Consider the following 288,358-nt stretch of genomic DNA (forward strand, 5'->3'; position numbering starts at 1 on the left):
AAGGTGTATGTGGGCTTTTTAGAACACAACAGCCATGTCAAACTTGGCCTGTCTAGACCTGGTTTTGTACAAAAGAGAAATAAACTTCTAGCTTTTTTTATTTTTTATTTTTTTAAATTACTTACAGCCAAACGTGATCCTCAACAATCCTTAAATGTGATCCTCAATAATAAGTTTCTGTGGCCAACTTTATAATATCTCTAATAGGAATAAAATAAGGGATGATAACTAGGTTTAATAGTTACGGTTTTTGCACTGTGTCAGATGTTGTTACAATTTGAGCTACATTTTCTCATTTACTTCTTTCAAAAACCTTTAGAGATATTATCATCTTTAATTTTACAGATGAGAAAACTGAAATGCAGACAGTTTTTTTTTTTTTTAATTGCCAAAGATCACACCCATAGAAAATGGTAAAGCTGGTATTGGATCCCTTATCAGTCTGACTCCAAAGTTCGTGCACTACTGTGACAAGACAGTTGGATGGCACTACATTTTTCATGCATCCAGTGAACATGATTCTATAGTTTCCTCTAGAGTCCTATAACCCTGCTCAAACCTTTATAAACAGTTCCTTCACTTTCTTCAATTCACAGTTAAGAGTCTGCCATATTTTTTCCTGACCGATACATCAGCTCTTTTAGGTGGCTTTCGTTAGCTTTTGCTTTCTCCAGAAACTAGCATGAGAATTATTTCTGTAATGTCTTTTGCTAATCATAAAGAATGTTTATGCGTTCTTTTTCTTAAATCACTTAGTTTACCCAACCCAGTGTTGCTTCTCTATATAAGGCAAGAAGTGAGAAAAATTGATTAAGGGTATCTCTATAGGTTCTTAGGATAAAGCCCTTTGATTAGGAGGTCTGCCATCAAAGGCAGTGTTCCGCTTGATCTTAAAGACAAATATAATGTTTTTCCTCCCATCAAACTTCAGTGTTCCACTTGGTCTTAAAGACAAATATAATGTTTTTCCTCCCATTAAACTTCTAACCAGGTATTACTAACTAAGTATGATTAGAAATGTATGAACAAATTTCTCTTTGAAATAGCCAGGGAATTGAGAGGTAGACATAGTAATTTTGTCTGTCCTTCAACCCTTCCTTTGGGAAGCCACCACCTTCTGACAAAATTGAATGCAGAAAGAAAAAGGGCCCAAGCTGTGGGAAGAGTCAGACATAAGTGAATAACAAATTAATAGAGCTTTTCAAGGAAGTGCCATTCTAAAAAATTGCATTTGGTGAGACCATAATGCAGAGAAACCAACTCTGGGTGAACAACAGTGGAAAAGGACAATAGATTTCCCTGTGGTTTAACAGTAATTCATGTCCTGTTCTTCTGCTTGGCAAAGACCACAAGGTATAACATATATTCCCCAAAAAATTATTAAGAAAGAGAATGAGGAAAAGACAGGGCAACAATGAGGAAAAGACAGGGCAACAGTATCCATAGTAAATGAAGGAAGGAGTTAAGACTTAGCCAGAGATTGCAACTCAGTAGAGCAGAAGAGTAACTGAGACCAGAATAAAGAAACATGAGGTATCTCCAGTAATCAGTAGAAGAGATGCCAGAAATACAGCTGATCTGAAAAGTTAAAAAAAGAAATAAAATAAAGAATTAATTACAGCCTTGATCTTGACCACTCACATCCAATTAGATTCATCTTATAGTATGCCTAATCTTTGGTAATATAACTCACACATGTTTATTTGCACCTGCTCTACAAAACTATAGATTTAGCTTTCCTTTTTTGTTGTTTTTGCTTTTTGTTTTTTTGTTTTAGATATTTATTAGGCTAGACTTATGCATGAATAGTATATGATGGAATATATATCAGTGAATACAAATATTGGTTGATCATTTTAGGTTTATAATTTTTTAATGTTAAAATGCTACATGGAAAATAGGCAATATCAATGGTAGAACAAAATGAGTTAGAATACAGGGTTAGCATTTTGATGATACCAACTTTCAGCTGAACAAAAATAATCTATTTACATTTTTACATTTACATCAAATGTAAAAACTCCAGAAGTGAATATTCACTCCAGAGGTGAATATTCTTTCAAAAATTTGAAAATATATTGAATCTATTGAACTGGACCTCCAAGGGGAGGCCTAGCATACAAATTTGAAGTTATCAGAATTTGGGTATTATTTGTAGCCATGGGAATAAATTGAGATACTTTTTGGAGAGTATTTTTTTAAAAAGGAAAATAGTGTGTAATAGAAAGAAAGAAAGAGAAAGGAAAGAAAGAAAAAGAAAGAAAGAAAGAGAAAGAAAGAAAAAGAAAGAAAGAAAGGAAAGGAAAAAGGAAGACTTATGAGGTGTTAGGCCTGTGAGCCCAAGCTTGCACGTATTCATCCAGATGGCCTGAAGCAAGTGAAGAATCACAAAAGAAGTGAAAATGGCAGATTCGGCCGGGTGTGGTGGCTCACACCTGTAATCCCAGCGCTTTGGGAGGCCGAGGCGGGTGGATCATGTAAGGTTGGGAGTTTCAGACCAGCCTGACCAGCATGGTGAAACCCTGTCTCTACTAAAAATACAAAAATTAGCTGGGCGTGGTGGCGCATGCCTGTAATCCCAACTACTCGGGAGGCTGAGGCAGGAGAATCACTGGAACCCAGGAGGCGGAGGTTGCAGTGAGCCCAGATCGTGCCATTGCATTCCAGCCTGGGCAACAAGAGCGAAACTCCATCTCAAAAAAAAAAAAAAAAAGAAAGAAAATGGCAGATTCCTGCCTTAACTGATGACATTACCTTCTGAAATTCCTTCTCCTGGCTCATCCTGGCTCAAAAGCTCACCCACTGAGCACCTTGTGACGCCCACCCCTGCCATCCAGAGAAAACCCCCTTTGACTATAATTTTCTGCTACCTACCCAAATCCTATAAAACGGCCCCACCCCTATTTCCCTTCACTGACTCTCTTTTCGGATTCAGCCCGCCTGCACCTAGGTGATTAAAAAGCTTTATGGCTCACACAAAGCCTGTTTGGTGGTCTCTTCAAATGGACGTGCGTGAAATTTGGTGCTATGACTCGGATCAGGGGACCTCCCTTGGGAGATCAATCCCCTGTCCTCCTGCTCTTTGCTCTGTGAGAAAGATCCACCTATGACCTCTGGTCCTCAGACCAACCAGCCCAAGGAACATCTCACCAATTTTAAATCAGGTAAGCGGCCACTCTTTACTCTCTTCTCCAACCTCTCTCACTATCCCTCAACCTCTTTCTCCTTTCTATCTTGGCACCATCCTTCAATCTGTCCCTTCTCTTAATTTCAGTTCCTTTCCTTTTCTGGCAGAGACAGAGAAGACACGTTTTATCTGTCAACCCAAAACTCCGGTGCCGGTCACAGACTCGGGAAGACAGTCTTCCCTTGGTGTTGAATCACTGTGGGGACGCCTGCTTGATTATTCACCCACGTTTCAGAGGTGTCTGATCACCATGAGGGTGCCCACCATGATCCTTCGCCCTTAGTGGCAAGCACCACTTTTTGGGGGGCAAGCACCCCCCACCCCTTCTCTCCGTGCCTCTACCCTCTCTTTTCTCTCCAATTTCCTGGGGGGCAAGCACCCCCCACCCCTTCTCCACTTTCCTGGGGGGCAAGCACTCCCCACCCCTTCTCTTTGTGTCTTTACCCTCTCTTTTCTCTGGACTTGCCTCCTTCACTATAGGCAAACTTCCACCCTCCATTCCTCCTTCTTCTCCCTTAGCCTGTGTTCTCAAGAACTTAAAACCTCTTCAACTCACACCTGACCTAAAACCTAAACACCTTATTTTCTTCTGCAATGCCACTTAACCCCAATACAAACTTGACAATGGTTCCAAATAGCCAGAAAACAGTACTTTTGATTTTTCCATCCTACAAGATCTAGATAATTCTTGTCTTAAAATGGGCAAATGGTCTGAGATGCCTGATGTCCAGGCATTCTTTTACACATCAGTCCCTCCCTAGTCTCTGTTCCCAATGCAACTCATCCCAAATCTTCCTTCTTTCCCTCCCACCTGTCCCCTCAGTCCCAACCCCAAGTGTTGCTGAGTCTTTTCAATCTTCCTTTTTTATGGACCCATCTGACCTCTCCCCTCCTCCCCAGGCTGCTCCTTGCTGGGCTGAGCCAGGTCCCAATTCTTCCTCAGCCTCCACTTTCCCACCCTATAATCCTTTTTTCACTTCCCTTCCTCACACCCAGTCCGGCTTACAGTTTCATTCCGCGACTAGCCCTCGCCCACCTGCCCAACGATTTCTTCTTAAAGAGGTGGCTGGAGCTAAAGGCATAGTCAAGGTTAATGCTCTCCCAAATCAGTTAGCGTTTAGGCTCTTTTTCATCAAATATGAAAAACGCAGCCCAGTTCATGGCCCGTTTGGCAGCAACCCTGAGATGCTTTACAGCCCTAGACCCAGAAGGCTATCTTATCCTCAATATGCATTTTATCACCCAGTCAGCTCCTGACATAAAAAAAAAAAAAGTTCCAAAAATTAGATTCCGGCCCTCAAATGCCACAACAGGACTTAATTAACCTAGCCTTCAAGGTGTACAATAATATAGTAGAAACAGCCAAGTAGCAATGTATTTCTGAGTTGCAATTCCTTATGTCCACTGTGAGAGAAACCCCAGCCACATCTCCAGCACACAAGAACTTCAAAATGCCTAACTCGCAGAAGTCAAGCATTCCTACAGGACCTTCTCCATCAGGATCTTGCTTCAAGTGCCAGAAATCTGGCCACTGGGCCAAGGAATGCCCACAGCCTGGGATTCCTCCTAAGCCTCGTCCCATCTGTGCAGGACTCCACTGGAAACTGGACTGTTCAGCTCACCCGGCAGCCACTCCCAGAGCCCCTGGAACTCTGGCCCAAGGCTCTCTGAGTGACTCCTTCCCAGATCTTCTCAGCTTAGCGTCTGAAGACTGATGCTGCCCAATTGCCTTAGAAGCTTCCTGGACCATCATAGACACTTTGGGTAACTCTTACAGTGGAGGTTAAGTCCGTCCCCTTCTTAATCAATACAGAGGCTAGCCACTCCACATTACCTTCTTTTCAAGGGCCTGTTTCCCTTGCCTCCATAACTGTTGTGGGTATTGATGGCCAGGATTCTAAACCTTTTAAAACTCCCCAACTCTGGTGCCAACTTGGACAATATTCTTTTATGCACTCCTTTTTAGTTATCCCCACCTGCCTAGTTCCCTTATTAGGCTGAGACATTTTAACTAAATTATCTGCTTCCCTGACTATTCCTAGGCTACAGCCACATCTCATTGCCACCCTTTTCCCCAGTTCAAAGCATCCTTCACATCCTCCCCTTGCATCTCCCTACCTTAATCCACAAGTATAGGACACCTCTACTCCCTCCTTGGTGACCGATCATGCACCCCTTACCATCCCATTAAAACCTAATCAACCTTACCCCAACTCAATGCCAATATTCCATTCCACAGCATGCTTTAAAAGGATTAAAAGCCCGTTATCACTCGCCTGTTACAGCATGGTCTTTTAAAGCCTATAAACTCTCCTTACAATTCCCCCATTTTACCTGTCCAAAAATCGGACAAGTCTTACAGGTTAGTTCAGGATCTGCACCTTATCAACCAAATTGTTTTGCCTATCCACCCCGTGGTGCCAAACCCATATACTCTCCTATCCTTAATACCTCCCTCCACAACCCATTATTCTATTCTGGATCTCAAACATGCTTTCTTTACTATTCCTTTGCACCGTTCATCCCAGCCTCTCTTCGCTTTCACTTGGACTGACCCTGACACCCATCAGGCTCAGCAAATTACCTGGGCTGTACTGCCACAAGGCTTCACAGACAGCCCCCATTACATCAGTCAAGCCCAAATTTCTTCCTCATCTTTTACCTATCTCAACATAATTCTTCATGAAAATACACATGCTCTCCTTACTGATCGTGTCTGGCTAGTCTCCCAAACCCCAACTCCTTCTACAAAGCAACAACTCCTTTCCTTCCTAGGCATGGTTAGATACTCCGCCTTTGGATACCTAGTTTTACCACCCTGACTAAATCATTATGTAAACTCACAAAAGCAAACCTAGCTGACCCCATAGATCCTAAATTCTTTTGCCACTCCTCTTTCCATTCCTTAAAAACAGCCCTAGAAGCTGCTCCCACACTAGCTTTCCCTATCTCCTCCCAACCCTTTTTCATCACACACAGCCAAAGTGCAGGGCCGTGTGGTCAGAATTCTTACACAAGAGCTGGGACTGCGTGCTGTAGCCTTTTTATCCTAGCCCTCGTGTCTGCGTGCAGTGGCTGCTGCTGCCTTAATACTTTTAGAGGCCCTCAAAATCACAAACTATATCCAACTCGCTCTCTACAGTTTTCATAACTTCCAAAATCATTTTCTTCCTCACACCTGACGCATATACTTTCTGCCTCCCTCCACTACCTCTCAGCAAGTCAAACTCATTGCCTTAACTCGAGCTCTCACTCTTGCAAAAGGACTACGTGTCAATATTTATACTGACTCTAAATATGCTTTCTATATCCTGCACCACCATGCCATTATATGGGCAAAAAGGGGTTTCCTCTCTACACAAGGGTCCTCCATCATTAATTCCTCTTTAATAAAAACTCTCATCAAGGCTGCTTTACTTCCAAAGGAAGCTGGAGTCATTCACTGCAAGGGCCATCAAAAGGCATCAGGTCCCATTGCTCTGGGCAACGCTTATGCTGATAAGGTAGGTAAAGAAGCAACTAGCATTCCAACTTCTGTCCCTCATGGCCAGTTTTTCTTCTTCTTATAGGTCACTCCCACCTACTCCCCCACTGAAACTTCCACCTATCAATCTCTTCCCACACAAGGCAAATAGTTCTTGGACCAAGGAAAATATCTCCTTCCAGCCTCACAGGCCCATTATATTCTGTCATCATATCATAACCTCTTCCATGCAAGTTACAGGCCACTAGCCCATCTCTTAGAACCTCTCATGTCCTTTCCATCATGGAAATCTGTCCTCAAGGAAATCACTTCTGAGTGTTCCATCTGTTATTCTACTACCCCTCAGGGATTGTCAGGCCTCCTCCCATTCCTACACATCAAGCTTGGGGATTTGCCCCTGCCCAGGACTAGCAAATTGACTTTACTCACATGCCCCGAATCAGGACACTAAAATACCTCTTGGTCTGGGTAGCCACTTTCACTGGATGGGAGAGGCCTTTCCCACAGTGTCTGAGAAGGCCACTGTGATCATTTCTTCCCTTCTGTCAGACATAATTCCTCAGTTTGGCCTTCCAACCTCTATGCAGTCCAATAACAGACTGGCCTTTACTAGTCAAATCACCCAAGCAGTTTATAAGGCTCTTGGTATTCAGTGGAACCTTCATACCCCTTACCATCCTCAATCTTCAGGAAAGGTAAAACGGACTAATGGTCTTTTCCCAAAAACTCACCAACCAAGCAAGTAATTTCGCTGAACCCCCTTAGGCACTCTCTAATTGGATGTCCTGGGTCCTCCCAATTCTTAGTCCTTTAATACCTATTTTTCTCCTTCTTTTATTTAAATCTTGTATCTTCTGTTTAGTTTCTCAATTCATGCAAAACTGTGTCCAGGCCATCACCAATCATTCTATACGACAAATGTTTCTTCTAACAACCCCACAATATCACCCTTTACCACAATATCTTCCTTCAGCTTAATCTCTCCCACTCTAGGTTCCCACACCACCCCTAATCCTGCTCAAAGCAGCCCTGAGAAACATTGCCCATTATCTCTCCATACCACCTCCAAAAATTTTCACCGCCCCAACATTTCAACACTATTTTGTTTTATTTTTCTTATTAATATAAGAAGACAGGAATGTCAGGCCTCTGAGCCCAAGCCTGCACATATTCATCCAGATGGCCTGAAGCAAGTGAAGAATCACAAAAGAAGTGAAAATGGCTGGTTCCTGCCTTAACGGATGACATTACCTTGTGAAATTCCTTCTCCTGGCTCATCCTGGCTCAAAAGCTCCCCCACTGAGCACCTTGTGACACCCACCCCTGCCAGCCAGAGAACAACCCCCTTTGACTGTAGTTTTCCACTACCTACCCAAATCCTATAAAACAGCTCCACCCCATCTCCTTTCACTGACTCTTTTTTCGGACTCAGCTTGCCTGCACCCAGGTGATTAAAATGCTTTATTGCTCACACAAAGCCTGTTTGGTGATCTCTTCACACGGACATGTGTGAAAGGAGGTAGAAGCAAATCATAAGTAAATGGCATCTTGGGAGCCAGGGGAAGAAAGTATTTCAAGACGATGTGGTCAACCGAGTTGACTACTGCTGAGAAATGGAATAAGAAGTAAACTAAACAGAAAAGTACTCATTGAATTTGGCAACCTGTAAGTTTTTGGTACTTTGAGAAGAATAGTTTCAGCAGAATGGAAGAGATTAATTAAGTATAGAATGGGAGAAAGGGGTGTGAAAATAACATATGTAGATAAGCCTTTTGAGACTTTTGATTGTGAAGGGAACAAGAGATGGGCAGTAACTAGAGGGTTAAGGGAAGGTTTTTGTTTATTTTCAATGAAAGTTGCCAGATTATCCAGTAGAGAGGGAGAGGTTTATGTTTCAATAGAGAAAGAAGGAATAAGCAAAGGAGCCGAGGCCCTGATAGAACAAGAGAGATGGATGGGAAGCAGATGATATATGTCCAGACTGATTTTTGATTGGTTTCGGGGGGAAGTGCAGGGAGGAGACAAGATATGATATTAGCTAACATCTATTCATCACTTTCAATGTGTCATGTCCTGTCCAAGTGTCTTAACATGTATTAATATGTTTCATCTTCATAACAAACTCTTAAAGTAGTGCTGAGACCAGCTCGGTCGGGGAGACTCTAACCCAGTGACGCTAGAGGAATTAAAGACACACAGAAATATAGAGGTGTGGAGTGGGAAATCAGGGGACTCACAGCCTTCAGAGCTGAGAGCCTTGAACAGATATTTACCCACATATTTATTGACAGGAAGTCAGTGATAAGCATTGCTTTTATAGATTATAGATTAACTAAAAGTATTCCTTATGGGAAACAAAGGGATGGGTCAAAATAAAAGGATGAGTTTGGCTAGTTATCTGCAGCAGGAGCATGTCCTGAAGGCACAGATCATTCATGCTATTGTTTGTGCTTTAAGAACGCCTTTAAGCAGTTTTCCACCCTGGGTGGGCCAGTGTTCCTTGCCCTCATTCTTGTAAACCCACAACCTTCCAGCGTGGGCATCATGGCCACCTTGAAAATGTCACAGTGCTGCAGAGATTTTGTTTATGGCCAGTTTTGGGGCCAGTTTATGGCCAGATTTTGGGGGGCCTGTTCCCAACATGTCCTCCTTCTTTGATTTGCAAAGCGATAAAAGCAAAAGCAGCTTTGTCACAGTTAACTACTTCTTGCGGGAATCAGGATCTGCATCTGCAGGCTATACAAAGACAAATAACACAGATTAAAAGCACAATCATTGAAATCACAGAGCTTCTAAGAGTTTTTATCCATTTTAATGGGTTACTAGCTTCTAATCTGTCTGCAGCTCCTTCAAGCACTCCAGTTCCTGGCATTAAGGTCAGGTGTGCCTGGGATGCTTTAAATATTTGTTCTTTTAATTTTGCAATATCCAAAGACAAGTTTGTAGAGTGTCCTTCTAGATGCTTTTTTATTCTTTCCCAAATTTTGATCCTATTAAGAGCTATTAATAGTTTCCACAAATCCTTATGTGTAGCTCCTATAATGGGCCATATCATTTGAGGTTAAGGTACCACTATACCGCCATGATTCCAGATATAGGAACTCTTGTGTACTTCTTATCATTTCTGCCATCTGACCATTTTGTTCAGACCAGCTGAACATAGTGTGACCGTGGCACACAGACTGAGAGGTGCGATTCAAGCTAAACATCCCCTTAGGGGACCAATCAATAGTGATTCCATAGGAATCATTGTGCAGCACCTCTGCCTGTTCTGCAATGCAGTCTTCCTAAACAAGTACATTCATTTTTTCTGACTGGGTCCAATCCTGTTTACAAATAGGTTTTTGAGGAAGGTATCCCTCAATTATAGGAGCAGATTTATTATGGTAAATACTGAGACCAGAAAGCATGTGTAACTGTGTCATAGAGTGATTACATCCAGGCATTATTGCCAGCCAAGATTGATAAATATGCCCAATAAGTATAATTTTTCTCTGTGTCAGCCCTTGTTGAAGGAAAAAACACAGCAATGGTGATCACCGCTATCATAGCTACCATTAAATTACTCATTGTGACTGGTTGTCCTGCTTTCCTCAGGTTTTCTTCTGCCATCTGTGACAGTTTCTTGATCTGTCCCCAGGTGGGTGGCTGTGTTCAACGGGTGTTGCTCATAACAGTTGGGGTCCTCCTTAGTGTCAGCCTTTACATGGCTGCAACCGGGGGGTCCTCGGATTTCTCCCGGAATCTCTCCCTCGGATAATTGCTCTGGAATTAGAACTGGTGCTCCCCATTCTTGTAATAAATCTCTCCCCAATAAATTTATAGGTACAGAAGTTATAATTGGTTGAATAGTCCCAGGTCATCCATCAGGTCCTTCACCTTGCAAAATATAACTACTTTGATATACTTCAGGGGCTTTACCAACTCCAACTATGTTAAATTGAGCAGGTTGAATGGGCCACGCGGATGACCAGTGCTGTAGAGAAATGACTGAAATGTCCGCTCCTGTATCTACCAAAACTTTAAATTTCTTTCCCTGAATAGTTATTTCACAGGTAGGATGTTCATCAGTAATTTGATTTACCCAATAAGCTGCTTTGCCTTGTTTATTTGTGCTTCCAAATCCTCCTGTTAGTTTAGTTTCACTTTTCCCCATTTCCACATATGGCACAATCAGGAACTGTGCTATACGCTCTCCTGGCTCTGCTTTCCAGGGAACAGAAGTAGATATAACAATTTGAATATCCCCATTGTAATCTGAATCATTGACTCCTGTTTGTATTTGTACCCCTTTTAAATTTAAACTAGACATTCCTAGAAGTAATCCTATCATCCCTGCTGGCAAGGGTCCACAGACTCCTGTTGGGACCTTTTGTGGGGGTTCCCCAGGCAGAAGGCTCACAGGTTTTGTGCAGCATAAATCTACTGTGGCACTACTGGCTGTGGCGGGGGACAGACATTGTACAGGGGTGAGGGAATGGCCTGAGCCGGAAATGCCCCAGTTTGGAATGGGGCCTGGGACGGGCCCCTCATGGCATTTCCCGAATTTAAAAGGAAAAGGCTCAAATGTAGCTATAATATTCCCCTGTTGATCTGGGGGGTGTATTCTAACAGGGAACTGCCAAGCCTCTATATCACCCTCTCTTCTAGCTTGCTGGATTCCTGCCTGAATAGAACTGAGAGCGGTCGCTGGAGGAGCTGCTCAGTCATTGGGACAACTACTTTTCACCCAGTGTCCTCTGGAAAAGAAACATCTGGAGGGTCAGGCCACTCTTTTTCTTCAAAATAAGGATGGAGTGCAGAAGGGTAAGGATGGACCTCTCCCTCCTTTGCCGCTTTAGCTTTAGCTGGCAAAGAAACCTGCTCTGTAACCTCTTCTCTTACTTCATTATACTCCCCTTCCTCCTCATCATCAGTGTGAAAAGGTTCCAAGGTGGAATGAACCAGAGTCCACCCTTGTCCCATTGTTACCTTGATGCTTCCGAGCTCCCCTTCTTACTGACCATGGGGACTGCTTTAAGAGTACTCGGGTGTCCTCCAGCTTAGTTCCACATTCTCCAACTGTTGCTCCGGTGATCCTTCGACCTGGATTCGAGCCCCCACGTATGGGCACTGCTTGCTGAGACCAGCTTGGTCAGGAAGACACTAACCCAGTGGTGCTAGAGGAATTAAAGACACATGCACAGAAATATAGAGGTGTGGAGTGGGAAATCAGGGATCTCACAGCTTTCAGAGCTGAGAGCTTCGAACAGAGATTTACCCATGTATTTATTGACAGCAAGTCAGTGATAAGCATTGTTTTTATAGATTATAGATTAACTAAAAGTATTCCTTACAGGAAACAAAGGGATGGGTCAAAATAAAAGGATGGGTTTAGCTAGTTCTCTGCAGCAGGAGAATGTCCTTAAGGCATAGATTGCTCATGCTATTGTTTGTGGTTTAAGAATGCCTTTAAACGGTTTTCCACCCTGGGTACACCAGGTGTTTCTTGCCCTCATTCCGGTAAACCCACAACCTTCCAGCGTGGGCGTCATGGCCATCATGAATATGTCACAGTGCTGAAAAGATTTTGTTTATGGCCAGTTTTGGGGCCAGTTTATGGCCAGATTTTGGGGGGCCTGTTCCCAACAAAGTAGGTACCCATAATCATTCCTATTAAACAGATGAGTGTCTAAGGTCACAGCTGGTAAGGGGAAGAGCTCCACTGGAGTGCACTGATGTAGGTCAGTAGAATTGGTTTTGAGAAAATGAGAATTTCCCATTTTCTCATATCTTCTATTTCTCCAATGAAATAGAAATATTTCATAATCCTAAGAGGGAGGTCATACATCAGAAAATGTTAAATATTCATTTGTGCTTGGTGTCATGCACTTAAATGGTTAGCAGTAAAAAAGCCTAGAGTCTGGGGTCAGATTAACAGAGTTGAAAACCTGGCTTTGCTACTTACAGTAGTGTGACCTTGGACATATGAATAAAGCTCTCTAATCCTCAGATTTTCACCATAAATGGGGATAATTGTACCTACCTCACTAGATTGTCATGAGGAATATATGAGATAATTTTTAGCATTGTCTCATATGTGGTTGTACTAGCTATAAATGTTGCCTTTTATTACTACTCTTAAAGTTATTGTTATTATTATTATCACTCCACTCTGTCCAGTTTTGTGATTTTCTATGTTAGTACATGGCTTCAGGCCCAGAGAAGATAGAGGGTTATGGATTTTTCTTTTTTTAGATGAGTGTAATGGAGGGAGAGAGTGGCAAAGAAATGAGAGTAGTGACTAGAGAATAATGGTCTACTTTAAATAGCCAACACATTGTGTTTTAGCATTCAACCAAAAGAGAATTAAAAATCTACCTAATTGTATTAAATTACTGCGCTTGACAAACTCCTATTTCAAAGTAATAACTTCCAAAAATGACGTTTTCACTATTTCACGTTAAGTACACACTATAATCGTTATACTTCTAAGCTTTGATTATGTGCAAATGTTAAGGACATTTTTTTCCTTATTATAAAAATATATACTATGTTAAAGTATTATAAACTCATTATAAGATTATTTTCCCCAGTAAGACATTGCTGAAATCTAAATGTTTACAATAAGTCAGTTGTTCACTGATGTTTAAATTCAACTTTGTAGTCCCACTTAAATTAAAATCCAGGCCAAGTGCAGTGGCTCACACCTGCAATCCCAACTCTTTGTGAGGCAAAGGCAGAAGGATCACATGAGGCCAGGCGTTCGAGACCAGCTTGGGCAACATAACAAGATCCCCTCTCTACAAAAGAATAATAATAATAATTTTAAAAATTAAAATTCTGGCCAGGTACAGTGGCTCACACCTGTAATGCCAGCACTTTGGGAGGTCGAGTTGGGCAGATTGCCTGAGCTCAGGAGTTTGAGACCATCCTGGGCAACATGGTGAAAGATTGTCTCTATTAAAAATACAAAAGAAAAAATTAGCTGGGCATGGTGGCACGTGCCCATGGTCCCAGCTACCTGGGAGGCTGAGGTGGGAGAATAGCTTCAGCCTGGGAGGTAGAGACTGCAGTGAACTGAGATCGCACCACTGCACTTCACCCTAGGTGACAAAGTGAGATCCTGTCTCAAAAAAAAAAAAAAAAAGCCAGTGTTACTTAAGTACAGTCATACAAACTAAGCTGCTACTATAAAATCATGTTTTTCTTTAAAACTATGAACATACACTGCCCCACCTGGATTGTTTGCACATTAAAGTTTTACCATTTCATAGATTATTTTTAATTGCTTCAACTCATTACTCTTTGCACAAACTTTTAGAATCAGAATTTGTTCACATTTCCTACAACTACTTTTTACATTTCTTATATTCCCAATGGTCTTCATTTGTGCTATATTTGAAATGAAAGGATGAACAATTTACTTTTAGTTTGTGAAGAGAGGAAACCCACATTTCCTAATTAGTGTCCAATTTATTTATATAGTTGATTCTACATGTAAAATATTAGGAACACATTAAAGCAAACTTTAGCATTACATATGTATGTATACTTTCTTATGTCACATTTTAATTATAGAATTGTTTTACTTGAGCAGAAAACATTTGTAAGTTGATTTAAATAAAAATATGTTATCTAATATATTAGCCAAAAGTGCTAGTAGTTCTGTTACATAATACATTGGCTAAAAATGCACCTGCTACTACATTACAGACTATGGGACTTCCAAACATCAGAAGAGAACTTTGGATGTGCAATTCTGGAAATAACAGAATTAGCTTAGAGCACCCTCCTGTTTTAAAAGACAGTGAAAGACTTAAAGCCTGTGAATTGAATCAGAATAAAGGAATGAAGTGAGCCACTCATCTTTATTCATTTTCCCCATGGAGTCAAAGAAGAAATAAAAACAAAGCTGAAATTATTTTTTCTTTATGCTGGTGTTGGCCAAATTAATTTTTGGTTACAAGGTTTCTAATTAGCTTTTTTTTTTTTTTTTTTTTTGACAGAGTCTTGCTCTGTCACCAAGCTGGAGGGCAGTGGCGCGATCTCAGCTCACTGCAATCTCCATCTCCCGGGTTCAAACAATTCCCCTGCCTCAGCCTCCCGAGTAGCTGGGACTATAGGCGTGTGCCACCACTCGCAGCTAATTTTTTGTATTTTTAGTAGAGACAGGGTTTCACCATGTTGGCCAGGATGGTCTCGAGATCTCTTGACCTCGTGATCCACCTGCCTCGGCCTCCCAAAGTGTTGGGATTACAGGCGTGAGCCACTGCACCTGGCCTCTAATTAGCTTTGAGTAATGGATCCCCCTGCTGAAGCTGGTCATCCTATCCATAAAATATATACAAATATTATAGTACAATTTTAAATAGTTTATGGTTTCGTTAAGACCATATAAAGCTCCAGAGACCCTAGATTTGAAACCACTATGCATTGTAATGAGTCTATCAAAAATGGCATAACAGGAGCGATTGTATACCCTGGTAATCATGTGCTAAGCATCCGGGTTTAACCTGGCATAAGTGTTAAAAAGAAAACTTTCTATGCCGGGGGCGGTGGCTCATGCCTGTAATGCCAGCACTTTGGGAGGCTGAGGCGGGTGGATCACCCGAGGTCAGGAGTTTGAGACCAGCCTGGCCAACATGGTAAAACCATGTCTCTGCTAAAAATACAAAAATTAGCTGGGCATGGTAGCGGGCACCAGTAATCCAGCTACTCAGGAGGCTGAGACATGAGGATTGCTTGAACCTGGGAGGTGGAGGTTGCAGGGAGCAGAGATCACGCCACTGCACTCCACCCAGGGAGACAGAGTGAGACTCCGTCTCAAAACAAACAAACAAAAAAACCTAAAGCTTTTTAGAATGTCATCTGGATCTGTAAAAGAGCCTCTTTCTAATGAGTTCAATGCATTACCCTATGGCAATCTTTCCATGACAGTAATAGGGTAGCCTCTGTTATCAACATTTTATCAGGACTAAATATTCCACTGTAGATCATTTACTCAAGTTCTCTCTTTATCTGCCTCCCTCTGGCTGCCAAGACCTTTGGCACCTCCAACAGAAGGTGGGAAGGAGAACTGAAAACATGAGACTCAAATTGTTTTGTTTTGCTTTCATTTGAACACCTTAACTAAACAGTTTTGTATAAAAGAAGAAATGGAAACTGCTGATTACCAAAAAGTCTTTTAATGGTCTGCAAGTTATCATTTGTCTACATATCCCTTTTTCTTATTGTTATAAGTAACAAAGGGTTGGATGTTTCCTTAATGAAATGTACAGTGTTTTAAAGAAATCCTGTGGCTTCTGCACATTACATAAGCCATAGTTAGTCTGCCTCAGAATGATTGCAGAAATATTGTAAATTTAGTCTCAGAAACTGGCTGCTAATGTAGGCCCAGCCAGCTTTTCAGCTTTCAAGACTGCTCTGTGTAAAATAGCACATTTGGAAATCTGTTGCTGCTACACCCTATTCATACCATACCCTGTTCCTAAGAAGTAAAACTTAACATGAAGAAGAAGCATAAGATATGTGAAAGGGTCACAAAAATGGAAGAAGCAACAGGTTCTAAAAATATTTGGTATTGGTTCAGCGTTCAAATACCTAGACATTAATGTCTTTGAGTGTTGACAATATTCTCTCGTTGGCAAAATACCTCTTCTCTTGATTTCAGTGCTAGCTGGCAAACTCCCATTCCACGGATGTACAACTGGCATCTGTTTCATACTGCTTTTGTTTTTGTGAGAAAAAAGTTAATATAAGGTAAATATCACCACCACCACCACCACCATCATTATTTAATGTTAAATATCAGTTTGACACAAAGCAATGGACTTGACTACAATTATCAGAGTTAGTTAAACTGCCTCAGATTTTTTGTGGAATGAGGTCATGTGAAAATATAATCAAACACTGTACTAGAAATAAGGAATTTTTTTCCTTCTCTTCATGGGAGACAGATTAGCTTAATTCATGTGAAATTGTTTCTTTTTCTCTTATGTCCTTTTCATTTCAAGAGGTATTCCTACCTTTAGTGGGAAGGGTTTTTTTTTTTTAAATTTTGTTTTGTTTTGTTTTGTTTTGAGAAGGAGGCTGCCTCTGTCTCCCAGGCTGGAGTGCAGTGGCACGATCTGTGCTCACTGCAACCTCCACCTCCTGGTTTCGAACAATTCTCCTGCTGCAGCTTCCCAAGTAGCTGGGACTACAGGCACCTGCACCACCCTGCCTGGCTAATTTTTGTATTTTTAGTAGGGGCCAGTTTGAGATGGCCAGGCTGGTCTCAAACTCCTGACCTCAGGCGATCTGCCCGCCTCGGCCTCCCAAAGTGCTGAGATTGCAGGCATGAGCCATTGCATCTGGGCTTTTAAAACACGTTTTATGTGAAATCTCGTCTCTACTAAAAATACAAAAAATTAGCCGGGCGTGGTGGCAGGCGCCTGTAGTCCCAGCTACTCGGGAGGCTGAGGCAGGAGAATGGCGTGAACCCGGGAGGCAGAACTTGCGGTCAAAAACACAAACAAACAGAAAAAACCTTTTTATTACAGAGAATTTCAAACATGAAAAGAGTAAATAGAGGAGTATATTAACTTCCCATGTAATGATCACCCAGCTTTGACACTTAATGACATTTTTCCAAACCTGAATGTAAAGATTTTGTCCATAATCTAAACCAGAACTCTTATTTATGCTAAAATAATACATTAGAATAAAAAATAATATAATAGAAACTCTTTTTGTTTTCTTTTTTTTTTTTTTTTGAGACAGAATCTCACTCTGTCCCCCAAATTGGAGTGCAGTGTTGTGATCTCAGCTCACTGCAACCTCCACTTGCCAGGTTCAAGAGATGCTGGTGCCTCAGCTTCCAGAGTAGCTGGGACTACAAACGCACAGCACCACTCCCAGCACAATTTTTTTTTTTGTTTTTTGATACGAAGTCTTGCTCTGTCGCCCTGGTTGGAGTGCAGTGGCTAGAGTGCAGTGGTGAGATCTCGGCTCACTGCAACCTCCACCACCCGGGTTAAAGCGATTCCCCTGCCTCAGCCTCCTGAGCAGCTGGGATTACAGGTGCACGCCACCATGCCCAGCTAATTTTTGAATTTTTAGTAAAGATGTGGTTTCACCATGTTGGTCAGGCTGGTCTCGAAATCCTGACCTTGTGATCTGCCTGCCTCGGTCTCCCAAAGTGCTGAGATTACAGGCGTGAGCCACCACGCCCGGCCAATTTTTTTTTTTTTTTTAAAGACAGGGCCTTGCTATGTTGCCCAGTCTGGAATACACCGGCTATTCACAGGCTCACTGTAGCCTTGAATTCCTAGCCAGAAGCAGTCCTCCCTCCTCAGTCTCCCAAATAGTTGGGACTACAGGTGTTGAAAGCTAGACATTTTCACATTTCTTAATGGTAATTTTTATCAACATTTTAAAAAGAAGAGATGGTAAGAACAAATATCAAAGTGACACTCTTGGCAATAGCCAAACCAAGGGGTAAAACATATCTATCAAACTGAACTTAAGCTAACAGCATGTGATATCATAATTATATGAGTAGTGCTTCCTAAATCCTGGTTTCTTCGAGAAGTAAGAATGTACCCAGTGCTTTCATTTTGCTGAGTCACCATGTGGAAAGAGAGAAAAATCAACCACTTACTGAATGAATCACTTTGTTTTTCTTCTAAGTAAATTGCTCTTCTTTAAGAACTGGCAGGCATGAAGCTACCAGGACTTGTGCTACCTGTCTTGTCAACAGTAATACTCACCCAGGGATTACAGAAATGCTTTTAATAATAACATAGATCAGACACAATCTAAATTCTCATAGAAGGAAAGAGTTACAGGAGTTATATAGTAAACCTACACCAAGAAATTTCGAAGGAATTATATGCCAATGAAAGAAAATGTAGGTAGGCAGGTCTTAGTAATGTATATCTGCCTCTTTAAAGTGTTCTAGGGTCATAACCAAAAAGATTATGTAATTCAGACAAATGGGCCTTCTGAGAGGTATATCCGTTCTTGGTCTGACAAGGGATCAGGACAAGACAGGCATAGTGATCTCAAGTCCCGCTTGGCCTGTGAACAATGACTGATTGGGTTGGACATTTGAGGTACAAAATCCAGACTAATTTATGGGAACCAAAATGAAGTTGCACTTGAGCTGTTTTACATCTTCTGTGGCACTTTGATGGAAACCATGCACTGAAGAGCCCATTGCCTAAACCATCCCATTCATAGGCATTCTATGGTGCTGCTCTACTGTTTTAAAGTCCCCAACATTCTTTGCTTTAGCCAAAAAATGTAGTGGCACTGACTGCAGAGGGTGGCTTTTTAAATATACTTACGTCCAAAAGGTAGATGCAAATGCTCCAGACCCCCCTTTCCCTTTGTTAGCACGGATTAGGTCAGTAGGCAGCCTTGTATTGAGGAGGAAGGTGTAAGAGGAGTTAGTCTGTTTGGGGGTGGGTCTGGTGGGGTCTGGGGTTGGGAAAAGAATAACAGCGATAGTCTTGGTCTGGCCAGAATGTGCTGTAAGAAGTTCCCTATGCCCTGATAAGAGAAGGAGGAAGTTCTCTGTAAGGTCCTCTGAGCTGGTCGCACCATGGTCGAGCCATCGTGACATTCCCCCGCCCTCGTGATAATGTACTTTGTGATATTCCCCAACCTTGTGAATGTACTTTGTAACATTCCTCCCCACGCTTGTGACAATACACACTCCCCGCCCTTGAGAATGTACTTTGTAACATCCATCCCCTGCCCGCAAATAATTGCTCCTGACTCCACCGCCTATCCCAAACCTATAAGAACCAATGATAATCCCACCACCCTTCGCTGATTCCTTTCTCAAACTCAGCCCACTTACACCCAAGTGAATAAACAGCCTTGTTGCTCACACTAAGCCTGCTCAGGTGGTCTCTTATACGGACAGGCATAACATTCTCCTTCCCTGAAGAGAGCAGAAGGAGAGAACTTATCAGCATTCAGGAATGCTGTGAGAGAAGATGTGGCACTCCAAAGGCAGGAAACCATTTCAAAGAAATGTGCTCAGAGTTGGGCGGTCAATAAAGATTGCTTTCAAAGGAAAAAGATGGTGTCACAATTCTGCCAAAGCCTGCTCTAAAAAAAGGTTTACCCTTATAAAAATAAAGGGGCTGGGCGTGGTGGCTCACGCCTGTAATCCCAGTGCTTTGGGAGGCTGAGGTGGGCAGATTATGAGGTCAGGAGATCAAGACCATCCTGGCCAACATGGTGAAACCCTGTCTTTACTAATAATACAACACATTAGCCGGGTGTGGTGGTGCACACCTGTAGTCCCAGCTACTCAGGAGGCTGAGGCAGGGGAATCACTTGAACCTGGGAGGCAGAGATTGCAGTGAGCTGAGATAGCGCCACTGCACTCCAGCCTGGAGACAGAGCAAGACTCCGTCTCAAAATAATTAATAATAATAATAATAATAATAATAAAATAAAAAAAATTTTAAAAAGGGCCTATCTTCTCCCTATCCCTCTAAATCTTGGAACATAGATAATTTAATGGCACTGGGAGTTGCAGTGTTAGGGGGAGTGGTAGAGCTACCAAACCCAAGTAGTCAGCTTTCCATTTCCCAGGAGCTGAAGAGGGCTGGGTAGAATCAGCTCTGCTTTTTACCATTCTCTTCATTGACATCTATTCTGCCCCTGTTCATTTGAGGTTCACAAAGGCTTTCCTGCTTTCTTAGAGGAGTCTGACATCAAAACCCCAGCAGAGCCAATGTGGAGGGGTATGTGAAGGATGAGCATCTTTAAAATTACAGAAAGGGGTTTCCCCCATTGTGAGACCACTTTTCAATCTATTCTCACTGGGAAAATTAAGATATTCTAAACTTTAAGAAAATGCTGTCAACTTTAATAGGAAAAAAAGACTAAATTATTTGGAATTTACGGGAATGCAATCCAGTCGTGATGGTAAATAGTTTTATTTGTTTTTTTTGTTTGTTTGTTTTTTTTTTTTTTGAGATGAAGTCCCACTCTTTTCACCCGGGCTGGAGTGCAATGGAGCGATCTCAGTTCACTGCCACGTCCGCCTCCGGGGTTCAAGCGATTCTCCTGCCTCAGCCTCCTGAGTAGCTAGGATTACAGGCATGTGCCACCACACCCAACTAATTCTGTATTTTTAGTAGAGACGGGGGATTTTCACCATGTTGGCCAGGCTGGTCTCGAACTCCTGGCCTCAGTCGATCCACCGACCTCGGCCTCCCAAAGTGCTGGGATTACAGGCGTGAGCCACCATGCCCGGCCCGGTAAATAGTTTTAAAAGTCTCTTTTGTTTAACCTAACAAGGGGCAAAGATTGCCTAACTTAAGTTTCAGTTGTTTTTATTTCCCCTGCTTCCCTTCTCATAATGGTTTGAGTGGAGAAATCATAAAATCATAAGTTTAGACCTAAAAAAGTCCTTGGAGATAATTTCTTCCCCTTCATTTTACAGATAAGAAATCTCAGGCCTGACAAGGTGGCTCACACCTATAATCTCAATGCTTTGGGAGGCCAAGATAAAAGGATCATAAGCCCAGGAGTTGGAGACCAGACTGGGCAACATAGTAAGACCCCCATCTCTAAAAATTAAAAAAAAAAAAGAAATTTGCCAGGCACAGTCGTGTGCACCTATAGTCCCAGTTATTTAGGAGGCTGAGGCAGGAGAATCCCTTGAGCCTGGGAATTCAAGGTTGCTATGAGCTATGATCTTGCCACTGCACTCCAGCCTGGGTGACAGTGAGACCCTGTCTCACAAAAAAAGAAAAAAAAGAAAAGAAATCTCAGAACAGATAAATAGCTAAATGTAGGAAGTCAAAAAGTTGCAGGAGAGACATTAAGTATAGATAATTCATAAAATAAAAATCAGATCCACGAAATCCTGAGTTTGTTGTAGAGAATGTCATTACACTTAACAATATTTTCTCTGCAGATCTGGATATGTGTTTGTTGTCTCTATTTTTGTTGGTTAAAGAATGGATCAAGGTTTTACAAAATTGTTTTTTGCTGCCACAGTGGAAATCTACAAAAATGGGTAATAGGCTATTTTGGGACCATTGTTCAGAAGTGCATTTATCTTAGAAATGGTTACCATGGAGATGAGCACACGTTGTGTGACTCTACAGCTTGCAAGTTAGAGTCATCCATGCTAAGACATAAATAGCTATATTATTACACACAGATGCACAAGAGCTCGTGCACACATGCACAATAAAGTTATGTTGTTCCTCTTTTTGTAAAATAATAATAAAATTCCATGTAGTGCTGACATTTGGTGGTGGAAGGGCCTGCACATCTTAGACATTTTAAAATGTAATATTGTATGATGATATAAAAACCACTTTTTAAAAACACCATAAAGTAGTCTGAATCAAGTTTAAAGAGTAACAACATACTTAACAAGTAAAATAAATGAGAGCATGTTTCTTAGACATCACTGCTTCTTAAAGTAGAAATGCAAAAATCAAAAAGTAAAAAACAAACTCAGAAAATATTACAAAAAGTTCTTGAGTTATTTTTCCCAAAGCACTCAATATTGGGCATAGGTATTTACCTAGTTTCTCTCTCCCTCTCCGGCTAGTTAGGTACTTTCTCTTTTTTTCTTTCTTTCTTTCTTTCTCTTTCTTCTTTCCTTCCTTCCTTCCTTCCTTCCCTTCCCCTTCCTTCCCTCCTTCCTTCCTTCCTTCTTTCTTTTGTTTCCCTTTTTTTTTTTTTTTTTTTTGAGGCAGAGTCTCACTCTGTCTCCCAGGCTGGAGTGCAGTGGCGCGATCTTGGCTCACTGCAACCTCCCCGCTTCCTGGGTTCAAATGATTCTCCTGCCTCAGCCTCCCAAGTAGCTGGGACTACAGGTGCTCCCCACCATGCCCCGCTAATTTTTTGTATTTTTACGGGGTTTCACCCTGTTAGCCAGGATGGTCTCGATCACCTGACCTCATGATCCATCCGCCTCGGCCTCCCAAAGTGCTGGGATTACAGGCGTGAACCACTGCGCCTGGCCTTGTTTCCTTTTTCCACTTGGACTTTTCTTTTTCTTCAGGAATTTTTTACCCTCTGTGTCCCCAGGCAGCTGCATCACCCTAGAGAGGTCAAAATGGTCACAGCACCATGGAATGCTCACTGGCAGACCGAAAAAGCACCCGCTGGATGCTGAGGGAGTCTGCAAAGAAAATAAAGGTTTTAACATGCATGAATTCCCAAGAGACTAGCTGCTTTCAGTGATCACTTGCGGAGATCACAAAGGCATATATTCTGATAAAGTTAATTTGCTTTAATATTTTTACCTTTTTCTTTACATTTTATAATGGATGTTTTCAAAATTTCAAACAAAAAATGAAAGGATAGTAAAATTAAGCCCTCTCCCAGGTATCCGTCACCCAGCTTCAATACTTATCAACATATGGCTTATTCTGTTTGGTTTACAACCCTCCTTCCCCCATCGTTTTAAATCAAATGCAAAACATCATAATAACAATTCTTTTGAATAATTGAACTAGTCAATAAGAAACCTTTTTTCCTCCACAATTTGGAGTTTTTTTCTATTTTCCTTGGAAACTTCAAAGGCTTCATTGTGTATAGGGTGCAACGCAGGGTACTGAATTCAGTAGTGTAAATAATAGTAACTATAATAATAATAATGCTTTCTCCATCATGCAAGTGATTAAATACACCAATGATTTAGCCACATTTAGCTTTGAAGCTACATGCCATCATTCATCTATTTCTTTTCTTGTGTGAAAAGAAATCTTTTCTCATGCACCAGAGTTAATTTTTTCAAGACTAATTACTGCATATGTATTTAAACACATCTTTAAAGTAAGCCATGTACTTTGACTTGTTTTATAGAATCACAAGAAATATACATAAAATAAACAAAATACATGTTTTCTGCTTTTTTAAGACAGTGATTTTAACACATCTGATTAGTAAACAAACACCCTATAATAGCTAAAGAGTACACAAAAAGTACAACTATAAAAAAACTAATCATCTTTCACAATCTTTTCATTAAAAATAGCCATGTACGGGCTGAGTGTGGTGGCTCACACCTGTAATCCCAGAGCTCTGGGAGGCCGAGGTGGGCGGATCACTTGAGGCTGGGAATTCGAGACCATAATGGCCAACATGATGAAACCCTGCCCTGTCTCTACTAAAAATACAAAAATTAGCCCGGGGTGGTGTCACGCGCCTGTAATCCCAGCTACTCAGGAGCTCAGGAGACTGAGACGGGAGAATCGCTTGAACTCGGGAGGCGGAGGTTGCAGTGAGCAGAGATGCACAACTGCACTCCAGCCTGGGTGACAGAGTGAGACTCTGCCTCAAAAAAAAAAAAAGTCACATATGATTTCTCAGTATTTGCTGCCATTTTCAAACTTAGGCATCATGTAGTTTTAGAGATAAAATCAACAAAATACAAAACCTAGGTCAGCAAAAAAGCTGATTATATAAACTTGATTTGCTTTCATTTTAGTACTCTTATCACACTGCCTTCTAGAATTTCAGTACTGAATAACTTGTGAAGTTTTTCCCCCAAATTTGTCCATCTAATATGGCTTATTCTCAAATGAAATATTATTTGTCAATGTATTAATAATTAGATCCAAGCCTTTAAAGATACATATAAAGTTTTAAAATCTTAATCTTTTAAATCTGTCTCAGGAAGTAAAAGATTTTTAATGTAGAATGAGAGACCCCTCAGAAATCAGAAAAAACATCTTTTCACTCTACATAGCCTCATCCAGGTTAATTAATATGTCTTTAAATAACCATTGTTTGAAAAGAGTTAGCGTTTCACCTTTATGTATAGCTCTAGTGCTTCTAGCATTTAACTGTTCATCGTTATAAAATATCTACATAAATAGCTCCAGGAAAATATACAGGTTTTTAGGAATATTTCCAAGATAAAAGTTACAGGGGACTCCTGACTCAATTGAAAAAGAAAGGATTCAAGATTAAAAAAGAGACATGTCATATTGTATTGGACCAGTTGATTATTCTAAAGAATACTGACACTACAATAAATTTTGAGGGAAAGTGCTATAGCTTTCTAATTCATCAATTAAAAATCTAGAAATAGGGATGCTTTCCTTAGTTGATGTATAATCCAAACATCTTCTCAGCTTGTTGGATACTATTCTGTTGTTGTCTCTACCAGTACATAAGACAATGCATTCAATAACTTCATTACCCACCATATCCTTTTAGTTGACATAAAAGTACTTCTTTTAAACTTCAAGACATGTTCCCTATTATTTTTAATATCCTAGGATTTTATTAACTTCGTTCACATTATCCATATTATTCCTGATTCTTTAAAATAATTTGATCATATTTCGTCCCAGCTTTTCATTATTTTAAATTAAAAAGTCATATATGTTTTATATAAATAAGTATTATTAAAAATAGCATTTTAAAGAAGGAGGTTAGATTCCTAGAAGAAGGTAGGGAGGTCAACATTATCTGAAAATGACACTCTGGAAGTGAATTTTCTGTCATGGACAGTCTAGCACTTTCCAGACACAACCTCCAGCTGCCTCTAGTTATACGCCATCGTACCTTTTCAAGCTCTTTAATTTGGCAGCTCTTCTACCACCCTATTGAAGCTGTTCTATGAAAAATCATCAGCTGATCTCATTGTATCATGTCAATTTAACTTGTCTTCATTCTCTGTATTCTGACTTCTCTGTAACTTTCTACAACATGGAATAACTTTTCTTTTTCTTTTTTTTGAAATTCTATTTACCTTTGAATACATGGTCCAGGCTTTCACTGGTTTCTATAACTTCTCTTTATCTGTTTTTTTTTTTCATGTTTCATTTGTTTTCAAGACTCCAAATTTTGTTCCCTAAACCATCGTCCTTTCCTGGGCTTTCTGTAAACTGGCTCCTTTGAGAAGTTCATATCTTCTCATTCAACCATCACCTTTATGTGAATGACCTCAACTCAACTCAGATATCCTGGCTTTATCACTCACTCATTCATCCATCCATGAAATATTTATTGAAGGCTTACAATGTGGCAAGCACTAAATAGATAAGTTGGGCTCCTCAGCACCCTAGAGAAACACAGCTCATAGTCCTTATAACACTAGTGTCCAAATTTCCCTAGCTAGAAATTGTCAAGTCATTTTTGATAAGCCTTTTTCTTTAATCCCCAAATAAATTTTTTAAAATAAGTTCTCATTTATTTAATTAAAGATTGGCTTTTGTTTGGGCCTGGTGACTCAGGCCTGTAATCCCAGCATTTTGGGAGGCTGAGGCAGGAGGATCACTTGAGGCTAGGAGTTAGAGACTAGCAAGGGGAAACACTGTAAGATCTTGTCTTTACAAAAAATTTTTAAAATTGTATTTTTTTTTGTTTGTTTTTTGAGACGGAGTCTTGCTCGGTCGCCCAGGCTGGAGTGCAGGGGCACAATCTCGGCTCACTGCAAGCTCTGCCTCCTGGGTTCACGCTATTCTCCTGCCTCAGCCTCCCAGGTAGCTGGGACTAAAGGCACGCACCACCATGCCTGGCTAATTTTTTGGATTTTTAGTAGAGACAGGGTTTCACCATTTTAGCCAGGATGGTCTTGATCTCCTGACCTCGTGATCCACCCGCCTCGGCCTCCCAAAGTGCTGGGATTACAGGCATGAGCCACTGCGCCCGGCCAAAAACTGTATTTTTTAAAAGTACTTTATAGGTCATCATTCTTATGGGCTTCAACATGATTCAAGTTGTCAAATCCCTTGTACCTGCATTACTGTCTTAGTTTCCTGATTGGTCCTCTGACTTATTTTCTTCAGCTTGTATAATATTTTTTATCATGTTATTCTTAATGTTTATAAAACACTATAAGCCCAAAAATCTCCATCTGGTTTTTGAAGCTTACATAATCTAGATCTACCATGCTGTGTAAATTTTATTTCCAACATGCACCCTTCTTAAAGCTCAGATGTTTCCCCACAAGTATGTGTTATTTTTAACTTCTATACTTTGCTAATATCTGTGACTTTTTTTTTTCTGGGTTGATTTTTTTCCTCTTCCAAATGGAATTGTAAACACTTGAATGTCAGAATCTATTTTTAATTGTTGAATTGTATCAATTCTAAAATGCACATTTCTTACATTATTAACTTCCTGAAAATGAGGGTGTATCTTTTAATCAATAATGTCTTAAACATTTTAATACAGTTCAATTGGTAATGTTTATTTATTTATTTTTTTCGTGGTACATAAAATAGTAGTGTCTCATAATCAATGGCATTTTAAATTCAATGAAATGCCTTTTTTTTTTGCACCTTGATAGTCTTTGATGGAGTATTTAGCTCATTGTAGATGCTCCAGAAATGTTTGTTGGTTGATTCTATGGTTTTAAAGCATAAGTGGCTGCAATGAAGATAACTTGCATGTCTAGCATATACCTAATTTGAAAATTCAATTTTAACATGATTTGTTTTTTGAAGTGAAGTAGAAAAATAATTAGATAAATATTGATGGCAGCAATGGCCCATCTGGAGCAGCAGCTGTAAAGATGCTGGCTGCAGGAGGGATAGGGGGTGGTGGCCGGGGTTGTGTGTTCTGCGGGGCAGCATGAGCCAGGAACAGGTGTGAGCCCTGCCCTCTACTAAGTTGGCAAGGCAGGAGCACCGCACTCCCAGGCACAGCTGCAGCTGCTCAGCTGTGGCTCTGAACCCAGAAAGGGTTCTTACAATCTCAGAAGTGCCTGCTGTCTGGCCTCCTACTGTCTGGCCTCTGTCTGCTCCTGGTGCCCACTCTAGTGCAAGCCTGGGTGCTGTCACAACCCAGCCAGGTGTGCACATGCTCAGGCCAGTGCTGACATGCCAGCCCCCTGCCACCTTAGCCCTCTTGGGACTTTGGGCACTGACAATCATGGGTAGGAGGTCGGGGGTGCTGAGGGAAGCTTGGCGTGGGCCTGCAGGCACCACTGGGCACTAACAGCCTGGGCACTGTGGATAGCATGTTGATGGCGGAAGGCAGACAGGTTCCTGGGTGGAAAGGGGCAGGTCCCTGGTGAAGCTCCACCATCAAGCCAGGGGCCCCTTGAAGCATGAGGGCTGGACTGTCAGTTCCAGGTAGAGTCTGCAGCCTGGAGTGAGAACTTATGGTGCATTTTCTGGTCCCACCCATGGCTGCCCAAGGACCAATCAGCATGCACTTCCTCCCTTCTGAAGCTCATAAAAACCCCAGGACTCAGCCAGACTCTCAGAGACAGGATGACCTGTCTGCGAATAGGAGCTACCCACTCTGGGTCTCATCTCTGCTAAGGGCTGCAGATTTGATGGGACAACCTGCCTGCAGAAAGGAGTTACTCACTTCAGGTCTCCTGAGAGCTTAATGTTGCTCAATAAAGCACCTCTTTGCCTTGCTCACCCTTCAATTGTCCATGTACCTCATTCTTCCTGGACACAGGACAAGAACTCAGGACCCACCAAATGGTGGGACTGAAAGAGCTATAACACAAACAGGGCTGAAACACTATGTGCCCCCACCACTGCCTGCTTGCCAAGTTGTGGGTGACAAGAAGGGGAGAAGATTTGCCGCCCTTTGGGGTGTTCAGACCTAGGGTCTCCCCAAGCCAGGGCTGTGACACCCTCTTTGGGGCTCTGTAATTTATGGCATCTTCAAGCTTCTGGGCACCACCGTATTCCCCTCATCCTCAGGTGCCCACAGTGGAAACCACTTGTGATGCATCTGATCCAGCCACAGGCTTGCATGAAGCCAGAGTCTGTGCTGGCATCTGGAGCTGACTACCCCACTGCAGCAGCTGATGTGCCTGGCTGTGCACAGTGGCCTGACCCCCTACTTGCTCACTGACGCACCCCTCACTGCTCTGTGCCTGGCTCCAGTCTCTTCCGAGGCATGGGATCCAGTCTGGTAGCACGAGCTGAGCACAGCCTGCCAGGTCAAGTGGGCAGAATGAGTCCAGCAGGCCAGAGAAAATCTTGGGCAAAGGCATCACCGACCACAGAGGTTTACAGCTGGAAGAGCGACACTCTAAGGATCCTGTGACAGTATGTGGAGACTACTTTTTAAAAATACCATGTATCACAATGAATAGAAGTATAAATTTCTGGATTTAGAAATTCTAAATTTCTGGATTTAAAAATTTAGAATTCTATTTATTGTGATATATGGAATTTTAAAAAAGTAGAAATAGAGTGCATCCCATGCTCTATTTCACTGAGCTTGAAAATATCTCACTTGTTTTGGGAAATTTGAGATTCTTAAATATTAGCACAGACATGCAAGGAATTGATATTTGAAAGGAAATGCAGAGAGTTTGTATATCTCGACTGGGCGCGGTAGCTCATGCCTGTAATCCCAGCACTTTGGGAGGCGGAGGCAGGTGGATCACAAGGTAAGGAGTTCAAGACCAGCCTGGTCAGCGTGGTGAAACCCTGTCCCTACTAAAAATCCAAAAAATTAGCCAGGCATGGTGGTGTGTGCCTGTAGTCCCAGCTACTCAGGAGACTGAGGCAGGAGAATCGCTTGAACCCAGGAGGCAGAGGCTGCAGTGAGCCGAGATCACACCACTGCATTCCAGCCTAAGCAACACAATGAGACTCAGTCTCAAAAAAAAAAAAAAAAAAGAAAGTTTCTATATCTCTGTTTGTATGACTATATACATATATATGTATTTGGCAGAGCTAGCTGAGGTTTTATTTTGGAAAAAAATAAAAGCAATTTGAATTGTTCTGTAGCTGGAGGCATGGATGGGCAAGGGGGCTCCCCAGGTAGTAAACTCCCCTGCAGATGGGCTGAGGGCTAGGGCTGAGGCTCAGGTGGGTCTCCCGTTCTCTGTGCTACTCTGCACAGCCGCCTCCCTCACGGGCTCTGGTGCAGCCACAGGAGGGGCAGGCTGGGAGGGGCTACTGTGGCTGTTCACTTCAGAGAACTCTGATACAAGCGTCCCATCACGGGTCTCAATCTTTTTCACAACCACGGCCCTGGTGTAGCTGGTGCAGCTGAAGGAACTGGAGCCCGCGCCAGAGCCAAAGCTGGAGCCCAGTCCACAGCTGAGGCCGGGGCTTGTGAGGCCCCCATAGACCGAGCTCAGACCACCTGCATAGCTGCTGGTGGTCTTTGTATGGATACTCATGCTCTGCATCCCAGACTCCAGCCAGCTCTCCTCGCCCTCCAGCAGCTGCCTGTAGGTGGCGATCAGGATGTCCAGGGCCAGCTTGTCGTTCATCAGCTCCTGGTACTAATGCAGCTGCCGCACCATGTCCTCCTTGGCTTGCTGCAGGGCGGCCTCCAGCTCAGACAGCTTGGCGTTGGCATCCTTAACGGCCAACTCCCCGCGCTGCTCCGCATCTGCGATGGCGGCCTCCAGGGAAGCCCTCTGGCCTTTGAGACCCTCAATCTCTGCCTGGAGCCAGCTGATGTTCGGTTCATCGCGGAGATCTCAGTCTTTGTATGCTGCAGGTCATCCCCGTGCTTCCCAGCCAGCGTCTGCAGCTACTCATACTTGATCTGATACATGCTCTCGGCCTCAACCTGGCTGCGGTTGGTGATCTCGTGCTGCGCTTGACCTCATTGATGATGCTGTCCATGTCCAGGGAGTGGCTGTTGTCCATGGGCAGCACCACAGACGTGTCTGAGATCTGGGACTGCAGCTCCAGGATATCCTCTTCATACAGCTGCCTGAGGACGTTGATTTCGTCAGTCAGCCCTTCCAGGCGAGACTCCAGCTCTACCTTGTTTACGTAAGCTTCATCCACATCCTTCTTGATGAGGACAAATTCATTCTCCATCTCTGTACGCTTATTGATCTCATCCTCATACTTGTTCTTGAAGTCCTCCACCAGCCCCTGCATGTTGCCAAGCTCCACCTCCAGCTTCAGCTTTTCCTGGCCCAGAGTCTCCAGCTGCTGCCTAAGGTTGTTGATGTAGCTCTGGAATATGTTGTCCATGTTGCTCCGAGCCGTCTTCTGCTGCTGCAGGAGGCTCCACTTGGTCTCCAGCATCTTGTTCTGCTGCTCCAGGAACTGTACCTTGTATATGAAGGAGGGAAACTTGTTGTTGAGGGTCTTGATCTGCTCCTTCTTCTGAGTGTGCACTGCCTGGATGTGTGGGTCCACCTCCAGGTTAAGGGGGCTCAGCAGGCTCTGGTTGACAGTGACAGTGGTGATGCCTCCCATGCCACTGGCCCCACCGTAGCCTCCTCCCAGGCCACCCCGGAAGCTGCTGCTGCCCACTCGGGAGAAGCTCGAGGAGCTGATGCAGGCACCAGGCCCACTTGTGTAGAAATGGCTGCTGAAGGCCCGGGGGCCAGAAGTGGACACCTGTAGGACTTCTGGGTCGTCCTGATGGACATGGTGGAGGCAGGAGTGGAGGCAGGCAGGTTGAACCAGGTGGAGTTTCCAGAAGGAGTGGAGAAGCTGCTTCTTGGTCGACTTCTTATATTATCAATATAATATAAATAACTAAGGCCAGACTTGGTGGCTCACGCCTGTAATCCCAGCACTTTGGGAGGCTGAGGCAGGTGGATCACCTGAGGCCAAGAGTTGGAGACCAGCCTGACCAACATGGTGAAACCCCATCTCTACTAAAAATACAAAAAAATAGCCAGGCATGGTGGCGGGCACCTGTAATACCAGCTACCTGGGAGGCTGAGGTGGGAGAATCGCTTGAACCTGGGAGGTTGAGGTTGCAGTGAGCCAAGATTGCGCCACTACATTCCAGCCAGGGCGACAGAGCAAGACTCCATCTCAAATATATATATATATATATTTATATTTATATTTATACAAAACCACACATATATAACCAAAAAATGTTATGTAATCAAAATACTCCAGTAACAAATTTATAAATAAGGAATTGTGTTCATGAAGAAAATTTACATTCAAACTTGTTTTAATTGAAATTTTTAAAAAGTCTTCTAAAGGATCACACAGGAAGCAGTTGCCATAATCATGAAAGGAATTTCACGGGTTGTTCTGTTTTGTTTTGAGACAAGGTCTCTCTCTTTGTCACCCAGGCTGTAGAACAGTGGTGCGATTTTGGCTCACTGCAGCCTTGACTTCCTGGGCTCCAGCAATCCTCCTACCATAGCCCCCTAAATAGCTAGTATTACAGGTGCGTGCCACCATGCCCAAATACTTCTTTTGTATTTTTTTGTGGAGACTGGGTTTCACCATGTTGCCCAGGCTGGTCTCCAACTCCTGAGCTCAAGTGATCTGCCCACCTCGGCCTCCCAAAGTGCTGGGATTACAGGTGTGAGCCACTGTGCTTGGCTGAATTTTGTTTTTCTCTATATTCATTTCAGGCTGTGTCTGCATGTTCTTAGTGAAGTGCAGAATTGAGATTATTAACTCAGGCTAGAAATTGTAATGCAAAGAAGAGGATTTTTGATTATTTAATGAATGATTTTTACCCATATAAGTCACATCTTAATTAATGAGGATTACATATTCCCATGGCAGATTTTATTATGTAACATGTCAGAGCATGTAATGTAGTGGGATAAAAGTGGATCTTAGAATTCAACAGACCAGTGGCTGGGCACGGTGTCTCACGCCTGTAATCCCAGCACTTTGGGAGGCCAAGGCGGGCGAATCACCTGAGGTCGGGAGTTCGAGACCAGCCTGGCCAACATGGAGAAACCCCATCTCTACTAAAAAAAAAAAAAAAAAAAAAAAAAAAAAAATTAGCCAGGCATGGTGTCGCTTGCCTGTAATTCCACCTACTCAGGAAGCTGAGGCAGGAGAATAGCTTGAAGTCAGGAGGTGGAAGTTGCAGTGAGCTGAGATCAAGCCACTGCACTACAGCCTGGGCGACAGAGCAAGACTCAGTCTCAAAAAAATATTAAAAAATTAAAGAATTCAACAGACCTGAGACTAAATACAAAAGATCCACTGCTTACTACTTCATTTCGATTTAGCCACTTTATCTAAAAGTGAGATTTTTATGAGGATTAGAGGTAATGCTCAGAAAATTCCTAGCATAGCACTTCACATAGACACTCTAAATCTGTTAGGAGAGAAGAATTATATGGAGAACACAGGAACATATTCTAGGGTGTATTCACTTCACACTTTTCCCTTTTCCTCAGATCCAAGTCCCCAAGCCCTTCTAAGGATGTGCCCTTTCTTGCAGGACAATCTCTTACCATTCATGTCTCAGCCTGGGAAATGCCTTCCCCAGGGGTGGAATGCTGTCTTCTCCCTCTGGCCTGGGTCTAATAACATTTTGCCTCTTATTTCTCTCCTGCCAGCACTCTAAGCTAGCTTTGTGTAAAGGATTTTTGCCCTTAAGGGACTTTTTGGAAAGCCGTACATTGTAGTGGAACAAGCATTGTATATTGAGTCAAGGGACCTGGGATTACAAGGGATATGAACTTGGGCAAATCAGTTTACTTTTCTGCACCTTGGTTCTTCTGCAAAATGTTGATATGAGTTGGATAGCATCTAGGTGTCAGGATATTAGCAATCAATGTTACTGCAGACATTAATATTCTAGTATTACCAGCAGGGACTGCAGCTATCAATGTATAACCAACAACTCTACCCATCCTCTACAGAATGATGTAGTGTAAAGAATATGGGCTCATGAGTAAGATAGAACTGTGTTCAACCTTGTCACTCAGATCTGTTACCTAACAGATCTGGACTGTGTGACCAAAGGCTATGTCCTTAGGTTCCAAGTTAAATGTCCTTCTTTATAAAAAGAGAATGGATGCCTATTTTATTAGGTTATCATGTGGATTGAATCAGATACTGTTTGTATATTCCTGGGGCATGGATCTGTTCTTGTTGAAGGAGTCTTTAAATCCATTATAGTGCACAGTCTTTATCTTACTCAACACTATCAACAGCATATGACACAGCTGATCACATTGTGTACTTTAATACATTTTCTTTACTTGTACTCTCAGAACTCTCTCTCTCATTCATTTTCGTTCAACTCCCTGACCTCTCCTTCTTAGTCACTTTGGTATACATGGGGCTTCTCTATCAACCCTCACTACCAGGCCACCTCATTCAGCTCCATGGCTTTATATAGGATCTTTAAGCTGATTACTCCAGAAGTTGCTTTTCCAGCAGATACCTCTCTTATGAAGTCCAGATTCATATGTATAGCTGCCCACTTGATATCTCCATTTGGCTGACTAATTGGCATCTCCATTTGGCTGACTAATAGGAGTATTAAACTTAACAAGTCACAAACTTCTTCTCATATTCACATCACCTGTTTCTTGGTAACTGGCAAATCTATTCTTCAGTTGCTTAGGCTAAGAACTTTGGAATTATCTGAATCACCCCACATCAATCTACTAACAGATTCTCTTGGCATGATTCTCATGTATCCCTAGAATCTAACTACTTTTTACCTTCCCTCTGCTGCCGTTCTAGCACAAGCAACTGTCATCTTCCATCTGGACCTCTGTAGTAGTCTCCTAACAACAAGCAGGAAAGGGAGCTTCCATCCTGCTCCCTTTCCTTGTAGCAGCCAGGAAGACCCTTCTATGGCATAAGCAATGTCATGTCACTTGTCATAGATTAAGTTTCCTGGAAGCTGACTGAGGTGGAGTTTAGCATGCAAGACTTTTCGAAGAGTGCCCTTGGGATCAACACTTGTGGAAGGGAAGAAGAAAGCAGAATTGGGCAGATAGAGAAGTCAAGTGGTTATACAGATCCAATGACAGGCTTAGCCAACCACATGTTAGCTTTTTAGAGCTAGAATGGTTCCTCAGAGTTGTTTCAAATTGGGCTAACATACAGATCTTTATGCTCCCTCATCAATCAGCCATGGATGTGGTCTATTCCATAAGGGACACAACCTCGGCAAAGCAGCCCTCTGCAGCTGCAGCAGTCCCTGAAGGGATTGTTACCAGTCAGCCAATAGTACACCCGGTAGTGGAGACAATAGGTATTCATTGAAGAAGGATCTGGGTAGCACAACACAGGATCCATCATATGACTCCTTTCCCTAGTTCTCTCCTGTGGCTTCCTATCACTCAGAATACAAGCCAAAGTTATTATCATTTCTCTCTGTCCACGTCTCCTCCAACTCTTTCCCCTAATTCACTCCCTTAAAGCCAAGTTAGCTACCCAGGTGTTTCTTGAACCTCTCCATCTCCTACTAGTGCACTCCTGTTTCAGCACTTGGCATAGACACTCCAAATCTGTCAGAAGATTTAGACACTTGGCTATTAAGCTATTCCCCCATATATCTACAGGGCTGGCTTCTGCACTTTATTCAAGTCTCTGTTCAATTTTCACTGTATCAGAAGTGCTTTCTCTTACCACCCTAAAACAAATAACACGCTGCCCTCTCACTCTGTTCCCTTATTTTGCTTGATTTTTCTTTTTTTAGCATTTTAATTATGACCAAACATGGTTATATGTATATTTGTTTCTTGCTCCCTCCACTTGGATATAAGATCCATGAAAGAAGGGACTTTGTTTTTATTCACTGCTGTATTTCCAATGACTATAACAGTGCCAGGCACATAGCTGATGCTCAGTAAATATTCGTTAACTGTAATTATTTTGGAAGCAGGGCCGTATTCTACAGTAAATAAAAGATAAGGCACTGGACTGAAACAAACATAGGTTTTATCTGTGATTCTAAACTTATGAGCTGTGAAATGTAGATTATGTGATATGCTTTCTCTGTACCTGAATTTTTCCCAGTTGTAAAATGAAGATGATTATAATAGTATGTACATAATAGGCTAGGGGTGAGGTCAAATATGATAATGTGTGTAAAGCATTGTTAAGCAGCTAAGGGATAATACTAAGAATCTAAAATTGTTTATAAGTGCAGTGCCTAGCATGCAGTAAATGCTTAATAGTACTTATTTTTTTGATCATTATTATGATAAATATATGGATTGATTTATGGTTAGAGTTGTTTTTTGATGAGCCTGTGATTGTTGTTTAAATGATGCAAATAATTTCTTCAGTTTTTCATTTTAGGACATCCTGTAGATAGCCTGAGCTTATATATATATATTTTTCTCTCCCTTTCTTTTTCTTTTCTTTTCTTTTTTTTTTTTTTGAGACAAGGTCTTACTCTGTTGCCCAGGCTGGAGTACAGTGGCATGATCATGGCTCACTGCAGCCTCAACCTCCTTAGCTCAGGTGATCCTCCCACCTCAGCCTCCCAGGTAGCTGGGACTACAGGCACGTGCCACCAAACCTGGCTAATTTTTTGTATTTTTTAGTGGAGTTGGGGTTTCATCATGTTGCCCAGGCTGGTCTCGAACTCCTGGGCTCAAGCAATCCACCCATTTTGGCCTCCCAAAGTGCTGGAATTACAGGCATGCGCCACTGTACTGGGCCTATTCCCTTTTCAAGAGGGAGAAGTTTGGTTTATATCTCAGTTTGCTCAGGCTGCTCTAACAAAATGCCATAAACTTCGTTGCTTAAACAACCGAAATATATTTTCTTACAGTTCTGGAGGCTGACAAGTCCAAGATCAAGGTGCTGGCCTATTCAGTTCCTGCTGAAAGCTCTCTTCCTGGCTTGCAGACAGCCAGCTTCTCCTTATGTCCTCATACTGTCTTTCCTTGGTCCATATAGGGGAGCAGGCAGATTTCTTTCAGTTCTCCTGAAGCCACTAAACCCATCATGAGGACCCTACCCTAGGGTCTTAGTCTAATCCTAAATTACATCCCAAAAGTCCCATTTAAATACCATCACCTTGAGGTTTAAAGCTTTAACATATGCATTTTGAAGGGACAGAAATATGCATTTTGAAGGGACAGTCAATCCATAACAGTTGAATGTTTTTATGTCAGAAAGTTTCAACAACAACACAAATTTTAATATGTGGTATTGGAAGAAAAGTTTTCATAAGTGCAACTTCTTCATTTTATATATGTGTTTATACATTGTGTTGAAATTCATTTAAAATTACATTTACTTTAATAGGGGTTTGAAAAATTTCTCTTTAAAGGAATCTCGTGATTTCTTTTGCAAAACTTTTTTTTGGTAATCAGAATCATCGTTCTATAATTTATTTATCTGTTTTACAAATTTGGATGCTTACACAATTGATTTTCTTAATTCTTCGTATGGATGGACTTGCTGCAATTCTTATTTAGGATGTATATTTACTGTATGAAATGAAAATGTAGGCTGAAAGTCAGAAAATAAATAAATTTTAAGCTCTTGTCAATCTACATATATGAGCATAAATTTTAAAAAATATATCTTTTTTCCCAGTTTATTTAAATTGTTGCCTCACAAATATGCACAACAACTTTATCTAGTAAACGTTCCTCTTGCATTAACAGCAAAAGCAGAAGGTGTGAAGGATACAGGAAGCGAGAAATAACTTTTAACGTCTGCTGTAGCCCTCCTGGACTAGCCTAAAAGCAGACAGGCAGGAAAGGCTTTGGGACATAGGGTGATTTGCAAGGTGACTCCGCCGGTCTCTTTCAAGCGGGAGCGATACACAGGTCAGCCCGGATCGTCTATGGTCACTGCCGTGACACTAACAGAATATATCAGAAAATCACTGCCTTTAAAGAACCAGGACATATCATTCCTCTCTCCAACGAAGTCTTATATTTTACCATTCTGCGTGTATTAGAAAGCTAAATTTAAACAGCAACAATAAGAAATCTTCCCCAGTGGATCCCTTGAGCCTTTCGGGAAAATGCAGGTTTCTGGCTGACAGGAAGGAGAAACAGCATCCAATCGGCACTTGTGTCTCAATGACCAATCATATTTCGCCTTACATTGCATCGCTGGGATAAACGGAGCTGGACGACTCAGTCTCTTGGTCTGTGGCTGCTGCGGTTACCTGGATGGGCGAGCACCTCTGAGGCTGTCTTTGTTACCTGGGCAATAAGGGACTAGCAGTTCAGCCGTTTTCTATGCCTGCTGGATTTGTTTGTATTTGTTCCCAGCCACTGCTCATGTAATGTACTCCCTTAACCAGGAAATTAAAGCATTCTCCCGGAATAATCTCAGGAAGCAATGCACCAGGGTGACAACGCTAACTGGAAAGAAAATTATAGAAACGTGGAAAGATGCCAGAATTCATGTTGTGGAAGAAGTAGAGCCGAGCAGTGGGGGTGGTTGTGGTTATGTGCAGGACCTTAGCTCGGACCTGCAAGTTGGCGTTATTAAGCCATGGTTGCTCCTAGGTGAGTATATCGACTTGCCACTAGATCATTGAGTCCTTTTAGCCAGATTACGTTCTCATTTTCCCCCTTTATGCGTAATAGTCTGTATTATCAGCTATCCTGCCGAAAAGCTGAACTGTTTCCTTTTTTGGATATGGAACTTCCATTAGCCAGCTAGAGCCGTTTCTGCCTCACAGTGTACCCATAAGAAGCATAGATGCTATTCTAGTAGCACTTGGCACTGCATATCTGAATTTTAGAAAAGCTTTCTTCCCGTTTCTCTAACTTCTCTGGAGAATAACACATTGATGTTGTGTTTTCTTGGCTTATAAAAAATACAGCTTAAAAAAAAAGGAATGAAAAAAGAATGTTTGTATCAGGCAGAACTACAAGTGACAATGGTTAAAGTTATAGAAAAGTTAATACTCGAAATAGTCCTGTGCTTGCTGGCCTGCGCAGCTCTTACAGACCGTGCGGAATACATGCCTCCTGTGGCCACGTCTGTTCATGGTGTCTGTTTTTGGAGTGTTTAAGAGAAGGAGATCTTAAGATCTTATGATTTATTTCGTATTATGGAAATACTGAGCCCCTATACAAGCATAGTTCACAAATAGCAAATGAAGCAAGGTTATAAAAGTGCAAACTTGTTAATTTGGCAAGAATATGGTATGGTGTTCTTAAAAAAATAGTCAAGAATGTTTGCAAGTACGTCTGAATTATTTCTATTTATGAATAGAGAAATTAAGACTTGGAAAGACTAAATGACTTGTCACTATGCAGCTAAGGCCTTCTTGAATAGAGAGAAGACTGAGAAATAGCCCAGGTGCTGTTCACCTAGTGTCTTACTCCTTTGAGGAATCCTGTGAAGTAGGGATTATCAGCTTTGTTTTACAAATAGAAACCAGGATTTAAAATTGGTGAAGTAATTTACACAAGGTAACACACCTGGTAAATAACAGACGTATGCATCAAGCCCAAGTCTGATGGACTCCTGCTGTCCATTGTTATACTAGGCTGCCTCACATAGACCAAGTTTTCAATCCTGCTCCGCCTCTAATTTACTAGATTAGCTGGTGCAAGCCATTTATCCTTTCTGGTCCTCCAAAAAGCCATTTGTAAAGATGAAGTAACAGTATCTGCTTATGTCATAGGATCCTCCTGAGGTTGTTGTAAAAGGTTTTTGATGCAAATCAATTGCAGTATACATATAAGTTATTAAATATTATATGAATTGTTACATAGGCTGTCTTTAAATTCACCAAATAAATGTCTCTAACTAGTTTCTACAGCCCCGTGAAAAACTGTACCATATTCTTGTCACATTTACAGTGAAAAAGTGAGTTATTTAGGTAATCTGAAAAGTTCACCTAGGCCTTGCTCACCATATCTAGGAAAGAAAATATGTCCCGGCACATTTTTCAGTTATTTTGGCTTCCACTGTAGTAATCATGGCTTGGAATAATTATGGTAGAATTTTCATATATCATTCACCAATTTAGGGTCTTCATGAACTTTGCTTATTACTATTATTTGTGGACTTACCCAAAGTGAACTGATCAAGGTAGTGTTCTGAGATTGGGGTTGGAAACCTCCCCAGGATAGTGGGAGAGTCCTGGGAGGAACTTCTGAAGCTAGCCCTAATAAGGTCTTCTCTCTGGAATGGGATACTTTCATCAGGAGCAACCTCCTCCCTTCTGAAAGCTCACCTTTTTCTGCCTAATTACAAGTGCCTCATTCCTAAAGGACCCATGGGTGGTTCCACCTGCAGTTCTTCTACATGAATGTTGAAAGAGTTGTTTCTGACCAGACTTAGTTTATGTCTGGGAGACTGGGGTTGTTTGCAGGTTGGTTCTAAGAGCTTCTTTCACCTCCTCAAAGCGACACAGCTTCCTCCCAGCATCGCATGCCAAACAACTTTTGGTTTTGGTGATGAATAAAGAAAATGAAGAGTTGTAAAAATGTAATCTTTTTTAGTTCGTAAACTCTAAAAAGTGACTGCATTTAAAAAATATTACATAGGCCCTCGAACCATTTAAAAATGGAGAAAAGATTTTAGACAGCATTTTTGTCCTAGGCTTTGAACACTATATATAGACAGATAATTATTTATTATTTATTTATTTATTTTGAGATAGGGTCTCAAAATAAATCCAGGGTGGAGTGCAGTGGCACGATCTTGGCTCACTGCAACCTCTGCCTTCCAGGCTCCAGCGATCGTCCCACCTCAGCCTCTGAATAGCTGGGAATACAGGTGCACACCACCATGCCTGGCTAATTTTTTGTACTTTTTGTAGAGATGCGGTTTTACCATGTTGCCCAAGCTGGTCTTGAACTCCTGGGCTTGAGCAGTCTGCCTGCCTTGGCCTCCCAAATTTCTGGGATTACAGGCATGAGCCACCACGCCTGACTAAACCACCAAATTTCAATTATTTGAACCTATTTTTTCCTCTGGAGTTGGTTAGGGCTTTCTACATTAGAAAACAGAATTTTAAAAAAATTATGAAGTATTTCAAATTTATAGAAAATTACAGAAACTAATAGACAATTATGTATATACCATTCAGCTTTAACAAATGTTAATATTTTGATAGGCTAACTTTTAAGTATAATAAAGCTGAATGTGAGCTCAGTAACGAACCTGTAAGCTTGGTATTATCAAGAGGATATTGGCCAAACAGCATACTTGCTGGCCTTTCAGCCACCTAAAATCACATAATAAAAGTTGGCTGAATTCCCAGATGGGTAACTTAAAAAAAAAAAAAGTTTATGAAATAGAACCTAATTCAGGAAAGTAAAATACTTGAACTCTTTAAACTGTGAAACTCACTTTATTTTGACTAGTTATTCTCCATATGAACTTGCTTATTAACTAGAGCCAGTTTCCAAGTGTGGGAGATCTGGGAAGCCGGCTGTGACAGAAAGAGATTGTAGAAGGGCACAGCCCTAGTGATACATGGAGTGTGGGTGGGATCCTGCAGACCAACAGCATTTGCTCTAAGCTACTGGGTGTTCCCAAACCAGCTGGCACAAAGTCATCTTGTGGGTGTGTGGTTTTTGTAATATCCTTTTTTAAGTTACAAAATAAAGAGATGTTTATTGTAAAAAGTCAGAATGAGCATAAAGAAGAAAAAAAAATCACCTGCAACCCCATTATTAACATTTTGTTCTATGTATACCTCCTTTCCATTTTTTAAGCATATACATATTTTTTGTTGTTATAAAAATGGATGATGGTATTTTGTAACCTGCTTTTATCACCAGATACATTGAGAACATTTTTCTTTTCTTTTTTTTTTTTTTTTGAGACGGAGTCTCACTCTGTCACCTAGGCTGGAGTGCAGTGGCACGATCTTGGCTCACTGCAACCTCTGCCTCCCAGGTTCAAGCAAGTGTCGTGCCTCAGCCTCCTGAGTAGCTGGGATTACAGGCATGCACCACCATGCCCAGCTAATTTTTGTATTTTTAGTAGAGATGGGGTTGTGCCATGTTGGCCAGGCTGGTCTCAAACTCCTGACCTCAAGTGATCCACCCACCTCAGCCTCCCAAAGTGCTGGGATTACAGACAGGAGCCACCACTCCTGGCCAAGAACATGTTTCCATGCTATACATATTTTACCACATTTCTTCTTTCTCTCTCTCTTTCTCTCTCTCTCCCTCTCTTTCCCTTCCCGTTCGTTCCTTCCTTCCTTCCTTCCTTCCTTCCTTCCTTCCTTCCTTCCTCCCTCCCTCCCTCTCTCTTCTCTTGTCTTGTCTTGTCTTGTCTTTTCTTTTCTTATCTTTTCTTTTCTTTTGTTTTCTTTCTTCTGGCTGTGTCACCGAGGCTGGAGTGCAGTGGCATAACCATAGCTTACTGTAACCCCGAATTCCTAGGTTCAAGGGATCCTCCTGCCTTAGCCTTCTGAATACCTGGGAATACAAGCATGCACTACCATGTCTGGCTAATTAAAAAAATTTTTTTTCTATAGACAGGGTCTCACAATGTTGTTCAGGCTTACATTTCTTATTTCTAATGGTGGTAATGGCTGTATGTATTTCACTACACAATTATACCATTTTTTATTTAATGCAACAGCTATTATTGAGCTTTTAGTGTTCTTTTGTTTTTGTTTTGTTTATATTACAAACAATACTATGGTGAACATCCTTACAGCTAATCTTTGCAACATCTATAACTTTTAGGACAAATTTTTAGAAGTAGGATTTCAGAGTCCAGGAGTTTATGTAGGATGACTGTTATCAAATTGCCCTTCAGGAAGTTGGACTAAGGTCCTTCCAAGTTGTTGGTCTTTTTTTTTTAATAACAGAATTGCTGTAGAAATTTATATAAAAGTTCAAGATGATTATATTTGTGTTCAAGGTGGTGTCATTTATTTCTTCTAGGGTCACAAGATGCTGCTCATGATTTGGATACACTGAAAAAGAATAAGGTAAAAAAATGCTTTAAGTCTGGCACCATATACATAGAATATTTTAATTGTTTTATTTAGGAAAAACTGTATTGGTCCATCTTTGGTATATTATGGAGTTTATTTGGTAACATTTTGGCTATCATTTCAATAGAGTTGAAAAATAATTGGCACATAATTCAAATATGTGGATCTGTAATCTGTCTTTCCAGTTTTACATTCTTCTTGATCTCCTTCATGTACCCTCATGAACCTGACCTTGGAGGTATGTCTTTCTTGCCTGTGTTTATGTAGTTCCTCTGTGTGGGATAGACTTTCCCTCATCTCTGCTTGTCCAAGACCTGTCCATACCTTAAGTCCCAACTCACATACCACGTCTTCTGTAATGCCATTTCCAGCCACTCTACTCTATACAACTGATGTGATTTATTACATATTTACTCAAAAGAATTTTTAGCCCTCTACCATTTTTTTGAGTACTGTTTCAGGTCATGGAATTGCTGTAGTTGAAGGAGTGCAAGAGATTCTTGTTCACTTGAAGCGTATGACCTAAGGGGCAGAGACAGAGAAGAGAGACAAGCAGCTACCGAACAGCGTTTGTGTGCTTTGATGGGGAAGTGCAGGGTGCTATAGAAGTGCATAGGAGATGATGCTCTTAACCCATGTTTGGTTTGGTTTGTTTTTGGGGGGATAAGTGAGTCAGGGGAGACTTCCTGGAGGAAGTGATATTGAAGTATTTCTCTGAAGAGGCTAGGAAAGGAGTAGACAGCCTGTAATCCCAAGGCTTTGGGAGGCCAAGGCAGGAGGATTGGTTGACCCCAGGAGTTCAAGGTTACAGTGTGCTATGATTTTGCTACTGTACTCCAGACTGGGCGACAAAGCAAGACTCTATCTCAAAAAAAAAAAAGAAAGTAAAGTGTTCATACAGAATAAATGATATGTGTGAAGGCCCAGAAGCAAGAGAAAGGTGGATGCTTTCAGGGACAGAAAAGTTCAGTGACCCCGGAATAGAGAGTGTGAGAAAGAAGGGCACCAAGAGACAAGGCCAGAGAGAGAGGTAAGCATGAGCCAGATCACAAAAGGCCATGTAAGCCAAAGTTAGTTGTGTGGACTTGATCCAAAAGACTATGGAAAGCCACTGAGAAGTTACCCAGAGATGTAACAAGGTCAAATTTGCAGTTCAGGAAGATTTCTCATTAGAAGCAGTGTGGAAAATTGATTGGAGGGTTGCTCAAGTTAGAGATGGAGAAACTGGTTATAAAGCTATTGCAGTAATCTAAGGAAAAGATGATAATGGCTGAGATTAAGATTTAGTGGAGATAGAATTAGATAGATGTGAGGGGTTTTTTAGAGGGTAGAATTCTTAAAATTTGATTACTTATGAGGCAGGATAGGGAGTGGGGCTAAGGGAGAAGGAGGAGTCAAGGCTGATGTCTAGCTTTCTTTGGTAACTAAGTAAAGTTATCGTTCCATGAGATTGAAAGCAACGTAGAAGGAACAGGCTTTGAAGGAGAAACAGTGTGCTCAGTTTTGAACATGTTAGATTTTGGGTGATGTGGATCATCTAGGTGGGTGGATATGTAGGGTCTGAAGTTCAGAATAGAGGTGAATATATAGATTTAGGAATCTTCAGCTTTTAAGTAGTTACTGAAACCATTAGAATAGATGAAGCTGCCTGGGGAAAAGTGTAAAGTAAGAGAGAAGAGGGCCTATGACAGAATCTTATCACAGAACTGATAAATTGAGGAATATCACCCTATATGGAATGATCAAACAAAGAAGAGTCCGCAGTGGGAAAGGAGGATCTAAAAGAGGCCAAAAGAAGGTAAAACCAAAAGATGGTGTCATGGAAGCTAAAGAGAATAGTGTTTTAAGGAGGAGAGAGTCAGCAATGTCAGATGCTGTAAAAGTTTAAGTACGATTAGGACTCAATTATGTCCATGGGACTTGGTGACAGAGAGGTTGTTAGTGCGTTTGGTGGAAACAGTTTCATTTGAATTGGAGGCCAAAGCCATATTGCAAAAGATTGAGAAGTGAGGAAGTGATGGCAAAGGGAAAAAAAAAAAGAGAGAGAGGAGCCATAGGTGAGGAGGGGGAGGGGAGAGCTTTGAGCATGTTTTAAGGCTGATGGTAGAAGAAGGAATTGAAGATACAGAAAAGCAAGAATTATGACTATAGGGAGATGCCAAGAAAGTAGGAAGCACTGTGACTCCAAGCACAGGTTCTGGAATGAGCCTTATCGAAGATGCACGAGCACATCCTTCATTGTAATCAGAAGGCAGAGGGGAAGTACAGATGTGGACAAGGTTGTTAGGTTTTGTTTTTTGTTTTTTGTTTTTTTTTTTGAGGCAGAGTCTCGCTCATTTGCTCAGGCTGGAGTGCAGTGGCATGATCGTGGCTCACTGCAACCTTTACCTCCTGGGTTCAAGTGATTCTCAGCCTTTGGATTATCTTAATAGACTGTCTGCCTGGCTTTCTTCCACATGGTTGGTGGACTCTAGGAAAAGGGGCTCAAATACATAGATGCAAGAGGAGGAGGTTGCTCAAGTGTACCATCTGAAAGAAAATATTTTACAACCACACCTCCCCTTACTTTTCAGCCAGATTGGTTCATCAGAATCTCTGGGTGTGAGACCCTGTGTTATTGATAGTTTTTAAGAGTTCATCAGGTGACTCTAATGTGCAGTCATCCTGGAGAACCATTTTATAAAGTAAAGAATATGAAGGAAAATAGGGAAATAATTCTTGAAAGGGAAGTTGTATACCACTGATACACTTCTCCTATTTAAGTTTTTATATGGATATTCACAGATTAATTCAACAAAGATTTTAAGCATTTTCTGCTAAACTCACTGCTCATTCGCTTATAACACTAAGTTAAACATGGTCCCTACCCTCATGGAGTTTCTAGTGCAGCGAAAGAGAAAAACAATCTCTAAATGGCATGAGCTATAATAGGGCAAGTCCAGGGCTATGAGAATATATAGGCCAGGTGTGGTGGCTTATACCTGTAATGCCAGCACTGTGGGAGGTGGAAGTGGGAGCATCACTTGAGGCCAGGAGTTCGAGACCAGCCTGGGCAAAAAAAGTGAGACCCGCCCCCCCTTCTCTGAAAAAAAAAAAAAAAATTAGCTGGGTGTGGTGGTACATGCCTGTAGTCCCAGCTACTTGGGAGGCTGAGGCAGGAGGATCACCTGAACCTAGGAGTTCAAGATTGCAGTGGCCTATGATTGCATCATTGCACTCCAGCCTGGGTGACAGAAAGAGACCCTGTCTCTGCATGATGATAATAATAAGTTAAAAGAGAGAGAGAGAGAGAAAACATATAGTAGAAGGAGCACTTCTGGTGTGGGATTGAAGCAGTATTATCATTCAAGTGAGTCGCATTTAAATTTTTTACCTTTCTTGTTATAGATATCAACACCCCAGTCTCTTTTTAGGTAACCTAATTCATGGGATTTAAAACAATCATCTTTTTTCTTTCTCTTTAAGGTGACTCATATTCTTAATGTTGCATATGGAGTTGAAAATGCTTTCCTCAGTGACTTTACATATAAGAGCATTTCTATATTGGATCTGCCTGAAACCAACATCCTGTCTTATTTTCCAGAATGTTTTGAATTTATTGAAGAAGCAAAAAGAAAAGTGAGTTTTGTTTTGATCCATAGTTCTGCAGAAGCAGAAATTTGAAAGTGTGGCTCCATTACCCAATCTTTATTATTTTTATAATGAATCTCTAAAAAACCATTATGAAATTTCCCTTCTAACAATATTTCATTATTTCCTACAATTATTTGGTTAATTGCTCTTTTTTCAATGAGATGTTTAGTTTCAACATTAATTCAGACTATAAAACAGAGACTGCTCTAGACTTGTTAGTGTATTTATGATGATTAATATGCATTTGATTTTAATGAATGAGATAGTTATTGTGAAACTATGCATTTTTAGCAGTAAAATTTTAAGGCACTCTAAGGACTAAATGTGTATTGCTTTACTTAGATTGTATGAAAGTGCTGATCAGAAACTGTCTGTTGGTTTTCTGAAGTTAGAAGACCAATAGCCAATGTCATATAGTACTTCAATCTTGTTATTGAAGTCAACATTCTGACAGGCAAAGTTTCTAGGTTGGCTGTTATCAATAATTATTCCTTGAAATGTCATCATTTTTAGTCAGCAAATAATTCTTACGGACTTTATGTAAGATACGTAGTTGGGAAAGTAGAAGCATTTACAGAGAGAAATAACTCTTCTGGAACACCTAACAATGACAGGATTACAATCAGGTTTAATTGAACTCTGGCCTACCTTCTCTCCCTTTATCTTTTCTCCTTCCCATTTTCTCTTCCTCTCTCCCTTCTTTCCTTTCATTTAGTAATATTTATTGAATGCCTTAGGTGCCCAGCACTGTTCTACATGCCTTCCTACTAGACTACCCAGAAAATATAAAACTATTCAATTCTACTGTTCATCAACTTTACTTAATAGCAGATACAGTCATGCACTGCATAATGATGTTTGGACTGCATATATGATGGTGGTTCCATAAGATTATAATAATGTATTTTTACCATACCTTTTCTATGTTTATGTATGTTTAGATACACAAATACATACCATTGTGTTACTGTTGCCTACAAGTCAGTACAGTAACATCTGAACAGGTTTGTAGTCTTGGAGCAATAGGCCATACCATTCTAGGTTTGTGTGAGTGCACTCTGTGATGTTTACACCACGAAGAAACTGCCTAACAACACATTTCTCAGAATGCATCACCATTGTTAAATGATGCACGACTGTATTTGGATGGAAGCAAAGGAAGAGGTTTTTTTTTTGTTTTTTGTTTTTTGTGTTTTTTTTTTTTTTTTTTTTTTTTGAGATGCAGTCTCACTCTGTCGCCAGGCTGGAGTGCAGTAGTGTGATCTCGGTGCACTGTAACCTCCGGCTCACTGCAACCTCTGCCTGTCGGGTTCAAGTGATTCTCCTGCCTCAGCCTCCCAGGTAGCTGGGACTATAGGAGCACACTGCCACACCCGGGTAATTTTTTGTATTTTAGTAGAGACAGGATTTCACCGTGTTGCCCAGGCTGGTCTTGAACTCCTGAGCTCAGGCAGACCACCTGCCTCAGCCTCCCAAAGTGCTAGGATTACAGGCATGAGCCACTGCACCTGGCCAAGGGAGAGGTTTTCTAATTCAAAGCCTAATATTGGCCATTCTGTTTTCTTGTTAAAAAATTTACAGGCTCTGGATTGTAACATTCCAGTGTGTGAGTTAATAGTTTTAAAAATAAAAAGGATGTTTCTGTATTGGCTCCTTCTCTAAGGAGATGTAGAATATGCCAGAGATGGCAAAGTATAGATATCATCCATATTCATATTAACATTAGAAGAGATGTAAATGTTGCAAGTAAAAATTAGAGAGGTTAATCATATCTAGAAAGAAAAGCAAGAGATTGAATATTCTAATAAGCTTGGAATTTTAAATAAATTTAAAAAATAAAGTTTGCCTTAATTTGGGCCAGTAAATTAGAGTGGATTTTAGCTTGGCTTTCCTAAAAATAAAGCCTGAGATGAGGATTTAGAGCTGATGCTTAATTTGAGAGGTACAATCTCTAGGCAGTGAGAGTGGCAAGAAAGGAAAGTGATTCAAGGTGGGACGAGAAGCAATACAAAGTGATGCCTTTACCCTGCTGGGCTCATTTCACAGTGAGCTGACTGTTGGCTATTCAGCAGGTACAGCTACTCTACCACCCAAAATACCTCTGGACAGGCAGTACAAAGAAACTGCACCTCAACCCAGCCTGGAAGGGAGGATTTATCTGCCTGGCTTCCTGTCAGCTCCTGTTTCCCATTGGTCAAAGTTTGCCAGTGGGGATATAACCAACCCCACAATTCTAGGTTATAACATTCCACTCCTTCAGCAGCCACCTCGAAGCCAAATCTAACACCCGGTAATACAACTTTTCAACCAAGTTGAGAATTAGAAAATCCAGAACTCAGAGTACGCCTGTCTATACTGTGGACACCATGGAAGAAGAGCTCCTTCTTTGACAGGCAAAAGTGAAAGCAGGGGAGAGCAGTCAGCCATGGAGGTGGTAGCCGAGGTGGAGCATGCTGAGAGGGTCTGTGAGATGGCGGCACCACAGGAATCTGAGGAGCTGCAGAAAATGTTTCTGATAAGATGAATTAGATTTCAGAAATATGTTCTACCCTCTCAAGCCTTGTGTTTTATACTGGGATCCTAACCTCAGCCAATATTTCCCTGCCCTGAAAACTCAGTGCCGTGACACAATCTCAGCTCACTGCAGCTCCACCTCCTGGGCTCAAGTGATTCTCCTGCTTCAGCCTCCCTAGTAGCTGGGATTACAGGTGCGCACCACCATGCCTGGCTAATTTTTGTATTTTTAATAGAGACGGGGTTTTGCCATGTTGGCCAGGATGGTCTCAAATGCCTGACGTCAAGTGATCCACCTGCCTCAGCCTCCCAAAGTGCTGGGATTATAGGCATGAGCCACCATGCCTGGAAGGCTAATATATATTTAGTTTTAGCAATAAAAATTCTTGAATTTTTTTCATTTTTTTAAGAAAAGATCTCTTCATGCCTTTGTCTATTTTATATTCAAGTATTGTTAAATCTAATTACTCAGTGAATTACATGTTTCAAAACTACCTTTCTAGGCTATAGTTTGTTGTTTTCATCTTTTTACATACCGTTGCCAAATGGAATGGATTCCATTTCCTAAGTCTTTACTCATTTCCCTCTGTACTTGCAAAACTCTATTTGGCTTCTCTGTCCTTCCTTTATGCCTAAAGGGTCAGAAATACACCTGAGAAGAACAGTAATGGTAACTTCTATAGCCCAAAGAGTCCTTTTAGGAACTACATTGATTTGTCCCCTCTTTTTATGTACAAAAGGTACAAAGTATAACAATGTGTATTTGATATTTCATGTTCATTGTGTATAAGATGTGATTTTAAAAACATGACGTAAGTAGTCCATGTTCTTTGTAGAAAAAATGGAAAATGCAGATGAAAATTAAGATACTTCCACACTTAGATATAAGCATTGTTAGCATTTTGATATATTTTTCTAGACCTATATATGTATTTTTATAAAAATAGTATCATACAGTTTATATTCTTTTATAGCCTGCCTTTTTTTGGGGGGGGGGCAACTTCATGACTTTATTTGTGGTACCTGTGCTTTATCTTGAAAATACCTTCTCCCCCTGTCCCAGACAGCGGGCTGGGAGGGGGCAGCAAAAAATAGAAGACGTCCCTCCCTATTGCACATGGACCCTATGTACAGGCCCACCTGGCTGAGGCCAGCAGGCCTCTTGGCACATTCTTGGATCCCTGCTCAGGAGGGGAGGGCTGACGGGGTGCTATCACATGTGAGATCGGGAACTCTGGGCGGCCACTTTGGTCCTGGGTACTGATATTTGCACTTCTTGGTCCTCAGTTCCTTCCTGGTCCTGTCTCTGGCCCTAGTCCCCTCTGTATAGCCTGCTTTTTATACTTGATGATTCAAATCATTTAAAATTTTTGCATAGTATTCTGGTAGTTGGTGATTCTATAATTTATCTTATTTCCTGCTATGAGACATGTAAGCTGTTTGTAGTTTTTTGTTCAATAGAAGTAAAAGTTCATTAGAGAGACATTATGGGTCTAAATAAGTACCTAAATTCACGAAGTTTTTAGATGCTTCTGTTACAAGTAGAGGGTCATGACTGCAAGTTGTCCAGGTTCTTGGCATTTTGAACAAATAATTGGACAAAACGCCCATCAAAGCAAAGAAAGAATGAAGCAACAAAAGAGCAAAAGCAGGGATTTATTGAAAGTGAAAGCACACTCCACAGTGTCGGAGCAGGTCCAAGCAGCGGCCCAAGGGACAGGATACAGAATCTTCTTGGGTCCAAATACCCACTAGAAGTTTCCCAATGGCCACTTCATGCTCACCTTATGTAAATGAAGTGGTATCCTGCAGTCAGTCTGATTGGTTGGAGAAAGCAGCCAACCAGAGGCTGAAGTGAAGTTACAAAGGTCATGCTCCTGTGCAAACATCTGATTGGTTGCAAAAAGCAACCAGTGAGAGGCTAGGGTGAAGTTACAAAGTTATACTTCTATGCAAACGAAGACTTGGCCTGCAATTAGTCTGACTGGTTGTGGACAGCAAATTTCCCATCTGCATGCAGAAAAGGTGAGGGGTTTGCAAAGGCAGTAGCCCCCGGTGCTTTTGTTACTTAGGTGTGGAAAGTTAGGGTTTTCCTTTGAATTTAGTTCTGGGAAATCGGAGTAAAACAGCCTTAGGTTCCCTGCCACCAGACCCTATTCTCTTGCTTTACTTCTTCCATTTTGTTTCAAAGCAGTCTACCCATCACTTTTTTGTATTTGTCATATTTACATTCCCCTCTACTACTGTGGATAGTCGTGAGTGGACTGTTCTGACCTGTGCTCCTCAAAGTGTTGTCCAGTTTGCTACCAGACCTCTGCAGGATAAGAAGGTTGTGCCTGAATATAAACCAAGACATTGCTTAGTTCTTTGAGAGATTTTGGCTACTCCCCCACCCCACCCAAACGCTGAACTAAGGAGTATATTTTTAGTGACAATTGATTTTCATTCCACTGCAAAATTCTTATTTCCTCATAGGTGGCTGTCAAGCACTTGCAGACTATCACATTATACCCAAGGTTTTTTTAAGTTCTGGGGCACATGTACAGGATGTGCAGGTTTGTTACATTGGTAAACGTGTACCATGGGGATTTGCTGCACTTATCAACCCATGACCTAGGTATTAAGCCCAGCATGCATTAGTTATTTTTCCTGATGCTCTCCCTCCTCCTACCCCGCCTAACCCCGACAGGCCCCCAGTTTGTGTTGTTCTGCTCCATGTGTCTATGTGTTCATGTTGTTCAGCTTCCACCTATAAGTGAGACATGCAGTGTTTGGTTTTCTGTTCCTGCGTCAGTTTGCTAAGGATAATGGCTTCCAGCTCCATCTGTGTCCCTGCAAAGGACATGATCTCATTCTTTTTATGGCTGCATAGTATTCCATGGGGTATATGTACCACATTTTCATTATACAGACTATCATTGATTGGCATTTGAGTTGATTCCATGTCTTTGCTATTATGAATAGTGCTTCTGCCCAAGTTTTTTTTTTTTTTTTTTTTTTTTTGAGACAGAATCTTACTCTGTCAACCAGGCTGGAGTGCAGTGGCATGATCTCAGCTCACTGCAACTTCCGCCTCCTGAGTTCAAGTGATTCTCCTGCCTCAGCCTCCTAAGTAGCTGGGATTACAGGTGCCCAGCACCACGCCCAGCTAATTTTTGTATTTTTAGTAGAGATGGGGTTTCACCATGTTGGCCAGGCTGGTCTCAGACTCCTGATCTTGTGATCCACCCGCCTCAGCCTCCCAAAGTGCTGGGATTACAGGTGTGAGCCACTGTGCCTGGCCATGCGGAAGTTTTAATGGAAGTTAAATATAAGGAAAAACACCTGGGCCTGGCTCAGTTACTGTTAACAAATATTAATTACTTATTCTGAGAAGATGTGAGGGATACACATTGCTGCCCTCAAGGAGCTTGCAATCTAGTTGAAAACTATAATAGCACAAGAACAAAGACAACTCTATGAAATGGAAATAACATAGCATAATTACTATCTGCCTATAGGTTACTACTTGCCCATAGCAAAATGGTGATTTTGAACTTTTGAAAGAACACTTTCCTTTCAGAAATGCAGAACAAATGTATTCACTTAGCAAAAAGTTATGGAATAACTACTATATGCCAAGAATTGCACTAAATACTAGGCATACAAAGATGGCTAAGACATTCCTCATACCCTCATTTCACTTGGAAAGAGGCAGTCTTAGAACAGAAGTCAGAATTAGCTATACCAAGAAGAGCAAAGGTCTTCTAGGCATAGGACAACAGCAAGTGCAAAGGAAAAAAAAAGTGGTGTATAAATTGTTTGTTACTATTTTGAGCTCTGGAAAAGGGATATAAAGCCAATAATTTCTCTGGAAATACTTTCAAGGACAATATGATACCTAAGGAATAATCAAAAGGTAGAAAGTAGGTAAATTGAAAAGCTGTAGAAAAACAGCTATTATATAAAGTAGAAAGAAGAAAATAATATCATTTTAAAACATTAGCTAAAATTGGATGCACAATGTGTAAGACTGAAAATAAAGCTAGTTTCATGTTCAAAAGCCTATGTATGCATCATAAAGTAAAGCCGACTAGTATATAAGCAGGAAATATTAAAAGTGACATTGAAGGGTATCTCTTGCTTATTAAGCTTATGATTGCAAGTTTCTTTGGAGTATCTAATTAATTTGTTTTATGCTAAATGAAGTTCATTAATAATTTTCATCAGTTACTTTAATATAATTTTTAAACATCTGAAGTTTTGTAAAAATGGGCTATTGCTACAAAATGAGAAAAGTTCCCAAGGTGTATAGTGAATATTTGTGTTTTGCTTTTCTTATATAGAAACTGTTGAAGTTTGAAAATGAGTCATAAATATCTATAGAAAACAGTAATATCCCATAGTAATGTAAGATGTGAAAAAAGAAAACAATTGATATTGTCCTTTTTTATATGAGGATTTTCAAAATGTTAACTAATTTTGTTATTAATCATTTGGCTTTCTTGAAAAGAGATGCACTTGCAAATTTATTACAGCAGATCAAGGAAAGGAGTTTTGCAACAGATGTATGAATCGGAAAACTGCCTTGCAGAAGTAAAATAATCCAATGAGTCATAACAATAGTATTGTTAATATGTGCTTTGGGTAGAGGGTTTTCAGTAGTATATTTTTTCCCTCCTGCTCTCGTCTTTTTTTGTGTTGTACCAAATAAAGAATCAAGAAATGAAGTAACTAAAATGTCTAATTCTGGAGGGTGTGCTCACAGTTCACCACATTTCACTTAGATCATTAACTTTTTAAAAGCTTCAGATAGGCCAAGCTGTATCAATGCTGTCCCATCAGATCTATCACATTCATTATTAATACAATATTGCCTCCATCAGCATTGGTCTTGCACTGTGTCTCTTTTCACTTGGAAAGTATCATTTGCAAGTTACCTGAAATGTTTTTCATTTATTGACCTCATGCTGGTATGTGATTACCTTTTCCACTTCACATTGTTATGAGCTATTTGTGTCACATTTTACTACCTCATAAGTTTAAATATTTTTAAGTAACTTTCTGCCAGAATAAAATATGTGCAAGGGTAGAAAATTTTTTCCTTGCTGATTATTTAAACAGATTTGCAAGCCATTGACACTAGCTTATTTATGAGAACACTAAGTATACTCTGGAGTATTTCTGGCTTTCTGTTTAGCTTATAGTTATGATTTTATTTTATGTTTCCACATATATTTCCTGTGGTTTTTTTCTTATTTATATACACTTATCTACTAAGTTGTTAGGTTTTATGTGTACTTTACTGATACATTTGGCTACAAAGTTGTTAGGTTTTCATGTGTACTTTACTGATACATTTGACTACTAAGTTATTAGGTTTTTATGTGTACTTTACTGATACATTTGGCTACTAAGTTGTTAGATTTTAATGTGTTCTTTACTGGATTACTTTAGTTTAATGAAAGATACTGTTCCAGAATTCCAAACATCATTAAAGCATTTCAATCATGGGTTAGTAGGTAAGGGAGGTACAGGTTGATTGATTGATTGAGTTTCCATTTGTTGCTGGTAATGAATTTTATTTCAATAATCAAATAAATTGAATCAAATAAATCGATAAAACTGAATATTTACTTTATACTTTCAAGTAGTATAAGAATGTGCAATTGATATAATAACCTTTCTCAAATGAATAATGAAGATTTTTGTTTGATTTTTTTTTTTGTAGGATGGAGTGGTTCTTGTTCATTGTAATGCAGGCGTTTCCAGGGCTGCTGCAATTGTAATAGGTTTCCTGATGAATTCTGAACAAACCTCATTTACCAGTGCTTTTTCGTTGGTGAAAAATGCAAGACCTTCCATATGTCCAAATTCTGGCTTCATGGAGCAGCTTCGTACATATCAAGAGGGCAAAGAAAGCAATAAGTGTGACAGAATACAGGAGAACAGTTCATGAGTTGCATTGTAGCGGACAATGGACAACTGTAGTTTCTGAATTGACTTCTATAGCCATCTTTTCCCTTTTTTGGAGAGTAGACTAGCAAAACTCCCTTTTTTCTCTTGCCTTTTTTATGCATAAATGGAGGTCAATTTGATTGTCCTGACCTACTGTATAAGTAAATTTCAAATGTCATTACTTTCTCTTTGTTATTATAATGTGTGATTAAATGCTTTTTTAAATTGCTAAGGGAAAATAACAAAGTGTTAGTAATCATTGCTTTCTGTAGAAGAAAAAGGTTTAAATTTAAAATGTGTATTTAGAGCATGGAGAGAATCATTTAATGAAGCCTATTTTTCTGTTCCAGCAACTGTTTTTATGAAAGAAAAACTTGAAATGCTACTTAACTTACTATTTCAAAGGGAAGTATATTTCTTTTTAAAGAATCTTTTTAAGATTAAAAATGAATACCTTAAATCTCCCAAAAGAGATAACCAGTATCTGAAGGTTTATACAATATTTACACAGTGGCTACAATATTCACAAAATTCTTATGTTCTCTTATGAAAAATATACACTTTTCATTTTGTCTTCTTCTTCTTTTTTTTTTTTTTAGATGGAGTTTGGCTCTTGTCACCCAGGCTGGAGTGCAATGGCGCAATCTCAGCTCACGGCAACCTCTGCCTCCCGGGTTCAAGCGATTCTCCTGCCCCAGCCTCCCAAATAGCTGGGATTATAGGTGCCTGCCACCATGCCCAGCTAATTTTTGTGTTTTTAGTAGAGATGGAGTTTCACCACATAGGCCAGGCGGTCTCGAACTCCTGACCTCAGATGATCCACCCACCTTGGCCTCCCTAAATACTGGGATTACAGGCGTGAGCCACTGCATCCGACCTCATTTTGTTTTTTTCAATTCTGTTATCGGCATTTCTTTCTTTTTTTTTTTTTAATGTATAAGTGTTCTGTCATACGTTATTGTGAGCTTTGGTTCTTTGAACAGGTGATCTATTCTCTTACATTTTGTGCTTTTTATCTTGGGTGCCTAGCATTCTGTTTTTTTGATCCTATGTTATAATTTTTTGAGAAAATGTTTGATACTGCAAGATCATTGTTTAGTGGTCTGTTTTCTACTTCAGTATTCTACCAGAGAACATATTTTTTAGGGGAGAAGGGTTATGGTTTTGTAAAAAACTTTAAATATACTTTTAGGAGACCCACAATCATTTACAGTTTTATCTTTGGCCTTTGAATAGGTTCTTTTTTCTTTAATGTCTCCGTATTTGCAGAACTGAGCTCTGTACATTATAAATTTGCTTAAAGATTTTGATTTTTTCTTCAGAATATGGTATACTTAAAATTAATTAATTAAGACAGTTTCTTTTTTCTTTTCTTTTTTTTTTTTTTCGAGACAGGGTCTTGCTCTGTCACCTAGGCTAGAGTGGAGTGGCATGAACACAACGCACTGCAGCCTCTACCTCCTGGGCTCAAGCAGTCCTCCCACCTCAGTCTCCTGAGTAGCTGAGACTACAGCTGTGCACCACCACATCTGGCTAATTTTATTTTTATTTTTGTAGAGACAGGAGTCTTGCCATGTTGCCCAGGCTGATCTCAAACTCCTAGGCTTAAGTGATCCTCCCGCCTTAGCCTCCCAAGTGCTAGGATTACAGGCATCAGCCACCACGCCTGGCCTGATAGTTTCCACATAGTTTTTCATGACTTAGAAGATATCATTGCCATGTAGGTTTTATTTTTAAAAGTCTTGAGCTCTTCTTAAATATACATTATAGAGAGCAAGCATAGATGGAAAGTGCATATTGAACACATCTGTGCATTTGAGAAGGCAGGCTTTCATATGCTGCCATGAGCAAAAAGTAGAAGTGATAAATGCAAGTTATGTTTTGAGATTGCTTACACCGTGACAAGATGCCATCACTTGTGATGTTATGAACTGTTATAAACTCTTTGCTTCTGCTAAGAAGCAGTCTAAATATAATCAACGTACAGTGAGCTCTTTGAAGCCAACCAAGGCAGGCAGAACCCTCTTAAATATGAGACTGATGTATAGGTTCTCTCTATGGTCAGTATCACTGGATAAGCCTTCTCCTTTCATAAGAAAGGATGTATTTAAATACATTTTATTTTGCTAAATCCTGTTTAGTTTTCAGCCATTAAATGTCACATGAAGCCTTGATAGAATTTGTTCATAATGGATCATGTATTATTATTATTTTTGAGATGGAGTTTTGCTCTTAATGATATTATTATTATTTGAGACAGAGTTTTGCTGTTATTGCCCAGGCTGGAGTGCAGTGGCGTGATCTTGGCTCACTGCAACCTCTGCCTCCCAGCTTCAAGCGATTCTCCTGTATCAGCCTCCCAAGTAGCTGGGATTATAGGCATGTGCCACCATGCCCAGCAAATTTTGTATTTTTTTTTGGTAGAGACAGGGTTCAACCATGTTGGTCAGGCTGGTCTCGAACTCCTGACCGCAAGTGATCCACACGCCTTGGTCTCCCAAAGTGCTGGGATTACGGTGTTAGCCACTACACCTGGCCTGGATTGTGTATTATTTATGTCTGTAGTTTATATGCTTAGTTGTTGCCTATAGTGATCTGGGTAAGATTCAAACATTTATCTTTTGTATCTTCTACAGAAGTGCTTTGAGCATCAAATTTGTTTTAACGTTAAATTGTAGTTTGCTGTATTAAAATAGATCAATGAATATAATTCAGTCTTTTAGGGGCACCAAGTAAAGCATAAGGTCATATATACTATACAATATGTTTATTGCACTTCCCATGGGGATAAATCACTCTGTCATTCCTAGTTATTTTAAAAAAAGAACTTTATGATTACAGTCCTCTTTCTCACATACTGCAAACTTAAAAGATACATACACCAAATATAGGTCTGTTTTAAAGGAGAGGAAAAATAGTTCAAGGAGTTTTTGCCTCTTTGTTTTTAAATAGATTATTCTGCCATTTTTTAAAGGAAAGGGAAAATGAAAACAGCATGTCTTTTTAAACATTGAAAAGAAATATGGAGGCTTTAAACCGCAAACTGAAAAAGCTGAGTAGAACAAAGGCAGTGGAGCATACAATACAATTCTATTTATTTGAGGTTAATTGAAGTTAATAATTTTTAAATTTTTTTCTAATTTTATGCTTTAAAATAGGTTTCTGATTCCATAAAATTTGAATAGAAAACTCAAGAAGTATGTAGATTTTTGAAAAACCCAAACAATATTCTTCTTAGATTTTTGGAGGCAAAATTTAGACCAGTATACTAATTCAAAGACAAATATTTCAGAGGAAGTGGAGTATAGTATTTAACATTTTGTTTGCAATTTTACTTTTTCTTCCCTTCTTCCCTATTGAACCTTGATTAAAATGTATGAATACAATACTTGGATTTTTTTTTTCAGCTTAGACTCTGATAATTTCAGTGGTAGTGGGGAAACCTGAATTTGTCAGCATGATTATTTGTAACTCAGATTGTTCAAATGTATATAGAAGGTCCCCTTCAAGTGTTGTTTCTCCAAGTAGTCATAAATGTAGCAAGTATAAATCAGAATATCATCTTATAATCTTACAGAGTTAACCTAATGAGTCAATACCTTTATAAGCAAAACCATGATAAATTTAAAAACAACAGAAATGTGGCATGATTACTTATTTATTTGTTCCAGGTGACTCTAAATAGTTGATTTTTCTGCCTGAAGGATCCTGAACATATTTAGTTACCCTGTAGTTATTTAGGAATTTAAACCAGAAGACTTTGAAGTTGTATATTCTTGCAATACATAAAATGACATTATAATCAACAAACTTATGGTTTGTTTCAATTGATGCACACAAAAAATAACTTATAGTTAGACTTTTCTATTTCAAGTAAAGCTTTGAGTTACTTATTTTTATACATATTCATCATGTACCCTTTATTGTTTCTAGGTGTTGATATACTTTAATAAAAATGATATGTTTAATATTTCCCCATTAATATATTTCTTTGAAGCTATTTGTTTTAAAAGATGTAACACTTATTTGCTGTCAAATTCTGAATTAAAAAATCTGTTGGTGGCCAGGCGCAGTGGCTCATGCCTGTAATCCCAACATTTTGGGAGGCCAAGGAGATGGATCACTTGAGGCCAGGAGTTCAAGACCAGCCTGGCCAACATGGCAAAACCCCATCACTAAAAATACAAAAATTACCCAGGCATGGTGGTGGGTGCCTGTAATCCCAGCTTCTTAGGAGGCTGAGGTAGGAGAATTGCTTGACCCTGGGAGGTGGAGGTGGCAGTGAGCCGAGATAGCACCACTGCACTTCTAGTTGACAGAGTGAGACTCTGACTCAAAAAAAAAAAAAAAAAAAAAATGTTGGGAAGACACACAATTTTATATTTTAAAATGTAAGTTAGTTTAGATCTATGAAGATTTGTTGTTCCCGTCTCTTCAAGAAATGAAAAGCTGGCTGGGTGCAGTGGCCTGTAATCTCAGCATTTTGGGAGGCCGAGGCAAGAGGATCACGAGGTCAGGACTTCAAGAGCAGCCTGGCCAATACGGTGAAACCCTGTCTCTACTAAAAATACAAAAAAAATTAGCCGGGCGTGGTGGCACACGCCTGTAGTCCCAGCTGCTTGGGAGGCTGAGGCAGGAGAATCGCTTGAACCTGGGAGGTGGAGGTTGCAGTGAACTGAGATTGCACCACTGCACTCCAGCCTGGGTGACAGAGCGAGACTCTGTCTCAAAACACAAAAGAGAAAAGCTAAAGTAAGAGCATATAATTGGCATCACTGTGGACAGATTGTCAATGAAAATTCAATAGAATACCTTATTTAAGGTAAGAGAAGATGCTGAGTTACTGTCAGATTAAATTACCCTACATTCTAACTATGACTGCATTGAGATTATTTGTACATAGTGTGGCAGCCACCTCCCACGCTCATGCAAACAGGCTGTTATATCTTTGTAATAGTTATTTAAAAATGTACAATAAATTATTGTTGACTGTAGTCACCCTGTTGTGCTATCAAATACTAGATCTTATTCTATCTAGCTATATTTTAATACCCATTAGCCATCGCACTTCTTCCCCTCATGCCCCCACTATTCTTTCCAGCTTCTGGTAACCATCATTCTACTGTCTATCTCCATGTGTTGAACTGTTTTAATTTTTGGCTCCCACAAAGGAGTGAGAACATTTGAAGTTTGTCTATCTGTGCCAGTCTTATTTGACTTAACATAATGTCTTCCAGTTCTATCCATGTTTTTCCAAAGGACGGGATCTTATTCTTTTTTATGGTTGAATAGTACTCCATTATATATATGTACTACATGTTATTTATCCATTCATCTGTTGATGGACACTTAGGTTGCTTCTAAATCTTGGCTATTGTGAATAGTGCCGCAATAAACATGGGAGTGCAGATATCTCTTTGATATATGAATTTCCTTTCTTTTGGGTATTTATCAATGTTCATCAGGGATGTAGGCCAATAGTTTTCTTTTTTAATGTGTCCTTTTGATTATTATTATACTTTTAGTTCTGGGATACATGTGCAGAACTTGGGAGTTTGTTACATAGGTACACATGTGCCATGGTGGTTTGCTGCACCCTTCAACCTGTCATCTAGGTTTTAAGCCCCGCATGCGTTAGGTATTTCTCCTAATGCTATCCCTCCCCTTACCCCCCACCCCTCGACAGGCCCCAGTGTGTGGTAATCCCCTCCCTGTGTCCATGTGTTCACCTCCTACTTATGAGTGAGAACATTTGGTGTTTGGTTTTCTGTTTCTGTGTTAGTTTGCTGAGAATGATGGTTTCTAGCTTCATCCATGTCCCTGCAAAGGACATGAACTCATTCTTTTTTATGGCTGCTAGTATTCCATGGTATATATATGCCACATTTTCTTTATCCAGTCTATCATTGATGGGCATTTGGGTTGGTTCCAAGTCTGCTATTGTAAATAGTGCTGCAATAAACATACATGTGTATGTGTCTTTATAGTAGAATGATTTATAATCCTTTGGGTATATACCCAGTAATGTGACTGCTGGGTCAAATGGTATTTCTGGTTCTAGATCCTTGAGGAATCGCCCCACTGTCTTCCACAATGGTGGAACTAATTTATACTCCCACCAACAGTGTAAATGTGTTCCTATTTCTCCACATCCTCTGCAGCATCTGTTGTTTCCTGACTTTTTAATGATCGCCATTCTAACTGGTGTGAGATGGTATCTCATCGTGGTTTTGATTTGCATTTCTCTAAAGACCAGTGATGACAAGCTTTTTTTTCATATGTTTCTTGGCCGCATAAATGTCTTCTTTTGAGAGGTGTCTGTTCATATCCCTTCACCCACTTTTTGATGAGGGTTTTTTTGTTTTGTATATTTGTTTAAGTTCCTTGTAGATTCTGGTTATTAGGCCTTTGTCAGATGGCTAGATTGCAAAAATTTTCTCCCATTCTGTAGGTTGCCCATTCACTCTCATGGTAGTTTCTTTTGCTGTGCAGAAGCTCTTTAGTTTAATTAGATCCCATTTGTCAATTTTGGCTTTTGTTGCAATTGCTTTTGGTGTTTAGTAATGAAGTCTTTGCCCATGCTTATGTCCTGAATGGTATTGCCTAGGTTTTCTTCTAGGGGTTTTATGGTTTTAGGTCTTACACTTAAGTCTTTAATCCATTTTGAGTTAATTTTTGTATAAGGTGTAAGGAAGTGATCCAGTTTCAGTTTTCTGCATATGGCTAGCTAGTTTTCCCAGCACCATTTATTAAATAGGGAATCCTTTCCCCGTTGCTTGTTTTTGTCAGCTTTGTCGAAGATCAGATGGTTGTAGATGTGTGGCATTATTTCTGAGGCCTCTGTTCTGTTCCATTGGTCTATATATCTGTTTTGGTACCAGGACCATGCTGTTTTGGTTACTGTAGCCTTGTAGTATAGTTTGAAGTCAGGTAGCATGATGCCTCCAGCTTTGTTCTTTTTGCTTAGGATTATCTTGGCTATATGGGCTTTTTTTGGTTCCATATGAAATTTAAAGTAGTTTTTTTCTAATTCTGTGAAGAAAGTCAATGGTAGTTTGTTGGGAATAGCATTGAATCTATAAATTACTTTGGGCAGTATGGCCATTTTCACGATATTGATTCTTCTTATCCATGAGCATGGAATGTTTTTCCATTTGTTTGTGTCCTCTCTTATTTCCTTGAGCAGTGGTTTGTAGTTCTCCTTGAAGAAGTCCTTCACATCCCTTGTAAGTTGTATTCCTAGGTATTTCCATTTTATTTTATTTTATTTTATTTTATTTTATTTTATTTTATTTGTTTGTCTTTTATTGGAGTATAGGAATGCTTGTGATTTTTGCACATTGATTTTGTATCCTGAGACTTTACTGAAGTTGCTTATCAGCTTAAGGAGATTTTGGGCTGAGATGTTGGGGTTTTCTAACTATACACTCATGTCATCTTCAAACAGAGACAATTTGGCTACCTCTCTTCCTATTTGAATACGCTTCATTTCTTTCTCTTGCCTGATTGCCCTGGCCATAACTTCCAATACTATGTTGAATAGGAGTGGTGAGAATGCATCCTTGTCTTGTGCCAGTTTTCAAAGGGAATGCTTCCAGCTTTTTTCTAATGTGTCTTTGTGTGATTTTGGTATCAGGGTAATACTAACCTCATAGAATACATTTGGAAATCTTGCTTCCTCCTCTATTTTTCAAAATAGTTTGAGTGGGATTGATTTTAGTCCTTTTTTAAATGTTTCATAAAATTCAGGAGTAAAGCCACCAGGTCCTGGACTTTTCTTTGCTGGTAGACTTCTTATTATGGCTTTGATCTCATTCCTTGTTATTGGTCTATTCAGGTTTTGGATTTTTTTATGGTTCATTCGAAGTAGGTTGTATGTTTCTAGGAATTTTTTCATTTTTTCTAGGTTTTGCAATTATTGGCATACAGTTGCTTATAGTAGTCTCTAATGATCCTTTGAATATCCGGGGTATCACTTGTAATGTCTCCTCCATCTGTGATTTTGTTTATTTAGTCTCTCTGTTATTCTAGACACACTCTGGGTCAGAAGGGAACTCTGACTCAGAGTGTTAGTCTGACTAAAAGTTTGTCAATTTTGTTTATCTTTTCAAAGAACAACTTTTTATTTTATTGATCTTTTGTATTTGTTCCATTTCAATTTCATTTATTTCTGCTCGAATATTTACTATTTATTTTTTTCTACTAATTTTGTGTTTGGTTTGCTCTTGCTTTTCTAGTTGTTACAGATGCATGGTTAGGTATTTTATTTGAAGTTTTTCTACTTTTTTGTTGTAGGTGCTTATTGCTATAAACTTTCCTCTTAGTACTGCTTTCACTGTATCCCATAGGTTTTGGTAAGTTGTGTTTCCATTTTCTTTTATTTCCAGAAATTTTTAAATTATCTTCTTAATTTCTTCATTGGCCCACTGGTTATTCAGGAGCATATTATTTAACTTCCAGGTGTTTGTGTAGTTTCCAAAGTTCCTCTTGCCATTGACTTCCAGTTTTATACCATTCCTGGTCAGAAAAATACTTGATATGATTTCAATGCTTTTTTGAATTTTTTAAGACTTGTTTTGTGGCCTAACATATGGTCTGTCCTTGAGAATGACCCATGTACTGAGGACAAGAATGTGATTCTGCAACTGTTGGCTAAAATGTCCTGTATATACCTATTAGGTCCGTTTGGTCTACAGTGCAGATTAAATCCAATGTTTCTTTGTTGATTTTCTGTCTGGATTATCTGTCCAAAGCTGAAAGTGAGTGTTCAAGTCTCCAGCTATTATTGTATTGGGATGTATCTCCCTCTTATCTCCAGCTATTATTGTATTGGGATGTATATCCCTCTTTAGCTCTAATAATAATTGTTTCATGTATCTGGGTGCTCCAGTGTTGGGTACATATACACTTATGATTGTAATATCCTCTTGTTGAATTGACTCCTTTATCATTATATGGTAACTTTGTCTCTTTTTATATATTTTGTCTTGGAATCTATTTTGTTGGATATAAATATAGCCACTACTCATGCTCTTTTTTGGTTTTGATTTGCATGGAATATCTTTCCATTCCTTTACTTTCAGTCTATGAGAGTCTTTATAGGTGGAGGGTGTTTCTACTGTGGCTGAGCTGGCAGCCAAACCATGGGACACAGTTCTTCTGTATTAGTCTGTTTTCACATTGCCATAAAGAACTGCCCAAGACTGGGTAATATTTAAAGCAAAGAAGTTTAATTGACTCACAGTTCTGCATGCGAGGCCTCAGGAAACTTAAAACCATGGCGGAAAACACCTCTTCACATGGTGGTAGGAGAGAAATGAATGAATACCAAGCGAAGCGGAAGCCCCTTATAAAACCTTCGGATCTCATGAGAACTCACTCACTATTATGAGAACAGTATGGGGGAAAACCGCCCCTGTGATTCAATTACCTCCCACTGGGTCCCTCATGCGACACATGGGGATTATGGGATTACAATTCAAGATGAGATTTGGTTGGGTACACAAAGTCAAACCATATAATCACCTTCCTACTATTACCTCTCCTTTGCTCATGCAGAAGTAGTCGCTCCTCATGACCACCACTGCTCCAGGCCCACAGTGAGTACTGCCTGGCTACTACCAGGCAGTTCACTCAAAGCCCAGGGGCTCTTCAGTCAGCTTGTGGTGAATGCTGCCAGGCCTGACTCTCTCCCTTTAGGGCAGTGGGCTCTCCTGTTGCCCAGGGTGGGCCCAGAAATGCTATCCAGGAGCCAAGGCCTGGCATCAGGAAGCTTAGGAGTTCACTTTGTGCTCTACCCAACTGTGGCCATGCTGGTACCCAAGCTGCAAGACACAGTCCCCTTTATGCTTTCCTCTTCTTTCCTTAAGCAGAAGGAGTCTCTCTCCATGGCCACCACAGCTGGGAATGTGCTGTGTCATTCCTGAAGCCAGCATGGCCCTGGGTTTCCACCCAAGTCCCATGGTGATTACTGCCTTGGTACCACTGATGTTTATTCAAGGCCCAAGGGCTTGTTAGTCAGCAGGTGATAAATCCTTTCACGACTGGGTTCTTCCTTTCAAGGAAGTTGGTTTCCTTCTGACCCAGAGTGTGTCTGGAAATGTCTAGGAGCTAGGTCCTGAAATGGGAGCATCAGGACTCTGCTTGGTGCCCTATTCTACTGTGGCTGAGCTGGCATCTAAGTTGCAAGACAATGTCCTGTTTACTCTCCCCTTTCCTCTCCTCAAGTAGAAGGAAGGAATCTCTTGAAGCTATGAGCTGCACTGCTTAGGGTTAAAGGATAGGTGGTGCAAGTATTCTCTTGGCAGCCCCAGCTGGTGTCTCACTATGTAGCACCACCCTAATTCTACTGGTTCCGAGCCCAGCCCAGCACCAGGACTTGCCCTGGAATCATAGTCCTTATGCCCTAGATGGTCTTCCAAGTTTATTTAGGACCCCATAGCACTTTAGCCCATGGTGGTGGGGCTAGCTGAAACTCAGGTTCTGACCAGTGGGTTGGACACTTCCCATCTGGCTAACCAGCCCTAGCCAGATGGGAAGTGTCTCTTGGTGGGCACTAACTGAATCCTGCCCTATGTTGCTTTCTGCTGTAACAGAGCAGCACTGAGTTCCAACGCAAAGTTCCACAGTCATTGTGCTCTCTCTTCCCCAAGCACACACATTCTCTCTTGAGGTGACACGGCCACTGCCAAGGGATGGGGGAGAAGTGGCATCAGCAATTCAAGATCGTCTTTCCTACCCTTTCCAGTGCCTCTTTCCCTGATATGATGTTAAAACTAGGTACTTTGATAGCACACCTGACTTGTTTTTTATAAAGTGTTTTCTTGTGTAGATAGTTGTTCAATTTGGTGTTTCTGTAGTGGGGATGATTGCTAGAGAGTTCTATTTCACCATCTTCCTATAGCAATTAATACTGTAGAAATATTTATTGAGAATCTATCAATACAAATGGTGTTTAATGTAAGAATACTGCATACAAATCTGATTTTGTTGATGCTTGTTATCTATACAGTGATAAATCCTTCAAAGTTAAAAGTAAGAACGCCAATAATGCAACTTGCCTTCACTCTTTCCACTTGAGTATCATTCTACTTGAATATCATTCTAGTAGGATAGGAGGTCTGTTTAATTGCTTGCATTCTCTAAAGTCTCATTCTCCTCTTTCCACAATTCAGTTCTTCTATCAAATGTGTGAATTTACTTAATAAGAGTTGTCCCTTGAACAAGGTGGGTGTTGGAGGAGCCAACCCTTCCTTCCACAGTAGGAAATCCATGTATAACTTTTTTCTTCCAGGGCATGGGGTCTTGCTATGTTGCTCAGGCTAGACTCAAACTCCAGAGCTCAAGCAATCCTCCTGTCTCAGCCTTACAAGAATCTGGGACTATAGGTATATACCACCAGGCACATACAAAAATAACACATATATTGTGTATGTTATATGTATTCCATATTCTTACAATAAAGTAAGATAGAGAAAAAATGTTATTAAGAAAATCATAGGTTGGGCATGGTGGCCCATGCTTGTAATCCTAGCAGTTTGGGAGCCTGAGGTGGGCAGATCACTTGAGCTCAGGAGTTTGAGACCAGCCTGGGCAAAATGGTGAAGCCTCATATCTACTAAAAATACAAAAAATTAGCCAGGCATGGTGGCAAATGCCTGTGGTCCCAGATACTTGGGAGGATAAGGTAGGAGGATCACTACAGCCCAGGAAGCTGAGGGTACAGTGAGCTATGATCATGCCACTGCACTCCAACCTGGGTGACAGGGTGAGACCCTGCCTCAAAACAAACAAAAACCCAAAAACAAAACAAAAATGATGAAGAAAATCATAAGGAAGAGAAAATATACTTACTATTAATTAAGTGGAAGTGGATCATATAAAGGTCTTCTTTATCATCTTTGTGGAGAGTAGGCTGAGGGGAAGGAGGGAGCAGAGGAGCTGACTTGCTGCCTCAGGGTGGCAGAAGTGGAAGAAAATCTGCATGTAAGTGGACCCACACAGTTTAATCCCATGTTGTTCAAGGGTCAACTGTAGTTGTAATTATTGCTAATGCAGTTTTATGACTGTAAGGAGTAAATCAAAACAGTTAATGTCTCACCACAAGAGATTTGTTTATATACAGCTTTTATAAAAAGAAATGGAATATTTTCTGAAATAAGAGTCTAAGCTCCAAAGTCAGATTGTCAATTTAAATTTTGACTTCACTGCTTACTTGGGCAAATTAACTTTTTAAGATATTTCAGGCCGGGTGTGGTGGCTCATGCCTGTAATCCCAGCACTTTGGGAGGCCGAGGCGGGTGGATCATGAGGTCAGGAGATCAAGACCATCCTGGCTAACATGGTGACACCCCGTCTCTACTAAAAATACAAAAATTTAGCCGGGCGAGGTGGCAGGCGCCTGTAGTCCCAGCTACTCGGGAGGCTGAGGCGAGAGAATGGCGTGAACCCAGGAGGCGGAGCTTGCAGTGAGCCGAGATCGAGCCACTGCACTCCAGCCTGGGCGACAGAGCGAGACTCCATCTCAAAAAAAAAAAAAAAAAAAAAGATATTTCGTAGAGTACTTTTAAAGATTAAATGAGATAATGTGGCTTAATAGTAGGCACTCAGTTTTTTTAAAAGTTGAAGTAGATTTCTATATCATGGGTAGCTCAGGAATGATGTTTTCTCACAACATAAACCATATTCTTATAATAACAAAGACTCTCTTTCAATAAGTAATAATATATACTACAATTCTCATTAATTATAGAAAAATGAAGATTCATAAAAGCTTTCCTTAAAAAAAAGTAAATTACCTTTTCAGTAGAGTTAAGAAAACGGGAAATCACTGGTATTCAATTCTGTGGTCTTTTCTCTTTCAGCAAATAAGAAGAGCTATACCTTGTCCGCCACCGCAAGCTGAAGTATGTGGCTCTTTGATACTGCAGACTCTTTTTTTTTTTTTCTTTTTTTTTTGAGATGGAGTTTCACTCTTTTTGCCCAGGCTGGAGTGCAATGACACGATCTCAGCTCACTGCAACCTCTGCTTCTCAGGTTCAGGTAACTCTCCTGTCTTAGGCTCCTGAGTAGCTGGGATTACAGGAGCCTGCCACCACACCCAGCTAACTTTTTGTATTTTTAGTAGAGATGGGGTTTCACCATGTTGGCCAGGCTGGTCTTGAACTCCTGACATCAGGTGATCCACCCTCCTCGGCCTCCCAAAGTGCTGGGATTACGGGCGTGAGCCCTGCGCCTGGCCCTGTCTGTATAAAACAATTTGAATGACAGTGGATTTCTTATCAGAAGACATGGAGGCCAAAGGGAAGTGGCATCATATTTTTCAAATGTTTATCCTACAACCAGCAAAAGTAGTCTTTAGGAATTAAGGGGAAATCGATCAAGACATTCTTGCTTTTTGTTTTTGTTTTTGTTTTTGTTTTTTCTTCTAGATAGGATGTCTGTTGCCCAGGCTGGAGTGCAGTGGCATGATCTCAGTTCACTGCAACCTCTGCCTCCCAGGTTCAAGCAATCCTCCTGCCTCAGCCTCCAAGTATCTGGGACAACAGGTATGTGCCACCATATCCAGCTAATTTTTTGTATTTTGTTGTTGTTGTTGAGACAGGGTTTCACCATGTTACCCAGTCCGGTCTCCAACTCCTGGACTCAAGTGATCAGCCTGCCTCAGCATCCCAAAGTGGTGGGATTATAGTTGTGAGCTATTGTGCCTGTCCTCAAGACATTATTATATGAAGGAAAATGAAGAAAAGCTGTGGCCGGCAGACCTATTCTAAAATAATAGCTTAAAAGAAGTTCTCTAAACAGAGACAAAATGATATAGGAAAAAATTCTTGGAACAAGAAATAACTTTGCAAACAAAATATGACTGAATAGAATAAGCTTTCCATGTCACCTTGAGTTACTACATTAAGTTTGAGGGTTTAAACCATAATGGTAACAGTCTGATGTGTTTTTAACTGTATGTAGAGGAAATATCTAAAACAATTATATTGCAAATGGGGAAGGATAAAGGGGCATAAAAGTTTCCATATTTTATTTGAAATAGTTAAAATAACAGTAGTAGAGTGTGATCAGTTATGTATATATAGTGTAGTACCTAGTGCAACACCAAATCTACTCAATCCCTTCCAGAAAACAGAAGAGGAGGAAACGATTTCCATTTCGTTTTATGAAGTTAGTATTAGCCTGATACCCAAAACAGGCAAAGAAAGAATACAGCCAAGATCACTCTTGAATACAGATACAAAAGTCCTTAACAAAATATTAGAAAAAAGAGTTTAGCTCTTCCTTCCTGTAGGAGACAGCTTTTTAAAAAACTCAGCTATTTATAAAAAGAATGACATAGCATGACCAAGTGGATTATGTCAGAGATGCAAGGTTGTCTCAACTATTGAAAATAAATCAGTATAATTAACCATATTAACAGGGAAAAGAAGAAAAATCACATAATCATGTAAATTAATACCGAAAAAAACATTTGACAAGCTTCAACACCAATTCATCACTCTCAGAAAAATAAGAATAGAGAGGAAACTTTCTCAACTTGATAAAAAGCATTTACAAAAAACCTCTATAGCTGCAGACGGTGGCTCACGCCTGTAATCCCAGCACTTTGGGAGGCAGAGACAGGTGGATCACCTGAGGTCAGGAGTTCGAAACCAGCCTGGCCAATATGATGAAACCCTGTCTCTACGAAAAATACAAAAATTAGCCAGGCATGGTGGCATGCACATGTAGTCCCAGCTACTTGGGAGGCTGAGGCAGGAGAATCTCTTGAACCCAGAAGTTGGAGGTTGCAGGGAGCCAAGATCCTACCACTGCACTCCAACCTGGGTAACAGAGCAAGACTCCATCTCAAAAAATAAAAATAGCCAGGCACGGTGGCTCACGCCTGTAATACCAGCACTTTGGGAGGCCAAGGCGGGCGGATCACGAGGTCAGGAGTTTGAGACCAGCCTGGGCAACATGGTGAAACCCCGTCTCTACTGAAAATACAAAAAATTAGCCAGGTGTGGTGGCAGGCACCTGTAATCCCAGCTACTCGGGAGGCTAAGGCATGAGAATTGCTTGAATCCGGGAAATGGAGGTTGCAGTGAGCTGAGACTGTGCCACTGCACTCCAGCCTGGGCAACAGAGTGAGACTCCATCTCAAAAATAAAATAAAATAAAAAACAAAATAAAATAAACCTTATAGATAATATTATATTTAATGGTGAAAGACTAAATGCTTTTCTCCTAAGATCAGGAACAAAGCAAGGATGTGTGTTCTCACTGCTCTTCTTCAACATATTGCTGCAACTCCTAGCCAGTGTAATAAATCAAAACAAGGAAATAAAAGGCAACAGATCAGATAGAAAGAAATAAAAGAGTTCCTTTTGCAGACTGCATAGTTGTTTACATAAAAAATTCCAAAGAATTTACAAAAAAACTGAATGCAATTGTACTTCCACATGCTAGCAGCAAACACAATCACTAAGATTAAAAATACAATATGATTTACACTCACTCAAAAAAACAAAAGTGAAGAAGCCGAGCGCGTTGGCTCAGGCCTGCAATCTCAGCACTTTGGAAGGCCAAGGCAGGCAGATTACCTGAGGTCAGGGGTTCGAGACTAGCCTGGACAACATGGTGAAACCCCATGTCTACTAAAAATATAAAAATTAGCTGGGAATGGTGGTGGGCACCTATAATCCCGGCTACTCTGGTGGCTGAGGCAGGAGAATCGCTTGAACCCGGGAAGCAGAGGTTGCAGTGAGCCAAGATTGTGCCATTGTACTCTAGCCAGAGTGAGACTCCATCTCAAAAAAAATTTTAAAAAAAAAGTGAAGAAATATTTAGGTGTAAATTTAATATAACATGTACAGAACTTATATGCCAAAAGCTATAGAATGCTAATGAAGAAATAAAAAGAGATCTAAATAAATGTAGAAAATTGTTAATGTATTGAAAAATTAAGTGTAGTAAAGGTATCAATTTACCCCAAATTGATACACAGCTTTAATCAAATTCGTATGAAAACCTCAGCAAGACTTTTTACAGATACAGACAAGATTATTCTAAAATGTATACGGAAAGGCAAGAAACAAAAATAGCTACAACAATTTTGAAAAAGAAGAATAAAGTAATCTGGTTTCAAGACTGGTTATATAGCTACAGTAGACAGGACTGTGTAGTATTGGCAGAGAGATAGACACTTAAATCAATGGAACAGAACAAAAAAATCCAGAAGTAGACCCATATAAATATGCTCAAGTGATCTTTGACAAAGGTGCAAAAGCAATTCAATGAAGGAAAGGTAGCCTTTTAAACAAATGATGCTGGAACAATTGGACATCTGTATTTCCATAGGCAAAAAAAAAAAAAAGAAATTGTATGTAATCCCATACCTTCAACAAAAATTAACCAAAAATGGAGTATAGACTTAAAAGGAAAACTAAAACACTTTTAGGAGAAAATCAAAGAAAATTGGCCAGGTGCGGTGGCTCATGCCTGTAATCCCAGCACTTTGGGAGGCCAAGGAGATCAATCACAAGGTCAGGAGATGGAGACCATCCTGGCTAACACAGTGAAACCCTGTCTCTACTAAAAAAAATACAAAACAATTAGCTGGCGTGGTGGCAGGTGCCTGTAGTCCCAGCTACTCGGGAGGCTGAGACAGGAGAATGGTGTGAACCCGGGAGATGGAGGTTGCAGTGAGCCAAGATTGCACCACTGTACTCCAGCCTGGGCAACAGGGTGAGACTCCATCTCAAAAAAAAAAAAAAAAGAAAAGAAGGAAAATCACTGGGTTCCAGGGCTAGTCAAAATGTCCTTAGACTTGACACCAAACTTGTGACCCACAAAAGCAAAAATTTATAAATTGGAAATTTATAAATTGGACCTCATCAAAATTAAAAACTTTGCTATTTGAAAGACCTTGTTAAGAAGATGAAAAATAGAAGAACGTATTTGCAAACCATGTATTTGACAAAAGATTAGCATCTAGAATATATTCTCAAAATTGAATTCTCAAAATTCAACAGTCAGAAAAAAAACCAACCCAATTAGGAAATGGACAAAATGTATGAAGAGACACTTTACTGAAGAGGATATACAGATGACAAATAAGCACATAATAAAATGTTCGACATCATAGCTACTGGGGAAGTGCAAGTTAAAACCACAATGAGATATCACTACATACCCACCAGAATGGCTAAAAGATAATGACACACCAAATGTTGGCAAGGATATAGAGAAATGGAATCACTTATATGTTATTGGTGGAAGTGTAAAACGGTACGGCTACTCTGGAAAAGATTTTGGCAGTTTTTAAAAAAGCTAAATACACAACTACTGTGTGACCCAGCAACTATACCCCTGGGCATCTTGCCCAGATAAATGATTATATATATTAATACAAAAACGTGTACATGAATGTTTATAGACAGTTTATTTGTAATAGGCAGAACTGGAAACAACCCAGATGTTCTTCAATGGGTGAATGGCTGTCTAAAGTGTGATGCATCCATGCCATGGAATACCATTCAGTAATAAAGAGGAACAAACTAATGATGTGTGTGCGTCAAGCCGAATGAATCTACAAAGAATTATGCTGAGTAAAAAAGTCAATCCCCAAAATGTTACATACTGTATGATTCCACTACTATAACATTCTTGACATGACAAAATTATAGAAATAGAGAACAGAATAGTGATTGTCAGGAATTAAGGAAGTGGTGGCAGGAGAGGGAAGTTGGTGGGGTTATAAAAGGGCAACATGGTAATAATAATGTCCTTTAACTTGATGTATCACTGTTCAATATTCTGGTTATGACATTGTACTTTAGTTTTGCAAGATGTAACCATTGGGAGAAACTGGGTAAAGGGCACATGAGATTTCTCTGCATTGTTTTTTTACAACTGCTGGTGAATCTATAAATATCTCAAAAATTTTTAAAGTTTTTAAAAGGCTTAATGAAAAAAACACAAGTCCTTTACTTCATGGAGCTTATAATCTAGTTGGGAGGGAAGATATGGATTATTTTTTAAAGTACAGAAGTATATAACTCAAACAGTAACCTCATCTAGTTATGAGGGAAGGCTTTCCTGACTTTTGAGTGACATTTACCATCAGTTAGAAAAGATAAGTAGGCGTTGACTAAGTGAGGGAGAGTGGGTTGTTGCAGGTCTTCCAGAACTGAGGGAGGAGAATAGGTAAAGACCCAGGGTTGGGAAGGAGCATGACACATTGGAGTGATGGAAAGAGGGCTGAATGGCTGGAGCAGTGAACCAGAAGTGATAAGGTGGTGTCAGATGAGGCTGGACTGTTAGGCTACATCAAGCAGGGGCTTGTAGGAAGCTCTAGGATTTTGGCCTTTTAAACAGTGAAAGAAACTGAAAAGTTTTGAGATAGGATCTCGCTCTGTCACCCAGGCTGGAGTGCAGTGGCATGATCAGGGCTCACTGCAGCCTCAACTTCCCGGGCTCAAGCAATCCTCCTGTCTTAGCTACCCAAGCAGGTGGGACTACCTGTAGCAATCCCACTTCAGCCTCCCAAACTGTTAGGATTACAGGTGTGACTCATTGCACCCAGCAAAATGGAAAAGTTTTAAGCAGGAGAGAAACTTGTGCAGAATATTACTTTAAAAAGATCAGTCTGACTGCACTGTGGAGAGTGGATTAGGGAGGGAAAGCAAGATCATTAAGGAAGCTAGGTCCAGGTCTCAGGTGATGAAACTGAGATTTTGCTGAAGCAGTAAAAATTGAAAAAAAAAATGGATGCATTTAAATGGTATTTAGGAGGTAGAATTCACGGGACTTGGCATTGAATTTGTGTTGGAAAGAGAGGTTTTCAACACCATCCATGGTTTCATGCTTTAATAACTAGATGGCTGGTGGTACCATTCCCTGAGATAAATATTCAAGTTTTATACAAAAGACCATGAGTTTGGCTTTTTAAATTTGATTTTGAAGTACCTTTGAGATATCCAAGTCAAATAGATATGTCAAATAGGTAATTGGGTACATAAATTTGTACCACACAGAATGATCTGGGCTGGCGATATGAATTGAGAGTCATTGTAGGCAATGTGCATGGATGATAACATATGAGGAAAGAGTGTAGGGCAAGGCCAGATCATAAGATAAAGCCTTGGGGGACAATTTTATTATTATTATTACTACTATTTTTATAGAGACAGGGTCTTGCTATGTTGCCCAGGCTGGTCTTGAACTCCTGGGCTCAAGCGATCTTCCTGCCTCAGCCTCCCAAAATGTTAGAATTATAGGTGTGAGTCACTGGCACCTGGCTATGGGAACAATTTTTAGTGGCTAGGTAGAGGAGGATGAGTCAAGAAAAGACATGGTCATATGGTGAGAGAGGCAGGAGGGAACTCAAGAGAGTATATTGCCAGAGAAACTGAAGGCTACAAAGAGAGTGTTCAAGAACTCACACTGAGAAGTTACAAAATGTTAGAACCTAAAATGTATTGGATTTAGCCTCATGGTGGTTGTATTAGTCTGTTCTTGCATTGCTATAAACAAATACCCAAGACTGGGTAATTTATAAGAAAAGAGGTTTAATTAGCTCATAGTTCTGCAGGCTGTATAGAAAGTATAGTGGTATTTGCTTCTGGGAAGGCCCCAGGAAGCTTTTTACTCATGGTGGAGGGGAGAACAGGAGCAGGTGCTTCACATGGTGAAAGCGGGAACAAGAGAGTGAGGTGGGACATGCTACACACTTTTAAACAACCATATCTCATGAGAACTCACTATCTCAAAGACAGTACCAGGAGGGATGGTGCTAAACCATTCATGAGAAATCCACCCCCATGATCCAATCACCTCCCACCAGACCCCACCTCCAACACTGTGGATTATATTTCAATATAAGATTTGGGTGGGGACACAGATCCAAAACATATCAGAGGTCTTTGGTGACTTTGGAAAGACTTGTTTGGCAGATTAATGGGGGAAGAAGCCAAATTAGTTTATCAAAGGCTACATCATATGCTGAATGACAGATAAGACCATTAGGCTAAAATTCAATTGTTGAATATATTATATATAATATACATCTATCGCTGGGTAAATAAGTCAATGTATTACATGAGGTAGGTAAAATTATTCACACTATTCAGATTTTTAAAATGGAGTCTTAGAGATGTTAATGTCACATGTCTATTAAGTATTTAAAGTCAAGATTTGCACCTGTAGTCAACAACATGCTGATTCTCTAAACAAAGGCATTATCAAGCAAGGAAAGATTCATGTTTTCCTTTTTCCATTTTTTGTTTTTTGAAGAGACAGGGCCTCATTCTATCACCCAGATTGGAGTGCAGTAGTGTGATCATAGCTCACTGCAGCCTCAAACTTCCTGGGCTCAAGTTATCCTCCTACCTTAGCCTCCCAAGTAGCTGGGACTACGTGCGTGCATCACTATGCCTGGCAAAATTTTTTATTTTTATTTCTTGGGTCCCCAGAAGTTGCCCAGGCTGGTCTCAAACTCCTGGCCTCAAGTGATCCTCTTGCCTCACCCTTCTGAGTGGCTAGGATTACAGGCTGAGGCCACCATGCCCAGCGTTTTTCATTGATTTTTTTTTCTCTCATTTTTCACATAAGCTGAGACAGAATGTATGACTTTTGAACACTCTAGAATTTAGGCTTATTGATTTTTTTTAAAAAAAGAATTTAGGGAAAATAACAAACATACACAAAATTATAGACAATAGCATTGAGTTCTAGCACTCTGAAAAAAGAAAAAGAAAAACAAAGAATAGCATAATTTATTACCATCAACATTTATTGACTCATGGCTTTTCTGGTTTAATGTATACCCCTAGACATCATCCCTCCTCTCTTTCTGCCCTCCCTACCCTAGCAAATTATTTCAAGGCAAATCCTTGATATAGCTCTTCCTAAAATCCATAGCATTTTTTATTCAAAGTTGTCAATTTTGCCTGCTATAAACTTCCTCTTTTAAACATCTGATCAAACTACCTGATAGTTCAAATAGAAGAGCAGGAAATAAAATTACACCTGAAAGTTATGTAAGTTTTAAAGTTAGTTTTTTCACTTCCTGCAGGTGAAAGGAATCATTTAATTGATTTAACGACAACAGGTGAATGAAGTAAACTGATGTTTCTTTTGAAGTTTAGCTACTTCCTTTCTGCCAGTTGTTTACTATAGTAAAATGATCAGAAAAACTTCATGCATTTTCACATGTAATATTTTATTTTTAAATGTATAAAGACATGGCTTTGGTCATGATTGTTTATAGAGGTCAGATAATGCAAATAACAAGAGCAAATTTGTATTTTTTTTTTTTTTTTGAGACAGAGTTTCACTCCTGTTGCCCAGGCTGGAGTGCAATTGCATGATCTTGACTCACTGCAACCTCCACCTGCTGGGTTCAAGCGATTCTCTTGCCTCAGCCTCCCGAGTAGCTGGCATTACAGGTGCCTGCCACCACACCCAGCTAATTTTTGTACTTTTTTAGTAGAGACGGGGTTTCAACATGTTGGCCAGGCTGGTCTCGAACTCCTGACCTCCGGTGATCCACCCGCTTCGGCCTCCCAAATTTCTGGGATTACAGGCATGAGCCGCTGTGCCCGGCCAAATTTGTATTTTTTTAAAGATGATGTCTGATTTTTTTAAAGACGAGGTCTCACTGTGTGGCCCAGGCTGATGTCAAACTCCTGAGCTCAAGCAATCCTCCTGCTTCAGCCTCCCAAAGTGCTGGGATCACAGGCATGAGTCACCATGCCCAGCCAGATCTCTACATTGTAAACATCACAAAGGGTCTTTGGAGATCACTTGTCCTTGGTATCCAGGAAGTCATGGTTCCTCTGTGTGCTTTATGTGACATCATTAAGTGAAGGGTAGCCCATGCTACACCAGGTGCTGAAGGCTGAGACGGTGAGAGCATGAGTGATAAGATGCTCTCTCCCCTTGCTCTCTTTCTGAAGATGACAAACTCCATCTTTTTTCTAAAGTCTTACTAAAGGTGGAAATCTTTTTTCTTCACTTCAATTTTAAAAAATTATTTGTTTTTGTTTTATAGAATAGACTGAGAGTGGGCTTTTAAGAGTAACAAGTTGATTTTGTATTTATATACAAACACTGCATATTGTTAGACACTTATAAATAGGTTGATGAATATTCAGTATATATGATAGATATACAAGCAGTTTGGTGTGGATATATTAAACTTATTGAAAAATTTTTAAAATGTGAGATTTTACATATTTCTGACTTTTTCAAAATTTGAGTTTAGAAGAAAGTTGAAATATAGCTCAGAGCTAATTTTCAGGTTGAGCTCTCTGTAGCCCTAGGTACTCCAAACCAAGTGTTTCAAGAGTCACCTGGAGTTGCGATAGTTGGCAGTTTGGGGGGCAAGAACCCTTGTACTCTTTCTGTTCCTCCCCTCCCAACTGGGCAGTTGTATTTATTAAGCATCTGCACCATCCTTTGTTGAAGAAAGGGCTCCCCACCTAAGTTTGATAATCAATGGTCTACAAAAATAGCACTTTGATGAAATCTGATGTCCTGGGAGGAAGGAATTCAGAACAGAAATAGGAAACAGGTTCCATTTGACAGTTTATTTAGTGCGTTCAGAATAGAAGGTAGAGAAAAAAGTATTGTAATCAAGATAATATTCATCTACAGAGGAATATAGTGAACATGCAGTATTTCTAAAATTGCAGTTTAACAAGAAATAAAAAAAGTACAAATGTCTCTCATTCAAGATAATCCACATTTTGAAGATCTCATTTTACACAAAAAAGGGTAATTAGAACTATAAACAGGTCTTCATTTTATAATAAGCACTTAATATAATTAATGTGCAGTTATGATTTTTAAAATTGGCAAACATGCAAAATTGCATTAAATAAGTTATGTCAGATAATTATCCTTTGTTTAATGTTTATTTACAGCTTGTAATTAATGTTTAATCATTTTGTTGTCAGTGGTGGGAATCCAAGTTACACAGCACCAAAATATGTTGTCAGCGGCAAATCCATACGGGTCTGCAACAACAATTCTTGTGTCCTCAGGAGAGAATCTGACTAAGGGGCATAAGGCAGAAGAGACCAAGACAAGTTTTAGAGCAGGAGTGAAGGTTTGTTGAAAAACTTTAGAGGAGGAATGAAAAGAAAGTAAAGTACACTTGGAAGAGGGCCAAGCGGGCATCTTGGAGAACAAGTGCCCCATTTGACCTTGGACGTAGGGTTTTACATGTTGGCATACTTCTGGCATCTTGCATCCCTTTTCCCTTGATTCCTCCCTTGGAGTGGGAGGCCTGTTAGCACTTTGGAGGTAAGCATGCGCAATGTGTTTACTGGAGTTGTACGCATGCTCACTAGAAGTGGTCTTCCCTTACCAGCTGAATGTCCTTAGGAGGTCAGATACCAGTTAAACTCCTCCATTTTGCCTCTTAATATGCATGCTTGAGCCCACTTTCCCAACTCCTTGGATCTTATCGGGAAGCTGCCGATCACCAGTTGTAGGTGTTTCTATCTACTGGGAAACTGCCTTTTCCTGGCACTGGCTGCAACCAATTATTTTAGAGAGACGGTTTAACAACCGCCTGACATTCCTGGTTGGGGTAGGGGGCACCTTCTCTTGCTCTGTTTATGCCTGAATAGCTACCTACTGTAACCATTTATTTTTCAACATACATTTAATTGAAAAATAATGGAAATACAAAATAGGAAAAGTTATGGTCCCTGGCCTCCAGAAAATCCATCTAGTGGGGCTGAAAAGAAAACTTACAAAACAAGTATCTTACAGCAAAGTGAGGTGAAGAGATAAGACGAATCAGAGTTGGCATGGCTGGGGCAGGTTTACATGACAGAGGCTTGAGCTGGCTACTTGAAAGAAACACAAGACTTTGCAAATTGGGGTGGAAAGCTAAGGGATGCTAGGCAGAGGGTTGATATGAGCAAGAAATACAATGTGAAGAGCTGTTCACAAGAGAATGAGGGTTTTCAACAGGGAATAATGAGAGAATTGATTGGAGCAAAAGGTTAGGATGAGGAGGTGAAGGAAATTTTTCTTTTTGGAGGGGGGTGGGCAGGGAACAGGGTCCAGCTCTGTGGCCTAGGCTGGAGTTCAGTAACAGGATCATGGCTCACTGCAGCATGGAACTCCTGGGCTCAAGTGATCCTCCTGCCTCAGCCTCCTGAGTAGCTGGGACTAAAAGGTACATGCCACCCCACCCTGGGATTTTATTTTTGAAGCCAAGGATCTCAGTTACCCCAGGGTGAAAGTAGGGTAACAATGTGTATTGCCTTTAGGGGTTCCTATGGAAGTCTCTTAAAGAGATGCTTCTACCCTCCCACCATGAGAGATTCTGATTTTTTCCTTCTTTGCTGTCCAGGTGACAATGTATATAGTATAATGAAGGATGTTACTAAATGACATGTGCTGCACACCTGAGTCTTGTGGAGGCTGAAGAAAAGGAGGCTTCTGTAGAAAATAGGAACTCAGTGAGTGTTTTCAGACAGCTGGGTAATGTGTATGAAGAAGAAAGCTTTGGGCCAGGCGCGGTGGCTCATGCCTGTAATCCCAACACTTTGGGAGGCCAAATCTGACAGATCACTTGAGGTCAGGAGTTCGAGACCAGCCTGGCCAACATGGCAAAACCCTGTCTCTACTAAAAATACAAAAAGTAGCCGGGTGTGGCGGTGTGCACCTGTAATCCCAGCTACTCGGGAGCCTGAGGCAGGAGAATTTCTTGAACACGGGAGGCAGATGTTGCAGTAACCTGAGATCGCTCCACTGTACTCCAGCCTGGATGACAGAGTGAGACTCCGTCTCAAAAAAAAAAAAAAAGAAATTTTGGCTACTGGTGTGTTAGGCTTGGTGGGAGAAACTGAAGGCAGGGAGATGTAAGGAGTTGACTGCAATTGTATAAGAATTGAAGAGGCAGAAAGAATATCTGAATGTTTGATGGTAGAGAAGGTGAATGTCAGAAAAAACAAAGCGGAGCAGACACTGTACTAAGAATAACCATTTTTCAAAGTAGGTATTGTTTCTATTTTACAAACAATAAAATCTAGAAATCAAATACAAATCCAAGTTATATAGGTTTTAGTGAGAGAGTTGGGCTCTGAATTGAGGTTCGTCTGACTCTAAATTCTGCTAACACACTATGAATTCAATTTTGAGTTTCTAAGAGATGGAAAGAAAAAGACAAAAGATGAGCTTGCTTTTGAGGTTTGATGTACGGGTAGGTTGTCCAGCAAGCATCTGGAAAAGTGGCATTTGGCTTTAGAGATGTTGGGTATAGATTATTAAAAATTATTTGCACAGGGTGACAATGATAAGGATTCCAAGGGAGACCACTAAGAGTTGAAAAAGAAAGGAGAGAGCAAAGGCTTGAACAGCAATAATATTCCCAGGTTAGAAAAAAAATGGGATCAATTATTGAAAAACCAGAAAAGGAGTAGGAAGTTATGAGAAATAGGAAGTGTAGCATCACCAAAAATAAAGAAAACACTTGTACTGAGGAAAAGATTGTCAAAGCTGTTGGATACTGCAGATGTCAAGGAGGCAGGTCTAATTTGGCAATTAGAAAAAAAAATAGTTGGGGTCAGTAGTTTTATTTCGGAAGAGCATTACACAGGAGCCAATCTGTAATTAATTAAAAATAAAAATAGTAAAGATAGGGAAACAGATAATTTACTAAAATCTATAGACACTTCTTTTGAGATTGTGAAAAAATGAAATGAGAGAGAAATTAGCACATGGTAGGTAGGTGGAGGAGCAAGGCCTAGGGAGGGTTTCAATTCTGGGCTTCTTTATAGCTTGGTAAGGAAAGAGCCTGTTGAAAGGGTAAAAGATTGAAATGCAGGTAAAGAAAAGAAAAGAAATGTCTTAATGGAAAAAAGTTTTTAATTTAAAAAGTAAAGAAAATAGGGCTGGGCGCGGTGGCTCACGCCTGTAATCCCAGCTCTTTGGGAGGCTGAGGCAGGTGGATCATGAGGTCAGGAGATCGAGACCATCCTGGCCAACATGGTAAAACCCTGTCTCTACTAAAATTCAAAAAAAAAAATTAGTTGGGTGTGGTGGCATGCGCCTGTACTCCCAGCTACTCGGGAGACTGAGGCAGGGGAATCAGTGGAGGTTGCAGTGGAGTGCCAGAGCTGAGATCGTGTCACTGCACTCCAGCCTGGTGACAGAGCGAGACTACATCTCAAAGTAAATAAATAAATAAATAAAAAATAAATAAAATAGCAATAACACCTGTCATCAACCACAAAATTGTATAAAATAAGTTAAAGGCCATTCTTCTTCTTCTTCTTCTTCTTATTATTATTATACTTTAAGTTCTAGGGTACATGTGCACAACGTGCAGGTTTGTTACATATGTATACATGTGTAAAGGCCATTCTTAAATCCTCCAATTTACAAACACTTTTCTACTTTACTGTTAATAGTTTGGTGCAAATCTTTTTCTTTTTCTTTTCTTTTTTTTTTTGGAGACAGAGTCTCGCTCTGTCGCCAGGCTGGAGTGCAGTGGCATGGTCTTGGCTCACTGCAACCTCCGCCTCCTGGGTTCAAGCAATTCTTCTGCCTCGGCCTCCCAAGTAGCTGGGATTACAGGCACGTGCCACCATGCCCGGATAATTTTTGTATTTTTTAGTAGACATGGGGTTTCACCATGTTGGCCAGGCTGGTCTGGAACTCCTGACCTCGTGATCCGCCCGCCTTGGCCTCCCAAAGTGCTGGGATTACAGGCATGAGCCACCGCACCCGGCTGGTGCAAATCTTTTTCAACATCTTCCTTTATTTAAAGAAGTATCACTCTTTTCTCTATCTTTCTCTGCATTTGTTCCTAAATAAACCCGTTATTAAATAAAAATGGTGCCGTATATGCATGCATGTTTTCAAATTACTTTTTTTCATTATATCTATCACAGAGGTCTTTCTAGGTTAATATTTACACTCATATCAAATCCATCTAATTCATTTTAGTTGTTGTATAGTGTTCTTTTGTTTGGCTAGATCATAATTTGTACAGAAATTTCTTTTTTATTTTGTAGAGAAGTGGGGTCTCACTATCTCAAACTCCTGGATTCAAGTGATCAACCCCTCAGCCTCCCAAGGTGCTGGGATTGCAGGTGTGAGCCACCACATCTAGCCTCAATGTGTGTAGAAATTTATACATTGATATACCTTTCTTGGTAGCTTAATTCTAAAAAGTGGATTGCTCTGTGTTGTGGGCTGACTACTCCCCAAAGATATCCATACACTAAGCTTTAGAATCTGTGAATGTTACCTTATATGGCAAAAGGTATTTTGAAGATGTGATTATTAACTTAATCACCTCTACTGAATATTGAAATAGTAAGATTATCCTGGATTACCTGGGTGGGTCCTAAATGTCATCACAAGGCTATGTGATGGCAGAAGCTGAACAAAGCAGTGTCAGACAGACCAAAGATGCTACATCGTTGGCTTTGAAAAAGCAGGAAGGTGGCACAAGCTAAGAAATATAAGTGGCTTCTAGAAGCTTGAAAAAGCAAGGTAATAGATTCTCCCCTGGAGCCTCCAGAAGAAAATAGTCCTTCTGGTACCTTGATTTTAGCCCTACAATACTCATTTTGGATTTTTGGCCTCCAGAACTGTAAGAGATACATTTGTGCTGGTTTAGTTAACCGAGCTTGTGGTACTCCAATGTGACTTTATCTGAACTTGATTACATCTGCAAAGACCCGATTTCCAAATAAGGTCATATTCATAAGTATGAGGGTTAGGACTTGAACATAAATTTTTGAGGGACACAATTCAATTCACACACCCATTTTCAAAAAGTCAATTCGATCTGTGAGTGGTTTTAAAATTTGATTTCTGTGAACCTACCATTTAATTCTGGAATTGTTACTGCCTCATTCCAAAGACTAAATTCTTCCTCCATTTGAGATTTTAGGAAGTCCTAGAAGAAATAGCTGAGCATGGGTGGATATTTTGGAAATAATCCTCATGGTATGGAGCAGAGAACGTCCCCAGTTATACATATGTAGCACATTATTTTATAAAGTTAGTATTTGAGCAAAACTAAACAATATATTTTTACACACACATATGCATAATATGTGTATGTGATTTACGTATGACTATGCCCTAAAGAAAAGCAGCAAAGTGAGGGGAGGTGGACGGCAGGGATGGCACATGCAGAAGCACGCAAGATTCCGCGGTGTGGAGGGTTCGTGGGTGCGTATAATTATCTTCCATTATTTACATGTGTACTTTATGCGTTCGTTAGCTATATTTTTGTATGTTTTAATATGCAACAAAACAGCGTATGAGTTATGCTTTAATGTAAAATTGTCTACATAACACAAAATTTAAAAGAAATGGCATACGGATAGTAGAAAACATGCTTTGAGGAAAAAGCGTCATGTACTAAGTCCAGAAATCGACATTGCAAAGAGGCACCACCTGTTTTCATCAAGCTGACTTTTCCAGGTGTTACTCAGAAAAGCTGACCGATGATAGAGCACTGGGTCAACTCACGCTAATTATGAAACCGTGAGTAAAATAATCTGTGCTTCTATGTAACTTAAGTACCCACAAATCAGGAAGCATTCCCGGATGAAAAGCATTCACAGAACCATACGCTGGTTCGCCACCTTCCCAGTGGAAAAACCCTTTTCTCGGAAATTCTCAGCGCAAAGACTTTGCCCTATTCCAAAATGGCTCCGGCGCCTACAACTTAAGCATAGCGCAGGTCCGGAAGTTACGCAACCCCCACAAGGTAGCACGCCGTTTCCCGTGGGGAGCGTTTCCGCCATTTTTGAAAATTAATTGGGAAGGTACTGGTTTTACGTGTAGTTGCCGACGCAATGGCAGCCTTTGCAGTGGAACCTCAGGGGCCCGCGTTAGGTGAGTGAAATATTGCTTTTCCTTGCTGGCACTGCCATCCATGCTCTGGGCCTGGAGGCGGGCAAGACTGAAAGGCAGTCGTCAGGCTCTCGTCTGCTGGTTTCAGTCGCGGAGAGGGAATCCTTGGGTGCCCCCAAGTTCACAGTCGGTCCCCTACTCGACGCGTCGCCTCCATACTGCTACAAAGGTGGCGCCGGGAAGCTGAGGGCCCTGGGAGGGTGAAGAAAAGGCCGTCTGGCGGTGACTGAGCTGTGTTTGTGCCCCCACACGCCAGCCACGTTAGACTGGCCCATACCTTAACCTCCTTCTGATACCCGAGACGCGATGCTGGTTGCTGGATTCCCCGGTCCCCAGAAGCATCCCTGGGAGGAACTGACCGCGGTACACGTGGGTGGGCGGTGCCCTGAAGTGTGTGGGTGCAGTCCACTGCTTCTTGATCACCTGTGCTTCCAGTTCCTGTTTTGACTCCTCTCTCCCGGGCTTTGCCAAAGGAATCTTGTTATTAATGGAAGCTTGAATCGTGCAACATTTAATCAACCGTGTGGTTGGTAATCATTGAGATATTGACCTTAACAGCAAGCTAGGAGTTCGCACGATATTTCCCGCCTTTATTTGGGGAAAGTGACTCTTAAGTATTGTAGGAGGTATTTTTCTCTAGTAAGTCACGATCAGAATTTTTTTAAAGATTCATTCCCATTATTCATTGCGGAGCCTCGTTGAAATATGTCGTCTTTGAAAAAAATCTACCACTTTAACAGCACGCGGATTTCTTTTTTTCCTGCTGAGTTTTGCGACTTGTGAGACTCGTCGAAAATTTTAGAACGGAAAATAAACCGTCTTACTGTCATAGAGACTTAGCTGAAAAGTTAGGTTATAACTTTCTGAGCTTGGAAAAGAGAGCAAATGTAATATATATGGTGTAGAAAGAGTCTTTAGATTTGAAGGGTATGTAATGCTTGCCATGTTTGGTGTAAAATAAGTTCTTTTTGAGAATAGAGTAACTTGAACTGCTTTAGTCTGTCATAAAAAAACTAAATGCATAATGTCAATAATGCAGATACTCTGCATTAAAATTTATATATAGATGTCGTCTTGGTATTTATTTTTAATGTATTTTAGAGATCAAAAACTCTTCATTTCCAGTTCCAAATTTTTCTATTCAACAAAAACATTTTGGAGTGCATATTTATTGGGGTTACAAATGTGAGTAAACCAATCCCTGTATATTGCCTTGCCAGAAATCTGACATTAGCCAGTATTAATGTTCAAGTCCACATTTTGCAGATATTCCAGGTGCCCACTGGTGTAGTAAAACTAAGGGTTGACTTCAACAAACTGCTAGCTGAGTACGTATCTTTTAGGAGCACAGAATATGAAATGGAATTGAGGACATGCAGCATCTTTTCCTTAAGTTTGCTTTAAGTGAAATTTAGCCTGAGGGGTGGTTAGTGACAGTCCTCATTAAGAGCCCATTGTGCCCTCCTTCCTGTCTGGTGCTTTCTTTTTTTCTTTTCCTTCCTTCCTCTCTCCCTCCCTCCCTTCCTCTTTTTTGACACAGCCGTGTCACCTGGGCTGGAGTGCAGTCGTGCAATCTCAGCTCACTGCAACCTCCGCCTCCGGGCTCAAGCAATCCTCCCACCTCAGCCTCCCAGGGGCTGGGACCACAGTGTGCCGCCACGCCCAGCTACTTATTGTATTTTTGGTAGAGACAAGGTTTCGCCATTTTGTCCAGACTGGTCTCGAACTGAGCTCGAGCGATCCACCCGCCTCGGCCTCCCAAAATCCTGGGATTAGAGGCTTGAGCCTTCTACTGTGTCTGTATGTATCCAGATACATCAGAACTTTTCTTAAGCCAATTCTTACTTTATTTTGCTATAATTTTTTTTTCTTTTAGGGAGGGGGAGTGAATGTAGTGAATGTTACCAAAAACTTTGCGTTTAGTATGGTATTCTGAATATCTGTTAAGAATATGCTTTTGTTTAGACTTTTGGTTTGATTTTAGTGGATCTTCTTACGAAATATTTCTATAGTGCCATGTAACATAGTAACTACACTTTATAAAATAATTACAATGTAATTAGAGTTTTCACACCTTGTTTTAGCATTTGCTTTATCCATTTATTGAATTTGTTTTTTTTTTTTTGGTCTTTTATCCACTTGTATTGTTAATATCTAGGCCTAATATAATGGGAAATAAGAGGAAGACTAAATAGTTGGCAGCTTTCGGATATTAAGAAACAGATTGTTAAGGCCATCTAGAAGTTAAGTAATAGTTAATAAAAAAACCATACAAATAACATAGCAAACATTTGACCCTTCTGAGTGCAATGAGTCACACTCAGGCTTGTCACCTAGTTGAAAATTATTTTCATAAGCAGAGATTGCAAATTCTACATTTATACTTTACTCAGTTTTTGCTATTATAAAATATTTGTAGAAAATAATAATTCGTATTTGTTGAGCACCTAACTGTGTATCAGGTACCAGGTCAAGCTATACTTGCTATAATTCTAACAAAAGCTCTGTTAGTGGATGCTAGCTATGCTTATTCCCTTTTGCTGAGAGAACTTGAACCCACATCTTTGACTCCATAGCCCATTGTTTTCCTTATTCTGCTATTTTGCTCTGAAATTAGAATTATATAGCTCACTCATCTTCATAAGGGAAATAATATCTACTCTATAGATTGTGAGGATTTATTTTGTATCAATTGTGAGTTTTCAGTTCTCCAAGTTGGCTTTATATTGGGGGATATTTAATGATGATTCTTTAATTTTTTTTTTTTAAATAAAAAAGATGAGATCTCAGTGTGTTGCCCAGGCTGGTCTTGAACTCCTGAGCTCAAGTGATCCTCCTGCCTTGGCCTCCCAAAGTGCTAGGATTGCAGGCGTGAGTCACCATGCCCAGCTGTGATTATTCTTGACTTAAACTAATGATTAAGAAAAAAGATACAAAAATAAGTTTTCAACTCTTTTCAACATGTTTCTGAGTTAGGGTGCTAGTTATCACTGTTATTTTGTAAGTGCTCTAATATATGCATGGTTACGGTTTTATCACAATAATGATGAACTTTTTATGGGGAAGAAAAAGAAACAATTTAGCAAGCTAAACCCATTGTGTTTGATATGCTAAGCTTTGTATGTATAAGTAGTGCAGCCTGTCCTTGTTTTCGGTTGTTACATAGTCCAAACTGATTCGGAAATGGAAAGAAGTTATTAGTGTGATTTTTAAACCCCTGAAATAATGTAAACAAAAATAGCTGTCACAGATTAATATTGTGCTGCCAGGTGTAGTGGCTTCACACCTTTAATCTCAGCACTTTGGGAGGCCAAGGCTGGTGGATCACCTGAGCTCAGGAGCTCCAGAGCAGCCTGGGCAGCATGGTGAAACCCCATTTCTACAAAAAAATACAAAAATTAGCTGGGCGTGGTGGTGCAGGCCTGTAGACTTAGCTACTGAGAGGCTGAGGAGGGAGGATCGCTTGAGCCTAGGAGGTGAAGGTTGCAGTGAGCTGAGATTGCGCCACTGCACTCCAGCGTGGTAACAGAGTGAGACTCGGACTCAGAAAAAAAAAAAAAAGTGAATACAAGATAACTTTACATTTTTCTAGAAATGTTTTTTTGTTGGCTTTTAAAATAATAAATTCAACTATGGTTCTATTATATCTAAAAGTTTTGATTAAATTTGCAAAATTATGTTAGATTCTTGCATGTTTTTGTCATCAACATGTAACAGAAACTGTAACAGAAAAGTCCTTAATTTATTTTTTGATTCATGTAGGATCTGAACCAATGATGCTGGGTTCACCCACATCTCCAAAGCCAGGAGTTAATGCCCAGTTCTTACCTGGATTTTTAATGGGGGATTTGCCAGCTCCGGTGACTCCACAACCTCGATCAATTAGTGGCCCTTCAGTAGGAGTAATGGAAATGAGATCACCTTTACTTGCAGGTAGGTGAATTGCTTAAAATAATTTTATAGACATGCTGGATACAGGGATGTCCAATTTTTTGGCTTCCCTGAACCACATTGGAAGAAGAATTGACTTGGGCCACACATGAAATACAGTAACTCTAATAATAGCTGATGAGCTTAAAAAAAAATGCAAAAAAATCTTAAAATGTTTTAAGAAAGTTTACCAATTTGTGTTGGGCCACATTCAAAGCCATCCTGGGCTTCATGCGGTGTTCAAGCCATGGGTGGGACAAGCTTGTGCTAGAATTTTAAAAAGTGTAGTGGTGCAGCATTCACCCTCATCAATACATTCATTAATTAAAAAAAATTAAGCAGTGTGTCTATTATAAAGCAAAGCTTTTAAGGCTCTTGGAATAGAGGTGTAAGAAGTATAAGCTATAATTTCTAGAGCCACTAAAATGTATTCTATGTTTTTTTCATTCTAAGATGCCTTTGAATTGGCTTTTAAGTACCACTAAGAAAGATAACCCTAAATATGACACAATGCTAAGATGCCATTTTTTGTAAAATTTCTGTTTTGGAGATGTCAGAGTGTGGTGGGGGAAGAGTGCCTCATAGAGTTGATGAAATACCATCATTTAGCTTCAACTGAATTCATTTAAAGTAATTCATCTTAAGACACAAGAATAGGAAATAATCGGTCAAAAGAAGTGTAACTTGAAGATGTAGATACGAATTCTGCCTTTAGTCTTAGTGAATTGAGATTCTCACATATAGCGTGTTTAAGGAAACTTGGGGGGAGGTTTTATACACAGAATTTGTGATTGTCAGGGCAAAGTATTGTAAATGCAGCCTGTATTTATTACAGAACTCCTTTAGCAAAGAAATATTTTAAAAAATGACTTCGAAGTTTTAACTGAGTAGTGAGAATTAGATACAGAAGTGTTGAATTCTAATTGTGAGCTAATATCCTTTAGTAGTAGTTCAGGTGAAAACTCTTTTTACCTTAATTGCCCTTTAAAGTATTTTTGCTTTAAAATGGTTTATTATTTAGGATTTATCAGGGAGAATTATAGATTATATTTGAAGTAATTCATTTAACATTAAACATTAAATTTCAAATGTGTTATTTTATTATGGTAGCCAATGTATATTGATTGCTTATGAGCCTGGCAGTATGCTAATCATTATTTTGTCAATCTTAAAGGGTAGGTAATAGTATCCCCATCTTTAAAAAGAGAAAACTGAGGCTAAATGCAATAACTAATTTGCTGAAGCTCACTTGCTAGTAAGTGAGAGAGCACTATAAACCTCAGGTTAGTCTTATTCCATAGACTGTGCCCTAAATAGCTTAAGCTGTACAGTCCAGGCTCAGACATTAGTCTTACCAATGGCCTGGGCTGCATCACTATTTGACATTGCATGTTCTCTGATCGATAAAGACATCTTTATGTCACAGAACTTGGTCCTTTTACTACATCTTTATTATGTACTTAAATATATTTCTACTGTGAGAAACATGAATGGGATCTACTTAATCTAGATAGTCAAACTCTACATAGGGAATTGTATTTATTCAGGAATCTACAGACTGGAGCTGTTTAGTACCTACTTTCAAGTGAGAAATGGGATCAAGTTTTGTATTTAAATGTTAAGCGTTTTGTAGAGTGAGCAAAAGTTACATGTGTTTTCTGAAAACTAAGATTTTCATTAACTACTTACTCTGAATCCTTTTATTCAGAGTGCAGTCTGTGGATCAGCAGCATTGGCATCACCTAGGAGCTTATTAGAACTGTATAATCTCAGGCTTCACCCTACATCTTCTGAATCAGAGTCTGAATTTTAACAAGGTCCCCAGGTGACTGTTCAGCATATTAAAGTTTGAAAAGAACTAGCAGACAAGATTTTAAGTCAGTATTTCAAAAATATAAATTTAAAAAATCTTACCAAAAAGAAGAATCCCTTTTTTTTTTTTTTTTTTGTACACTGTAGGTGGGTCACCACCACAACCAGTTGTACCAGCTCATAAAGATAAAAGTGGCGCTCCACCAGTTAGAAGTATATATGATGACATTTCTAGCCCAGGACTTGGATCAACACCTTTAACTTCAAGAAGACAGGTAATATAAATACCCTTTTGATCCCCAATGAACAACATCATAAAGTTTTATGTGGCTGTTCAGTGAGAGTCAATACTTTGAAATGTTTCCCTGAAGTCTATTTTAATGTAACTATGTTGCACAGAATAAACATTAAACACATCATAGAATCTACTTAAATTGTGTTGATGATGAACTGTACTTAACAGTGTAGAACTCTAGATTTTCTCTCATAGGTAATTCTCAGGTGTTTATAGGTATGCCTTATCCACCTGCCCATACCTCCAACCTACTTAATATACATGTAGAATGTGACTATGGTTTAAATCATTCTGATTGTTTAAGAAGTTTAATATTTAACATTTAAAAATTATGTGAAAGAACAAATGAAAATTTAGAGTTTCATCTAGATCTAGGGCACTCGTCAGCTGAGAAGTAGTATGGACTTGTCTTTATTTTCTTCTTTTTTTAGGGTCCCCAACAGGGTCCTGCTCAGTTGCCCAGGCTAGAGTGCAGCGGCACAGTCATAACTCTGCAGCCTTGAACTCCTGGGTTCAACCAATCCTCCTGCCTCAACTGTCCTATTGGGATATAGGCACGTGCTGCTATGCCTGGCTAATTGTATTTTTTTTTGTAGAGATGAGGTCTTGCCGGATTCAGGTGATCCTTGCACCTTGACCTTTCAAAGCGCTAGATTATAAATGTGAGCCACTGTGCCTGGCCGGCTTTTCTTTTAAGTAGAAAATTTAGTAGCTTCATAGACACAAGTGTTGTTTCCTATTATTATTGTGCTTAGTAGGACATATAAACAAAGTTTATCACTTAAGTTGATAAGTTCTTTATATAAAGATATGTCTGCTGTTTGCTTTAGATATATGTTTTATGCCTTTCCCTAAATTGTATTTAGTGAAGTTGAGAGTTCAAGAATATTAGAAAGCATTTTTCAGTGGATTTGTGCTATTTATAGGCTTGATATATCTGGCATACTAGGCTTACTTGTCAAGTAAAGCAAAATTCATTCACTGTGGTAAACAGATTACTGTTTCTTCCCAACACTTCTAGACCTGCCTTCCTGTCCAACAGGAGCCACTAGCTAAGTGTGGCTATTGATACTAAAGATATAGCTAGTCTTTATTGAGATACACTTTAAGTATAAAATACACACCAGAGTTTGAAGACTTAGAAAGAATGTAAGGTATCTTATTTTTTTATGTTGATTACATATTGAAATGATGTTTTGGATGTGTTTGGCTAAATATTACTAAATTTCACCTGTTTGTACTTTTAAAATGTGCCTACTAGAAATGGTAAAATTACACGTATGGCATTTGTTGTTCCTAATGGATAGATATCCTGGTCTGGGATGTTTTCTAAAGGTTGATAAGTAAAGCTTATGATTAGTTTGGTATGAAGGCTGGGCGTGTTGGTGCATGCCTGTAATCCCAGCACTTTGGGAGGCCAAGGTGGGCGGATTGCTTGATTTTTATGTATTTTTATTTATTATTATTATTTTTTGAGACAGGGTCTTGCTCTATCACCCAGACTAGAGTGCAGTGAAATGCTCATGCCCCACTGTAGCCTCGACATCCTGGGCTCAAGTGATCCTCCTACCTCTTCTCCCTAGTAGCAGGGACTACAGATGTGGACCACCATGCCTGGCTAACTTTTGTATTTTTTGTAGAGATGGGATTTGTCCTGTTGCCCAGGGTGGTCTTGAACTCCTGAGCTCAAGTAATCCACCTTCCTTGGCCTTCAAAAGTGCTGGGATTACAGGTGTGAGCCACTGTGCTGGGCTTTGGGCAGATTGCTTGAACCCATGAGTTTGAGATCAGCTTGGGCTACATGGCGAAACTCTGTCTCTACTGAAAATACAAAAAAAAAAAAAACTTGGCTAGATGTGGTGGTGTGTACCTATAGTCCCAGGTACTCAGAAGGCTGAGGTGGGACGATTGCTTGAGCCTGGGAAGCTCAGGCTACAGTGGGCTGTGATCGTGTTACTGCACTCAGCCTGGGTGACAGGGTGAGACCCTGTCTCAAAAATAAAATAATAAAAATTAAAAAATTAAAAAATTGTTTGTTGCAAGAACCACTGGCTTCTAAATTTGTGCAAGGTTTTATTACTTCTCTGATGATACAGACAAAGGCTTACAGATATTGCTGTATTCAAAATGTTTGAAAGACTCGTGGGTCATAATTTATAGAGAATGTTTTTGATTTGAAAGTTGGTAAGAATATTATTGCTAGATTAGAGCCCAAATTAGTTATGCCCCCTGGAATTTGCTCAATTTGCTTTCTAATCATGAAAGAATTGGCATTAATAATTGAGGAATAAATTTTATATCTCTCCCAACATTCTCTCAGCATTTAGTTCTGGTTGCTAAATGAAGCTATTTGAGATTTCCTTAGTTTAATTAGAATCTGTTTTAAAAAATCTTTATTGAGTTCTAGAGAGATTCTGTTCTCATTTATTGATTGGATATTGTCTTTGTTTTAGAAGGATTTTAAACTATTTTAATCCTTAATTTTCTTATATTTAAAGGAACTAAAGTGGATAATTTACCAGTTTTGGAACTTTCTACTGGTAGTGGTAGGGATATGCTGTCTTTTATTGTTTAGACTGATTTGAATCTATAGTGTTTCATGGTTTCTAAGTTTCTGTTGAAAATCAAATTTTGTCACCCTTCTGTTTTTCTGTATGAACCTGGTCATTTTAAAAATTACCATTATCTCTGTTATTTCAAATATTGTACATTAGAAACTAAAAACAAATAGTTAACATGTCACCTTTTACAGAAGATAGTCTTTTTTTTTTTGTAACATAATGTGACTTTTCTTATTTTAAACAAATACTAAGGGATCTAGTAAATTTTAGGTTAATACTGTTTAACTTATGGGGAAAAAAGAGTGCCTTTGTACTTTGAGCTAATTAGAGGCATCTCTAGCACATGATAAAAATTCAATTATCCATTGAATGAAGCCTTTTAACACTTACTGTATTTATGTTTTGCATTTTTACCATAACACTTTCTTCTTTTTTTGTGTAGCCAAACATTTCAGTAATGCAGAGCCCTCTTGTTGGAGTTACATCTACTCCTGGAACAGGTAAGTGATTCTTTCTTTCTTTTTTTTTTTTTTAAAAGACAGGGTCTGGCTCTGCTACCCACGCTGGATCCGTGTGATCACGGAGTAAACAACTCTGACACCAAATACTTCTCTATTCTTCGAATGAATTTAATATAAAATGTTTGTTGGTAACTGCCAAAATTTTTTATTTTATATTTCAAACTTGGAGATTTTCCGAAATCTATAACTTCTTTCAGGAAGGAAATACTTTGTATATTGATTATTTTCTGAATCAAATCACCCTAAAGGTATGATGGGGTGAATCTTCAGAATGTCTTTTTAAGAAATTGTATACTTAATAGATGTTTGAAGTGTCTCCTTAGTTATTAAAACTTGTCAATAAAAAAGCCATTGGAATTGGGATGAAAAGGAATAGTTAAGACACTGAATAATAAAGGTGTTTTGAGAGATGTTAATGCATAGTTATAAATCTAAATGCCGTTGAATAGAAGCAACCACTGATTATATACCTAGTTTTTCTTTAAGATTAATGGCTTTTTAATAATCATCATTATGCTTAGCACAGTTCTTCATATGTAGTCATATGTGTATAATCCCATCAAATGTTTATTCAGCAAATATTTGAGCACCTAACTATGTACTCTGGGAAATAGTAAACAAAATAGATATTCCCTGCCTTTATGGAACTTACATTTATTTGCAGAATTTACATTTATAAACAAAACAAGTAAATTATAACATTTGTTAGAAGGTATTGCATTTTGTGGAGGAAAAAATTAAGCAGCAAAGAGGGGAAGGGGGTAGAGACTTAGAGTTTTAAATAGAGTAATGTATTAGTTTTCTGTTGCTGCCATAACAAACTACCACAAACATAAAAGTGGCTTAAACAATACACATTCATTATCTTTCATTTCTGGAGGTCGGAAGTTTGAAATGGGTCTTGGTGGGCTAAAATCTAGACATTGGTAGGGCTGTGTTCATTTATGGAGGTTCTAGACAAAAATCTATTTTTCTTTTTTTTTTTGAGATGGATGGAGTCTTGGTCTGTCGCCCAGGTTAGAGTGCAGTGGCACCATCTCGGCTCACTGCAACCTCCACCTCCTGGGTTCAAGTGATTCTCCTGCCTCAGCCTCCTGGGTAGCTGGGATTACAGGTGCTGGCGACTGCGCCTGGCTAATTTTTTTTTTGTTTTGTATTTTTGGTAGAGATAGGGTGTCACCATCTTGGCCAGGCTGGTCTCGAACTCCTGACCTTGTGATCTACCCACCTTGGCCTCCCAGAGTGCTGGGATTAAAGGCTTGAGCCACCGCACCCGGCCGGCAATAATCTATTTTCTTGCCTTTTCCATTTCTAGAGGCTATTTAACGTTTCTTGGCTTGTGGTTCCCTTCCTCCATCTTCACAGTCAGCAACTTTGTAACTCTTTGACCATTCTTCTGTAGTCATATCTCCCTCTCTCTTTTAAAGACCCTTGTGAATACATTGGGCCCTTCTAGATAATCTAGGATAATCTTTGTATTTTAAGGTCAGTTGATTAGCAGCGTTAATTCTACCTGCAACCTTAATTCCCTTTGCCATTTAATGTAACATTCACAGGTTCCAGGGATTAGGTCATGGACATCATTTGGGGACCTACCCAGCTTATTCCACCTACCACTGATAGTTAGGGGGCAAGTAAACTTTACTCAAAAGTCTGTAAGTTAGGGAGGTAGGGAATAGTATTCTAGACGGAGGGAACAGTGTGTCTGGGATGTTCAAGGAAGAATAAGGGGACGGTGACTGAAATGGAGTAAGTGAGGGGGAGAATAGTAGAAAATGAGGTCAGAGAGGAGAGGTAATGGGGGCAGATGTATTACATGGCCCTGTAGGTTATTGTCACAATTGGTCTTTACCCAGAAAAGGTGGAAGACAATAAGGATGAGACTGTTGCTGGGTTCAACTAGTTTGGGAGTAAAAATTAGGTTAGAAGCAAGGAGACAAGTTAGGAGGCTACTTGTAGCAATCTAGGTGAGAGATGATAGTGATAGAAAAAGAAGGCAGGCAAGAAGGGAAATAATACAATAACAGGGAAAGATGGAACATAAGAAACAATAGCAAGACAGTAGATTTTAAACTAAGCAAACCAGGCATGTGCCTATAGTTCCAGCTACTGGGAAGGCTGAGGCAGGAGGATTGCTTGAGCCCAGGAATTCGAGGTTGCAGTGAGCTGATTTTGTCACTGCACTCCAGCTTGGGTGACAGAACAAGACCCTATCTCAAAAAAAAAAAGTAAATAAAAATTAAAAAAAAAAAGCAAAAAAAACTAACCAAATTAACAATTATGTAAAATGTATTAAACACTCTGGTTAAGGCAGGTATTGTCAGAATGGATAACAAAAGGAACACCCAATACAAATTGGATCCTTTGAATCCTCCGAGTCTGAATGTCTTGAGGCAGTCTGTGAGCACTCATTGGCTGTGTCTTTAAAGTCTACATTTCTAGTAAAATGTTCTTCAAGGAAACTTAGTCATTTTCTATCACGATGCTCAGAATTCTTCCAGCCTCTACCCACTGCCTGATTTCTAAAGCCATTTCCACATTTTTACTTGGGTGTTAACAGCAGCACCTGACTTGTTCCAAAATCTGTACTAGTTTTCTGTAGTTGCCATAACAAATTACGACAAACTTAGTGGTTTAAAACAATACACGTATTATCTTCTGGTTTCTAGAGGTCAGATATCTGGGCTGTTGGTTAGAGCTCAGATGTCAACAGGGCTGTGTTTCTGTCTGGAGGCCTTGGGTATGAATCTGCTTCCAAGCTCCTTCAAGTTGTTGGCAGAATTTAGTTCTGTGTGGTTATAGGAATGAATGAGGTCCCTCTCCTTGCTGGCTGTTACCTTAAGATGTTAACTTCTAGAGGCTGCCCTCACTCCTTGGCTCATGGCTCTCCATCTTCCATCTTCAGATATAGCAATGGCAGATCAAGTCCTTTGTTATGCTTCATATATCTCTAACTTTACTTTTCTGCCTTCTGCTGGTGATTAGAGCTCATTCGATTTTATCAGGCCCATGAGGATAATCTGAGATAGTTCCTTATTCTAAAGTCAGCTAAGTAGTAACCCTAAGTTCATCTGCAAAGTTCCTTCATGGCAGTACCTGGATTGGTTGATTGGATTACCAATCAGTCAAACCAGGGGACAGAAATCTTGGAGGCCTCTTTAGGCTGGGCGCAGTGGCTCATGCCAGTAATCCCAGCACTTTAGGAGGCTGAGGAGTGCAGCTCACTTGAGGCCAGGAGTTTGAGACCAGGCTGGCCAACATGGGGAAACCCTGTCTCTAGTAAAAATATAAAAATTAGCCAGGCATGGTGGTGCACGCTTGTAATCCCAGCTACTTGGGAGGCTGAGGTGGGAGGATCACTTGAACCTGGGAGGCAGAGGTTGGAGTGAGCTGAGATCGAGCCACTGCACTCCAGCCTGGGTGACAGAGCGAGACTTTGTCTCCAAAAAAAAAGAAATCTTGGAGGCCTTTTTAGAAGTCTGTCTACTGTGTATGTCATGATCAAACATCTAGAATGTCACCCTAGTCTTTTCAGCCATGTAACTGAGGTTGAATGTCTAGGAAAATTAGTTCTGAACTGATCAAACTGTAACAAATAGGTGGATGATGATGCTTTGTTACACACAGAAATAGTGATTATTCAGTTATTTGAGTCATGCCAGGTGCCACTGGCTCATGCCTATAATCCCGAGGCAGGTGGATCACTTGAGTCCAGGAGTTTTGAGACCAGCCTGGGCAACATAGTGAGATGCCTGTCTCTACAAAAAAAATTTTAAAAATTAGCCTGGCGTGGTGGCACACACCTGTAGTCCCAGCCACCTCGGATGCTGGGGTTAGGAGGATCCCTTGAGCCTGGGAAGTCAAGGCTGTAGTGAACAGTGATCACACCACTGCATTCCAACCTGGGTAACAGAGTGAGACCTCGTTTCAAAGAAATAATTGAGTCAGTAAGTGATCCCAGGGACATTGAAAATCCAAAAACAGGGCTGAGTGTGGCATGGTGGCACATGCCTGTAATTCCAGTGCTATGGGAGGTCAAGGTGGGAAGACCGCTTGAGCCGGGGAGTTTAAGGCTGTAGGCAGCTATGATTGCACCACTGCACGCGAGCCTGGGTGACAGCGAGACCGCAAAGAAAAAAAAAAAGGCAAAAACACATAATGTTAAGTAATGTTTTACATTTTAGCGGCTCTCTTAGTTGACTGAAAAGCATACATTTTAATTTTCCTACCGTTGTCAAGTAGAAAAGTGCATGATTAATGTTAATAAATATCTTTTTGTTAACTTATTTTTTTCTAATATAGTAACTTCTGTGAGGTTTTGTAATTGTAGAAACTATATATGAAAATACAAGAGCTGTGATAGGAAAAATAGCTATCATGAATTGGCCACTGGGAGCCACTGCTGCTTCTACTTTGAGTTTAAGGAATTTACACATAGAAAGTCTTAATGGGGTATAAGTGACAAAGAATATTTTTGAAAAGATGACAAGGTGTGGAGACCTATCATGCATGGCCAATGATAGGCAAGAAATAGAAAAAGAGAATTGACAGGAAAATTGAGGGGAAAACCTAGATTTTTCATTTAGAGCTATATATATATATATATATATTTTTTTTTTAAGTGAAGTTTTTTTGGATGATTAGTAAATCTTAGCTTTCTGAGATTGGCAACTTTTATAAAGAGATGTCATGGGATATAATGGCATGACTGCCACTTTATGCTTAGGTTGTTTTTTGCATCCAATAAAGAGGTTGGTGGGTTTATTTTTTAAACATTCTGTAACTGATGTTAAGATCTTTTTTAGAATATTATTTCTGGTGCAGGAAAACATTGGTCATAAGTCAAAATAGGAAATCTGGATTAAAGAATATAAGAAACTCTTAGTCATGGTATATTACTGCCCCTGGTAAAGAACACTGAATGTGTTTTTTCTACTTTCCCCATCCTCATCCCTCAATATTTTTTTCTGCTGCAATTTAAGTTTTCTTCTGCTTTTCTTCTTCCTTTATATTTTTTATTACTTTTTTTCTTGAGAAGTTCTTTCACTTATATATTAGCTCTCTTCCAAAATGGTAGGTCACTTGTTAATTAACTAGAATCATTATTTGTGTTAGCGTATTGTTAACAGGTTAAGCGTGATATTAAGTGATAGTAGCACTTTATGGCTGCTTTTGTTGATGCAAGGACCTCAGAGTTTTGATAGTGTTCCTGGAAGTGGGGGCCAAAAGGGACTCTTCTTTTTCTGGTTTGGGTTAGGTACTCCTTACATGTGTTCCTTTTAAAGCTCTCTCTGCTTGGCTCTCATCTGTCTTTATTACTTGATTATGAACTCCTTCAAGACAGAGATTTTTCCTGTGTCTTCAGTGTTTACCCATCTCAGAGCTGGGTACAAAGGACCTAACATTAATCCTGTGCTTTTCCACTTGACAACAATAAGAAAATTAAAATGTATGCTTTTCAGTAGACTAAGAGAGCCACTAAAATGTAAAACTTTACTTAACATTATGGTTTGCATTTCTTTCTTTTTTATTTTTTTTGAGAAAAGATCTCGCTGTCACCCAGGCTGGAGTGCAGTGGTGCAGTCATAGCTCCCTGCAGCCTTAAACTCCCAGGCTCAAGCAGTCCTCCCACCTCGACCTCCCATAGCGCTGGAATTATAGGCATGTGCCACCATGCCATACCCAGTCCTTTGTAAATGTTTGTTGACTGAATATATTGATGGATATAAGCTGTAGAGAGTTGAATGGTGGCCTCCATACAATATGTCCACATCCTAATCACTGGAACCTGTGACTGTTAACTTACATATGATTGAGTTAAGGATTTTCAGAGGGGAGACTCTGAAGGAGAGTTTAAAGAGTTAAGGAGGGAAGGGGACAGAATCCTGGATTGCCTGGATGGCGCCTGAATCCAGTCACAAGGGTCCTTGTAGGTGAGAGGCAGAAAGAAATTTGAAACTGAAGAGGAAGAGAAACATATAGAGGAGAGAGAAGGTGATGTTCAGAAGGGGGCAGAGATTAGAGTGTTGTTTCCAAAGCATGCCATAAGTCACCAAAAGGTGGAGGAGGCAAGCGGCAAGCAGTGGATCCTTCCTTAGAGTCTGCAGCAGGCATGCCACCTTGCCAACAACATAATTTTGGACTTCGGGCCTCCAGAATCTGTGAGAGAATAAATTTCTGTTTTAAGCCATCCAGTTTGTGGTGATTTGTTACAGCAGCCACAGGTAACTAATATATGTAAATATTGTTTTGAGACAATGACATTCCAACACCAGTATCCACTACCAAATAAGAGGATTGGTGTATTTGCATCCAACTTGGCAAGGCATGATTTTTCTTTAATAATACTGAATAAAAACTATCCTTATTCTAGACTATGTAGCTTCTTATTGCTGCTGAACCATATTATCACAAATTAATATCTTAAAAAAACACAAATTTATTGTGTTACAGTTATGGAGGTCAGAAGTCTGAAGTAGGCCTCAGTGGACTAAAATCAAGATGTTAGCAGGACTGCATTCCTTTCTGGAGGCCCTAGAGGAGAATTTTTTTTTTTCTTTTCTAAGTTGTAGAGGCTGTCCACATTCTTTGATTTATGTCCCCCTACCATCTTCAGAACCACCAGTGTCCAGTGAGTGTTTCTACATTATTATTTTCCTTTCCTCTTCCCCTTTTAAGGACCTTATTGGTTATATTGGGCCTATTTGGATAATCTAGGATAATCTTATTTTTAATTAGTCACCAAAATTTTATTTACTCTCATGTCAGATTAACTATGCTACCATTGAGTGGTCTCTAGTTATGGTGGTGGCAATGTTTATGTTTTAGTCAAAATAATAAATTCAGATGGTTTTAGAAAATTAAATAGAACTTACTGTAATCCCAGCAATTTGGGAGGCCAAGGCACCCGGTAGATCACCTGAGGTCAGGAGTTCCAGATCATCCTGGCCAACATGGTGAAACCCCATCTCTACAAAAACTACAAGAAATTAGCCAAGCATGGTGGTGGACACCTGTAATCCCAGCTACTCAGGAGGCTGAGGCAGGAGAATCACTTGAACTGGGGAGGTGGAAGTGGCAGTGAGCCGAGATCGCACCACTGCACTCCAGCCTGGGCAACGAGAGCAAAACTCCATTCAAAAAAAAAAAAAAAAAGGAAAATTATGAACTAGCCAGTCCAGATCTTAGAGCTATTCTTTTTGGAATTTACTGTGTCCAAATTAGATGCTATATTAGTTTACTCTTGCCATTGTAACAAATTACCACAAATGTATTGGCTTAAAACACTTTACATTTATTCTCATTTATCCCAAAGTCAGTTTCACTGGGCAAAAGTCAAGGAGTTGATAGGATTACCTCTGGAGATTCTATGGACAATCAGCTTCCTTGTTTTTTTTTTTTTTTTCCTCAGCATCTAGCTGGATTCTCCTTTATGCCTTTTTCCTCCATCTTCAAAGCATATCATTCCATTCCCTGCTTCCATAATCACATAGCCTTCCCTGAAGTAAAATCTCCTACTTCCCTCTTGTAAGGATACTTGTGGTTACATATAGGGCCCACCTGGATAATCTCCCCATCTGAGGATCTGTAATCACATCTGCAAGATCCCTTTTGCCACATAGATAGCATTTGCAGATTTCAGGGATTAGAATGTTGTTATCTTGGAGGGCTGTCATTTAGCCAGCCACGTCATCATATTGCTAATTCTTAATTTTCAGTTTTTAATTTTGCTATATTTCTCTTAAAGTAATTGAAGATATTATATTTTCCCCTCATATTATCTGAATATAGTTACATCTAACTTTATTCCTTTGTCAGTGTTTGTACTGTGACTATGTAAATACTGCTCAGTGCTGAACCAATTAAATGATTATTCTTTCTGTAAAACTCTTGATTCTCCAATAGTTAATAATTATTTTTTTTTCTATTAGTCTAGTTTTCTATGTGCCATTTGTTCCCTTTATTTTAAGCAAACATTCTGCTGCTATGGTACATACCTATTTTAGTACACTCACTTTTCAAGCACATTTTTCTTTGTTTTAAATTGAGAATTTCTCTCTCTTAGCCTCTGTCTTGATTTCTTGTTTTGGCATGGTGTATGACAATCATCCTAGGACTTGCATGTTTGTAGTGTTGAGTTCTTTTTCCTAGAAAGCATGCCTCCCTCTTTATGTCCTGATTTTGGTGAAGAACATATTTAAGTAGCTTTCTAAAAAAGCTTGCTTAGGAAGTAAAAATTTAAAACCTCATGTCAGAAATGCTTTTTTTAGTCTTCACACTTGATTGATAGTGTAGGTGGTTAGGTTGGAATTTTGGAGGCATCATTCCATTGTCTTCTGCCTTCCAGTGTTCTGTGGAAGCCATTTGTGGTGATGATTCCTGAGTATTTTTACGTGACCTGTTTTCCAGAATTTATGATATCTCTATGGTTGGTATTGTCAATTTTGCAAATGTGACTTGGTGTGGAACTTTTTCATTTGTTTTGCTGGGGAATTGATGGATCCTTTGCATCAAGATGCTTATATTCTTCAGTTCTGGGAAACTTCCCTGTATTATTTGTTTGATAATTGCTTTCTCTCTGCTTTCTCTGTTCCGTTTTTTTGAATTGCTTGTTTGTGTGTTGCATTACTGCAGAGATTTCTAATTATTTTTTCCCTTTTATGTTATCATTTATATCTGTATGCTACTTTCTGAGAGATTTTCTCAAATTTTGTGTGTTTTCTTTTTTTTTTTGGTGGGGGGTGGTGGGCGCTTTTGTTTTTATTTTGAGATGGAGTTTTGCTTTGTTGCCCAGGCTGGAGTGTAGTGGCGCAATCTTGGCTCACTGCAACCTGCCTCCCCAGGTTCAAGTGATTCTTCTGCCTCAGCCTCCCAAGTAGCTGGGATACAGATGTGCACCACATGCTGGGCTAATTTTTTGTATTTTTAGTAGAGACAGCGTTTCACCATGTTGGCCAGGCTGGTCTCGAACTCCTGACCTCAAGTGATCCACCTGCATCAGCCTCCCAAAGTGCTGGGACTACAGGTGTGAGCCACCGTGCCCCACCATCTCAGTTTTTTATTTTCTCTGTCATTTTAATTCCAGGAACCTTTTTGTTGTTGTCCTTTGAATGTACTTAGAAATATAGCATTCTCTTCTCTCAGCTGGGCGCGGTGGCTCACGCTTGTAATCCCAGGACTTTGGGAGGCCGAGGCGGGTGGATCACGAGATCAGGAGATCGAGACGGTCCTAGCTAACAAGGTGAAACACCGTCTCTACTAAAAATACAAAAAATTAGCTGGGCGTGGTTGCAGGCGCCTGTAGTCCCAGCTACTTGGGAGGCTGAGGCAGGAGAATGGCCTGAACCCGGGAGGCGGAGCTTGCAGTGAGCTGAGATCGAGCCACTGCCCTCCAGCCTGGGTGACAGAGCGAGACTCCATCTCAAAAAAAAAAAAAAGAAAAGAAATATAGCATTCTGTTCTTTCATAGGTAAAATGTCCTAGCAGTGAGGTTAATAGCAGTCTTTTTTATTCTTGCTCGTATTGTCTCGTCTCTTCTAGTTCTTGGTATTTTTTTTTCCACCCCTCTGTCATTGCTGGTGAGCAAATATTTATCAAATGAGGCACTAAAAGCTATTTGGAATAAGTGTGTGCATAGGGTTCGATATTGGCAGCAGGGTAGAATTGATGGAGAGGAGCTGTTTTATATCTTACTGGGCTTCACTTTTAAGTGTTCCCAAAGAAGAATCTTTTAATACTCAGCCTTATGCCTAAGCTGGTGTTCTGAATATGGGCAGGGGCAAATCTCCTTTTCAGTGTGCAGATTTTCACTTAATCTGCTTACAGTTGTCTTCTGCTGTCAGACTCATTGAGTTTTGAGCTGTTTAGGTTCCTTTTCTCCAGAGACAAAATCTTTGGTCTTTTGAGGGTGGATTGGGAAAGTGACAGTTATCTGGCTGCTTGGGATAAGGAGAGGCCTGGTCTCTAAGCCCTTATTATATACTTTACACTAGTTTTCCTTAAGTTCAGTCAGGAGTTTTTCACAGTATCATTGGTCCCCAAAACCTGACACTTTTTTAGAGTGTCTGTCAGTAGGGGTTTGCAAGGGATTAAAAGTGAATACAGGATTCAGTTCACCATGCTTGATTGGACATTGTACCATTCAATATGCTTTTTCGGTATAATGTGTGTGCCATACTGCAAAGTCTGATTAGTCCTTATAAGATTATCCTTACTTCAGATACTAGCTGTTAAGTTTGGGATGATCACTTTAGACCAGCTGTCTATAAATTAAGAGGTTCCCAAGGCTGCTTGTAATGTTTGGTAGTTTACTAGAAAGACTCACAACCTCGCTGAAAGTGCTGTGCTCATGGTTACAGTTTTATTACAGCAAAAAGAAACAAATTAGAGCCAGCCAAAGGAAGACACATAGGGTGACGTTGGAAAGGGTTCCAAATGTGAAGCTTCCTTTCCATTGTCTTCAGGGAGATGTGTTATCCTCCCAGTGTCAATGTATGGCAATATACATGGAGTACTACCAACTAGGGAAGCTCACTGGAGCATCTATGTCCACAGTTTTTATTGGAGTTTCATTACATAGGCATGATTGAATTACCAATCAGGTGGTTGAGTTCAGTCTCCAGTCTTCCTCCTCTTGTTGAGCAGAGACCAAATCCCTTATTACATATTGTGCTACTTTGTTTCATGATAAGAAGTTAACACTGCCAGGAACCTCTTTTTTCCAAGTTTCATTTGGCTCATATCTATTTAAAATTTACTAGTCTTTTAATCTCTTTTGTTTTCATTTAGGTTAGTGGTCTATTTTGAAATAATTGAATCTTTCTTTAATTGAAGACATTTTCATAAAGGGTAATAAGGTCTTTTGCCCTCTGCTTTAATCCAGTCTTAGGAAGAATGTTTGAATAGTGATTTACTCAGGGAGACACATTGCAGTCCAATTTGATGTGGTTTGATAGGCACACTTTATTTTCATCTTACAAAGCATGGCATGTGGGCACCAGAAGTCTGATTGAAAGGAAGTAAAATCAGTGGAGCAATTAAACATTAACTAGGTGGGGGGCAATTATGCTAAAGTTATGTAAATAGTTTTAGATTATGTATAAGTAATTATATTTTTCAGAGTAGTTGACAGGGCAAAAATTAGATTGCTTATTCGTTTGAGACTTATTTTTGATTTGTTTTATTTTTAAAGGTTGTAATGGTTGTCACAATTCGAACCTTCATTTAATTTCTTGCTTGAAGGTTATTACATGATGTAGCATAACTAAATTTTATCTTCTTAATGGTAATACTTGTAGACCGTAGAAAATTTGGATTGGCTTCAGATTAAATGCCTTTTACTGTCTTCAGTTTGTTAATGGAATGTCTTTGTAGTAACTAAAATTAGTTAAGAGTATCTTTTGTATAAATATATGCTTCCACTTACTAAAGCAATAGTTGGTAACTTAGTTGATAAGTAGATTCTTAAAAATATAACAGCACTTGTCAAAGTGGGATGTTTCATTTTAAATCAGACTTATTTTAGAAATGTATTGAACAGGTTGACTATCCCTTAGCAGAACTGCTTAGCCAGAAGAGTTTCAGATTTTGGAATATTTGCATTATACTTATCAGTTGAGCATTGAAAATCTGAAATTTCCTTTGAGTGTTATGCTGGTGCTCCAAAAGTTACACGTTTTGGAACATTTTGGATTTTGTATTTACAGATTTGGGATACTCAGCCTATACGTATTAAATGCTTCTGTGGTGATGAGGGAAGTAAATTGTTAAATGTATTATAGGATGATGTACTTTAGTATTCCTCCATATGTACCCCATATATTTGTACAAATAAAAAGCTATCCAGTATAGTTGAAGATTACCTGAAAGAGAATTTTAAAAAGTTTAATAAATATTACTTAGTTATTACATCTATAATGAACCTTAACACAAGACTTAGGTGTTACTCCAACAATAAAATGGGACAATAGACAAGAACTTTAAAAAGTTAACTGTTGTTAGTAATACATAACTTCAATTACAGCACAAATATTAATTTATAAAGTCAAGTCTAACAGACTTCTAGGAATGATGTCCACATCTTGCCTCCAAATGATATCAAAACAAAACTACAGCCTGGACAGGATCAAAAGAGTTATCAAGTAAAAACTACAATGCAATAATATCATTCTAACTGAAGAGAAAAAATATAATCACTTAAGAATTTCAAAAATCTGCTGTGCATGGTAGCTCATGCTTGTAATTGCAGCACTTTGGGAGGCCAAGGCAGGCGGATCACCTGAGGTCAGGAGTTCGAGACCAGCCTGGCCAACCTGGTGAAACCTCGTCTCTATTAAAAATACAAAAATTAACTGGGTGTGGTGGCACACACCTGTAATCCCAACTACTCCAGAAGCTGAGACAGGAGAAACGCTTGAACCCAGGAGGCGGAGGTTGCAGTGGGCTGAGATCGCGCCACTGCACTCCAGCCTGGGCAATAGAGTGAGACTCTGTCTCAAAAAAAAAAGTATTTCAAAAATCTTACTTCTTTAGGGTTGCTAAACAATTTGAGTTCCTAGACTCCTTTGAATTCAAATTTAGAAACTAGAACTAATCTAATTTAACCTATCAATGTACACTTTCCTTTAGGAAAAATATTTTTCAGATCACCTCACATCTATTAAGCTTATTGAAGAATATATTTTATCCAGAACACTATTCTAGACCTTACTAGACAACAAGATGTTCAAATAGTAGTGCTATTTTGAGTTCTACAAATCTCCAAACCGCTTTCTGTTGAGGCTGAACTAATTTACACTCCCACCAACAGCATATAAGGGTTCCCTCTGCAGCCTCATCAACATTCTTACATTCTTATTTTTTGACCTTTTTTTTTTTAAGTTGGAGTCTCACTGTCACCCAGGCTGGAGTGAAGTGGCACGATGTTGGCTCACTGCAACCTCTACTCCCCGGATTTGAGCAATTCTCTTGTCTCAGCTTCCTGAGTAGCTGGGACTACAGGCACCCGCCACCATGCCCGGCTAGTTTTTGTATTTTTAGTAGAGATGGGGTTTCGCCATGTTGTCCAGGCTTGTCTCGAACTCGTGACCTCAGGTGATCCAAACGCCTTGGCCTCCCAAAGTGCTAGGATTTCAGATGTGAGCCACTGCGCTTGGCCTATTTTTTGACTTTTTAATAGTAGCCATTTTGATTGGTGTGAGATGGTATCACATTGTGGTTTTGAATTGCAGTCTCTCTGATGATTAGTGACATTGAACATTTTTTCATGTTTGTCGGTCACCTGCATGTCTTCTTTTGAGAAGTGCCTGTTCATGTCCTTTGCCCACTTTTTAATGTTTTTTTTTCTTGTTAATTTAAGTTCCTTACAGATGCCTTTGTTGGATGCATACTTTGCACATGTTTTCTCCTATTCTGTAGGTTGTTGATTTATTCTTTTGATAGTTTCTTTTGTGTGCAGGAAGTCATTAGTTTAATTAGGTCCAACTTGTCAATCTTTGTTTTTGTTGTATTTGCTTTTGCGATATGAGTCGTAAAGTCTTTGCCTAGGCCAATGTCCAGAAGAGGTTTTTCAAGGTTTTCTTTTAGAATTTTTGTAGTTTGAGGTCTTACATTTAAGTCTTCAATTCATCTTGAGTTAATTTTTTTATATGGTGAGAGGCAGGCTGCATATGGTTAGCTAGTTTTCCTTGCACCATCTATTGAATAAGGCATCCTTTATCCATTTTTTATTTTTGCCAACTTTGTCGAAGATCCATTGTTTGTAGGTGTGTGACTTTGTTTCTGGGTTCTCCATTCTGTTTCATTGGTCTGTGTACCTATTTTTGTACCAGTACCATACTGTTTTGGTTACTGTAGTCCCATAGTTTGAAGTCAGGTAATATGATGCTGCTGGCTTTGTTCTTTTTGCTTAGGATTGCTTTGGCTATTTGGGCTCTTCTTGCTTCCCTGTGAATTTTAGAATAGTTTTTTTATAATTCTGTGAAAAATGATGTTGGTTATTTGATAGGAATTGTGTTGAATTCCTTTGGGCAATATGGTCATTTTAATGATGCTGATTCTTCTAATCTATGAGCGTGGAATGTTTTTCCATTCGTGTCATCTGTGATTTCTTTCATCAGTGCTTTGTAGTTCTCCTTGTAGAGATTTTTCACCTCCTGGGTTAGATGTATTCCTAGGTATTTTAATTTTTTTTTTTGATATGTGGCTATTGTAAATGGGATTACATTTTTGATTTGGTTCTCAGCTTGAATGTTATTGGTGTATAGAAATGCTACTGATTTTTGTGAGTACTTTTTTAAGCACTCGCTTATGAGTGAGCATATGTGATGTTTGTCTTTCTGTGCCTGGGTTGTTTCACTGAAGATACTGACTTCCAGTTCCATCCATGTTGCTGCAAAATTGATTCCTTTCCTTTTAATGGCTGAATAATATTCCGTTGTATATATACACCACATTTTCTTTATTCATTCACCCATTGTTGAACCCTTAGTTGATTCCATATCTTTGCTATTGTGAATAGTGCTGTGATAAACTTATGAGTCCAGCTATCTTTTTGTTATATTATTTCTTTTCCTTTGGTTAGATACCCAGTAAGAGAAATTGTTGGATTGAATGGTAGTTCTATTTTTAGTTCTTTGAGAAATCTCCATACGGCTTTCTATAGAGGTTGTACTAATTTACATTCTCACCAACAGTGTATGAGTTCTCTTTTCTCTGCATCCTCGCCAGCATCTGTTTGTTTTTTTGTTTAACAATAGCCATTCTGACTAGGGTAAGGTGATGATGTAGTTTTGAATTGCATTTCTCTGATGATTAGTGATGTTGAGCATTTTTTCATATACCTCTTAGCCATTTGTATGTCTTTTGAAAAATGTCTATTCATGTTCTTTGCCCACTTCTTTAACAGGTTATTTTTATTAAATATATCTATAGATATATTTTGAGATGGAGTCTTAAACTCTGTCATTTAGGTTGGAGTGCAGTGGCATGATCTTGACTCACTGTAACCTCCACCTCCCAGGCTCAAGTGGTCCTTCCATCTCAGCCTCTCAAATAGCTGGGACCACAGGCACACACCACTACGCCCAGCTAATTTTTTGTATTTTTAGTAGAGATAGGGTTTTGCCATGTTGCCCAGGCTGGTCTTGAACTCCTAACTTGGCCTCCCAAAGCGCTGGGATTACAGTCATGAGCCACAGTGCAAAGCCAAGCTTTTTATCACAGTAGCTTTTCCCCCCACCTTCTATAGATAATCTTTTTTGTTTCTTAAGAACATACTTGGAGAAATCCATGTGACTATAAACACTTTGGAATGAGTTAGAATGGTTTTCAACTCATTTGGGAATTAAGGATAAATGGCAAGTCAGGAGATACATACAATAGTTAGAATATGTTAAGTAGCCTGTAGAAAATCAATAAAAATGGAGCGTGACTCATGCGCATTGACCTGTAGAACAGTGGTTCTCAAACGTCTTAGTTTTGTAGTTTTTACCTTGTTTATACTCTTAAAAATTAAAGAGCTTTTGTTTATATAGATTATAGCTATCAATATTTACTGCATTCAAAATTAAGACAAAATTTAAAATTTAAGTATTAACTCATTTAAAAATAAAGCTATTTCATATAAACATAATCTTTTTTGAAGTGAACAGTAACTATTTTCTAAAGAAAAAAAGATTTGCAGGAAGAGTGACATTGTTTTTGTTTTAAAAATCTTTTTAGTGTCTGGCTTAATAAAATACCTGTGAATTCTCATGAATCTGCTTCTCTGTTCAACCTGAGTCTGTTGAATCACATGAAGTTGCCTCTGGAAAACTCCATTGTACACTAATAAGAGACTGAGAAAAAGGCAAATGAAACTTCATGTTTTTGTGAAAATAATTTTGAGTTGGCTGATCTCATGAGAGAGTCCTGGGGGAGCCAAGAATCTCCAGACCACACTTGTTGTACCGCCACAGGAAATAAACATGTTAACTAGATTACTGCCTCAGAGCTCATGCTTTGGATTCCGATTGCCTGGATTGGAATTCCAACTAACCTTCTGGATGTTATTTAATATTATCCTGTTTCCTAATTTGTTAAATGGACTAATTGGACCTTTTGTAGGATTGTTAAAATTAAATAAAATTACACTCGTAAAGTATAATAATCACTTAATAAAATGCTACCTTTTTTTTTTTTTATTTTTTTGAGACAGAGTCTCTCTGTCACCCAGGCTGTAATGCAGTGGTGCTATCTCAGCTCACTGCAACCTCCGCCTCCCGGGTTCAAAAGATTCTCCTGCCTCAGCCTTGAGAGGAGCTGGGATTACAGGCATGCACCACCACACCTGGCTAATTTTTGTGTTTTTAGTAGAGATGGGGTTTCACCATGTTGGCCAAGCCGGTCACAAACTCCTGACGTCATGATCCGCTCGCCTTGGCCTCCCAAAGTGTTGGGATGACAGGCGTGAGCCACTGGCCTGGCCCTTAAAATGCTACCTTTTACTATCAAAGTTTTAGTCCTGTTATGTCACGCTTGCTCAGATTTTTCTGTTGGTTTTCTACCTCGCTCAGAGCTTTAGCTTTTACAGTGGCTTTATAAGGTTTTTCTTCATGATCCGGCATATTGCTGCCTCTCTCCTCTCATCTCCTTGTTCTCATCTCACATCCCCCTCACTGTGCAAACAGTGGCCTTCTTGCGTTCATCTAAGACCAGTCATGTCTTTCCTCATGGCCTTTGTTTTATTATTTTCTCCACAAAATGTTCACTTCTTCAAATATTGTTTTGCTTCCCTTGTCCTTCAGGTTTTTGCTTTAACGCACCTCAGTGGAATCCTTTTTCATTTAACCCACCCACACAAATTGGCCCTGTCTCCCTTCTCTGCTTTATTTTTTTTTCTCTGTAGGATTTTTAGTTTTGTAGCACATTAAGTATTTACTTATTTGTCTCTCTTTCTCTAGAATGTAGGCTCCAATAGGGATGGATTTTTTATTTGTCTAATGTGTTTACTGCTATACCTTCAATACCTAGGTTGATGCTTGGTGCATATTTAAGTGCTGAAAAAATATGTTTTGAATGAGTAAATCATTATTGCTACTGTGAAGATGAAAGGGAAATAGTCTTTGCTTCTCACAAATGTATAGCCTTAATTGGACATTGCTTCTGAGATAAAATGAACTTTATAAAGTGTTTAGCATGGCATGTTGGACACACAGTAGTACTCAATTGATGGCTGTTACTGAAGAATAAGAAATAAAAGGATAAGACATTTTAGAAAGAAATGACCTGAATAAAAGAAAATTGCATTCACATTTTAAGGGGTAGGGTAGATATTGTATATTTTATATGGCATTCGGATTTTGTTCTGTGGGTAATACATTTTTACATGTTCTTAAGGCAGAGGTGCTGTGATGAAAGTGGTAGGTTTGGAAGATGAAACCAACAGAAGTCTTTGAGGTTGCCTGGGATATCCTTCTGGTGTCAGCTTAACCAGACATGCTTAATAAAACATTTAGATAATTTATCATACATAATAAAACATTTGCAGAATTATAAACTATGCCCAATTATTACTTCCTCTAATTGTATGGTAGCATGAAATTGCTATTTGACCACAGTTGTATGTTTTGAACTGTTTATGTAATTGCCAACTTTATTAGACTTTATCATTTAAAACTAAGATTTTTGATTTAGAATCAATCGAGGTGTTTACACTGGCAACTAACTTGCTAAATATACTAATATAGGGCAAAGTATGTTTAGTCCAGCAAGTATCGGTCAGCCACGAAAGACGACATTATCTCCTGCCCAGTTGGATCCTTTTTATACTCAAGGAGATTCTTTGACTTCAGAAGATCACCTCGATGACTCTTGGGTGACTGTATTTGGGTAAGGTTTGCAGATCATTTGCCTTTTAAAAACCCCACCCTAACATTTTATAATGAATATAATCAAACATACAGTAAAATGGAAAGAAGTGCATAGCAAACACCCATATTACTACCACCTAGGTTCTATCGTTAACAGTTTGCTACATTTGCTTTGTCATTTATCCATCTATCAATTCATTCTTTTTGTTGGTACATTTCATAATAAGTTGTAGACATCAATACATATTACCCTGACACTTGAGCATGCATGTCATTAACTAGAGTTTGATATTTGTTTGTAGTTTTTTAAATAATTTGTCTGTTTATTTCTTCCCAAATTATTTTCTCTCAAGCATATTTGCTAGATGGAACACAGTTGTCCCTTTAGACTTAGGGAACTCCTTCCCCTTTTTCTAGTGACTGGTTCTCTGCATCTAGTGGAATTCACCAGTTTTGAATTAACAGAATGAACATTTAAAAACACACACACACACACACACACAATGTCACAGGGTTGATTCTAGTCCACAAAATATTGAATATTAATAGAAACAGAGTATGACAGTCCTTGTTACATTTTTGAATAGATTTTTAGGTCCAAAAAAACTTTAAAATGCCTTTTTAAAAAAAAATTTTTTTTATTTCCATAGGTTTTTGGGGAACAGGTGGTATTTGGTTACATGAGTAAGTTCTTTACATGATTCGTGAGACTTTGGGGCACCCATCTCCTGAGCAGTATACACTGAACCCAATTTGTAGTCTTTATCTGTCACCCCTTTCCCACCCTTTCCCCCGAGTCCCCAAAGTCCATTGCATCATTCTTATGCTTTTGCATCATCATAGCTTAGCTCCCACTTATGAGTGAGAACATACGACGTTTGGTTTTCCATTCCTAAGTTACTTCACTTAGAATAAATGAGTTACTTTACTTAGAATAATTTGCAGTCCCATTCAGGTTGCTGCAAATGCCATTAATTAATTCCTTTTTACTGCTGAGTATTCCATTTTGTATGTATATATATCTATCACAGTAAAACTCCTTAGAGATCATATTGTATAATGTTTTATTTTACAGGTGAGGAAACTGAGGTGTAGGCAGATTAAGTGATTTATTCAGCAGTTCACATCTAGTTATTATTAGCAAAACTTGGGTCTTTTGATATTCAAGCTGATATTTACACTCTACGAAAATATAAAGTTTGTTTCTGAAAGTATGATTTGCCATACTGTATTAGTCTGTATTCGTGCTGATAAAGACATATCCGAAACTGGAAAGAAAAAGAGGTTTAATTGGACTTAGGGTTCCATGGCTGGACAGGCCTCAGAATCATGGTGGAAGGTGAAAGACACTTCTTACATGACGGTGTCAAGAGAAAATTAGGAAGAAGCAAAAGCGGAAACCCCTGATAAACCCATCAGATCTCGTGAGACTTATTCATTATAATGAGAATAGCACAGGAAAGACTGGCCCCCATGAATCAATTACCTCTCCCTGGGTTCCTCCCACAACACATGGGAATTCCGGGAGATATAATTTGAGTTGAGATGTGGGTGGAGACACAGCCAAACCATTTCATTTCGTCCTTGGCCCCTCTAAATCTCATGTCCTCACATTTCAAAACCAATCATGGTTTCCCAACACACCCCTGAAAGTCTTATTTCAGCATTAACCCAAAAGTCCACAGTCCCAAGTCTCATCTGAGTTAAGGCAAGTCCCTTCCACCTATGAGCCTGTAAAATCAAAAGCAAGATAGTTATTTCCTGGATACAGTGGGGTTATAGGAATTGGGTAAATACAGCCATTCCAAATGGGAGAAATTGGCCAAAACAGAGGGGTTATAGGCCCCATGCAAGTTCAAAATCCAGAGGGGCAGTCAAATTTTAAAGCTCCAAAATGATCTCCTTTGACTTCCTCGTCTCACATCCAGGTCACGGTGATGCAAGAGGTGGGTTCCCATGGTCTTGGGCAGCTCCGCCCCTGTGGCTTTGCAGGGTACAGCCTCCCTCCTGGCTGTTTTCCCGTGCTGGCATTGAGTGTGTGGGTTTTCCAGGCACAGAGTGCAAGCTGTCAGTGGATCTATCATTCTGGGGACTGGAGGATGGTGGCCCTCTTCTCACAGCCCCACTAGGCAGTGCCCCAGTAGGGACCCTGTGTGGGAGCTTTGACCCCACAGTTCCCTTCTGCACTGCCCTAGCAGAGGTTCTCCATGAGGGCCCCACCCCTGCAGCACAATTTTGCCTAGGCATCCAGGTATTTCCATACATCTTCTGAAATCTAGGTGAAGGTTCCCAAACCTCAATTCTTGACTTCTGTGCACCCACAGGCTCAATACCATGTGGAAGCTGCCAAGGCTTGGGGCTTCCACTCTCTGAAGCCACAGCCCAGGCTCTACAGTGTCCCCTTTCAGCCACGGCTGGAGGGGCTGGGACACAGGGCACCAAGTCCCTAGGCTGCACACAGCATGGGGACCCTGGGCCTGGACCACAAAACCGCTTTTTCCTCCTGGGCCTCCAGGCCTGTGATGGGATTGGCTGTCTTGAAGGGCTCTGACATGCCCTAGAGACATTTTCCCCATGCTGTTGGGCATTAACATTAGGCTCCTTTCTAGCTATGCAAATTTCTGCAGCTAGCTTGAATTTCTCCTCAGAAAATGAGTTTTCCTTTTCTACTGCGTTGTCAGGCTGCAAATTTTCTGAACTTTTATGCTGTGTTTCCCCTTTAAAATGGAAGGCTTTTAATAGCACTCAAGTCACCTTTTGAATGCTTTGCTGCTTAGAAATTTCTTCCACCAGATACCTTAAATCATCTCTTTCAAGGTCAAAGTTCCACAAATCTCTAGGGTGGGGCAAAATGCCACCAGTCTCTTTGCTAAAACATAACAAGAGTCACCTTTGCTCCAGTCGCCAACAAGTTCCTCATCTCCATCTGAGACCACCTCAGCTTGGAACTTATTGTTCATATCACTATCAGCATTTTTGTCAAAGCCATTCAACAAGTCTCTGGGAGGTTCCAAACTTCCCACATTTTCTTGTGAGCTTTCCAAACTGTTCCAACCTCTGCCTATTACCCAGTTCCAATGTCACTTCCACATTTTTGGGTATCTTTTCAGCAATGCCCCACTCTACTGATACCAATTACTGTATTAGTCCATTTTCATGCTGCTGATAAAGACATACCTGAGACAGGGAAGAAAAAAAGGTTTAATTGGACTTACAGTTCCACATGGCTGGGGAGGCCTCAGAATCATGGCGGGAGGCAAAAGGTACTTACATAGTGACATCAAGAGAAAATGAGGAAGCAAAAGCGGAAGCCCCTGATAAACCCGTCAGATCTTGTGAGACTTACTATCATGAGAATAGCATAGGAAAGACCAGCCACCATGATTCAATTACCTCTCTCAGGTCCCTCTCACAACACATGGGAATTCTGGGAGATACAATTCAAGTTGAGATTTGGTTGGAGACACAGCCGAACTGTATCACATGCTGATACTGGAATGTATTTATTATATATTTTTTGGGTTTAAAAAACATAAAAATAACACGAGCTCCTTGAAGGAAGAAAGGTGCGTAGTAAATGTTTAGTGGATTTTATGTATTGAATTTATTTAAAATTAAAAATTCAAAAGGTATGTAAGAATGTACAATGAAGTTTTCCCTTTTGCTTTTGTCCCAAGCTAGTTTTCCTCCTCTTTAAGGCAGTGATTGCCATCTGTTTTTTGTGTATGTTTCCAGAGAGATTTTATGTGTTATTGATTTCTATTTGGGTAAAAAGCGGGTCATTGCATTCCGTTGTTCTCTAGAAAGTCCATACTCAGTCCTATATCCATAGCAATTGGGCTGGTGTGTTTTTTTTCTTCTTCTTCTTTTACATTTACATTTTTATAGTCTCTCATAAAATGGCTTTTTTTTTTTTTTTTGAGACAATCTCTCTGTTATCTAGGCTGGAGTGCAGTGGCATGATCATAGCTCACTGCAGCCTCCAATTCCTGGCCTCAAACAATCCTTCTACCTCAGCCTCATGAGTAGTTGGGATAACAGGCATGAGCCAGCTTGGCTGCATGTTTTTGAAAATAGGTACCCTCTCTTAAATCTGTTTTTCAGGCTCAGTAGTAGTGGTTTAACTTTTAAGATTTCCAGTAATTAGACAAATTACTTGAAGCACTCCTAGTATTTTTTCGTATTCAGACATTAACTCTCCCAGCTGTTTATTTTTTTTACTTTCGTGTTTTAATAACCCTCTCTGACTTTAATTTCAAGAACTGAAGCATTCTCCTTTAAGGGATAAAGTATTTTATTTTGATCATTTATGGGGAAGTACCTCTAAAGGATGCATTATATATGTTCTTTCTTTGGTAGTTTAACTTTTTCCTACTGACTTAGGGTTATGAAATATTCATTGTTTTGGGTGATTCTGCTATAGAGTACTAGAATGTAAGTTTCTACTCAAAGTGGTCCAAGAGTTTTAGAATTATGTTTTATTTCTTAAGTACTTCCCTCACTTGCAGCCATTCTTTCTTCTTTTCATTTTTGTTTTATCTCTGCCCTGTAGGCACCCAACCTATTTGTTGTTTTTCTTTGTGGTTAGAAATTTCATGTCCAGATTTTATACAAATGAATTTTCAGTTCTGATTGCAGTGAATATTTTACTCATATAGATTTTATTTAATTAATTAATTTATTTTGAGATGAGGTCTTACTCTGTCACCCAGCTGGAGTGCAGTGGCACGATCTCGGCGCATTGCAACCTTTCCTTCCCAGGTTCAAGCGATACTTCTGCCTCAGCCGCCTGAGTAGCTGGGACTACAGGCGCCCGCCACCATGCCCAGCTGATTTTTTGTATTTTTAGTAGAGGCGGGGTTTCACCAGGTTGGCCAGGCTGGTCTCGAACTCCTGACCTCAAGTGATCCACCCACCTCAGCCTCCCAAAGTGCTGGTTGGTATTACAGGTGTGAGCCATTGTGCCCAGCCTCACATAGATTTTTAATGTGTTTGGTTTCTGATTTATTTTTGAGACTCGAATTTTTTTTTTCTTTAGGGTTCTAATTCAGTCTTCAGATAACTGAAGTTAGATAGCCATTTCTATGCTATTGGTAGTGGTTATTGTTTTCAAATTGAAAACAGCTTTATTGTTAAGACTATAAAAGAATAATATGTCATTGTAAAATATCCAAACCATACAGAACTTTATAAAGAAGAAAGTAAAAATTACTTAGAATTTTCTCATGCAGAGATATGGCTAATCAAATTTTGGTAACTGTCCTTTTAAGTGATTCTATACCATAAATATTGATGCTGAATTTTCTCTTTGTTATGAAACTAAATTTCAGAATTTTTAAGTGATGCTCAATGTATAATGATTCGTTTATAATTTAAAATTCTTTATCTTTTCATAACCATAGTATGCCTAAATATATTACATATTAACGTACACATATTGAAATAAATTATATATAGAACTGCAACTTTATAGTTTTTTTTCTAAGACCTGGATAATGGCAATGAGAGTAGCATTTTTAGAGATTTCAGAGGTAGAATCTGAGGATGGAGAAGAATGGCAGGATAAGACTAACTTTAAGGTATTTGCTTTTGAGTGACTAGTCACTGACAGAATTAGCCCATATCGGGGAAAACAGGATGATCAGCACTCTCCTGTTAACGTTCTAGACAGTTGGGGGCCATTTATCTTGAAACATTATCTTGTAGTAATTTGCATTCACATTGATAGTAGAAGCTGACTGTTTTCTTTGGACAACTCTTTTTTTCAGGTTTCCTCAAGCATCTGCTTCCTACATATTACTACAATTTGCACAGTATGGGAATATCTTAAAACATGTGGTAAGGCTTAATTTTTTTCAGTTCAGAGTTTTGACTAAAGAGGGATAAGTTGTGAATTGAGAGAAACTGCTTCTGAATTTTGTGGGTTTTTTTTAAACTTAAATTTTTTTTTAAGTTTTGATATAATACATCCTTTGAAGTCTGGAAGGCTGGAAGTTGCATAGTTTTTGACAAAAAGAGATATAGTGAGAAGATATGGAGAAGTGAGAGTTTGAAAATCCACCTCCTCTCACCTCCTTTCTTAAATAGTTTACAGTCTTAAAAAAGATAGATTATACCAAGTATTATATTACTGTTTTCCAATTTGAGCTGCTTTTATTGGGGATAAAAGAAGTAGGAGGCAGTTCCTGAGCTTTTAGAGTTTTTAGAGCTTTATAGCTCTAAAATTTAAAAAATTATCTTACCTTGTGCTACAAGTTATAAGTAACAAATCCTTTTTTGTTGCTAGAGATTGACTTAACTCCTATACAAAATCAAATTGAGTAGTTTTAAATAACTTTATGGCAAGTGTTGCTTTGATCTCTTTACAATAAACATTATATTTTGAGAAGTATCTTACTTTCAGAGAATATGTACATGTTGATTGTAGAGAATTGAGAGATTGTTGAAGCTGTTCTAAATACGATTTTTGTTGAACTTTACAGCTTTTTACAAGGCATCAAATACGGAATGGAAGTAAATTTATCTTAACATGTTCCTATTTTCTAGTAGAATTCATTAGATGTAGATTTTATATATTTTCTATTTTAAGAGACAGTTTTATTCTTTGCAGATGTCTAATACAGGAAATTGGATGCATATTCGTTATCAATCTAAACTGCAGGCTCGGAAGGCCTTAAGCAAAGATGGGAGGATTTTTGGAGAATCCATCATGATTGGTGTAAAACCATGTATTGACAAAGTAAGTTATTGGTGATGTAAGCAAAGTAGCTTAATCTATTTGAAGAGCACAAGACCAAGGATTGAAATTGGTGGTTGTGTCACTTGGTTTCACTGTGTCTGTTTTTCTTAGTTTGTAAAATGTGATGATGTTTATAGTACTCTTTGTGGTAAGCCGAAGGTATTTAATCATAGAGTTTAGAATTTAGAGGTAATCTGTCCTCACCTCTTCATTTTTCAGATAAAGAAACTGAGAGGGCTTAAGTAACTTGTCCAGAGTTGTTAAAGGTGAGGCCTAGATTTTAGGTCTCTTGACTACTAATCCATTCTCTTTCTTGTGCAAAGCGATACCAGATTCTTTAAAGTACTTAAATGGAATGGTACTATTTCAGAATGAATTAGTTCATATTAATGTTAACTGATAGTTAACTTTTAAATGTCAAAGGTTTTCGTTTCAAAATATTTCTGTTTAAAACTATTTTAAAATTATTCTATATATACTCATTAAATAGTACAGAGTACAATTTAAACTGTTCTTTGTGGCTTGTTAAATCATTGTGAACATTCTTTAAGTATATGTGAACTTGTACTACATTCCAGGCATTGTGCTTGGTGCTAGTATACACACATTAATGAACAAAGCAAGATGTGGTTCCTATTCTTAAAATCTGTTATATCAGTGTAGTTATATAGTTATAATACTGTGCTGTAACAAATGTTTGCAGAGGCCAGAAGAATATTTGGGGTAACTAAGTGCTAAATAGCATTGGAGTTTGATTCTTTCCAATCCAGGTTTCCCTAAGAATTTTTTTGTCCTTGCTGATTTTTCATAGTGTTTTAGGAAATTCTTATTTTTGTGGACTATAGTTGTATTGAGATTGTTTGAGGTCACTGAAGTGAGATTTCTGGCTGAGCATTCAATCTCAAATGCTACCTAAGAAGCAAATATTTTCTCAAGCCTGAAATTATTTGCAAGTTTAATTAGAGCAAATAAAGTATTTCATCTTTGTCTTTTAATTAAATTTTCTAAGTAGGATGTAATACTGGATGATATGTATTATGTTTATAAACAAAGGAGTTATTTCTTTGTTTCTCCAGAGTGTTATGGAAAGCAGTGACAGATGTGCTTTATCATCTCCATCTTTAGCCTTTACACCACCAATCAAAACTCTAGGTACACCAACACAACCTGGAAGTACTCCTAGGATTTCTACCATGAGACCTCTTGCTACAGCATACAAAGCCTCTACTAGTGATTATCAGGTATTTTAAGGATTGGATAAAAAAAGATGTACTTTAATGGCTGAGTGCATAGCATGCTTAACTTTTTCATTGTATTGATTTGTATGCCATTAAATGTTTCCTGAGGAGGCTATTACCTTGATGAAACCTTTACGCTTAAAAGTTTTCTGCTTTAAAGTTAACATCTTGGCCAATTGGAAAGTTATCATGAATTAAAAAAAAATTTATTTGCCATTCCTTTAAATTTTTTGAGAGTTGTTTTAGCTTTTTCTAAGTTATATTTGCATACATATGAAATGTATCCTGTGTGCATCTTTGACATGAGGGCGCATTAAAACTCTATTAAATTGATGACTAAATTGATGGTATCCAAAGTGCAGAACCTTAGGTTGGAGTAGCTTTGGTTATTTAAATGAAGACATTGACCAACCTCCAGACAGAAAAAAATTTCTCACTTCAAAAAAGCTTAAAGAAGTTAATTATGTTCTTTGAAGAATGGTAGAAGTATTATGACCTCATTTGGTATATTATTGTCTCCTACTGACTAGCCAAGTGTTCGAACTTAACCAGCTGCAGAAACAGGTCCTGAAACACACAGTACATGAAACACTTGTGCTTTAGTAGGGCAGATAGTGGTAGTTCAGTTTTTTGACTTCCTCTGAAATTTGGAGATTATTCTAGAACTGTTTTTTTCTTTAGGTTCTATTACTGTTATTTTAAATTTCCCATTCTGTGCAGCTTTTGTTATTCAATTTTTCTTTCTTTTGTTTTGAGACAGAATGTCTCTCTGTTACCTAGGCTGGAGTACAGTGGCGCTATCCCAGCTCACTGCAACCTCTGCCTCCTGGGTTCAGGTGATTCTCCTGCCTCAGCCTCCTGAGTAGATTATAGGCACATGCCACCACGCCCAGCTAATTTTTTGTATTTTTAGTAGAGATGGGGCCATGTTGGCCAGGGTGGTATCAAACTTTTGACCTCAAGTAATCTGCCCACCTTGGCCTCCCAAAGTGCTGGGATTACAGACCTGAGCCACTGCGCCCAGCTATTCAATTTTCTAATTTAAGAAACAGATGTTATTTGCTTTGCCAAAGGAATAAAATTTTGGCATTCTTAAAAGCATAAGGATATTCTAAGTCCATATTTTAATTTTAAAAATATACAGTTCAGGCCAGGCGCAGGGGCTCATGCCTGTAATCCCAGCACTTTGGCAGGCCGAGGCGGGCGGATCACAAGGTCAGGAGATCGAGACCATCCTGGCTAACACGGTGAAACCCCGTCTCTACTAAAAATACAAAAATATACAATTTAGTGCTATAAATGCATTTTGGTGTTTCTCTTTTAAATGAGCAATTCTAGAATTGACTGTGACACTGAAGTAACAATAACCTAACCGTTTTTTTTGTGTTTTTTAATAGGTTATTTCTGACAGACAAACGCCAAAAAAAGATGAAAGTCTTGTATCCAAAGCAATGGAGTACATGTTTGGCTGGTAGTAGAACACCAAGAAGGAGGTTGCTACACTAAAACAGAGTTAGCAGAGTGCTGCTGGTTCCTTCGGTTAGTTATATAACTGTTCCTGCAGTATTGGATAGCTATCTCATACTTCTTTTAGAAAGAAGCCTTTTTCATTAAGCATACAGCCTATTTGTAGCTCGCACTTTAAAAGATGCTTGAGATACATTTTAAAGAAAACTAAAAATCCCTGTAAATAGGATTTTGTGCTTTCTGTAACAGTGCATGCTTCAGCACAGAAAACTCAGCATTGATTATTGTAAATTAAATAACTGAAATTGTGGTGAGACGTCATAGTCTTCATGAGAACGTGGGGGTGAATTTCATGAAGGGGAACTATAGTTATTTCTACCGACACAAATATTATAATTAGCAATTTGAATTATGGTCTTTTAATTTAGATAGTATTTAATATTTTAATTATCCTTGTTTGTATATGTCCTGTCACAGAGTGTCCTCTTGGTGTATTCTAAAACGAGCATTCTTTTAAAAAACCTAAAGTTTCTTGATAATAAACATTGTCAATGATATGTGTATTAGTCTGTTTGCATTGCTATAAAGGAGTACCTGAGGCTGGATAATTTATTAAAAATAAGAGGTTTATTTGGCTCAGGGTTTAATTGGCTTGTAGCTGTACAAGAAGCATGATGCTTTACTTGTGGAGGAAAGTAAAGAAGAGTGAGTGTATCACATGGTGAAAGAGAGGAAGAGAGCAGGAAGAAGGAAGTTCTAGACTCTTTTTAATAACCAGATCTCACATGAACTCATTACTGCAGGGAGGACACCAAGCCATTCATGAGGGATCTGCCCCCATGATCTAAACATCTCCCACTAGTCCCCACTTCCAACATCGGGGACCATATTTCAACATGAGATTTGGAGGGGACAGATATCCAAATGATATCAATATGTATTGAACATTTTTTGAACGGGTGATTTATTATAAAAAGCTTTAAGTATTCATTGAAAGAGAAAATATGTATGAACCACTATATACCAGCTTTAATTACCATTAAATTTTGCCATACTTGTTTCTTTTCTTCCCCTTTTATTTTGTTTAAAGCACATCCCAGATAAGATGTCATTTTACTCTAAATACGTGAGGATATATCAAAAAAGAATATTTCTACATGGAATTACAATGTCAGTATCCCACTGAACATAATTAATATCTTTTTTTTTTTTTTGAGACAGAGTCTTGCTCTGTCACCCATACTGGAGTGCAGTGGTGCGATCTTGGCTCCCTGCAGCCTCTACTTCCTGGGCTCAAGTGATTCTTGTGCCTCAGCTTCCCAATTAGCTGGGACTACAGGCGTGTGCCACCATGCCTGGCTAATTTTTGTATTTTTAGTAGAGACAGGATTTCACCATGTTGGCCAGGTTGATATTGAACTCTTGAACTCAAGTGATTCACCCACCACGGCCTCCTAAAGAGCTGGGAAGTATTACTAAGTAATACTAAGGAATGTACTGGCATGAATGAAGATTCATTTATAAAGTATATTTTCATCTGAAAACTTTTACATTGAAGTCTTTTTCTTCCAGTTTAGGATTATATTTTATATCCTATTTCATAATGTGCAGAACTCAATTATTCAATGTAGAACTGGCTACTAAATTCCATTTTAAAAGTCGTGCATTTGTATTTGAATTAATACACATTTTATTAAAAGGGTTGTTTATTGGAGGGGGTGTTTTATTTATTTGCATAGGCCTTCATGGACTGTGAAGTTTGCTTTTGGGCTAAAAATATTTGTTTGCTATATTTTGTTATTTCTCTTGGTATCATATCTTACCCATCTTTGTATCTGTCATTTATTTTAAAAGATCCAGGAAAATTTCAGAAAGCGAGCTGTCCTATTTTTGAACACTATATAAAAACAACAAAAGTGGAATATCTGTGATGTTAGGAAAGTTACCCTGAACTAAGCCTCCTTTTAAAAGCTCAGAGAAGCTGATTTCAAACAAAAATAACGTGAAACTATAATCATGCAAGGTTGTTTAAAAAAAAAAAAAGAGTATAAGGAAGAAAATAACATCCCTGTAGACATTGAAAGCACACCAGAAAGGCATGCCCATAAATGGATAGAAGCTATAGAGTAGTACTTAAAATTGAGTTTTAAGACATTTAGAAAATCATACAAGATATGAAAGAACAACAAAAATAAAATTGAAGAACTTGGGAAAATATTAGTAATAGAGGAAAATCACTCATAAATTAAGACTAGAATAAACAACAGCTGATGAACAACAAATATGCCCTGAAAGAAATGAAAGATAAAAATGGAGGACTTTTAGAAATCAGAAAGAAAAGAGATAAAAAGGATTAGTAGGGGTATGACAAACTCTAGAGACAGAAAAAATGCAACATACAGAACAAAATCAAATGACTACTTTGATGAAAAAAATTTGGAACTACACATTGGAAGAGTAACCTGCCTACCTGAGATTATTATACTGGGACAACCAATGGCAATATACAAACTTTGGGTTTGACTAGACAAAAACAGCAAATGACTTACAAGAGCAAGAGTTAAAACAGCAGCACTATGTCAGGAGGAAAAAGAATAGCCTCTTTAAGATATCTGTAGAAAGAAAATGTGAGTAAAAGATTTTGTATCTACCAAAACTGATTAAGTATAAAAATAACTCCTCAGACACTATCAATGTGCAAGAATTCAGGAAACGTGTTTCCGTTGAGTGTGTCCTGAGGAATGGACTAGAAAATGCACCTCCAGCAAGCTAAATGCCTAGAAAGATGACATAAAGGCTGGTGAGCATTTAATTTTATGTTACATCATGAGCAAAGTGCTGACCACGTTTATTGCTTGAATTGAAGCTCAGGCCACTAGATAGCTTTTCCCTTATCACTGTCTTTCAAGTCTACTCAGGCTAATATGACAGGAGTCAGTCTTTGGTTTACAGTAAAATACCAAGCTGATTTATCTGTGAACCAAGCCTGGGGTTTTTTCCTCCTCTGTCACCTGATAGTAGTGGTGAACCCCAACGAAGCCATGAGCTGAGGGAAAGGTGCTGGTGTCTTGGAGGTAAGTTACATGGGCCACCTTTTCATGGAAGTGGGAGCCCTAGGAACTGCTTGGGCACCATCCTGAATGTAACATGAGTTATTACTATGCTGGTCTATTCTTTGGGTTTGGTGGATCTGACAATACCCAGCTCGTGGTGGATAGCTCTGGTCACATATTTGATGTGCTCTGATGTGAGGAGCTACTCTCTAAATAGTGACTAGTTATCTGCTGCGGAAAGACTGACTGAACTCCAGAAACCTAAAGGTCTGTGTTACGACTTATGCAATCAGGGCTTGCCAGAGACTCTGTAGCATCCTTGTCTACCAGGAATGTCTCTGGCATCATGGGATTTGCCAGGTCATATGGCCTAAATGTCAAGTTATTTGTACTATAAGCTGGAACTTGCTCCAGAACTCCCTCACTCTGGGCCCCACTAAAATCGAAGCCACATAAGAAATGGGTCAAAGGAGTTTTCCTATCTACAATTTGTGTTTCTAAAATCCAGAAGCTTATAAAGTGCTGTATCTCTTTTTAATGGTAGGAGGATCAAGGTGAAATAAATTATCCTTTAGTGACGGGCAGTCCTAGCATGCTCCAGACCAATGGACCCCTCATAACTTCACCAATGTGGTTGTCCTTTGAATTTTTGTGGTTTATCTTTAACCTTCTGGAATGCATGTGACTTAGGGCATCCTGAGTACTTCCAGTTTGTTTGTTTATTTATTTATTTATTTATTTTTGAGACTGAGTTTCGCTCTTGTTGCGTGGGCTGGAGTGCAATGGCGGGATCTTGGCTCACTGCAACCTCTGCCTCCCAGGTTCAAGTGATTCTCTGAGTAGCTGGGATTACAGGCGCCCACCACCATGCACGGCTAATTTTTTGTATTTTTAGTAGAGACAGGGTTTCCCATGTTGGCCAGGCTGGTCTCGAACTCCTGACCTCAGATGATCCACCCGCCTCAGCTTCCCAAAGTGCTGGGATTATAGGCATGAGCCATCGCACCCGGCCAGTTATTTCTTTAAAAAAATAATTTTTGTTGTGGTACAATACATATTATATGAAAATTACCATCTTAACTTCCCCCCCACCTTTTTTTTTTTTTTGGAGACAGCGTCTCTCACCTGGGCTGGAGTGCAGTGGTGCTATCACAGCTCACTGCAGCCTCAACCTCCTGGGCTAAAGTGATCCTCCTACCTCAGCCTCCCGAGTAGCTGGGACAACAGGCGTATACCACCATGCCTGTCTAATTTGTATTTTTTAGTAGAGTTTGCCACGTTGCCCAGCCTGGTCTTGAACTCCTGGGCTCAAGTGATCTGCCTACCTCGGCCTCCCAAAGTGCAGTGATTACCAGTGAGGGCCACCATACCCATCTCATCTTAAAACAATTTTAAAGAGATGTTCAGTGATATTACATACATTCATAATATGCAACCATCATCACCATCCATTGCCATAATTCTTTCAATCTTGCACAAATGAAACTTTATCCATTAAGTAATACCCCTCCCCTTCTCCCAGGCCCTAGCAACCACTATTCTTTCTGGCTCCAAAATTTTGACTATGCTTCCTCATATAAGTGGAATCTTGCAGTATTTGTATTTTTGTGACTTATTTCATTTAGCATGGTATCTTCAAGATTCATATATGTTACAGCATATGTCAGAATTTCCTTCCTTTTTAAGGCTGAATAATATTCTCTTGTATGTATATTATCATATTTGATTATCCATTTTTTGATTTGTTGTACACAGCAACTAGAACAGAGGGTAAGAACACAGAACACATTAATACCTTGTCTAAGATCACATAGATAAGTAGTAACAGCAATAGGATAAAAACTTTTTTTTTTTTTTTTTTAGAATGCAGTTTTGTGAAACTGTAATATTTTGAGATTTAGGTGTTTTTAGTTTCTATTTTAGGTCCAGGAGTACATATACAGTGTTGTTACATATGTTAATTGTGTGTTACAGGGATTTAGTGTACAGATTGTTTTGTCACTCGGGTAATAAGCATGGTACATGATAGGTAGTTTTTCAGTCCTCTCCCTTCTCCCACCCTCCCAACTTCTGTTGTTCCCTTCTTTGTGTCCATGTGTAGTCAATATTTAGCTTCCACATTGAGTACACACGGAATGAGAACATGCAGTATTTGGTTTTCTGTTCCTGTGTTAGATTGCTTAGTATAATGGCCTGCCTCTCCATACATGTTGCTGCAAGGGACATCATTTTCTTCTTTTTTATGGCTGCGTAGTATTCCATGGAATATATGTACCATATTTTCTTTATCCAGTCTATTACTGTTGTTGGGTATTTACGTTGATTCCATGTCTTTGCTGTTGTGAATAGTGCTGTGATGAATATATGTATGCATGTATTTTTATGGTAGGATGATTTATATTCCTCTGGGTATATACCCAACAGTGAGGTTTCTGGGTTGAATGGTAATTCTGTTTTAAGTTCTCTGAGGAATTGCCACATTGCTTTCCACAATGGCTGAACCAATTTACCTTCCTACCATCAGTTTGTAAGTGTTCCCTCTTCTCTGCAACCTTGCCAACATTTTTGTTGACTTTTTAATAGCCATTCAAACTGGTGTGAGATGATATCTCACTGTGGTTTTGATTTGAATTTTTGTGATTCGTGACGTTGAACATTTTTTCATATGCTTGTTGGCTGTATATATGTCTTCTTTTGAAAGGTGTCCGTTCATATCCTTTGCCCACTTTTTAATGGGATTGTTTTTGCTTGTTAATTTAAGTTCCTTATAGATTCTGGATATTAGACCTTTGTGGGATGTACAGTTTGCGAATATTTTCTTTAGTTCTGTAGGTTATCTATTTAATCTGTGTAATGGTTAATACTGAGTGTCAACTTGATTGGATTGAGGGATACAAAGTATTAATCCTGGGTGTGTGTGTGTGAGGGTGTTGCCAAAGGAGATTAACATTTGAGTCAGTTGACTGGGGAAGGTAGATCCACCCTTAATCTGGTGGGCACAATCTAATCAGCTGCCAGCAAATACAAAGCAGGCAGAAAAGGAGAGAGACAGGCCTAGCCTCGCAGCCTACATCTTTCATCTTTCTCTTGTGTTGGATGCTTCCTGCCCTCGAACATCGGACTCCAAGTTTTTCAGTTTTGGGACTCCGACTGTCTCTCCTTGCTCCTCAGCTTGCAGACAGCCTATTTTGGGACGTTGTGATCTTGTAAGTTAATACTTAATATACTCCCCTTTATTTTTATATATGTATATATATTTATATATTTATATGTCTAATATTGTCAGTGGGGTGTTGAAGTCTCCCACTATTATTGTGTGGTTATATAGGATATATATATAGGATATATATATATCTCCTATTAGTTCTGTCCCTCTAAGATAACCCTGACTAATACAATCTGTTTATAGGTTGTTTTGTTTTGTTTTGCTGTGCAGGAGCTCTTTAGTTTAATTAGGTCCCATTTGTCAAGTTTTGTTTTTGTTGCAATTGCTTTTGGCGCCTTCGTCATGAAGTCTTTGCCAGGGCCAGTATCCAGAATGGTATTGCCTAGGTTTTCTTTCAGGGTTTTTATAGTTTTAGGTTTTGCATTTAACTCCTTAATCCATCTCAAGGTGATTTTTGTATATGGTATAAGGAAGGAGTCCAGTTTAAATAGTCTGCATATGTCTAGCCAGTTACCCCAGCACCATTTATTGAATAGGGAGTCCTTTCCCCATTGCTTATTTCTGTCAACTCTGTCGAAGATCAGATGGTTGTAGGTGTGCAGTTTTATTTCTGAGCTTTTTCGTTTGTTTGTTTTGTTTTGTGTTTTGAGATGGAGTTTCACTCTTGTTGCCCAGGCTGGCGTGCAATGGCGTGATCTTTAGTCACTGCAACCTCCATCTCCTGGGTTCAAGTGATTCTCCTGCCTCAGCCTCCTGAGTAGCTGGGATTACAGGCATGTGCCACCACGCCTGGCTAATTTTGTATTTTTAGTAGAGATGAGGTTTCACCATGTTGGTCAGGCTGGTCTCGGAACTCCTGACCTCAGGTGATCCTCCTGCCTGATTTCTTTATTTGTCTCTGTGTCTGTTTTTGTACCAGTACCATGCTGTTTTGGTTACAGTAGCCCTGTAGTATAGTTTGAAGTTGGATAATGTGATGCCTCCAGCTTTGTTCATTTTGCTTAGGATTGCCTTAGCTATTTGGGCTCTTTTTTGGTTCCATGAATTTTAAAATAGTTTTTTTCTAATTCTGTGAAGAATGTCAATGGTAACTTAATGGGAATAGCATTGAATCTATAAATTACTTTGGACATTATGACCATTTTAACAATATTGATTATTCCTGTCCACGAGCGTGGATTATTTTTCCATTGGTTGTATTATCTCTGATTTCTTTCAGCAGTGTTTTATGATTCTTGTTGTAGAGATCTTTCACCTCCCTTGTTAGCTGTATTTCTAGGTATTTTATAACTTTTGTGGCTATTGTGAATGGTATTGCATTCTTTATTAGGCTTTTGGCTTGGACGTTCTTGGTGTTTAGAAATGCTACTGATTTTTGTACACTGATTTTATGTCCTGAAACTTTGCTGAAGTTGTATATCAGATTTAGGAACTTTTGGGCAGAGCTTATGGAGTTTTTTAGGTATAGAATCATATTGTCTGCAAACAGAGATAGACTGACTTTCTCTCTATTTGGATGCCTTTCATTTCTTTCCCTTGACTGAGTGCTCTAGCCAGGAATTCTACTACTGCATTGAATAGGAGTGGTGAGAGTGGGCATCCTTGTCTTGATACGGTTCTCAAGGGAAATGCTTCCAGCTTTTGCCCGTTCAGTATGATGTTGGCTGTAGGTTTGTCATAGATGGCTCTTATTATTTTGAGGTGCTTTCCTTCAGTGACTAGTTTGTTGAGAGTTTCTGACGTGAAGGGATGTTGAATTTTATTGAAAGCCTTTTCTGCATCTATTGAGATGGTTTTTGTACTTACTTCTGGTTTATGTGGTGAATCATATTTACTGATTTGTATATGTTGAAGCAACCTTGTATCCCAGGGATAAACTCTGCTTGATTTTATAGATTACCTTTTTACTATGCTGCTGGTTTTAGTTTGCTAGTATTTTGTTGAGGATTTTTGCATCTATGCTCATCAAGGATATTGACCTGAAGTTTAGTTTCCTTGTCTTGTCTTGTCTTGTCCTGTCCTGTCCTGTCCTGTCTTTTCAGACAGTCTCACTCTGTTGCCTAGGCTGGAGTGCAGTGTCGCAATCTCGGCTCATTGCAACCTCTGCCTCCTGGGTTCATTCAAGAAAGCTCCTAAATCTGTTCATTCAAGTATTCAAGTGATTCTTCTTCCTTACCTTCCCGAGTAGCTGGGACTACAGTAGCCCAGCTAATTTTTGTATTTTTAGTAGAGACAGGGTTTCACCGTGTGGCCAGGCTGGTCTCAAACTCCTGACCTCAAGTAATCTGCCCGCTTCAGTCTCCCACAGTACTAGGTTTACAGGTGTGAGCCACTGGGCCTAGCCAACTTTTCCCTCTTAACACTTCTTTAGCTGTGTGCTAGAGATTCTGATATGTTGTTTTATTCAATTAATTTCTTTATTTCTATCTTAATTTCCTGTTTATACAAATGTTATTCAGGAGCAGTTGTTTAATTTCCATTTAATTACATGATTCTGAGTGATTTTCTTAGTTTTGATTTCCATTTTTATTGTGCTGTGGTCCGAGAGTGTGTTTGGTATGATTTAAATTTTTTTGAATTTGGTGAGGATTGTCTTATGGCTGATTATGTGGTTGATTTTAGAGTGTGTGCCATGTGCAGATAAGAATATATATTCTCTTGTTGTGGGGTGGAGAGTTCTGTTAGGCCCCTGGGTCAAATGTTGAGTTCATGTCCGGAATATCTTTGTTAGTTTTCTGCCTCAGTGATCTGTCTAATATTGTCAGTGGGGTGTTGAAGTCTCCCACTATTATTGTGTGGTTATCTAGGTCTCTTGTGTCAGTCTCTAAGAACTTGCTTTATGAATTTGGATGCTCCTGTGTTGGGTGCATATATTAATATAAGGATAGTTTGGTCTTCTTGTGGAACACTTTACCATTGTGTAATAATGCCCTTCTTTATCTTTTCTGATCATTGTTGGTCGAAAGTCTGTTTTGTCTGAAATTGGAATAGCAACCCCTGCTTTTTTCTGTTTGCTGTTTTTTTGTTTGTTTGTTTTTGAGACAGAGTCTGGCTCTGTCACCCAGGCTAAAGTGCAGTGGTGCGATCTTGGCTAACTGCAAGCTCCGCCTCCTGGGTTCATTCTCCTGGCCATTCTCCTGCCTCAGCCTCCCGAGTAACTGGGACTACAGGCGCCCGCCACTGCGCCCGGCTAATTTCTTTCTGTATTTTTAGTAGAGACGGGGTTTCACAGTGTTAGCCGGGATAGTCTCGATCTCCTGACCTCGTGATCTACCCTCCTTGGCCTCCCAAAGTGCTGGGATTACAGGCGTGAGCCACTGCGCCCGACCATTTGTATTTTTGTCTGACAGAGTTATTTTGGAGAAGCAGTCTTCAGGTTCTGAGATTGTTTCCTCATCTTGGTGAATTCTGCTGTTAATACTTGTGGTTGTATTATGAAATTCTTGAAGTGAGTTTTTGAGCTCTGTCAATTCAGTAGTTCTTTCTTAAAAGGATCATTTTATCTTTTATCTGCTTTATCATTTTATTGTAGTCCTTAGAGTCCTTGGATTGGGTTTTGGCTTTCTCCTGAATGTTGATGATCTTCGTTCTATTCATGTTCTGAATTCTATTTCTGACATTAAGCCATTTAAGCTTGGTTAAGAACCATTGCTGGGGAACTAGCGTGGCTGGAGATGAGAAGACATTCTGGATTTTTGAGTTACCAGAGTTATTGTGTTGGTTTTTGCTCATCTGTGTGGGCTGATGTTCCTTCAGTCTTTGAAGTTGCTGTCTTTTGGATGTTTTTTCCCCCCCTTTAACCTTCTTTGTGGTTTCACTGTGGTATAAAGTGAGTTCAGTCAACTGGCCTTAATTCTAGTCTGCTGCTGGGTCTTGGAGGATCCCCCCTCAATTACTGTCTCTGTGCCTTCTTTTTTCCTTCCTTCCTTCCTTCCTTCCTTCCTTCCTTCCTTCCTTCCTTCCTTCCTTCCTTCCTTCCTTCCCTTTCTTCCCTTTCTTCCTTTCTTCCTTTCTTTCTTTCTGTTTGAGGCATAGTCTTAGTCTGTTGCCCAGGCTGGAGTGCAGTGGTATGATCTTGACTCACTGCAACCTCTGCCTCCCGGATTCCAGTGATTCTCCTGCCTTGGCCTCCTGAGTAGCTGGGACTACAGGTGCCTGCCACCATGCCTGGCTAATTTTTGTATTTTTAGCAGAGACAGGGTTTCATCATGTTGGCCAGGCTGGTCTCGAACCTGTGACCTCAAGTAATACGCATGCCTTGGCCTCCCAAAGTGCTGGGATTAAAGGTGTGAGCCACCGTGCCTGGCCCCTGCTTTTCTTTTGTTCAGTGTTCTTGTCCATGGAGCTCCCTCAGGCAGGTGTCACAGTTGTAGACAGGCCATATACTTGCTGGGTCAGCCCTAATCTGCTCTCTGAGTGCTTCCTGGGGGGACACAGGGTTGTGCCTGCCCAGGCATAAGCAGGACCCCTGGACTAGAAGCTTTAGTGGATATGGCCTTTCTTATGAGAGTGGGTGGAGTTGCCTGCCCTGCCATCCAGGCATTTTCAGGGCAACAGGAGGCTGTGCCCCTTAGCAAATTCAGGCAGAGGCAGGACCTGTGGACTGGAAGCTCTAGCAGGTGTGGTTCTCCTGGAGTCACCCACCCTGCCCTCTGGGTATTTTCCAGGACAACAGGGTGCTACAATCAGAAGTGGGACAACTGGGCTGGAAGCTCTAGCAGGCATTGCTTGCCTGGCTGCCAGCCGCAGGGGTGAGTGGGGTCATCCACCCTGTTAGGTGTTTCCTGGGACAACAGGAGGCTGTGCCCACCAGGTTAAGTCTACACAGAAGAGGGACCACTGGGCTAGAATCTATAGCAGGTATTGCCTACCTGGCTTCTAGTGGTGGGGTTGGGTGGGGCCACTCACCCTGTTATCCAGGTGCTTCCTGGGCAATAGGGGGCTGCAAACTCTGGCTGAGTTCACACAGAAGTGGGACCCCTGAGCTGAAAGCTCTGGCAAGCACTGCCCACCAGGCTACTAGTAGTAGGGGTGGGTGGGGTCACCCACCCTCCTGTCTGGGTGTTTCCAGGACAAGAGGCTGCAGCCACTGGCTGAGTCCAGGCAGAAGTGGTTCCACAGGGCTGGAGGCTGGCACCAAGCCTTGTCCAGCGAGGGGGTGTGGAGTAATCTTACTGCTCCCAGGCACCATAACTATAGCCTCTATTGGGTCTGTGGCACCAGTGCTGGTCTGCTCTGGGGCTCAAGGCTTGTTGAGGTCCCCTTGGACTTGAGTGTTGCCCCTACAAAATGTCCTGGTGTCTCTCAACCTCAGTCCTCAAAGCACAGTGGGGGAGGTGCAGGGGAGCCAGGAGGATTCTCCTGTTCCCAGTCTTGCACAGGTCCCTGTGGAGAGTGTGCGTCCTCCAGGGGGCTCTCACTTTTTGATCCTTTTCTGTGTTGGAGAGATTCTCCTGCCTCCGCCCTGAGCTCAGACAGGCTGGTGCCCAGCTTCGCTCCTTTCTGCTCTCTCTGTTCCCCTGCTTCCTTGATGCATCCTGATGTGGTTTCTCAGATGATTGGCCTGCAGGGTCAGTGTTCACTAGCCGTTTTGTTTCCTCTCCATGAGAATGGCACGCGTGAGCTGCTTTTAGTCTTCCATCTTGACCCAACCCCCAAGGTTATTTGATTTTTAAACCACTTAGGTGAACTTGAGAAATATTTTACATGAATCTCCTGGGTTCTAATCACAGCTCCTTAATTAACTACTAATTAAAGAATATTTGAAAAGACTATTTTAAAAACATGAAGCCAAATAAAATATTTCTTTTTGGTCATATAAAAAAGTATACTTAAAACTTTACAACATGCAAAGGATGATCTCAATGTAAATCACTGGACACATTTGGACACATTTGTTAACTATGAATATTTAAATAGTATCAAAGTGCTGAATTCTTCATGTATTTTGTTTGTGCTAGCACTTATTTTCTAGGCTGAGGCATAGGGACATTCTTGGGACAAAAAAGCATCTCTGACCCAGAGGACACATATGCATCCTTTAGCTCCAAGATCTCCAAGTTTTGCCAACTGGGAGAAACATCAGGGCAATATGTGCTGGGGTAGAGGCAAAGACACAGGGAAGGGACTCCAAACTTTTTTCTTTCTTTTTTATTGAGACGGAGTCTTGCTCTGTCACCCAGGCTGGAGTGCAGTGGCACGATCTTGTCTCACTGCAGCCTCTGCCTCCTGGGTTCCAGTGATTGTCCTACCTCAGCCTCCCAGGTAGCTGGAATTACAGGGACACGCCACTACACCTGCCTAATTTTTGTATTTTTAGTAGAGACGGGATTTCACCATGTTGGCCAGGCTGGTCTCAGGAGGGTTGGTGAAAAAGGTTTCTCTGGAGCCTTTGGGTCATGTGTTAAGTTATCAGGTTATTTCTTGGCTCATCAGAGAAGATATTTTATAAATTTAAATCATCTATCTCTTCCTGGTTGGTTTTTTTTTTTTTTTATATGTAGTAAAGTCTTGCAGCAGGTTTTAAAGCACAATTTCAAGTGGCATTTAAATAGATTGTCTATTTTATTTTATTTATTTTATTTTTTTGAGATGGTGTTTCGCTCTTGTTGCCCAGGCTGGAGTGCAATGGCGCAATCTCAGTTCACTGCAACCTCTGCCTCCCAGGTTCAAGCAATTGTCCTGCCTCAGCCTCCTGGGTGGCTGGGATTACAGGCACCCGCCACCACGCCATGCTAATTTTTTGTGTTTTTAGTAGAGATGGGGTTTTACCATGTTGGCCACGCTGGTCTTGAACTCCTGACCTCAGGTGATCCACCTGCCTCGGCCTCCCAAAGTGCTGGGATTACAGGCGTGAGCCACTGGGCCCGGGCAATTGTCTATTATTGAAAACAGCTTTCATGTACTCAAAACTTTAAAAACTTATCTAACTCAAACTTCAGATGTACCTCCATCTTGTGGCGACTTGTCAGAAGTGTTCAACATGAAAAAGTTTTAGAGTAAAAATGTTTTTTCCTTTTTTTCTTTTTTTTTTTTTGCTTTTTTATACTTTAAGTTCTGGGATACATGTGCAGTACTTGCATGTTTGTTACATAGGTATATATGTGCCATGGTGGTTTGCTGCACCCATCAACCTGTCATCTAGGTTTTAAGTCCTGCATGCATTAGGTATTTGTCCTCATGCTCTCCCTCCCCTTGTCTCCCAACCCCCGACAGGCCCCAGTATGTGATGTTCCCCTCCCTGTGTCCGTGTGTTCTCATTGTTCAACTCCCACTTATGAGTGAGAACATGCGGTGTTTGTTTTTCTGTTCTTGTGTTAGTTTGCTGAGAATGATGGTTTCCAGCGTCATCCATGTCCCTGCAAAGGACATGAACTCATTGTTTTTTATAACTTCATAGTATTCCATGATATATATATATATATATATATATATATATATATATATATATGCATGCCACTTTTTCTTTACCTAGTCTATCATTGATGGACATTTGGATTGGTTCCAAGTCTTTGCTATTGTAAATAGTGCTGCAATAAACTTAAGTGTCCATGTGTCTTTATAGTAGAATGATTTATAATCCTTTGGGTATATACCCATTAATGGAATTGCTGGGTCAAATGGTATTTCTGGTTCTAGATCCTTGAGGAATTGCCACACTATCTTCCACAATAGTTGAACTAATTTACACTCCCACCAATGGTGTAAAAGCATTCCTATATCTCCACATCCTCTCCAGCATCGGTTGTTTCCTGACATTTTTATGATTGCCATTCTAACTGGCATGAGATGGTATCTCATTGTGGTTTCGATTTGCATTTCTGTAATGACCAGTGATGATGAGCTTTTCTTTCATGTTTTTTGGCCACATAAATGTCTTCTTTTGAGAAGTGTCTGTTCATATCCTTTGCCCACTTTTTGATGGGGTTTGTTTTTTTCTTGTAATTTGTTTAAATTCCTTGTAGATTCTGGATATTAGACCTTTGTCAGATGGATAGATTGCAAAAATTTTCTCCCATTCTGTAGGTTGCCTCTTCACTCTGATGTTAGTTTCTTTTGCTATCCAGAAGCTCTTTAGTTTAATTAGATCCCATTTGTCAATTTTGGCTTTCATTGCCATTGGTTTTGGTGTTTTGGTCATGAAGTCTTTGCCCATGCTTATGTCCTGAATGGTGTTGCCTAGGTTTTCTTCTAGGCTTTTTATGGTTTTAGGTTTTACGCTTACATCTTTAATCCATCTTGAGTTAATTTTTGTATAAGGTGTAAGGAAGGGGATCCAGTTTCAGTTTTTTGCATATGGCTGGCCAGTTTTCCCAACACCATTTATTACATAGGGAATCCTTTCCGTATTGCTTGTTTTTGTCATGTTTGTCAAAGATCAGATGGTTGTAGGTGTGTGGCATTATTTCTGAGGCCTCTGTTCTGTTCCATTGGTCTATGTATCTGTTTTGGTACCAGTACCATGCTGTTTTGTTTACTGTAGCCTTGTAGCATAGTTTGCAGTCAGGTAGTGTGATGCCTCCAGCTTTGTTATTTTTTGCTTAGGATTGTCTTGGCTATACGGGCTCTTTTTTTGTTTCCATATGAAATTTAAATTAGTTTTTTCTAATTCTGTGAAGAAAGTCAATGGTAGCTTGATGGGAATAGCATTGAATCTGTAAATTACTTTGGGCAGTATGGCCATTTTCATGATATTAATTCTTCCTATCCGTGAGCATGGAATGCTTTTCCATTTGTTTGTGTCCTCTCTTATTTCCTTGAGCAGTGGTTTGTAGTTCTCCTTGAAGAGGTCCTTCACATCCCTTCTAAATTGTTTTCCTAGATATTTCATTTTCTTTGTAGCAGTTGTTAATGGGAGTTCACTCATGATTTGGCTGTTTGTCTATTATTGGTATATAGGAATGCTTGTGATTTTTGCACATTGATTTTGTATCCTGAGACTTTGTTGAAGTTGCTTATCAGCTCAAGGAGTTTTTTGGCTGAGACGATGGGGTTTTCTAAATATACAATCATGTCATCTGCAAACTGAGACAATTTGACTTCCTCTCTTCCTATTTGAATACACTTTATTTATTTATCTTGCCTGATTGCCCTGGCCAGAACTTCCAATACTATGTTGAATAGGAGTGGTGAGAGAGGACATCCTTGTCTCATGCCACTTTCCAAAGGGAATGCTTCCAGCTTTTGCCTGTTCAGTATGATACTGGCTATGGGTTTGCCGTAAATAGCTCTTATTATTTTGAGATATGTTCCATAAATACCTAGTTAATTGAGTGTTTTTAGCATGAAGTGGTGTTGAATTTTATCGAAGGCCCTTTCTGCATTTATTGAGATAGTCATGGTTTTTGTCATTGGTTCTGTTTATGTGATGGATTATGTTTATTGATTTTCATATGTTGAACCAGCCTTGCATCCCAGGGATGAAGCCGACTTGATCATGGTGGACAAGCTTTTTGATGTGCTGCTGGATTCAGTTTGCCATATTTTATTGAGGATTCTCACATTGATGTTCATCAGGGATATTGGCCTGAAATTTTCTTTTTTTGTTGTGTCTCTGCCAGGTTTTGGTATCAGGATGATGCTGGTCTCATAAAATGAGTTAGGGAGGAGTCCTTGTTTTTCTGTTGTTTGGAATAGTTTCAGAAGGAATGGGATGAGCTCCTTTTTGTCCCTCTGGTAGAATTCAGCTGTGAATCCGTCTGGTCCTGGGCTTTTTTTGGTTGGTAGGCTATAAATTACTGCCTCAATTTCAGAACTTGTTATTGGTCTATTCAGGGATTCGACTTCTTCCTCATTTAGTCTTGGGAGAGTGTATGTGTCCAGGATTTTATGCATTTCTTCTAGATTTTCTAGTTTATTTGCATAGAGGTGATGGTAGTTTGTATTTATGTGGGATCAGTGGTGATATTCCTTTATCATTTTTTACTGTGTCTATTTGATTCTTCTCCCTTTTCTTCTTTGTTAGCCTGGCTAGCTGTGTATCTACTTTGCTAATCTTTTCAAAAAACCAGCTCCTGGATTCATGGAATTTTTGAAGGGTTTTTCATGTCTCTATCTCCTTCAGTTCTGCTTTGATCTTAGTTATTTCTTGTCTTCTGCTAGCTTTTTAATTTGTTTGTTCTTGCTTTTCTAGTTCTTTTAATTGTGATGTTAGGGTGTCAGTTTTAGATCTTTTCTGCTTTCCGGTGTGGGCATTTAGTGCTATAAATTTTCCTCTAAAGACTGCTTTAGCTGTGTTAGAGATTCTGGTACATTATGTCTTTGTTCTCATTGGTTTCAAAGAATTTATTTCTGCCTTAATTTTCTTATTTACCCAGTAGTTATTAAGGAGCAGGTTGTTCAGTTTCCACATAGTTGTGCTGTTTTGAGTGAGTTTCTTAATCCTGAGTTCTAATTTGATTGCGCTGGTTTTTCCTTTCCAGATTTAGTGCTTCCTTCAGGAGCTCTTGTAAGGCAGGCCTGGTGGTGACAAAATCTCTCAGCATTTGCTTGTCTGTAAAGGATTTTATTTCTCCTTTGCTTATGAAGCTTAGTTTGGCTGGATATGAAATTCTGGTTTGAGAATTCTTTTCTTTAAGAATGTTGAATATTGGCCCCCACTTTGTTCTGGCTTGTAGGGTTTCTGCAGACAGATCCACTGTTAGTCTGATGGGCTTCCCTTTGTAGGTAACCTGACCTTTCTCTCTGGCTACCCTTAACATTTTCTCCTTCGTTTCAACCTTGGAGAATCTGACAATTATGTGTCTTGGGGTTGCTCTTCTCGAGGAGTATCTTAGTGGTGTTCTTTGTATTTCCTGAATTTGAATGTTGGCCTGTCTTGCTAGGTTGGGGAAGTTTTCCTGGATAATATCTTGAAGTGTGTTTTTTTAACTTGGTTCCATTCTCCCTGTCACTTTCAGGTACACCAATCAATCATAGGTTTGGTCTTTTCTCATAGTCCCATATTTCTTGGAGTCTTTGTTCATTCCTTTTCATTCTTTTTTCTCTAGTCTTGTCTTCACACTTTATTTAGTTGATCTTCAATTTCTGATATCCTTTCTTCCGCTTGATCGATTCAGCTATTGATACTTGTGTATGTTTCGTGAAGTTCTGCTGTGGTTTTCAGCTCCATCAGGTCATTTATGTTCTTCTCTAAACTGGTTATTCTAGTTAGAAGTTCCTGTAACCTTTTATCCAGGTTCTTAGCTTCCTTGCATGGGTTAGAACATGCTCCTTTAGCTCAGAGGAGTTTGTTATTGCCTACCTTCTGAAGCCTACTTCTGTCAATTCGTCAAACTCATTCTCTGTTCCGTTTTGTGCCCTTGCTGGAGAGGAGTTGTGATCATTTGGAAAAGAGACATTCTGATTTTTGGAATTTTCAGCATTTTGCCCTGGTTTTTCCTCATCTTCATGGATTTATCTACCTTTAGTCTTTGATGTTGATGACCTTTGGATGCGGTTTTTGTGTGGGTGTCCTTTTTGTTGATGTTGATGTCATTGCTTTCTGTTTGTTGGTTTTCCTTTTAACAGTTGGTCCCCTCTTCTGCAGGTCTGCTGGAGTTTGCTGGAGGTCCACTCCAGACCCTGTTTGCCTGGGTATCAACAGCAGAGGCCTCAGAACATCAAAGATTGCTGCCTGCTTCTTCCTCTGTAAGCTTCATCCTAGCGGTCATCCCCCTGATGCCAGCCAGACCTCTCCTGTATGAGTTGTCTGTTAACCCCTGCTGGGAGATGTCTCTCAGTCAGGAGGCATGGGGGTCAGGGACCCACCTGAGGAGGCAGTCTGTTCCTTAGCAGAACTGGAGTGCTGTGCTGGGAGATCCACTGCTCTCTTCAGAGCCAGCAGGCAGGAACATTTAAGTCTGCTGAAGCTGTGCCCACAGCTGCCTCTTCTCCCAGGTGCTCTGTCCCAGGGAAATGGGAGTTTTACTATAAGTCCCTGACTGGGGCTGCTGGCTTTCTTTCAGAGATGCCCTGCCCGGTGAGGAGGAATCTAAAGAGGAAGTCTGGCCACAGTCGTTTTTCTGTGCTGGGGTGAATTCCACACAGTCTGAACTTCCCGGTTGCTTCCTTAACACTGTGTGGGGAAAACTGCCTACTCAAGCCTCGTAATGGCAGACTTCCCAACCCCCACCAAGCTCAAGCGTCTCAGGTCAGTTTCAGACTGCTGAGCTGGCAGCCACAATTTCAAGCCAGTGGTTCTTAGCTTGCTGGAACCCAGCAAGCTAAGAGTGGGAGTGGGACCTGCTGAGTGAGACCACTTGGCTCCTTGGCTTCAGCCCCCTTTCCGGGGGTGTGAACGATTCTGTCTCGCTGGGGTTTCAGGCGCTCCTGGGGTACGAAAAATAAACTCCTGCAGCTAGCTCAGTGTCTGCCCAAACAGGCACCCAGTTTTGTGCTTGAGACCCAGGGCCCTGGTGGTATAGACATATGAGGGAATCTCCTGGTCTGCAGTTTGTAAAAACTATGGGAAAACTGTAGTATCTGGGTTGGATAGCACAGTCCCTTGACTAGGTGAGGGAGGTCCCTGGACCCTTGCACTTCCCGGGTGAGGTGACGCCCCACCCTGTTTCTGCTTGCCCTCCATGGGCTGCACCCACTAACCAGTCCCAGTGAGATGAACCGGGTACCTCAGTTGGAAATGCAGAAATCACCCGCCTTCTGTGTTGTTCTCACAGGGAGCTGCAGACGGGAGCTGTTGCTATTCAGTCATCTTGCCCAGGAACTCCTAGAGTTAAATTTAAATACAGAAGCTGGAAAATCTGATATAAAAATCAGTTGCTGTATTTAAGATTTCAGGAAGATTGACAGCTTTTCCTTTACTTTTTGTTTTCCTTTCCACCTTTCTTAAGGCTTGGTTTCAGCCCTATTATACATATTTACTTTTATCAGAAAGGATCAGAAATGTTTTTTGAGTGTAATGAACAGGCATAAATACTTTTTCAAAACATTTTTCTTAAAACATTTTTCTTAAAACATTTTTCTAAAAATATTTTTCTTTTTCAAAGTTTTTTTTTTTTTTTTTTTGAGACAGAGCCTCGCTCTGTCGCCCAGGCTGGAGTGCAGTGGTGCAATCTCGGCTCACTGCAAGCTCCGCCTCCTGGGTTCACACCATTCTCCTGCCTCAGCCTCCCGAGTAGCTGGGACTACAGGTGCCTGCCACCACACCTGGCTAATTTTTTTTTGTATTTTTAGTAGATGTGGGGTTTCACCGTGTTAGCCAGGATGGTCTTGATCTCCTGACCTCATGGCAGTAGAGCTGAGTAATTTATATCCTTAATATCAGACACTGAATTTTGACAGTTCAAGAAGACTTTTATACTATATTTCAGCATTAATATGTATGTATTTTTCCCAGGAAATCAAGATTAATGTGATCTGGACCAATTAAATAAATTTAAAGTTATTTAATTCGTTTATGGAAAAATGATACATTATTTGTAGCAAAGCCAAGCCTAAATTTTCTCTGAAGCAAATCCTAACCCTCCATTTACATTTTTCTCTTTTTTCCTCTTTCTTCCCACAAACCAAGTCCTTGTTAAAACTAACGTTGCTGAAAATTTAGTGAAGAATAAAAAGATAATTGTCTCTAAGCCCATGTTTCAGTATTTTAAAAAATATGGGTGTTTTTTTACAGCATTCCAATTTGGCTGCCTCAAGCAGTAACAGCACATGAGATTTATTAATTGATCATCAGTACATAACTGTCTTCTAAATTTGTATGAAATAGTGTCTCAATAAGACCTACCTCCATCTGAGGCAATGAATTTCAGCTTGGAACAATAGAACTGCTCCAATCAGTGATGGTTAAATTATAGCTATAGGAGAATATGACAAAGGAAAACTTTTGGGCCAACATGTAGAAAGATCAGAAATAGGATTTAGCAGTCACTCATAGAATGTTCTTAAAAAGAAGTTTCCTCAAGCCAGCTGTATTCAGTATAGTACGTATATTGGTGGAAGCTAATTCTCTATTGTGCTTTTGTGTTTCAAAATAAGTTGACCTTACTGTATACTAGAAGACCACTAGCTTCAAAAATCGCTCTTCAGTGATGGAAATATAATATATAAGCATTCTTAAGGAAAATCTCCCATTCCTCTGCTCTTTGTGCTCAAATGTTAGCTACAATAGATACGCTACTTCCGCTATCCTTTCTAAACTGGAAGAGCTGAAGTCTTCTCAGGAGAAATGTCTAGTCAAGCCCTTAGCCCATTTTTTTGTTGTAGTTGTTGGCTTATATTAGTTTTTTTGCTTTGAGCTCTATTAATTCCTTGTACATTCTGGGGATTAGCCACTTATCAGATATGTTGTTTTCACAAATATTTTCTCCCATTGTGTAGGTTGCGTTTTCACTCTGTCAATGTTTCTTTTGCTGTGCGGAAGATTTTTAGTTTGATATAGTCCTACTTATTTATTTTGCTTTTGGGGTCACATCCATAAAATCACCACCAAGACCAAAGTCAAGGAGTCCTGATCCCATGTTTTCTTCTAGGAGTTTTATAGTTTCAGGTCTTAGGTTTAAGTCTTTAATCCATTTTGAGTTGATTTTGTATACAGGGTAAGATAAGGGCTCAATTTAATTCTTGTACATGTGAATATTCAGTTTTCCTCACCACATTTGTTGAAAAAGACTATCATTGTTCCAACATGTATTCTTTGCATCCTTGCCAAAGGTCAGTGACCATATATGTGTAGGTTTACTTTGGAGTTCTCTATTTTTCCATTGGTCTATATGGCTGTCCTTATGCCAGTACCATGTACCATACTGTTTTTTGATTACTGTAGCTTCATAAAATATTTTGAAATCAGGAAATGCAATGCCTCTAGCTTTGTTCTTTGTCAGGATTGATTTGGTTCATAATCTTTTGTTCTATATGAAGTATATAACCTTTTTTCTATTTCTGTAAAACATGTCTTTGAAATTTTGAAGGGATTGCATTGAATCTGAAAATTGCTTTGAGTACTATAGACATTTGAACAATAGTAAGTTTTCCAATTCAGCAACACAGGATGTATTTACATTTGTTGTCTCTTGTTTAATTTCTTTCAGCAACGTTTTGTAGTTTTTAGTATATAAATCTTTCACCTCTTTTTTCCCTAGGTTTATTCCTATTTCAAAGTATTTTATTCTTTTCAGTACTTTTGTAAATGAGATTGCTTTCATAATTTCCTTTTCAGGTAGTTTGTTGTTAGTGTATAGAAAGGCAACTTATTTTTGTATGTTGGTTTTGTATCCTGCAACTTAACTGAATTCATTTATTATTTATAATATATATTTTTAAGTATTTGTGGTTTTCTTTTTTATTTTAGAGATAGGATCTTGTTCTCTCACCTGAGTTGGAGTGCAGTGGTGCGATCATAGCTCACTGAAACCTTGAACTCTTGAGCTCAAGTGATCCTCCTGCCTCAGCGTTTCAAGCAGCTGGGACCACAGGTATGTGCCACCATACCTGGCTAATTTAAAAATTTTTCTTTTGTAGAGGCAAGGTCTCACTATGTTGACAAGGCTGATTTTGAACTCTTAAACTCAAGTGATCCTCCCATCTTGGCCTCCCAAGTGCTGAGATTACAGATGTGAACCACTGTGTCCAGCCTGGGGTTTTCTATATAAGATCATGTTGTTAGCAAACAGGGATATTTTTACTTCTTTCCAATTCAGATGCCTTTTATATTTTGTTTTGTTTTTGAATTGCACTGTCTAGGACTTTCAGTATTATGTTAAATAGAAGTGGTGAGAGTGGGCATTCTTGTTTTGTTCCTGATTTTAGAGGAAAAGCTTTTATTTTTTTCACAGTTGTGTATGATGTTAGCTGTGGGCTTTTCATACACAGCCTTTATTGTGTTTAGGTATTTTTCTTTTATTTCTAGTTTGTTGAGAGTGTGTCTCTGAAACCATGTTGAACTTAGTTAAATGCTTTTTCCACATCTTTTGAGATGATCATATGGTAAAAATATTTTATTCTGGTAATGTGGTATATCATACTAATTGATTTTCATGTGTTGAGACCCTGTGTTTCTTCTAGTAGGTTTAAAGTTGAAATCTTATATGTTTTTAGTTGATTTTTATATATGGTATGAGATAAGGTTCCAATTTCATTCTTCTGCTTGTGATTATGCAGTTTTCCCAACACTATTTGTTGAAGAGACCGTCCTTTTCCATTATGTGTTCTTGGTCCTTTTGTGAAAAATCAACTGACTGTTAATTTATTCCTAAGTTCTTTTTTTGATGCTCTTATAAATGGGATTGTTATCTTGATTTCCTTTTTAAGATAGTTCACTGTTAGTGTATAGAAATGCTACTGATGTTTGTATGTTGAATTTGTAATGTGCAACTTTACTGAACTTATCAGTTCTAGCAGTTTATTGGTGGAATCTATAGGGCTTTCTTAATATTAAATCATGTCATCAATGGAGACGATATCACTCCTTTCCTATATGGATGCCTTTTATTTCTTTTTCTTGCCTAATTGCTCTGGCTAGGACTTCCAGTACTTTGTTGAATAGAAATGGTGAGAATAGGCTTCCTTGTTTTGTTTCTGATCTTGGAGGAAAAGCTTTCAACTTTTCACCATTGAGTATGATGTTAGCTGTGGGCTTGTCATACATGGCCTTTATTGTGTTGAGGTATATTCCTTCCATACCTTTTGTTTTTTGTGAGAGTTTTCAATATTAATGGATGTTGAACTTTGTCAAATGCTTTTTTTTTTGCATCTATTGAAATGATCATGTGGTTTTTGTGCTTCATTCTGTTGGTTTGATGTATCACATTTATTTGCATATGTTGAACCATCCTTGCATCCCTGATAGAATTTTCACTTGATCATACTGAATGATCTTTTTGATGTACTGTTGAGGATTTTTGTGTCTGTTCATCAGGGATATTAGTGTATAGTTTTCTTTGCTGTGTCTTTGATTTGGTATCAGGTAATGCTGGTCTCATGGAATGAGTTAGGGAGATTTCCTCATCTTCAATTTTTTGAAATAGTTTGAAGAGGATTGGTATTAATTTTTCTTTAATTCAGTAGTGAATCCACCTGGTCCTGGGCTTTTCTTTGTTGAGAGACCTTTTATTATTGATTCAATCTTGCTACTCATTATTGTCTGTTCAGGTTTTTTATTTCTTCCTAATTAATGCTTGGTAGGTTGTATGCTTCCAGAAAATATCCATTTTCTTTAGATTTTTCAATTTGTTAGCATATAGTTATTCTTAATAGTCTAGGATGATGTTCCGTATTTCTGTAGTATCAGTTGTAATGACTCCTTTTTCATTTCTGATTTTGTTTATGTGGATCTACTGTCTTGTTTTTTTGGTTCGTCTAACTAGTGATTTATCAATTTTACTTAACTTTTCCAAAAACAAACTTTTCATTTCATTGATGCTTTGTATTGCTTTTTTAGTCTTCATTTTGTTTAGTTCAGATCTGATCTTTATTATTTCTCTTTTGCTGCTGACTTCGGGATTGGCTCGTTTCTGATTTTCTGGTTCCTTGCAGTGCATTGTTATTTATTTAAAATCTTTCTGTTTTTTTGGTGTAGGCATTTATTACTATAAACTTCCCTCTTGGCACTGTTTTTCTGTAAAATACAAGTTTTGGTATGCTATATTCTCTTTTTCAAAAAATTTCTGTTTCAAGAAATTTTAAAATATTTATCTTAATTTCATCATTGACCCCATCGTTTCTCAGGACCATGTTGTTTAATTTCCATGAATTTGGATAGCTTTCAAAGTCCCTCTTGGTATTGATTCCAAGTTTTATTCCACTGTAGTCTGAGAAGATACCTAATATGATTTTGACTTTCTAAAATTTGTTGAGGCTTGTTTTGTGGCCTAACATATGGTCTGTTCTGGAGAATGTTTCATATTCTGCTTAGAAGAATATTTATTTTGCAGTTGTTAGAAAAAAATGTTCTGTAAATGTCTATTAGGTTCATTTTGTCTAAAGTCCACTTTAAATCCAATGTTAATTTGCTTAGTTTCTATCTAAATTGTCTGTCTAATGCTGATAGTCCCCACTATTATTATATTGGAGTTTATCACTTTAGATCTCATAATGTTTTCTTTATGAATCTGGGTGGTGTGTGTGTTTGGTGGTAGTGGCAGGTTGAGTGGACCTGACCTCAGATCCCATGAGGGGTGCTCAGGTGTGCCACTGGTAGTGGACTTGGCTGGGCATTCCCCAGGGCTTTGGACAGTGTGCTCAGGTACTGGAGTCGGGGGTTGGATCCAGGCTGGGCTCTGCTCTTAGATCATCAAGTAGTGCATATAGATGCTAGCGGTGGTATGCAGTGGTGGAATGGACCCTAGACCCCCAGCAGAATGCTCAATTGGAAGTCACAGTGGCTGTGCTGTGCCCCTGCTACTGGGGAGGACTTAGGCAGGCAGCTAGGAGGCATGGGCTATGCTGGTGCAGCTGTGGCAGTTGCAGACAGTGGAATTTGTCCTTGAGGGTGTGTGAGAATGCTTGGCAAACCCTCTGCAGTGGGGTAGGTTTGCTGCTGGTGACTCTCTCCTCACCCCAGCTGTAGGATAGTATGCAGTCCAGTGTGGAGTAGGCTCTTAAAGTGGTGCTGTGCTGCCACTGCTTAGGATTCAGAGTTTTGTGGGATCCAGTGTGTGCTCTCTGGAGCTCTGCCTTTGTGCAGTTTCTAGGGAGCTTCTTTTGTAGCCTCAGGGCTAGTGAATGTTGAGGGGCTCTCCTGAGGCTAGGATTATAGGAATCCTTTTGGGAATGTGGGTTGCTGGGGCTCCCTCACTTATCTTTTTCCAAGCTTGGGGAGTCTCTCCTGGCTCATAGCCAATCTCAGTCTCCACCAAGGAGGCTGTCGTGCTTCCCTCTTTTTCCTTGCTTTAGGTGTTTCCTGTCACTTCTCTGTTGAATTCCAGTGTTCTTTCCTGGATGATCTATTTGAAGTGTGACTACTGACTAGTTTTGTTCTTCTTAGTGGAGGAGTCGAGTAGATGCCTCTGATCAGACATCTTGAAGCCTCTCCCATTAGGTTGTTTGAGATATTTCTACTATTTTGGCATAGATTTTTATTGCTATAAACTTTCCTCTCAGGACTGCTTTTGCTGCATTTTGTAAGCTTTGGTATGTTGTATTTCCATTTTTGTTTGTCTCAAGATATTTTTAAATTTCCCTTTTAATTTCTTCTTTGACTCATTGGTAGTTAAGGAGCATGCTGTTTAATTTTCACATACTTGTGAATTCTCCAAGATTCCTCCTGTTGTTATTATCTAGTTTCATGCCATTGTGGCTAGAAAAGATATTTGATATGATTTCAGTCTTTATACATTTGTTAAGACTTGTTCTGTGACCTAACTAATGATCTATCCTGGAGAATGTTCTATGTGGTGATGAGAAGAATATTCTGCAATTGTTGGATAAAACGTTCTGTAAATGTCTGTTAGGTCCATTTGGTATAAATTGTAATTCAAGTCCAATATTTTCTTGTCTGCCTCTTTCTGCAGATATTGTAATATTTGCTTTATATATTTAGGTGCTGTAATGTTGGATGCATGTATATTTATAATTGTTATATCTGCTTGATGAATTGACCCTATAATGATCTTCTTTGTCTGTTTTACAGTTTTGATTTAAAGTCTATTTTGTCCACATTCTCTTTTGGTTTTTATTTGTGTGAAATATCTTTTTTCCATCCCTTTACTTTCAGTCTTTGTGAGTCCTTAAAGGTGAAGTGAGTCACTTGTAGGCAACATATAGGTAAGTCTTGTTTTTTAATTCGTTCAGCCACTCTGTGTCTTTTAATTGGAAAATTTAATCCATTTACATTCAAAGTAATTATTCATAGGTGAGGTCTTACTATTGCCATTTTGTTAATTGTTTTCTAGTTAATTTGTAGACCCTTTGTTTCTCTCTTCCTCTGTTGCTGTCATCCTTTGTGGTTTGATAATTTTCCGTAGTGGTATTATTACAAGTTAGACAGGCATGAGTGGGGCAGAAGAGGGCTCTCCCCCACCCACTAGGAATGTCAGGTGATGGTTCGACTGACAGTTATCACAATGATAATTTGGCAGCTGGCACCAGGAACAGACAATCTCCTAATGGTCCACAAGCTGTTAACATTAAAGTGTTAATTGAATGCAGACACCAGGGAGAAGCAAAAAGGGCTTCCAATAAAATCTCAGGTATTGGGCTAGTGAGCCTGGGCACATGCATTCAGTGACAAAATGGCTGAGTGTGACCTTCCAGGGTCACTCCACTGGAAAAGGGAAGAAAGCCTCAGATGAGCATGTGTACAACTTCCTGAACACACTGTGCATGCACACTTCCCAAGCATAAGGAGGGCACTGTGCATGCAGGCAGCCCACCCTAAGGGAAGAATCAAGGAAAAAGGTTGCAAGATGCCGGAGGTGGGCCAGCCTGTAAACTCCTAGGATCAAGGTTAAATGCTGCATTTGACCTTCTCGGTGCCTGCTTGGGTCTCTTCCAAGTGTACTTTCCTTTCTTTCCTGCTCTAAAGCTTTTTAAATAAACTTCCACTCCTGTTCTGAAACTTGCCTCAGTCTCTTTTTCTTTTTTTTTTTTTTGAGATGGAGTCTTGCTCTGTTGCCCAGGCTGGAGTGCAGTGGCATGATCTCAGCTCACTGCAACCTCTACCTCCTGGGTGCAAGTGATTTTCCTGCTTCAGCTTTCTGAGTAGCTGGGATTACAGGCATGCACCACCATGCCCAGCTTTGTATTTCTTTTTTTTTTTTAGTAGAGATGGGGTTTCACCATGTTGGCCAGGCTGGTCTCGAACTCCTGACTTTGTGATCAACCCACCCCAGACTCCCAAAGTCCTGGTATTACAGGCGTGAGCCACCGTGCCCGGCCCTCAGTCTCTTTTTCTGTCTTATGCCCCTCAGTCGAATTCTTTCCTGAGGAGGCAGGAATTGAGGTTGCTGCAGACCTGTACAGATTTTGCCCATGGTAACTAGGATACCTTACACTGGTAATGGTGTGCTTTGAATTCTTTATTTTTATCCTGTGTATATCTACTATAGGTTTTTGCTTTGTAGTTATCATTAGGCTTGCATAAAACATTTTATACTAATAACAGGCTGTTTTAAGCTGATAATAACTTAACTTTGATCCCTTGCACAAACTCAACTCTTTTACTCCCCCCTCTCAGTTTGTTTTGTTGACATGTTTTGTATATTTTATGGTTTGTGTCCCTTGACAAATTAGTAGCTGTAGTTGTTTTTAATAGATTTGTTTTTTTTGTTTGTTTTTTTTTAAAGAAAGGTAGGAGGATCACTTGAGGCCAGGATGAAGAAAGCCTACTTAATATAACAATACCCTGTCTCTACAAAAAATAAAATAAAATAAATTAGGCATGGTGGCATGTGCCTGTAGTCACAGCTACTGGGAAGGCTGAGGCAGAGGATGGCTTGAACCCAGGAGTTCAAGGCTGCAGTGAGCCATAGTCACACCACTGCACTCCAGCCTGAGTGACACAGTGAGATCCTGTCAACAACAACAACAATAACAAAACACAAAGAAAAAGTGAGTATTGAAATAGTCTAAAGTGAAGGAATAAAAAGATAATGTCTTATGAAAAGGAAATGTTAAAATGAAAGCTTCCTAACTTGTTTCAATGTAGCTAGCTCCTGAAGAAGTTAAAAGTCCATCTTGGAAGGATTTTAGAAGTGGTAAATTAGGTCTAGGGTTCATAGGAAAAAGAAAAAAAACTGCTTGAAGATGAAGAAAACACGCACAGAATAGCCTATGCAAATAGACTCTGGTAATAACTCTAATGACTCAGACACCATAGAAAATCTCAGATTTAGGAACTTCTGGTCTGGCTCCTGATTTGAGATGATACAAGTTGTATTATAAACTGATTAGGTACAGAAGGGCCCAGAGCATCTGAGTAGGATGGTTCATGAGACACAGTTGAGGAGTAGAAGCAAAAGACTTTCAGACCAACTGGGGTGTGTGATAAATAAAGCTTAATTTTGAAATTTGAGATGCATTTTATTTGGCAGAATTCTTGGTAAGCTGGTCTCTTAAGAAAAGCAGTCATCCTCAGGTGCAAAAACCTTATTCTAAGAGCCTGGTAAGAAGGGTAATAATTTGAAAAGATACAGAGACTAATGAAGAAAACCTAACAATGCTATAAGTGTGACATTTTGGGAGGAGAGAGAAATGTCAAGAGGCATTTTAGGCAACTTTCTATATGATGTGTGCTATATACAACTTAGTCTGGCTGGGTGCGGTGGCTCATGCCTGTAATCCCAGAACTTTGGGAGGCTGATCACTTGAGGTCAGGAGTTTGAGACCAGCTTGACCAACATAGTGAAACCCTGTCTCTACTAAAAAATACAAAAATTAGTCAGGTGTGGTGGCGGTTGCCTGTAATCCCAGCTACCTGGGAATCTGAGGCAGGAGAATTGCTTGAACCTGGGAGGCGGAGGTTGCAAGAGCCAAGATCATGCCACTGCCCTCCAGCCTGGGCGACAAAGCTAGACTCCGTCTCAAACAAACAAACAAACAAAAAAACAACTTAGTCTGTGCTGTACTTGTCAGGAAAACTACAGTAAATATCTGTTTTTCAAGGCTTCTGAATTACCATTTTTTGATGTTTGATAAGGAGAAATAGGCTATATAAAAGCCCACATATATTTAGATTATTTGTGTATCTTCTCTTACCTAGGGTTATCCAGTATATTTCCTTTTAAAGGAAACATCTTTCCCTCTAAACACTGAATACATAATTCAGAAATTCTCTGAGAGGTTGAAAATTATTTCCTCACATTTGGAGATAAGAATATAAAATATTAATTCACTTTTTAAAAAAAGAGAGTAAATCATTGTTTCTTTTACTGTCACCTACTGCATAACATTCCACATCTAACCCCCTTTGTATGGCCATACCGTATATCTTATTGAGATTAAATACACTTTTTACACAAACCAAATAATTCTTTTAGTTTTCTAGATATAACTGGCATCATAATACTTCTGTTTCTGTTTTTTTAACATTGGGACCTATTTTGTTATTACCCTATATTACTAGTGTAATAAAATAATATCACTTAATGTTCTCATATCCTTTAATTATAGACTGAGTAGTGTTGGAGGAAAGTCCCTGGGGCCTAGTAGAAGGACAAGTTGTGGACTGTTAGACATGGTCTAACAGTCTAAAGCTCTAAGCAGCCAACTAAATTGTTTGAAGTATAAAAGTGGCAAATGCAATCTTCATATTTATTTGGTGACTGCAGTAAGTAGCATCTGTAATTTTCAAAGACCACGTAAAATCAATACCACAGAGAGGATCAAGGCTAGCCATAGCCCCGAAAATCCAGCACAGTCCCAAGCCTCCCTTTGTATAACAAATATGTTATTATTTCTCCTTTATAATCTTAACACGGAATTCTTAGATAATTTAACCTACCTACATGCAAAAATTTAGGAAAATAAATGTAATGCCCTAGTTGTAAAATAAAAAAGAAATAAAAATAAAACAATAAATACATTCCAGTGTGTAAATCCATGAGCACAATTACACTTGAAGACATAATGATGTGTATCTTTTTTTTTTGAGATGGAGTTTCTCTCTCGTTGCCGAGGCTGGAGTGCAATGGCATGATCTCGGCTCACCACAACCTCCACCTCCTGGTTTCAAGCGATTCTCCTGCCTCAGCCTCCCAAGTAGCTGGGATTACAGGCATGTGCCACCACGCCTAGCTAATTTTGTATTTTTAGTAGAGAGAGGGTTTCTCCACGTTGGTCAGGCTGGTGTCAAACTCCCTACCTCAGGTGATCTGCCCAACCTTGGCCTCCCAAAGTGCTGGGATTACAGGCGTGAGCCACCGTGCCTGGCCAAATGATGGGTATCTATACATAGAAAGCATGTTGAATGCAATAGTTAATAATGCACATTGTATTGTATTATACATTGAAGGAGCATAATTGACGGTGACCTTTTTTCCAAAATATTGAGAAACTCTTTGCTAAGTTCTGGGTAGAACAAATACATTTTTCCCTTGATTACATGGTACCACATATATGGTTACTGCATAAAGAATGCCAGACATACTTTGTATTTACATGTGAAGTGGAGTTAGGTTCCAGGCCCAAGTAATTATAAATAAGTTTTCACTTGCAGAAATCAGGCAAATTGCCATTTCATTTTTAAGTGTATAGTCCTAGTGATCATATTGCAGTATATCTGGCATGTCTGGCCCCCACCCTTTAAATGCCACTAGTATTCCTCCCAATTATTTTGACAACTAAAAAAGTTTCCCACCATTTTCACCTCTGTTGAAAATATTGCTCTCCTACATTTCCTTGAGGTTTAACTGTTACAGTGTTAATGGAAAGAATAACACATCTATCAATTGAACATATGAGGTCCACAAGTAATAGGCTCCTGTTGGCTGTTTTAACAAAAGCTTTTTTTTTTTTTTTTTTTTGACTTATATCGCTAGCTATCTTTAGGTCTCTAGATATTGCACCCTCCATATGCAATCAGATTCTAAAACTTCTGATAAAAAATGCATCTCCTGGAAATGTCTGTGAAAAGGTCTGTAGACAGCTAGTCAGTGTGGTAGGCAGAACAATGGAACCTAAGAATATGTATATGTTATCTTGGCACAAGGGACTTTGTAGGTGTGATCAAATTAAGGATCTTGAGGTGGAGAGATTATTCTGGATTATCTGGGTTGTCCCAGTGTGATCACAACGGTCCTAATATGGGAAAGGGGAAGGCAGGGGAGTCAGATCAGATTCAGAGAGAGATTTGAAGATGCGATACTGCCGGCTTTAAATGCCCATTGAACTCTGCTTCAAAAAATGAAAACACACCTCTATAAAATGTATATTGGGAATAAACTTTGTATTTACATACATTGGGGAATTTTTAAAAAATGTAATGTTTGGACTTACATATTTTACCATATTACTTTGCTATATTTGGACATTACATGTTTTACCATATTACTTTGTTATAAAATTATAAATTTAACTTTTAATACAGATTGCCAGAATATTCTAGATTAGAGATTAGGTTTTTGTTTTCCTCAAGACGTAAGACAAGTATGAACATTCTAAACTGCTGGATGAATCTGAAAGACAGTAATTTCAAAACTCAATTTATACTCATGTTAAATATAACTACATTAAGAGTTTAAAATTTCGTGGGAGAAAATATAATAAAGAGATAGGATCATTTATAGTCTTAAGAATAATGTTGGTTTCCCAAGTGCTGTTCTTAGCAATTAAAGCATAAGGTGAATTGAAATTTGCTTCATAGGCAGTTTGACTGTATGTATTAGAGAATGAAAAGAGGACATTTGTAGTAATGCATGGAAACTTGCTGCTTCAAATTAAATTTCTCCTCTGCTGTTGTAGAATGGATTCCATACAGTAGCTAGTTGTGGATGATTCAGAAAATTATGAGTTTAGAGTCCCAGTTGTTAATTTATAAGTTTTATGGGGAAGTATCACCTGCATTTGTGCTGAATAAAATATACGCGGATTCTTTAAAAAAAAAAAATCACAATTTTTTTCTAAATTTATTTTTTAAAAAGTTTTTAGAGAGAATAAATACAAAATTAGTCAATTTGAACATGTTTCATTCACATTCTTTAAATTGCTTGTTGGTCTCCTTAACAATTTTTCTTTTCCTTTGACCCTCTGCTTTTCTCATTTTTATTTTCCTCCTTGAAGAAACGATCCATTCTAAGGGCTTTAAACATTTCTTTTTGTGTTGATGTTTAAATCTTTTATTATAGTCTCATATTCTCACTCAAGACTCAGAATTCTAGTACTCCTAATGAACATTTATGTCTTTTGGGCAGTCCTGCTGCCATCCTAAGCTACACATACTGGGAATGGAACTCAATCATCTTTTCTTTGCAAATCAGTGTCTCTTACCAATTTCTTTCATTCTGTTTATCCAGTCTTCTAGGTTTGAAATTTTGGGGTTGTTTTTAGGATTTTGTATTGCCTTCATTTTCTTAATTAATCAGAGTCCTTCTAGTTCTAGTCTAGAAATATGTTTCATATCTGCCATTCATGTTCCACTATGATTTTGACTGTCTTGCAGTTCCTGATAATTTTATGAATAGATTAATATAATGCTGTTTAACTTATTTTCTATATGCTTAATTCATTCTAGACATAGCTGGAAGGCAGATCTTAAATTATAACTTTTTTTTTCCTATATGTTATTCAATAAAGAATAAACCTAGTTTAGTATTTCACTTGGCAAAGTGTAGTACGTCATGCATGAATTGCAGCATCAGGATCACTTGTGATATTTGCCAGAGGTGGCCATCCCACATCACCTAAATCAAATCTCTGGGCATGGATTCTGGGAATCAGCATTTTTAGAAGGCAGCATAAGTGATTCCGATGCACACTAACATTTGAGAACTACTGGAAAGGATAAAATTCAACCTAAAATTCAAAACCCTTTAACATATGGCCGTACCTTGTATATTCCAGTTTATTTTTCACTAGTTCTAATATAATCTTTTGCTCACTCTAACAGTCACTCTAGATATGCCACGATCAAATTGCTTCTGAGAATTTGTTTATAACCCCTTTATTCAGAATGCCTTATTTTTTTTTTTTTGCATCCATCCTTCAAGCCCTTCTTCTTTATGGACTCTTTTAAGCTATGTATTAGTGAGCACCTACCATTTATGTCAGACACTTCATGGAAAATTTTTACTATCCATTAAGCAACCTAGGTATAATTGTTCCCATTTTACAACCAAGGACATTGAGACTTAGTGCAGTTAAGCAGCTTGCCCTAAGCCGTACAAGTAGTAAGGAGTAGAGTTTGATTCAAATCTAGGTCTAGGTTTGACGTGCTCCTCCCAGTGGTAGCTTTCAAGTTGGCTCTGTAGGCAGCTGCTTAACTAAAACCTACCTGGTTTTCTGTGTTTATATGCTAGGGCTTTCCCACAGGTCACTTTTAAATACAGCTTAAATATTTTTAAAACCATTTTATGAGTTCTATTAGGACAGCTAGGGCACTCAAATGGAAATTCATTAGATTACTATTTAACTGTTAAATGTGTGTCAGCTTCTCTGTAGTTGAGCCATAAGCTTCTTAGAGAACTGAAAGGAAATTTTAAAAAGCCTATCCCTTCCATCACCCAGTGTGGTAGTGGTTGTATTTAGTATGTATTCACCGAATATCTGCTCAGATTAAGTAGAATCCAGAACAGTGAAAGATGTACTTTCATTGAGTAGGAATCACTGGTTCCAGAAAACAAGAAATTGTTAGCATCTGAGGACAAAGACTACCAGTTATTTTAATGTTTTTTTAGAGCATTTTGAAGAAGATGGAAACTTAATAAAATTTTAATTATCATGTGTTTATCTTCAATTGGTGATTAGAAAATGTTTTCCAAAGTTTTTGTGTGTTCAGCATGAAATAAAAACACAAAACAATTTTATTAGCAGAAAAGTTCTACTAATGTAACATAAAACTACAATGAAATATACAATTTTGGGATGTTATCGACTAAATATCATTAAGTTTCTCCTGCTATAGAATTTAATACTTGTTTGTCCATTGTAAAACATGAATATTACTACCTTACAATTTTATCTAATCTTCAATATATTTGTAGTTTAGGCCAAAAACATCTATGTTCTCATGTCACAAAAAAACATTTAGCTCAAGTGAATTGACTTTCCTCTATCATAATCAACTCTATGTGATTAAGAAATTACTAAACCTTGAAGAGGAACAATCAATAAAGTAAACATTTTTGATGCATTACATATAATGTTAACTCTCAAGCATGTTTGGTGAAGCTATGCTTTCATATATTGCTTTCAATGCACTATTAGACAAGAAGACAAGTTCTCAGTAAGGTTGTGATATATAAGTATTAATAAGCATTGAAGGCCTAACAGCACTGGCTGTCAAATCTGTGTGTATTAATGTGAATTAATGAGCTTTTCCTCTCCCAAGAGGAAAACAGGTTATTACAGGTTAAACAATGATGAGCAAAACACAGGCAATGCCAGTGTGATAGAAAGCCTTCAATTTAGAGAAGTGACCTTTAAAAGGGATTGCATAAATAACCCCAAGATAATCACTTGGTATAATATTTTGGGTTTAGAGTTTAGATAGCAGTAAAAGCATGTTTATTGATTCGTTTGATTTTTTAAAATTGTACCCCTTGGGAAATCACCTCAGTGCAGAATTAAAGTGAAAAGACAATGATAACAACAAAACATGTATAACTAAAACTATCATAGAATGAAATACTGGTTTGAAAAAAATCACCCTTTTAATGTCACGCTATGGTGGAAAGTTAGGTATTTTCAATTCTCCAAATTACACAGAGAAAGTAGAAAGCACTGATTATGTGTCTAGTTGTTGGTGTGGAAAGGATAATACCTTAGGACTATTAAACTAATACATTTCATTTTTAGTAATCCCTAGTTCCAAGTTGATCCAAGGCTGTGTTTAGAATCATGCCAAGAGGACTCACATATTTGCTTTTATATTATAGCAAAGATATCATTCTATCATTTAGGCTGAGCAGTTAGGCTTAGCACCCAAAAGAAGGAAGATTTGATACTCTGGAAGACCTTGACAGAAGGAAAGTTAAAAAGCCTGTTCCTTCTGGTCTCAGAATATATGAGAAAGAATTAATCAGACATAGGTTTCTGACTTCCCTTCTCCAGGCTGACAAGTTTGCAAGAAAGCCAAAAATAGAGTAGCTTTTGTTGAACTTTTCTTTTGGAATGTTCATATGAAGTTGTCACTTAGGGTGGCTCTGTGTCAGCATGTGAAGTAATACATGGCAATGGTAGATGAAGGTGGCTACAAAGATGAATCTGAGGCAACGTACCTGGCTCTGAGAGTCCAGCTGTGTTTGGAGGGGGTCTTGCTGGGAATTTGCCCAAAGTGGTTTGCTGCAGTAGTGGGTGAGGCCAGACATTCAATGGGAGTCACCTCTAAACTCCATGAAGATAGCTGCACAGGAAGTAAGATTTAACTAGGGGTTGAATCAGTGACAGTTGGATGGGGTGGAGGTGAAGTGTCAGCAGGCCATTACTGAGCAAAGATAACAGACCTTATATTCCTTTGTAAAACAATGGCATATCTAAGGATTGCACCAGCCACCTCACAGTGGAGACCAGTACAAGGATGGCAGGCTACATGGAAGGGAAAATCCCTTGAATCTGTAAGCTTTCCCCTATACCCAGATGTCAGCTTGGGAAGAGGAGGGTGAAAAGTACAACTCTGAAATTGAGCTAAACTTTGAGTTGACTAAATATTTTACATTACAGAGGTTGTTTAAACTGGAGCTATCAATTGGCCATTTTGAGATAAGTCCTTGTCCTCTCACTTCCTTCCAAATAGGGTAGAATATTGAGAAGGATATTAAATGGAGTTATAGAAAATAAAATAGACTTTTTTTTGCACATTTCATTCATAGTATAAATTTGAGAATTTGCTAGTGAATCTGCTGTACTTATCCCCACTCCCCAAGTCCTCACTCTCAGCTGAGCTGGCTTCCTTTTTCTCTAAGAAAATTGAAGTAATCTGAAGGGAATTTCCACAAGTTTTCATCACTACATCTATTTACTTATAAATTTCTGTGACCATATACTCTGTCTTCACATCTGAGACATTAGAGGAGCTGTCTGATTCATCCAAAGGCAACTCTTCTACTAGGACCTTAGATCCTATCTCCTCTTACGTATTACAACGATTCTCACCTCTCTTTTGAGTAATCAATTTTTTTCTTGTTATCAATTATTCCATCATAAAACAAACATGGCTTATCTCTGACCATCGAAAACAAGTTCTCTCAATACAATCTCATTCTTCTTCATTCCCATATCTGTGTTTTCTTTATAGCAAAACTTCTCAAATACCTCCAATATCATTCTTCAAGTTCTTTTAAAACTTACTACAATAGGCTTTCACCCCAGTCATTCCACTGAAACTACTCTTATGAGGTAACTAATGACTTCCATATTGCTAAATGCAATGGATAATTCTTCATCTTCCTCTGTCTTGACTCATCATCAGCACTTAACACAGGCAATCGCTTTTCTTTTTTCTCTTCCTTAACTGGCTTCCACTTCCCAGTCTCTGTTATTGGCACCTCCTCATCTTTCCAACTTCTCAATATTGGAAGCTCTAAGAGTTCAGTCCTGGAATGTTTTCTCTATTCTGTCTACACTTACTCCTTTTGTGATCTCATTCAGTTTCATGGTTTTTAATATTATTTTATTATTTCTATGTGGACATCTCCCAAATTTTTATATCCAGCCTGAAAATGGGTCTTCTGAACTTTTACCTCCTATAGTGAATTGCCTACTCAACAACTCCACTTGGATATGTAATACATATCTCAAATGTAACATGTACAAACAGAACCTTCCCCTTCTCAGCTGATGATAGCTACATCCTATGGTTGCTCAGGCCAAAGAGCCTTGGAGTCATCATTGATTCCTCCTTTTCTCTGACAATCTATATGAAAGCCATCAGCAAATCCTAGAATCCAGCTCTGTCTCACTACCTCCACTACCACTGTCAGTTTTTAGTCTCTCATCTTTGTCTCCCTAGAGGCTATTCTTAGCTCAACCAGAGTGATGCTTTGAATGTAAGTTATGTCACGTCTCTCCTTGGCTTAAAACCCTCAAATGGCTACCTACGTCCCTCAGAGTAAAAACTAAAGTTTGTATCCTGATCTATAAGTTCTTACAGTCTTCATGGCTCCTCTCCCCCACCTCTTTATCTCATCTTTTACTACTTCTCATTCTTACTCTGCATAGCTGCACCAGTTTTCTGTCTTTCAAACACACTGGGTACATTCTGATCTCAGGGCTTTTGCCTTTGCTCCTTTCTGTCTGGAAAGCTCATCCCTAATTTCTGCATGATTCAAGCTCTCACAGTATTTGTTTTTTTTCTCAAATGACACATTTTCAGTAGGACCTTCCTTGACTACCCTATTTAAAATTACAATCTCCACCCCTAATATGGCATTTCTTATCCTTTTTTCCTGCTTTGTTTTTCTCCATAGCTTTTATGACTTTCTGATATCCTGAACAAGTTATTGATTTTTTTTAATAATAAGGCTCTATTTTAATGTTGTGTAAATTACCAAGAAGTAGAGATTGACTGTAATTTCCCAAAGACAGAACATTCATTTCACAGCTACACAAGAACAGGGCTACGAGTGAAAAGGCACCCTAATTTGGGATAGTGTGAAGAAACATAGTTTGTGTTTTGGACAATTTATAGAGACAAATTTCCAGGGGACCTAAGAATACTGTTGGTCTGTATGGATATAAAGTGAAAAATGAAAGAACTCATGCAAAAATCTATGCTATCTTTATTCTTCCTAGGTTAATTAAATCTCTATTTAATGCAAATTTTATAAGTGTATTCTGCTGTTATTGGAGAAAATGAATGTTTTCAAAGAATTCCTATGCTCCAGCTTATGAAACCGTACTCTGTCTAGACAAGGGCATAGGAGATATTTCTAAATACTAATAATAAACTCAGAAAAAGAGATAAAACCGTCTTATTTACAATAGCATAAAAAACTTAGAAATAAATTTAAACAAAGAAGTGAAAGATCTGTACACAGAAAACTACAAAACATTGATAACAATGGAAGAAACATAAATAAATGGAAAGATATTCCATGTTCATGGATTGGAAGAATTAATGTTGTTAAAATGTTCATATTTACCCAAAGTGATATGTAGATATAATGCAATTCCTATCAAAATCCAATGACAGTTTTCATAGAAATAGAAAAAAAAATTCTAAAATTCATATGGAACCACAAAAGAGGGAGGCATTATATTACCTGATCTCAATATTGACTACAAAGCTATGGTAATTAAAATAGTATGGTAGTGGCATAAAAACAGACACACAGATCAATGGAGAATAGAGAGTCCAGAAGTAAACCCAAACGCATACAGTCAACTAATTTTTGACAATGGCACCAATGAGATGGCATGGGGAAAGGTTAGTCTCTTCAATAAATGGTGCTGGGAGAAAATATCCACAGGCAAAATAATAAAATCAGACGCTTATATTAAGGAATGCAAAAAAACAAAAACAAAAACCTCAAAATGGCTTAAAGACCTGCACATAAGACCTGAAACTACAAAACCCCGACAAGAAAACATAGGTGCAGAGCTCCTTGACTTTGGCCTTGGCAATGATTTTTTGGTTATAGCTCCAAAAGCACATGCAATAGAAGCAAAAATAAACAAGAGGGACTACATCAAACTAAAAAGCTTCTGCACAGCAAAGGAAACAATCATCAAAATGAAAAGGTAGCCTACAGATTGGGCGAAAATATTTGCAAACCATACATCTAATAAGGGGCTAATATCCAAAATATATAAGGAACTCACACAACTCAATAGCAAAAAAAATGAATAACCTGATTAAAAAATGGGCAAAGTACCTTAATAAATTTTTCCAAAGGAGACGTAAAAACGGCAACAGGTATATGAAAAGGTTCTCAACATTACTAATCATCAAGAAAATGTAAATCAGAACTGCAATGAGATATTACTTCACATCTGTTAGGATGGCTATTATGAAAAAGACGAGGTAACAAATGTTGGGGAAGGAGTGGAAAGAAGAGAACCTTTGTACACTGTTGGTGGGAACGTAGATTGGTGCAGCCACTGTGGAAAACAGTATGGAGGTTTCCTACATAGTCCAAAACTAAATATAGAATTACCATATCTCCAAAATATGATAGAACTATTATAATTCCAGAAATTAAATCTAGAACTACAATATGATCCAGCAATCCCACTTCTGGAAATATACCCCCAAGGAAATAAAATCTCCGCTCCTGTAGCTAGCTGCTGTCTCATGTTAACTGCAGCATTATTCACAATAGCCAAGATATGGAAACAATTAAAGTGTCCTTTGATGGATGAATAAAGAAATTGTGGTATATAATGAAATATTATTCAGCCTTAAAAAAGGAGATGCTGCCATTTGTGACAGCATAAATGAATGTAGAGGACGTTATGTGAGGTGAAATAAACAGAACACAAAAATAGTGCATGATCTCATTTATATGTGGAATTTTTTAAAAAAATGAAATATGTAGAAACAGAGTAGGACAGTGGTATCAGGAGTTGGGAGATGGGAGGTAGGAAAGTGTAGGCCAAAGGATACAAAGTCACAATTATGCCCAACGAGTAAATCTAGAGTCTAATGTACAATATGAGGGCCAGGCACAGTGGCTCATGCCTGTAATCCCAGCACTTTGGGAGGCTGAGGTGGGCGAATCACTTGAGATCAGTAGTTCATGACCAGCCTGGACAACATGGTGAAACCCCGTCTCTACTAAAAATACAAAAATTAGCTGGGTGTGGTGGTGGACACCTGTAATCCCACCTACTTGGGGGGCTGAGAGAGGAGAATTGCTTGAACCCAGAAGGCGGAGGTTGCGGTGAGCCAGGATTGCCCTGCTGGACTCCAGCCTGGGCAACAGAGTGAGACTCTGTCTCAATAATAATAATAATAATAATAATAATAATAATAATAATAATAAGTGTACAACATGAGGACTATAGTTAATAATATTGTATTATATACTGGTAATTTGCCAAAAGAATAAATTTTAGATACTCTTACCATCAAAAAAAAAAAAGAAAAGAAAGGTAACTATGAGATTATAATTTGCTAAACTGTAATAATCCATCTACTATGTGCGTGTTCATATATATATATACACACACACACATACATAAACATGTTGTAGCCCTAAAATCTATGCAATAAAATTTAAAAAATAAAAACACCCAAGATGTCTTTATTCCTCCTAATTAAATTTATATTTGCTATAAATTTAAGTTTATTGTCCCATTCCAAGTGCTAGTGAAGGATTTCAAAGAAGTCCTTTGTTCGATGTTATTAGCGATATCCTACTGTATCTATACCAAGACATGGGAGGCACTGACGATTGCAACTAAGACTTACCAAACCACAGGGGTTCTCAAAATTTAGGGTGGGTAAGAATCACTTGGAGTAGGTTGGGAGTTGAAGAAAACTTGTTAAAAATGCACATTTCCTGGCTGTAACATAAGGTATTCTGAACCAATAGATTTGGGGCCTAAATTGGTGATCTGCAGTTTCAGTATGCTCCTCTGGTGATCCTGAACAGGTGGTCCATCTCCCCTCCTTTGGGAAACACTGCACCAATGTTTATTATCCTAGAAGAAAATTACATAGAAGAAATCTGGAAGAAATTTCAACAGAATTTTAGATCACTGAAGAATTTAGGGGTCCAGATAGCTTTCTTATTTTTTTGTTGTTCAAATCTTATCTTTTGTAAGAGAAATTTGAATAGCTAGGGACATTGGTGATATCAGAAACCTAGATTTCACTTCCTCTATCATTGTTTATAAAATCAAAATGGAGTCCTAAGAACAGACTAAATTTATTTTATAAACACCAAAAGAATGTATTTGATAGGAAACTAGCACCTGATCAAAGTGAATATTGACATGGAGGGAGAAATTTCCTGAGAAGGCTGTAAAACTGGCGTTATATTAGTTTACAAGAAAATGAAGCTGCATGAAGAGGATATTTATTAAATAGTGAAACATTAGGTCTCTCTGTTGTTTGAATTATTTACAGCAAACAAAATACTTTTAGGTAAAATATGTAAACGAATACGCAGATAAGAAAATGGACACAGGTTTTTTTCATGCGTCTTGTAACCGTTTAAAGGAGACCATTGGATTTAGTGCTTAACCAATATATGTTTTATTGTGCAAACCAAGTATTTGGATATTAATATTTTAAAAAACTGATAAAGTCTTTATCAACTTTTACTGAACACCATATTATCTACTTGACTGTTACATTGCTTTAAGAGTCCAGTCTTGACTCATCTGTGATCCTAAGTGAAAAATAAATAACATGAGATCATTAAAATTTCCTACTGAGTTAAATTCAGATTGAATCCAGATATCTAAAAATAAAAGTCAAAGTAACACTATCATAAACAATCTATATTAGCTTTTCAATTAATAAATTAATTTTTTTAGAGACGGAGTCTATAATATCCAGGCTGGTATCCTGGGTTCAAGCAATCTTCCCATCTCAGCCTCCCAAGTAGCTGGGACTGTAGACATGCACCACTATGCCTTGCTGACTAGAATCTGTATTAGATTTTTAAAAATAAACTTTTTTTTTTGGAGTAATCTGAGATTTACAGAAATGTTTCAAAGACAGTATAAAGTTTTCATTTTCCTCATTTTTTTCTCTTTTTTTCTTGATTTAATTGACACATAACAACAATATATTTATATGGTGCAATGTGATGCTTACTTATATGTATATGTTGTAGAATGATTCCTCTTATGTCCCTTGCCCAGTCTCCCCTAAAGTTAACATTGTATATCATCATAGTACATTTTTGAAAACTAAGAAAATAAGCTAGCCATGGTGGCTCACACCTGTAATCCCAGCACTTTGGGAGGACGAGGTAGGAGGATCGCTTGAGTCCAGGGGTTCAAGACCAGCCTGGGCAAAATAGGGAGACCATGTATCTACAAAAAATACAAACATTAGCTGGTCATGGTGGCATGTGCCTGTAGTCCCAGCTACTCAGGAGGCTGAGGTGGGAGGATCACTTGAGCCCTAGAGGTTGAGGCTGTAGTGAATTGTGTTTGCGTACTCCAGCTGGGGCAACAGAATGAGACCCTGTCTCAAAACAAAAAACAACATTGGTGCATTGTTATTAATTAAGCCCCAGACTTTATTTGGATGTCACCGTTTTCCCGCTAATGTCCTTTTGTTCTTTCAGGATCCAATTCACAATACTTCTGGTACATTGGCTGTATTTATAGATGTAAAGGGCTGCATAGGCTGTACACTGCACTACTCTGGGGGTGCCATTTACATTGCTGTGCCAGGCACTGTTCATAATGCTTTACATCTATTAACTTGTTTAGTCATCACGGAAGCTCTAAAAGGTAGGCAATATAATTATCCCTATTTTACAAGTATGGGCATTGAGGACAAAGAGATTCGGTAACCTTAAAAGATCACTTAGCTAGTAAGTGGAGAAACTGAGGTTCTAGTTACACAGCCTGTGCTCTTAGAGACATTCCAAATCGGCGAGCTTCCTATCCCAACTGACCAGCTGTAAGAACACACTTCTTATTCCAAGGAACTGACTGATTGACCTTAAGCAAGTCACTCAATCTCTCTGGACCTCTGTTTGCTCATCCATGAAAGTGTAGAAGTGGATTACATAATCTATACAAGTTTCCTACCTTTAAAACAAATGTATAACATTGAAACATGTATCTTTAAATTTAATTTCCAGCTCAGAGACCTACTGCATTTTTGTACTCTTGCCAATCAACTTTTAAAAAATAAAACGTTCATTAAAATCAGACTATTGAATATTAAAATTCCAATTGTATTTTTAAGGAGGATCTATATATCACATTGAGACACTTCTTTTTTTGCCTCAGGTTGTTAGCTTGTTGATTTTGAATTTTATATCATGCTTTTGAATACTACTCAATTTTACATATGCCCTTTGTAAGCCAATAAAACTAAACTAAATGTATGTCACTTCTTATGTAGGAATGCACAAGCAAATGAACGGTATATAGCCACATATTTCAGTAGATTAAACTCAGTTGAAATTATCCCACATGCTGGCACTGTAATAGGCTATTGATCTCAGATTGCATTTTCTGTTTCTTTATAATTGAATTTTGTTCCCAAATGAAAGAGCACGTTCATTTTCAGTTTGTGTTTAGTGAAATAAAAACTGCATCTGGGATCAGTTTTATCATGTGCCCAATGGAGGACTAAGTATGAAGTATACCACCTTCTTGGAAGAGATTGTTTTTCCCCGAAAGTGCTAAATTTTAGATCTGAACTGCCATAAAAATTCTGCATGATTATATCCACAAATCAGGATATACACAAAACTATGGATTTTTCCCCTATGAATGACGAGTAATGGAAGATATGCTGTAATTACATAAATTAACCCATCTCTAGAGACTAAAGGAAATTAAGATCGAAGGAAGTAGGACAGAGGGCTTAAAAATAAAAAAGACCTTAAAATAGAAAATAGTATGCCAAAACTAGAGGTGATTTTCTTTCTTATGCTAGACCTTCCTTTGATTCTTTTAATTACAATGAGACAGAAATTTTAGGACACTAAGGGAGACAGATTATTCAAAGGCTTTAGCATGCCCTTTATTCTCTTTCAAATACAATACTCCCCATAATAGTGTAATACTATTAATCATACTGCTTTCAGCCCTCTACCTGAAGGTGACAGTCTTCAGCTGTTCCAGAAGGTCCTGGGTCCCAAAGTTCCTGTTACTCACTGCTGATTGGGCACAGGTGAGAGTGCCTAGTTTTCATTCAGCAGCCTGTTGTGGGTACAGGGTTATGGCTGCAATGAAGCAGGGCCTTTCTGATCCTTTATATTACTCTTCTTTCATGGGGGAGGAGAGAGATAAAGTGCCTACAGTGAAATGCAGTTGCAATACATTCACTCTCACAACTCATTTTTCAAACCCCAGGGAAGACTTCCCTACATCTCTTGACCTAAGTCCTTGAAACAAAATGCAGCTGCATCCTTATGCTGTGAAATTTGTGTGTGGTGGTGGTGTTCACATCGGAGAAGGACACTGCTTCAAAGCATGGGGAGAATGTGAGCAGAGCAAACACTTAAGTGAGAGAAAAGACAGATTGACTTTCCAAATTCTTCCAATTGGAGGGCATGAATGCTGATCCCCACAGTGCCTAGTGTCATTTTCTTGTTTCACTTGGTGTCCAGCATGAGATTTTGGAAGTCCTTATGTGTTAGTAAGGTATTCTCAATGGTTGCACATGGTTGGTGAGAAATATTTTGCAATGGTGAGCAATTTATTTTATTTTTCAATGTGTGTGTATTTAGGTATGTATGAATGTAGGTATTATATTTATCTGCATGTATGTATTCTTAAATTTTTTATTAAAAATTAAACAATCTTAAATGTAATATGCTTTAAGCATAACACATTGGCAGCTAGCACATTAGCATTGAATATTAGAATTATAGATGCTTTTATTTTCTAAAGTATTTATTTTATTAAAAACTTTTTTTTTTTTTAAAGAAATGGGGGTCACTTTATGTTGCCCAGGCTGGACTTGAACTCTTGGGCTAAAGCAATCCTCTTGCCTCAGTCTTCCAAGTAGTTCTGGGATTACAGGCACTGCTATTTTTCTAAGTATTTAATAATATTAATTAAATTTTCAAAAAGTTAGGCAAAAATTAACTTTAAATAACTGTGATTTAAAAATTGATTCTGTTAATATGTGTACCTTTTAATTTTAAGAAATAGTTTTGAATATTTTAAGAGAGAAATAAACTATTTGAAAACATGAGCCAAATGGTTAATATCGAGTGTCAACTTGGTTGGATTGAAGGATGCAAAGTATTGTTCCTGGGTGTGTCTGTGAGGGTGTTGCCAAAGGAGATTAACATTTGAGTCAGTGGACTGGGAGAGGCAGACCCAACCTCAATCTGAGTGGGCACCATCTAATCAACTGCCAGCGGGCTATAATAAAGCAGGCAGAAGAAGTTGGAAGGACTAGACTTGCTGGGTCTTTTGGCCTTCATCTTTCTCCCATGCTGGATGCTTCCTGCCCTCAAATGTCAGGCTCCAAGTTCTTCAGGTTTTGGACTCTTGGACTTGCACTAGTCATCTGCCTGGGACTCTGAGGCCTTCGGCCACAGACAGAAAGTTGCACTGTCTGTTTCCCTACTTTTGGGATTTTGGGACTGCCTTCCTTGCTCCTCAGCTTGCAGACGGCCTATAGTGGGACTTTACCTTCTGATCGTATGAGTCAATACTCCTTCATAAACTCTCCTTCATGTATACACTTATCCTATTAGTCCTGTCCCTCCAGAGAAGCCTAATACAATGAGGAATAATTTGATTTTTCAGTTTTTTAGCACTTAATTTATATTTTTGGTGCAAATATATCCATATTTGAACACTTTGAAGACAATTACATTTACTTTTTAATTCTTTAAATAATTGAGGATGAATACAAGTCAAAATTGTGATAAAAATAGATTGAATAGAAGCAGCAATCATTTGGTTATGCATGCCTGTAGTTTCGGCTACTCAGGAGGCTGAGGCAAGAGGATCCCTTCAGCCCAGGAGTTCAAGGCTGTAGTGCACTATGATCATGCCTGTGAATAGTCACTGCACTCCAGCCTAGACAATCTAGCGAGACACCAACTCTTAAAAAAAAAAAAACAAAATTGAGTATCACTTTTTAAGCACTTCTCTCAGAAATGAAGCTCAGGAAAGAAGAAAATTGGGGAAAAAGCTGGGGTTGGGGGGAATAGAAAGACTTGCTTCCGACAAACAGAATAAGGCAAAATGAGAGTGTATGTCTTCTGAGGACCGGGTTGCAAAGATAGTGTGACTTCTTTCTTTTGGATCTCTTGCTCTGTGGGAAACCAGCTGCCACGCTTTGAGGACACTCAAGCAATTCAATGGAGAGAACATACAGCAAAGAACTGAAGCCTCTTGCCCACAGCTACATGGGTCAGCCATTTCAGAAATGAGTCCTGTGGCCTCATTTCAGCCTGGAGGAGACTGTAGCCTCAGTTGACATGTGAACCTTCTGAGAGACTGAGCCACGATGACCCAGTTTAGCTGCTTCCAAATTCCTGACCTACAGGAATTAACAATAAATATATATTGTTTTAAGCTGCTATATTTTTGAAAATTTTGGTTATGTGGGAATAGGTAATTAATACAACCTGTTTTAATCTATTCTCATAACAGCAACCAAACCATGTTTTAAAAATATGTCAGATCATTTTGTCCAGTTTTTTTCATCAAAGAGAAAAAGTCAGATCATGGACTTCTCACAACTGTCCTATGGCTCTCCATTTCCCTCAGAGCAAAATCCAGAGTCTTTAATGGCCTTCAAGATCTGGCCCCTTCTCTCACTGTTTCCTCAGTGACCTCAGCTCCTCCTTTCTCTCTCACTCAGCTTCAGCCACCCTCTTCTCTCTGATGTTCCTCAAACATCCCAGGAATGCTCCCACTTTAGAACTTTTGTACTTGTGGTTCCTGCCAACCAAAATCCCAGATAGCCACACAGCTAACTTCCTCATTTCCTTCAAATCAGCTTAAATGTTACTGTTCCAATGATGTATGTACTCTGATCACTCTATTTATTATATTTAAAATCGCACTGCTATCTCTTGCTTTGGGACCCCTCATGCCATTTGTCATGCTTTAATTCACACTAACATTATATAATTTCCTTTTTAATGTTTATATTATATAATGCTTATTTTTTACTGTTTTCTTCTCCCAAATCGCAGGAATTTTTGTTACTTTGTTTATTGATATAAACAAAAACATGCCTAAAATTGTGCATGGCAGATAGTAGGTGCTCAATATATGTTTGTTGACTGATTTCCTCATTCCCAGCACCTCACTTTCAAAGCACATCCCTCAATAGCAGGCACTCATTCAGTTTAAGGCACTGAATCCTAAGGCTTGTATGATCCATCTGAGGCTTTTGAAGAATATATGCAAACACCATAAATATGGCCATCATTCATTCATTCACTCAATAAATATTTTTTCTTGAATGCTTTTTAGATTACAGGCATTTTGCTTGGTACTGAGGATACAAACAAATAAAACACAGTTATGATCTAAAGAAAATTATAGTTTAATAGGAAGAAAAAGCAAACAGTTCATTACAGGAAATGGGAAAGGGTGGTAAGTTAAAGATGCTTTGGGGATACCTAAGTAGAGATATATTTGTCTATAGAGTTTATGGGAGAGGTTTGGGCAAGACGTATATTTGGTTGTCATTGTCATATAGGAAGTGAATGAAGTCACTCAGGAAGAATATACACAATGGAAATAGGAGGTCAAGAATCAAATTTTGAGAAATATTTGCAGTGAGAAGGTGAGGATGTAGTTACAGAGGCAGTTAAAAATATTTCTGTTCTTTTCCTTTTGGGCATGGGGTAGGATTGCATTTCTCTGGTCACCGTGAAGTTATAACCACATTGCTAGCTTTGGCCAATGGAATGTTACCAGAAATGATGTGTGTAACTTCTCGGCACAGGCAATACACCAGTCAGCCGGTTCCCTTCTCCTTGGCTTGATGATTTGAAATGCATTTGTCAGAGGCATTGGAACCAGAGCAACTCCATCTTGAATGGGGACTGGATAAAATGAGGCTGAGACCTACTGGGCTGCATTCCCAGATGGTTAGGGCATTCTAAGTCACAGGATGAGATAGGAGGTCGGCACAAGATACTGATCATAAAGACCTTGCTGATAAAACAGTTTGCAGTAAAGAAGCCAGCCAAAACACACCAAAACCAAGATGGTGATGAGAGTGACCTCTGGTCATCCTCACTGCTACTTCCCATCAGCGCCATGACAGTTCAAATGCCATGGCAATGTCAGGAAGTTACCCCATATGGTCTAAAAAGAAGAGGCATGAATAATCCACCCCTTATTTGGCATATCATCAAGAAATAACTATAAAAACAGGTAACCAATAGCCCTCAGGGTTGTTTTATGGAGTAGCTATTCTTTATTCCTTTACTTTCTTAATAAGCTTGCTTTCACTTTATGGACTTGCTCTGAATTCTTTCTTGCATGAGATTTAAGAACCCTCTCTTGAGGTCTGGATTGGGACCCCATTCTGTAACATGTTGACATGGAGCCTCTGTCAACCTGTTTTCCTTAGTGATTATCAATAGTGAAACTCCTTAAGACCTGTCTTGGTCTTGTAGTGTGGGTGAGACATACACTTTTGTTGGGTTAGGCCACTGACCTGTTTGTTACCACACCATAACCAAGTCTATCCTAAGGATTCAAGGAGAGTCTTAGGAAAAGAAGACTTTATTTTTTATTTTATTTTATTTTTTTTTGAAACAAGAAGGGGACTCTTGTTTTATTCAGAAGTAATTTTAGATTTTTGAAAAGTTGCAAAAACAGCACAGTAGTTTCCAATATATACCCCTCACCCAGCTTCCACAAAACCACGGGCTGATGATAAAAACCTGGAAATTAACAATGATCCTGTCCTATTAATAGACTGCACTAAAATCTCACCAGTTGCTCCACTCGTGTTTTTTCCTTGTCTAGATCTTACTCACATTTAGGTGTCATGTCTTGTTTGTCTTCCCCAGTCTGGGATGGTCCCTAGTCTTTTTCTGTCTGTCATTACTGTGATGCTTTGGAAGAACTCAGGCCAGTGGCTTTGTGGCACATCTCTCCTTTTGGGTTTCCCTGATGGTTTCTCAGGATTAGTTGGAGGTTCTGCATTCTTGGCAGGACCCCCATGGAGTGATGCTGTGTCCTGAGTATTTCATCCTGTGGATGTGTCCTCATACAGGTGACATTAACTCTGATCGCTTGGTTAAGGTGCTGTCTGCCAGGTTTCTGCACTGGAAAGGTACTATTTTTTTTTTGTCAAAGGAGCAGGGTATAAAAGGCAGGGCATGAAATCTGAGAGCAGGCATGCATCAGGAATTAGGAACCAGGAACTGGGAGCTGAGGCTGCTGCTCTCTGAGGAAAAGGAGACTTTCAAGAAGATTTAAAAAGAATGGAGAAAGAAGATTCAAGAAGAAGAAGATGTCAAATGCCTCACTGCAAAATATAGATTGGAAAGTGTTCCTTTAATTTGGCATTTTGTGGGTCATTTGTGATTTTGGTAAATTATGCAATGTGAAAAAATATACAGTTTCTTTCAAATGGCAAGCAATTAAAGAAAAAAAAGTCATAAGTGTGGGCTGTAGCAACAGTGAGGCTCTTATTGTTGTCATTGTCTGACAGAAATCTGAATTCTGATCCCACAAATTTCTCTGCTCCCTTTTCCCTGCTCACTTTGAACTGAAGAACCTCTTTACCCCTCCCTCCCTCTTATCTCCTTGCCTCCCTGTAGATTCCATCATAGCTTCCTCCATCCTTTTTTTTTTAAATTATACTTTAAGTTCTAGGGTACATGTGCACAACGTGCAGGTTTGTTACATATGTATACATGTGCCATGTTGGTGTGCTGCACCCATTAACTCGTCATTTACATTAGGTATATCTCCTAATGCTATCCCTCCCTCCACTGCACAACAGGCCCCAGTGTTTGATGTTCCCCTTCCTGTGTCCATGTGTTCTCATTGTTCAATTCCCACCTATGAGTGAGAACATGCGGTGCTTGGTTTTTTGTCCTTGCGATAGTTTGCTGAGAATGATGGTTTCCAGCTTCATCCATGTCCCTACAAAGGACATGAACTCATCCTTTTTTATGGCTGCATAGTATTCCATGGTGTATATGTGCCACATTTTCTTAATCCAGTCTATCATTGATGGACATTTGGGTTGGTTCCAAGTCTTTGCTATTGTGAATAGTGCAGCAATAGACATACGCATGTGCCTTTATGGCAGCATGATTTATAATCCTTTGGGTATATACCCAATAATGGGATGGCTGGGTCAAATGGTATTTCTAGTTCTAGATCCTTGAGGAATTGCCACACTGACTTCCACAATGGTTGAACTAGTTTACAGTCCCACCAACAGTGTAAAAGTGTTCCTATTTCTCCACATCCTCTCCAGCACCTATTGTTTCCTGACTTTTTAATGATCGCCATTCTAACTGGTGTGAGATGGTATCTCATTGGGGAACATCTTAAAAGAAAAGCATATAATTGCCATTTGCACTTCCTCACCTCTTTATCCACTCTTCAGCCTACTGCAAATTGACTTTTGACCTCTTTAATCTACTGAAATGGCTCATGCAAAGAGACTTTTTATAAAAATCACATATAATTTAGATTTTTTATTTTCTGCATAAATCTCTTTAATTTTATGTGATAATACAGTGCATGATTATTTGTTGAGCTGTTAATTTTGTATTAGCCAACGAGAAAGTTGAACCTGTCAGTTAAACTCGGTGGAATAAGAAATAATATTTTAAAATTAGCAGTAAATAGAAACTTGCACAATAAAAATATTTTTGTGTCACTTGAAATATTACCATTGGTTGCAAGTTTTAAAGATGTAAAAAGTGTCTTCTTTCACGTTCACTTTTTTTTTCAGTAGAGATACTGACTGCAGGCAGCTTGCCTCTTTTGTTTTTTTGGCTTATAGTCACAGTACTTGAGCACAAATTTAATGAAGCATTGTTTAATTGAGACTTCCCTGTAGTGACACAACAATATTGCAAATTTTTTTCATAGGCATTTCCTCACTTAATTCTCAAACAAGTTTTGTCTTTTTTTTTTCATCACGATATCTGTAGACAGGATCAAACAACTTTTGAAGGGTATTTGATTTCCCCCTATTTACAGATTAAGAAACTGAAACTCAAAAGAGACAAATTGCCACATTCATCCTGCCACAGGGTGTGTGTGTGTGTTTGTGTGTTTTCTGACTCTAAACGTAGAGCAGTTTCTACTATGCCCCAGCCACTTGGATGTAGTATGTGTACAAAAGTGACAACACGATATAGTGATTCTTCAAAGTAGGTTTATTGTTCTAATTGACATTTTTCTTCAAACATTATAGGATTATACATTTCCAACAATTTTAAGCAATTTTGATGCTTATCAAAATGTTGTATGTTGAATAAGTTTTTGCATTAAATGAGTTTAGGTTGGCAATAAGGAACCACCATATACTTTAATAGATACTATTTCATACCACAGTTGTGTTGTCTTTAATACAGAGATGGGTGTTTAATACTCTTTTGCAATGGGAAGAAGTTAAAGGAGTTTGAGTTAAAATAGTGAGAGAAATAATTGAATATGATTGTTACCTTAAATATAGCCACAGTCTGTTGATTTAAGCTTCAGTTAGTCGTAACATATTCAACATATTCATAACAAAATTTTTTGGGCATCTCTGGCTCATTTATTAATACCTATGAACCTGCAAAACACTGCTCTATTTGTAAGACTGATATGTATGGGATAATGTATGCGATAAGCAAAAATCTTAGTTTTCTAGATAGCTTTTGAAATGAAAGTAATGGAAACATGACTACTCAGATTAAAAAAAACCAGGCTTTACCTTTCATAGTTCAATTTATATTAGTACAAATTCTTCTTGAAGGTGGTCTCCTTGAGAAGGTGCACAGGCTACTGGAAATAGTGAAGACAGTAATAATAAGAAGATTAACTGGCTTACTTACCAAGAAAATGAATTCAGGAAATTTGATTCTCGTAGAGATCTAGAACAAGCAAACAGGATGAACAACCACTTATTTTGGAATAGTGTATTTAAATTTGAGAAAGAGTGATCTTTTCTTTCTCCGAAGGGTTAAGAATATGATCAAAAGCCTGGAGCTGAAAGAAGGATAATATGTATGGGAGACAGTGAGGACACTTGCCTGACCAGAGCAGGTGAACACCTATGTACAATAAAGCTAGATTGTAGTGGCTGCAGTGGGTGTTGAAATACATGTTGAATGCAACAAAGAGGTATTAAAATTTCTTGAATGTTAATAGATTGGCCTAATCCTGGGTTTTAGGCAGAGCGTCCGACAACCTTAACAAATGGTGAATTTGGAAGCAACTAGACTCAGGGAGATCAGCTATACTGTTTTGTAGAATTTTGAATTTCATAAGCCAATAAAGCTCCTAGAAAATTCTTAAGGACTAACATATGGTTGTCAATTATTTATCTTGAAGGAAAGAATATTTTAAAAACCCCAACAACAAAATATAAACAGTAAATTACCACATACTGTCTTCACTGTTTCATACAGGAATGAAATTTTAACATCAAATCAGCAGGGGCTTACTCTGGGACATACTCCCAGAGTAAAGGACACAACACTAAGATGAATAAACTTGATGTTCTTAGAGACCTACCACATTGCCTCTGTTTTCTCACTTTCTCCTCTACCTGTAACTCTGTGATACAGCTGCACAGATACTCAGAATGATAGCTGAGATCCACTGAGCTAAGAGAATACCGTAATTACTCAGGCATAACATAATGAAAACCTGGGAAAGAAGAAGAAAGAATAAGAGAAGGAAGGGAGAGGATGGAAGAATGATAGCCCATGGCAAGAGATTGAATATAGAAAGTAGAAGAAGAAAGTGAAAGCTACTTGCAAAAATTATACTATGATCTCGTATCGTTTTTTGTTTGTTTGTTTTGTTTTGTTTTGTTTTTTGAGACGGAGTCTCGCTCTGTCTCCCAGGCTGGAGTGCAGTGGCGTAATCTCGGCTCACTTCAAGCTCCACCTCCCAGGTTCATGCCATTCTCCTGCCTCAGCCTCCCGAGTAGCTGGGACTCCCGAGTAGCAGCTCCCGAGTATGCCAGTCTGTGGGTTGTCATATCAATTGATTGATGTCTTGCTGTCTTCTTTTTCAGGACCAGAAACCAGAAATGCAATTTGCCAAGCATATGAAGAATATGTTTTTACTAGTTTTTGATAACTTAAAATACTTCTTCATCTAAAACCAGGCTGATCTTGAGAAAGATTTTAAAGGAGATTAGAAAATTCACTTTAACAAACCACCATTATATAGTCACATCAATCTTTCGTAGATATTTTTGCAAACAATTACCAGAATTCTTAGAGTTTATTACAGATATTTTGTTCTTGACCTTTGACACTTGCCATTTAGCAATTGCATGGTTTTACTTTTGTGGTTGTAGAGTTTCTGCTTTTCTTTCATTAGAATGATATAAGTAAAGGAATAGAAACTGTTATATTTGCAAAAAAAGAGCAAAGATGCTTTGTGACCTTGGGAATTATATTTGAAGGTTACTCACAAGAGAATACCTTGTTTAGGAAAGATGGTTAATTTTTTTCTTGCAAGCAGTCTTTTTTACAAAATTAGTTAATGGCAAATGTGTTCTTTGCTGAATATTAATCTATAGTATCATTTAAGATGTTCTTAATTTATGTTTCTGGACTTCGTTTAAATGTCAAACTCTAGAAAGGGTAAACTAGCTCACCCCACTGCTAGGTAATAGCTAGTATTGTCTTCGCTGCAGGGCATTTTACGGTAAAATTTTGAAGTATATTGAAAAAAGTTACCAGTTCACTTACTATACAATAGCTTAGAATGTGAATGTCTGAAAGAAGAAAAATTCAATAAATGACTATGTAGTTATTTGGTGGAATTCACAACATAATAACAAGAAAAGGTTTTCAGCTTTGATCATAATGGAAATGAGTCATTTAATTTTACCCTCAGTCCTGGTACACAGTTTCAGCACCTGCTAAGAAGTCGGCTTGCATTTAAATGACTTAAGCAATTATTAAAAGCAAGTTTCAAGAAATAAATGGCATTTATATAAAAAGGAGACTGGGTTCAAACTGCTAGTGCTTTAAATTTCCATAAAAGCAAATTCAAGTTCAGAACAGGATTCAGGATTTAGTAACAATTCAAAGGTTTTCAATCCCTTAATCTCTTTGTGATAACTATATTCATCATTTAGCCATTTTTAAAAGGAAGAGAATAAAAACGTTAACATTGATGTCTACCAGCACTTGTGACTGAAAAATTGATTATATATGGTAAATACTTATGGCTCCAAATAGCTATTTGATTTATAATTTTGGTATTGAAATGTAATGAAATACTTCTATTGTATTTGCAATCGCTGGAAGAGTAGTATGAATCATACTTCAAATAAAAATACTTCTTTTTATCATTTTTCCCAAATGTTTTGAGTGTAAGAATGCTGTTTCCTTTTCTCTCAGGTCTACATATCTTTACTCATCATCTCAAAGGTGATTATTTTGTAACTTGACCTTAGTCTTGCAAAGGAGCCCTATTTAGAGATTTAAATATAGTATTAACTTAGAAAATAAATTTCAACTATTCATATACTGTTTTACCTAGAGTTATTACATTATTAAGAGTAAATATCTTATTAAACTCAATAGGGAGCCACAAAATAGATAAGATTTCTAAAGGAGGTAACTGAGTGTATATAAAATAACTGATGAAAAATAAAAGTTAAGAAAATGGGGCAGCTAAGTCATCTGTCAACAATATTTATATTGAAAAGACATTGCTTCAGTTTTTCTAGCTTGCCATATGGAATTGCTATTATTGGAAGACAAAACAAAATGTGGGAGGTACCTGACATTTCACTTAAATTTATTTAAACAAAGTTTGTATATGTTCTGAGCCACCTACAATTTTTGAGGCACTATTCTAAGTGCTTATATTTCTTAGCTCACTTAATCTTCACAATATCATGAGGTGGAAACTTTTGTTTTTGACCATTTTACAGATAAGGAAACTCAAACAAGTACAATCTAGACCTCCAAATGGACACGTGCTGCTTAGTAGCTATGTGGCCTCTGTTCTGAGTCCTGTGACCATTTCAGAGTTATAGTTCATAATTCCTTCTCATGTCCTGTAGTCCTGTCACCAAGTGCTATAATTTCATCATTTCCTTGGATTGTTCTTTCTTGTTTTTGCCTGGGTTGTCTCCATTTATGCCTGAATGACCATATATCATAGTCTCTTAGTTTAGTGAATTTCAGGCATCAGTCTGAGGACTTGAGTTGATTTGTGAAGAAATTTCAGCATCTGCTCTCTTAACCTAGTGATTGACTTCTGGGTTTCAAAAAATGGTTCCTACACAACAGCTATTATTATAGATTGCTGTAGGAACTACTCTTTGCAGCCATTTATTAGCACTCGCAGGGCCACTTTCTAATCTTCTGAAGGCTCTTTCTGCATCCATGCTCGTTCTCTCTATTTTGCTCTCTATTATACAGCTGCCAGAACCGTTATTTTAGAATGTGATATAGTTTGGTTCTTTGTCCCCATCCAAATCTTATGTTGAATTGTAATCCCCAGTGCGGGAGGTGGGGTCTGGTGGGAGGTGTTTGGGTCCTGGGAGCAGACCCTTCATGGCTTGATGCTGTCTCCATAACAGTGACTGAGTTCTTGCAAGAAAAAATACTTCTGTAAGGACATCTGCCCAGCAACTGCTGGTTCAACTGCCTGGGCTACTGTCACCCTTGTTATTGATCCTCGTAGCCAAAGAAAATTATCTCAAAACAATTGTGTAATCCCCCTCATTTTTCCTTTAAAAAATTCTCTTATTTTATCTCTGTCAGTATACACATAGTTTACTATGACATTCATATTCCCTTAGCAATGTCCTATTCCTGAATGAATATAATTTTATTTTAGAGAGACTCTCTTGGTTTGTAGCAATAATTTTTCAATATATGAGATTTAACTCGATACTGTATGGTTAATAGTGTTAGTTGCTGTTACTCTGTTCTAAAAAGTGAGGCTAAATTGTAGCAAAATGATATACCTTTTGTTTTGCAGAAATCTCCCAAAGGAAAGCCATAGTTCAGGTTAAAGCAGTTAAGCCTATGGCATTTCCTTTAGCAAAATCGCAATAAAAGATGAACTAGGTAGTTAAATAATCCTAAGGGTTAGATTACATGAGCAGTCCAACTTGTTTCAAGTAAGCATTGAATACATTCTTTTTTTTTTTTTATTTAAGTTTTAGGGTACATGTGCACATTGTGCAGGTTAGTTACATATGTATACATGTGCCATGCTGGTGCGCTGCACCCACTAACTCGTCATCTAGCATTAGGTATATCTCCCAATGCTATCCCTCCCCCCTCCCCCCTCCCCACCACAGTCCCCAGAGTGTGATGTTCCCCTTCCTGTGTCCATGTGATCTCATTGTTCAATTCCCACCTATGAGTGAGAATATGCGGTGTTTGGTTTTTTGTTCTTGCGATAGTTTACTGAGAATGATGGTTTCCAGTTTCATCCATGTCCCTACAAAGGACATGAACTCATCATTTTTTATGGCTGCATAGTATTCCATGGTGTATATGTGCCACATTTTCTTAATCCAGTCTATCATTGTTGGACATTTGGGTTGGTTCCAAGTCTTTGCTATTGTGAATAATGCCGCAATAAACATACGTGTGCATGTGTCTTTATAGCAGCATGATTTATAGTCATTTGGGTATATACCCAGTAATGGGATGGCTGGGTCAAATGGTATTTCTAGTTCTAGATCCCTGAGGAATCGCCATTGAATACATTCTTATTGAGTAAATAATCTGTTTCCCATTTGTAACTTTCTTCAGACTTACCCTCTATAATGACTGTTCAGTGAACAACTTTTTGCTAGAATGACTCTGGCAAAATGCTAATATTTTGGACAATGACTTGAAAAATTGTCTAACAACCTTTCCACCAAAAAACATAATATAAAAATGGGCATTTCAACATTGTGATTTCAGGCAATGACACATTTGACAATTTACTTGACATAACAATTTTTAGTCAGATCCAAATATATGGATCACATTTGAATTGCCTTCCATGTATGGATGAATCCAAAGCTCTCTGTACATACCCTAAAGTACTTCTGCCTGCTATTCTCTTCATCTCTAAGCAAGAGATGAAGATGCAGTATCTTCTAGGAGTCTTCTGTCTGTTATGCCTCTATATACTTAATCTGTATTTTACCCAAAGGTGTTTTTCTGGGATAATTTTACTTTAAGTGCAAAATAATCATGAGCCCCCCAAGTTTGAAATATTACTGAAAAAAATGTCTCGGAAATAAGGAAAATAAAGGAAGTACAACATTGCCATTTATATATAAGCTGTATTTGTTTACTCCCAAATTGCTGTTTATTACTAATAAAAACAGATTTTTATTCAATTGATATATTTTTCTAGCTGTGAAAATTGTTTGGGTATCTTGTGTTGAGATGAAACATATCATAATTTTTCCATTAAATTTAATGAAAACTTTTTTTTTTTCATTTAAAAGCTCTTTACTTAATGGTAGGGTTTTCAGGTACTAATGAAAGTCATTAAGCAAGGGAGAGGTGTGCTTGAAAAACAACTTTGCTTGAGACACTTAATGAGTACTAACGAAGCTCTGTGTGGAATATCCTGCAGTTTGAGAAGCCATCACTGTAAATTAGAAGTCTTGGCAATTTTGTTATTGTTTCTTACCTGACTTTTATCTAAATTGAGTTCTTTTGCAATATAGCTGTCAAATTTTCGACTCTCCTTTTCTATCTGCCACTTCTCATGGGCTTTATTTAACAAGAGGAACAAGTTAGCAACATCACCTGACTTTGCTAACTTAACATTATTTATCACACCAATTCACTAATATTTATGAAATAATTTAGATGGTTGATATTCTTCTATTATTTCTCCATTTTAAATTATTAACCATAAGTCTTTGTTTTCTATAATTGAACACATATTTAATCAGTAACAAGTTTTGCCTTGAAGCTATTTTCAATCTTATAGCTTAACTGCTTATCATAGAAAAAAAGAGACTAATTAATAAGCCAAGTATTCAACTTAAGTCAGAACAATGGAGCAAACATAAAGGAGTGAAAGAAGGAAACGGTAAAGAAAAGAGCAGAATTGGTGAATTAGAAAACAAATTATAGAGAACTTCAAAAAGCCAAAAGCTGATTATATTAAAAGATGAATTAAATAGACAGTCTTTGACAAGAATGATAGAGAGAAGCCATGTATAATTAATATTAGGAACAAAAGTGGGTAGAACTACAGATACGACAGAGATTTAAACATCATAAGAGAATAGCATAAACAAATATATGCTGGTAAACTAGAATAGTTAGAAAACATAGACACTTTTCTAGAAAACTGGTTTATGAAGATATAGAAAATCTAACTATAGTATAAATATATAAGTATAAATATGTAAAAAGAAACTGAATCAGTAGTTAAAAGTCTACACAACACAGACATACATACTATGAAATACACACACCATATGATATACACACACACACTATGATATACACACACACATACACTCATCCAGACCCAGATGGTTTTACAGATGAGTTATAACAATCCTTCAAAAAACTAATAATCATAAAACTGGAAAAAAAGGAAAAAGTACAAATGATCTTTAATTTGTGGAAACTTTTCTAAACTTTTCAAAATTTAATGCTCTCTAGGTCACTTTATGATGCTAATATACCTTGATTAAAAACAATGAAAAGACCTGGGTACAGTGGCTCAGACCTGTCATCCTAGAACTATGGGAGGCCAAGGCAAGAGGATTTGAGGCCAGCTTGGGCAAAAAAGTGAGACTTCATCTCTACAAAAAATAAACATTAAAAAAATTGAAAAGAAATATATGAGAAAGAAATGTTGCAGGATAACACACTTCATGAACATGAAGACAAATATATAAATTTAATATTGGCAAAAATAAAGCAATATATAAATAAATCACAGACAATTATTTCCCCTAGAAATATAGGAATGGGTTAACAGAAAATCTTTGACTATAATTTATCACATTAACTGTATTGTTAAATTTAATTACCAGATTTTGATTGACAGAAGTGTCAGACACAGACACTGCCTGGGTAAATCAAATACATCTAGAGAAGGAAGTCATCCTAAATTTGAGAAGTGTATGATTCAGCTTTAACCTTTGAGTTTAAATTTTAAACAATATAGGATTAAAAAAAAATATTAACAAAAGTGATACCTATTTTTCCTTTGTCTCAAACATAGTATTCTTTACATTTCTTTTTGACCCCTTCTAATAAGATAAATAATGATAGTAATCAGAATAAGAGCTAATATTTATCTATTGCTTTTGATAAAATTTGATGATAACCCTCTGAAGGAAACTAAGCTACAGTGTTGCATAGCACGACCTTCGCATATTCAGTCACAACTAAAATGGTGTTAGAACAACATCACTTTAAGCATAGTGAATTTACAGTTATACTTTCCATCAACTTAATAGTATGAATATACACTACTGTATATATCTATATAATCTTCATATTTTCCATAGTATTTCAATGAGTTGGTTCACTTAAGTATTTCTAATGGTTAGACATTATTTCCAAGTTTTGCTATCATAAATACTTGGCTATGACGCAGCTATTTTAAAAATTCTTTTGAACAATTTCCTCTTGGGATGTAGAGCCAGGAGTAGGATTTCAAAATGTAAGCATTTGAATATTTTAATATTTTGCCATACACTGCCAGATTTCTCTCTAAAAAGACTGCAATGATTTACAACGATCCCTTTTAAACAGACAAAATTCCAGAGCTATAAAAAAAGGACTGATGTTTAAATTTGTGGAAGTCTGTAGATAGTTGGCTATATGGCTCTGTAAGAAATTCTAAATGGGTAAAACTTATTTGCATGTTAATGCGATGATATGACTTTTTTTCTTAAAAATGATATGAACTGAGGATCAGTTCTGAGCCCTTCTTTAATTTTTTTAATGTTTTATTGCTTTTATTAAGCAGGATTGATAATAGGTACATTTCATACATAGTTAATGAAAAGATGTCATATATAAATGCAAATGGCTTTTTACCTGTGGTGCACCATGGATACAGGACAGCTTGTATTTATTACTGCATTTTCAACAGCCATATATTTTCTTTTTAATTGCCTTTTGCTAATATCATTTGTCCTAGAAAGACATTTTCATACAAAGTACCTAATGAAGCTCTGATTAATAAGCATTAAAAATCATTATGAAAACTTTCAAATAGGAAAAAATAGGACAAATAATTCAATAAGCTATACCCATCACTCGATTATGAGGATTTTGCTGTGTTTGCTGCATCTACCCCCTACTTCTTTGCTGATTTAGTTTAAGGCAAATTCCAAACCTAATATCAATTATTCCCTGTAAACTTCAGTATGCCTTTCTAAAGGGGAAAAAAAACCCAAAACTATTTTCCCATAGTGCTACTAGCACAATGAACATTAAAAATAATTATTTGCTATCACCTTATACGCAGCTCAGAATTACCCTTCCCTAATTTTAAAAAGTCTCTTAGAAATGATTTTTCAGAATAAGGATTCAAAGAAGTCGACACGTTTGGAGGGGTCATACCTCGGAAGTCTCTTTTCACGAAAAGCACTCTTCTCGTTAGCTTTTTCTCCAGGCTATTGACTTGCTATAGATGTTCTATAAAATGCTCATGCTCTGGATTTGGCGTTTTTGTTTCTGTTTTTTTAGAGTCTCGCTCTGTCACCCAGGCTGGAGTGCAATGGCAAGATCTCCGCTCACCGTAACGTCCGCCTTCCGGGTTCAAGCGATTCTCTTGCCTCAGCCTCCCAAGTAACTGGGTTTACAGGTGCGTGCCACCATGCCTGGCTAATTTTTTGTATTTTTAGTAGAGACGGGGTTTACACCATGTTGGTCAGGCTGGTCTCGAACTCCTGACCTCAGGTAATCCATCTTCCTCGGCCTCCCAAAGTGCTGGAATTACAGGGTGGAGCCACTGTGCCCCGCCTGCTTTCTTTCGATGTTATCATTTTTCCTCCTTTCCACCTATTTCCTGTAAATGAAAGTTCTGGGAGTTTGATTAGATTCAGATTCAACTTCTTGGTCAGAATATTGCTTAGGTGGGTCTACATGCTTTCTATTCATCACATTGGGAGGTACTATGCCAGGTGGCCCCACTAGTTGTAACACAAATTGATCAGTGATTTCTGGTGGTGACAGCCTGATGCCTCCCATTGAAAAGTTTGCCATCGACCTGTTACCTAATGGTTTTATATATTGATGGTTATTGCTTGAATCAATGCTTTCATTTGCGTTGCAAAATGGTCATATTCTAATATTACAATTCCTTCATTTATTAGTTGAAATTCCTCTGTAAAGAAAAACTTTCTCCTACGATGGAATGAAACTTTCATAAATATTTCAATCCAATGTAAGGGAAAACATAATATGATATTTTTTATTTCTATGGATGTGTCTTTGTTTATCCTCTGATTCAACATTTAGCCTTATGATGCTTTTACTGAAGACTTATTTGATCACCTGCACATTAATATTAAAATTTCAAACCGCATGAAAAGAGAATACTTAAAAGAGAATCCCATCTCGCCACTTGATACATTGTTTCCCTCCGATTCCATTTGTAGAACTGTTACATTCTTTTGCAAGTCTATCATTTTTTCCCTCTTAGAGGCAAGGTGAAAGGCAATCATCCTTAGCTTATTTCCATAATGCAAATACAAAGGAATATGGGAACCAGATTAATTGATTAGATTAGTTCATCTCTCTCTCTCTTTTTTTAAATCCTACCAGCTGTCTCTTCACGGAGTGAAATATCCAACATCTTTGCACTGCTGCTCCTAAAGCAGCTCTGCTCACAGATGGTGGCTTGAAGGAATCCCATAGTTCATCATTAAATGTGGATGTCAAAATTTCTGAACATGCTGTGAGGAAATTGTTTAATTTTTTCTCTTCTTTGGTGCTAACTCAGTTAAAAAGAAAAACCAAGAAGAAGTGCTGTAGGTTAGTATCGACAGTATCTTAGAGAAATAAGTGTGAAAAAAATGCCAGACCTCTGTTCAGAGAGCTGATTTTATGGTACCAGCCAGCACCATTATTCATCTCCTGCATCTCTAAAGTCAAACTTTGAAGAAAGTTTTTGGTATCATTATTGTCCTTAAAAACAGGTGAATGTTTGTGTGTTTGAAACTGTTGCAAGGTTGTCATGGATAAATGACATTTGAGATAAAATAATGTTCTACAAAAAACTTTTAGTGCAGGGAAGCAAATTGCCAAAAGTCAAGTGAATGACGATTTAAGAAGTTTAATGCTTCCAGATAAACAAAAGGCTTTCAAATAAATTTACATGGATATTAACTGAATTGCTTACTTTTGTGGCAACGTTTTGTTCTTTCTAATTCACTGGGCTTTAGACATACTGACCATTTGTGTGTCCTCAAATATGTAAGGCATTTCTTTGTCTCATAGCCTTTGTAGATGTTGTTTCCTCAGCTTGCAATAATTTTCTCCAAAGCATGTTTTTTGGTCCCGTATTTATTCAGCTCAATGCCACCTCCTTAGAGAAACTTCACTTAGGCTCTTCTTGTCACTCTTTACTTCCTTATCCTGAATACTTATTGTTCTCCATGGTGCTTAACGTTCTTTACTTGTTTATTGTCGAATGCCTTTTCCAGAATGTGAGCTTCATGAGAACGTCTGCTGTATCCTCTGGAATATGGTCAGCACCGGGGTGAGTTAGAATTGACGAGTTAAGGGGTGCAGCACACCAGCATGGCACATGTATACATATGTAACTAAACTGCACATTGTGCACATGTACCCTAAAACTTAAAGTGTAATAATAATTAAAAAAAAAAAAAGAATTGCTTTTTGATTCTGGGATACAGAAAATACAACCAAGAGAGACTTTAACTAGATAATCTTCACTGATACTTTAGAAGAATCTCAGTTGTCAGTTGTCACATGGTTAAGGAAAAGTCTCAAGACTTTTTCTCTATATCCGCACTGCCAGCTTTGGTGTGTTGTTCTTTGTCCTTATGTTTTTGACTCATGGACATAAGATGGCTGCCTCAGTTTCAGGCATTATGTTTACAAGTGAAGCAGAAAGAGAAGGTAAGGGGTGGTACTAGCAATATTTATCACTTTTATGAGGCAGCAGAGATGTTTCTCTAAACTCCTCAGCTGACTGGTACTTACCTCTCATTGAATAGAACCGTGTCATATAGCCACCCCTACTGGAAAGGAATTCTGGAAAGTGAATATTGAAAATATCTAAATTCTAAAGCAGAGGTGAGCCAAGGGGAAGGGGCATGTGAGTGGCCATTGGGATAGCTAGTATCTATCACAGTAGCCAAAAAAAAAAAAAAAAAAAAAAAAAAAATTGCTGAATTAATAAATGAATATTAATCTAACAGCAAGAGTTGTGTTAGCTCAAGAATGCAAGAGGCCAGGTGTGGTGGCTCACACCTGTAATCCCAGCACTTTGGGAGGCTGAGGCAAATGGATCACGTGAGGTCAGGAGTTGCAGACCAGCCTGGCCAGCGTGGCAAAGGCCCGTCTCTACTAAAAAAAAAATGCAAAAATTAGCCGGGCTTGGTGACACGTGCCTGTAATCCCAGCTACTCAGAGGCTGAGGTGGGAGAATCGCTTGAACTCAGGAGGGGAAGGTTGCAGTGCGCCAAGATCATGCCACTGCACTCCAGACTGGGCAACAGAGCAAGACTCTGTCTCAGAAAAACAAAATGCAAGAAACGGTGTAAATTTGGGTTTATCAATATTAACTCCTATAAGAAAAATCTTATCTTTGGAGAGTATAAGCACTAGGAATCAAATACAATGAAAAATTATAACAAATGAAACAGAATAATATAAAATAAAATTAATATAATAGAATGAAAATGATAGAAGCATGTGGTCATTGTTTGTAAAGGACAAAACTTCCTAGGGAGGTCATACAGCCTAGTGATTAAATAACTCAGCAGAAAATTTGGATTCTAGACCATCCATGTAAGTTACTTAATTTCTCTAAGGCTCAGTTTTTAAAATCCTTATTTTAAGATAATGAAGTATCTACTTCATTTAGGACTATAAAACTAAAATTAGAAAACATATGCAAAATAATATAGTCTACATCCTAGCACTTTACTGAAAAGAAGTCCAAAATTTATATATAAAACTAAGTGAAAAATTATGGGTATCCAGATTTACTTCTCATGATCCTAACTGTTCTTTAGAAAATTATATTCTGTTTGTTGTGATATTTTACCCTTTTAACATTTCAAATAAAGTCTAATCTTCTTTCTATGTTACTTTTATAACTTATTTTCAAAATGGCAAAAAATAATTGAGTATATTATTGGGCAATCTTAAGGTTATTCTGCTTAAAAGAACAAATGGGTTAAAAAAAGAGGACAAATGGGTTTAATAGTTTAAATTATGAAATTTTCTGAGGCTAATGTAAAACTGTAGTTTGTCATTAGCTTTTTGTGGTCCATTAGTTACAGTGTTTAGAAGTTGAATGCCACCTGAGTAAGGACACATTAGATTATTTTCTGTGGGCATGTCTATCTGGATATAGTGCTGACTCTGTTATTCTTGCTTCTAATGTATTCAAGTTGGCATGGAAGTGAAAGACATAATTCTCATTACATGTGCTAAGCCAGGCAGCAAGGGAAACAAGCCTGACTAAATGCTTGGATTTCACCCAATGGTGCAGCAAACTAATGTTGTTTCTGAAAATGAAAACTGTGTCTGTATTTGTCAGCTGGAAATGTCCAGGGCTTTAGAGAAAGTATGCAATAAATGGAGGACACTGTTCACTAAGTTAACCCCTTTTCAGTCAAAGGCACTGAAATGAAGTTCTCTGTGAATAATCAAGGTGCTTTTTGTTAATAGCATGGAACATTTTGGTGATTTTATGCTGAAGGGCACTTTGTATGACATTTTCATTTTAACTTGGTGCCTTCCTTGGCAGCAGCAGCTAATAAAATTAGATTTTTTAAAAAGTGTCAGAAACTGTTCAAATAACTCTTATAGGTCAATTATGTTAGCTATAGTTAAAAAATTGGCACCTTCAATAGTTGTAGTTGTCTTTATTAATTACAAACATTGAACTTGATCTTTTTTGTGATTAAAAAATTATTTTACTGTATTTGTGTTGGAATTAATCTTAAATATTGGCCTGATTTTGAAATACTCACCTCACAGTTACACATTTTTATTTCCTTCTCTGCTTAAAAGCTTTCCCATCTTGTTTCTCATTATCTTGCCCTATACTCACTAAGCTTGTAGAATGCATGATTATTTATTGGAATATGTGATAGTTCAATGCCTATAATCAATAAGTACCTGTATTAGTTCATTCTCAAATCATTATAAAGATACTACTACCCAAGACTGGGTGATTTGTAAACAAAAGAGGTTTAATTGACTCACAGTTCTGCATGGCTTAAGAGGCCTCAGGAAACTTACAGTCATGATGCAAGGTGAAGAAGAAGCAGGCACCTCTTCACAGAGCAGCAGAAGAGAGAATGGACAAGAGAGGAACTACCAAACACTTATAAAACCATCAGGTCTTGTGAGAACTCACTTACTATCAAGAGAACAGTATGGAAGAAACCGCCTCCATGATCCAAACACCTCCTTCCCTTGACATGTTGGGATTACAGGTCCTTCCCTTGACACATGATTACAATTCAAGATGAGACTTGGGTGGGAACACAGAGCCAAACCATATCAGTACCTGTTAGAAAAGTAGCAGGTTTATTGAATACATCCCCATGAAAACTTATCAGCCAAAATTCCTTATATTTTACAAATATGGAACAATGTCACAAATGAACTTTGTGTGAGAATAATTAATTGTGCATAAATGGTTAATACTGTCAATAGAATTAAGACTTTATTCAGGAAATTTGCATTTCATATTAATTTGATAAATCTTTTTTTCTTAATTTACTGAGAGAACACTGAAACTCTCTTTTCTAAATAAATTCTTCCAGAGATGTCATGCATAATTACTAACATAATGAGATTTCTATGTTCTTTGACATCTTCAAAAAGAGTCCCACATTTTTATTTTTATTTTTATGTTTATTTTTGTGGACTATCATAAAGTGTTCATGGAATTACCATGACTGGTTGCCTATTCATTCTGGAAGCCTCAGAGTAACTGAATGAGTAAATGGTTTAAGTGGCCCTAGTGGATAGTAATCTGTGCTTTGGGAATTTGCAAAAGCCAGGATCAACATAATTACGGCGTATCTTACTTTCAGTTGGGCTCTTTGTTCTGAAGGGTTGTAGGAATTAATATGACTGGTTTTGTGTAGTATCTCCATTGCAGTTAGTATTCAGAAGTCTTTTACTAACTCTTCTAAAATTTATATTTTATGGTGGCATTTTGTAAGGACTCAGTTTGGGCATGGATTTAGTCATCCTTAATTTTAATCAACAAACACTTACTGAGCAGCTACACTCACCTATGGACTCGGTTGAACCTGGCATGCTGTTATTTCTCTCATCTATGCTTTCTCATAGTGAGTTGGTGAAAGGTTTATTTGGGAACTTGTGGTAAATTGTGCCTGGAGGGTGCTTTAGTCTCCTCTCCCCGAACTCCAGCTGATATGTGAAAGTCACAGGAGGGAAGAGGTATAAGTTATTATATATAGTATGAATATGAGTTTTGAGATTGAATAATTTTTCAGATTTGAAGATTTGGGAGTTGCATTTCCAATTCTCACTTACAATTTTGGGAAATATGCATGGGCATAGAATCTACTACACTTTAAGTACTCAAGAAAAAATGAAGCTTAAGGAATCAGAATGCCAGTATCCTTCACAACACTTTCCTATTTATAGGCTGGCTGCAGCAGCTCCTGGAAAGCTCTGTCCCACTACATCTCACTTCATGTATCTAATTACCTTAGGGAATCTCTCAAGGCTCTGCCGCAGGGACCCAATCATCTGCTTTGAGTGTCCTTTGCAGATTCCTTGCTTCAGATGCAGTTCTTTTCCCTTCTGCAACCTAGTATTGTCCTCTATGTCCTGAGAGCACCTTCACATGGACTCAGATTTTAATTTTTCTGGCAATCCTGATCTAGGACAAAGACCTGGGTCTACTCCTTGTCCTCCTGGACCCATATAAGCCAAAAATAAGCCTACATTGATGGACATAAATTTGAAAATATATTTGTTCATACTTTTTATGACTAAGAAAATGACCAGTTCAAATATTAGTTCACTTGAAATAACTGCTCATGGGAGGAGGTACTTTGGCTTTACTAATTTTATTTTATTTTTTACTCATCATCTTACAGTTTTGAAGAGCTCGAAAAGAAACTTTAAGAAAAAACCTTATCTAAGATTTTAATATCTTCTCATCAATTCTGAAAAAATAATCCTTTAGAAAATGGACTACCTGTAGTTTGCCTGTGTGTGCCAAAATCCATTAAAATGATATCAGAAGTAAGTGTGAAGAGCCAAGTTTCCAAGGGCTTATTGTTGTGTAGTACGAGCCAAAACACAGCCTTACAAAATGAAACAGATTTATTTAGTAATAGAGTGAACAGAACAATAGGAATCACAGCAAGAGATAAGTGGAGAACAGGTGGCAATGAACTACAATCAGTATGCCAAAAGAAGGTTGGTGATGTTACTAAATCACAGATATCAATCAATGTGGAAGCCATCATTGCATATCATACTCCTGGACAGGAAAAAACCCTTTTAAGACACTCTTTTTTAAAGGTTGTTGCTCACCTGCTGCACCCCCTCTGGCCACAAAATATTGATTGCAATTGTCAGCAGGGACTGCTAGGTGCGAGTACATTTTGTTTGTTCGTTTTATAATAGCTTTATTCAGATTAATTTACAAGCCATAAATTTTACCCACTTAAAGTGTACAATTCAATCACTTTTAATATTCTTATAGAGTCCTGCAGCCATTAGCACAATCAATTTTAGAATGTTTTATCATTTATAAGCAAAATTCAATGTCCATAGAGCAGTCACTTACCATTTCCTTTCAATTTTCCCACTCCTAGGCAACCGTTAATCTATTTTCTGTCTCTATAGATTTCCCTATTTTTGACTTTCCACATAAATGGTATCATAGAATATGTGGTGTTCTGGGACTGGCTTCTTTTACTTGACATAATGTTTTCAAGGTTCATACATGTTGTAGTATATGTCAGTACTTCATTCCTTTTTTTTTTTGATGGAGTCTCACTGTTTTTGTCTAGCCTGGAGTGCAGTGGCACGATCTTGGCTCACTGCGACCTCCGCCTCCCAGGTTCAAGTGATTCTCCTGCCTCAGCCTCCTGAATAGAGTAGCTGGGATTACAGGCGCCCGGCACCATGCCCGGCTAATTTTTTTTTCTTTTTTTAATAGAGATGGGGTTTTGCCACATTGGCCAGGCTGGTCTTGAACTTCTGATCTCAGGTGATCTGGCCCACCTCGGCCTTCTAAAGTGTTGGGATTACAGGTGTGAGCCACTGTGCCCGGCCCTTCATTCCTTTTTATTGCCTAATAATAGTCTGTTGTATGAATATATCACATTTTAAAAGTCTGTCAGTTGATGAAATTGGAGGTAAGTGCTGGACTTTGTAATAAAATGGAAGCAACATTTTTAAAGTTGTGCTGCAGCTTGAACAGAGAGAGAGAGAGTAAAATGGTTGAGCAAAAGAGTGGAAAATTGAATCTGAGTTGTAAAAAGTCAATGATTTTTTTTAAAGAAAACAAATGTCTAATACTCAATTGTAAACTTTCTATAGTGTTGATATGCTGTCTCCCTTGCTCTTACCTCCGAATCTCTACTGAAGTCAGTCACTGACAGCTGACATGTAAATTTGTTGAGAGAATGAGGAAGAAATCCAGGAGATGGGGCCATGTTCCATGTTTGGGTTGACACCAGTGAACAAGACTTACAGGAATCACAGAAAGCAGAGAAGAGAACAAAATTTCAGAAGAAGTAGGAAGTTAATCAGAGACAACCCAGTAAAGTCTTGAGACTTTATTACACTTGTAGGGAAGGCACTGGAAATTCCACAAATCATTCACAAAAGTTTCAGTGGTATTTATGTACATCTTTAGATGCAGGGAAGCCCTAGTTGGCATGCAAAGACCACAGTGAATGAATCACTACTGTGAAATATGACTAAAGCGTTTAAAAAACATTTATAAGTAAATCAGTTATTTAGGAAGAGTGGTTTTCTTTTTTCTTTCTTTCTTTCTTCTTTTTTTTTTTTTTTTTAAATACATGATGACCTCAGTTGTCCCTGAGCATCCATTGGTCTGGGTTTGGTTTGGGAAGAATAAGAAAAAAATGCAAAAAGAACAAAGACAATATTTAACTGCCCATGTTCAAAATTAAGATTTTGCAGATTTTAAAAGCAGGCTGTTGTCTTGAGAAAGGATTTTTTTTTTTTTTTTTTTTATAAGACAGTCTTGCTCTGTCACCTAGACTGGAGTGCAGTGGCACAATCTTGGCTCACTGTAACCTCTGTCTCCCTGTCTCAAGCGATTCTTTCACCTCAGCCTCCTGAGTAGCTGGGACTACAGGTATGCAGCACCATTTCAGGCTAATTTTTGTATTTTTTGTAGAGGTGGGGTTTCATCATGTTGCCCAAGCTGGTCTCAAACTCCAGACCTCAAGCAATCTGCCCGCCTTGGACTCCCAAAGTGCTGGGGTTGCGGGAGTGAGCCACCACGCTCAGCCTCAGAAAGGATTTTCTAAATTCCAAATGAAATAGCTCTCTGTTCTGAGACTGGCTCTTCATTTTATAATAGCTTGAAGCACTCCAAAAATACTAATTAGAATTTTTAGAGATTGCATCTCTGCGATGTATTATTTTTAATCCATCCAGGGTCACATTTTTCTATTTCATCCTGTTTTCCTTAGATGTCTGTTGAGTTTTTGTTGAACAATCATATCTTTAAAATGAGAAGTATATTGATTCAGGGAAATAGCTGGTATAGGATCTTTGCAGAAGGTCTGTCTTGAATGGCGTGATTGACTATAGACTTCCCTTTAGGGTCCATCAGTGGAGATTGGTAGGCTATCCTGGAACTCCCACAATTTTTCAAGTAAGGTTTTACTGTGGATGATATGAGATTGTATTAGTTTGCCAGGGCTGTCATTGCAAAATGTTACAGACTGGGTGGCTTAAACAACAAAAAATAATTTTCTCATAACTCTAGAGGCAGGAAGTCCATGACCAAGGTTTTGTCAGGGTTGCTTTCTTCTGAGGCCCCTGTCCTTGGCTTATAGATGGCCATCTTTTTCCTTTGTCTTCACATGTTTTTCCATGTGTGCCTATCTGCCTCCTAATCTCTTCTTGTAAAGAGGCCAACTATATTGGATTAGGTCCCACACAAATGGCTTCATTTTAACTTACCACTTTAGAGACCTCATCTGCAAACACTATAGGAACATTATGAGGTTTGGGGAGTTAGAAACTTAACATACGAATTTGAGGGAGGACAAAAGCCACCTATAACGGTGACCTCTAGGGAATTTTACTTCTTGGAGGATGTCATTCTTGTTTTACTTTTCAGGTTCATTGAAGTATTTTGGAGTTCTTGCAGGCTTTCTCTAAGTCTTCAGCCAAACACTTACACTAATAGTCCTTACCAAATAAATATTTCGCTGTTTTTTTCATTGAAAGTTCTTGGGGCTCCAGCTGGAGATGAATGCTACAGCCCTCCTGAATGTGCATCTGTTCCAACAGAATGAATGGCATTCTCTATTACAGCCTTCTCATATATGTAAGCTGAACTGTTTTAGTTTTGTAAGGCTGACTGTATAAATATAATTCTTTATCTACCAGAAGTTTGTGAAAATATCTGAATGTCATATCTGTAGAAGGCATCCTCTCTTGATTTCACAGTGCCATGAATTTATTCTTTTTTGTCTCCCTTCACTGTTGTTTCAAAGGGATTTTGGAAGGGAGAAGAGGAATATGTATGCTTTGTATGGCATTATTGAACCAGAAGCTAACTATAAAATCTTAAAGTACTATATATCTGCATTTCTATATGTGGTTTATATTTGTAAAGAAACATTGTATATGTTGTTTCTGAGTCTTTTGAACAATCTTGACACTTAGATGTGACTTGCCTTGTCTTTTCTGAATCCTGGGCCTTTCATTTATACATTAGAGATGCCGCTGCTACTCCTTATATCACAGCTTTTTAAGATAAAAAGAGACCAAATATGTAATGCAACTATAGCACCTAGAATATAGTAGATGCTCTGAAAATATTCATTTGTTTTTGTCCAGTGCTAAGTCCTATAGCATTTTTAGGTCTCTGGCAACTATGCGCTTAGCATAGTTTACTATTACGGTGACTGCAATGCCCACTTAGCCGCCCCCCGCTTCCTGAAGTGCTTTTGTATATAGCTCCCTATGCCACCAGCTTATTTTTAGGTCACTGGTTTGTAAAATTCCTCTCCTAAGGATTCTCTTACATTAAAAAATTATTAAAATCTTGAGATTAGTTTCTGCATGACACTGTTTAATAGAATGATATGCTTGAAGGATTTTTTTTCTCTATAGAGATACATCCCTTTCAGCTGATTAAATGTGTTATTTGTGGCCAATGAATATAGGAAAAAAATTCTCTCTTTTAATGTTGTTTCGTAGGCTAATGAGATTGATTCTTATAGTATTAATGTGCGGGGATTTTTCAAGATGGAGAATTGTCAACTCACTGTTAGTGCAATAAAGTTCTTACAATGCTCTTGTGCCATCTTTGTTTCATTGGCCTCTTTTGATACTTTACTCCTTTTGCTTTCTCATGTGTCTCATGGGCTTGGATTACAAGTCTGAATGTACAGTGTGGGTCTGGTGCATCAGATCTGTTTATGTGTCCCAGTTACTGATCTGCAGCAATATGTGGCTAGTGTTTCCAGACAGATTCGTAATCCTAGGTGAGGGAGAGATCTTCAGTGTTCAGGGTCACTGCATTTCACAAGAATGGAGAATTAGATGAAAGCTCAAAACACATTATCTGTTAGATTTTAAAACCCTGAGAATTTCCAGGGAAACATAGTCCTTATGTATCTCATTTATTTACAAACTTTTCTTATCAAAATGTCATGTTAAGCTCAGAGGTGCCCAGGACATCAGTTAAACCTTTTAAAGCCTCCTCATTTGCTTGTGCAACAGGAAATCATGTTTTGGCAAGTAAAAGAGGCTCTGTCTGCCATCTAAGCCCTCTGTTTCTCAACATTTAGCTGTTTCTAATCGTTCTCCAAATCAAGAGATTTAAGACACAAATTTGTTTTCATATTATTAAAAAAGGACTGATGTTACAGGCATATAAGTAAGAAAGGAGATAGAGGGAGGGAGTAGTGGCACTACTATGTTGACTTGGAGATCCTCAGGGGAAAGAAGAAAAAAGTTTTTAAATTATGCTTTTTTTAAATGAAGAGGTTAATTAATTTATTTTTACTTATGTTCTGGCATACATGTGCAGAACATACAGGTTTGTTACATAGGTATACATGTGCCATGGTGGTTTGCTGCACCCATCAACCCATCATCTACATTAGGTATTTCTCCCAATGCGATCCCTCCCATTGCCCCCCAACCCTCAACAGGCCCCAGTGTGTGATGTTTCTTCCCCTCCCTGTGCCCATATGTTCTCATCGTTCAACTCCCATTTACGAGTGAGGACATGCAGTGTTTGGTTTTCTGTTCCTGTGTTAGTTTGCTGAGAATGATGGTTTCCAGCTTCATCCATGTCCCTGCAAAGGACATGAACTCATTCTTTTTTATGGCTGCATAGTATTCCATGGTATATATTCTCAATTTGTAGGGATGTGTCTCTTACTCCGGAGAAGGAGTCTCTTATTTAATAATTGTAAACAGTGCAGAAGGAACTTAAAAATCATGGTGAAAATTAAGAATAATATTTTATATTTCAGAGTTGGTTTGCAATAATGTGAATGCCCACCCACCCTTTGTGTTCTGTGATGTAAAATAAAAGAATTAGTTATGGATTAAAAACTATCCTGTAGTCATTGGGATTGCTTCCAAAACAATACTCTCATATCCATTTCATCTTACTGCCAATTTATGTAAAGAAAATCAGAATTAGAACTTCAGACAACTAATAGCTTTCCAATTTCTACTGTAAGTTTAGTCCACCCTTGATACCTTTCTTATATATAAATATTAAAAAAATTTTTCAAATAGTGTGATAATACACGTGAATGAGTTAAATAAAACAAAAATTGTTTATATGGATTGAATTATGGAATAAACAAATATATATATAAACATTTTCAAATATAAAAATGTTAGATTGGTGCAAAGGTAATTGCGGGTTTTGCCATTACTTCTAATGGCAAAAGTAATAAATAATTAATAAATAAAGTTATAAATAAAGTTTATAAGTAAACTTTAAACCTAATAAAGTTCTTAATAGTGTTGATAACTATTGATCAGATGTTTCTTATAATACCTTGGAGTTTTCTCCTTAACTGAACCAGTTTTTGTGTATAATTGTATTCACAATTCACAAAAATCAGTGTTATTGGTAAATATTTCCACTGGTCTTGTCTTACAAAACACAGGCTCAGAAACTGCACCAGAAGTACTGATGTGATTTCAGTGAAGTAAGATATTTGATTTTGTTTCTTATCTTTGGTGAAAACTTACAGATTCCAAATCATATGGAATCCCATGCAAAATTCATTTGTCTGACTTGTGTCTTGTATCCTGGCCTTCCAGTTATATATGAGTTTGAATTTGGGCTCTGCTATGTGATACTGAGCATTAAGCAACCTCTCTGAGGCTGTTTCCTGAGGTGTATATATATAAAAGGAGGATAAGAACTATATGCCTCTAGAGTGTCTTGAAGATTAAATATCTCCAGTGTATACTGTATGGATGATGGAAAGGTCTCAACAAATAGTAGCTGTTGTTATTTTTATTGTTGCTACCACTAACAATAACAATACATTTCTCTATTCAGAATGACTTCAATGGCTATGTTTGTCTTATCATTGAATGTACTTTGTTAGTTGAAAGCCATACTATTAATATTTCTTTGAGATGAAGGTATCAGTTTTGCCTTCCTTTAATTGTTGATTGTTCTTACTTTGTAGGTGATTTAAAAGATAGATTATTCTATGATGGAATCAGACTAAAGTGTGTCATTATGATGAATAGATTCAAATATAGACTGAAGGGTGACACCATTTTTAAGAATATCATTTTCACTTCTCTGGGTCATAACAAAAAGAAATGAGCACCAGTGTTCACTGTGAACGTTGCATGAGTTTCAAGAAATTGAGGCCCTTTCTGCCTCTCATAACCAAAGGATAATTTAAAAGAAAGGGTTAAAGTGAGAATTTTCCTTTTTATGAAAGTAAAGAAAAAGGAAAATCAAATAAAAAATTGCTGCCAAGGGAGAAAGAGAATTGGAGAACTGTGACAAATCCCTCTGGGGTCCAGATTGTTGGCGCAATGAGAGAGGTTAAAGTGAATGGAACAATGGGAAATCAGTCATGAGCCTGAAGCTAATCATTTGGCTTCTGAACAAAACGGGGAAAGAACCAATATTTTAGAAAGAGAAGAAAGCCTACAGAGCTGGTGCAGAAGGAAGTTCCTTTATCCAAGAACAAAAAGGCAAAGAGAATTAATAAACGATTTACCGGAACCTGAGTGGTATCTGAGAAAGATTTACATATTCTAAAGAGGTTTCTTTTTCCAGATAGTTGAAACAATGTTATAAAATATTGCCTTTCAGAAAATATTTGATAACATATCTGCAATCTTTTGAACATATTCTTTGATTTCCTTCTTTTCCTTCACAATTATAAACACAGGAGGTCTCCTGTAAGTCTAAAGAGTGTCTGACTGAGGCTAAAATATGTTATTTTCAGTATACCTAGAGATTGCTGTTTTTCCCCCTCAATTGCATTAATAATACTAGAGTTATGTGTGTGTTTTTATTTTCTCATTTCCCATACTGTACGAAAGGAAATGTAATACAATCTTTAAATGATTGCACAATTATAAAGAAACAGAACTATTGTTTGAAAATTTGCACCACCATTAGCTAACTTGAAATGTTCATCTAAATATTGCCAAAAAATCTGGATTTTATGTGTGGAAGGTGTTTTAGAGAGGTAAAAATATGATGTAAGGAATTATGGGTTGAATGAAAGTGAAGGAATCCCTTTAAGAGGATCCCTAATGATTTGTAAGATAACTTCCTACAAAATGCTTGAGTGAATTGCTTGCTAGATTTGAAAATCAGCATTGTTTGGCAGCCAATAAAGTGAAGTATTTCCAGTATATTAACATTTAAATGAAATAATTGGGAATGGATGGGTGGAGAAGAGATTTACGTATCTTACTAGGAAACTACAGAAAAAGTCAATGCTGACAATATCAGATTTAAAAACTATCTTATTGCTCAAAATGGAGTGCTCACCTATGTTTGATACTCAAATTTATGTCATCAACTTTATGGACTATTTTTCTCCTTTTCATGAGACACAACAGTGGGCACACAAGAGCAAGAAGAAAGACAAAGGGAAACCCCAGTGAATTCACAGCTGCCTCATTTTGTGCCAGACATAATCATCAAATATTTGGTAAACTCACCGGGGGACAAGAAGTGTAAGACTCTTAGTTGACAAAGTTTCCATTCAACTTAGAAAAAAAAAAAGTTTACCAGTGGCTCCAAAAAGGTACAACTCAGTGTAAACAGAAAGAATAGGGTCCTAGGTTCCTGGATGGAACCAAGAGTCTGGTCCTGATGCTACATTTAACTCACTGTGAAAATTGGAGTATATCATATAATTTAATTGAGCCTCAATTTCTCCACTTGCAAAGTAGGTTGAATGAGTTAATCTTGATGATCTCTTTGAGTTCTAAAATTCTGTGATTCTGCGTTTCATGTTCAAAATGTTAGAAAGTGATTGTCATATGTATGTTATACATAAGGTGCTACAGCATTTCAGAAGAAGAAATTGCTTCTAACTTTGAATTTCATGGAAATTCATAGGTATGAATTTCACATGTGGAAATTAGGGGAAATGCATTTGGATCAGAGGGAACTGCAAAGACATAAAGATATATGATAAAGCCTTTACAAAGAACAAGTGATTATACTTTTTAAAAGCTTTTCTAATTTTTCTTTTCCAAAGTAGCCTTTATAAGAAACACATCTCTGTGATTAAAAAGTCTTAAGTAAATGGGAATCAAATATTAAACTACAGAGAGATTTTATTTCTGATATCCAAAAAATTATAAGCCCATCGAAGAAAATTTGCACAATACAACAATTATAAGAAAATAAAACCATTGCAATTCCAACATGCAGAGATAGTTACTGTTAATATTTTGATTTTGGTGTACTTCCTTCTAACTTTCATTTTACACATAAATATACACACATTCATACTATGATGCTCCTATTGTACATATTATTTTATGGTCTGTTTTAGAATTTAATGTGTCAAACAGGATTGATCCAGGCTGGGTGCAGTGACTCACACCTGTAATTCCAGCACTTTGGGAGGCTGAGGCAGGCGGATTGCTTAAGCCCAGGAGTTTGAGACCAGCCTGGGCAATATAGTGAGACCTTGTCTCTATTTTATTTAATAAAAATAAGAAACCCAAAAAATAAAAAAAACAGGATTGATCTGACCTGGCTCCTTTTGGGGAACATTTGATTCTATGCTCCCCAGTCTGTTTTGTCAGGAATTAGTTTTGTTCAAATGGTACTTTAAGTGGTCACAAGAGGAAGTAGTTGCTAAGGTTGGGTCATGATAGGAATATTTGTTAGGATATGATAAGTAATTTTTTCAGTGGTAGGGGTGGCATTTGTTCCCTTGGCATTAAATTCTAGGTTCCTGGAGGGCAAGGATGAGTCTGGTACCACCAGGGCACAGTATTGGACTTGACATGGAGTAAATGCTCATGCTTGTTGAACTACACTTTTAGGATGAATAATTCTTTTAGAGGAAGGCCAAATGCAGAAAATTTTTCTTGCTGGGAGCTAGAGAAAACTTCTGTGTATTTGGAAATTCCTGATCAAAGGCACCATTTTTCTACTTGCTAGTGTTTTCCTGTGTGTGGTAATGTATAATTATCACTAGAGGCATGTATGGTGATTTCAGCTGAGGCATGGATAAAATAGGACAAATTAATAGAATGTATTTATTTTAATGTGTATTAGTAAAAATAATATAACTAACACATCAGAGTTGTGATCCCAAGAATATTACTGTATAGAAAAAGGCCAAATTCAATGTAAAGAAAAAGATTAAGTAAATAATGAGACAAATGTTATTAGGATACATCAAACACTGTAGAAGTTGAACCTGAATGACAAAGGTTTGAAAACACAACTTTGTCAGATTTCCTGGAATGGGCAAGGGGTGTCAGTACCTTTTCTACCTTTTTTCTTACTTCCTTTCATGTAGAAGCAAGTACTTAATTTCTTTTTAAAAATTAATTTTTATTTTTAAATTGTTAGTTGATGAAATTATATATATATATATTTATGGTGTACAACATAATGTTTTGTGGTTTTTTTTGAGACGAGGTCTTGCTTTGTTACCCAGCGCTGGAATACAGTGAGGCAAATACTGTTCAATGCAGCCTTGACCTTCTGGGCTCAAGTGATCCTTCCATCTCAGCCTCCCAAGTAGCTAGGGCTACAGGCATGCACCACCATGCCTGGCTAATTTTTAATTTTTTATGTAGAGACAGGGTTTCTCCATGTTGCACAGACTGGTCTTGAACTCCTAGCGCAAGTGATCCACCTGCCTCGGCCTCCCAACGTGCTGGGATTATAGGCATGAGCCACCACGCACAGCTCATAATGTTTTAATATATGTGTACATTGTGGAATGGATAAAAGAAGCTAATTAACAGCTAATTACTTCACATACGTAACCTTGTTTTGTGGTGGGAACATTTAAAATCTATTCTCTTGACATTTTCAAGTATACCATACATTGTTATTAACTATTGTTACCATGTTGTACAATATATCTCCTGAATTTATTCCTCCTGTCTAACTGAAATTTTTAAACCTTTGACCAAAATCTCTTCAATCCGCACTCCCCATTCCCATTCCCTGTTTTTTTGTTAAAAATTTTTTAAACAACATATAACAGCGCTATAGCTTCTTATTTAGGCTTTGCATTTAATTAGCTGTTAGACTATTCTCTGCTTCTATAACTTAGGCTTTTTCAGATTCCACATTTAAATAAGATAATGCATTAGTTGTCTTTTGACTGGTTTATTTCACTCAATATAATGTCCTCTAGGTCCATCCATATTGTCTTAAATGGCAGGGTTTCCTTCCTTTTAAAGGCTGAATAGTATTCCATTGTGTTTCTTTTATCCATTGATTCACTGATGGACAGTTAGTTTGATTAGATATCTTGGCTATTGTGAATAATGCTGCAATGAACATGGGAGTGCAAAGATCTCTTTGACACACTGATTTTTATCTCCTTAGGATGTTTACCCAATAGTGAGCATGCCGGATCATATGGTAGTTCTGTTTTTAATTTTTTGAGGAATCTCTATACTGTTTTCCATAATGACTCTATTAATTTACATTTCTACCAAGTGGCAAGTACTTAGTTTCTTTATGTAGATTATTCCAGTTTGAAAATATTCTTAGCTGGGCTCGGTGGCGGGCGCCTGTAGTCCCAGCTACTCGGGAGGCTGAGGCAGGAGAATGGCGTGAACCCGGGAGGCGGAGCCTGCAGTGAACCGAGATCGCACCACTGCACTCCAGCCTGGGCGACAGAGCGAGACTCTGTCTCAAAAAAAAAAAAAAAAAGAAAAGAAAAAGAAAAAGAGAAAGAAAATATTCTTTAAATTTCCAGCTGCTTTCACTAATGTTCGGCAGATCTGAGGGCTCTTTTTCATTCTACTTGGAGGACTCAACTAGTTATTCTCAACATCTTTTCAAGCACCTTTTGCTGTTCCTTTGTTTTTATTTGTTAATCATGATACTGTAATTGTATTTGCCTTCCAATCAAGAATTGTCAAGTGTTCTATGGGAAAGTTATTCCAGTCACATGGGAAAGTTATTCCAGTCACTGAAAAAATTTTTAACAACATGTAACAGAGCTATAGCTTATTTGGGCTTTGCATTTAATTGGCTGTTAGACTGGACATAGGCAGTTCTGCTATTGGTAAAATGAAACAGGTAATCTCTCTAGAGTTGCTTCTAGCTCTAAGAAAACCTCTCCCAAAACAAAAAACAAACTGTGTTCCTCGATTTCTGATCTCTGTGTTCAAATATGTTATGAGATTTAAAGTTGTGCTGCACTGTACTTTATGGTCAGCCTCACTAAGCTACTTAGCGTTCTCAGAAGTCACTATGTTCTATGCAATTTCAGTTTGCTTCATTTCCCTCAGTTTGTGAATATTAGACTGAACTCCCATAAAGAGAAAGCATTGGTTTTACACGTGAGATATTAAATAAGCATGCATAATCACCCTGTCCATTCTTTGGTATGAGAGGCTCACTCTTAAACTCTGATATAAATAGTTGTCGGGGTTATAAGCACCTCCCAATGTCTATACTTACAGCCCTGAATAAAATGTGGATATGTGATTTTTTGTGTTATTCAGTGTGACTTTTTGTGTTCAGAGAAGACTATTCAGAGTTTACTTTTAGTTTAAAAAATTAGTAATACCTAGTTCTTAGCCTCTTAAGTTTAGCTTCCATATCTTATTATTTTGTTTATAAGTCTAGAAAAGGTTACATATATTTAAAGACCCTTTGAATAATATTTAGTTCAATGTAAACATATTTATTTCCAAGTGTTTTTATATATTTGATATACTTTATTTCCTTTAAAAATAATTCTTTGACTTAATAAAGTCTTCCAAAGCACTGTTTTTTAAAAACTCTCTAATTAAACTTAAAAATATGGTAAACATATATGTTCAATGCTTTGTATAAAGCATTGACTGAAAATTATTAATCTAAGTCAATCATTCAGTTATACATTTTAAATTAGAATCATGAGGCTGTCACTCTAATAGGCCATTTTTAAACAAGCACAGAAAATGGCAAATATGTTTAGACTACTTTCTAACATAAAAATATTAATATTATGGTTTTGATTTTCTTAAATAACTTTCTATACTTTTAAATCTTCTTGGAGCTGAAAAATGTGAACTCCTTAAGTCAGGTGGTTATCACCCCAGTTAACTGAGTGTCTCAGTCAATTTGGGGCTGCAGTAACAAACTATCATAGACTAGGTGGCTTAAACAACAGAATTTTATTTCTCACAGTTCTGGAAGTCTGCAAAGGTCAAAATCAAGTTGCTGTCAGATTTAGGTGTTTGGTCAGGGGCCACATTCTGGTTCATGTTCTCACATGAAGAAAAGGATGAGGGTGCTCTCTGGGATCTGTTTTATAAGGCACTAATTGTATGGCTCTGGTCTCATGACCTAATCACCTCCCTGAAGCCTTACCTTATAATATCATCACATCGGAAGTTAGGATTTCAACATATAATCTTGGGAGACACGAACATTTAGTTCATAGCATTGAATTTATTTATGACTAGATACTTGTGTCTGCTCACTGTCCAGATTCTTGTTGGAGACGCTGAGGGGCACAGTGAACCACATTTGTAGTTTCTGTATCAATAATTCCAACAGGTGATCACATAGCCCACCACCCTGGATTTGAGTTGTTTGAGTTTTATACATTGCTTAATTCTTTGGTGTGTTAGAGAAATCTACAAACTCTAATCAGGATGATTACTTGTATATATCATTTCAACTCTAAAGACTTTTGAACTTAACGAAATTCTAAGGTATAAAATGTTTTTCCAAGTAAATTTTAAGGCGTTTGAACCTGATGGAAGCTTAGAATCTCCATTTTCTTTTTAATCCCCTTATAAATATTAAAATGATATCTGATTGACATTGGATATTTCTCAGCTTTCGTTTCACTTCCGGACCCAACTTAAGAGGTCTACTGCTAGAAAAGAAAGCCCAAGCCTGAGTTTCACAGACCCTTCCCTGACTTAGTTAAATGGCCTTTAGTAGGTCTGAGTAGTAGCATTGATCAAACATGATTGATACTGGATACTGAGTTCATTATAATCAACTAGGAATCCAAAGACCTTTAATTCTTTTCTGAGTATAGTATAACATTCAGACCAGGCTTAGAATAAATCCTGAGAATAAGAGAAAAAGGAAATGGGTTGAAAGAGACTCCGGGCTAATAAGATCTTTCCTCCGTTTAAACTGAGGCTCCGCAGAACCACATTGCCTAGTTGAACTATTAGTCCTGCACCAGGGTAATTAGGCACTTGGTTTCCCCATTGCTTCTTCAGAATACATCAATTAGAAAAAAACAAGGGGCATCAAAATAATATGCAATTATGGATATTTCTCAGGTTCTTCTTGATGCTTAATAAGTGACAAATAAGATTATAAGGCTTTATTTTGCTCTAACCATAATTGGCTTTTATTATACACTAAGATATTGCTTTGGGGCCCTGATGATGGGGTAAGTTTAATTATTTTTTGATAACAGCATTGAGGTTTTCATTTATTTTTATATCCTTACATGTGGTTGGAGGATGGCTAGTATGGGTTGAGATTTTGTCTGAGAATGTGGACTTCTCCAGTCTTGGTCATATTAGCATATTAGCATCAGGGTCTACACAGCCTGTGGCTGTCTCTCTAATGCAACTAGTTGCTAGTCCATCTGGACATATATGTTTTTCTAGATTGATATTTCTTTTTCTTTCCTACACTTTTCTATTATTTATTTATTTATTTTTTGAGAAAGTGTCTTGCTCTGCCACCCATGCTGGAGTGCAGTGGCATGATCTCGGCTTACTGCAGCCAATCCCTCCTGGATTCAAGCAATCCTCCCACCTCAACTTCCCCAGTAACTGGGACTGCAGGTGCATGCCACCATGCTAGTTAATTTTTGTATATATATATATATATATATATATATATATATATTTTTTTTTTTTTTGGCAGAGACAGGTTTTCACCATGTTGCCCAGGCTGGTCTTGAACTCCTGGGCTCAAGAGATTGGCCCACTTTGGCTTCCCAAAGTGCTGGGATTTCAGGCTTTCTATTCTTTATTTTGTGTCCTTACATTCCTTTGCTTCTTTTAGGTTGAAAAGAAATTATTTTCTGAAGTCAGCTTGAAAAATTTGTCTTTTTAAATTTGGGACTAATTCATACCCCACTCCATCTCATCCTTTACCCTTAAGAAACAACATTCTCTGTATTTTACTTAATAATTTTGATGTCTTTGATTTACATTTTATAGGCACAGGAAAAATAGGACAAGTCTAATTAAAACCTCAACTGCTGCATACGCATTTCCAGCTTTCCTCTTAATGTGGATAACATTTTGTTCTAATGAAAGGTAAGGCTTCGTTTCAAGGGCACTGTCTGGGTGATGCAGATTCTTGGATTCCTCTGTGTTTCATTGAAACTCATTATGTGCCTGAATGACTAAAGGGAGCATGGATGTTTTTATATTCCTCAATGGATGTCTGTTGTAATCAAGTTCAAGTAGCAAACAAAGCTCAATGTGAATGAACACAAGGGTGTCATCTATCAGTGGCATCTCCATATTTGAGTTATTATGCCATTCAAAATAAAGGCAACAGACAGACTCTGTTATAAGTGAACACTGAATCTCTCAGTTTAGTTCGTTCAGATATTGTTGATGTGTCATTAACATGAGAGTGACCTGGAAGAGAGCCAGATTCTCTGCTCTATCTAAAAATGGATGACTGTACCGCTGAGAATACTGTGAAGCCAATGTAGAAAATCACTTCTTTTGGAAAGGTACAGTCTTTAGGCTGAAAAATTCTCAATCTAGACATTAGACTGTAAATGACTGAGGACTTATTTGCAGAGCATTCTTGGCTAAAGGACTAATATTCTTTCCTTGATGTCTTTAAACGAATGTTATTCGGCTTGCTTTGTTTTTTCTGGACACATTGTTACCATCATTAAAAATAAGGTAACATAAACTTTTTGCCAATTGTTTTTTCCTAGAGGAGATTCTTAGTTGTACGAAAATTAACCTATTCAAATAGCTCAACTGAAGGGGGGATGGTATTTACTGAAAAATGCTAAGATCTTATGAATCTGAGAAGAGCAAATGAAGAGTTGGGCTTTTATAACTGAAGTCAAGAACTGAGTTTCCTTGCTCCTTCTTTTTCAGTGTTTTCTCCATTCTTCTTTCTCACAGTTAGTTTCCTGAGTATATTCCTCTTGCACAGAAGGCTATACGGCCATCTCAACATTGACGATACATGATCTTTTAGCTTAAATCCTTGTGTCAGATGGACTCAGACTTCCAGTGCCTCAATTCTAAAATCCTTACAGATAAATGTTATTAATTGTTAGCAATATGCAGCTGAGCTTAGCTCAGGAGCCCCTCCCTGACTACTCCGACGTGTTCAAGGATTAACAAGTATGGTCATGCAGACTTGAATGAGGTAGTCTCTATTGAAGTACTTGTGGTTTGAGTAGACATTCATACTTGTGTCTATTACAGTCCCTATGCTGTGTCTAAATCCATGGCCTTAAAACTTTTTCCACCACAACCCAGAGGAATAAATACGTTTTTAAATCCCATTCCAGCATTCATCTATGTATAAATTCTTGAAACAGTACTTTCCCTTATTACATGTGATACACTCTCATATTTCCTTTTTTTATTTATTTCTATCTCAATTCATTCCATTAAATAAAAGTGTGGTGGTCTTGGCTAACATAATTGATTTCATGATTCACTAATGATTTGCAACTTTAGTTTCAAAAGCACTGGTCTTTATATTGTTTTCCTTTGTAGCTCTTATAATTACAGTTGGCACTTCTGTTATATTTTTGTAGTTTTCTTTGTAGCAGATATCACAATTATAATAGCCTCCCTTGTTAAACTGTAAACCACATTAAAGCAGAGACTGTGTCTGTCTTGTTTACTTCTGTATTCCCAGCACCTAACAGAGTTCCTGGCACATAGTAGATGCTCAATTGAGTAAATATTGATGAATGAGTACATGAAGACCCAAACAGATGGCACCCTTAATGGCTCACCTGGTTCTTTGCAAGGAGGAGATTCAGATACATATAAAATTCGCTAATTTGGTATAACCCTGCTGATAGAGAAAGCAGATGGAAAGGCCCAGCAGGAGGCTCAGTGGAGCAAGCAGGCCAGGCCAGAGAGCTAGGTTCCCACATAGTTACCGACAGCTGAGTGAAATTCTTTCACCAGGGAAAATTGACTGTTTTAAGGGAAGGATCTGTGTCAGGGCTGAGCTCAGGTCTCTTGATTCTTTATCTAAAATGTATTCCACCACACTACAATGACTTTTTGGTTAGATTTCCAAAATTTCATTTTTGGTATTTTAATTTTTCCCTTTTTAGCTCATAATAAAGAAAGATGGAGAAAGAACCACACTTTTTTTTTTTTTGACATAAAACACCATGGTACCTGTTTTCCAATGAGATGAAGACATCTGGTTAGGGAGATTAATAGCACACAGAGCTCTCTTCCCTCTCCTCTTGCTATCCTTATCCTGTTTAGTGACTGACTCCCATCCCATCAAGATTCATTTAACTAACTTCTGCAATATATGACTCCTACTTTTCTGTAACAGTTATTTCAAAAACTACTTTTCATAAGTGGATATTTTAAATGGTGTCACCTACTTTCTTTTCCCATATGCACAGATTTTGAATCTATAGGACAATTTAATCATTATTATGGTTTCATCTATAGATTTGCTGAATAATCTATAGTTACAAAGCTGAATTTATATAAAAAGCAATTCACAGATTGATAAACTTTCTATATAGCTTCCTGGTGTCCTCAAAGCAGGGCTGAGAGGACTATTACTTTAACGCTCAATCAGTTTCATCTGTTCTAAATATTAATTTATAAGGTGAGAATACTCCACTTCTCAAAATTAGCCAACTTAATATTGAATTAAATGGTCAAAGTACAATTCAATTTATTATAATTGGGTATGATATATAAATTTATCATCCACACATATTCATAACTCTTTTGGGAGGGGAGAATTTATATGTCAGGCCAGTGTTTCTCAACCCTTTTTAATAGACTGTGTAAGCTTGCAGGGTACAGTAGACAGACTTCTACTTCTACTTCTACAGTAGACTGACTTCAGACAGTAGGGAAGCTTCCTTCTGTTGTAGACGGCCATTCCAGCTTTAGCCAAATAAATATGGGAATACCTGCAGCAGGTATAAATTTTGTCCACAGTACTTGAATTAATGCATTCATAGCTTTTGGGGGGCAATCCTTTGCTCTTCAGTCCAATCCCATTTGATTCCTTAAAGAGAGTAGCTCTATACATTTTTTACTAAGCTCAGAGTGGGAATTTTTGCTAGGGCTGAAACTCTGGGCCTCTTGTGTTCCATCTTCTCAGAACCTTCTCAGAAGGTTCACTTTCGTCTAAGGTTCTGCTAATTCTCCTGGCACTCTGGGAGCACGGTTCTGGTTTCTGCTCTATGAGTGACCCATAAACTCTGCCAATTTATTCTAAGTCCCACTGAGGAAAATTCTTAAAGAGTTACTATTTGTCATTTAGGATATATTTTAAGTAAAGAGTAAATGAATATACATGTATGTACACACATATGTGTATATACATGTATAATGAATATGTATACACGCACATATATGTTATACTACACTTTCTCTTCCTATAAATATATACTCTATATGTAGTCTAAAAATACTTTGTTATTGAAGATCTGTTTAGCTAGTAAGTTTCTTTTCATTCATGAAAAAGACAAAATATGTTTCTAGAGGTTATTTAGTAATTACATAACATAAATTGGATAGAGAAGTTATATAAAGTTTAATCTCTAATACTGTAAAAATATCTCTTGATAGTATTGTGGTCTTGTTTTCAAAGAGTTATATTTTAGAGATACATACTAATATGTTTACAGAGAAAATAATCTGACGTTTGGGACTGGTTCAAAAATGATCTGGGCAAGAGGAGGGAAGTTATAGATGAAACAAACTTGATTATGTTGATAATAATCTTAATTTTTCTGTATACATTTGAAATTTTCCTAATTAAAAAATACCCATATGTTTGAAACACATATACTTCTGTCCTCTGCCCCCACACTCATAGGGAAAATTGGTGGAAATAAAATGCAGATCTCCTGCAGTGTAAACGTGTGACCCTCAAGCCCTAAGTTGTCAAAACTTCCAATCGCTCAGTGGCACTAAAGTGCATGCATTTATTTCCAGGAGTATTTAGCCCATGTTTCTATTCATTTCCTCATCATTAAATCTCAATTTCAATAGCACAGGGTGCCACAAGCTAAGAATCAGGTGAAACTTCCTATGAAAATAAATGCAGAAATTCCCAATTGTGTCTATCCTAATAAAAGCAAAAGGAACAACTAATTACCTATCTTATTTTAGAAAATAAAGTCATTGACAAGGTCATAGCCCTGCTATCCAACCTGACTATGGATTATTCTGAGTACAAAGCAAAGCTAGTTTTTTTTTTTCTTGCCAGCGAACTCTACAAGGATATACCTATACTGATCTTTCTCAGGTTATTTTGTAATCACGCTAAACTTGACTCCATGGCACCTAATTATTCCTTCAGGAACCCCTCCTTCCCTGCCACTGACCATGTATAGAAATCTGAAAACATTTATAAAATACAGTTGAATATATATTTTTTGGTAATAAAGATTTTATATTTGAAGACATGTTTACTAAAAGGTATTTCATTTATAAAAATTTAAACTTTCCTTAGTTTATATTTGACATTATTAGAAAATCAGTTCTCCATGTGGAACTTTTCATCTAAAATGTCACAGGAACTGGGAATTGAAAAAAGGAAACTTTACACATTCTTTCACATCTTGAGTTTTTCACATGCTTTTTCTTTGCCTGAAATCTCTTCCCCATCTGTCCCTTGCCAGGTGGTAAATTCTTGTCCATCCTTCAGGGGCCAGCTCAGCTCAAGTCACTTCTTGCCTGATGTCTTTCTCAGTCTGTAAAGGATGCGACAAGGGCCTTTGCACACAGTATATCTCCACTATTGTTCTTACCACATTGTGCTGTAATAGCTGTTTTTGTATTTTTTCCCTATTAGATTACAAGCTCCTGCCAAGAAGACTTTAGTAACATTTATTAAATTGTTGGGTTGAATTGTGTATTCAAAGAACTGTTGAAATAATGGAGAGATTTCAAATAATAAATACATAAAAGCAAGAAAATGTCAGGGTTGAGGAAATGTTAACTGAAAAAATTACCTTTCCCCCAAAGTAATGGCTAAATATAACTTGCTTTTTGAGAAAGATTAAATCACCTTGAAAATAATCATTGGCAAGAACGTTTGTCCTACATTGTCATATCCAGTTGGAAAACTGCATTTAATAGTTTACATTCAATATAAAACTTGGACTCCTTCAAAAGATAAGTTGATTTTCCTCTTTACAACAAGATACAAGTTACTTTAGTACTTCATAATAGAATAGAAAAATGATTCCGGTTCACAACATGAAAAATACACTAGGAAAGAAAAAGATTTTACAGATAAGCTCCAGGTCTACAGTAAGCCAGAGCCTCACAAGAAGCTATTACTGTGTAAAGAGTAATGTGCTCCCTGTATTGAATGCAGCACAGTTGATGTGTTCCAGTGGCATCATAAACAACAAAACCCAAGTTCAAATCATTCACCTGAACTTGTAATTGAATTTTTCAAGATGTGATTTAGTGTAGTAGATGGAACAAGGATAAAATGTTTCAAATGCAACAGTGATTGAACAAGTTAGAAAAATTAGTAGGGAGTGAATATTAATACGGGGTAGTGTTCAGACATCTTGAGATAGGAAAGCTTCTCACTCACCTAATTTAACAGTGAAAGAGAAAATAATACCAGGCTGAGTAAGAGGACTAGTGAGCAAGGAGAATATAGGACAATATTTTACCTTTGGAATGATAAACTTAGTGAAGTCGCTGAAAGCTGTGGTATGGATGTATTTTTTTTAAGAGTGCTGGATTAAAACTTAGGAAATATAACTATAAATCTCAGCTCATAGGTAGGACTCAACAGGCCTCCAGTTCCAAATTTGGAGACTCTCTTCTTTTTATTAAAGTGTATCCAAATGTACTACATTACTCAGAATTTGGCTGGCTAAAAGATTTATAAATTTGATGAGTTGCGAACTTCTTTTACCAAAATGTGAGCTCCAAATGCTGTGAGCCTGGCAATTCTGTTTGTGTGAATGGGCTTTGGATTTCCCAACATTAAAGTTTAGTATTTATTGTTGGGTCTGCAGTGTATGATGAGAAATACTGACATGAATTTCACTGTTTTGATAATGCCAGCACCAGGGCAGAAACACTTGGTAGGACTGAGATGGCAACTGATTCTGCAATATTGAGTGGCTTTCTAGTGAACCCTCAAGGCTTTGAATGGAAGTGCACTGATGTTTTTCATTGTTTGCTCGATGTAGCCTTTTTCCTGATATTTGGAGGTAACTCTCAATTCTTACCTCCTTTCCTTGGAGCTTAGAATTAGAGTCTGTTTCCAAATATAGCCAGCAGATGGTGCAATTTACTTTATTTATACTCCATCTCAAATGAAAAAGCATTAGACTATTTTATATACATACACACACATAATATGTTTCAATCTCATTCATATGTACAAATTTAAGTGTATGTTTCAAAACTTTTTATCTATTCGGAAACAACCTATTTAACATAATTTATCTCCTTTTAGAAAAGCAGTGTTCATTTTTTAGAGTTTTGTTAATGATTCAGACTTATATTTTATTAGCTTTATAGACCTAAAAGGAAGACATGAGAGGAGACTATTAGTCATGACAGGAAATATATAATTTCTTTTTCATCAGTTTTCTTACACAATTCATAATCACATGTCCTGCAAGACAAGAGTAAAGCTGGTTCTGATGTGCCCATGTAATTCAGCAATACTTAGCTATAATTTTCAGAGTCCTGTAATAACAAATGTTAAAGTTCTGATTTGGTAAGTGTATCCAACAGAGCTTTCAAGTTGAAATTTATTTATGGAATCATTTCAGTTATTAGACTATCCATCCTATCTCTTGTCAATAAAGGATTGTTTTCCATAGGAGATAACTAATAACTTTATAGAATTTTAAGATGTAATAGAATGTTATTGTCCCCTGGAGGTCACACTTACCAACCAAAGGGTAATAACTTTTATTAGAAGCCTGAAATAGTCTATAAATATTTCATTAAATCCTTAAAAATGTGCAGGTGTTAATTCTGCACTCTCTTCTTTTGATTTCTGGCTACCACACTGAGATGGATAAAATGTTCCTGGGAACCTGGGGAAAATGCGATTGTGCTGAATTTATCACCTGTAATATTTCCTGGTGGGATTATCTGAATACATGTGGATTTTAGGAAGAATCTTCTCAGAAAATTTCATTATTATTCTAAATGCTAGGCTCAGCATCTAAGTTCTGCCTTTATCATTCTCTCTCCCAACATGTTCCTACCAATTCTCAGCTCACTTTAGGCAGCAGGTGAAGAAAGGAGAGAAGACACTACATTTTCTGGCCATCTTAGTCGATTCAAAAGCATTTATGGAGCATCTGTCTGTGCAGGGCACTGGCGTGGTGCTGAGCTGATTGAGTTAAAAAAGACATAGACCTTGTCCTTGAGGCAAAGCAGCTGCCAATTGCTGACTCCAGGGAGAAGTGTTTTTATTTCTTCAGTATGGGCAAAGTTGCCATGGAGCAGGTTATGTGCAGGTTTGAACAGGTAGGGGATGCCCACATCATTCCTATCATCCTAGTAAACAGATAAAAATTTCACTTTATCAGACTGCAAAGAAACACAGTTTAAATTTCTGAGAAATTAGAATTATAGAATACTCTAAAACAAAATATAGTTTTGACTTTCAGGTTAGCATTGTAACTAATGAAATATTGCAAAATCGAAGTCCCTTCAGGGTTCAATTTAATGAAGACAGAATAGAACTTAAGGTAATAAAACAGATTCTCACACAAAGGGTTGGTTAGATTTTGCATCTGAATGACACTCTGCTGTTACCACCCAGAGCATCTTTTCTCTTCTTGAACCACAAAAAAGACTTGGCTTTCTGCTTTTACTCCTCTCGAACATCATTCCTATATAATAAGTCACTTGTACAACACTTGTGCATAAGCAATGAGTATGAGGATATTTTGTGTGTGACCCATTTACTTGAAGGAATTGTTCTATTCTAGGCTCTTTGGTTGCAAGGAACAGGAACCCACTCAAATGGTTCAAGAAAAAAGTGATTATTTAAAAAAGAGAGAAATTCATGAATAGAAAATACAAGAACAATAGTCAGGTTTTATAATGAATGTCAGAATGCTATTTTCTTTCTCTTTTTATTTTGTAAGTTACTTTTAACGAATGGTCCCAGGTGAACTTGAGGAGGTCAGGCGGGGCCAGCTGTATTAGTCAGGATTCTCTAGAGGCACAGAACTAATAGGATGGATATATATATAGATATATATATATGATATTATATATATTTATGAGTTTATTAAGTAGTATTAATTCACATGATCACAAGGTCCCACAATATAGGCCTTATGCAGGCTGAGGAGCAAGGAAGCCAGTCTGAATCCCAAAGCTGAAGAACTTGGAGTCCAATGTTCGAGGGCAGGAAGCATCCACTATGGGTGAAAGATGTAGGCTGGGAGGCTAAGCCAGTCTAGCCTTTTCACGTTTTTCTGCTTTATATTCTGGCTGTGCTGGCAGCTGATTAGATGGTGTCCACCCAGACTGAGGGTGGGTCTGCCTTCCCCAGCCCACTGACTCAAATGTGAATCTCCTTTGGCAACACCCTCACAGACACACCCAGGATCAATACTTCGCATCCTTCAGTCCAATCAAGTTGGCACTCAGTATTAACCATCACACCAGCCAAAGCTGGATCATATAAGGTCTTGAGGTTATGGTCAGGGATAATCTTGTGGCCATATGTGAACAACATGAGAAGGAGAAGTAAAGCCCTCAAATGAACTGAGCTGATTGGATTTTCTCTAAAAAAATTGACCTGAGACATTGGTTATTTGTGACTGGCTCTTAAAATACTGGTAATAACATTTAATATTTGTCAAGAGCTTACTGTGCGTCAGCTCTTGTCCTAGGCTTTTTTCATGTTTTAATGCATTAATCGTCACAACTGTATGATATGGATCAGTGTGATTCCCTTTTACAAATAAAGAAATGGAGGCATGACTAAAAAGTAAAATAGCTTATACAAGTTGACAAAAGATGTAGTAGAGCTGGTACTGGAACCCAGTCAGTCTGACTCCAGAGCCTGTGCCTAGCCACTATATGACACTGTCTTCAAAGTGTTAGAGTGGGGAGCTGGTTCTATAGCAAACCAAAGCCACACGCAACTCAAAGTTATGGAGTAGGAGAGGCAGAATGATGAGTTAGCAGAAGAAGCAAGTATATGGGGAAGAACACCGAGCAGTTGCTCGCAGCAGCACCACCACTGCCCAGATTGAACAAAGCCTAGTACATGGCAGGTGCTCACTAAATATGGGTGGAATAGTGAATGAAAATTTTCAGCAGGGGCTGTGGGTGTGACATATCCTCTAAGAAGCTCAGGTGTGCCAGTCAGGCAGGAGCCTCCAAATAACTTATTTTAATCTGTTTCCTTTACAAATTAACTAAATTATACATATACTGCATGAGTACATTCTCCTTTTTAAAAACATAAAGCTCTGATCTAGAGAGAATAGAGTTCCTTTGGGCCACTTCCCCATCTTTGTTTCCTCCTTTCCACTCCCCAAAGATCCTTCCAGGCTTTGTTAATATATTTAGATATGTATATATAGAAAATGTTGGAACTCTAAATTATTGTTTTGCATATTTAATAAATATTTGCTTAAGTATTATAGTGTTTATTTTTTCTCTCATTTAATGTATCATAGAGATCCAGCTATATTGTTATGATAGACATTCAGATGGTTTCTAAACTTCTTACTATTATAAAATTATGTTTATAATTTATATTACACATTTTTAAAAGAAGAGTTTTGCTCTTTTGCCCAGGCTGGAGTGTAGTGGTGCAATCTCAGCTCACTGCAACCTCTGTCCCCTGGGTTCAAGTGATTCTCTTGCCTCAATCTCCCAAGTAGCTGGGATTATAGGCACCCACCACCATGCCTGGCTAATTTTTGTATTTTTAGTAGAGACAGGTTTGCCATGTTGGCCAGGCTGGTCTCGAACCCCTGACTTCAGGTGATCCACCTGCCTCGGCCTCCTAGAGTGCTAGGATTACAGGCATGAGTCACCATCCCCGGCCTGTACAGTCTCATGATTATCTTCCAAAGAGTTTTTAATTTTTTATTACTTCTGAAACTCGTAAGTTATAAAAGAATCAAAGCATTATCTGAGATGTCAGCTAGTTCAATGACTGTAAACCAGGATGGTGGAGTGGTAGTGGATTTATCTAAATCACTTCTGAAGCACTTTTCCAATAACAGCCTCCCTATCTTCTGGAAGAATTCTGGTATGGCAACCATGTTACAGTGGCAGTGGGAGTGAGGGGGGACGGGAGGTGAGTGAGCACCTGGGTTGTTTGCTAAACTACTTTAGCAATTATTCTGATAGGTACCTACCCCCCAGAATGCCCCCAAAACATATAACTAGTTGAAGACAAAACCAGGGTTTGATGCAAAAACTCCTGCCAGTTTTAGTCTAGTCTTTTCCTAATTATTTTGCTTTGCCCTGACAATTCATCTTCATCTCCATAATCCTTATTAGTTCCAGATAGAAACTTCCTTTAATTTACTTAAACTCTGTTCTGGGAGCTCCCCTGCTCTCATCTTCTACACTTAAAAACAAATGAACAAATTAATGAACAGACAGCAACACAAACAAGCTGAAACAAACGGGCAGAGACGATCAACTATACACTGAAAACTCATTTTCTCATTTCCTGGCCTGGGGTTATTGCTGGGGGTCAGCTTCCCAGCCAGGTGCTGCTTTTCTTAGGCCCTTTTGCATCCAGGGGCATCCATGCACTCATCAGTTATCAACCACCAATCAAGCAGCTGTCTTCTTTCCCGTGGCTAATCAGACAAGGGTCATCTGTCACAGAACTATCCAATGAGCATTAAGGTGCCGAGTACAAAAGGCTGCTCAAAGAGAGAGTTTTTCTGACCAACAACATTCTACTTTATTGAGGATTTGGATGTGAGAGATATATATGGAAAGCTGACATTTGGCTGCGGGAGCAGAAGTAAAAAGAGACACGGCGAGACGGACCTGAGGTAGGAGACAAAGTTACGAATAAGCAGATGCTATACATGTAGAGGAAGTTGGTCAGTTGGGAGAGTAGCAGAAGCAGGGGCAAAGAGGACTGAGTCATCATGGCATATGTTCTCCCGCCTCTTGCTGCTGAGGGGGCAGCAAGATAATTCAGGCCTGGAAATGTATCAGAGCATTTCATTTTACCGCTGCATTTCCCCCTCTGTGAGGCTCAGTTGAACGCTGAGCAGGGTTTCCGTGCGATTCCGATTTCCTCTGCTTCCATGTGTTTCCCGAGAACAAATCCATCTTTCTTGAGGTAGCCCGAGTGATTTTCTGCCTACCAAACTTGCATTCAGAAGAGCCTGACGCATCTGTCCTTCTTAGATTTCATTAATTAGGATATTTAGTCTGCATATAATTGAACATGAAAATATGAATTTATAAAAAGCAGGTATTGCCTTAATGACTGATTTGGGGAATATTTTATGATTTAAAATGATGTATGTTTATTCTTTATTTCTTTCAACAAACATTTATTAAGTATGTACTACTTGCCAAATTGTTTCTTGTTAACAAAACAAAAAAGGCAGTAGGGGCCAGGCGTGGTGGCTCATGCCTGTAATCCCAGAACTTTGGGAGGTCAAGGTGGGCAGATCACATGAGGCCAGGAGTTCGAGACTAACCTCGCCAACATGGCAAAACTTTGTCTGTACTAAAAGTACAAAAAATTAGCCAGGTGTGATGGCACATGCCTGTAATCCCAGCTACTCCGGTGGCTGAGGTACGTGAATAGCTTGAACCCGGGAGGCGGAGGTTGCAGTGAGCTGAGATCGTGTCACTGCACTTCAGCCTGGGTGACAGAGAGTCTGTCTCAAAAGAAAAAAACGAAACAAAACCGACAGTGGAAGTCAAGGTTAGATTTGAATCATTCCATTTCCAAGTTCAATGATTCTTCTCATATGCTTAGTTATTATGCCCACATTTGATTTGGGGGATCTGCAAAATGTCTATATTTGCCTCATATTGGGTCCTCCAGAAGCTGCACTTACAAATGGCTTTTCTGGATTCTCCTGCTACATATTAACCACATCCTTCAGCACTTTCAGTGAATAATCCCTTTTATTCCTTTAGCCAGAGCCATAGTGATCTGTGACTCTAGCTATTCATCTTGGTCAGAAGGAAAAAAATGGACGGTTCTTGAGGAGAGCTGATATTGTCTTATGTAGCATCTGCCTAAGTTGAGGTCTCTGCGTAGTCTACGCAATGCAGTAAGTTCTACCATCGTCTAACAAGCGGGAGGGGGCTGCCTCTGCAAGCCCAGAGTGTTCTGGAGAGTCTGAGAGTTCAATGTTCTTGAGTGTATCCACCTGGATATCTCTACCCCTAGCCTTGGGGTCCCACTCCTTCCCTGATAATGTAGGAGATTTGTTGGGGCTCTGAATTCAGGATTATCTCAACTCTTACTTCTCTAACAATTAGGATGAAGGCCTTGTCTCTAGCATGGTCTGTTTTTTGGTCGTAAGAGAGGAAGGTGTCTGTAAACACTGCCCTGGGAGCCTTCTAACTTTCACATTTTGCCTTACGTGGCTAATTGGCTGAATGGAGCTTGTTATTTTCTCTCTTCGGTGCATCAGTAACACTTAGCAACAACCAAACAGATCCCCCAGCCCTTATAATTACTATTTCTATCATACTTCACAATGCCAAAGATATCACAGAAGCCATTGCATCCCTTCAACCTGTCATCCATTCCAAGTCACCACAGGTGAAATTCTTGGTAATTGCCGTGCTGCAGCGTGCCAGCGGCCTTCAATACTCATTTCACACTAGAGAGGGTGTCCTAGTTGCCATCTGGCTGGAAAGTGATCCAACTTCACAATTGCATCTCAGGCACTGCTTGCTCCTCTTTCTATGACCAACTGTTTATTTTGGTGGTCTATGGAGTGTATAGGTGGTGAGAAATTAGAGCCAGCTTGGTCTTGAAAAGAAGATGAGAAGTTGGGTGGTAGATAGAATGGAGATAAAGAGTAGGGCTTGAAATTAGAACTAATTAGGATTACAGCAGAGAGGAGATAGCCAGCAGAGAAAAGAGGGGGAGAATGCAAGGGCCTGAGTTGGTGAGATGACACGGAATACAAAATTGATTGGACTGCTGCTGCTTCTGAGATTAGAGGCACAAAAACAAAAAAATACAACTAAGTTTGTCATAATAATATAAATAATAATAGCTAATATTTACTGACTGCTTACTGTGTGCGAGGCACAGTTCCAAATGCATAGGCAGAAATTAGTTTTCATTTAGTAACATCAGAAAATGATTTTTTAAAGTTTTCTACAAGGTCTTTGACATAATTCAGTACATTAAAATGGCAGAAAATAAGTCAAGTGTTTAAAACATCATTTTCTTGCTATTAAGCCGCATTTCCTTCTGCACTTTTCTTAAAAAGAGTTACGATTTTTATATTTCATTTTCTTATAACCAACAATTAGAAAAAGCCACTCTTACAAAGTTCCTATTGTTTCAGTTCTTTCTCTCCACCATTAGCCCTTTACTTTTAATATAATGGGCGAGCCTAAAAATAAAAATTGTCTTGTGTATGGCACATAATGGAATGTGAATGGAGAGCTGAAAAAGAAAAAAACATTTCTTTTTCACAAGGCATCTCGATTTGATGGCCCAGCAGGCAGCAGTTTATTGCAGCAGTTGCTGCAGAGATCTTAAAAAACGTGAGGTTTGCCCTGAGCAAAAAGGGCAAAGTCAACAAGAAGCTATATAGTGTCTCAACACCACAAATAAACATGGAAGGGTGCGAGGGATAATGTAATGGGACATGTGTCGTTTGAGAGGTCTTTGGAGTATTCTGTTGTGATGGAGACCAAGCAGTATCTTGTCATTTCCTACATCTGTGTAGCTCCTTTTAACTAAAGCCTATGAGAAGCTCTGAAGAATATATTAATGGAGAGTAATAATCTCATGATTGTTGCAATTGAATTCCTACAAGCATGAAACTTCCTTCACAAATTAAAGCAGAGATGGTGAGTTAACTGCAGGGCTTTTCTCTCAATTTCACCCAACAATATTATTTAAATGTTATTGATTTTAAGACGATAGAGGCTTATAAGCTTTCACAATATAACCTGTTTTTGTTTGTAAACAGCAGTGGTGGCCATTTTTGGCCCAATGAAAAAAGATAAGCCTAGGCAGTAGCACTTGACTTTAGGATCATTGGATTTATTTCAAGTTACTTTAAATTACTATTTAATAAAATAGAACCAGTGGGTTACTCATTTCCTCATTAATAACACTGATAATTTTCAAAATTAGTTCATATTTTGTACTAAAAACTTACCATAGCTTAATATAAAGCCAGCGATTTTGAACCATGTCTGAGGAGGTTCTCTTCCTGAATACTTCCTTATAAAGTTGTTTCACCTGCAGCATTGACTCTACGGATCACAGTAGAGTAAGTTTTCAGTTTATTTCTTTAATCAATAGATGAGATAACTGCTGTAAACGTTGTGTTAGGGAAATAATTTAACATGATTTGAGTTTGTGTTCTCAAATCTATTGATTAACAGAACTAGGGCATGGGCCTTATGCTAAAGAAAACTTGCAAATCTGCTGCTGGACATTTTTCTTTAAAATGTTAGGAGCACCCACTAAAGGACTAAAGACCATAAAAAAATAGCTAACAAAAAGGTTTATTTCAAAGTATATTGTTCACTTTTAGCCATTCATTTAGAGTCTATATTTACTATAAGCATTTAAAATTATCATTATGCTATTTTCTTTTAATTTAATGGTTTGATGTTAGTGTATGTAAGGTAGCCTTTAATGAGATAAATGATTGGGGGCTGTGAGGCCGGGCGCGGTGGCTCACGCCTGTAATCCCAGCACTTTGGGAGGCCGAGGAGGGTGGATCACAAGGTCAGGAGATCGAGACCATCCTGGCTAACATGGTGAAACCCTGTCTCTACTAAGAATACAAAAAAAATTAGCCGGCCGTGGTGGCGGGCGCCTGTAGTCCCAGCTACTCCGGAGGCTGAGGCAGGAGAATGGCGTGAACCCGGGAGGCGGAGCCTGCAGTGAGCCGAGATCGCGCCACTGCACTCCAGCCTGGGCGACAGAGCGAGACTCCGTCTCAAAAAAAAAAAAAAAAAAAAAAAAAAAAAAAAGAACTGGGGGCTGTGTTAGTCAATATGCTCTTGACTTACAATGGCAAAAATCTACTTAAAATAGTTTGGGTGATCCCGGGAATATGGCAGCAGTGAAGGCGTTGTTGTGTCTCCAAATGCCTACATAAAAGTAGACAGCTAGATAGCAACACTAAAAACCTATTGACAATATTTACCACAAAACCGGGAGACAGGCTATCCCCACAAACCAAAGACAGTCAGTATATGAAGACAAACCACTTGACCCAAGACCTGTACAGTGAGACAGAGCAGAGGAATCAGTGGAGAAGAGGAGAACCAAATAGTCACAGAAGTTCACCATAAAGTGAGCAGACCAATTTGAGAACAGCAATGAATACTGAGAGGGTTTTGTTCAATCTGGTATTGGGTGACTGCAAGGGAATGACAGTGTGTGCTGAAGGATCTGGAATCGTTTAGCTTCTCGATTCACCACTGAAACAGACTTGCAAGGATTCTTTTCCAGGACAGTGCCCCACTCTAAGATGAAACAGCTTGGAATAGAGTCAGAGCAAGTCAAGCAAAATAGAGACAACTGAGACTAGAAAAGAGAAGTTTGAGAAAAGATTGAGTTAAAACAACAACAATAAAAACTCTGTAGCTTTGAATTTCAATTCGAAGTGTCAGCATGAACTCATGAATATGGAGAGAAAGACTGAGATGAATTCTAGAAACAATGACCAGCTCAGTAGTAATGTGTATTCCTAATGTCAAATATGTCGTCTTGAAACCAGGGTTTCTTTGGAGAAATTGTCTGCTTACAACATGAGACTGAACCACAATAGCTGCTTGTATCACAATTGAAAGAGGCCACTAGACATTATATTTCACTAAAGATCCATACCACCTGTGGTCTTGCTAAAGGCATTGAACCTGAGTCTGATCAAGCCTTTCACTCTAGCTGCCAATTTGCTGGAAATTGGAAACAGAAGACAGAAAACAGAGTACAGAGGAACATGCTGAACTGTGTCATGAATATGTAATTGGCAAACTTCACTGGGAAAGCAGACAGGTCGAATACAGATCAAATGTAAAGAAAGAGGGTGGGGAGAACACATAGATGAAAGGGATTTAAATGATAATAAAATTTAATGGACAACAATAAACTATAGTGGCTTGGGATGCACATTTGGGTGGCAAAACTATAAAGAAATGAGGAAATTATTGCTATAAAAGTCAAGATAGTGATTACTTTTTTGAGATAGAGGAAGGGCACATAGAGGGGTGATGCAGTTTGGCTGTGTCCCCACCCAAATCTCATCTTGAATTGTAGCTCCCATAATTCCCACATGTGGGGAGGACCCAGTGGGAGATAATTGAATCATGGGGGTAGTTTCCCCCATACTGTTCTCCTGGTAGTGAATAAGTCTCTTGAGATCTGATGGTTTTATAAGAGTTTTCTGCTTTCACTTGGCTCTCATTGTCTCTCGTCTGCTACCATGTAAGACAAACTTTTCTCCTTCCACCATGATTGTGAGGCCTCCCCAGCCATGTGGAACAGTGAGTCCATTAAACCTATTTTTCTTTATAAATTGGCCAGTCTCGGGTGTGTTTTTATTAGCAGAGTGAAAACAGACTAATACAAGGGGCTTCTGAGACAATTGGCAAATTTTTATTTCTTGACTTCACGGGTGATTTCAAGAGTGGTATTTTGTGTGACTCTCTGTATCTGTTTTATTTTAAAATAAAAAGGTTAAGATTTAAGCAAAAAAGGGATTTTTTTATGTACTATATATCCAAATATTCCAGGAGTAGGTCATAGAATTGTCTGAATTCCGGGGTTCAAATGATCACACTAGGATGAAGTCTTTTTCTCATAATTGTTTGACTCTGTCCATTGACCTTCCCCACATTATCTTCACTTTTAGTCATTCTCTATCTGTTGGGATGGTGGGCCCTGACAGATCCAAGCTTGTGTGATCTTTAAAGCTGGTGGCCCCAAAGAAGCCATGGCTATAAACAACCGCTTTGAACCTTCTGGACAAGAATGGACAAGTACAAGAAGGAGAGTGAAAGTGAGGAAAATTAAAGGTACTGATAGAAGTGATGAAAGCTCATGTCTTATAAATATAACACAATTGACTCAAAGGTGTAAAAAGATTAGGAATGAAGAATAGAAACTAACCACAACTTGGTGCCCACAGGACTTAATCAGTTGTCTGTAGGTTCAGTTGTAAAGGGAACAAGCAAAATTCACAGATTTTGTGTAACATGAGATATGATTAATATTATACCTAACCATTTGTGACAAGAAAATTTATTTTTTGACTTTTGTGTATACTTTATGGGAACTGTGTATAAAAGTAAGAAAATGTCTATTTAATAAATCAAAAATTATTTGGGAAAATTAATGAGTGATAGGTGTATAAGGAAGGGTCTCCTAAATAGGACATTCTTACCTTTTAAATCTGAGATTAGCTAGATCAACCGTGCCTCCTCTTAACCCTTGGAGCTTCTAGTTGCAGCAAAATACTAAGTTTGGTAAATTCAGCATTGTTCTATGAACTCTGTAATAAAAAATTTGTTCCTGACAGTATATACTTAACAATCAGGATTCTAGTAAATTCAGATGTTGGTCTTCGGAGTTCTCCGGGGCCAGCAGCTGCCTGACCAGGGGCCCGGGGCCACGGGCTCAGCCGACGACCATAGGCTCCGTGTCCACCCAGCAGTTTGCAGGTGGCTGCGCCAAGGCGGCAGAAGAGGCACCCGAGGAGGCGCCGGAGGATGCGGCCCGGGCGGCGGACGAGGCTCAGCTGCTGCACGGTGAGGGCATCTGTAAGTGGTTCAACTTGCACATGGGATTCGGCTTACTGTCCGTGACCGCCCGCGCCGTGGTCGCGCTCGACCCGCCAGTGGACGTCTTTGTGCACCAGAGTAAGCTGCCCATGGAAGGCTTCCGGAGCTTGAAGGAGGGTGAAGCAGTGGAATTCACCTTTAAGAAGTCAGCCAAGGGTCTGGAATCCATCCGTGTCACCGGACCTGGTGGGGCGTTCCGTATTGGGAGTGAGAGGTAGCCAAAGGGGAAGAACATGCAAGAAGCGCAGATCAAAAGACAGGTGCTACAACTGTGGAGGTCTAGACCATCATGCCAAGGAATGCAAGATGCCACCCCAGGCCAAGAAGTGCCACTTCTGCCAGAGCATCAGTCATATGGTAGCTTCATGTCCACTGAAGGCCCAGCAGGGCCCTAGCGCACAGGGAAAGCCAACGTACTTTCAGGAGGAAGAAGAAATCCACAGCCCTGCCCTGCTCCCGGAGGCGCAGAATTGAGCCACAATGGGTGGGGGCTATTCTTTTGCTATCAGGAAGTTTTGAGGAGCAGGCAGAGTGGAGAAAGTGGGAATAGGGTACATTGGGGCTAGTTGGCACTGCCATGTTTCTCAGGCTGGGGTTCACACCATCACCCTTTCTTCCCTCTGTTGGGGGAAAGGGTGAGTCAAAGGAACTCCAACCGTGCTCTGTCCAAATACAAGTGAGGGTTCTGGGGGCAACCAGGAGGTGGGAATCACCCTACAATCTGCATGCTTTATCTGAGGCTCCATCCCCAGAATTTCCAGCTTTTGAAAGTGGCCTGGATAGGGAAGTTGTTTTCCTTTAAAGAAGGATATGTAATAATTCCCATGCCAGAGTGAAATGATTAAGTATAAGACCAGATTGATGGAGCCAAGCCACTGCATCCTGTGGAAGGAAATCTATCAGGAGTAAGGCAGTGTTTTTTTAACATCTTGTATCCATATACCCACTTTTGGGATAGGGTGCTGGCAACTGTCCCAAGCAATGGGTAGTGATGATGGCAGAAAGGATGTTTGGGGGAACAGCTGCAGACCTGCTGCTCCTATGCTTACCCCTGCCCCATTCTAGGCCAATGTGATTTTATTTATTTGCTCCCTTTGATACTGCACCTTGAGTCCCACTTTCTCCAGGATGCCAACTGAACTAGCTGTGTGCAAATGATGTATCTTGTGCAGTTTAACTTTTTTTTCCTTAATATAAATATTCTGGTTTTGTATTTTTGTATATTTTAGTCTGAGGCCATCATTTCCTGCACTGTATTCTCAGGTGCATGAGCAATCTCAGGGATAAGTCGGCAGCAGCTTGAGTTCTGCACAGCAGGAATACTTATTATTATACTTTAAGTTCTAGGGTACATATGCACAACGTGCAGGTTTGTTACATATGTATACATGTGCCATGTTGGTGTGCTGCACCTGTTAACTTGTCATTTACATTAGGTATATCTCCTAATGCTATCCCTTGCCCCTCTCCTGACCCAACTATACTACAAGGCTACAGTAACCAGAACAGCATGGTTCTGGTACCAAAACAGAGATAATATGACCAATGGAACAGAACAGAGCCCTCAGAAATAATACCACACATCTACAACCATCTGATCTTGGACAAACCTGACAAAAACAAGAAATGGGGAAAGGATTCCCTATTTAATAAATGGTGCTGGGAAAACTGGCTAGCCATATGTAGAAAGCTGAAACTGGATCCCTTCCTTACACCTTATACAAAAATTAATTCAGGATTAAAGACTTAAATATTAGACCTACAACCATAAAAACCCTAGAAGAAAACCTAGGCAATACCATTCAGGACATAGGCATGGGCAAGGACTTCATGTCTAAAACACCAAAAGCAATGGCAGCAAAAGCCAAAATTGACAAATGGGATCTAATTAAACTAAAGAGCTTCTGCACAGCAAAAGAAACTACCATCAGAGTGAACAGGCAACCTACAGAATGGGAGAAAATTTTTGCAGTCTACCCATCTGACAAATGGCTAATATCCAGAATCTACAAAGAACTTAAAAACATTTACAAGAAAAAATCAAACAACCTCATCAACAAGTGGGCGAAGGGTATGAACAGACACGTCTCAAAAGAAGACATTTATGAAGCCAACAGACACATGAAAAAATGCTCATCATCACTGGCCATCAGAGAAATGCAAATCAAAACCACAATGAGATACCATCTCATACCAGTTAGAATGGCCATTAAAAAGTCAGGAAACAACAGGTACTGGAGAGGATGTGGAGAAATAGGAACACTTTTACACTGTTGGTGGGACTGTAGACTAGTTCAACCATTGTGGAAGATAGTGTGGCAATTCCTCAAGGATCTAGAACTAGAAATACCATTTGACCCAGCCATCCCATTACTGGGTATATACCCAAAGGATTATAAATCATGCTACTATAAAGACACATGTACACGTATGTTTATTGTGGCAGTATTTACAATAGCAAAGACTTGGAATCAACCCAAATGCCCAAAAATGATAGACTGGATTAAGAAAATGTGGCATATATACTCCATGGTATACTATGCAGCCATAAAAAATGATGAGTTCATGTCCTTTGTAGGGACATGGATGAAGCTGGAAACCATCATTCTCAGCAAACTATCACAAGGACAGAAAACCAAACACCACGTATTCTCACTCATAGGTGGGAATTGAACAATGAGAACACTTGGACACAGGAAGGGGAACATCATACACCAGAGACTAAAACTATACTTTTTGTTGTTTTTGCCACTGTGGAGATTGATTATTTGGAGTGCACAGCCTATTGAACTACCTCATTTCTACCAATGAGAGCTGGCTTTTCTGCCATAGTGTCCTCTTGAAACCCCCTCTGCCTTGAAAATGTTTTATGGGAGACTAGGTTTTAACTGGGTTGCCCCATGACTTGATTGCCTCCTACTGGAAGATTGGGAATTAGTCTAAACAGTAAATGGTGGTACAGAGAGGCTAGGAGAGACTGGGCCAGGTGAAAGGCCCAGAGAGGAAGCCACGATTAGGTGAGGGTTGACTAATCCTAGGGCACAGGACATGCTTTACACCCCAGTTCCATTCTTCACCAGATTAGGCTAGGCCTTCCATGCACAACAGGGTATGTGTGCTCATAAAACTGGAGTTGGTAAGGATAAGTTTTAAGACCAATACCCTTATACTTAATCCTGTGCTGTCGAGGGATGGATATATGAAGTAAGGTATCCTTAACCTTTCAAAATTCATGGGTTCCAGGTAGACACATAAGCAAGGGCTTTGTGGTGCCTGGGACCTGCGTCCCGCCCTGCTGCAGTAGTGATTAATATTGTCACGGTAGCTAAAGGAGAAAAAGGGGATTTCGTTTATATGCTGTGAGATCACCGCAAACCTACCTCACTGTGTTGAAACAGGACAAATGCAATAGAACGCATTGGGTGGTGTGTGTCTGATCCTGGGTTCTTGTCTCCCCTAAATGCTGCCCCCCCCAGTTATTGTATTTGTCTGGGCTTTATAGGATTTCACTAAATTGGTGATTGCTAGGTGGCCTAGTTTGTATAAGTATAATGTATTAATCTTTCTCCGTGTTCTTTGGGGGTTTTGTTTACAAACTTCTTTTTGTATTGAAAGAAAAATAGCTAAAGCATCTTTGACAGAAGGTTCTATACCAGGCAAAAAGATCTGAAACATTAGTTTGGGGGGGCCCTCTTCTTAAAGTGGGGATCTTGAACTGTCCTTTGTTTTGTATTCCCCTTCCCCTATTACCTATTAGACCAGATCTTCTGTCCTAAAAACTTGTCTTCTATCCTGCCCTCTTTTCTCTTCATCCCCAAAAGAAAACTTACACACCCACACACATACACATTTAATGTTTGGAGTGTCTCCACAACTCTTAAACGATGTATGCAAAAATCCTGAAGAAGCTAAGAAAACCCTCCATCCCTTGTTCCCAACTTCCTGAGTCAAGACCATTACCCATCCTTTCCCTTCCCTTTCCCCTTCCCCTTCCCTTCCCTTCATCTTGCTCTGTTGCCCAGGCTGGAGTGCAGTGGCATGCTCTTGGCTCACTGCAGCCTCCGCCTCTTGGGTTCAGGTGGTTCTCCTGCCTCAGCCTCCTGAGTGGCTGGGATTACACGCGCCCGCCACACCCAGCTAATTTTTGTATTTTTAGTGGAGATGGGGTTTCATCGTGTTGTCCAGGCTGGTCTTGAGCTCCTGACCTCAAGTGATCTGCCCGCCTCAGCCTCCCGGGGTGCTGGGATTGCAGGTGTGAGCCACCGTGCCGGGCTGACCATTTCTTGATGTATTCATGCCAAACACTTAAGACACTGCTGTAGCCCGGGCATGGTGGCTCACACCTGTGGTCCCAGCACTTTCGCAGGCTGAGGTGGGCGGATCATGTGTTCGGGAGTTCGGGACCATCCTGGCCAGCATGGTGAAACCCCATCTCTGCTAAAATACAGAAGATTAGCCAGGTGTGGTGGCGCATGCCTGTGGTCTCAGCTGCTCGGGAGGGAGGCTGGGGCAGGGGAATCGCTTGGGCCAGGCGGTGGAGGGTAGGCGCATGGAGGTTGCAGTGGGCTGAGTTCGCGCCACCGCACTCCAGCTTGGCAACAGAGCGGGACTCCGTCTCAAAAAAAAAAAAAAAAAAGACACTGCTGTATTTTGGATGGCTCAAACCTACTTAATTTTTACTCCTAAAGTAGAGAGATGCAACTGGGGGCCTTCCATGTAGAAATTGAGGTCAGCAGGCCAAGAAAGAGAATATGAATGTATATACAAGTCACTCAGGAACTTTTATACAGAAACTTATGTCAAAGTGGCCACAAGATTGTTTAATAGGAGACAAATGAATGTAACTCTATGTTTACTGCTAGAAACCAAAGCTTTGTGTAAAATCTTGAATTTATGGGGAGGGAGGGTAGGAAAGCCTGTAGCTGTCTGTTCTTTTCCTGATCCCTTTCCCTCGTTCCTGAACTGCAGGAGACTGAGCCCCTTTGGGCTTTGGTGATCCCATCACTGGGGTGTGTTTATTTGATGGTTGATTTTGCTGTACTGGGTATTTCCTTTCCCATTTTCTAGTCATTTTTTTAACACATGCTGACGCTTCCATTTCCTTCTCCTTTCCCTGGGAAAATACAATGAATAAATAAAGGCTTGTTGGTACTCATACTGTAAAAAAAAATTCAGATGTTAAAAAACTTCTAATATATTATAAAACAGTCAAATTTTCCCCCAAGGAGTTAGCAAGGTCAAACATATGAACATATGTACAAATATTTTAGTTAATGGAACTGGAGGCCATTATCCTAACTGAAATATCTCAGAAACAGAAAGTCAAATACTTCATGTTTCCACTTATAAGTGGGAGCTAAACAATGGGTACATGTGGTCCTACAGAGTGAAATAATAGACACTGGCGATTACAGAAGGTGGGAGGGTAAAAGGAGGGTCAGGCTCAAAAAAATTACCTGTTGGGTACAACGTTCGCTATTCAGAAGATGGGTATGCTAAAAGCCCAGACTTCACCACGACACAATGAATGTGAAACCTGCACTTGTACTCTCTAAAAAAAAGAAAAAATTCCCAAAACACTAAAAACTAGATACATTTAAAACAGACACATGAAAATTATTAAAGTGTTCAGCTAACAATACAGTAAAAACTGTATTCATTTTAAAAAAACTTTCAACTTTTGTTTTTGATTTAGGGTATACATGTACAAGATTGTTATAAGGGTATACTTCATGGTGCTGAGACTTGGGGAACAACTGAACCCGTTATCCAGATAGTGAGCATAGTATCCAGTAGGTAGTTTCTCATCCCTTACCCCACTTCCCTCCTTGCTCTAGTAGTCTCCAGTATCTATTGTTTCCATCTTTATGTCCATGTGTACCCAATACTTAGCTCCCTCTTATAAGTGAGAACATGCGGTATTTGGTTTTCTGTTTCTGCATTAATTTGCTTAGGATAATGGCCTCCAGCTGCATCCACTACCACAAAGGACATGATTGATTTCATTCTTTTTTATTATTGTGTAGTATTCCATAGTATGTACATACCATGTTTTCTTTTCTTTTCTTTCTTTTTTTTTTTTAAACCCAGGGAAAACCTTTATTTTTGTATTTAGGTTCAATGAATGAACAGCCATGCAGAAATGTGATTGGACACAAAGGATCTGGCCTAACAGTGATGGATGGAGTGGGGAAACCTGGCAAGGCCACTCTGTACAATTCCCCTTCCCCTGGGTATGGGGCAGGACCCCTCGGGAATGAGGGTCTTCCAGGGAGAAGGGAGAGAGTGACCTTGCTAGGTTTTATGGCTGGCTTTGGGAGAGAGGAGTGCTGGTTTCTATGACCTGCCTTGGGGAAAAAGAATTGTGGTTTCTGTGACTCACTTTGGGGGAGAAAAGGGGGCAGGAACCAGGAGGGAAGGACAAAGACCTGGCTTCTGAGGCCTTCCAGTCTCCTCTGGGTCAGAAAAGTCCGCATGCCAAGGTGCCATACCTTGGGGTTTAATGAGCCCTGACAGCAGGTCCTTGCAGATTTCACAGGCAACTTGTGATCCAAGTAATTGGCTTTCAGTTCCCCAATTTCAGAGGACTTTAGCAAAACCTGGTTGAAATGGCCAAGTGTTAGAAGAACCTCTTCACAGTTGAAATTCATCGAGTTCTTTAGCTGAGGGCGTAAGAATCCCAGATGTAAGGTTAGCAAGAGTTAGGAGTTCTGGAGTCTTCCCTGCATGCCCTGGCTCTTGAGCATCAGTAGGCCAGAAGCTCACATATCTGATCCTGCTGTGGTTCAGCAGGGATGTGTTTTAGAGCAGCATGTTCAGAATGAAACTGGTGTACTTAGTCAAGCCTTGAGGGTCTTTTGAAGTCATGCATGGCCCACGCTGCCCTCATGGGAACACAGGTGCTCCAGCACCTGATGTGTTCAGGACTAGGTTGGGGGAAGCCTTAATCCTGAAAACATCCCCCTGCTGTCTAGACCAGCCTGCCCCATGGCACTATTCCATAGTGTGCATGTGCCACATTTTCTTTATCCAGTCTACCATTGATAGGCACTAGGCTGATTCCATGTCTTTGTTATTGTGAATAATGCTGCGATGAACATATAAGTGCATGTATCTTTTTGGTAGAATGATTTATTTTCCTTTGGGTAGATACCTAGTGTGTTAGTCCATTCTCATGCTGCTATGAAGAAATACCCAAGACTGGGTAATTTATAAAGAAAAGAGTTAATCGACTCACAGTTCCGTATGGCTGGGAGGCCTCAGGAAACTTACAATCATGGCAGAAGGCACCTCTTCACAGGGTGGCAGGAGAGAGAATGAGTGCAAGCAGGGGAAATGCCAGACACTTATAAAACCATCACATTTCGTGAGACTCACTCACTATCACAAGGACAGTATGGGGGAAACCATCCCCATGATCTAATTACCTGCACCTGGTCTGGCTCTTGACATGTGGGGATTATAGGGATTACAATTCAAGGTGAGATTTAGGTAGGGACACAGAGCTAAACCATATATCCTGTAATGGGATTGCTTCATCGAATGGTAGTTCTATTTTTAGCTATTTGAGAAACCTCCAAACTGCTTTCCACAGTGGCTGGACTAATTTACATTCCTACCAACAGTGTATAAGCATTCTCATTTCTTTGCAACCTCACCAACATTTGTTATTTTTTGACTTTTTAATAGCAGCCATTTTGACTGGTGTGAAATGGTATCTCATTGTGGTTTTGATTTGTGTCTCTCTGATTAGTGAGGTTGAACACTTTTGCATATGTTTGTTGGCTTCTCATATGTTTTCTTTTGAGAAATATCTGTTCATATTCTTTGCCCTCTTTTTAATAGGGTTGTTTTTTGCTTGTTGATTTAAGTTCCTTAGAGATTCTAGATATTAGACCTTTGTTGGATGCATAGTTTGGGAATATTTTCTCCTATTCTGTAGGCTGTCTTTACTCTGTTGATAGTTTCTTTTGCTATGTAGCAGCTCTTTAATTAGGTCCCATCTTTCAATTTTTGTTTTCTTGCAATTACTTTTGAGGACTTAGTCATAAATTCTTTACCAATGCCAGTGTCCAGAAGGGTATTTTCTACAATTTCTTCTAGGATTTTTATAATTTGAAGTTTTACATTTAAGTCTTTAATCCATCTTGAGTTAATTTTTATATATGATTATAGGTAGAGGTCTAGTTTCAATCTCTGTATATGGTTAGCCAGTTATCCTAGCACCATTTTGAATAGGGAGTCCTTTCCCTGCTGCTTATTTTGTTGACTTCGTCAAAGATTAGTTGGTTATAGGTTTGCAGCTTTATTCCTGGGTTTTCCCTTCTGTTCCATTGTTCTATGTGTCTGTTTTTGTACTAGTATCATGCTGTTTTGGTTACTGTAGCTTTGTAGTATAGTTTTAAGTTGGGTAATGTGATTCCTCTGGATTTGTTCTTTTTTTTTTTTTTTTTTGGGATACAGAGTCTCACTCTGTTACCCAGGCTGGAGTACAGTGGTGCCATCTTGGCTCAATGCAACATTTGCCTCCCTGGTTGAATCAATTCTTGTGCCTCAGCCTCCCAGTAGCTGGGACTACAGGTGTGCACCACCATGCCCAGCTAAGTTTTTGTATTTTTTAGTAGAGACAGGGTTTTCCCATGTTGACCATGCTTGTCTAGAACTCCTGGCCTCAAGTGATCCAACCACCTTGGCCTCACACAGTGTTGGGATTACAGGAGAGAGCCATCACGCCTGGCCTGGCTTTGTTGTTTTTTTATTTGCTTCAGATTCAAGCCTCTTTTTGGTTCAATATGAATTTTACAATGGTTTTTCTAATTCTGTGGGAAATAATGTTGGTAGCTTGATAGGAGTAATGTTTAATCTCTAGATTGCTTTGGGTAGTATGGACATTATAATGATATTAATTCTTCTAATCCATCAGCATGGAATGTTTTCCCATTTATGTCATCTATGATTTCTTTCAGCACTGTTTTTTAGTTCTCCTCATAAAGATATGTGACCTTCTTGGTTAGATGTATTCCTAGATATTTTTTTTTATGGCTATTGTAAATGGGGTTGTATTCTTGATTTGGCCCTCAGCTTGAATATTATTGGTGTACAGAAATGCTAGCAATTTGCATATTCATCTTATGTCCTGAAACTTTACTGAAGCCATTTTATAAGTTCTAGGAGACTTTTGGCAGAGTCTTTAGGGTTTTCTAGGTACAGGATCATATCCTCAGTGAATAGAGATGATATGACTTCCTCTCCTAGTTCTATGCCTTTTATTTCTTTCTTCTGACAGATTGTTCTTGCTAGGACTTCCTGTACTATGTTGAATAGGAATGGTGAGAGTAGGCATCCTTGTCTTGTTCCAATTCTGGGAATGCTTCCAGGTTTTGCCTGTTCAAAAAACTATATTGACTCAAAAAAAAAAAAAAAAAAAAAAAAAAAAAAAACGGAACTACTCACATAAGCTATGTTTAAGGGTATGACTCTAAGAAGGGTTTAAATCATTAAAAACTTCGTTACAAAACAAAAAAATTATAGCAATAAATGAATTGATTACTCAGTTACATAGGATCTTGCTACATAAAAAGTGTTCTTATATAACACTATGGCATGCCAGGCAATGTTCTCAATTTTTTTCTAAGCAGTATCATATATAGTTTTTCAAATATAAATATATAGTTTTGACTAATAAACATTTTGTATATTTATTTTGTATAATATGTTGTTTTAAAATATTTATACATTGTGGAATGGCTAAATTGAGGTAATTAACATATACATTACCTCACATACTTTTCTTTGTGGTGAGAACACTTTAAATCTACCCTTTTAGCAATTTTCAAGAGTACAATACGTTGTTATTAAATATAGTCACCATGTTGTAAAATAGATCTCTTGAACTAACGTCTCTTGTTTAATTGAAACTTTCTATCCTTTGATCAACATGTTCCCACTCCCTAGCCTCTGGTAACCATCATTCTACTCTATGCTTCTGTGAGTTTGACTTTTTAGATTCCACATATAATTGACATCATATGGTACTTGTTTTTCTCTGCTTGGCTCATTTCACTTAACTTAATGTCCTCTGGTTCATCCATGTTATTACAAATGACAGGATTTCCTTCTTCTTTTTTTTTTTTGAGATGGAGTCTTGCTCTGTCTCCAGGGAGGAGTGCAGTGGCGTGATCTCGGCTCACTGCAACCTCTGCCTCCAGGGTTCAAGCGATTTTCCTTCCTCAGCCTCCCAAGTAGCTGGCACTACAGGTGCATGCCACCACGCCTGGCTAATTTTTGTATTTTTAGTAGAGATGGGGTTTCACCATATTGGCCAGGATGGTCTCCAGTTCTTGACCTCATTATCCACCTGCCTTAGCCTCCCAAAGTGCTGGGATTACAGGCAGGATTTCCTTCTTTTTTAAGGCTGAATAGTATTCCATTGTGTATGCATATATACGACATTTTCTTTATCCATTCATTCATTGATGTACGCTTAGGTTTGATTCCTGATATGGTCAGGCTTTGTGTCTCCACCCAAGTCTCTTGAATTATAATCCCTATAATCCCCATGTGTCAAGAGAGAAACCAGCTGGAGGTAATTGAATCATAGGGGTGGTTTCCCCCATGCTATTCTTGTGATAGAGGGTTCTCATGAGATCTGTTGGTTTCATAAAGGGCTCTTCTCCCCTTTGCTCAGCACTCATCCTTCCTGCTGCCTTGTGAAGAAGGTGCCTTGCTTCCTCTTTGCCTTCTGCCATGATTGTAAGTTTGCTGAGGTCTCTCCAGCTACGCTGAACTGTGAGTCAATTAAACTCCTTTCCCTTATAAATTACTCAGTCTCAGGTAGCTCTTTATAGCAATATGAAAGCAGACTAATGTAATTCCAATGTCTTGGCTATTATGAATAATGCTGCAGTGAACATGGGAGTACAAATATGTCTTTGACATACCAGGTACTATTATTATTCCCACTTTGTAGATGAGGAATCTGAGGAAAAAAGAGATTATGCAATTGCTCAAGGACACTCAGGTAGGAAGTGGGATAACTAGAAATTACATCCAGGCAACCTAACTTCAGATTCTCTTTGTTTTTTAAAAAGTTAAATATTTCAATATTTGTTAAAGATGATGTAAAGCTAACAGACATTAAATAAATATCTATATCTATGTCTATATTTCATACCAATCCTGAATCTGTGCTTTTCATAATTTTCTTTGTCTTGATTCCTGACAGGAAAGTACACATTAATTTGTCCGTGTTAAAACTTGCTTTTGATTTGAGTATTGAGACAAAACCATGAGCAGAAGTGGACCAGGAGCAGCAAATCCATTTTGTAAAGATATTTTAATACATAATATATCCTATTCTGTTCATGTCAACTGTGACACATTTCAAAGATTAGTTGGTAGAAATTGGTATTTAAAAATACTTATCAAAAGCCTATCATTTTATTTTTATATATCTATACTCATATGCATGTGGAATAGCCAGTGAAATAAAACCTTCATTGGCAGTTAATGAAGGTTTTATTTCATGTGCATGGTATTTAAGCAGGATCATAATACAAACATACTAACTTGAATGATGTATGAGTTAGGACTCTCTTGGTTGCATGTTGCAAAAACCCCAATCGGTATAAAGTAAATAGATACTTCTTGTCGGGAGGAGATTCTAAGATACAGTCAGAGGAATGAGTGATCAGAGAAGGACTATTATACAACAAATTTTTGAGAAAATATGTTTTAAAATGTTAGAACTTTTCATCACTTTTCTCTGTACCACTCAGTTTATCTGCATCAGTATTTTTCTCTCAGCAAACTGGATTCCTTTCACTGTTCTCTCTGGTAGGGCTACTGATGGCTTCCAAACTTAACATATTAAAGCTTCAGGTACTATAAAGAGTCAAGGTGAATCTCTTGGAAAGTAACTCATTGACCCAGTTGGGTCAGCTGCCAACTCCTGGGTCAATTAATGCTGGCATAGTAGTTCTTATAGAAACCACAAGATAGAATGTGAGTCCCTGTTGAAGGTAAAGGACAGTTTCTAGAAGAAAGTTTTGGAATGATATTTTCAGAAGAATGGGATGGTGACAGAAAATAAAAAAATAGCTTTCTATTTTAGAAATGAAAGATAAATACCAATATAAGGAAAATATTAATAAAAATGACTGACATTAAATATAATTTGATCTGCTTTATTAATGTGTAATTACAAAAAGTAAAAGTAAGCATTTTAAGTGTAGTTTGATGAAGTTTTATGAATTTATATACTTAAGTTTCAATCACTACAGCCATGATGTAGACTATTTCAGCATCCCCAAAAGTTCTCTAGTTCCTCTTTGCAGTCAATCTCTTTTATTTACTTCCTAGTTCCTGACAACCACTGATCTGCTTTCTATTATTAAAGCTTTGTTTTTTTCTAGGATTTCATAGAAATGAAGTCATACAGTATGTAGTCTTTTTTGACTAGCTTTATTCACTTAGTATAATCCTTTGAGTTTCATCCACATTGTTGTACTGCATTAGCCGTTCTTTCTTTCTTTCTTTCTTTCTTTTTTTTTTTTTTGAGACAGAGTCTTACTCTGTTGCCTAAGCTGGAGTGCAGTGGCACAATCTTGGCTCACTATAGCCTCTGCCTCCTGGTCTCAAGCCATCCTCCTACGTCAGCATCCCAAGAAGCTGGGACTACAGGTATCACACCCCACTAATTTTTGTATTTTTTGTAGAGACAGGGTTTCACCATATTGCACAGGCTGGTCTTGAACTCCCAGACTCAAGCTATTGACTCACCTTGGTCTCCCAAAGTGTTGAGATTACAGGCGTGAGCCACCATGCCCAGCCCCTTTCCTTTTTATTGTTGAAAATATTCTATTATATGGATATAATACATTATTTGTTCATTCATCAATTGATGGATTTCCAGTTGTTTACTGCTAGAGTGTAATTGATATTTGTGTATTGATCTTGTAATACACATCTTATTAGTTATGAGTTTTTTTTGTAGATTTCTTCCTACATAGATAATCATGCCATCTGCAAATAAAGCTGGTGTAGTTCTTCCTTTTCAATCTGTATGTCTTTTATTTCTTTTAGTTCTCTTATTGCCTAGGCTAGTTCCTTTAGTACAGTGCTGAATATAAATGGTGACAGTGGACATTCTTATTTCCAGTCTCAAGAGGAAAGTATACAGCTTTCTACTATTAAGAATAATGTCAATCAGTTTTTTTTTAAATACACTCTATCAGGTTGACAAAATTCCCTGCTTTTCCTAATTTGCTGAGAGTTTTTTTTTATCAGTGGATATTGAATTTTGTTAAATGCATTTTCTGCATCTATCAAGATGATTTTATGGTTTTTCTTCTTTACTCACTAATTATGATGAATTACATTTATTGATTAAAAAAGTTAAACCATATCTGGGATAAACATCACTTGGTCATAGCATATTATTCTATTTATATATTGTTGTATCCATTTTGTTAATATTTTATTAAGGATTTTGTGTCTATTTTCATGAGAGATATTGGTCTATAGTTTTTTTTTGTTCAATGTGCTAAGATTCTGATTGTTATTGCACTGGATCTGTAGTCAATTTGGAGAGAACTGACATCTTGGTCTAGTTTTGCTAACAAGCTATTGGTTTCTTCTTAAAATGAATTAGGAAGTATTCTCTTTTTTATTTTTAAATGAGTTAGTGTGGAATTACTATTACTTATCCCTTAATTGTTTTGTAGAAAGGAGTTCTATTTGAGGAAAGGGTTTTAACTACAAATTCAATTACTTTAACTGATATAAGGCTATTCAGGTTATACATCTCTTCTCTAGTGGCTCTGGTAGTTTGTATCTTTCAGTGATTTTGTTGTTATTGAAGCTAAGTTGTTGAATTCATTAGAGTAAGTTGTTTATAATATTACTTTATTATTTTAACGTTTGTAGAATCTCCAGTAATATTCCCTTTTTCATTTCTGATATTGAAAATTTGTGTCTTTTCTTTTTTCTTGATTAGTCTAACTAGAGGTTTATCCATTTTATTATAATTAAAAAATCAACTTTTAATTATAACTTTAATACAATTAAAAAGGTTTAGACTTTTGTAATTAAAATTGCAATAGAAATATAGACATCTATGGATTAAAAAGTTTATAGAATGATGGTTCTGAACTAGAGCAATACATTTGTAATTTATTATTTTTTCTCCTGTTTTTATAGATCAAAGGTAACACTGCTTTCTTCAAAGTTATTTTTTTTTTTACCATTTGCTAACATATTTATAAAATATAGAAATAAACTTCTATATTGTCATTCTATATACCTGACAAGGTTAACTTTTTACAATTTTCACACTTTTACCGTAGCAATCATAGTGAAACATTTCCTCTTCTTGTACAAAATGTGACATTCTCCATCTTCAAATTTCAAACCAAGATTGATGGACTCCCATGAAAAATCTGTGCTCCAAATAATTCAACATACTCTTCAAACCTCTGACAAAATCTTTGACCCATTTTATTTTTTCAAAATCGGTTTCATAGTGATGTGTTAATATGTGCATCTGTGTGGGTGTGTGTGTGTGTCCATCCATGTTCATTAACAGGCATACATGCATATGTGTAAAACTGAAGAAACAAGGTTTTTCCCCATGAGATAGCCTCATCCTGGATAATATAAGGGATTCTTATAAGAGCTTTTACAAGTAGTAATATCAAGGTAGTATTTTAATCTCTTGGTTAAGAACAGACAGATATTTAGAGACTATCACTTTCAGTGAGGCCCTTGGCAGGCCAAGGGGACATATGCTGAAGAGGGGTAGAGGAGAGCGAAAGGGATAAATACAATTCTGTATAATAATGCAAATCAGTAACCCCATGGTGACAAGGAGCTTTCAAATGAAGAAAACTCCTTTTGCTCCTTGTTATAGGATTAGGCCATACTGTCTTTAAAAATTAATATTTTCCTTTGAAAGATGTGTTTCTATGTGGGGTGTGTGTGTGTGTGTGTGTGTGTGTGTGTGTGTGTGTGTATGCATGCATGTGTATTTGAAACATTCACTGGGAGGGAACTGCATATAAAACTAAACCTGGAGAGCCCATACTGATCCTGGATTGTTCTGGGGGATTTGGGTTGTCAAAGATCACCACAAAGTATCCTGTTAGAGGCTCAGGGCTTTTTTTTTTTTTAAACTGAACTCACTGGCAAAAATGAACTTCTTGAGGGAAAAGCATGGATGATAGAATGGTATCACCTCTGGTGAGTGTTAGTTAGAAGTTTCTTGAACACTAGAGAGAGTTGAAGGAAGGATAAATTCTTGACAGTAGCACAGACCGTACAACAAGGCATCAAGATGGAGAACTAGGGACATCATGAATATACAACATTTGCTTACTTTTTCCTGGTACTACGGGAGAAGTCATGTTTAGCATTCACTATACATGGTTTCAATATTACCTTGAATTGTCTTTAATTAACCAGCTTCAGGAAATTTGAGATCATTCATTCATTTGTATGTAGTGAATTTGTGTGTAGAGAACAAATAGAGGTGCTCAAATGGAATTTTGGTCTGTCCCCAATTCAGCCAGGGGTAGGGTCCCTGTAGATAGGGTAGCAGCTATCAAGGATGTGTGTTCAGGAAATCCAGGCAGCAGGAGAGTGAGCAGTGGTTCATGGCATAGTTGTAGTCACAGAAGGGCACGTGACTGAGGGATGAAATTCAGCGTGGGCAACTCACGAGGACTCTAAGAACCTCATCTTCTCTAGTCCTTCTCTTTTCATGGGTAGACCTGTTCATTTCCCCACCCGCCCACCCACACACGTCTCACATACATTTATACTGAACTGTGTACTTGACTGTATATCCCTTCTGTTGGATTATAAAATACTTAAAGACAGAGCCTGTATCTTTTATTTAATATGCAATATTTAATCTGAAATTTAATATTTAATATTAATATTTTATACAGTTCTATATATTCTGATGTATCTTAATAAATACTTGTTTATTGAGTAATTTTTAAAAATTATATTTAAGGAATTGTTTAGGTCATTTCTCTTCAGGGTTCCTTCCTCTCTCTCCCTCCCTTCTTTCATTCTTCCTTTCCTTCTTTCCTCCCTCCCTCCCTTACCAACCCCTTTCTTTTCTTTCTAACTTTTTTGTTTATAAGAGTTTAATGTTGGTTTAGGTCGTAATTTATACAATTTACTTTGTATTTCTTTTTTGACTTCTATGTCCTAGTAAAGGATAGCATTTTAAAAGTCTTTTTCCAGAGGTTGTAGTTATGTTATTTTCAAGTTCATCCCTTGATTCAAGTAAGTAGGATTGCCTTTAAATAGGCTATTATTTGATATCTGCCAAAGGCATTGAAGAGTCTTAAAATTATAGCCCAGTAAACTCTCTTGCTTGATATTATACCAATGTTAATCCACAGAAAGTCAAAGGTTTTTCACTTGTAAATTTGATTTTAAATGAATTTTTATTGAACCCACCCCACCCCCAATTTCTTGGCTTATGAATCCTCTTATGAACCTGCCTGTCTTAGCAAAAAAATAAGAACAGTGCTCTAGAACTGCAGCGGTTTATTCTATATTTTTTCAATTATATTTTTGCCCTGTGTGTTAGGGATCATGAACTATAGTATTCATTACTTGTATGATTTGATACTTTTATGAAATAAAATCTTTTAAAGATAAAATTTGCAGAATATTTTAAAATGTCAGTATAATAATATTCTTACTATATCCTCTTGTAACAATGTATATGGTTGGTGTGGGCACAAAAAGAAGAGTGGGAAAAATTCTTATGTCAGTGCTGGGTCAGTAACAGTGGAGGATAATAGGAAGGCAATGGGACAGTATCAGGTTCAGACCTTTGCAAGTTAACTGAAATCTTGATCACTGTTAAAGGGAATTTCAGTCTTGGAGACTAGTGTCCAGAACATGCATGTTGGGGAGATAATACTTGGGTCATGGCCGTGTGTGTGTGAGTGTGTGTGTGTGTGTGTGTGGTTTCAATATACAGGTGCAGAAAAAATCCTGAGAGAGATGGAAATGGTTGTTCTACAGGCTGTAAGCAATGGGAAGTCCAGTGACCTTACTTGGAGAGGAATGAGAGAGGGGGAGGAATGGAAAGGGAATTTCTCTACTAGAATATGTGTCTCACTCTGATAATTACATATTCAAAAATGTCCATTATTGGAATATCTGTCCATCATATGCATGCATTCACATCAATATTATCCATTCATCCATCCACCCATCTATCCCTCCATCCATCCATTCATTCACTTATCCATTTTCTGTTCATTCACTGATCCAAATGCTGGGAAATTGCATGATACCTTTTTACTGTTAATCTCCAGAATGATCTGTCATTCCAGGCTGATTACATTCTGCTTTTCCCTTCTCAAGGTTTTGTGTTTTTTCATTTTAACATTGAAAAATATATATCTTTAAGCTTATAAAATAAATACATGTTTAAAACCAAGGAAATGCAAAATAGTCTAAAGAATATTGAGAAGAAACTAGGGGAAAGAATTACTACAAATCCACTACACAAATAAAAACACTGCTAACATTTTCATTTAGTGTTTCTCTTTTTAAATGAGTTAGAAAGTTGCAATCAAATCAAAACCACAATGAGATATCATCCCACCCTTGTTAGAATGGCTGTTATAAAAAATAGCAAATGCTTATGAGGATGTAGAGAAAAAAAAGAACTACCATAAGATCCAGCAATCCCACTGCTGAGTATATATACAAAGGAAAGGAAATCAGTATTTCAAAGGGATACCTGTACCCCGTGTTTATTGTAGCACTATTTACAATAAGCAAGATATGGAATCAACTTAAATGTCCATCAACAGATAAATGGATAAAGAAAATGTGGTATATACACACAATGGAATGCTATTCAGCCATAAGAAAGAATCAGATCTGATCCTTTGCAGCAATGTGGATGAGTCTAAGGGACATTATGTTAAGTGAAGTAAGTCAGGCACAGAAAGACAGAAGCCACATGTTTTCACTCATATGTAGGAGCTAAAACATTCCTGATCTCATAGAGGTAGAGAATAGAATGATAGACACCAGAGCCTGGGAAGGGTATGTGGGTGGGGTGCAGAAGTATGAAAAAGCGGGGTTGGTAGGGGTAAAAAGCTGCATTTATATAAAAAGCAATTCATAAACTGATAAACTTTCTGTGCGTTCTTGAGATCCCATGTGACAACATATAGCTGATTTAAGCAGAAAAAAAAAAAAAGTTTACTACTGGGCTGCTCTTTTAGCAACTCCACAGCTCCCATCAGGCACAGGTACTGCAAAGTGTACCAGTGAACTTCTGTCAGTACTTCTGACAGCTCGATGTGTCTGCTCTCACCTTAGCGGATAGAACATGTCCTGTGAGATGTCTACTTTTTCACATTGCATTTGAATAGCATATTCGCAAGGGTGATTCTGATATCATAGCCAAATCATCCTTGTACCCTGACTGCAGGAGAAACTGGGAAAATAAGTTCCTGGCATAGACTCAAAATGTGTCAAATTCTTCAGATAGAAGCACTTTAAAAAGTACTAGTGAGCCCAAAGCATGAAAAATGTCCACCAAAATTTTCCCTTGACTGTCCTATGTCTATTGTCCCTCTTTCTCTCTCTCTTTTTTTAAGACTTGTAACCAATATCAACAATAGCAAAAACTAAGTGTTCTAATCTGAGTTAGTGCAACAAACTCCCAAACAAATCTGATACACCCTTTCTCCAAAAGGAAGACGGTATAAAATTCATTGGTTTTCACGTCCAGTTCCATGTCCAGCATCTTTAGCTTGTGACCATTTCTCCCCTACCTTCATCGTGATCCTGTGTTGATTTTCTATTTTTATTTTTCGAGGGGGAGTCTTGCTCTATAACCCAGGCTGGAGCATAGTGGCACGACCTTGGCTCACTGCAACCTCTACCTTACAGGATGAAGCAATTCTCCTGTCTCAGCCTCGCGAGTAGCTGGGATTTCAGGTGCATGCCATCACCCCTGATGATTTTTGTATTTTTAGTTGGGACAGGGTTTTACCATGTTGGCCAGGCTAGTCTTGAATCCTGACCTCAATGATCTATGTGCCTCGGCCTCCCAGAGTGCTGGGATTACAGGCATGAGCCAGGGCACCTGGCCCTGGGTTGATTTTCTATAACGTATGGACTAAATTATAAAGTAAAACCCAACAATATGCTTCACATAAAAGAGCAGAAAAAAGTGAATAGAAGAAAATTTAAAAAATTATAGCTATAAACATTAAAATAAATAGAAATTTTGGATGTATACTGTAGTCCTCATTTCTGCAGAAAGATTATGTGGCAATGGTTATTTTGGTCTCCCTTTTCCTATCGCATCTGATTTTTAAATTAATGTTCAATAGCACCAATACCTCTTTTTTTCCAATATTATTAAAGTATGGAACTAAGCCTTTTTCACATTCAGAATGTAACTAATCTGAATCAGTTTTGAGACTTTGCATCCTGGTGATGTATGCAGACTTCTCCTGCATTTGAATATTCTATGACATAAATATTTCAGAAGATTTAGAAATGTCTACTCCCTTTAATTGCAGTCCTAGTGTGTGACTATCTTCTACACTTAAAAAATAACTTTTATTTTTATTGCAGCATCATGTGCATTCTTTGAAGATAGTGTTGTAACCGTTAAGAATTCAAATTTAAGTTAAAATTAAACCTGTTCTAGTGTTATGAACTTAAAAAAACCTCAACTGAGGATGATAATCAGAAAGCAGATTATATGGATGTCTTAGAACACTTGGGACTATTTTAATTTATTCATCTGGGTGATAATAGGTACATTTTCTTGAAATTAGATTATGAAACGCATGGCAGTTGTAGGCATTTTTAAATGTAGAAAGCGTGCATCTTATTATGCAGTAGTCCCCTCTTAGCCACGGTTTTGCTTCCCACAGTTTCAGTTACGGTATACTACAATAAGATATTTTGGGAGAAAGAGAAAGAGAGATCACATTCACATAACCTTTATTATACTATATTGTTATAATTGTTTTATTTTAATATTAGTGTTGTTAATCTCTTACAGTGTCTGATTTATAAACTAAACTTCAAGTATGTGTATATGTATAAAAAAATTATATATAGGGTTTGGTTCTACCTGCAGGCATTTGCTGGGGGTCTTGGAACATAACCCTTGCGGGTAAGGAGGGACTACGGTAATACAAACCAGATAACTAAGGAGTCATAGCTCTGAAATTAATGAATGTTAGTATGCCTCTTCCATCTGTACCTTTACCGAAGCTTCCTTTTAGAATAAAAGGGCCTAATGCAAACATGAGACTTAATTTTCGAAATAAAAACTTATTCCTGCCCTGAAAATAGACCCATAAGAAAGATAAAAAGAGAGCTTGTGAAGGGTAAACCTCAATCATTCCGTGTTTATGAAGGGAACTTTCAGCAGTTGAACCAAAAACAGTTCATGAAGTGCAGCATAGTGTAGTGGGAAAAGATCAGGGGCTATGAAATGAGAGAGACACACACCTCTATCCTCGCCCCACTATTTAATAGCTGTATGGCCTCGGATAAAGCATTTGACTGCTCTAAGACACCCCCATCTTTTTTATTCTTTTCTTTTTCTTTTTTAGAGATAGGGCCTTGCTCTGTTGCCCACACTAGAGACTAGAGTGCAATGGTGTGATCATAGCTCACTGTAAACTTGAACTCCTGGGCTCAAGGGATCCTCTCTCCTCAGTCTACTGAGGAGCTGGGACTACAGGTGCCATGCCCAGCTAATTTTTATTATTTTAATTTTTTTGTAGAGATGGGGTCTTGCTATGTTGCCCAGGCTTGTCTTGAACTCCTGGCCTCAAGCCATCCTCTCACCTCTACTTCCCAAGGTGTTGGGATTACAGTGTGTGCCACTGAGCCCAGTCTGGTTTCTTTATTTATAAGATGAAATCATTATACCTTGTTTATTGGTGAGTCACAGGCATAGGAGGTAATTATATGTGTTGGGTGCCAAGAATAGTGCCAGGAACCTGACATATAATTGGATAAAATAGCAGTTGAATTAATTTACCTCCTGGCTCCTCATTTCCTCATCTGTCGGTCTTAAAATCTCTGTCTTCCAGAGCTGTTGTGAGGACAAGAGAGAACTACTGCAGGGTGTGTATCAAGTGTTTAGCCTTTAGTAAATAGCAGTTATTATTATGTTGTTATTTTCCAGATAGCCTCTGGATAAGGAAAAAAATGCCACTTCTTTTTGGTCTAAACTTGAAAAGTTAATCATTTATTGCTTTGATGTTATAAAATTGACATCATCAAAGTTAGCCAGAATATAGGATAGTCAACTGAGAAGGGGCAAGGCAAAATGGAGGTGCTGACCTTTACAGAGGGTTAACATACCAAGCTGGAGACAGTTAGGGAAGAATCATGCTGTGGAGGTGTGAGAGTTCAGTCAGGCTTGTGAGAAAAGTTTTTTTTTTAAAATTTTATTTATTTTATTTATTTTTTATATATTTTTAATTATACTTTAAGTTTTAGGGTACATGTGCACAACGTGCAGGTTTTTACATATGTATACATGTGCCATGTTGGTGTGCTGCACCCATTAACTCGTCATTTACATTAGGTATATCTCCTAATGCTATCTCTCCCCACTCCCCCCATTCCACAACAGGCCCTGGTGTGTGATGTTCCCCTTCCTGTGTCCAAGTGTTCTCATTGTTCAATTCCCACCTACGAGTGAGAACGTGGTGTTTGGTTTTTTGTCCTTGCGATAGTTTGCTGAGAATGATGGTTTCCAGCTTCATCCATGTCCCTACAAAGGACATGAACTCATCATTTTTTATGGCTGCATAGTATTCCATGGTGTATATGTGCCACATTTTCTTAATTCAGTCTATCATTGTTGGACATTTGGGTTGGTTCCAAGTCAAAGATAGTTATAAGAAATAGGAATAAACCTTCTTGGAAGGCCAGGGGGTTTCATAAGCTCCAGTAATAGATCTGGCTGAAGGCAGCCTAATCTTTACCTTGAATAAATAACTTAGAGTAGGAACAAAGGAATGTAAGGGAGTTTATCTAAATAGCTTGTTTACTCATGTGGTCCTAAAACTAATCTTTGATCATTTGTGGGCAAGATGGCTCTCTCAAGGGGAAGGTGACCAGGTTAATTACCCTCTAGTGTTGTTGACTGAAAGCCTTTGTGATTTAATGTATGCTGAATAAATGCTGGTAGGGCCAGCTAGTCAGGGCTGTTGCTGCTACAACTCTTTTGGTCAGCAGCCTGGTCCCCTGGCCTTCTCTTTCGCTGAGTATTGGTGTCTGAGTATGTTATTCATCCGTTGTGCAGCTGGGGTCTGCGGGACAGACCCTGGCATGGAGGCACAGTGGACCATGGTATTTGGTGAATTGCTTACTGAGTGGTAAGATAAAACCAATAACTCATAGAGTAGGCTCTGATGATGAGATGAGTAACCACCTTAGTCTGAGAGAATAACTTAAGGTTCAAGACATAATTGGGTCAAATTTCTACAGAAATTCTAGCCTGCCCCATGGCCTTTTATTTTTCGCAACAGTGACAAAGGGTGACAGGATAACTTTCCCAGCTGACTCAGATACCTTGTGTGTTAGAAGCTGTTATTTCTAATGAGGAAATTATTCATAGGTTTTTCTGGAAGTGTGGGGTGTATAAGCATATTCACAATCTCTGGCCTCCACGGAGGCATTTATTATCAAAAAGAGAACAAATTCCAATCAAGCAACAACAGGTGATCTTTCCAAATGCAATGCCCTCTGTCATTATATCCCCACTTCCAGCCTGAGCGCTTCTCGTTGGGGAGAGACACAGGTGATGTATTTTTGCTGCAGAAGGGGTCACTCATTTTATAAGTCAGGTTCTTTTAGTTCAATTCAATTTGAATTAACTAGGCCAAGAGGTGAATTTATGCACTCATAAAACTGGGAAGGGCAGGAGTGTAACTAGATGCCCAGACCAGAAGCTATGCCACACCAACTTTCTTTCTTTCTTTCTTTCTTTCTTTTTGAGATGGAGTTTTTGCTCTTGTCACCCAGGCTGGAGTGTAATGGCACCATCTCTGCTCACTGCAACCTCTGCCCCCTGGGTTCAAGCAATTCTCCTGTCTCAGCCTCCTGAGTAGCTGGGATTACAGGCACTCGCCACTACGCCTGGCTAATTTTTGTAATTTTAGTAGAGACAGTGTTTCACCATGTTGGCCAGGCTGGTCTTGAACTCCTGACCTCAGGTGATCCACCCACCTTGGCCTCCTAAAGTGCTGGGATTACAGGCGTGAGCCACTGTACCCAGCCCCAAATTTCTCTTTCAACATTTGTCTTTGTTTCTCTATACTTGTTGATTTCATTCTTTTCCACTGCAAAGAGGTGAAAGCCAGGTAAAGCACATCCTTTTATTTCCAATTTGAAAAGTCCTTCGGCTGGATTCTGGTTTCTTTCACAAACTTAGCCATTAATCATGAAGATGAGGTTAGTTCCTGCTATGGTATGAAAGTTTGTGCCTCCTTCAAAATTCCTATCTTGAAGCCTAATCAGTAACATGATGGTCTTAGAAATGGGGCTTTCTGGAGGTCATTAGGTCATAAAGGCTCTGCACCTCCTGAATGGGACTAATGGCCTTATAAAAGAGGCCCCAGAGAGCTTTCTTGCCCATCTGCCAGGTGAGGACAAAGAAACAAGTCACCATCTATGAAACAGAGCCATCACCAGACAATCTGCTGGTGCCTTGATCTTGGACTTCTCAGCCTCCAGAACTGTGAGCAAAAAACTTGTTTACAAACTACCCAGTCTAAGTAGTTCCCATTTAGATTGCATGTTGTGGAAGATGATATTACTCAAAAGAAGGGAATGGGGCACTGGTAGACATTCCTCAGAAATGGCCCCTGAGGGATTATGGGCTGAGTAATCTGCCTCCACAGTCAATGGTTACCACCTTGTATCTGTGACTTATTTCCTGTACATTCTATTAGAGATGAGTCTTATGACTCTTGTACTTGTTCAAGCAAATATTTTTTGAACACTTACTGTGTACTTGGCTTTGGGAAGGCTTTGGAGATGCAAAAATTGGTTTGACACGGTCTCCATCTACAGAGATACACACACATCTGCTCATAACCCAGGAAGTGCAGGAATTACACAACCATTACTGCAAGGCTCTGACTAATATTTTGAAATTTAACTGTGCAATTAAACTATTCTAATCATAGCTTTAATTTATAACGATTTTCCTTTCTGTGTTTTTTTTTTTCATCTAGTTTCTTTGTAGATCAAACTGAACTCAACTGAGATTATAGCTGTGAAATCGAGTGTTTGGTTGAATTCTCTTTTCCCGTAGCCTCAAGAAGCCGTGTAGTACATGTAGCACTTTGTGGGCTAGTTTCCCTGGTTACACTTGCGCATTTTGCCAGACCCTCAGAAAGATGTGATCTCTAATTAACCTTAAAATTAAAGGGCCAACAGCAAGGATTTCGTAACAACTCAGAAGGAGAGGCAGAAAATATTCTGAAAAATGTAAATCTGAGGTGACACTTGTAAATTCACTGAGATAGTACAATATTATGGGATTTCAAAAGGACAAGAAACAACAAAGCACCAATATTAGAATGGCAATTGGCTATATATATTTTTCAGCTCAATCCTCGCGTCTAAAAACTCTGAAGAAATTTTTTAAAAAAGGTTTAAAAATGTATTTAGCCCAACATCTTTTACAGTAGATGTTAAGTAGTACATTGAAAATGGAATCTACCCTCAAAGAATTATCGATTGCCTATTTTGACCCGTCTCCTTTTCATGTCTTGGGAATTCATTTCATTATGGTTTTACAAAACTATGTTATTCTCCAAAGCCAAAATGAATACTTTTTCATGCTTGACTCATGATTTTGAATTATAAAATTGGGTGGATGTGGTACTTTAATCCTCCAGTTTATATTGCACTTTTTTTTTTTTTTTGCCAAAATGGGGGAATAACTTGCAATTAATGGGATCATTGATTCCAATACATGGAATTTTTGTGGATGGATTTAAATATTTACTTTCATGACCAAATGAAAGAATGGACAATCAGGCATTTGAAACCTACAAGAAAAGAAGGAAGGAAAGTTCTCTTGATAGGGAACCCTGGGAAAGTTAACAATCTAGACTCGGGAATAGGTGCTGTGAAGAAATGAATTCATATATATATATGAATTCTTTATATATATTTATATATTATATATATTTATATATAATACAATATATAATATATAAATATATATAATATATAATATATAAATATATATAATATATAATATATAAATATATATAATATATAATTATATATAAATATTTAAAAGGAAAGCCAAACATATTCAGACATTTTCTTATAGTGAATCAAACATTTTAGACTGAAATTAGCCCGCATCTCCCCTTTATGCCTGACGTTTTTTCTTTTTATCTTTTACGTGGCCTTCCTGTTCTTTTGGTTGTTTCTGAGTTAGCTCAGCATAAATACCTAGGAAGTGAAATATCTGAAGGGTTTATTCCTGTGAAAAGCCAAGATTAAAGTAGATTCTTTATGCTTTCGAATTAGTTGGCCTCTTTAATATGTTGCCAGTACAACAAATTTATTCAGCCTCTATAGATTCTTCATGGCTTTCTCATTTCTTCGCCTTTCCTAACATAACTTCTGTTTCATGGTGAATGAAACCTTGCTTTCAGCAATTTCAAAATAACTTCACCTTATCCACATGATTTTAGGGATCAGAGACGAGGAGATTAAATATTAACCTTCAGATGCATTGTTCATGCTGACACTCAGACAAATCTGACTTTTCTGGGCTGATGTTCGGCAGGGGATCCTTTTTTTTTTTATCTCTAAGCTAGAAATTATGGAATTTATGCAAAATTGAGGTTTCCTGTGTGTGAAATTAAATATAAAATGAACCCTGGAAATTTGGCAAGGTATTCTTTGTTATTAAGCAAGTGAAGAAAACTGCTCTCATTACAAACTTGGGGGCATTTTGTTCTTTTTATCTTCTTATACCTTTGTGCCACTCTGTCTTTTACTAGCTTTTTTTTTTTTTTTTTTTTTTTTCCCTAGTGACTGGTACAAGGGAGCAGGTGTTCCTAACAGTAAATTCTACATCGCTGATGGGGTGGTTAGTTTCTCTGAGATTTTTTGACATCTTTGTAGATCGTCTTATAGCTATAGAACTTTTTTTCCCACTCTGATACATGGATTGTGAAGTCACTGTGTCAACTCTGTTTAATACCTGCTGGTTATTGTGGCTTGTAGAAAACTATGTTATGACCACTGCGTACAGATTGCAGTACTGACTTAGATTCTACTCACAGGTAGAATTGCATATTATGTTTGACCAAAATAACTAGAGTTAAGATCATGGTTAGTAGTTAAATTATTTTTTAATTCTTCCACTGTAATTCACTTGTGAGAGGAATACTGGATATATACCCTTCATTTAAAAAATGGTATTTTATTCTTCCTAGAAGCATATAAATTTGCTTTCTCCTACAGAGCTCAAAGATTATACCAAACTATCATCATTTATCTTGAGGTAAGAGTAGTGTTATCTTTATTTTTTATTTTATTTTACTTTATTTTTGAGACAGAGTCTTGCTCTGTCGCCCAGGCTGGAGTGCAGTGGTGCCATCTTGGCTCACTGCAAGCTCCGCCTCCTGGGTTCACGCCATTCTCCTGCCTCAGTCTCTCGAGTAGCTGGGACTACAGGCACCCGCCACCATGCCCAGCTAATTTTTTGTATTTTTAGTAGAGACAGGGTTTCACCGTGTTAGCCAGGATGGTCTCGATCTCCTGACCTCATGATCTACCTGCCTTGGCCTCCCAAAGTGCTGGGATTACAGGCATGAGCCACCACGCTGGCCTGTGTTACCTTTATTTCAATCACTGGCAGAGCTGAGGATCAGAGGTTTGGCAACATTTCTTGAATTTTTATTTCATGTACAACTTGGGCTTCTAGATAGGTTTTTGTCTAGTTTACTTTTTCTCCCTTTTACGTAATATATGATGTTTATTATTTTTTTGCAGAAAAAAATATCTGCCTTTTTCTTAGAAGATTGAGATAGTAAAAATTTAAGTTTGGTAAACTGGCAGACTGACAATTTTAAATCTCTCATAGGAGTATATAATCCTTTTTGTTGATATTGGGGCTCAGAACATGATCCCCACAGTGCATCGGCAAGCTGAGTACTTTGAACTGAAGGAGATGGGAACAGTTTCAGAAGCAAGGTCTTTCTGACTTTCTGCCCTCCTGTCTTCCACTGCTCTTTCTCCCGTTGAAGTGAGTTATAGAAACCAGAATCCTTTTTCCCCAGAAGGAGTCATAGAAACTAGATTCTCTTTCCTAGGGAGAAAGGAGACTCTCTCTCTCCTAGGGAGAAAGGAGAAACTAGACTCTCTTCAAGGACCTAGGGAGAAAGGAGAAGGGAGTGACCTCTCTAGGTTTTTTGACTTGTTTGAGTGTCCTACCCCACATCCTGGAGGAAGGAATGTTACACGGAGAGATCAAGAAGAATCTCAGCTGACCAGACCTTACAGACCATACCCTCTGTTGAATTACATTCCTACGCGGCTGTCCATTCTTCATCAAATCTACACATAAAAATAAAAACTTTATTTCTGAAGTCTCCCACATCATGTAAAACTTTGATTAAATAAATTTGTTTTGTCTATTGCTATACAAATGTTGGCTGTAATGGGTGAGGAAAGGTAGCATGCATTTTTGCCCCAATGTTGGCATTTTTCTTCACTTTCAAAGACAGGCACTATTATATCTCTATTTTCTTAGGCTTTGGGCACTGTCACAATACAGGCTTATCTTGTTTTATTGCACTTTGAAAATATTGCATTTTTTACAAACTGAAGGTTTGTGGCAACCCTACATCAAGCAAGTCTATTGGTGATATTTTTCTAACAGCATGTGCTCACTTTGTGTCTCTGTGTCACGTTTTGGTATGCCTCATAATATTTCAAATATTTTCGTTATTATCATACTGATTATGGTGATCTGTGATGAGTGATCTTTGATGATACTATTGTCATTGTTTAGGGGCACCATGAATTGTGCCTATAAAAGACGGTGAACTTAATTGATAAATGTTGTGTGTGTTCTGACTGCTCCACCCATTGGCCATTTCCCTTTCTTTCCCCTCAGGCCTCCCTATTCCTTGAGACACATAGCATAAAATTAGGCTAATTCATAACCCTACCATGACTCCAAGTGTTTAAGTGAAAGAAGAGTTGCAACTCTCTCACCTTAAATCAAAAGCTACAAATAATTAAATTTAATGAGGAAGGCAAGTGGAAAGCTGAGATAGGCCAAAAGCTAGGTGTCTTGAGACAGACAGTTAACCAAGTTGTGAATACAAAGAGTTCTTGAAGGAAGTTAAAAGTGTTACTCAAATAAAATGATAAAAAACCATAAGCAATCTTATCGATGACAGGGAGAAAGTTTTAGTGGTCTGAACAGAAGATCAAACCAGCCACAACATTCCTCTAAACCAAAGCATAATCCAGAGGAAACTTCCAACTTTCTTCAATTCCATGAAGGCTGAGAGAGGTGAGGATGCTGCAGAAGAAAAGTTGAAAGCTAGCAGAGGTTGGTTCATGAGGTTTAAGGAAAGAAGCTGTCTCCATACATAAAAATGTAAGGTGAATCATCAAGTGCTGATGGAGAAGCTGCAATAAGTTATCCAGACAATCTAGCTAAAATAATTGATGAAAGTGGCTACACTAAATAACAGATTTTCAATACAGACAAAACAGCCTTCTATTGGAAGAAGATGCCACCCTGGGCTCATAGCTGAGAGGAAAAGTCAATACATGGCTGCAAAGCTTCAAAGGATGGGCTGAGTCCCTTGTTAGACACTAATATAACTGACGACTTTAAGTTGAAGCCCATCCTCATTTACCATTCTGAAAATCCTAGAGCTCTTAATAATGATGCCTAGAGCCCTTAATAATGATGCTAAATGTACTCTGTCTGTGCTCTATAAATGAATCAACAAAGCTTGGGTGACAGTATATCTGCTCACAGTATGGTTTGCTGAATATTAAAAACCCATTGTTGAGATCTGCTCAGAAAAGGAGTTTTCTTTCAAAAGATCACTGCTCCTTGACAACGCATCTGGTCATGCAGAAGTTCTGAAGGAGATTAATGTTGTTTTCATGCCTGCTGTATTAGCTCGTTCTCACACTGCTATAAAGACACTACCTGAAATGGGGAAATTTATAAAGAAAGGAGGTTTAATTGACGAACAGTTTTGCATGGCTGGGGAGGGCTCAGGAATCTTAGAATCATGGCAGAAGGGGAAGAGGGACATCTTACATGGCAGCAGGTGACAGAGTGTGTGAAGGAGGAACTGCAAACACTTATAAACCCATCAGATCTCATGAGAACTCCCTCACTATCACAAGAACAGCATGGAGAAAACTGCCCCTATGATCCAATCACCTCCCATCAGGTACCTCCTTCAATACCTGGGGATTATAATTCAAGATGAGATTTGGGTGGAGTCACAGAGCCAAACCAATCTCATGCTAACACAACATCTGTTTAGCATCCCATGGATCAAGGAGTAATTTTGACTTTCTAGTCTTATTTAAGAAATATATTTTGTAAGGCTATAGCTGCCATACATAGTGTAAGGCTATAGCTGCCATACATAGTGATTTCTCTGAATCTGGGCAAGGTAAATCAAAAAACTTCTGGAAAGGATTCACCATTTTAGATGCCATTAAGAACATATGTGATTAAGAACACAGGAGTAGGTCAGTATGTCAACATTAACAGAACTTTGTAAGAAGTTAACTCCAACCTCACAGATTACTTTGATGGGTTGAAGACCTCAGTGGAGGAAGTAACTGTAGATGTGGTGAAAATAGCAAGAGAATTAGAGTTGTAAATAGAGCCTAAACATGTGACTGAATTGCTGCAATCTTATGAGCAACTTGAATAGATAAGGTGTTGCTTCTTATGAAAGAGCAAATAAAGTAGTTTCGTGAGATGGAAGCTACTCCTGGTAATGATGCTGTGAACATTGCTGAAGTGAAAAAAAAAAATTAGCAAGTAACTTAGTTGATAAAACAGCAGCAGGGTTTGAGAGGATCAACTCCAATTTTGAAAGTTCTTCTGTGAGTCAAATGCTATCAAACAGCATCACATGCTACAGAGAAATCTTTTGTGAAAGAGTCAATCATTGCAGTACACTTCATTTTTTTTTTTTATCATTTTAATAAATTTTTGTAGCCACCCCAACCTTCAGCAACCACTATCCTACCCTGATCAGTCAGGAACCATCAACATTGAAGCAAGATCCTCCACCAGCAGAAAGATTAAGACTCTCTTAAGGCTCAGATAATTGTTAGCATGTTTTAGAAATAAAGTATTTTTAAATAAAGCATATGCATTGTCTTTTTAGACATAATGCTACTACACACTTAATAGACTACAGTATAGTATAAACATAAATTTTATATGAGCTGGGAAACAAAAAAAAATGTGACTCATTTTTTTGTGGTCATCTGGAACCGAACTCACAATGTCTCCCAGGTATGTATGTATTCTCCAGGCTCTCAATAGCTTGCTAATGACTTAATGCTATTGTTCAATTACCCTAAAATGTAAGTTAGAATTAAACAAAAGCAATTTGATAATCTTTAATTTGATGGACTTTATAATACCTTAAAACAACGCATTGTTGGTTCAGGTTTTGGCTGTTTTGGTGTTCAGAGGAATATAGGACATTTTGGTGAAAATCAAAGTTAATAAAATATTTAGCACTTAAAGTATTTTTATTCTACCTCCTGCTTAAAGCTTCTTTTCTTATGAGGGGCAATAGTTTTTGAAGTTTTTTTTTTAAATGTGTAATATTCGAAGATTCTTCAACCCCCAATAGTTTCCTGCTGAAACCTCCTGTGTTGTGCTGCAAAGGGGTCTATGATAAACAGGGTCTCTAATTCTTTGTTTGTACTTTTGTCTCCTCTCTTGGCTTCCTTTATACCTTTTTCTTTTCTCTTTGACCCTGAATTCTTTTCTTATCTGGTGGAACTGCTAGAATCCCTGCTGATAAGTCTCAGCTAGAGACACTGTTTCCTGCAGCAGGGAGGAAATGTTGCAGCTCCTTCTTGATTGAGAAGAGGTGCAGAGCCCTGCTGAGCAGCTGCAAAAAGCAAATCCCTGCTTCAGAAGAAGTGAGTACTCTTAAGGCATTGATCTCAACCTGAGATTTTGCCTTATTTGCAAGGTGTAAGGAAGGATGACTTGGTGAACTGAAATGGCCATTGGTCAGATGTGGTCAGATCCACTGAGGAATGATTATGCCAAGTTTAGAGGGGACCACTCACTAAGTGCTGAGATTATGGTGCTGGTCATGATCGATGCTGATAGTAAATACAGCTACATTGCCATTGTGGCCTTTATGTTGAGTTGTTTTTGTGATGACTATTATTGTTCAAGAATTGCATTCTCCAATTAATGGAAGTACTTTAGGTATATTATCTATAATAATCATTTTAAATGATAACAAATATGGAAATTAGACCAGAGCATAAAATTAAAGATATTTGAATAATTACAGTGCAATCAAGTCAAAATTACTGATGCCTTTATTTGTTGCTGTATTATGTGGAAAACAGCAAAGAATATACGTGCTTTGGAAGTTGAAAGTACATCAGATTTTGACAGTAAAACTGCATAAATTATCAAGTAGTTTGAGTAATTTTTCTCCATGAATCTTCATCAAGTAAAAATAATAGTTGCAAAGATGAGTTTTGAAGAAAATTGGAAGGAATAAGTCAATATTCCAAATAACTTCTTAAACATGCTTGCTCTTTGAGAACATAGTTATGTAATCTGTTTGACATAGTGCCCTAAGTAATAGTGAAATATTGTTTTTAATCTTTAAAGAAGTTATGCTAACTGACAGAACTGACCAAAGGAAAATGTAATGAATTACTTCAATAGCTTAGCATATAAAATATGTTGGTTGGTATGACTGGTATGTATAAAAATGTTGTATTATATCTTAGAAATATTTTTTATGCCATGCTATTATTGAAATGTAATAACTCAGTGGGTTTCATAGCACATATATTTATCAGTAATATATCTATGTATCTATATCTATAATACAGTTGGATACGGAGGAGTACACTATGAATATTCTACTTTCTTGAGACCCTAAATACGAAGTGAGTCAAGGACATAATTGGAATAAGATCAAATGGGAGAGAAATTTAGGCTAAAAATGAACTGCACAGGCTCATTCCTAGTTTCTTTGGTAAAGAGATCTGTCTTTTCATGTGACTATATTAAAAAGTTATTGAAGACAACTGTAGTTTTTCAGATAATGGCCCCCCAAATATGTCTATACTCTAACCCCCACATCCTATGAACATATTATGTTACATGTCATAAAGGACTTTGCAGATGTAAATAAGGGTATGAACCTTAAGGAGATTATACTGGATTATCTGGGTAAACCCAGTGTAATCACATGAGCCCTTAAAAGCAAAAGAAGAAGGCACAGGAGTCAGAGACGTGGTAGAAGAGGAAGAAAGAGGGGATGGTAAAGAAGGGGAACAAGGATCTAAGAAGGATTTAATGTACCGTAACTGGCTTTGAAATGCAGGAGCCATGTACATGGACTAGAAAGAGACCCCATGAGCTACGGGGTGGCTCCTGGAAACAGCCTGCAAGGAAATGGGGGCCTCAGTCCTACAAAATCAAGGAACTGGATCCTGCAAAACAAGCAAACAAAAAACCTGAATGAGCTTGGAAGCGGCTTCTTCCCAGAGATTCTCAGTTGGAACCTAGCTTACCAGCATTTTGATTATTGCCCTGTAAAACCCAAATCAGAGAAACCAGCTGAGCGAACCTGGACTTGTTATCTACAGAACTGTGAGATAATAAGTTTGTGTTGTTTTAGGCTGCTGAATTTGTGGTAACTAATTAGGGTAGTGATAGAGACTTATATAGTAGTGTATAGTAAAATGCGCACATCATATATGTACATCTTGATGAATTTTTCAACATCTATAGTGCCATGTAACCACCACCCAAGTCAAGATATGGAATATTTCCAGAACCTTAGAAAGCTCCCTCCTGTTTTTTTTTCCAGTCAATATCCTTCTGTCTTTCCCCAGAGGTAATTACTATTCTGACTTTCTTCCACAGATTAATTTTGTCTGTTTTTAAGCTTCATATAAAGAAATCGTATATGTACTCTTGTGTCTGGCTTATTTTATTCATCATTATGTCTGTAAGGATTCAGTGTTGTACATAGCAATATTTCTGTTTTTTAAAATTTATTATTTTATTATACTTTAAGTTCTAGGGTACATGTGCAGGACATGCAGGTTGGTTACATAGGTATACATGTGCCATGGTAGTTTGCTGCAGCCATCAATCTGTCGTCTACATTAGGTATTTCTCCTAATGCTATCCCTCCCCCAGCCCACCACCCCCTGACAGGCCCCAGTGTGTGATGCCCCCCATCTCTGTGTCCATGTGTTCTCATTTTTCAACTCCCACTTATGAGTGAGAACATGCAGTGTCTGGTTTTCTGTTTTTGTGTTAGTTTGCTGAAAATGGTGGTTTCCAGCTTCATCCATGTCCCTGCAAAGGACATGAACTCATCCTTTTTTATGGCTATATAGTGTCCCATGGTGTATATGTGCCACATCTTCTTTATCCAGTCTATCATTGATGGGCATTTGGGTTGGTTCCAAGACTTTGCTATTGTGAACAGTGCCGCAATAAACATACGTGTGCCTGTGTCTTTATAATAGAATGATTTATAATCCTTTGGGTATTGTGGGCGGAAAGTCACTCAGGTGCCGAGGCAAGAGACCGAGAGCACGAGCCGTTCCAGTATAATGAAGAAAATATGTAGAGTAAGAATAGTTGTACTAGAAATAGATTATAGATATGTTTACATATGAATATCATTAATCATTAGTTTGTAGCACTACTCTTTATTCCAATATTATAATAATTGTTGCTCTACAATTATAACCTAGGAAAAACGAGGCCAAACAGAGATAGGAGCTGAAGGGACACAGTGAGAAGTGACCAGAAGGCAAGTGTGAGCCTTCTGTTATGCCTGGACACGGCCACTAGAGGGCTCCTTGGTCTAGCGGTAACGCCAGCGTCTTGGAAGACGCCCCTTACCTAGCGGACCTTGGTCTAGCAGTAGCGTCAGTGCCTAGAAAAGACACCCATTACTTAGCAGACCAGGAAAGGGAGCTTCCCTTTCCCCCGGGGAGTTAGAGAAGACTCTGCTCCACCATCTCTTGTGGAGGGCCTGATATCAGTCAGGCCCTGACTGTGATGCTGTGTTTCAGTGGTCACGCTCCTGGTCTGCTTTCATGTTCCACCCTGTACACCTGGCTCCGCCTTTTAGACGGCAGTAGCAGAATTAGTGAAAGTACTAAAAGTCTTTGAAATGCAGAAGTAATGGCGTAAGCTGTCTCCTCTCTCTCTCTCCGCCTCCACTGCCAAACAGGGAAGGGCCCCCTGTCCAGTGGACACGTGACTCGCATCACCTTACCTATCATTGGAGATGGCTCACACTCCTTACCCTGCCCCTTTGCCTTCTATCCAATAAATAACAGCTCAGCCTGGCATTCGGGGCCACTACTGGTCTCCACGTCTTGGTGGTAGTGGTCCCCCAGGGCCCAGCTGTCTTTTTTTCTCTTTGTCTTGTGTCTTTATTTCTATGATCTCTTGTCTCTGCACAGGAGGAGAAAAACCCACAGACCCTGTAGGGCTGGTCCCTACAGGTATATACCCAGTAAAGGGATTGCTGGGTCAAATGGTATTTCTGGTTCTAGATCCTTGAGGAATTGCCACACTGTCTTCTTCCACAATGGTTGAAGTAATTTACACTGCCACCAACAGTGTAAGAGTGTTCCTATTTCTCCACATCCTCTCCAGCATCTATTTCCTGACTTTTTAATGATTGCCATTCTAACTGGCACGAGATGGTATCTCATTGTGGTTTTGATTTGCATTTCTCTAATGACCAATGATGATGAGCTTTTTTTCATATGTTTGTTGGCCACATAATTGTCTTCTTGGGAGAAGTGTCTGTTCATATCATTCGCCCACTTTTTGATGGGGTTGTTTGTTTTTTTTTCTTGTAAATTTAAGTTCTTTGTAGATTCTGGATATTAGCCCTTTGTCAGATGGATAGATTGCAAAAATTTTCTCCCACTCTGTAGGTTGCCTGTTCACTCTGAAGATAGTTTCTTTTGCTGTGCAGAAGCTCTTTAGTTTAATTAGATTCCATTTGTCAATTTTGGTTTTTGTTGCCATTGCCTTTGGTGTTTTAGGCATGAAGTCTTTGCCCATGCCTATGTTTTAGATGGTACTGCCTAGGTTTTCTTCTGAGGTTTTTATGGTTTTGGGTCTTACATTTAAGTCTTTAATCCATCTTGAGTTAATTTTTGTATAAGGTGTAAGGAAGGGATCCAGTTTCAGCTTTCTGCATATGGCTAGCCAGTTTTCCCAACACCGTTTATTAAATAGGGAATCCTTTCCCTATTGCTTGTTTTTGTCAGGTTTGTCAAAGATCAGATGGTTGTAGATGTGTAGTGTTATTTCTGAGGCCTCTCTTCTGTTCCATTGGTCTATATTTCTGTTTTGGTACCAGTACCATGCTGTTTTGGCTACTTGAGCCTTGTAGTATAGTTTGAAGTCAGGTAGCGTGATGCCTCCAGCTTTGTTCTTTTTGCTTAGGATTGTCTTGGCTATATGGGCTCCCTTTTGGTTCCATATGAAATTTAAAGTAGTTTTTTCTAATTCTGTGAAGAAGGTCAGTGGTAGCTTGATTGGGGATAGCATTGAATCTATAAATTCCTTTGGGCAGTATGGCCATTTTCACGATATTGATTCTTCCTATCCATGAGCATGAAATGTTTTTCCATTTGTTTGCGTCCTCTCTTATTTCCTTGAGCAGTGATTGGTAGTTCTGCTTATAGAGGGTCCTTCACATCCCTTGTAAGTTGTATTCCTAGGCATTTTATTCTCTTTGTAGCAATTGTGAATGGGAGTTCACTCACGATTTGGCTCTCTGTTTGTCTGTCATTGGTGTATAGGAACACTTGTGATTTTTGCACATTGATTTTGTATCTTGAGACTTTGCTGAAGTTGCTTATCAGCTTAAGGAGATTTTGGGCTAAGACGATGGGGTTTTCTAAATATACAGTCATGTCATCTGCAAACAGAGACAATTTGACTTCCTCTTTTCCTAATTGAATACCCTTTATTTCTTTCTCTTGCCTGATTTCCCTGGCCAGAACTTCCAATACTATGTTGAATAGGAGTGGTGAGAGAGGGCATCCTTGTCTTGTGCCGGTTTTGAAAGGGAATGCTTCCAGTTTTTGCCCAGTCGGTATGATATTGGCTGTGGGTTTGTCATAAATAGCTCTTATTATTTTGAGATATGTTCCATCAATACCTAGTTCCATCAATGCCTAGTTGAATTTTGTCAAAGGCCTTTTCTGCATCTATTGTGATAATCATGTGGTTTTTGTCATTGGCTCTGTTCATGTGATGGATTATGTTTATTGATTTGCATATATTGAACAAGCCTTGAATCCCAGGGATGAAGCCGACTTGATCATAGTGGATAAGCTTTTTGATGTGCTTTTGGATTTGGTTTGCCAGTATTTTATTGAGGATTTTCCCATTGATGTTCATCAGGGATATTAGCCTGAAATTTTCTTTTTTTGTTGTGTCTCTGCTAGGTTTTGGTATCAGGATGATGCTGGCCTCATAAAATGAGTTAGGGAAGAGTCCCTCCTTTTCTATGGTTTGGAATAGTTTCAGAAGGAATGGTACCAGCTCCTCTTTGTACCTCTGGTAGAATTTGGCTATGAATCTGTTTGGTGCTGGGCTTTTTTTGGTTGGTAGGCTATTAAATACTGCCTCAGTTTCAGAACTTGTTATTGGTCTACTCACGGATTTATTTACCCAGTAGTCATTCAGGAGCAGGTTGTTCAGTTTCCATGTAGTTGTGTGGTTTTGAGTGAGTTTCTTAATACTGACTTCTAATTTGATTGCACTGTGGTCTGAAAGACTGCTTGTTATGATTTCCATTATTTTGCATTTGTTCAGGAGTGTTTTACTTCCAATTATGTGGTCAGCTTTAGAATTAGTGCAATATGGTTCTGGGAAGAATGTATATTCTGTTGATTTGGGGTGGAGAGTTCTGTAGATGTCTATTAGGTCGGCTTAGTCCAGAGCTGAGTTCGAGTCCTGAATATCCTTGTTAATTTTCTGTCTCATTGATCTGTCTAATATTGACTGTGGGGTGTTAAAGTCTCCCACTATTATTGTGTGGGAATCTAAGTCTCTTTGCAGGTCTCTAAGATCTTGCTTTATGAATCTGAGTGCTCTTGTATTGGGTCCATATTTATTTAGGATAGTTAGCTCTTCTTGTTGTATTGATCCCTTTACTGTTATGTAATGCCCTTCTTTGTCTCTTTTGATCTTTGTTGGTTTAAATTCTATTTTATCAGAGACTAGGATTGCAACCTTGCTTGTTTGCTTTCCATTTGCTTGGTAAATATTCCTCCATCCCTTTATTTTGAGCCTACGTGTGTCTTTGCATATGAGAAGGGTCTCCTGAATACAGCACGCTGATGGGTCTTGATTCTTTATCCAATTTGCCAGTCTGTGTCTTTTAATTGGGGCATTTAGCCTGTTTACATTTAAGGTTAATATTTTTATGTGTGCATTTGATCCTGTCATAATGCTATCTGTTTATTTTGCTCATTAGTTGATGCAGTTTCTTCATAGCCCTTATGGTCTTTACAATTTGGTAGGTTTTTGCATTGGCTGGTACCAGTTTTTGCTTTCCATATTTGATACTTCCTTCAGGAGCTCTTGTAAGGTAGGCCTGGTGGTGAAAAAATCTCTCAGCATTTTCTTCTCGGTATAGGATTTTATTTCTCCCTCGCTTATGAAGCTTAGTTTGGCTGGATATAAAACTCTGGGTTGAAAATTCTTTAAGAATGATGAATATTGTCCCCTACTATCTTCTGGGTTTAAGAGTTTTTGCAGAGAGATGTGTTGTTAGTCTGATGGGCTTCCCTTTGTGAGTAAACCTGACCTTTCTCTCTGGCTGACCTTAACATTTTTTCCTTCATTTCAACCTTAGTGAATCTGACGATTATGTGTCTTGGGGTTGCTATTCTTGCAAAGTATCTTTGTGGTGTTCTCCGTATTTCCTGAATTTGAATGTTGGCCTGCCTTGCTAGGTGGGGGAAATTCTCCTGGTGAATATCCTGAAGAGCATTTTCCAACTTGGTTCCATTCTCCCCATCACTTTCAGGTACCCAAGTCAAGTGTAGAGTTGGTCTTTTTCACATATTTCCATATTTCTTGGAGGCTTTGTGTGTTTCTTTTCACTCATTTTTCTCCTCACTTTATTTCATTGAGTTGATCTTCAATCTCTGATATCCTTTCTTCTGCTTAATTGATTGGGCTATTGATACTTGTGTATACTTCATGAAGTTCTCGTGCTGTGTTTTTCAGCTCCATCAGGTCATTTATGTCCTTCTCTAAACTGGTTATTCTAGTTAGAAATTCCTCTAACCGTTTTTTCAAGGTTCTTAGCTTCGTTGCATTGGGCTAGAACATGCTCCTTTAGCTCAGAGGAGTTCATTATTACCCAACTTCTGAAGTCTACTTCTGTCGATTTGTCAAATTCGTTCTCTGTCCTGTGTTGTTCCCTTGCTAGCAAGGAGTTAGATCCTTTGGAGGAGAAGAGGTGTCCTGGTTTTTGGAATTTTCAGCCTTTTTGCACTGGTTTCTCCCCATCTTCGTGGATTTATCTGTCTTTGGTCTTTCACATTGGTGACCTTTGGATGGGGTCTCTGAGTGGACGTCCATTTTTGGTGATATTGATACTATTCTTTTCTGTTTGTTAGTTTTTCTTCTAACAGTCAGGTCCCTGTGCTGCAGGTCTTCTGGAGTTTGCTGGAGGTCCACTCCAGACCCTGTTTTCCTGGGTATCTCCAGCAGAGGCTGCAGAACAGCAAAGATTGCTGCCTGTTCCTTCCTCTGGAAGCTTTGTCCCAGAGGGGCTCCTGCCAGATGCCAGCCAGAGCTGTCGTGTATGAGGTGTCTGTTGGCCTACTGGGAGGTGTCTCGCAGTCAGGATACCCGGGGGTCAGGGAGGCACTTGAGGAGGCAGTCTGCCCCTTATCAGAGCTCAAACAATGTGCTGGGAGATCTGCTGCTCTCTTCAGAGCTGTCAGGTAAGGACGTTTAAGTCTGCTGAAGCTGTGCCCACAGCTGCCCCTTCCCCCAGGTGCTCTGTCCCAGAGAGATGGGGGTGATATCTGTAAGTCCCTGTCTGGGGCTGCTGCCTTTTTTTCAGAGATGCCCTGCCCAAAGAGGAGGAATATAGAGAGTCAGTCTGGCTGCAGTGGCCTTGCTCTGCTGCAGTGGGCTCTGCCCAGTTCGAACTTCCTGGTGGCTTTGTTTACACTGTGAGGGTAAAACCGCCTACTCAAGCCTCAGCAATGGTGGGTGCCCCTCCTCTCACCAAGCTCCAGCATCCCAGGTAGAACTTAGCCTGCTGTGCTAGCAGCAAGAGTTTCATGCCAGTGGATCTAAGCTTGCTGGGCTCCAGGAGGATGGGACCTGCCAAACCAGGCCACTTGGCTCCCTGGCTTCAGCCCTTTTTCCAGGGGAGTGAATGGTTCTGTTTTGCTGGTGTTCCAGGTGCCACTGGGGTATGAAACAAACAAACATAAAAACTCCTACGGCTAGCTTGGTGTCTGCCCAAATGGCTGCCCTGTTTTTTGCTTGAAACCCAGGGGCTCTGGTGGAGTAGGCACCAGAGGGAATCTCCTGGTTCGCTGGTTGAGAAGACCGTGGGAAAAGCACAGTATCTGGGCTGGAGTGCACCATTCTTCCTGGTACAGTCTGTCACGGCTTCCCTTGCCTGGGGAAGGGCAATCCCCTGATCCCTTGTGCTTCTCGGGTGAGGTGATGCCCCACCCTGCTTAAGCTCGCCCTCCATGGGCTGAACCCACTGTCCAACCAGTCCCAATAAGATGAAATGGGTACCTCAGTTGGAAATGCAGAAATCACCCATCTTCTGCATTGATCTCGCTGGGAACTGCAGACCGGAGCTGTTCCTATTCAGCCATCTTGCCAGCAAATCTTTAAAAATTTTTTTATTTTTAATTTTTGTAGGTACATAGTGGGTACATATATTTATGGGATATATGAGGTATTTTAATGCAGGTATAGAATGTGTAATAATCATATCTGGGTACATGAGATATCCATCACCTTAATCATTTATCCTTTCTTTGTGTTAAAAATATTCCAACTATACTTTTTGTTATTTTAAAATGTGCAATAAATTATTGTCAACTGTAGTCACCCTGTTGTGCTATCAAATACTAGATTTTATTCATACTAACTATATTTTTGTATCCATTAACCATCCCCACTTCTCCATGCCTCTCCACTACCTTTCCCAGCCTCTGTTTACCATCATTCTACCCTCTATCTCCGTGAGTTCAATTGTTTTAATTTTTAGCTCCCACAAATAAGTGAGAACATGTGAGGTTTGCCTTTCTGTTCTTGACTTGTTTCATTTAACATTATGACCTTTATTCAGTTGTGTTCATTTTGTTGCAAATGACAGAAGCTCATTCTTTTTTTATGGCTGAATAGTGCTCCATTGTGTATATGCATGACATTTTCTTTATCCATTTCCCTGTTGATGGACACTTAGGTTGCTTCCAAATCTTAGCTATTGTGAATAGTGCTGCAATAAACTTGGGAGTGCAGATATCTGTTCATATACTGATTTCCTTTCTTTTGGGTATATACCCAGCAGTGAAATTTAATTGCTAGATCATATGGTAACTCTATTTTTAGTTTTTTGAGGAACCTCCAAACTGTTCTCCATAGTGGCTGTACTAATTTACATTCTCACCAACAGTGTATGAGGGTTCCCTTTTCTTCACATCCTCACTAGCATTTGTTATTGCCTGTCTTTTGGATAAAAGCCATTTTAACTGGGGTGAGATGCCATTTCACTGTGTTTTAATTTGTGTTTCTCTGATGATTAATGATGATGAGCATTTTTTCACATACCTGTTTGCCATTTGTATGTCTTCTTTTGAGAAATGCGTACCCAAATCTTTCACCTATTTTTTAGCAGCTTTTTGAATATTAAGTTAACTTTTAAAATATTGGGTAGCTTTCCATATTTTCTATTTAAAAATCACACATTTCTTTTTTTAAAATTTTACTATAAGTGCTGAGATACATGTGCAGAATGTGCAGGTTTGTTACATAGGTATATACATGTGCCATGGTGGTTTGCTGCACCTATCAACCCATCATCTAGGTTTTAAGCCCCGCATGCATTAAGTATTTATCCTAATGCCCCCCTCTCCTTTCCCCCCACCTCCCAACAGGCCCTGGTGTGTGATGTTCCCCTTCCTGTGTCCATGTGTTCTCATTGTTCAACTCTCACTTATGAGTGAGGACATGTGGACTTTCAACTGTTTTTTAATTAGATTATTAGATTTTTTTCGTATAGAGTTTGTTCACTTATTCTTTTTTATTGATATGCAATAATGTGCATCTGCTATGCAGCTTTTAAAATTGCTTTTCATTATATGAATATACTATAATTTACCCATTCCATTGATGAATATTTGGATTGTATTTTTTTACTATTGTGAGTAAAGATTTAATGAACATTTTTGCACATATCTTTTTAGTGGATATAAATACTCATTTCTCTTGGGTATGTTCATGACAAAAGAATGGAATTGTGGGGCTATATGATAGATTTATCCTGAATAGGTATGTCAAACAGAATCTACTCCTAGTTCTTTACCAACTTTGGACTCTTTTCTTTATCAATGGAACAAAAGAGTCCAGAAACAGACACACATACACACTATCAACTAACTTAGGGTAAAAGAAAGCATTTTCACTAAATAATGTTGAATCAGTTAGATATCTATATGGGAAAGAAAAATCAAACTTTGTTTCTCTAACTGATACCATACACAAATTATGGCTAGCTGAATGATAGAACTAAATCTAAAAGGAGAGAAAAGTAAAGCTTCTGGAAGAAAATATAGGAGAATATATTCATGACCTTGAGGTAAGCAGACAGTTCTTAAACAAGACACAAGAAAGCATAATTCCTAAAAGAAATAGTTGATAAATTTGACTTCCCTATGATAAGAACATCTATTAATTGAAGTTGATGGAGTTCAGGACATGCTACCCCAAAATAAGACACTTTGGGATTTGAGGAAACAGCAGAAGCAGTCCATATGAACTAGGAGGAATTCCTATTGCCCCTTTTACCCTGAAGGGGACTGTAAAATTTAACTGACCTTACCCTAAAAATAGATTGTAAAATCCTCATTCAATGGGGAGTCTTCCTTACACTCAGAGGAAAAGAATATTCTTAGCTTTAAGGACTACAGAGACATGGAAAATAATCTAAGCAAACCAGCCTTACTATGTTCTCCCCAGTTAATTACTGTGAGATTATACCTCTTTTTGTCCAATCATGTTTCTCCACAACTATTCACTTTTTCATCAGACTTAGCATAAAATATATGCAGTTTTCTGCTTCTTTGGAACTTCATTTTTGAAGGCCCCTGTGTCACATTAAACTTACATTAAATAAATTTGTATGCTTTTCTACTGTTAATCTGTTTATTATTATAGGGTTTTCAGCCACAAACCTTGTAATGGGTGAGGAAAAGATGTATTTTCTCTAAGGCAAGTCTTAGACTGAGAGGAGATATCTGGAGTGCATATATTAAACATGAGACTTGTATCTAGAATATGTAAATAACTCCTACAAATCTATAAGGAAAAAATAGCTCCATAAAAACGTGGGCAAAATGTTTGAGCATTTCACAAAAGTGGCTATCCAAAAGCCATAGCATGTAGAAAGGTGTTCAACATCATCAGTTACTAGGGAGATGACATAGCACAGCAAGTTACCCCTACACAGACATCAGAGTGGCTAAAATTATAAAGACTGAAAATACAAGACTGTTAACAAGAATGTTGAGCAACTGCAGCTGTCATATGTAGCTTGTGGGAGTTGGTACAACCAGTTTGGAAAACTGGCAGTGTCTATCAGTTAAAACATGAGTAGTTCAGTAAGCAAAACCTCACCAGAGGAATAAAAGTATTTCAAGAGTGGAACTATGTGAGGTTTTCTGAACTGTCTTAGGGAAGTGACTGGGGTTGCATTGGGGGCTGCATCAAAAATAAATTGAAAGGTAAATAAAGGGATATACTGATTCTGTATGTTTAAGAGAAATTTGTACACTGTATAAGCTTGTTTCACTAACCAGCAGGGCTGCAACTACTATGAGTAAATCAAATGTTTATGAAGCCCTGTGGCCTTGCTTGCCTGACTCTTCACCTTTGCTGCATGGCAGGAATCCAGAATTGGGAGAAGCTCAGCAGGTGCTTTTGTGAGTAGTAGACTATCCACCATTGTGGCAGCCCCTTCCTCATTTGGTCTTCTGCCCTTGCTGCTGCTGAAGAGCTGGAAGGGGGAGAGGTTTGCATTATCACCAAGGTTGCTAATAAATGATGTTTTTCAATATAAACATGTAAAAGTTTTGCCAGAGTAGTCTTACTTCCCCCTTAAATACTCCCCAAAATTACCAGAATATTTTAAATTATGACACAATGAAAATGTTATTGCTGCCAGAGTTGACATTTTTCTTGCAAAACCAAGCTTTAAGTGTTTTAATTTTAAAGAAGACATTTCCAAAGCTAGGGTTGTATGCATAACAGGATTCGTGTCTTTTTTTTGTGCCGTCTATTAAGAGGCAATTCTTTTCTTTCCTAGGACTGTTCTTCCTTTCATGTTAAGAGAAAAGGCTGTTTTTGGATGACTAAGAGGATCCCAGAGACATGAGGATAACATCTTTAGCTGCTTCTGACACATATTCTGTTCTTCATCTTGATGCTATTGATAGCACCATTGCTTGAATTCATTCTTGTTCATCCTCACTTACTTTTTTTTTGCCTCGTTACATAGAAAAAACTTGGAAGCATTTTAATGTTGAAGAACTTTCTTTCCTCTCCCCACCTCGCCGTGTCCATTTTGTCTATGATATAGCTGAATATAAACTCTAATACCTTTTTGTAGTTCTTTATTGGCCAGAGGAAAGTAAACAACTTGATTGTGCTCAGAGCCTGTCTCATGCCTCATTAGGTACTGGGGGTAAGCAGACGGCAGCAGCATTACATGCAGAAACTCTGCAGAAACATCTGATTTATTTTTATGAGCAAGTTATAGTCTTTAAGACATGAGCACCAAAGTCACAAGTGGTGCCATATACATCATAAAAATGAGGGATGTTTTCTTATATGTCATGAAATAACCCATGCATGTAATTCCTTTGACGGGAAAGAAATAAATAGTCTCTTAGAACAAATTGATTTTTAAAACCATGTTATACAGTTGTCTTTCCAAAATTCAATGACTTGGTTGTCTTGGCAAAAATTAAAATGCCCCAAAACATCAGCATCTATATCTCAGAAGAGCGTGGAAATTCAGATTTTCCTGGCTTAAGGTATGATCTTTTCATCCTATTCTGATAGAAAAGCTTCTCCATGCGGAAGACTGCACTTGTTTCTCTCTTGGAGCAGAGTTCTTGTGTTTAGAAATATGTGTCTTTAAATGATTTCACCGATAATGAACAAGTACAATCAAACAACCTTTCATAGCAGGAGGGCTAGGTAGATGAAGTTAGCATTTGTAGACCTGTAATTAAGTGCAGGGTACCATTTGGATTTATGAAACAATAACAATAACTTTACATTCCACAGTATTTTACCATTTACGCTGTGTCTTAATAAGCATTGCAGGAGTTTTCAGTCATGATTTCTCAGACAAGACCACATTGGAAGTTAATTTATATGGCTATCCAATGTCAGAAAATCAGGTTAAAATTCAGTTTTCCCACAGTAGAGTCCTTGTGATCCTTAGCTTGTGATCTCTTCAGTGAACTTAAGATGCCTTTCTGGCTACTTTCCAAAGGTTTCCAGTTAGATGTCATCTGCTTACTTAAAGCCCAAAACAATTATCACCTTCCCCTTAAAACTGACTTTCCCTTCTGACTTTTCCTTTTCTGTTGATGGTAGTACATTTCTCATTGTTGTCCCCATCAAAGGTGAATCTTGATTTAGTTATTTATAATTACTTTTCTGAAAGAATTTGAGGAAAATTGTTCCTTGGTGGCTTGGTGTACACTTAAACAATCAAACCCAAAAATGAACATCAATGGGTTCTAATTTGGGTTCTTTTAATTCAGGAAGCATGCTACCTTCAACAAGTTTCTTACCCAGCAATGTGCAAAATATTTCTTAGGGGCCTAGAAAATGCAAAGTATGGTATTAGGCACCATGCATCAACAAGTAGCAAACATTGCTGCTCTCTAAGGAACTTTACGGTCCACTTCTGCAGACAAGATTTATTGAAAATGTTCAATTTACAATAACATTCGAGTATCATAAGGCAGTTGGGTCACTGCATCCTTAAAGCTGAGATCTCTTTTAGTCCTTCCCACTTTTTTCTTTTTTTCAGTGAGAATCCAAAGGTGGAGAGGTAAAATGACTTATAATGGGCATCCTAAGGCATCTTAATAGCAGAGTTGTGCTTAGACCTGGGGGTGGGGTGGGGTATGGTGCCTGGTTGAGTGCTTTTCTGCTTTACAATACTGAGCTGCTATAGGAGTGGGCAGACTGTCAGTTCAATATGTTCCAAGAATGAAAAGTCACAGTATTTTGAGAAAAGACCATGGAGGAGGTAAAATCTGAGCTGGCCCTTGAAAGGTAATTCATATTTAGGTAAAGGGTATAGAAAGAGCTTTCCAAGGAAACCAGATGGGACAGATTAGAAGATCGGGGATTAGATAGATATGAATAAGGCAGGTGCTTCCTCCTGTTGAATAGTACTGGGAAGTAAGACTTGGAAATACAACTAAAGAGTAAAACATTTTAGGGAGATTCATGTTACAGTGGAGAGCAGGACTGATTGTAATGTGTGAGAAACTAAAATGAGATGGTCAAGTAGGAGGTTATTGAAGCAGTTTAGGTATTATGATTACAGCCCAAATGAATATGGTAGGTATAGGAATTAAAAGAGAGGTGTAGATGGGGGAACTCTTGAAGGATGAATAGAAATTAATGACAGGTTGGATTAAGGAGGTGGGAAAGAAGCTGCAGGCAAGGGAGACACAAGTTTTAGACTTGATGGACAAAACAATGAGAAATGAACTACCATGAGCAGAAAAGGAAAAGTCAGAGGGTGATAATTGTGTTGGGCTTCAAGTGTGTGGGCAAGATCTCAGTGGAAACCCATGGAAGGTAGCCAGGAAGACATCTTCAGTAAAGAGATCATGAGCTAAAGACACAGATTTGAGAATTATCTGCATGAAAAGTGGTAGTTGAGATATGACAATGGGACTAGACTCTGAGAATGGAATATAGTGGGTGAGCTTTGGGAAACACCTACCTCTAGGGGGAAAGAACAGGGGGCGGGAGTCAGTACAGGCAATGTAGGCCTGAAGGATCTGGCTGGCCTGGAAGCAGGAAAATCAGAAAAGTGTGAGAAGAGAATTCAGTTTCAAAAATTAGGAGGTGACTAATTTTAATAACTACAATAAATTCGGTTGTTGTTGTTGAAAGATCTTTAAGGAGAAATGTGATACTCCTTGTAACATGGGCACAGGAGATCTATTACATTTTGTTCCCCAGTCCTGTAGGAATGAGGGTAGGAGACATTCCTAGAGGTTGGTCAGAGCATGGTTTTCCATATTTCCTAATATATAAAGAAACAAATCCTAGTAAATACACATAACTTGGCCAAATAACCTTAAATAGATATATTAAAAATCACTTACAATTTGTGAAAATATCAAGTTCCCTTTGATTTGTATAAGCTTCATTTTTTTATGGTGTTAAATTTTCACCGATATTTTGTTAAGCAGAATTCTTAGAGTGTAAAGGAATTGGATTAATGTTCTTTACTTTCTCTGAAAAGTATACCCCCAAAGAAAAAGGAAATAGATTTTGATAAGTAAACAAAAGAGATTTATTTTCAGAGAAGACTGACTTAGTAGTTCTAATTAAGATAATTTGAAACACAGGACCATCATTTCCTGAAACAATTTGGAAAAAAAGAAAGAGAAGTCTTTAAGCATAGTGTTTTTTGTTTTAATTGGTGAGAATAGAGAGAGGTGTGAATTATATTACTGCTTTAGATGTGTGAAGATTTTAATAAGCAGTTTAGTAGGTTTACTGTGAACTCTTGACATTCAAAGTTAACATCATTTTCATTTTTTATATCTGTTATTGGAACATGGAATTAATTTCTAAAATGTAGTTTTCCTGAGAGCTTCCTACTGCTTTTTACATGTCTTCATATGTACTGTCAAATGGTAGATTTAATATTTTATACTTGATTTTAGACATCATAATATAAGTCAACAGAAATGATGTTGATTTTTTTCCATATGTAAATAACTTCCTAAACTTTATGAAATGCTTGTGAAGATTGATATCAAGATTTTTATTTTTATTTTTATTTAAAGTTCTGGGGTACATGTGCAGTATGTGTGGGTTTGTTACATAGGTAAATGTGTGCCATGGTGGTTTGCTGCACCTATCAATCCATCACCTAGGTATTAAGCCTGGCATGCATTAGCTATTTTTCCTGATGTTCCCCCTTTCCCACCCTCTCTATAGGCCCCAATGTGTGTTGTTCCCCTCCCTGTGTCCATGTGTTCTCATTGTTCCTCTCCCACTTGTAAGTGAGAACATGCAGTGTTTGGTTTTCTGTTCCTGTGTTAGTTTGCTGAGGATAATGGCTTCTAGCTCCAACCAGATCCCTGTAAAGGACCTGATCTCTTTCCTTTTCATGATTGCATGGTATTCCATTGTGCATATGTACATTTGCTTTATTCAGTCTATCATTCATGGGCATCTGGGTTGATTTCATGTCTTTGCTATTGTGAATAGTGCTGCAATGAACATATGTGTGCATATATCTTTATAATAGAATAATTTATATTCGTTTGGGTATATACCCAGTAATGAGATTGCTGGGTCAAATGATATTTCTGGTTCTAAATCTTTGAGGAATCACCACACTGTCTTCCACAATGGTTGAACTAATTTACATTCCCACCAACAGCATAAAAGCATTCCTTTTCTCTGCAACTTTGCCAGGATCTGTTGTTTCTTGACTTTTTAATAATTGCCATTCTGACTGGCGTGAGATGGTATCTCACTGTAGTTTTGGTTTGCATTTCTCTAATGATCAGTGATGTTGAGCTTTTTTTCATGTTTGTTGGCTGCATGTACGTCTTCTTTTGAGAAGTGTCTGTTCATGTCCTTTGACCACTTTTTAATGGGGTAGGATTTTTAAAGATAAAATCTAAAGGAATTTAAACCCAGATACATTTATCAACTATTTTGTTCAATTTCTGTTTCATATTAAAACTATTTTTACATTGTTCTTATTTTGGATAGTGGAGTTTACTGCATGTTATTAAATGCTCTAATTTTTTAAGAATATAGTTTGTACAGTAGATAGAGATTTACTACAGATAAGAAATCTGGGCCCCTACATCTAATGGCAACTTTTTATTTTATACTACTATGTATTTTTTCTCCCAGGATTTCTTAACTTTCTGTTCTAGATCATGCCACATCTATGTCTGTTTCTAAATGAAACTGGAGACAGTCAAAAGTGAAGATGTTCAGTAAGATCTAAATTTGGACAGGAATATTTAACTATACATACATTTAGTGCCTGCACAGCAAACATGTAGCAAGATTGAATGAAATACAATAATCCCTTCCTAAACATGAGATTCCAGTAAAAATTTAAAGTGAGATGGGGTTACCTTGTAGCTCCTTTTGTCAATCAAAAGATTTTGAATTTATTTGCATTTGAATTGTGAGCAATAATTCTGAGTTGAGAAAAGGCAACTGGAAGTTAGGAATATTTAAAAAGGAAATAAAGCTGATGGTGGAGAAGAAATACGAATTTTTATAACAACTGGGAAAGATACTGAAAGACTGGAAAGCTCCCCAGTACTCCTTAGGAGGAAGAAAAGGGGTAACTGATTGAGGCCTCAGTGAGCTAAGGACTGGGCCTGGAAACTGGAGAGACCTGGAGGCAGCAGGTGGGGCCACAGGGCCAATTCTGAGTCATAAAATTGAAAAGATGATGGTCATTGAGATGTAGACACAGATAAATTGAAAAAGAGTTGCTTTGAAATATTTGTTTTCTGTAACAAAACAAAAGTTACTTGTAAGCATGTCGTTAATACTGAAGAAAAGAGGTGGCAAGAGAGGGAGCTCCTGAAAACTTCTAGCATGCAAAGGTATAATTCACATTATCGTTAATTTAGGTGTATATATTGCATGGCTAATATCTTCACTTAGTATATTGTTTTACAAATGTGAAAGTATGTGTTAGGTTTCTCACAGATTTAGCTATGACATTGTTTCCCCAGCTGTGTTCTTCTTCTATGGCTTTAGTTTATTGATTATAAATTATGTTACAGGAATTCTTCTGGACCCAAATCCCTGTGGTTTGGGGGAAACTATTATATGTTTGAAGGAGAATAGGCACAGGTTTGTATAAAAGGGTTTGAAAGAGTAAAGTTGAGCATAACTAAAGCAATTTAGGCTGATGCCTGGTGTCCCTAAAATTAATGCACTTTAAAATGGACATGTCTAACTACTAATGAATTTTCAAAATTAAAATATCCATCTGTTAGACATTAGGCCAATCTCCCCACTCTTAGCATCAAAGTCTCATTGTGAAAATTGAGATTCTTTGCGAAGAGCCTGGGATAACCTCCTTTAAGTCTTAGAATATAATGGTGTTGGTAAATATACCTTGATGTAACCCTGGGTCCCAGATTTACCAGCCCTTGAACACAGATGATCTCAGATTAATGGCCAAATTAACTGGCATTTCCAGAGCTTGGGGTCACATATCCAAACCTCCTTAAATAGCACTGAGGGATCCCTTAGGGTTCTGTATACTCGGATACAAGTAGGTTCATGTTTTCCACTTTGGTTTGCTCTTCCACACATAAGCTCTAGTGCAGCTGCTGCTAATGCCCATTATGGAGTTGTCATTGATTCTGCTAACGATGCTTCTTCCCACATTGGCAACATTGCCAATACTTTCTTCCCTTACAGTCTCTTAGATTCCAGCCTAAATGTAGCACTCAGTGGGAATGACTTTCCTGACCCTTCCCCACAACTGATTGAGGGTCGTTTATTCTATGCCTCCATAGCACTCTGTACTTCTTTCTTGCAGACTTTAACAAATAATTATTTAAGTCATTTCTGTATTTCTTCAATCTTAAGACATGCTCTGTTTCAACATTTTTAACACTTAAAAATTTGTGATGTTATAATTGAAAAAATCATTTTATGTAGTAATTTCTTTTTATCATGGAGAATTTATTGAAACATGGATAATTCCATGAAATATCATGGAATATTTATTGTCTCTTATAATTGAAGGCATCTTTCAATTTGCTTTTGGAAGTGTGTTGGGCATGAATTTATTAATTATATATTCCTTTAAGTACAGCTTTATTTTTGGCATTTTGAATCAGGGATTATTTCCCACAAATTGTGAATGATTTTGCTTATAAAAATTGCTATGCAATTGTTAAGGTACAAACTTCAGAGTTAGACCTGGTTCTTGTCCTAGCCATGCCAACTGAAGTAATATGGTATTTGTGTATATATATTTTTGTCTTTCTTCCCTGATGGCCTATAAACTCCAAGAGGCCTGAAGAAACCTGTTGTTCATCCCTCTCCAGCAACTAGAACAGCACCTGCAGGTAGCGAAGGCTCAATAAACACTGGACTCCTTGTACCTTTGACTTGCTCACTCTTCATTTGATCCTAATGACACTTTGAGGTAGATAATTAGTTACCTAAGAACAGGAACCACACATTTATTCAAAAATATTTATTGTGTGCCCACTAATCAAAGTGTAAGATGTTGGAGATAAACACAGTGATGACGGAGTTCCTGTCACAGTTAAGTGGAACCAATATTCTCAACAATATGGGGCAAGTGCTTTAACAGAGGCGTGTATGAAATAATTCAGTGGCATAAAGGGGTATGAGTGACTCCCTGGAGGAGAGCAGAAAAGGTTCACAGAGTTGGTAACATTGGAGCTGGACCTAAAAGAATGAATAATTATTTAATAAATTACCCAATAACATTTCCAAAAGGATTTGAAGCAAATGATCCTTATGACACTTCTGCATATACGCAAAATGTAAGGAGTAAAGAGATGAATAAGTATGAATAGAAAATAGAGCTAGAATAATAAGATGGAGTCAGAGGGAGACTTTGAATGCAAGACCACATGCCTTAGAGCTATATACAATTGCTAAAGTCCTACACCATTGCCCGTTCTATATATATTATATTATATTTGACAAAGGGATTCAGATAATAGTAAGGCAATCTGTTTTCCACAGTGAATCTAGTGGTTGTATGCAGAAAGGATTGAAAATGGCTGCAGTGGGAAACAAGACTGAGTGTAAGAAACCAGGAAAGGCAATTGGAAGTACTTGAGATCGGTCAGTTATGGGGATGGGGATCGGAATTATGACAGTGGCAGTAATGGCACAGTGAGGGAGGGGGTTTTGATTCCAGGAAATCAAGACTGCTTTTACTTCTGCTTTTTTTCTCAATGGCAATACCTTTGTTGTTGTTGTTGTTCAGTAGGTATTTCTAGGGAACCATAGCTCTGACACTGGTGACATGTGCACTCCTTTGAAATATAGCCTTTAACAATTACCGTATCAATCAAAATTGAATATGGTATGCCGTTCATTTAGTGGCACTGCTTGCAAGAGGTGAAATTTCTCAAAGTAATGTCAACTTTGGGTTCTATCAGACAATCATGTATCTGCTTCGATTCCCTTAAAATAGATGAATCATTTGGTTTAATCTCTGAAATTATAAGAGGTATACATCTCTTCAGTTTGTAATTGCTAAGAAGCTATGGCTTGGTGATATTAACATTTAGAATTATAATGTAACTTTTAATAAGTTGTTCTTTTTTTAGGTTACTAAAAAAAAATAGCTTGTTCAGACCTAAGCACACATCTCCTCTTAAGAGAAACAAAAACATAGATACTGACTATCAGGAATTGTATTAATCAGGGTTCTCCAGAGAAACAAAACCAGAAGAAGAACAAACAAAACTAGTAGAAGACAGATATAGATATACCTACCTATAGATAATATACTGTATATAGAAAGACTTATTATAAGGTATTTGCTCACACAATTATAGAGGCTGAGATACCCCATAAGTTGGAAAACTTGGAAAACTGGTGGTGCAGTTTGAAGGCCTAAGAGCCAGAGAGCCAGTGCTGCAGATTCCAGTCTGAGACAGAAGACCTAAGAACCAGGAACAACAAGGGCAGAAAATCAATGTCCCAGCTAAAGCGTCAGTCAGAGAGAGGGCGAGTTTCTCCTTCCACCTTTTTGTCTGTTCAGGCCCTCAACAAATAGGACAATACTTGCCCACTTGGGGAGGGCCATCTGCTTTACTCAGTACTGATCAAATGTTGATCTCTTCTGGAAACATCCTCACAGACATGCTCAGGAAAAATGTTTAACTCAATTATCTACGCATCCTGCAATCCAGTCAAGTTGATACATAAAATTTACTATTGCAGGAATGTCTAACAATATATAGCAACTTCAAATCAAGAGTTTTTGCCTCCAAAATCATTTATTTATCTCAAGGCAGTACAGGCCTAAAAGGAGCTAGGTTAAAAATGCAACCTAGTTTCTTTGGAAGATGAGTTTTCTTCTCTTTTTTAAAACATTTCTTATTTTAATTTGTTTGGTATATAGTAGTTGTATATATTTATTGGGTACAGGAGATGTTTTGATACAGACACGCAATGTGTAATTACCACATCATGTAAGGTGGGGTTTCCATCCTGGAGAGCGAGTTTTCTAATCATTCCACCCTTTTCCTCAACATTCTGCCTTTGCTCCACCTTAATTTCACAGTTTCCTCTACAGACATGAGTGCGTATCTTCTGAATTTAAATTGTGAAAGTTACACAAGATTTAAAGCATTAATGGCTACTTAAGCCATTATTTTGAAACAGCAAAAGAAAAAGAACATTATGAAAGAAAAATAGAATTTCACAGTAATTTCATGACAAAAGTGCTTCTGTTTAATGATTTGTAAAAGAAGTAGGAGGCATTTTCAGTGGAAACTGCTAATTATTTTGGTTTTCCATAATGAAAACCTGTGAAGTTGTTTAAATGTCTCTGTTCATTAGTTTACTTTGCGACACTGGCACATTTGTTTGCTTTATGTATTTTCTCACTTCTTTGCATCAAAATGAGACTGATATCACGATCCATGAACTTAAAGTTTTTTGGAAATTATGGCGATAATCTCTTGACCATGAGAATCAATAACTTTTAAATTTTCCTACTTTAGGCTAAGAAGGAATATTCCAGTCACTCTTTGGGTCTGTTGTTTCATTTATCATGTATCTTGAAAGATGGTTCTTTATTCTGCTTTGTCAGAAACATCTACAAATCAAATAATTATTGATATATACTTGGTGACTTATGTCTAGAATAAATTTAAAGGTTACTAAAGCAATTAACCTTGGTACCAATTGTTTTTGCCATACTAATGGCTCTTAAGGAATGATTTAATCATGTATGTCTGTGGCAGGCTGCTCAATGACAGTGCTGTTCAAATCAGAAATGCCCTTTTCCTTTAAGAGGGCATTTATTTTCCCTCTTCTCTTTATATATTTACATGATCACTATGGATGGCTAATATGATACCTTCCCATTTTGAAACATATAAAATTATATTCTAATAAGAGAAGAAAACTTCCTTTTATAGATTAAAAAAAACCCCACAAAAGTGATGCTTCCAAGACATTTTATAAAAAGTATCTTTCAGCCGGGCGTGGGTGGCTCACATCTGTAATCTCAGTATTTTGGGAGGCTGAGGTGGGTGGATCATCGGAGGTCAGGAGTTTGAGACCATCCTGGCAAACATGGTGAAACCTCATCTCTACTAAAAATACAAAAATTAGCGGGGCATGGTTGCAGGCACCTGTAATCCCAGCTACTTGGGAGGCTGAGACAGGAGAATCACTTGAACCTGGGAGGCAGAAGTTGCAGTGAGCCAAGATCATGCCACTGCACTCCAGCCTGGGCGACAGAGCGAGACTCTGTCTCTAACTAACTAATTAATCTTTCTCTAGTCCATGCTAGTTCTTACTGACTTACTGTTGAACACATTGTGTGCCATCTCTCAGATCCACATTTCTCTGTGTTGGCTTCATTCTCAGGCACACACTTTGTATAGTGGGAAACGCCCCTGCAGCTTCAGGGTACACGATCCTTAATTTAAAGATCTTATAGGATCCTAGAGTGCCTTTATAGATAGCTTTAGGAAAAGTTCCAGAGGGATTTTTGATTGTTCTGGCTTGAGGCAAGTGTTCCTTCCTGAAGCTGAGTCAGCTTCACATGAATCATATGAATGAAAGGATTACTATGGAGAAAGTGATTCCCTAAAGGAAAAGCATACTTGGCAGACAGTCAAAGGTCTACTTCAATGAATATAAAAATTCAGATAGCTCGATGAAATGATAGTAGGAAAAACTTAAGCCTGACTTAGTAGCTGATCTGAAGGTGGTTTTTCCCTAGGGTGCTTTCTGTCCCACTGTAATAAAAAACTTCTTTGATCTGATATGAAATATATAAATATAATTTTTGCTTGTATTTACTACTTATAGTTTTGTTTCTCTGAGATAGTGATCTTCAGTATGGAAAAGTAATAGATTAATGCTTTAAAATTTAGATAACACTGAATTTATTAATTTTGTATGATCCCTGTAGGATAAAAAAGCAGATTGATACAAAATAAGAAAATACATCTTCACCATTTCCAATAATGAATGAGTATAGGCAGTCTTTATTAGCAGTATAAAGGCAGCAAATTTATAGTTAGTTAATAGTTATTTGCATTTATAAATCTATTTAAATGAATGTTTATAAAAGTTCTACCAGCTTGTAATCATCCTTGTGGAATCAAGCAACTCTTATTATACACACATACACACACACACACACACACACACACACACACACACACACACACACACGGCCCAGAGTGCCTATTAATCTAATAAGGAAAGGAATAGCAAAGAAACAGCTTTGTATTCGGCTCTCTGAGAGAGAGGTGACTGAGTCAGGAGGATGAGATCAGCTAGTGACCCAGCTGCTCTGACAGGGGGTTGGGGGTTTGAGATGAGAGCCTCAACTTTCCCATGCTTCAGTGATGTCTCTGTAACTCCCTTGGGTCACAAGCACGTAGTTTGAAAAGCACTGATATAAAAATCAATAATGGGATTCAAATCACTTTATAGCATGACCATTACTAATTTTTTCAGAAGATACTTATCTGTGCTTTTTCATTTACGTCTATATAGGGGTCATATTGAAAATATTAGACAATTGATGTAATACAGGCACCTGACCAGCACTGACCAATCAGAGGAAATTCCAGGTATAAACATTTGAAACATCTTACAGGTATGCTTCAGCTAAATATCAGCCCTTTATATCTACATGCAAAGTTACTAAGCATTACTATTAATAAATTGTTTTGTCTGTCAAGATACATTTTCTAGCTCTGTTTCAGTTTATTCCATTTATATCACAATTCTAGTAAAAATTTAATGGGGAATTTTGTATTTCCCTACCCATTGAAAAACACGTGTATAATTTGTCATTAAATATTCTACCTAAAAAATTTGTTTTCTTGGAACATTATCTATCTAACTTATTGCTTAATATTAAGTCCATAAATATTTATTGGGCTCCTACTGCGAGCCAAGCGATGTTTTTGTCTCTGGATACACACTAGAAAGGATAAGGTCAACTCCCCTGTGAACCTTATTGCTTGATTGAGGAGATGAATAACAGAATTCCAAAGCAGAGATTATGTCTTGGGGAAGTACAAGGGACTATGAAAGCAATGGGCAGTGTCATATAACATACACCTGGGATTAGGGAAGACTTCCTGGAGGAGGTGTTCAACTGTGACTGAAGGATGCACTGAGAGGTGGGAAACATGAGGGAAAAGAGCAATGGGAAGACAATAGTTCAAATATGTGAAAAGTTCCAGAAATAGGCCAGAAGACTTTCAATTACCCAAAAGTAGTTAATATTGCTTAGGAGCCCTATCTATTGTCCACCTGATATGAATGGAAAAATGATCACTTACTACCACTTACTACCCCCATCCCCTATACTTCTTAGTTATTTTTTTCCACTGAAAATGTGCTTAACTTTATAGTCTGTTCTGTAAACAGTTCTATCAGTTTGTCCCAGGATCTTTTATATGGAGTTACTGCTCACCATCAATGTGCAGTGGAGAGTAGCAAGTGAAGATAAAAGGAAACATTCTAACTTTTACCTGCTGATTCATGCCTCTCGCCTTTGCTCATGTCTCTTTGACTGGGGTTGCCCTTTCTCTTCTCATTCACCTGTAATATCTACAAATCTTTCAGGATTTGAATTAAATGTTCTCTCTTATCAAAACTTTGTGTCTCCTACAGGTAGAGCCAACTGCTGTATCCAGTACACAGTTTTTTCTTATCAGCTGCAATTCTTTGTGCCTCATTTAGTCTGTAAATTATTTGAGGGTAGGGGCATTATGTTCTACTATTAAGACCTCAGTCATGTCTATCACAGCATGTCTGTTAGGAGTTTGAGGTACCTCTCACCTTCGTTTTGAGATTTAGTTACACACATAAGGTTTGCTATACAGATACGAACAAGTGTTGCTTTTATGACTCTTCAAATATCTCAAAGAAGCTAGATGGGGAACAAAGCATGGGTCAGGAAGTTTTTTTACTTTCTACCCACTGAATTGGTGATAGGTTTTGTACTACAGGTTTGACCTCACTTTTCACTGTGTCACAGGCAAATAGACAATGAACCATGGGGTTGGATACAGGTAGTGGAAGAAAGCCCATAAAATAGGATAGGAAGTGAGGGGCCAACTTCCTGCCTTGAAGGCAGGGCTCCCCAACCTGTGGGCCATGGCCAGATACCAGTGCGCGGGCTGTTAGGAACTGGGCAGCACTGCAGGAAGTGAGCGGGGGCCAGCCAGCATTACCACCTGAGCTCCGCCTCCTGTTAGATCAGCAGGGGCATTAGATTCTCATAGAAATGAGAACCCTATGGTGAACTGCACATGTAAGGGATCTAGGTTGTGCACTCCTTATGAGACTAACTAATGCCTGATGATCTGAGGTGGGACAGTTTCATCCGGAAACTATCTGTCTCCCATCTGTGGAAAAATTGTCTTCCATGAAACCAGTCCCTGGTGCTGCTTTAAGGGGTAGTAGCCTGCCTACCAACAAAACAAGGGCTAATGAAGGAATGGCTCTGACTAGCCATCTCTTCTTCACATGCTAAAGTGATCATTTGCAAACAAGTGTCTCAGTTTTTGAAATTTATGTAAATGGAATCATACTGCATATATAACCATACTAATCAACTCCAAAAATGTTAAGTTCCATAAAGGCTGAATGACTGAAATATGGTACAATGTTGAATTGATAATTTGACTTGATGATTTTAAAGTGTCTTTTAACCCTAAGAATCTGTTTTCCTTTGGCCTTTGATATTCACGTCACCTGAAATTATTCAGTGTTCTCCGGATCTGGTACGTCTGGACCAAAAAAATATTCTAGTTCATAGAAAATGGACTAATCCTATGAAGAAAAATGGTTGCTCTTAAGTGTGTTTTCTTTCACTGCATATTGGGCCTTATTGCAGGATGGAGGCAAATTGTAACCAAACGTGGTAGGCAACTGATGTATATGTTTGAATACCAAAGAAGCTTTTCCAAGTTCATTTTCATTAATTAAATCTGTGAACTCTTTAATGAATTGTCTATGATCTGGTGATTACCAAGCCACAGGACTGAAGTTTTAGTGAATTTATTTGTGAAGATCCCTATAAACCGTAACTGTCAGATCATACCTATCATAATTTTAGAGGGTAGTTTAAAATAGACTCAAAATTAGACCTTGTGCCTGAACTATATGGAGGAGGATATTAATTTTTAAAACATAGCATGTTTAATAAAGATCGATTGGTGTGTACTTAGCAAATAATTTCAGATACAGCAGGACATAAACAGTGTACACGAGAGTACTGGATCTCTTGCCTTAAGCTGTGTACCAACCGTACCTTCATTCATTCATTCATTCATTCATTCAATTTTGACTTTTTTACTTAGGAGAGACTGATGAGTACTGAGAGAAATTGTGGGATGTGGTAGAGGGGCAAGCTAAAGTGCCCAAACCATCCTTTGATGTTTGCTTCTGTTTTTTACTGGGAATAATCATTTTCGGTCTTGATGTTTCAAAGATTATTTTAATGTAATTTCTTATTACAGTTTATATTTTTATGGTATGATTAATACAATTTTCCATGGAAATAATTTGAGGTTTTTTGGTTATATTATAAATAGAATAATATGAAACTCAGGATGACAAAAACATATTGCATATCTTGGCTTCAACCTGTAATAACATTGTTTTATAGGAAATATGTAAAGTGTATACCCTTTATCATTATGTATACCCTTTATGTATATGTGTACCCTTTATCATTAAGTTAAACAAATATTTTGTTTCTGGTCAAAATAGGTTCTGGTCAGAATATTGAAATTCAGATCAGAATCTGGCCAAGAGGTTCTGGTCAGAATATTGAAATTCAGCAATCTGGGGGTGATAGAATTAAACAGAGTTTGACATATGCATTGTTGAGAATTAGAGAAACTTATAAAGTTTCAGGCTCTTGCTTCCTATTTTTTGAAAAATGTTCATGCAAGTAATGTTTTTCAGAAAAATGAAAAATTCTTTGGCTCATTTTCTTTTGTTATATATTGTCCTCCATGGCTTTATCTATTTTTTTTTTTTCTGAATGAGTCTATTGAAATTGCTCCAATAAACTTTTCGGGTAAGAACTTTTTCACAGCTTGATGATGACCTATAGGAAGAAACGTTTTTTTGAGTGTACTTATCTGTGCTATGTTCTTTTATTTGTTTAATTAAGAAAATATCTATTATGAAATATAAGACACAGATAAGTGCAAAAAAATCAAGGTATAGTATAATGAATTGTTACAAAGCAAATATCTCTTTAAAGCATCCCAGATTAAAAACGAGAACATCAACAGCTTTCAGAAGGTGCTTTCTCCCAGATACTCTTTCATCTCAGAGAGTAGATATCACAAAATTAATTCTGTGGTTAAAATGCCCTTGATTATCTTTCTTGTTTAGCCACCTATGTGTGCATTCCTAGACAATACAGTTTTGGAAATTTATGTAAATGGAACCAGGCTACATGGAATATTTTTATGCATTATTCTTTTACTCACTATCACGTTTAAGACACATTCATCTTTACTTCATTTTGAGAAATCTTAATTGACTTCCACATGAAATAATTGTCAGGATTTCTTAGGGTTTACTCTTATCTATCACTAGCCATTATTTGTCTTGCCTCTTTTATTTCCTTTTAAATTTTTATGCCTGTGTTTGGTTATTTTAATGCACAGTTACAGATAGACTCTTTAATGCACAATTACAGATACACTCATTTATTTGCCATGATCCTGTTTCATGTGTAGAGGATTTTTGCCTTGCAGTTTTTCCTAGCTCTTGAATTATATAAATTTATAGTTTGCAAAGATTTTGAGCAGAAGGGAAAGAAATAGATGTTGCCCTTTAGAATGATTGAATCAACTTACTAGAGGAGCATATGGTATGAAGTATGGTATGAAAGGAGCTGACTGATAACAAGTTTTCAGGGAATAGGGTGTCTGTTTACAGTTTCAAGAGGGAAATCAACAAAGGGAGAAAAACAGTTGGCATCTTAATGTTTAGTAAGTAACCTTTTGGTTTTGTTGCTTGGAAAATTCAGCATTGTGACAAAACCACTGCAAACTTGTGACAGAGCTAGAGAAATAAGTAATTTTGATTGAAGAGTTTTCTACCCAGAATCCTTTCAGATGACATGATTATATTTTGAGCCCAAAAATATATGTTATGGTGAAAGAGAAAGCAAGAGCAGCTTTTTGTATTTCTTTCTATCGAGGACAATCCTGTTGTTGATAGCAACTTGATTCCACAAACCCACAAATGTTTTACCCTCCATATTTCAAGATGCTTACTGTGGAGTCTCAGCATACAGATTTGACAGACACTTTATCCAATGAAGTCGGTGATAATAGAGTTATTGGAAATTCAGTGGGAAAACTCAGAACAAAATTAAATATGAGATCCCATTAAAATAAAGTTGATGTGAATTAAATTCCAACTTTTTCTCTTTATTCCCTATCTTGATAGGTGGAACTGCTATTTACTCCTCCCTCAATTCAGAAATAAGGAATCATCCTAGACTTACCTTCCTTAGCTCACACATGCCACCAACTATCAAAGTCAATTGCTTTTTAAAAAAATTTCTTCATTATTGCATCTCCTCTTTTTTCCCCACTGCAACTGCCTTAATTTAGGCAAGCACTTAGCATCTAGTTGATTGAAGCTTTTCTTTCACTTTTGGCCTCTTTTTTTTTTTTATATATATTTTAAGTTCTGGGACACATGTGCAGAACATGCAGATTTGTTACATAAGTATACACATGCCATGGTGGTTGGCTGCACCCATCAACCTGTCATCTACATTAGGTATTTCTTCTAATGCTATTCCTCCCCTACCCCCCACACCCCGACAGGCCCCAAGGTGTGATGTTCTCCTCCCTGTGTCCATGTGTTCTCATTGATCAACTCCCAATTATGAGTGAACATGCAGTGTTTGGTTTTCTGTTCCTGTGTTAGTTTGCTGAGAATGATAGTTTCCAGCTTCATCTATGTCCCTGTAAAGGACATGAACTGATCCTTTTTTATGGCTGCATAGTATTCCATGATGTATATGTGCCACATTTTTTTTTTTTTTTTTTTTACTTTAAGTTCTGGGGTATATGGGCAGAATGTGCAGGTCTGTTACATAGGTACACATGTGCCATGGTGGTTTGCTGCACCCATCAACCCACCATCTACATTGGGCATTTCTCATAATGCTATCCCTCCGCTAGCCTCCCACACCCCGACAGGCCCCAGTGTGTGATGTTCCCCTCCCTGTGTCCATGTGTTCTCATTGTTCAATTCCCACTTATGAGTGAGACCATGTGGTGTTTGGTTTTCTGTTCTCGTGTTAGTTTGCTGAAAATGATGGTTTCCAGTTTCATCCATGTCCCGGCAAAGAACATGAACTCATCCTTTTTTATGGCTGCATAGTGTATGCATGGTGCAAATGTGCCACAGTTTCTTTATCCAGTCTATCATTGATGGGCATTTGGGTTGGCTCCAAGTCTTTGCTATTGTGAACAGTGCCACAGCAAACATACATGTTTATGTGTCTTTATAGTACAATGACTTATAATCCTTTGGGTATATACCCAATAATGGGATTGCTGGGTCAAATGGTATTTCTGATTCTAGATACTTGAGGAATCGCCACACTGTTTTCCACGACGGGTGAACTAATTTACACTGTCACCAACAGTGTAAAAGCATTCCTATTTCTCCACATCCTCTCCATTATCTGTTGTTTCCTGACTTTTTAATGATTGCCATTCTAACTGGCCTGAGATGGTATCTCATTGTGGTTTTGGTTTGCATTTCTCTAATGACCAGTGATGATGAGCTTTTTTTTCATATGTTTGTTGGCTGCATAAATGTCTTCTTTTGAGAAGTGACTGTTCATATCCTTCACTCATTTTTTGATGCGGTTCTTTGTTTTTTTCTTGCAAATTTGTTTAAGTTCTCTGTAGATTCTGGATATTAGCCCTTTGTCAGATGGATAGATTGCAGAAATTTTCTCCCATTCTGTAAGTTGCCCGTTCACTCTGATGACAGATTGTTTTGCTATGCAGAAGCTCTTTAGTTTAATTAGATCCCATTTGTCAATTTTGGCTTTTGTTGCCATTGCTTTTTGTGTTTTAGTCATTAAGTCTTTGCCCATGCCTAGGTCCTGAATGGTATTGCCTAGGGTTTCTTCTAGGATTTTTATGGCTTTAGGTTTATGTTTAAATCTCTAATTCATCTTGAGTTAATTTTTGTAGAAGGTGTAAGGAAGGAGTCCAGTTTCAGTTTTCTGCATATGGCTAGCCAGTTTTCCCAACACCATTTATTAAATAGGGAATCTTTTTCCCATTGCTTTTTTGGTCAGGGTTGTCAAAGATCAGATGGTTGTAGATGTGTGGCATTATTCCTGAGGACTCTGCTCTTTCCATTGGTCTATATATCTGTTTTGGTACCGGTACCATGCTGCTTTAATACTGTAGCCTTGTAGTATAGTTTGAAGTCAGGTAGCAGGATGCCTCTAGTTTTGTTCTTTTTGCTTAGGATTGTCTTGGCTATACATGCTCTTTTTTGGTTCCATATGAAATTTAACGTAGTTTTCTCTAATTCTGTGAAGAAAGTCAATGGTAGCTTGATGGGGATAGCATTGAATTTATAAAATACTTCAGGCAGTATGGTCATTTTCATGATATTGATTCTTCCTATCTATGAGCATGGAATATTTTTCCATTTGTTTGTGTCCTCTCTTATTTCCTTGAGCAGTGGTTTGTAGTTCTCCTTAAAGAAGTCCTTCACATTCCTTGTAAGTTGTATTCCTAGATATTTTATTCTCTTTGTAGCAATTGTGAATGGAATTGACTCAGGATTTGGCTCTCTGTATGTCTATTATTGGTGTATAGGAATGCTTGTGATTTTTGCACATTGATTTTGTATCCTGAGACTTTGCTGAAATTGCTTATCAGCTTAAGGAGATTTGGGGCTGAGATGATAGGGTTTTCTAAATATACAATCGTGTCATCTGCAGAGACAATTTGACTTCCTCTCTTCCCATCTGAACAGACTTTATATCTTTCTCTTGCCAATTGCCCTGACCAGAACTTCCAATACTATGTTGAATAGCAGTGGTTGAGAAGAGCAACCCCAAGACACATAATCGTCAGATTCATCAAGGTTGAAATGAAGGAAAAAATATTAAGGGCAGCAAGAGAGAAAGGTTGGGTCACAAAGGGAAGCCCATCAGACTAACAGCGGATATCTCTGCAAAACACCCTACAAGTCAGAAGAGAGTGGGGGCCAATATTCAACATTTTTAAAGAAAAGAGTTTTTAACCCAGAATTTCATATCCAGCCAAACTAAGCTTCATAAGCAAAGGAGAAATAAAATATTTTACAGACGAGCAAATGCTGAGATATTTTGTCACCACCAGGCCTGCCTTACAAGAGTTCCTGAAGAAAGCACTAAATATGGAAAGTAAAAGCTGGTACCAGCCAATGCAAAAACATACCAAATTGTAAAGACCATCAACACTATGAAGAAACTGCATCAACTAACAGGCGAAATAACCAGCTAGCATCATAATGACAGGATCAAATTCACACATAACAATATTAACGTTAAGTGTAAACAGGCTAAATGCCCCAAATAAAAGACACAGACTGGCAAATTGGATAAAGAATCAAGACCCATCAGTGTGCTGTATTCAGGAGACCCATCTCACGTGCAGAGACATGCATAGGCTCAAAATAAAGGGGTGGAGGAATATTTACCAAGCAAATGGAAAGAAAAAAAAAAGCAGGGGTTGCAATCCTAGTCTCTGATAAAACAGAATTTGAACCAACAAAGATCTAAAAAGACAAAGAAGGGCATTAAATAATAGTAAAGGGATCAATGCAACAAGAAGAGCTCTCTATCCTACATACATATGCACCCAATACAGTAGCACTCAGATTCATAAAGCAAGTTCTTAGAGACCTACAAAGAGACTTAGACTCCCACACAATAACAGTGGGAGACTTTAACACCCCCCAAGTCAATATTAGACCAATGAGACAGAAAATTAACAGGGATATTCAGGACTTGAACTCAGCTCTGGACCAAGCAGACCTAATAGACATCTACAGAACTCTCCACCCCAAATCAACAGAATATACATTCTTCTCAGAACCACATCACACTTATTCTAAAATTGACCACATAGTTGGAAGTAAAACACTCCTCAGCAAATGCAAAAGAATGGAAATCATAACAGTCTTTCAGACCACAGTGCAATCAAATTAGAACTCAGGATTAAGAATCTCACTCAAAACCACACAACTACATGGAAACTGAACAACCTGCTCCTGAATGACTACCAGGTAAATAACAAAATTAAGGCAGAAATAAATAAGTTCTTTGAAACCAATGAGAACAAAGACACAATGTACCAGAATATCTGGGACACAGCTAAAGCAGTGTTTAGATGAACATTGATGTGAAAATCCTTAATAAAATATTGGCAAACTGAATCCAGCAGCACATCAAAAAGTTTATCCACCTCGATCAAGTCCGCTGCCTCCCTGGGATGCAAGGCTGGTTCAACACATGCAAATCAATAAACGTAATCCAGCTTATAAACAGAACCAATGACAAAAACTACATGATCTCATCTGCATCTCAATAGATGCAGAAAAGGCCTTCAATAAAATTCAACACCCCTTTATGCTAAAAACTCTCAATAAACTAAGTATTGGTGGAACATATCTCAAAATAATAAGAGCTATTTATGACACACCCACAGCCAATATCACACTGAATGGGCAAAACCTGGAAGCATTCCCTTTGAAAACCGGCACAAGAAAAGGAAGGCCTCTCTCAACACTCCTATTCAACATAGTTTTGGAAGTTCTGGCCAGGGCAATCAGACAAGAGAAAGAAATAAACGGTATTCAAATAGGATGAGAGGAAGTCAAATTGTCTTTGTTTGCAGATGACATGATTGTACATTTAGAAAACCCATTGTCTCAGCCCCAAATCTCTTTAAGCTGATAAGCAACTTTGGCAAAGTCTCAGGATACAAAATCAATGTGCAAAAATCACAAGCATTCTTATACACCAATAATAGACAGAGAGCCAGATCATGAGCAAACTCCCATTCACAATTGGTACAAAGAGAATAAAATACCTAGGACTCATCCCTTTTTATTTCCGCATATACACTGGACTGCCAGCCGTATCAAAAGACCCATACCATGATCTTTTTTTTTTTTTTTTTTTGCCATGGTGCCATTGCATATCCCCCGAACATCTTTCTCCTTCTCTTTCACTTGGCTTACTCTTGCTTGTTAAGGTTGAGATCAAGAATCTTCAGGTAAACCTTAGATCCACTAATATTGTCTCGGGAGAGCCCCCTTTGCAATCACATTTCCTCTACTTACCTCCATTATAACCCTGTCTGTACTCTTTGTCGTTCTGGGCTCCTCATAACTGTCTCTGCCACTTTTGTGTGAGTTCCTTGAAATCAGCCTGTATGCCCAGTGTTAGGATTCTCTATGAGGCATAACAGGCACTCAGTATATGCATGCAGGAGCCTGGTCAGTACAGGGAAGCAGAAACATCCCTAAGCATGAGAACAGACCTTCTCAACAAGAGGGCTGTTTGCCCCGAGCCCCTTCGGATGTTAGCCTTATCTCCTACGATCCCAATTCACAGAAACTTTAGATTTATTTTTATCTGTGTTTTCTTTTTCTAATCTTAGGCTTTTTCTTTCTGGTTCTACTTAATTCACCTAAACTGGATCACACCTGCTTACCCAGTTGCCGTTGAAATTTTTATTGGAATTCTTAAAGCATTCAGGAGTGAACCATGTTTTATATATAACATGCTCAAGCATTGATAGGTTCAAATATGATAAATGATCTTTATTTTGGAAAATATTAGAAAAAATTCTAACATTTTATAAGGCACTGTCACTTATATTGCAATTTTATTATCTCTTACATCAGTACCTAGAGCCATGCAACATTTTAAAGATCATCTTTTTATATTTTTCAATGCTGGGATATTATAAAGAATGAGGTTGTGTTTTGATTGATAAGGACCAGAACACAGTTTCTGTAGAAATTAGTACTGGGATTCATTATATGCAAATATTTTCTAGTTATGCAAATGTTTCCCTTATAATTTTTAAAGTATTTTACTGAATTGTCACTTCTGTTACATATTCACATGCAATTTGTTTCAATCTAGAAAAATTACTTATGCTAAAAATTAAAAACAAATTGAAAATCTTATTAAAAGCCAAATTTAGATTTGTTTGGCTTTTATAACCAATTTTTGCTAAAATTATTAGTAATAGCAAGCCAAAATTCATGCAAAATACTGTGGAGAGATAAAATTATTTTTATAATAGTATATTATAAAACATGTACGTAAACATCAACTGTTTTTGAGGATCTTCTGCTTTGTTTAAGTCTTGTAGTACATTTTGCCTCCTGCCTAAATTAAACTGTTGTAACAACATTAGATGGTACCGCCATCAAACTAGTTGTAAGGTTAAATTTACATGTGTTTCAGCAAGATGTTTCCTCTTTGGTCAGATCAAGAAATGTCTAATATAATTTCTGAAATACTTGCAAGAATATATCCAAAAATGTTATTTTTGGTTAATCGTTGTATACATTTATGAGGCACAGTGTGATGTTTTAATAGATGTATACAATGTGGAATGATTAAATCAAGCTAATTAACATATTCTTCACATTGTTTAGCTATTTTTTATGGTGAGACATTTGGAATTTACTCTCTTAACTATTTTGAAATACTTAATACAATATTATTGACTATAGTCACCCTGCTGTGCAAAAGACCTCAAAACCTATTCCTCTTATGTGAATCTTTGTACCCTTTGATCAGCAACTCCCCATTCCTATCCTCTTACCCGCCACCGCCTTCAGCCTCTGATAACCATCATTTTACTTTCTACTTCTATGAGTTCAACTTTGTTAGATTCCACAGATTAGTGAGATCATGAGGTATTTCTCTCTCTGGTCCTGTTCTATTTCACTTAGCTTAGTGTCCTTCAGATTTATCCATGTTGTCCCAAATAACAGGAATTCCTTGCCTTTTAAGGCTGACTAGTATTCCATTGTATATATAGACCATAGTTTCTTTATCCATTTATCCATTGATGAACACTTGGGTTTAATCCATATCTTGGCTATTGTGAATAGCTACAATGAACACGGATGTGCAAAGATCTCTTCAACATATTGATTTCACTTTCTTTAGATATAGATGCAGAAATGGGATTACTGGATCACATGGTAGTTCTCTTTTTAGTTTTTTGAGGAACCTCCATAAGGTTTTCCATAATGACTCTACTAATTTACATTCCCCCCAATAATATACAAGCTTAATTCATTTTATCTTATCGTGCTTTGCTTTATTGTGCTTCACAGATACATGTTTTTTTTACAAATTGGAAGTTTGTGCAAAGACTGCATTGAGCAAGTCTATCGGTGACATTTTTCCAACAGCATGTGCTCACTTTGTATCTCTGTGTTACATTTTGGTCATTCTTGAACTATCTATAAATTTAAAATTATTTTTATATCTGTTATGGTGATCTGTGATGAGTTTTTTTTTTTTTTTTGAGATGGAGTCTCACTTTGTCACCCAGTCCGGAGTGCAGTGGCATGATCTCGGCTCACCACAAACTCCGCCTCCTGGGTTCAATCTATTCTCCTGCCTCAGCCTCCCGAGTAGCTGGAATTACAGGCACCCGCCACCATGCCCAGCTAATTTTTGTATTTAGTAGACACTGGGTTTTGCCATGTTGGCCAGGCTGATCTTGAACCCGTGACCTTGTGATCCGCCCACCTCGGCCTCCCAAAGTGCTGGGATTACAGGCGTGAGCCACTGAGCCCGGCTGATGAGTTATTTTTGATATTACTATTGTAATTGTTTTGGTGCACCACGAATTGCACTCATATAAGATGGTGAATTTAATCAATAAATGTTGTGTATGTTCTGACTGCTCCACCAATGGGTCATTCCCCCACCTGTTTCCCTCTCGTCAGGCATTCCTATTCCTTGAGACACACAGCAGAAAATTAGACTAATTAATAACCTGCAAGGACTGTAAGTGTTCAAGTAAAATAAAGAGTTACATGTCTCAAAAGCTACAAATGATTAAGCTTAGTGAGGAAGGCATGTTGAAAACTGCTATATGCTGAAAGGTAGACCTCTTGTGCCAAATCATCAGCAAAGTTGTGAATAAAAGGAAAAGTTCTTGAAGGAAATTAAAAATGTTACTCCAGTGAATACACAGATGATAAGAAAGCAAAACAGCTTCATTGCTGATAGGGAGAAAGTTTGAGTGATCTTAATAGAAGATCAAAGCAGTCACAACATTCCCTCAAGCCAAAGCCTAATCCAAAGAAAGGCCCTAACTCTGTTCAACACTAAGAAGGCTGAGAGAAGTGAGGAAGCTGCAGAAGAAAAGTTTAAAGGTAGCAGATGCTGGTTCATGAAGTTTTGGGAAAGACACTTATCCATAACATGTAAGTGTAAGGTGAAGCATCAAGTGCTGATGGAGAAGCTGCAGCAAGTTGTCCAGAAAATGTAGCTAAAATAAGTGATGAAAGTGACTACACTAAAGAACAGATTTTTAATGTAGATGAAACAGCCTTATATTGGAAGAAGGTTATCATCTAAGACTTTCACAGCTAGAGAAAAAAAATTCAGTGGTTGGCTCCAAAACTTTAAAGAACAGGCTGACTCTCTTGTTAGGAGCTAATGTAGCTGGTGATTTTAAGTAAAAGCCAATGCTCTCTTATCATTCTGAAAATCTTAAGAGTTCTGTAATTATGCTAAATTTACTCCGCCTGTGTTCTATAGATGGAACAACAAAACGCGGATGATAGTACGTTTATTTGT

At 38.4% G+C, this 288,358-nt stretch overlaps 3 protein-coding genes, 1 non-coding gene and 1 pseudogene across 18 annotated transcripts; 3 read left to right on the forward strand and 2 right to left on the reverse strand.

Annotated features, from left to right (window-relative positions):
- Positions 1-22,695: 22,695 nt before the first annotated feature.
- LOC112208501 (small nucleolar RNA SNORA77) lies at positions 22,696-22,807 on the reverse strand. Its single transcript, XR_002942979.1, has one exon. It is a non-coding gene; the product is annotated as a small nucleolar RNA SNORA77 (small nucleolar RNA).
- Positions 22,808-29,280: 6,473 nt separating this feature from the next.
- Positions 29,281-30,960, reverse strand: LOC744125 (keratin, type II cytoskeletal 8-like; annotated as a pseudogene).
- Positions 30,961-36,821: 5,861 nt separating this feature from the next.
- DUSP19 (dual specificity phosphatase 19) lies at positions 36,822-59,239 on the forward strand. 3 transcript variants are annotated; one of them, XM_016950145.3, is made up of 4 exons: positions 36,822-37,749; positions 42,109-42,155; positions 45,627-45,779; positions 54,019-59,239. In XM_016950145.3, exons 1-4 carry the CDS (start codon positions 37,524-37,526, stop codon positions 54,244-54,246), a joined length of 654 nt encoding a protein of 217 aa, XP_016805634.1. In that variant the 5' UTR covers positions 36,822-37,523; the 3' UTR covers positions 54,247-59,239. The 3 variants fall into 3 exon arrangements, with proteins under 3 accessions (XP_016805634.1, XP_016805635.1, XP_001160177.1); XM_016950146.4 differs by having other exon boundaries at positions 45,745-45,779; XM_001160177.6 differs by lacking the exon at positions 45,627-45,779.
- Positions 59,240-76,083: 16,844 nt separating this feature from the next.
- NUP35 (nucleoporin 35) lies at positions 76,084-201,467 on the forward strand. 13 transcript variants are annotated; one of them, XR_010149813.1, is made up of 13 exons: positions 81,853-82,445; positions 86,898-87,068; positions 89,025-89,152; positions 92,176-92,233; positions 109,981-110,122; positions 115,872-115,941; positions 116,714-116,842; positions 117,919-118,083; positions 119,478-119,619; positions 137,294-137,394; positions 137,712-137,896; positions 141,056-141,179; positions 145,418-146,274. XR_010149813.1 is itself a non-coding variant. In XM_016950147.4 (10 exons), the coding sequence occupies exons 3-10, from the start codon at positions 86,909-86,911 to the stop codon at positions 119,553-119,555; spliced, it is 930 nt and encodes a 309-aa protein (XP_016805636.1). In that variant the 5' UTR covers positions 76,097-76,230; positions 77,195-77,346; positions 86,898-86,908; the 3' UTR covers positions 119,556-120,104. The 13 variants fall into 13 exon arrangements, 5 of the variants coding, with proteins under 5 accessions (XP_016805637.1, XP_016805636.1, XP_009442114.3 ...); XR_008546662.2 differs by lacking the exon at positions 81,853-82,445 and adding an exon at positions 82,982-83,117; XR_010149815.1 differs by lacking the exons at positions 81,853-82,445; positions 141,056-141,179; positions 145,418-146,274 and adding exons at positions 76,117-76,230; positions 201,369-201,467.
- Positions 201,468-218,521: 17,054 nt separating this feature from the next.
- Positions 218,522-228,993, forward strand: LOC470599 (protein lin-28 homolog A-like). Its single transcript, XM_054678846.1, is given in 3 exon segments — positions 218,522-218,587; positions 219,107-219,607; positions 219,609-228,993. Coding segments are annotated over 3 exon segments (801 nt in total). The 3' UTR covers positions 219,843-228,993.
- Positions 228,994-288,358: the final 59,365 nt, after the last annotated feature.

This window comes from Pan troglodytes, chromosome 13 (assembly GCF_028858775.2).
Source record: "Pan troglodytes isolate AG18354 chromosome 13, NHGRI_mPanTro3-v2.0_pri, whole genome shotgun sequence".
Lineage (NCBI taxonomy): Eukaryota > Metazoa > Chordata > Mammalia > Primates > Hominidae > Pan > Pan troglodytes.

Bases quoted from the DNA above. Each gene is read 5' to 3' on its own strand.
- DUSP19 (XM_016950145.3), top strand. From the start codon at position 37,524: ATGTACTCCCTTAACCAGGAAATTAAAGCATTCTCCCGGAATAATCTC. The intron at 37,750-42,108 runs GTGAGTATATCG...TATTTCTTCTAG, and splicing joins TAAGCCATGGTTGCTCCTAG to GGTCACAAGATGCTGCTCAT. The intron at 42,156-45,626 runs GTAAAAAAATGC...TTTCTCTTTAAG, and splicing joins ATACACTGAAAAAGAATAAG to GTGACTCATATTCTTAATGT.
- NUP35 (XM_009443839.3), top strand. From the start codon at position 82,397: ATGGCACATGCAGAAGCACGCAAGATTCCGCGGTGTGGAGGGTTCGTG. The intron at 110,123-115,871 runs GTAAGGTTTGCA...TCTTTTTTTCAG, and splicing joins TCTTGGGTGACTGTATTTGG to GTTTCCTCAAGCATCTGCTT. The intron at 116,843-117,918 runs GTAAGTTATTGG...TTGTTTCTCCAG, and splicing joins TAAAACCATGTATTGACAAA to AGTGTTATGGAAAGCAGTGA.